This window comes from Balaenoptera ricei, chromosome 12 (assembly GCF_028023285.1).
Source record: "Balaenoptera ricei isolate mBalRic1 chromosome 12, mBalRic1.hap2, whole genome shotgun sequence".
Lineage (NCBI taxonomy): Eukaryota > Metazoa > Chordata > Mammalia > Artiodactyla > Balaenopteridae > Balaenoptera > Balaenoptera ricei.
The window spans coordinates 59,469,903-59,714,370 of NC_082650.1; the positions used below are offsets into that span (position 1 = coordinate 59,469,903).

General features: G+C 38.4%; 6 protein-coding genes and 1 non-coding gene across 27 annotated transcripts; 5 read left to right on the forward strand and 2 right to left on the reverse strand.

Moving 5' to 3' along the window:
* Nucleotides 1–31,933: 31,933 nt before the first annotated feature.
* On the reverse strand, nt 31,934–39,343 carry PRDM13 (PR/SET domain 13). Its single transcript, XM_059941632.1, has 4 exons — nt 39,200–39,343; nt 37,537–37,668; nt 37,127–37,247; nt 31,934–33,678 (listed from the first exon to the last, which is right to left on the reverse strand). Exons 1-4 carry the CDS (start codon nt 39,341–39,343, stop codon nt 31,934–31,936), a joined length of 2,142 nt encoding a protein of 713 aa, XP_059797615.1.
* Nucleotides 39,344–75,986: 36,643 nt separating this feature from the next.
* Nucleotides 75,987–102,089, forward strand: CCNC (cyclin C). 2 transcript variants are annotated; one of them, XM_059941531.1, is made up of 13 exons: nt 75,987–76,301; nt 81,901–82,007; nt 82,859–82,943; nt 83,145–83,214; nt 85,905–85,956; nt 92,931–92,986; nt 93,877–93,912; nt 94,588–94,679; nt 95,454–95,521; nt 98,323–98,402; nt 99,237–99,355; nt 100,217–100,311; nt 100,853–102,089. In XM_059941531.1, exons 1-12 carry the CDS (start codon nt 76,270–76,272, stop codon nt 100,266–100,268), a joined length of 849 nt encoding a protein of 282 aa, XP_059797514.1. In that variant the 5' UTR covers nt 75,987–76,269; the 3' UTR covers nt 100,269–100,311; nt 100,853–102,089. The 2 variants fall into 2 exon arrangements, with proteins under 2 accessions (XP_059797514.1, XP_059797513.1); XM_059941530.1 differs by lacking the exon at nt 100,217–100,311 and having other exon boundaries at nt 75,989–76,301.
* TSTD3 (thiosulfate sulfurtransferase like domain containing 3) lies at nt 101,438–109,703 on the reverse strand. The gene is made up of 4 exons (XM_059941532.1): nt 109,565–109,703; nt 106,306–106,479; nt 106,050–106,209; nt 101,438–105,745 (listed from the first exon to the last, which is right to left on the reverse strand). Exons 1-4 carry the CDS (start codon nt 109,635–109,637, stop codon nt 105,673–105,675), a joined length of 480 nt encoding a protein of 159 aa, XP_059797515.1. The 5' UTR covers nt 109,638–109,703; the 3' UTR covers nt 101,438–105,672.
* On the forward strand, nt 109,308–179,841 carry USP45 (ubiquitin specific peptidase 45). Of its 11 annotated transcripts, none has more exons than XM_059941519.1 (19): nt 109,308–109,823; nt 113,308–113,688; nt 118,262–118,371; nt 121,801–121,973; nt 123,231–123,334; nt 127,162–127,262; nt 138,546–138,685; nt 139,082–139,177; nt 144,367–144,497; nt 152,063–152,150; nt 161,287–161,368; nt 163,254–163,345; nt 164,833–164,889; nt 165,548–165,691; nt 167,005–167,677; nt 169,293–169,390; nt 172,795–172,881; nt 175,743–175,896; nt 176,476–179,841. In XM_059941519.1, exons 3-19 carry the CDS (start codon nt 118,272–118,274, stop codon nt 176,604–176,606), a joined length of 2,451 nt encoding a protein of 816 aa, XP_059797502.1. In that variant the 5' UTR covers nt 109,308–109,823; nt 113,308–113,688; nt 118,262–118,271; the 3' UTR covers nt 176,607–179,841. The 11 variants fall into 11 exon arrangements, with proteins under 11 accessions (XP_059797502.1, XP_059797506.1, XP_059797508.1 ...); XM_059941523.1 differs by having other exon boundaries at nt 121,804–121,973; XM_059941520.1 differs by lacking the exon at nt 109,308–109,823 and adding an exon at nt 116,049–116,362 and having other exon boundaries at nt 113,642–113,688.
* Nucleotides 179,842–187,384: 7,543 nt separating this feature from the next.
* On the forward strand, nt 187,385–212,756 carry PNISR (PNN interacting serine and arginine rich protein). Of its 8 annotated transcripts, none has more exons than XM_059941533.1 (13): nt 187,385–187,496; nt 193,599–193,679; nt 195,520–195,638; nt 197,079–197,267; nt 198,641–198,864; nt 200,342–200,513; nt 201,650–201,840; nt 204,497–204,634; nt 205,803–205,902; nt 206,633–206,686; nt 207,757–207,927; nt 209,179–210,265; nt 210,513–212,756. In XM_059941533.1, exons 3-13 carry the CDS (start codon nt 195,551–195,553, stop codon nt 210,541–210,543), a joined length of 2,445 nt encoding a protein of 814 aa, XP_059797516.1. In that variant the 5' UTR covers nt 187,385–187,496; nt 193,599–193,679; nt 195,520–195,550; the 3' UTR covers nt 210,544–212,756. The 8 variants fall into 8 exon arrangements, with proteins under 8 accessions (XP_059797516.1, XP_059797517.1, XP_059797518.1 ...); XM_059941534.1 differs by having other exon boundaries at nt 195,524–195,638; XM_059941535.1 differs by lacking the exon at nt 193,599–193,679.
* A 1,854-nt stretch (nt 212,757–214,610) lies between these two features.
* On the forward strand, nt 214,611–240,907 carry COQ3 (coenzyme Q3, methyltransferase). 3 transcript variants are annotated; one of them, XM_059941551.1, is made up of 9 exons: nt 214,816–214,894; nt 220,481–220,559; nt 223,562–223,688; nt 226,218–226,370; nt 228,725–228,824; nt 231,830–232,072; nt 235,467–235,626; nt 236,956–237,150; nt 238,536–240,907. In XM_059941551.1, the coding sequence occupies exons 2-9, from the start codon at nt 220,538–220,540 to the stop codon at nt 238,748–238,750; spliced, it is 1,215 nt and encodes a 404-aa protein (XP_059797534.1). In that variant the 5' UTR covers nt 214,816–214,894; nt 220,481–220,537; the 3' UTR covers nt 238,751–240,907. The 3 variants fall into 3 exon arrangements, with proteins under 3 accessions (XP_059797533.1, XP_059797535.1, XP_059797534.1); XM_059941550.1 differs by lacking the exon at nt 220,481–220,559 and having other exon boundaries at nt 214,611–214,894; XM_059941552.1 differs by lacking the exons at nt 220,481–220,559; nt 238,536–240,907 and having other exon boundaries at nt 214,748–214,894; nt 236,956–238,009.
* Nucleotides 223,103–223,175, forward strand: TRNAD-GUC (transfer RNA aspartic acid (anticodon GUC)). Its single transcript has one exon. It is a non-coding gene; the product is annotated as a tRNA-Asp (tRNA).
* Nucleotides 240,908–244,468: the final 3,561 nt, after the last annotated feature.

Genomic DNA, 244,468 nt, shown 5'->3' on the forward strand with positions numbered 1-244,468 from the left:
AAATAACATCTATTAACATCCCATGAAATCTTGGATAACACAGACTAAAACAATTCCCCCTTATTTTAGTAAGTGATTCAAAGCACAATTCAAGCCAGGTGCTGTGTGCAAATAATTGAGTTACCAGAGTTAGGGGAAAAAAACCACAGACATAACTCAAAACTTATGCACCAGATTCAGGCACTCAGGGAAACTGACTTAGCTGCTAAAGTGGCCAGTGAAACACTATGTCTAACTGTGAGAGGCAGAAGGAGATCTAGACCCCAGGTAACATTTGTGAAAAGGGAAATGCAGAACTGACCTCAAGTGACTCTCCCTGTACACTAGACAACAATAATTAGGTCAGATACAAAGGAAATCTCCAAGCCTGAAAGACAACCAATGCCAAAAGGACAAGGTAAAGAACAACAGGGTCCCTGTCATCAGGCTAAGCTTTAGGGCTGAGTTACAATTCTACAAGGGAAACCATGGTACTCATCAGAAATCATGACCAACACTGGGTAGGAGAGAACTTTATCTACAAGGCAAAATTGGCACTCAAAGCTCATGGTTAGAATGCCAAGTCATAAAGATGATCAGCAAAGTAGTCACTAAATCCAAAAGCCAGGAAGGTGCACACAATGGCACGGCCACATTGTTGATAGACATTCCTTGTCTCTGGAAGAACAGGCTCACGTGGTTAAGACTCAGCACAAAACTGAGAGGCATCAGTGGCCCTAGCTCTGAGAATATCAAAAGGCAGAGGCAGGAAAAATGAGGTAGAGGCTGGTATTTTGAGATTGCCATTCATTTCTTAGAAAGAAAAGGGGGGAAAAGTTGCTATGATTCAGAAAAGATTGACAGCCCTGTTCTTTTCTTCCTAAACCATTTCTATTCTTCCTTCTCTACTGTTCCCATTCTGCTCTTAAAAGACAATGAAAATGAGAACTAAAACATAATCTTCTCCCAAATTACCCATACAACGGAACAGAACATCTCAAAAGCACGCTGGCATGTGTTATTCTAGCAGAAAACCCTATTCTGTGGAATCACTGGCCAATCATGCTTACCAGGTCACCTAGTTCCACTGTCTTTCATTTAATTTAGTAGTCATTTATTACCTGCTTACTATGACCGCAGCACTGTAAAAGGCACAAAAGGAGAACCAAAGCAAACATAGGCTCTGGAAACTTAGAGACTAGTTAGAGTCAAGAATTTATAAAAGACAACATACAGTCAAGTGCTAAATAGTCTCATCGTCATTCCCTGTGAAAAGGTGAGGAATTCCTTCCTAAGAAGTAAACATAGAAACCACAGAAGTTAGAGTAGAAACTAGATATACCAACAGTTTCTACAGAAGTTACAGTAGAAACTGCTGATACATCTAGTTTTATGAAAACATTGATATATTTCCCCATATTCTAGAATCCAAATTGCAAATGTAGGAGAAATAAGAAAATAATAAATTTAAGCTAGAACAATAGGAAAGAGTTTCATGAAAGGTAGTATTTGAGCTAAGCTTTGAAGGAAGAGCAGAAGACATTCCAAGTGGGAGACTGACATTCTGAGTGAGAGACTGAAAGAGCATGGCACGTGCAAGGGACAGAAAAGATATTAGCAGAGGTTTCATTTGGTGGATTATGGAAACAGCAATAGATGAGACCAAATTAGGAAGAACTGTATGTAGAAGAATGGGGAGTTGGGAATTGAGAGGCAGCACAGTTGTAAGGTCTTAAGGATAAACTCACAGAACCATTGAATCAGAGAACCTCAGGGTTATAAAGGACTTCAGAAATCATGTACTACAATTTTCAACTCAGTGCAATAATAATACCCACATGTGATCATATAGCCACTGCCAGAAAATTTTCAGTGAGAGAAATCAAATGTTCCATCTCTCAAGAGAAAGACTCAAATTGTTAGAAATGTCTTCTTTGTGGAGTTATCATTGTTCTCTTAAATTGATCTACGAAGATATATAATATTTTTATTTACGTCATCCCATTTGCACATGACAGGTAAGTGCCAAGAAGTTGGTGTTTATGGCACTGGTCAGCAGAATATATTGGATAGTAACTGTCAGTTCCAAAGAGATCCTAGCACACAGCTCCAGATCCACCTCAGTCCAAGAGACTGCTAGAAATTGGGTCTATTCAGACAAACTCATTATTATCATGAGATAAATTCATATCTGAACTTCTCCAAGTTGCTCAGAATTAGACTGAGTTTGGTGTCACACAAAACATTAGGATTTTCCCCAGATGTAATCTAATCTCAAGAAGTAAAAGATGTAAGCAGCCTTTGGTCAAAATATACCTAGTTACAACATTCATGGACCATGTAATTTCTCCCTGCTGGTGAAGAACGCAGATCTATTAAGGAATTTGTTGGTGATTCTGAAGCATGTCAGAGTTTAGCATATTAGTTCCATTACACTTCTGCAACACTAGGCAATAAATGAGTTTCTACTTTAATTATAGGAAGACGGGTTGTTTTACATTTTTACTCCTTATTTTTTATCCATAAAGAGTCCCCATAGCAGGGCATGGAAAATCCATTCTCTTTGCAATACCAATTTTTCTACTGAATCAACTATTCTCCAAACCATATAAATAACTGTTGAGGAGGGAGAAGATTAAATATGCCACAGTAGTCCCTTCATAATCATATGAAGTAGGGTTTCTCAACCATGGCACTATCAACATTTGGGGCCAGATAATTCTTTATTGTGAAGGGTTGTCCTACACACTGCAGGATGTTTAGCAGCACCCCTGACCTCTACCTACTAAATGCCAGTAGCACCTTCCCTCTCCAGTCATGAAAATCACAAATATCACCAGGCATTGCCAAATATCCCTTGGGAGTCAAAACTGTCCCTGGTTGAGAAGCACTAATATAAAGATATGGTCTTGGTTAAGACCTACTCTGGGCTCTGCACTCCAGACACATTTCAAAAGTGACGGTGGCTGCTTTTTCTGGCTCATATCCACAAAAAGTCTGCTGTTTATTCCAATCTCTTCATAGAAAAGTGTGAACACTCCGTTTCTTGACAAATGACTTTGATTATTAGATTGTACCACAATGTGCATCAAAGTACAAGGTCAGGGCTTCCCTGGTGGCGCAGTGGTTGAGAATCTGCCTGCTAAGGCAGGGGACACGGGTTCGAGCCCTGCTCTGGGAGGATCCCACATGCCGCGGAGCAAGTGGGCCCGTGAGCCACAACTGCTGAGCCTGCGCGTCTGGAGCCTGTGCTCCGCAACAGAGGCCCGCGCACCGCGATGAAGAGTGGCCCCCGCTTGCCGCAACTAGAGAAAGCCCTAGCACAGAAACGAAGACCCAACATAGTAATCAATCAATAAAATAAATAAATCTTTAAAAAAAAAAAAAAAAAAAAAAAGTACAAGGTCAGAGCTTTAGCTCCGCTGTCAAGACAACCGCTGCCTCTTCAAGCAAAAGGAAAACCAAAGACTTGTAGGATGCCGGTTGAGTCAGAACCTTGAGCCAAAGGCAAGTGCGGTGGCCACGACTGAGCACCTGGCACTTCCCTATGAGAGCTAAATACTCAAGAAAATTGAGACTTCAAATGAGCTTCCACCTAACAAGCTGCAATTTTGTTTCATTGGGGGAGAGTCAGGGATGAGTTAGGGGAAGAAACCAGAGGAGAATTCAACATGACAGTCCATTTGCTAATTCAGTGAGGAGGAGTCCAAGACAATCCTCAGAATTCGACAAGACAAAAGCATCATTATCTATAATTACTGCTTACCAGTAGCACGGATTGATAACAAGCTTCCTCCGCCAATCTTACCCCGCCATTATGAGAAGAGGCGATTAAACTAATTAACAAATCAACTTTTCTGTGCAGCAGTGGGTTCAATAGCAGAAAATAATGAGAAAAGCTAGTTATTTGAAGGGATGAAATGAAATAGAACTCTGAAGTTAACAACAATATAGATAGGGAGCTTGACTAACTGGCAAATATATACATTTTGACATTAGAAAATCTGCACATTGGGAAATACTGGACTATTTGTTTAAAGCCACAGTTTAAATAGAAAATGCTTTATTTGAACATGAAAGGTATATTAATTATAACAATCATGCACAGCCCTGTATATGTGACACACACAAATATAAAATAATACCTCACTATCGAGAAGTCAGATTGTCAGGAATCTCAGTCACCTTGGTCATGGATACTAAGTCAAAAAGAATCCAAAAAGTCCTTTCAGCCATAAAGTCACAATACTCTATAGGAAGAGGCAAAGAACTACTACTCTCAGACCATTTGCTGTATTTTGTACTCCTCTCAACTCCTTTATTCCTTTTTTATTTTTTATTGGAGTAGAGTTGATTTACATTGAGGTAGGCAGGGGCACCATGCTTTATAGCCCTGTCTCTAGTCTAATGCCTTTTATACACCATAGTAGGGGGGCTCCATAAGCATCTTAAGCAGTGTTGACCAATGTGACAGTCACAACTACATATGGCTACTGGGCACCTGAAATGTGCCTAGTGCAATTTTATTTAATTTTAATTATTTTAATTAAAAACTGATAATTTGCTCATTGGGAAACTTTTAAATGTATTTGACTATGTGTATCTATTTTTTAACTATAAAGTTTATGAAATCTAAGTAAAGAAAAAGCATCTAATAAAAATTTAGCACTGGAATTGAGATGTGCTATAAGAGTAAAATACACATCAGATTTCAAAGATTTGGTATGAAAAAACTAATATAAAATACATCATAATATTTGTACATTAATTACATGTTGAAATGATAATACTTTTTACATATTGGGTTAAATAAAATAAATCATTAGAGATAATTTCACCTGTTTCTTTTTACTTTGTTTAACTTGACTACTAGAAAATTTTAAATTACAAATGTGGCTATTCGACAGGACTAGTCTATAGAGTGAATGAATGATATACAACATACAGCAGCATAGCAGAAGCAGTAAGAGAATACTGACAGCAACCAAAAATGACATCTACAAAAAAAAAAAAAAAAAAAAAAAAATGACATCTACAACTTGAGGGAGACCAAAAAAATCAACCAAGCACAGTTATCTGGAGCCATTTAAAGTTTGAGTATATATCTCGACCTATTTCAGAGGTTCCTAAGGGTTTCACAGTTATTTATGTATTATAACTCAACCACAAAAAAAGAGGGGGGATTCTATCTGCCTACTGTGTTTAAGAAGACATGATGATGAATTTTGTAAATATTTTAATATTTAACAATAAGCTCCATTTATCTAAATATTTCACTAATATTTAACAACTCATTTAATTCCCACAACAACCTTATAAGATAGCTATTAGTATCAACTTTCTCATTTTGTAGGTACAGAAACTGGGACTTAGGTTAAGTATAATTTGTCAAGTTTATATATATTTACTACGATATTCTATTACCTCTATTACAATTCTTTTCCAGTATTTACATATATCTGTGCTTGACCAAAGTGCTGTTCTCTTCTATCTTTGAATATTGTCGCCTTTAATAGCCTGGAGAGGTTTAGCCAAATCAACCCTGGCGATGAAAGTTCTGCCAGATGTCTCATGTAGACCTCCATCACATCCTCAAACATTAGTAAATTAAGTCCTGTTGATGGAGGGTCCATAAGGAGACTGCCTTATAAGGTCTCTCTCTTAATTTCTGGTTAAGAGTTGCAAAATTTCTAAAATTCTCTATGCTTCTTCCACATGGTGGATAATATCCTTAGCAAAGACTTAACAATGACACGTGAAACTGTGACGTGATAGTTGTATTGCATTACCTGGTAATGACATACCAAAAGAAAAGATAAATACTGTGATTTTTTTCAGGTAAGTAAAAATTATCCTTAATCTCTGTGGTTTCCGCTAATATATAAAAAGTTCCACTCAGTGAAAGGTTAGTGAGAAGAATTAAGATGTTTTAGGACACCTAAAAAGATGAAAGGCTGATTGAGACTAGAAGAGGGTGACAACTAAGAAGGCTAAATAATTAAGCCAACAGGTTGAATGAAGAGGATCAGGAATCAGAAGGCAAAATGCTACAGAAAGATCAAAAGATTTAAACCCCATGTGAAATACAAGGGAAGTGAAACTGAGCAGCTTAATAAGGCACTGATTTAGAGGAGTAATAGCAGCATGCAGTGGAGAAAATGAAGCACTTTTTAAGTGTGAGCATGGTGTAACATAATTTATTAGCACAGAATGCTTAATGTGCTATGTGCTGAGCTGTTTAGTTCCTCTATTTTCTATTCATGGCTTTGTTTTTCCTCTTTGATGGTTGTTTTCTTTTTCTAAACAAAAACAAATTAATACACTGAGTCGAGTATTATAATTTCAAGACATGGAAAATTAAGCATTTGGAATCAAGATTCTTAGTTTTTGTAAGAGAAACATCAGAACATCATCTCTTATTCAACCACTATCTGTTTTTAACCTATTTGATATTATGAAGAGTGAGAAGAGCTATTCAACAGGTTTGTGGACTACTGAATACCCAGGATTCTATAGATGGTGACCGCTATTCTGCCTTTTTCTGTTGAGCGCCTTGGGAAACATCATCCTATATGTACCTTTAATTTTCTTCTGGTAATTTCAGGATCACTTCTGGGGAATGAGCCTGGAGAAAGGAATCAAGTTTCTCTTTAATCTCATTAGGTCCCCACAGTGCAGACAGACTTTCCCAGAAGCTGTTTAGTGATTTTTATTTGCTGTGTTTTTCCAACAGGAGATGCTTTAAAGGAAAGACATACTGCTGGCCTGTCAATTCTGGACACTCTGCCACAAGGCCTGGCTATCACCACGAGGGTTTACCCAGCTTGCTCTGCAGGGCAGGTAACCCGACCAGAGTCATTAAAGAACCAATAGCTGAGAGGCCAGCAAACACCATGACACAGAGCAAAATCTGGGATGACCAACAATTCATGCTGTTATCAGAGCCTTTGACAGAAAAGGCTGGAATCAGAAAAAATTGCTCTATGGAAAATTTAACGTAAAGGAGTTTTAAACCTTTAACTGAAGTTTTCCTATCTTGAAATGGTATCTTTCTCAAAGTTCTTTTTATTACATAACTTTCACAGAGCTCCTTATGGTTTAGTCCCTTGGGACACAACATGTATCTTTAATATTATATTATTTTTTCGAATCTGTTGTGTTTAAATGCTAGAAACAAGTTATTAAAGAGTCATGACAGCAACTGCAATTCCAAACAACCTTAACAAAAGAAATCCACATTTAGAGATATGTTTGCATTTGATTACTTGATATTTCTTGGTGCTTATAAATATTCTAAATCCTTTTCATCGTGTTTCTTTTAAATTAGCTTTTGGACCTTCAGAAAGAATATACTTTTTTTGCTTTCTTTTGAACATCTTTTCTGGTTTAGAACTTGTCTCAAGGGAAAACCTTGAAAGAAAATCAAAACTTCTTTCTTAAAGCCCGCATCAATTTATTAATATTTTAAAGCTTTTCAACAGAGTTGTATTCACAAATTGGATTTGTACTGTTTGATATAAAACAATTGTTTTATTCCCACTTCAAGTGCTCCACGGTTTTCAAGCTTGTTAATTAAATGTTTTATTTTAAAAAATGCTGCACAAGTTTCTCAAAACTTCATCTGCACCTGCTCCGTCAATGAAAAGACGTCCTTGGAACAAATCCAGTTTATTAAGTGGAAAGCCATTTATTTCACACAAGAATTCAGTCTTTTACCTATAAGCTTTAACATGAGTTACTATGCATTGTATTCTTTCACCTTTTATCTTCTGTCAATTAAAACAAGCATTTTCAGTGCATAGAGGGGAAAAATGACATGTCGTTTGGAATGTCACGTCCATTGCCTGATGCTCCTACGTGTGTGCTCAGCTGACATCTCTGTAAAGCTATTTGGTGGTTTTATCCTTCGGCCTGGCCCTTTTGGTCTTTCCCATCATCCTTTTCCCAACAAAATTGTGTAGTGTGATCTGATGAGATACAGAGATTGTGTGGAGCAGTAAAACTGCTACAACTTCTCAGAAATTTTCATAGCAGAGCCCAAATTAATGAACTGCTTTCTAGCATAGAAAAGAAATGGGAAAGCTGGCATAATTTGTTTACAGATTGGATCTGGAGCATGAGAGAAAGACAGGAGTTATGGATGACCCCCAAATATTGACCTGAGTAACTGAAAGAAATGCCATTTACTAAGGAAAAATGCAGGAGGAGCACATTTGGGGGCAGAAAATCAGGACTTTAGTAAAAAAAAGAGAGAGAGAGAGAGTAAAGAAATGAGACACAGTGAATCCTATAGGACCACTAAGACCTTATGCATTCTTGCCAGAAGCATTTGAAATTGATAAGATTAAACACCATCAAAGACAAGTCCTCAGTGAATGAATTTTGGTCAAAGATCAATTTAAGATGTCTGAATATCACAATTCCTGTGCCCATCTACCCTTACTTAGCAAAGAAGGCTCATAACGTCTGCTGAAAGAACTGCTAGGACTCAAAAATATCAGCAATATACAATTGTCCCTTGGTGTCCATGAGGGATTGTTTACAAGTACCTTATATAAAATGGTGTAGTATTTGCATATCAACTGCGACCATCCCCCCATATACTTTATTTATTTATTTATTTATTTATTTATTTTTAGACATCTTTACTGGAGTATAATTGCTTTACAATGTTGTATTAGTTTCTGCTGTATAACAAAGTGAGTCAGCTATATGTACACATACATCCCCATATCCCCTCCCTCTTGCGTCTCCCTCCCACCCTCCCTATCCCACCCCTCTAGGTGGTCACAAAGCACCGAGCTGATATCCCTGTGCTATGCAGCTGCTTCCCACTAGCTATCTATTTTACATTTGTTAGTGTATATATGTCCATGCTACTCTCTCACTTCGTCCCAGCTTCCCCTTCCCGCTCCCCGTGTCCTCAAGTCCTTTTCCTATGTCTGCGTCTTTATTCCTGTCCTGCCCCTAGGTTCCTCAGAACCTTTTTTTTTTTTTTTAGATTCCATATATATGTGTTAGCATACAGTATTTGTTTTTCTCTTTCTGACTTACTTCACTCCGTATGACAGACTCTAGGTCCACCCACCTCACTACAAATAACTCAATTTCATTTCTTTTTATAGCTGAGTAATATTCCATTGTATATATGTGCCACATCTTCTTTATCCATTCATCTGATGATGGACACTTAGGTTGCTTCCCTGTCCTGGCTATTGTAAAGAGTGCTGCAATGAACACTGTGGTACATGTCTCTTTTTGAATTATGGTTTTCTCAGGGTATATGCCCAGTAGTGGGATTGCTGGGTCGTATGGTAGTTCTATTTTTCGTTTTTTAAGGAACCTCCATACTGACTGTATCAATTTACATTCCCACCAACAGTGTAAGAGGGTTCCCTTTTCTCCACACCCTGTCCAGCATTTGTTTGTAGATTTTTTGATAATGGCCATTCTGACCGGTGTGAGGTGATACCTCATTGTAGTTTTGATTTGCATTTCTCTAATAATTAGTGATGTTGAGCATCCTTTCCTGTGTTTGTTGGTGATCTGTATACCTTCTTTGGAGAAATATCTATTTCGGTCGTCTGCTCATTTTTGGATTGGGTTGTTTTTTTGATATTGAGCTGCATGAGCTGCCTGTATATTTTGGAGATTAATCCTTTGTCAGTTGCTTCGTTGGCAAATATTTTCTCCCATTCTGCGGGTTGTCTTTTCATCTTGTTTATGGTTTCCTTTGCTGTGCAAAAGCTTTGAAGTTTCATTAGGTCCCATTTGTTTATTTTTGTTTTTATTTCCATTTCTCTAGGAGGTGGGTCAAAAAGGATCTTGCTGTGATTTAGGTCATAGAGTGTTCTGCCTATATTTTCCTCTAAGAGGTTTACAGTGTCTGGCCTTACATTTAGGTCTTTAATCCATTTTGAGTTTATTTTTGTGTATGGTGTTAGGAAGTGTCCTAATTTCATTCTTTTACATGTCACTGTCAAGTTTTCCCAGCGCCACTTATTGAAGAAGCTGTCTTTTCTCCATTGTATATTCTTGCCTCCTTGATCAAAGATAAGGTGAGCATATGTGCGTGGGTTTATCTCTGGGCTTTCTATTCTGTTCCATTGATCTATGTTTCTGTTTTTGTGCCAGAACCATACTGCCTTGATTACTGTAGCTTTGTAGAATAGTCTGAAGTCAGGGAGCCTGAGTCCTCCAGCTCTGTTTTTCTTTCTCAAGATTGCTTTGGCTATTTGGGGTCTTTTGTGTTTCCCTACAAATTGTGAAATTTTTTGTTCTAGTTCTGTGAAAAATGCCATTGGTAGTTTGATAGGGATTGCACTGAATCTGTAGAGTGCTTTGGGTAGTACAGTCATTTTCACAATGTTGATTCTTCCAATCCAATAACATGGTATATCTCTCCCCCTGTATACTTTAAATAATCTGTAGGTTACTTATAATACCTAACACAATGCAAGTGCTATGTAAATAATTGACATTGACAGCGTGCAGCAAATTCAAGTTTTGATTTTTGTAACTTTCTGGAATTTTTTTTTCAAATATTTTTGATCTTTGGTTGTTTAAATCTGTGGCTGTAGAGCCCCCAGATACAGAGGGCCAACTCTATTGTTAAGTTTTTAAAAAGTAGATTACAAAAGTACATAAAGTCTATTTTTATATAAAATCACATTTGTCCATATACATGACAGAGAAGAGTCAGGAAACTAATAGACCAAAGCATTAACACTGTTTTTCACCAGGTAAAGTGACACTGTGGGCATTTTTTAATTGTCTTCTTTTTGCTTGTTTGAATTTTCTGATTTTTCTGCAATGAATATGTACTCCTTTTCTGACTTAAAAGAATGAGCTTTTTAAAAATGTTTTTTAAAGATGTATTAGACTGTGCTATATGGACTACAAGGGGTACATAGTAGAAAATCTTCTCTATATTATTAACTGAATCAATGAAATAAATCAAGGAAATTCCATTTTGGAAGATATGCATATTATTTAATAAATAGCTTTAAAGATATTTTGATAATCATAAGAAATTGTATTATGAAGTTTTTAAGGATATGAAAATATCCATGTCTCATTAGCTTCCTTTTTTTCTTTATGTCATAAGTAACTGACAGTGTTTTATAACTAAATTTTTTTTACAACTTGCTAATCCAAATATCTGAACCCATCCTGGACTCCCTAATATCTCTTCATTTTCTCTACCACTACATAATCTAAAAAAAAAAATCAGGTATTACTTTTTTAAAATATTCTATCTCAAAGACAGATGCATCTTTTCCATTATTAAATGGGGAGAAGATTTTTCTTAAAATTAAGAAAAGAAAAACTTCATGTGGTCTTCCTGAACTATAACTGATACTGTAGTACTCAAGGTGGTACTCTTATTACAAGGTGGGTCCCTGTACCAAGATCATATTGCCCAGAGAAAGACTGGAGGTTTTTTTGTTTCTTTGTTTGTCTACATTTTAAATTTTGTGGTTGTTGTTGGAAAATAAAATAAAATGTACTATATAATCAAGTTTTATTCTACTGTTCAATAGCGTTAAGTATAATATATTCTCATTGTTATGCAATAAATAGCATGCATATCTTCCAGAACTTCTCCGTCTTGCTGAACTAAACTCTATATCCTTTAAACAACAACTTCCTATTCCCTCCCCACAGCCACTGATAACCACCATCCTACTTTGTTTTTCTATGAATTTGACTACTTTACATACCCCATATATGTACACTCATAAGTATTTTTCTTTTTGTGACTGGTTTATTTTATTTAGCATATTGTCCTCAAGGTTCATCCGTGTTATCGCATGTGACAGTATTTCCTTCCTTTTAAAGGCTGAATAATATTCCATTGTGTATATAAACCATATATTGTTTATCCATTCATCTCATGATCAACATTTGGGTTGCTTCCACCTCTTTGCTTTTGTGAATAATACTGGTATAAACATGGGTTTGTACATATCTCTTTGAGGCTCTGCTTTCAATTTTTTTGGATATGAACCTAGGATTTGGATTACTAGGTCGTATGGAAGTTCTATTTTCAATTTTTCAAAGGACCGCCATACTGTTTTTCATAGTGGTTGGCTCCATTTTACAGTCCCAGCAACAGCACACAAGGGTTTGAATTTCTCCACATCCTCACCAACAGCTGTTATTTTCTGCTTTTTTTTGATAGCAGCTATCTTAATGTGTACAAGGTAATAGCTCATTTTGGTTTTGATTTGCACTTCTCTAAAGATTAGTGATGTTGAGCATCTTATCATATGCTTATCAGCCATTTGTGTATCACCTTTAGAGAAATGTCCATTCAAGACCTTCGTTCATTTCTTTTTTTTTTTTAATTAATTTATTTATTTATGGCCGCGTTGGGTCTTCGTTGCTGCACGCGGGCTTTCTCTAATTGTGGCAAGCAGGGGCTACTCTTTGTTGTGGTGCAACAGGCTTCTCTTGGCGGTGGCTTCTCTTGTTGCAGAGCACAGGCTCTAGGCACACGGGCTTCAGTATTTGTGGCATGTGGGCTCTGCGGGGGTTCAGCCCTGGCTAACAGGGGGCTGGGCAGCACCTGGAGAAGCAGGAGCACCATGCCACCCAGGAGACTTCTCTCCATCCCCCTCCTGCTCCTGCTCCTCCACCACGCTGCCACCACCTCCCTCCTCCTCTTCCCTCTCCCTCATTTCTTAATCAGGTTATTTGGCTAACGTTGTTAAGTTGTAGTAATTCTTCATATGTTTTATTAACACCTTATCAGATATGTGATTTACAAGTATTTTCTCCCATTCTATAGATTATCTTTTCAATCTTCTGATTGTGTCCTTTGATGCACAGCAGTCTTTATGTTTGATGTAGTCTCATTTGCCTATTTTTGCTTTTGTTGTCTGTCCTTTTTGGAAATCATTGCCAAAACCAAAGTGAAGAAATTTTCACCTGTTTTCCTCCAGGAGTTTTATAGTTTTGCATCTTATGTTTAGGTCTTTAATACATTTTTGAGTTAATTTTTGTATATGGTGTAATGTAAATGTCCAACTTACTTCCTTTGTATGTGGACCTCCAATTGGCCCAACACTATTTGTTGCAGGGACTGTCCTTTCACCATTGAGAGGTCTTGGCATCTTTGTCAAAATCATATACATGATGGTTATTTCTGGGCTTTCTATTCTCCATTGCTCTATACGTGATCCTTGATTAGACCCTGGATCTCTCTATTGTAGAACAATCACTTCCCTCTTTCTAGGGATATGGGGACAGCATTCTCCAGGATTCTCCAGGATTGCATCAGGTCAACTCCACTTCCACACTCTTGGAAAGCCATGCCATGCCTCAGTACCACCCTCTAAATCTCCTCCTAAGTGTCATCTGCCAACCGCCAGATATTTCCTCCCATGATCTTGGCACCTGGTTACTTTCTTTCCTCTGCCTTGGCTCCTTTCATCATTCTTTGGGACTTCAATATCCATATTTAAAAAAAAAAAAAAAAACTTTTCCAAAGCATGGCCAAGATGGCAGAGTAGGAAGACCTTGAGCTCACCTCCTCCCGTCAGCACACCAAAATCACAACCATGTACAGAATAACTATTAATGAGAACAACATGAAGACTGGCAGAAAAGATCTGCCACAACTAGAGATATAAAAAAAGGAACCACGATGAGATAGGTAGGAGAGGTGGAGATACACTATAGACAAGACCCAAACCCCCAGATAGGCAACCCACAAATGGGAAAATCATCAAGACTGCAGAGGTTTCCCCAAGGATCAAGGGGTCCAAGCCACTCACAGGGCTCTCCAGCCCAGGGGTCCTACACCAGGAAGATAAGCCCTCAGAATGCCTGGCTTTGAAGGCCAGCAAGGCCTGCATACAAGAGAGCTGGAAGAAGGTAGGAAACAGAAACTCACTCTTAAAGGACACACACAAAATCTCACACACTTTGAGACCCAGAGAAAAAGCACTAATTTGAAAGGGTCCTGGCTCAGGCCCACTCACTGATCTTGGAAAGCCTCCCAGAGATGCAGGAGGCAACTAGGACTCCCCCCTGGGGACATAGGTGCTGGCAACTGCCATTTTTGGGAACTTGTTCTACCATGAGGACACTGGTGCTAGCCAGCACCATATTGGGGTCTTCCCTCCAGCCTATTAGCACTGGGGGTTTACCCACCCTGACCAGCTAGTCAGCAACAGTCTAAGGACCCCCCAGGCCTCGCAGCCAGCCACACAGGGAGCTGGCCCTGCCACCCCAGCAGGCCGGCAGCCTGTGCAGGAGGAAGGGTCTGGCAGCCAACTGGGCCAGGGGCACTCACACAACCCACACAGGGCATACCCCTAGAGCATATAGCTCTGGTGACTAGAGAAGAGTGTGCTGCTGGGTCCCATAGAACATCTCCTATATAAGCCACTTCTCCAAGATTGAGAAACATAACCGTCCTACCTAATACACAGAAATAAAAACAGAGAATTAGGCAAAATGAGGTGACAGAGGAACATATTCCAAAGGAACAATATAAAACCCCAGAAGGAATAAGCAAAGTAGAGAGAAACAATCTACCCAATAAAGAGTTAAAGGTAATGATCATAAAGATGCTCAATAAACTTGGGAGAAGAATGAATGAATACAGTGAGAAGTTTAACAAAGAATTAAAAAATATAAAGAACCAAACAGAGATTAAGAATATAATAACTAGGGCTTCCCTGGTGGCGCAGTGGTTGAGAATCTGCCTGCTAATGCAGGGGACACGGGTTCGAGCCGTGGTCTGGGAGGATCCCACATGCTGCGGAGCAACTGGGCCCATGAGCCACAACTACTGAGCCTGCGCATCTAGAGCCTGTGCTCCGCAACAAGAGAGGCCACGATAGTGAGAAGCTCGCGCACCGTGATGAAGAGCGGCCCCCGCTTGCCACAACTAGAGAAAGCCCTCGCACAGAAACGAAGACCCAACACAACCAAAAATAAATAAATAAAAATTAAAAAAAAAAAGAATATAATAACTAGTTTTAAAAAAAAAACTAAAAGGACTCAAAAGTAGATTAGATACAGAGGAACAGTCAGTGAACTAGAAGACAGTAGTGGAAATTACCCAAGCTGAACAGAAAAAAAAAAAATTTTTTTTTTTAATGAGGACAGTTTAAGAGAACTTTTGGACAACACTGAGCATACTAACATTCTCATTCTAGGGGTCCCAGAAGAAGAAAAGAGAGAGAAAGGGGAGGAGAAGTTATTTGAAGAAATAATAGCTGAAACAAACATAAATTTATGACTTATAAGTTTTCTCATCGGCAAAGTGGAGAATAATAACATTACCTAACTCACAGGATAATTATAAGGATCAAAGTAGTTAATATGTATAAAGGGCTTAGAACAGTGTCTGGTACACTGTTTGCTATTATGATGATTTGTTAAATAAATGAAATAACAAAAACAAAGAGTTACCAACCAGTAGAAAAAACTTTGCCAGAATAACCACATACTGACTCATTAATTTCATCTTTAAAATATGTATTACTTGCCTACTATCTTTCTGTTGCTATAAGTGGCACTGCAGATATAAAAAACAATAGGTAGTTTCAGTCCTAGAAGAGCCCACATTTTAGTAAAGATGACAGGTTCATAAACGAGGATTTAAGGTGTTACACAGGGCTTCCCTGGTGGCGCAGCGGTTAAGAATCCACCTGCCAATGCAGGGGACACGGGTTCGAGTCCTGGTCCGGCAAGATCCCACATGCCATGGAGCAACAAAGCCCATGCGCCGTAACTACTGAGCCTGCGCGCTAGAGCCCGTGAGCCTCAACTACTGAAGCCCGCACGCCTAGAGCCCATGCTCCACAACAAGAGAAGCCACCGAGATGAGAAGCCCGCGCACCGCAACGAGGACCCAACTCAGCCAAAAATAAATAAATAAGTAAATTTATAAAAAAAAAAAAAAAAGATGTGTTACAAATACTGTAATACAGATATGTACAAAAGGCATTGGAAATAATTACTACTGCAAGGAAAATCCAGGAAGTCTTCACCAAAAAGATGACATTTGAGCTGGACCTTTCTTCCACACTAAGGAACAAGCATGTGAAGCAGAGGTAACAGCATTAGCAAATATCAGTCCATGCCTCAGTTTCCCTGCACTCCCCATCAGCCCCACTCATCTTGCCATCTTTAAACCCAGTCCTACTCCTTCCCCAGTAATGAGGTGGCTCAGTGACATCATGTTGTGTCCAAGGACACAAGAGACCAAGTGGAACCCTCTCTGGGTCACCTACTCATTTCACACTGAAGCAGGTAAATGTGTGCCTGCCCAGGCTCCCAAACACTGTCTCCACAAGCATGCTGGACCCCTGGGATCCATCCTGCCATCTAATACACGTGGAACAAATGAAAGCCTCCCTCATCTCACTCTGAAAATAAATCAGTATCAACACTGAGTTGAGAACTGGTTAATCACTCCTTCTTTTTGTACTCCTGTGAGACTTCGGATTTCCGAAATCGTCGTTTACCTGCCTGGGTCCTCTCCCAAACTGTGTACTCCTTAACAGCCTCCCACATAGCCTTCCTGATTCCACTCTTGCCTCACTCCACAATACTGTCTCCACTCAGCAGCCAAGGTGATCTTTTGACCATCCATGTCTTTGTAGCTTTTGTGACTGCGCAATGCCTGGCATTAACCAGGCATTAAGCAAATATTTCATGAATGAGTGAATCAGTGAGTGAACAGAAGAATCCACAGATGAATGAAAGTCAGACTTTATAATACATGTACACATGCTTTTATTTTTACAAATAATAATGCGTATACATATGCAAAGATACTGTAATATATAATATCCCACATATCAATATTATTTCACGTGAAAAATTAGAAAATATTAGGAAGAATTTAATAAAGATACTATGGTATATGATATCTGAACATACTAAATACAAAAATAAATTATGTTAGCTAGCTATAGATAATAAATCTATGAAAGGAGAAAAAGCTATAAGTTTGTTTTTAAATAAAAGGAAAATTATTACTCTATTATTGCTCTTGCTATGTATAGACAGTAGACATAAAACCACCTGATGCTGTCACTGAACAGAAAAAAAAACTCTGTTTTGTGTCTTCTGCCTTGTTTTTTGTAATTTTTTTTCAATTTATTTATTTATTTATTTATTTTTATTTTTTGGCTGTGTTGGGTCTTCGTTTCTGTGCGAGGGCTTTCTCTAGTTGTGGCAAGTGGGGGCCACTCTTCATCGCGGTGCGCGGGCCTCTCACTATCACGGCCTCTGTTGTTGCGGAGCACAGGCTCCAGACGCGCAGGCTCCAAACGCGCAGGCTCAGTAGTTATGGCTCACGGGCCTAGTTGCTCCGTGGCATGTGGGATCTTCCCAAACCAGGGCTCGAACCCATGTCCCCTGCATTAGCAGGCAGATTCTCAACCACTGCGCCACCAGGGAAGCCCTTCTGCCTTGTTTTCAAAGGATGTTTTATAAAGGAGGAAATAACCAATGAAGCCAAAGTTAATGGGGAAAAAAAAGTACATGTTTATATAAGATGTGTTATTATCTGCCAATCAGAAGAGTTGCAGGTAATTAGAAATTGTTGGCTTAAAGATACAATGTTTTGTTTGTTTTTTGTTTGTTTGTTTTTTGCACAGGGTGTTTTTCCCAATTTTTATTTGTATAAAGATACCACGTTTTTTTATCAAGAGCCACTTCTCCATGTACAGACAGATTTCCACTAGTTTGCCCAAATTCTGTTTGCTTGCACTGGGTCTGACAGGCGAAGAACACAGCCAGCTGGTTTCCAGAGCAATACGCTCCCTGGTCTGAGGAAGGCCTGTGAGACATGTCATAAAACAGCTGCCTCTGTCTCCCCAACCGGACAGAAATAAGCTGAGCAGAACAAAACCTGGAATAAAAAAACCTCGACTTTTCATGCAAGGACAAAAGGTGGTTATTAGGCATACCAGGAAGGTTCTTTTATAGCTGGTAATTACAAATAAATTGGGGACATATAACAAGAAAAATCATTTCCCTCTTCATTTACTTAAAAATGTGATTTCTGCAGTCATTATATAATTACTGGTATTTTTCAGTAACATTATTAGGAATAAATGGGCTACTGTTTCTGAAATTATCATAAAGATAAAAATACTGAAACTTCCTTTTTAGAACTGGTTGTCGAATAGGTGGAAAGGGAAAATGGTCCATTTCTTTAAAACAGCAAACTGAACTTTCTTCTTCGGCAAAAGGGATCAATCTGCTATTTTCCACCTTTGAAAAAGTGATTCCTCCTATTTCTCACATATTCTTTCAAGCCCTCCATCTTGCTTAAATTCCGCCTTCAAACTTCTTGTTCTTTATTACTGCTTACCTGTATGGAAAACTCCCCTAGACCCTAGTATCCCTCTGTTTCATGCTTTCCGGACAACATGGTAGTCAAGAAAAGAATAGGAAACAGAGTCTTGCTTTTATTTTATAGACTATTTCAAGGGCTTACGCAGAGTCATCCTCAACAAAAGTACAAAGCAATGATTTGTTTTCTCACATCTTTCAACATTTTTCTTCCCCTGCCTTCGACCCCCTCAAGAGTCTTCATCCTTGGAGACCCCCACAGAAAAACCTGAACCAAGCCCCAGGTATGCACAGTATCTGTACCAAAAGAAACCTCCTTCCCCCACCCAAGCTAATAGTTCCTTCCATCCCCAGCTATGTGCTCCAGACCCAACTACAGAGACGACAGGTGGTAAGCAGCTAACAATAAGATAAACAAATTTCTGACAATAGGTTCATTCGTGTGCTGGTCCCATCCTCACTCCCAGGTAACGTCATACCTTAACCTGGTTACCATTCACAAGTCTGCAGAAGGCCCTTACGGGAGAATACCACTGTTGGGGGTGTCAGACACTAGAGCCAGAGAAGAGGAGAATATTTTCATCAAGCCGTCCTTTCAGCTCTTCTCAAAGCGTGCCACACGAACATCAAAACTATGCCATGGCATGAAGCTGACACTGTTCATAATTGTCATTACCTCAAAAGTTTACAGTTTTCAGTGAGAAAGGAGGAAGGGAGGAAATCTCCCTCTGACTCCAGGCTATTTCTCAAAGCAGCATCAGAATTACAGCAGCCAGCGTACAGCTGTGCCAAGAACTTAGCCACAGCTCCTAGGGGAAGTGTGAGTGAACTGGCTAATGCAATCAGCTACAGAGACCTGAGATTTAAAAGATAACATAAGAAACAGCACATGCAGAAGGAATGATAGAACTAGAAAACCACTATTTTGCACCCCTAACAGAAGAATGGATCTAAGCAAGTTTCATCAATGGCTGCCGAAACCATTAGTTGGAAAGATGATGACTACACCTGGGACTTCCCTGCAGTGGTTAAGACTCCGCGCTCCCAACGCAGGGGGCCCGGGTTCCATCGCTGGCCAGGGAACTAGATACCACATGCATGCCGCAACTGAGTTCGCATGCCACAACTAAGGAGCCCGCCTGCTGCAACTGAAGGAGCCCACATGCTGCAACTGAGGAGCCTGCCTGCCACAACGAAGAGCCAGCACAACCAAATAAATAAATAAATAAATATTTTTTAAAAAAAAAAGATGATGGCTACACCTAAATCCAATCAGCGATCTTCACATCACTGAAAGTGGGACACGCACACATTCCACACCCCCTGATGTGATACAATAAGTATGTAGCATCACCTATGAATTATTCTTGCCCCCTCCCCCAAATAAAAACACTGGACCCTAATCTAATCAGTCCTCTAGCTGTAACTTCCAGTTTACAGAAAATATGAGGGGTAGAGGAAGGTGTTAAATAACACACTGGGGAAACGACCCGGCAGAAGGCAGATTCAGAATGTGGGAAATTATAAAGGACAAATGACCTGATTTCTTCAACAAATGAAAGCAATGGAGTGGGGGTGAGGGAGAGAGAGGGAGAGCCATTATAAATGTAATAGGACCTTAAAACCATAAATCAATGCAATGAGTGGACCTTGTTCAGATCCCAATTCAAACATATTCAACCTTAAAAAGACATCTTTCAGAAAACTGGAGAAATTTGAACATGGACTGGGTATTAGATGATATTAGTGGAAAACTGTCAATTCTGGTGGGTGTAAAGTATTAACGGGTGAACTGATACAATGCTGGGAATTTATTTTAAAATACTCAAAGCAAAAGCAAATGAAACAAGGTTGGTAAAACATCGGAAGGCTCAATTTACCATTCCCTCAACTTTGGGAAATTTTAGAAAACTTCCATAATGAAATGTTTTTTGGTTGCTTGTTTGTTTGGGGTTTATCAAGTTACCGTACAGCCTTGATAACTTTATTAGGTAGTCATATCCCTCATCGTCATTTTTTTAAGGCCTGATTTAATTCAGAAGATCCAGATAATCAAAAAAAGAGACAGTTCTTTGCACAAACCATAGAGAAGGTAAATCAGCAACTCAGCCAGGTGTTTCAGAGCCAGCAGCAGCAAGCAGAGTAGGGAGGGTTGTGTGAAATCTTAGGACCTTCCACAACTGCCTTGATGAAGACAATGTTTCAAAGTTTCCCACCCTGAGCACAGAACTGCTGGCTGGTTTCCCACTCCTCATTGCCAGCTGGCTGCAAGAGTCTCAGAGCCTGTGCCCCCGGCTCCCGGGAGCAGAGGGCAGGAAACAAGAGGCAGCTCTACTTGCAGATGGAGCCGACCTTCTCTGAGCCAGCTGTCCTCCTCCTCCTAGGGCTCCACACAGAGAGGCCCAGAGGGCTGACAGCTAGCTCATCGCCCCGAGCCCGCCAGCCTGGGGACACTCACTGCCATGGCACCAGGGGCCTGGGACCCAGCCACTCTCCAATCAGCAGTGAACAATTCCACTGGACGGAGCAGATTGATCAAGTTATTTCTTTTTTAAAAAGAAAATATGAATTGGGAAAATAAACGTGTCTGAGTACTAGATATTAAGGAATTAACCTTGCTTGATATGATAGTACAGTTATGGAGGAAAATGTTCTCAGTGCACACTAAACTATGAAGGGGTAATATGTCATGATAACTATAATGGACTTTACTTCAGCAATGAAAGATACCAACATGTTAACAATTACTAAACAACATCACAGAACTAGACTTGCTAAAGTAAAATCAGAAAAGTCAGGGTAGTGCACGTGAGAATATGTATAAGCCCAGCACAACTACTTTCATATTTTGCATATTACTTCCAGTCTTTATCTAAACAAATGCATATTCTGGAATATCTGCAATCATAATCGTCTTCAGCTTTTCTCAGTTAATACTGAGATTTTCGTTAAGAGTTTTCCACTGTTTTATCTTAACAATTATTTTTTAACATTACTTAATAATATGTCATATTGATGTTCCCTAAATAACCATATCTTAATTTGAATACTTCATTGCTTTTTTTTCTATAGGATTTATTGCTGCAGTGAAAAACCACACGCATATATAGCTTTATGCTTTTGTTAAACTGTTCCTCTAGAATAAATCCTCAGAAATGAGTTCTGATTCCATATATCGATATATAGCCCTGGCAAATTATCCACATCGCTGGACAAACAGCTTTAGTGACATCAGTAAAATGTACTTGTATCAATTTCAGAAGATTACTGGCATTTTCTTAAATTTTTATCTAACTTTTATATTTAAGGATTTTTTCATGTGCATGTCTGATTTCTATGAAAAAGAACATGTTTGTACATCTTTGTTTACCAGAAACTTGGTTAATTCTTATCATTTGCGATTTAATTACTGGAATCATGAAGCTTTCTCAAAAATTTTAATGAGCTATTTACATATTGCTATTACCTTCGGTTACTGGGAAAACTAATATCTTCCTTGGACTACAACTGCTGCCTTTATTTATAATAATTTATATATTTAAATGCATCGGTCTTTTTTCTTTTCTTTAGGCTTTATTTGTCAACAAAACAGAACACCTCTAAGATCATCGTGACCTAAAGTGCATTTGCCAAAAGCCCGTGGACAGTGTGACACTACTGAACACTTTGTAACCGTCCTATCATGAATACTCTTGACTCTCTCTCTTTCTCACACTCCCCCATCCAGTCACAAAATCCTCCCAATGTTACCTCCTAGATATTTAACTCTATCCTTTCCTCTCCATCCCTTTTCCCAATGACCCACATCATCTGTCACCTGAAACGCTGAACGCAACTGCCACCTAACTTGTCTCCCTGCCTCCAACACAGTTCTCTTGCAATGCAAACCATCTGTCCGCATGCCTTACATCTTCCACAGACCCTCCTTTTTGGCCCCTGCGCAACTGTCCAGTCTCTCAAAAACAATAAGCCAACATGCTTTGAACGTTTACCCTGTGCTAAGCACTTTGCAAACATTACTTCAATTAACACTCACAAGAAGCCTTTAAACACAATGCCGTTGTTGTTCCCATTTTACAGATGAGTACACTGAGGCACATAGAAGTTACATCATTTGACCAAGTCCCCATGGCTGGGAAGATGCAGAGCCAGGATTGCAAACTTAACTCTGCCTAACTCCAAAGCCCAGAAATACCTTCTTGACCGGTGCACCACACGTCCTCACACATGGATCCTCGTCTCTCAGCAATACTGCCTGCTTGCTGCTCTGCCTGGAATTTCTCACATCCATCCGTGCTGCTTCTCCACTCAGTCTCTTCCCTCATGCTATTCTGTCTGTTGGAAATGTCCTTCCATCTCTTTTTACACTTGACCTACATGACTCCTACCCATCTTTTAAGACTTAGTTCAGGCGCCCCCTCCTCTGGGAAGCTTTTGCCTATTTAACTCCTTTCCCGCCCTTACCCTCTTCTTTATCTGATCAAAGAGGTGTCCTCCCACTGTGCTTATCTCCATCATGACAGCCAGCACATCATGTTGTCAATTTCTGTTCCTGCCTTTGCTTCCTCCAGTAGACCACCAGCAGCCTGAGACAATCTTAACCATCCTATGTCCCCAACCAGTACAATGCCTAGTATGTAGCAGGCGCTCGGTGCTTCAACACAGTGTTCAGAAGAATGAGAAATTCAGAGTATTTAATCAATTAATTCTCAAATATTTGTTGAATATCTATGCCTAAGTATTATACCAGGGATATTTTAAAAAGCAAATGACATATTCTGTGTGCAATATATGCATTTGACAAAATAAGTGACACATAAGTCCCATAGACCACTTGCTGTGGAAGTTCGAGGAGGAAAAGACCACCGTGGGCTGGGACAGTCAGAGAAAACTACAGAGGACAGGGGAGATTTTAAATAGGGGTTGAAAGATGAATAAGGGTCAGAAAGCAAAGCCACATAGCAATCATCTAAGTCTAATGTTTGAGGAAATGTCTAGGTTGGGGACCACAGCTAGCAATGAAAGACAAAGCTGAGAAGATGATCTTCTTCCTCTTGATCCTCTAAGTTCAGCTCTGTAAGTTCAACCATTCCCTTACCTAAGCACAAGATGCCAGATTCAAGCTTTATTGCAAGGCACTTAGCCTTTTGGTGATAAGCATCTCACAGAACTCTCAGACCATCTCCTAGGACAGAAAATCATGGAAATGTTTCTAAATAAATTAAAAACCTAGAGATTGTTAGAACATGAGATACACCAATAATGATAAAATGTCAGAAACATGTGCAAACCCAGGTAATGAATTCAACAACTATCCTAAGGTCATAGATGTCTTCCTGCAAAATACATGTCATTCTGTTTACATCAAACACAGAAAACTCATTTACAAGTGAATGTCATTTTCATCTTTGTTCCACGGCCAAGTGCATCTCAATTGCCTTCGTTTGTTTCCCTACTGGAGTGCCTGCCGCTGTTCTACAGCTGGTGTGGGTTGTGCTCTGTACCTGCTACTTACCACAGGCCCACACTCCAGTCATCCATTTACAGATGTGAATCATAATCCCAAAGATGGTTTTGCACAAGGTGTTTTTAAATAATACACATCATAGGGAAATCAAATTTTGAGGGTAAAAAAAAAAATTGAGGGTAGTGTAGATAGAAAAGAACTTTAAAGATTCAAATGCAAGTACATACAAACACATGTTTTCCATGTTAGCTTAACATTAGGATTTCCATGTTGGCTGGCCTGAAGAAGTGCAGTCCTATAGCTAAGGTCTCCCAAGGATACTTTGCCAAATTCCCAAGAGAACACAAGAATGGGATGGAAGCCCCATTGCTGTCTCCCTTTGAAGAATATGGTCAAGAGCTAAAGGTACTCTGAGTTTTCTAACCACGGAGAAAAGGAGCCGGTTGAGCAATCAGCCAGTCAGTCATCTCCTAGAGGTTGGTCTGGTTCTGATACTATCCTGGCCAGCTCAGTCCTCACTGACCACCTCCCCACTATAATCAGAGTAGTGACACCTTCTGAAAAATAACTGAATCACACCTACAAAATCACTTAGCACAAGTTATTCACTGAAGCATTCTTTATAGAAAACAGCCCACTTGTCCATCAACAAAACAATGGTTGAATAATCTATGAATGTCTACACCCTAGAATACTACGCAGCAGAAAAGAAAAAAGAATGAGGAAGCTCTCTTTGGACTGCTATGGAAAGACCTTCAGAGTATACTACTAAAAGAAAAAAAACCAAAAGGTACAGGGAAAAAATCTTAAGCTTAAGAAAGGGAGGAAAATAAGAATACATCCATTCTTGGGTGTTTATACTTATAAAAGAAACACTGGAAGTATACAAGAAATCAAAGTAAATGGTTACAAAGTAAAGATCCAGATTTTGTACCTTTTTTTTGGGGGGGGGACCACTTTAAGAAAAAGAAGACAAAATTAGGTACAAATCTTGGAAGGAGCTCGCACCAGCGAGCTTCACAATAAATCTACCCCTGAAATTACCTCTAGGACTGGAGTGCACAGTAATGAGGGAGGACTAAGACTCCTAAATATAAACCTATTTATACCTATTTATCTTTGAACATGTGAGCATATTACCTATTTAAAAACCAAAATTAATTGTTTAGAAAATACCTATATCCAGGCTCCAGTCATTCAAGGTCTCACTCCTTCTCCACCTCCTTCATTCTATCCCAACCTTCTTGTTCTAGTTTGGTGTCATTCTGCTTTTCATTCTGCTGCCTTGTATCTACTGAGATTCTGCCTCAGCCTGGCTCTTTCCAGATGGTAATGTGCCTGGAAGTCTATTTTGATTTCGCCCTTGTATTTCTCTCTTTCTGATCACCCCTGGTTCTACCATCAGCAGAGCAGCTTCAGGGCAGCCCAGTTCCACCCCTGCACCCTGCGTGGCCTAGACTCCCAGGAATCTAGCCTGCTACATGCGAAAAATTTGAAAATTGACTGAAGTACACCAGAGGTGATCAGTCCCAAGGGATGCTAGGAGACTGGGAAAAATTGAGGGACTTACTTGGGAATTGGGTGATTCTCTGGCAGTGCATAGTTGGTCCTGAAATTCTCAACAGAATCAAATTATCATACCTTCCTTTCTAGGGTCCTCAGGATCACAGGTGGGACACTCTAGACTCACCCCTACAGATACATCTCTGTGTTTAACAAGACCAAGCCAGGTTAGACTAAACTGAACCCAGACTTATAGGGATTTACCAGAATTCAAATAATTTCAAATATATAACAAGGCAAAGATGGTCTCTAATTTAACTCTAGTTCCAGCTGAAAAAGTCTAGGAACCATTGTTCTTTCAGCTCACTGCATCACTGTCCTAGTAAAACATTCACTGGATCCAGTTAAAGGGTTCAAACTGAATTTCTGGACACTTCCTACAGCAGATGACAGTGTCTTAAAGAGGACATATAGAATGCTGAGAGTCAGGCTTGGATTCGACAAGCCTAGGAATGCATTCTAGGACTATTTCTAGCTGGCTGAACAACATAAGCTTCATTTCCCTTATCTGTAAAATAGGTTGCTACAAAGATTAAATGAGATAATGAAGATGTAATGAAATGAGTTCTCTCCCAAAACATTCTCAAGGCAAAGCTAATTTTTTTTTCTCACTTTATAAGGAGACTACTGGCCAGTATGTATATCAGGAAGTCCCAAGCTACCAATTCACGACAGTAATACACACATTGATTTTGGAAACAAACATAAGGCACAGTATATATACAAGCACCTATAGATGCAAAGCCAGTAGCCCGAGCTCACATTTCAGCATGTTAACTTTAAATAATTCAGAAAGCCTACCCTATAAAGCCCCTAATGGATTTTCTTTTCTCTGTGTCTTCTTGGTTGCTAAGGCATTTCTTTCTCCAGCTTTCTGAAAATCACAAATAAGCTTATAAAATGCGACATCCTGCATTGACTCATTTCTCATTGGACTGACTTTTAGCATACCTGAAAGCATTTTGTTGCTAACAGATGTGTTCTGCTATGGTCCAATGCACTCAAGTAAGCTTAAACCTGACCTGGTCATGTCTCATTTTACCTTAAGGTGATAATTCAGGAATCAACTGCTCAGTGTCAAGTATAGAATCTTATCTTTCTGCTGGTTGTCAGGGATATTTAAAAAAAGGATTAAAAACTATCTTTGACCTTCACTACGTTCTTATGTAAAGCCATCTGCTATTGCAACTCTCTTCACTGTATCTCCTGTCACATAAAACATTTCCACCTAAGGCTTTCTACTCAAATCACTGGAATTGAGTGTCTCCCATTCAAATACAACTTGCCATGAAAAGCTGGATTTTAAATCATTCTCCACTTAACCTAACCTCCAGGAACATTCCTGTACTGCCAACATCAAAAATAGGAAATACGTATAGAAAACCATTTCCTACAATACTGAATTATGCAAAAGTGTATGTGGTTACCAAAAAAAAAAAAAAGAGAGGAATATTCATGATATTTGGATATCAGATATATTTTATTTTTAATAAAGTTTCCTCTATATGAAAACGTTCCTCTCAATCTATTTGATTCGAATTACCAAAATAATCTTTTATGCTATCACTTTTATATTGTTTAACCAACTTGTGCTTTAGTTTTTATCTACTTACATGAAATGCTTAAAACTGAAATTATTAAAACATACTGAAATAAATTCAGTGTCTTTAAAGGGTTTACACGCATACATAGAGTCCACCCAATCTCGGTCACTTTTTGAAGGGCCCTAGGATCGTTTGCAAGGCAAAGGCATTAACAAGTTGTCTGTCTTACAACGGTTACACCTAATTTGAATTAAACTACAGTCGCAGATGACAGAAGCGCTCCTTTCATCTTTTGTAGGAAGGTCACCCAGCCCAGAGCGAGTGCCACACTCCTTCTGGAACTAAACACATTGGCCCCGCCGTCTGTTGAGTCCTCCCCTTCACAACCCACACCTGGGTGGCCAAGGGTCACGTCTGACCTCCCGACGGCGCCAGCGCCTCTTCGCTCTTCCCTTTGGGGAAGCAGCAGATGGCGAGGGCGCGCAGCGCTGGTGCCGCAGCTCCCCGCCACCGCAGGCCAGGGACACCGAAACAAGGACTAGTTCGGCGCCTGGGACTCCCTCGGCCGCCTGCTGGGCGCCGCGGGGGTTTTCCCGCGTCTCTCTCCCTTCTGGGCTCCCGGACTGTACACCTAAACGCGGCGAGACTCCCACCCTTCTGCCCGGAACCCAGACCTGGAAACCCTCGTTCCCAGGGACAGCGAAGCTGTAAGTCTGAAGAGCGCCACACACACACAGGCACACAGGCACACAGACACACACACAAAACCCGACGCTGCAACACTCACCCAAGCGGAGACACGGCCAGTGGGCCCGAGGTTCTCGCGAGCCTGCCCGGATCTTCGCGCGCGACCAGCCCGCTACCAATAGCAACCCTGGCTCCAAGGAATGAGCCAATGGGAGCGCTCGAACTAACGGGAGCAGCCAATCACCGCCCTCTCGGCTCTGGAACCCCGCAACCAGTACCACTAAGCTCTCCTCCAGCTCCCGCGAGCTACAGTTCTAATCTGGAGGCCCGCCGGCGCCCGCTTTCGTCTCTCACTCTAGACGGTAAATAAACTTTCCCCAGAGTAGAACCTTGGGGAATTGCAGCTCCTGCCTTGTACTCCGCTCTCTGCTCCGCTCAGGAGGGGAGATGTACGCACGGTCACCTCCTTTGCATTCTTCTACTAAAACTCATGGCTCACCGCAAGCACAGCCAAGCATTTCAAAAATTAGTGACAACAGACGAAGAACATTTTTCTTCCCGTTCACGTAACCACTATGAACCATTTGAACCAGTTTCTGAATTTTAAATGGAAAGATGGATTAATAAGGAGCTTGAAGAAATTTCTCTTTAGCAAAAGTGTGAAAGTCCCTTTACTGAAATTGTTGAGAGTTTATCGGGGCTAGAAGTGAACAAAGGGGATAGCGAGTGCGCTGCAAAAAGATGCGAATGCTTATGAAAGGTCATCTCCCTTTATCTCGTTCGTTGATGTCTTCGAAATAAAACCACAAAGAGTTGCTAGAGGTTTGTAAATACTGTTAGAGAGCTCACTGTGTGTCAGGCTTGATTCTAAAAGGAATTTAACTGAATTAACTCATTCAGTCTTCACAACTACCTTATGGCTCATTTCAACCTGTTTTACAGATGAGGAAATTGAGGAAGATTGGCCCAAGATGCCAAGCAAGTGAGAAGAGAAGGCAAGCCGAGAACCCATGTCTGGATAATTTATCCAGGTTAGCAAAACATTTTCATGTCTGAATTAACTAGACCTAAGCAACCTAGAGTCTTTCACTTCTAAAAGGTATGAATTCTCCTATTTTTTAAAAAATCCTTTGGGACTTGCTTGGTGGTGCAGTGGTTAAGAATCCGCCTGCCAATGCAGGGGACACGGGTTCGATCCCTGGTCCGGGAAGATCCCACATGCCACGGAGCAACTAAGCCCATGCACCATAACTACTGAGCCTGCGCTCTAGAGCCCGCGAGCTACAACTACTGATCCCGCGCGCCTGGAGTCGGTGCTCCGCAACAAGAGAAGCCACCGCTTGCTGCAACTAGAAAAAGCCCGCGCGCAGCAACGAAGACCCAACGCAGTCAAAAATAATTTTTTTTAAAAAAATCTTTTGTTACAAAATATTCAGTTAAAATCTCAGGAACTTCCAGTGGCTTTAGTGTAACCTTCACAGTTAGCTGCGGATATCAGGATGAGAAGGATTGAGGGTTACGGGCTGGGAGTGGAGAGAAAGGGACAGGAGACTGAAGGAAGTGACCTGAGAAACATTGTCAACTGAACCACTTAAAATAAGTAATATTGTTACTGATTGTATATCACTGATTTGATTTCGTCATTAAAATAAATAATTGCATTAATTATGTATGATAGTGTGCACACCCGCGGACAAATACAGAGGTTATCTGAGGCAACCTACGGAGAATTATGAATGATCTACGATTGAGAGCCTTTCAAATTTGTATTCAATTTTCATTTTTATATTGGAATTTTTTCTAATTACATAGTAGATATCAATTATAAAGGGGAAAACAGAAGGCTGGAGTTGTTTTATTAAATATTTATCAATTTTAAATGTATTTCCTTTCCAAACTATTTTTAATTTATTTCTTTAAAGGCTATTTTCACACAAAACAAGTTATAGGACTGAGTACTGAGCTAAGAAATGGGAGAAGGAAACATGACTTTTATAGCTGTTAAAATTTCCTGTGTTTCAAATCTGGGCAGCCTTTCTCACTTTCCTTGAGGACTTACACGATCTGATTTCAGAAAAGTTTTCCAATATTTCTCTGTAAGTGTGGATTTGGTGTTAAGCTTTGCTTCAAAGGGCAGGACCATAATACTAAGTAGGCAGTGATAAGCCCTGGGCTCCTGGAGCCCAGGCTGAACTGGCAGATGCTTGGGTTCACTTCCAATTCTGTGTGGCAAGGCCATCACTAAACCTTGTTCCTCTGCAGAGAAGAAAGAATTGCAAATAGCATAAGGATCAATGGTAGTATCATTGTCACCATATGTAAATGTTAATCCACACATATATTTTGTTTCTCTTTGGGCTTTCTTTTACAAAGCAAAACATTTTCAGGTCAGCTAACACTAAAAAGCCTATAATTCCCAGCATAAGTTTTCCCATAGAAGAAATCTTTTTTGCTGATCACAGCCCATAGAACTTAGATGCCCTTCATCTCCCACCCATGCCTCCTGCTGCGATGGGTTAGAGAAAGTCCCTGCCTGCCACCCAGTGACTGAGGCCGTGTTCCCAAATGGAAGACAGCAGGTTGGAGACTGCCACAGTACTCAGGATGCAGAAAATAAAGGACATTTTTAACTGAGTTAAATCATCAGGGTCATATCCAAGACCCTTTGGTGACCCACTAGACGCTTCCCACCAACCTCTGGGAAGAGCGCTGCAGACCTGGGCTGTTAGGGTACCTACCCTTAGCTGAGGAGTGTGACTTGTCCTCCTCTTCCTAGTAACTGCAGTGAAACCCCAGAGAGCATGTGGGGAGAGGGAATGGGAGGTAGAGGAGGTGTTTTCCAATTTTAGCCCACAAAATTATATTCTTTGTGATATCCTTCCATTAGTTAGCATTAATTTTTTATACCCATAAATAAAGTCACTGCTTCTAACTTTGCCTTCTAATTACAGGCCTCCCAGTAGTGACCTTGAAGAGTATATTTTCTCTTCTGTAAAATGGGACCCATTCAGACAGCAGGAGATTGTTGAAAGGTGTACATGGGAGGTGGGGGACCTACATAAAGCAGATAGATCAGCACCTCCAACAAAATAGATCCTCCTTTAGTATTTGTTGAATGAATATTAAAGTGTACAAATCATAAAAGCACTATCCAAGTTTCCTTTTTCTTGCTTCCCATGGGAAGTTCTGTCGAAGTGTACGTAACAAGAAATAGTGATTATACAGTTCCACAGTTCTTTTTGATGAGAAATATTGTGTGTGGGTGTGTTTTTCCTTGAAGGTCATTAGCTTTTTTCCATAAAGATGAAAACACTTAGCATGATTAACAATGGTTTCAGAAAACAATTGTTTTGCCTGCTAGCTGGGTGCCTGTGAAATGCACGTATTAAAAATTGTATATTTTCCTATTACAACAGTACTTAAAATTTATTTAATGAAAAATTGAAGTATTCAAGTGTCCTCTGATTTATTGTATTATGGAGTTTCCTTGAAAACCGTTTTCAAATTAAGCCATTTCTTTAAAAGATCTGCTGAAATTGCTAAGTGAACAAACTCTCATTCTTATCTTTATTTTTATTAAAGATTGCACAAAGTGGAACCAAGATGAAAATACTGAATCCACTGTACATCATTCATTATAAAACAACATACATCACATTTGTACTCTACCAAATAGGACATCTTCTTTAAAATTATATATTGCGTGCTCTTAGATTCATGCTTTAGATAGTTTACATTTGTCACTATTCTCTTATAAATAATTGCAACTTGACCAATTGGTACACCTGCTACCACTATATCTTCAATGCAGCAAGGCGCAGTCTTTGACACGAAAACAGATGAAATGGAAACAAGTGTATGGATGTCACAGCTACCGAATTGCGACTACTGTTTTGCCTATGCAGTGAAATGCTAATGTAAAATACACACACAAAACGTCGTTTCAAAAGGCACAATTTTCTCCACAAAAAAGAACAATTTAAAAATACGTGGCGGTTAAATTCGGCACCCTCGAGGGCGCTGTGGCTTCACATTAATGTGATCCTAAACCTCGAGAGCAGACCGCCTGGCTTGGGGGGTGACGGAGCCTATCCGCGGAGTCCGGGGGCCTGGAGCGCGCTGGGACCCGCGGCCCTCGGGATGCTCGGAAGGCAAGATATTTTCAAGCCACCTCGAAACCTTTGCTCACAATTTCAGCATCGGACCAGCGACTTCTCACCGTTCCAAATGCGGCGCCCGACCAAAACAAACCGGTTTTGTCCGTTGGGCCCTTCTTCTCACCACCAGCAGTTCCTCTTCTCCCGGAACAGAAGCCCCTCTTCTCTCTGTCCACGGCCCCACACTCCCCGCTTCCCGGGAAGACTCGTTACGAGTCACGCTCGCCACCGCCCCCGGCCTCAGGGTCGCTCTGGTCGTCGGTGAAGCAGACGTCCACGTCGCTGTCGTTGTCGCTCTTGGGCTCCCCCGGCTCCGGGGGGTAGTCAGGCTCCGCGCCCGGGCCGTCGGCCGCCTTGGCCAGCAGGTTCTGGCCGGGGTGGCGGGACTTGACGTGGCGCTCCAGGTCCCGGCGGCGCACCAGCACCTTGCCGCAGAACTCGCAGCGGTAGGGCGTGTTGCCCTCGGCGTGCAGCCGGATATGCTTGTTGAGATTGCTGGGGTCGCCGAAGGGCCGCAGGCACACTTTGCACTTGAGCGGCTTGTAGCCCGTGTGCGTCCGCATGTGGATCTTGAGCCCGTACTTGCGCGAATACAGCTTGCCGCAGTAGAGGCACAGGTGGCCCGTCTTGGGCTTGCCCGCGCCGCCGCCCCCGCTGCCGCAACCCCCAGCGCCACCCGCCGCCACGACGGCCGCGGGCAACGTTCCCGCGTCCAGGCGGCCGCGGCCTTTCCCGGCCGCCATCTCCGACAGTTGCTGCGTGTGTATGGCGATCTCTCGGTCGATGCTAGCCAGGGAGCCCAGCTCGGCCGGGCTCAGAGCGGTCGCCGCCGCCGCCGCCGCCGCGGGCCCACTGAAATAAGAGAGGGACTCCGGATACTTGAGCAGCCCGCCGAAGTGCAGTTTGAGCGGGTAATAAGTGGCGGCGGCCGGTGAGCCGTAGAGTAGCTCCCCGTTGTAGACGGTAAAGGCCGGCATGACGGCGGGCAGGTGGCTGCACTCGCCACCCGGGTAGCCTTTGAGGCCGACCGCGTCGAGGGCGGGCAGCACGCAGCGCTCAAGGGGCAGCCCGGCCGCCGGGGGCAACTGCGCGTAACGCGCTCCCGGCAGCTCGGCGGCGGCGGGCGGGGCGCGCTCCACGTGCTTGAAGGCGGAAGCTTCTTCCGGGGGCTCGGGGAGCAAAGGGAAGCCGCGCAGAGCCCCGGAGCAGGGCAGGCCAGGAGGAGGCGGCGGGTCCCCCGCGAGCAGGCACTTGGGGTGGTGGTGGTGGTGATGGTGCGCGTGGTGGTGATGGTGGTGGCCCGCTTCGCCCGCCGCCGGGTTCTCCCCGCTTCCCGGGCGTCCGCCCGGCCGGCCCCCGCCCAGCAGCCTGCTTAAGGCCAGGCTGGCCCCAGGTTTGCCGCCGCCCTCCTCCCGGTAGGGGTCGCAGTGCGCGGCCGCGGCTGCCCTGGCCAAGCCAGCGGGCTTGAAAGCCGAGCGCACGCCAGGATAGAAAGCCAAGCCGCCGCCCCCCGCTGGGGAACCGCCCACGATGCCGAGGAAGTGGCCGTGTCCCCGGGCGGCACCACTCATGTCCAGGATGCGCTCCGGCTGCTCCTTGCCCTTCTTGGACGGCCCCCACTTGGCCAGGGGTGGCGAGGTGGCCGAGGGCGCGGAGGAGGCCTCGCGCTTGATGCTCTCCCGCGCTCCGCAAGCCTGGAGGGCCGGCGGGACCTGCGGGTGGGCCCGAAGAGTGCCCGCCGGGGCGGCCGCAGCGAAGTCTGGCGCCGGGGGTTTCGGGGAGAGGCGAAGGCCATCCGCGGCCGGGGCAGCGCCTTGGCGAGCCGTGTGCTCGTGGTGCAGGTAGGCGCGGCCCCCGCCGCTGCTGAGCACACAGTGGAAACGTAGGTGCGCCTTAAGGCTGTTGGGGTATCTAAACGTCCTCCAGCAGTACCAGCAAATGTAGCGCTCCTCCCCTGGGCGAGAAAAAGTGAAAAAGCGACCCGGTGAGAAGCAAGCAAGCGACAGAGAAAGAAAGCGCCAGCGCACACAAGGCAAAGCCCAGGTTTTGACCAGCGGTATGGGGAGAAGCAGGAGTATTCTTGGGTTCTGGCGAATAAGTGAGTTCGGTAGCCCCATTGTAGCGAGGACTCTGAGAAGCCCCAAATGGCCAACTTTGTCACCATCTCCATCCTCTGAGACTACTCAGGGGCCGAGAGGGGTGACCTGGGCCTTTGCAACGAAGACTTCCTCCGGGCCATGCGAGCAAATCTTCGTTGAGAGGGCAGCGCTCAGGCAGGCTGGCCAGGGAAGAGCAGCTGTTGCTTTAAATCAAGTGTTTGGGGCTGTGCTGGGCCTGGGCCCATCTGTTTGCGTTTGCAGAATAGGTGGCGTATGTCAAGGAGTTTGGGTAAACTGAACAAAGGCCAATCTAATGGTCGTGAGCGCCTCATTACCAGGCGAGACAATATCCTGTATGTATGGGCCATATGTAATCATTCCTTTTCATAGAACAATGTCTTTTATGTCCACTACCCACCCTCCCCACCCCCTCCCAGCCTTAAACACTTTGCCTGAGGTTTTCCTGGAGCGTGACCAACTGAAGGACCACATAGGGACTATGATTTGCTATTCTTCAAAATTATTTGTATCTTTATTTCCTCTTTAACCCCATTTAATTTGATGGGAGAAAAGAAAAAGTCTTATGTCCCGATATTCTAAAAACAGAAGGATGATGTTGCATTATCTTGTCAGTTGTTCCACCTGGCAATTAATTAACTCCTAGATAGCTGCACAAATCCAAGCTTAGTAAAGTCCTTGGAAAATATATATGGTGTGTGTGTGTGTGTGTGTGTGTGAATAATATACTCAGCTTTTGATAAGTGCACCATTTTATATCAGGGACTATATACATGCTTTTGGCATCAAACCTTTTTTGTGTGTTTAATATTATTAACATTAGTTGTTTTTAAATTTTGCTAGGGTCTGTGAACACAATCAAAAGACACATGTATGAAACAGATTTTGATCACATGGTAGAAGTTAATTTTCTCTCAAAAAGGTCATGTTACATCCCTACAGAGAACAGCGAACTTGCAATTGGGTGTCTTTTTAAGTGTTGTGGTTGATCAATAATACTGAAGGGATGTCTATGAGAAAGAAGTTAGTTGAGCCACAAGGAAGTATCCAAAGTAAATGTCAGTTTCATTAAATGTAATGGGAAAGTTAAATTTTTCCTCCTTGCACACAAGTAGCTTAAACTTCTAAAACATTACTACAGAAACAACAATGGGGGGAATTTTCAGATATTCCTCCCTTCATGTATTTTGCTTCTGAATTTGTATAAAGCAAGTAGTCCTCCCAGATAACTAACGTGGAAGTTCAAGTAAGGAGCAGATTATTCCAGCTGAAGCCAAGGTAGAGCAGAATGAAAAAGAAGGGAAGAGGATTTGCCTATGTGCCCTATCCTAATTATTTATGGAAGACTTAAATAAAAATCAATTCAATATTTCTGTTGTATTGAACAGCCATGTAAAATAAATCTTCATAAAAAGAGAGAGAGAAGAGACTTCCTGAGTTCTCTTGGTGGGTATGTTGATTTAATATCTTAAGTAACCTTCTTTCTGCTAAGTTCAGAAGCTCCCTCTCATCACCCCTTTTTAAAGAGGGCATTTTCAGAGGCTGCCCTAGAGTGACTCAGCTCAATGCAAAGCCAAGTAAGCTTTGTTCCTAAAACAAAGAGTATTTTTGTTAATCTTACTATGGAATTGAAACCCACTGGGGTTAGTCAATATTGGAAGAATAGCAGCCATCCCTACTTATTTCTTCCTCTTTTCAAGGTTTAAGCAAATGTATGTTTTCTCTTTCACTGTGTTTGGTTTTTTTTTGTTGTTTATCCTAATGAACTGACATGTTCTCTGGATTCTGAAATCCAACCTATGCCAAAAGTACCAAACACACTTCATAAGTGATCTTGCCTCCTCTCCCGGATGTTAACTCTAAGGTGGTCAAGATTTCAAGCACCTCAAAGCTGTGGAGGTCAGGGTTCAAAGTAACCCACACATTCCCCAAAAGGAAAATGGTGTCTCTTTTGATATCTGTGACCATATGATGTTTATAGGCTTTAATGACTGAAATGAAAACATGAGGGCCACCACTCAAAAAAGTTGCTTTTGTACTGTTTGAGAGTGTCTAAAGAAGGGTGTTCTGTGCAAAAATTCCTGGCCCCCAAAGGCCAGGAGTCCTTGGAATTGTTCTATAGTGGCAGATTTGAGAGTTTTCCACTATGGGGCTTTTGTCATGTTTCCCTTTTACTGGAAGAAGCTGACAAGAGGATGTAATGTGATGCAAGGAACAAACTAAGATAACTTTTATGAATACTGTACATGCAGATCTACCCACAAAATCAATAGAATTAGTTTACAGAAGACAGTGACACTCTGAAGTGAAGTGATTCATCATTTTGAATTAACTTCATTCTCTTATTCATTAATTGTTTAAGTCCCACACTTGTATTAAGATCTTTATTTCTAAAGGAATGAGATTGAGCAGGAAATTCAGGAGAATGTGTTAAAATAGTTCACGGCATCCATGATGTTGACTTTAAATATAACTGTGTCTTTAGGAGAAATTACAAACAAAAACAACTGGCAAAGAACAAAGAAAGTCATGGAAGTGTTGTGCAATAACAAGGAGTCTCAAGATCTTAACTATTTTAGCACCCCCCAGCCTTTTTCCACAGCAAGTGTTCCTCAGTGTTCTAGGGAAGGTTTGAAAATGTTTTTCTCTTTAGTTACTGCACCTTAATTTGCATAAATCCGCTCTTGGCTTTGGAAGGGGTCAAATAAATCTGAGAAGAAACTGGGATACATCCCAGTTTCGATTTAAGTAGGGAGAGGGAAACGAATAAATACCATTTAAATGGAAGGGCCTCAGTACCTGCCAACTGACCAGCTGTAAGTACCGTAATGCTTCTAAAATGCTGTAGAAATACATTACTTTCCTCCAAACCAGTGAAGAGATGCCCCTCGCCTTCAAAAGCATTCCAGGTTTGAGTTACACTTTTTGGAGCTCATGAGGTGGTTACCCTAATACTACGTTAAAGCATCTTTATTGATTCTTAAGTGAGTAAATAACTGTCTCTTTGGGTATGCAATCAGAAAGGATGACCCGCATGAAATTCATGAAGAGTATTTTTTCCCTGCCATCGAGAGTCAGATTATTATGGTCTGTTTTTATCATTTACTGTTGATTTAAAGGAGGTAGTGATGACCTCGCCCCTGCCCACTCCGACAGGGAGTATGAATTCAGTTTTACACAGCGCAGGAAAAAGGCCCTTCAAGTCTAGGGACGGGCCCAAAGACCGGAGGCGGGCTGGACTCTCGCCTACCCGCGCTCACCCGACGGCTTTCTCAGAGGCGGTACCTTTCTCGTCGTGCGTCGGAGTTGCAATCGTGGGGATGTCAAACCACTGCGCCAAGGAGTTGGAGTACCACACGGTCAACTCCTCCCCTGGCTGGACGTCTCGCAGCGCTCGGTAGAAGATCTGGGACGCAAGGAACAGTACAGCTTGCTGTCATTTCCTGGGTAATCGGTCAAAAAACAACTGAGAGGAAAGGTTCGATTCCCCGCCCTGACTCTGTGTGACGCTGGGAAAACTATTGGACCTCTCTGAACCTCAATTCCCTCATTCTTCAAACCGGGAAAATAATAGTATCTGCCTTATAGGGTTATTGGGACGTTTAAATGAGACCTCTAGCTAAAGTGCTTTGCTCTTAATATCAGTGACAGTTTGGTAGATAGAATTGGCAGTGCAGGGGGGGAGCCCACAGTACCTGTCCTCCGGGTAAGTCTGCAATAGCTTCGAGAGTCTGTTCCTGGGGGTTCCTGGCTGCCCGGATTAACCCTATCCACTCCAGGGGGGAGCCCCCCGACTCGTCCACCAGCTCCCCTCTCACAATGCGCACCTGCAACACAAGGAGTGGTCGTTCTCTCGCGTGCCACGGCCAGGCCCACAACCCAGAGGGCAAGTGTATCTTCCACCCCCAGCCGACTCAGGAAAATGGTTGTGCTCATGTTGGCCAGACCGCTGTGGGCTGCTGGGAGGAGAGCAAGTCCTTAGGACCCTTGCTTGGGGGAGGGAGGAAGAGGGGAGGCTGACTAGTATAACAGTTCCCCCCCCCCCGACCCCGCCCGTCTTGTCCCACTTTGACAGCACGAGGAGTGAAAGCATCCTGCCCGAGTGCCTGGGCACATCTCGTGCCAAGACGTCTCCCACCCCCACCCCAGCTCTCCGTCTCGCGGTTCTAAGGGCAGCCCCGATACCAGGCTAGAGACGTTTCTAAGTCAGTCCCAGAACGCAGGGTGTCCCGCGCCCCCTCTCTTGCCTCCGCATTCCAGCGGCACCGCACCAAAACGCGGAGGTGCCCGCGAGCCCCGCGGCGAAACTGTCTGAACAAAGCGGCCGCGCGCTGGCCGGCCATTTAAAAGCCATTAAAGCGCGTTTAAAGAAGAAGGAGCGGTACAAGGCGAGCCCGGCTATACTACTCTGGGGAAGAGGATGATTGCGTGAGGAGCCAGATGCGGGTCCCGTCGACCGGGCCCGGAGCAGTTCCTTACAAGAAAGCTGTAGTCTAAGGTCCTCTTCCCAGTCACCCCTGCCCACGCCACCGGACTCCTGCCTTCATTCCCGGTGGCAGTTGGCCGACCTTCACCCGCTGAGACGCCTCGGGGCGGGCGGGGGCCTGTTAGAACCTCTCTCTGGTCGGGGTTCGCGACGCTCTTTGGGAAGTCGGAGCGGGCGGGTTGGCCCTGACGCCTCCCAACTGCGATTCTGGCCCCTCCGAGCCCGGCTGCAGGCGCTCAGCCCCGGTGCCCCTCGCGGGTGGGCGCTCCTCGTCCTCGGAGTCTGCGTCAGAGCCAACACCTGGCGCACCCTCTCTCCATTCACCCCGAACCCGCAAGCAGACACCCACGGAAGGAAACACCTGGGGAGGTTCTAGGAACAGAGTACCCAAGGATAAATTTTTCGGAGACGATGAGATCAAATTATTTGAAGGCAAATTTAAGCCTCAAATTAGCTCATTGAAGGGCAGAAGGTAAGAAAAGTCCTCAGCGCCTGTGAGTTGTATAAAAGAGAAAAGGCACATTTGCCAAGAGAGGAGAGATGCGGCGGGAGGAGGGGGGCGCCTCTGCGAAGAACGCCACAGCGCTCCGGGGAAATCGGGGGTTCCGAGTGGTCCCGGCACGTAAAGAGCCCCACGCATCCCACCCGGGGGCTGTCCGCTCTCAGCCACGTCCTCTCCCCTAGCCCGGCCCACGTCCAGCTCTCGGCTAGTGCGACTTGTGGGAAATGATCGGAGTCCCCTTCCAACTGACAGAATTGGCAGGTAACGACTCAGTCACCCCTTTCCTCCGCTAGCCCTATCCACCCATTTCCTGGAGGGGTTAAGGGGAGGCGAACGAACGGCAGGGGGCGGAGGTTGGAATGGCTAATACCTTTTTCTTGGGCCCGGGCTCCCTGCGGTCTGACAGGTACTTGCCCAGCTTGAAGGTTCCAGGCACCGGCCCGAGGCGCAGGCCGGCCGGGATGCAGCAATCGGCACTCACGCTGGTGGCCGGAGCGCGAGCGGCTCCGTGCATTGCTGTCGCCGCCGCCGCCAGGCAGGCGCTCGGGCGCACTGGGTCCTCGGCAGGGCGCGAGCGACAGAGCCTGAGCCGCACGCTAGCTGGCGAGCCGCGCCCCGACGTGCGTTCTCCGCCCTCGGAGTGACGCGGACGGGCATGCACTGCGCCTTTTCAATCTGGGCGGGCGCCTTTTGGCACCGCTAGCGCAAGGGCGCAGAGTTTGGTGAGAGAGTTGCGCTGCAGAGCAGCTGCAGAGTCCTACCCGAGAAGGTCACATGGAGTGGTTCCCTCAGCCCCCTGCATAATCGAGGCCTCTGAATGGCTGGCGCACAATGGTCCAGGCGACCTTCCCATTCCTAAAAATCCAATTTGTCAAGGGCGAAGAAAAGGCGCTGGTGAATCAAAGGTCCGGCGGGACCATTAATCCTCAGCATGGGGCATTGTCCTCGAGACAGTTACGATATTTTAAGTGACAAATCCACTGTATAATTTCTCCATAAATTTTACTTCCTTTTATTGTTCACCGACAAACCAGTTTTGGGAAATAAGTGACTACTTTAAGTCTACTTGGCTGATTCCTTTGAGCCTTGGTCTACTTCAAAGATTTTTAATTCTCTCCCCTTGGCTTTATTGTAAAGGAGATTAAACAAAGAGATGGGGACTGTTTGGAGGACTTGTTAACTTCTATTGATTTCTGGCGTGTGCCATACAGAAATTAGGCAGGTACTTGATGGGAAAACACCAGAAAATACCTACACTTTTTAAATAACGGCCGTATTACCATTTCAGGCGATTGGGTTCAGGCCAGTCCTCTATTTAGAACCGCTTTACCGTTCCCTCTGTCCAGTTTCGCCCCGAAGTATGAAGCGTCCGAACTAGCTTTGGGAGACGAGGTCACTTGTTCATCTCTGCTCCCGGGTGCACCCCAGGGCCGCACTTTCTCTGGAGAATGGGAAGAGGCCGCAGGAGCGGACGCTGCGGGGGTTCGCGTGCCCTGACCGCACCCGAGGTTTGAAGAGGGGTTCTGCGGGCTGGGTTTTTAATCATGTCTCCCCTGCACGCCAACCGACGACTCAAGTCCTGCACGCTTTTTTTGTTTTTTTGAATTTTTGAATCTTATTTTATTTATTTTTTATACAGCAGGTTCTTATTAGTTATCTATTTTATACATATTAGCGTATATATGTCAATTCCAATCTCTCAGTTCATCCCACCACCACCATCCCCCGCCACTGTCCCCCCACCCTTGGTGTCCATGCGTTTGTTCTCTACATCGGTGTCTCTTAAGTCCTGCACGCTTTTCAAGTTTAAAACGAGGATGAATTCCTTGGGGCTAATTTCCCCAGAACCAACACACCAGACTTTTCTTTAAAAAAAAAAAAAAAAAAAGGAAAAGCACTATAGCAAAGGTCACAGAAAAGAGGGCGAGGTGGGCGTTGATAACCTCTGCCTTTAGCCCAGTTCGTAAGCTAGGAGAACGAGTATTTGGAGCTAAACTAGAATGTTCCTCGTTTTCTTTTAGGGAAACCTCCGATTTGCGTGGGGACAATTATTTTCATAAGTTAGCCGAGTGATCAAATTCATTAGATATTTGTGACAGTTCTGCCCTCACCTGCCACGTGCTGCTCACCCCGAGCGCCACTTCCCAAATCCAGTGGACCGGGACACGAGCCCGACGTGGTATTCCTGGAGAGGACTGAATGACTCTGTGTTCGGGCCTGGTGTTGGAGGCCCAACCACTGTACAGATGGGCAGAGGACTCCCCGCTGCCGCCACGCCGAAATCTCCACCAGGCTCTGCCTGCGAAACTGCGGTTCTTAGGCCACTGGAGGGGATAACTCTGATTAACGACGGCGGCAGAACGCAAGGTGGCGACACCTGTAATTTAGCAGTTCGTCCCACGAAGCCCTCAGAGAAGCTACGTGTGGCACCCTTCGGTGGAGACCTGCGTTCGCAGTACTGGACAAAGTCAAGAGAATGGGGGTCATTCAGTCTGTGCTCCGTCACTCAAGCCTCGGGGAATTACTTCAGAGCCTCAGTCTCCTAATCCGTAAAATGGGAATGATGATGCAGACTCTTGGCTTCCATTCTGAGATTCACTAGCGTTTGTGCGAAGGTCAACAGCAATGATCTGTAGAGCGAATGAATTTAAGGACGCTCCAAAACTCGCTGTTTGCCTAATAGTGGAATCCAAGCCAGGTCAAGGGTCTCAAGTCTAAGCATCACAAGTCAGGCGGGGTGGTGACACACGGATGGCCGCTAGGTGGTAACTCCAAGGCCTGTGTAAGCGCGGCAGCTGGAGCAGAAAAGAGCCGCTCGGCGGGTCCGGGCGACCATACGCTGCGGTCCCTCTATCCGTGCATCCACACCGTGCCCAGGGCCACTTTCTGAGGGAGCTGCCACTGATTTTTTTTCTTCTTAACCCTCCAATTGCCTCTCTTCGGGCCGCGAAGGCTGCCTGAGACGGAGAGGAGGGAGCCTTTGATCCAGCTGCCCATGAATGGCAAAAGCCGGGGGAGGGGAGAGGAAGCCGCTCTGAAGAGTTGGAGGGCAATAAATTTAAGCCATGAACATGTCCCTCTAACCTCTGGCCTGGCGACTCTAGGATGACACCCAGTTTAAATTACCAGCACTGCGAGCGGGAAGGGGCGAGCGCGGGGCCTGGGTTCGGGGCTCCTCCCCGGCCTTCCTTAATGAGTGAAAAAGCGTGAACGACACGCGAACAATTTTATCAATAGGACCATGTAAAGGCCGACTGTGAGGAAAGTTATTTATTAATATAGCCAATTGTGGCTGGTTCCCAGCCCCACCAGAAGAAAGGGACTGCACCAGAGGCATTCACACCAGCTCGCCCAGTTTTATTCTGTCCTGTGGCTCAGAGTTGAAGTTCCCCAAGTGAAATAAATTGTCCACAAAGGAGGAAAGGAACACATTTTCTTTTATTTTTTCTCCCCTAAAAAGCAAGGGTGAAACCAATCTAATGTGCCCAGTGGAGCAAGATGGGCCGTGAAAGGCTGGGTGTTAAAAGTAAAAGCGGACTGTGCAGCAAATGGGATGGAAAATTAAATGAAATTAAATAGCTTGAACGGCCGTATTGTCCCTTATTAAAAAGACACATTAATTACATGGTCTCAGCCTTATTCAAAGACAATGTTGAGACTCAATCAAAACATTCCTCTTGGCTTTTTTATGGACTGAAAATGGACGTCCAGAGGCCCCGTTAAAGCGAAATCCGTTCTGTGCCGAGGTGCGGGGCCAGGAGGGTTTGGGGGCGGCCCACCGCGGAACCGCGCGGCCAATGCCGCCGCGCGGGTAACAGGTTGCCCCTAAACAGGTATAGGCGCGGGAGAGCAGCGGCCCTTCCGCCACAGGGGCAACCCGCCTGGAGCCCAGTCCCAGCTCGCCGCTGCGCCAGGGGGCAGCCCCCGCCCGCGCCTGCTGGCGCCCGAGCGCCGGGCTGGAAACGCTGCCGCGCCACGCACGTGTGACCCTGCTGGGCTCCGCCTAGAGGGAAAGAGCCCCCGCAGGACTTCTCGCTGAGCTGCAGGTCTCCCGGGCTCAAAGTCCTTGGGCTTCGGCTCCCCAGGGCATCGGAGTTGGCTGCTCACCCCCCTCCGTGGCGCTTGGCCTTAAGGACTCGGGTGTTAGGGAGTCACCAACCCCACCCCACTCCTTGGCCGGCGCGCAGAGTCCCGACCCCCGGGATGGAGGGAGCGGTGCGGGGTCAAGGACAGCAGGCGAGACCCGGGCGGAGGCAGAGGCCTAGGTCTCCACCGAGTTTGGGCCGGAGGTGGCCTGGCCGCGCCCCCCGAGGGTGTCCGCGCCGGCTGGGCGGGCGGGTCAGCGCGGACCAGCTGCGCGGCCCCCGAGGCGCGGGTGGGACATTAAGGCCGGGTCTGAATAGGGCGGCGGCGGCGACGGGCTCTGGGAACGCCACCAGATGACACGCCGGCGACGGGGCCATTTTCCCCTTAATTGCGAGGCCGGTGGGTGCGCCGCGGCCGGGAGGCTCCAAACGCGCGCCCAGGACTCAGCCGGGACGCCGCTGGTGGGTTTTGTGGTGTCTTTTTTGTTGTTTTTTAAGTCCTTCACTGGAAGCGGCTCAATAAAAGTATTCAGAGTCCCTCTCAAGTTGCCTTTTAACCGGAGTTCCCCAACTTATTTCTTGGTTCTTTCGGTTGACATGGTGCAAAGAAAAGTCAGCGAGCTGTGTTGCTGAATTGCAATGTCTCGGGGCACCTTCACATTCAACGCTCCTCTGCTTGCCGCTGCCGAATGAGCCCGCACTCAATTCGATTTTCCTTGCTGTTGGGCACATTTAGGAGCGCCTCTATTTGTGAAGTTCATTTCTAGGCAAATGTATTCAAGAGCTGATGGGAATGAATAGGACCGTGTGTCAGCCGCCCCTAATTGGGATTAAAGCACTTAGGAGCATATGCAGAGAGTGACAGAAATTCTCAGGTTGCATTGTGTTCAGACTTCCACCCGCTTCGACACTCCTCCTCCAAAGGAGATTTATAAAGCTTGCAGGGAGAAACTGAGGAAAGCAAAGCGAAACGGAAAAGAACCGGGCTAATGGCTCAGGATGGGGCTGTGGTTCAGCAAGTGGTGGTGACAGCTTCTGAGAAAAGATGCTGGGGGATAATTGAACGCGGGTGGGGGAGCGGGTCTGAACTCTTTAATCAGAAAGGCGGAGAGTTAAAAGCCGAAATAAAGATGTTCTTGAGATTCCCAGACGGTTTTCCCCCCTTCCCCCCGCCCTTGAAGAGCTCGGTTTTCTTTCTCTTCATCTCTGCCTCCCATCCCCACCCCCAAAGAACATAACCTCTCTTGGGGCAATAATAAGAACAATTTGGTATTTGAATGGGGGGGAAAAGTCAAAAGAAACAAAAGCATCTTCTTTTGTATGTTAAAGAGAACTTCACACCCAAATAAGTCAATGAAAATATTTGCTGATGTATGTGTAAAATATACACACACTATGTTAAAACACAGGCTTAACGATAAGTATTCTTATACATTCAGATGTGTATATAGATGTATATTCTCTTGTAAATCTCCACTCCAAGGTGGCCGCTGGGTTTCTGGGCTGAAGGAGACAAGGCCTGTTAAAAGCTGAAAATCATTGAGTTGAGGCTGGGACAGTTGTCTAAGAAGAGAGCAGTGACAGCCTCTTTTAGCCCCTGAGGAGCAGGGAGGCCAGAAATGACAGATGAACACTACACAAAAGAATAGTGAAGGGGAACACGGACTATCTGAATTTCCTGGTTTCTAAGCTCGGGGACAGATGGGGACCTCTCACTTTAGGTGTCATTTTGGTACCATAAGAATGTATCTCCCCCCACCCCCCAAGAAAAAAGAATGTATTTCCAATTAAAAATTATTTTGAGATTTAATATTTTAAAAATCTGTGTGGGGCAAGAGAAAAAAGAGGGAGAAAAGAAAAACAGTTGATGTGTGGACCTCAAGAAGGAATAATAACTAGTGGTTTTTGTAAGAAATTTCTACTCAAAATTAGGTTCCCAAACTCACCATCTCTAGGGACACGTCCCCTCCCTGCCTGGTGGGAAGGTGTGTTCTCCAATTACAAGGAGGCTGTCTGGGTGGAGAAGATGATCATGTGACAGATGAACAATCCCCATTGGTGAGCCATAAGTCAAACATTTTTTCTCTCTTCAGTTCCTCCACAGGCCTAAAACCCCTTCTCCCCAAGCGAGCCCGCCTCCTGAAGAAAGAACACGTAAATCTATGTTCAGGAGACACAGAATATTCCTTTAACCCATGACCCAGTGGTGCATAATGGGAGGAAGCTATCCTAGCAGATACCTGTGTAATCTCTAGGACAACCTGTGAGTGATGGAAGTTCATTAAGTGGTCGTTATGATAGCAATAGGAACAAAACAATTTAAATACCCAGCTCAATGTCACAACTAAAAATCAAACTCAGGTTCATAACCAGCATCTCTGAATAACAATTAGTAGGTTCACTAGTAGGATCCTGTGTACTCTCCTAATGTCACCACGAATTATGTGTTTGATTGAAAATGCGATGCCATCACTTGTGTTATTCGTGCTCACGTTATCGTGTCCATAACCAAATGGTGATACATTTTAGTTTCCTGAAAGCATGTTTGAATTTTATAGTAGGGACTTCGTTTTATGGTAGGGATTCACATTCAGAAAAGCTTTCAAATATATATATGATCACAACATAAAAATTAGGTAAGGTTACAAAAGGTACGTTTTTATACATATATACAAAACATTTTTCCTAAACAGTTTTATTGAGATATAATTCACATACCATACAATTAACCAATTTAATTCAATTGTACAATTCAATGTTGGTGGGTTGTTCTTTTTTTAGTATATGCACAGCATTGTGCAACCATCACCACAATCTGATTTTCGAACATTCTCATCTCCCCTCCCCAAAAGAAAGCCCATACCCATTTGCTATCACTCCCCATATGTTCCCAAATTCCCTAGGTGTAGGCAACCACCAGTGCATTTTCTGTCTCCAAAGGTTTGCTTATGCTGTAAGCATAAGCATTTTATATAGATGGAACCATATGATATGTGGTCTTTTGCAACAGAATTCTTTCACTTAGCATAATTTATCAAGGTTCATCCATGTTGTAGCATGCATCAGTGTGTCATTCCTTGTGTATGGATAATATTTTATTGTATAGATATATCATATTTTATTTATCTATTTATCAGCTGATAGACCTTAGGGTTGTTTCCAATTTGCTGTTATGTATAATGCCACTATGAACATTTGCACACAGCTTTCTGTGTGCGTATATGTTTTCATTTCTTTTGGATATGTACCCGAGTGAAATTGCTGGGTCTATGTTAAACTCTTTGAACAACAGTCTGTTTTCCAAAGTGCTGCACCATTTTACATTCCCACCAGTGGTATATGAGGGTTCAAGTTTCTTCATATCCTCCAACATTTCCTATTATCTACCTTTTTTTTACTATACCCATCTTAGCGGGGGTGAAGTGAAATCTCACTGTAGTTTTGGTTTGCATTTCCCTAATGACTAAATGACTAATGCCCAATCACCTTTTCATGTCCTTCTTGCAATTTGTTTATCTTCTTTGGAGAAATATTTATGCAAATCCTTTTCCCATTTTAACTGTGTTGTCTTTTTATTATTGAGCACACATACATTTTTATAACTTTTTAAATGCCCAACACAAAACAGGCTGTTAGGTTTAACCATCATAACAACACTATGAGTTAGATTTTTTTTGTGAGGTAGATTTTATTATTTATCTTTTACCAATGAGAAAAGTTCAGAGGGGTTAAGCAGCTTGCTTAGAGTCACATAACAAATAATAGACAGAACTCCTCCCACACCTTCTGAGTTCAAAGCCCAGTCTATTTTCACTTGACCACATTATATTCAGAAGTTTTAACTGACATCACATATCTGCTCTTCTCCATGAGGATCATTAAATTATCATGGGATGTCCTAGTGATTGAGAGAGTGGGCTCTAGAGTCAGACTGCTTGGATTCAAATCCTGCCTCTGACACTTACTAACCGTGTGACCTTTAGCAAAAGGAACCTTTCTATTCTTCAGTTTCTTCATCTGTAAAATATGAGTAATAAGGAGACCTACTTCACAGCGTTGTTGAGAAGATTATGAGATGTTGATGGAAAGTGTTTAGCATAGAACTCAGGACAGAGGATGTACTCAAGAATGTTAGTTAGTAATATTTTTTAATGATACTTATGGTACTGTACTGCTAGGCTGGGAATTGTACATGATAAATTAAATGGAGCAGGACTTCTGACACCAGAGGCCACTTAGGCAGGCAGTCACATAAGATATAGCCCTGCATATCTCAGGGCAACAAATAATTCATGAGGGGAAGCCTCACTTTATAGACATATTCCAGCTAATAAATGAAGAGTTCAAGAATTCAAATATTATTGTTCTGCAACCCTTCATGGAATAATGGATGCAGGCAATGATCTTCAATGATGACTAGCATCACAAAGAGCAAGCCTCCGAATGGAAATATGCAACACTGCCTGTGAAACAGACTTGTCAGTACAAGCAAGCAAGCAAACAAAATTAAACCTGTATCTGATTTCTCTGATAATAGGAAATAGAGAAGACAGATGAACTTGATAAACAAATCCACGGGGATACGGTCAGAAAAACAGACTGTGGAACGCTCTACTGGACAAATGACCTGTTTTTATTTTTCACAAATAGGTTGCAAGGGGAAATAAGAAAGAGAGGGGGAGTAAAAAGATTTAAAGAGACTTAAAGGATATAATGGTTTTAAAATATGTCCACGGATTCTTTGACAATCCTCCCCTCTAAAGGTGGAGCCTTGAGTGTGAGTCAGATTTAGTAACTCGTTTGTAATGAAGTGACAGTGTGTGATTTTCAAGACTAGGCCATAAAAGGCATTGCAGATTCCACCCTGATAATCCTAGAACTGACTAAATATTTAATGATATGAGAGAGTAATGTTAATTACAAGTAGAGTAATTGTAGTATGTTTAATTTTTTAGTCCTTATTTTTCAGAAATACACACTGAAATATTTAAAGATTAAGTATGATGTCTAGGATTTGCTTCAAGTAATTCTAAGGTTGGGGGCAGCGGGTACAGGTATAGACCAGGATTTTTCAATCTCAGCACTATCGACATTCTGGACTGATAATTCTTTGTTGTGGGAGCTGTCCCGTGCATTGTAGGATGTTTAGCACCATCCCTGGCCTCTACCTGCTAGATGACAATAGAATCCTTCCCTTAATTATGACACCAGACATTGCCAAAATGTCTGGCAATGTCTGAGGGTCAAAACTACCCCCAGGGAGAACCACTGGGTATAGATGAAACAAAATTGGCCATAAATTGATAACTGCTGGATTTGAGTGATGGGAACATGGGGTTCATGACGTTATTCTCTCTACTTTTGTATGTGCTGGAAATTTTCCAAAATAAAATGTTATTTTAAAGTAAGATTTAATTAAAAAAAAACAACAGTAGGGCAGAAGAGATCAGAGGCAAGCAATGGGTATGTATATGTTGCTAATAGCCCACTGAAATCCGTGGGGAAAAAAATAGGTTCTTTGGTTCTGTGATCTTTTAAGAAGCTGTACGAGGGATGAGCCAGAGGGAATGTGTTGAGTTGCAGAGTCTGTGATCTAAATGGCCATCTGGAATCTTCACAGCTACAGTGGTGCCCCACCAGGCCTAAGGAACCCACAGGCACAGTGTCCAAAGCTCTCACAGTCAAAAATGTTAATCCCATGGCACTAAATAAAACTCTTTCTCCTACTCTCAGTTGAAACAGAAACCACCAAATGTGCTCCGCACTTAAGTCAATTATAAATGGCTTACATTCATTCTATTGGTACAAATACCTTCCCTTAAAAGTAATCAGGGGCTTCCCTGGTGGCGCAGTGGTTAAGAATCCGCCTGCCAATGCAGAGCACACAGGTTCAAGCCCTGGTCCAGAAAGATCCCACATGCCACGGAGCAACTAAGCCCGTGCGCCACAACTACTGAGCCTGCACTCTAGAGCTCACGAGCCACAGCTACCGAAGCCCGCGTGCCTAGAGCCCGAGCTCCGCAACAAGAGAAGCCACCGCAATGAGAAGCCTGCGCACCGCAACAAAGATACAACACAGCCAGAAAAAAATTAAAAATATGAAAGAAATCAGTGGAGTTATTTTACATCCATCCTTGACCTTTGAAGTCTTGCAGTTCTGTTTTGGAGACCAATAGAAGGAAAGAAGGCAGCAGGGAGGAGGAGAGTCTTCTGTACTACTACTGAGTTTGGGGGTACTGTGCCCCTAACGTGATGTCCTAAGGCATACCTTCATCAGTGAAGGTTCTTATGTATTGTCACGGGTTGAATTGCTCCCGTCAAAATTCATACGTACCACAGAATGTGACCTTATTTGGAGATAGGGAATTCACAGAAGTAATCAAGTTAAAATGAGGCCATTAGGGTGGGCCCTAACACAGTATGACTGGTGTCCTTATAAGACGGGGAAATTTGGACACAGACATGAATATAGGGAGAACATCATATGAACATAAAGACAACCATCTAGGGCTTCCCTGGTGGCGCAGTGGTTGAGAATCTGCCTGCCAATGCAGGGGACATGGGTTCGAGCCCTGGTCTGGGAAGATCCCACATGCCACGGAGCAACTAGGCCCGTGAGCCACAACTACTGAGCCTGCGCGTCTGGAGCCTGTGCTCCGCAACAAGAGAGGCCGCTATAGTGAGATGTCCACGCACCGCGATGAAGAGTGGCCCCTGCTCGCTGCAACTGGAGAAAGCCCTCACACAGAAACGAAGACCCAACACAGCCATAAGTAAATAAATAAATAAATATAATAATAATAATAATAATTTAAAAAAAAAAAAAAAAAGACAACCATCTACAAGCCAAAGTGTAAGGCCTGAAACAGATCCTTCCCTCATACCCAGGGTTGTTCAGAAGAAACCAACTCTGCCAACGCTTTGATTTTGGACTTCTGGTCTCCAGAACTGTGAGACAATAAATTTCTGTTGCTTAAGCCACCCTGTTTATGGTACTTTGTTACAACCACTCTAGCAAACCAATCCAGGTACAAACATCAGAAACCGTGTCTTAGTGGTTGAAGCAGAAAAGGATACGTGGTGGTTTCGATTCTAAGCAATACCAGAAGCCTAACTTGGAGGCTACTTCCCCAGGAAAACTACCCAAATTAGGCTACTGGATGGCTCCACTGGAGATACAACAGCCCATACACAGGACACAGGCCCCACAAACTGTGCTGTCAGCTCTTGGTGTGAACCTCTGCCACCGCTGCCTCAGGAAGTGTGCTCTCTGCTGCTACCTTCACAAAAATGGATTCCACGTAGGCATCCGCTTTTACACATTATTTACTTCCAAATTAAAGTCCTGGGTGGTGGTGTCTGACTTAGATTCTAAGCTGCATTGCTATGCCCTAGATGCAAAAAGAAGGCTGAGAAAGTGTTTTGACTTACAAACAGGGAAAGGATGGAGTCACAAAGTAGGATATTCCCAGTCATAGATTCTGATAGAAAAAATAATGGTAATAATAATAATATGCAATTTCACTACATTGCCTTATTCATTGTAGCAAAGTCTTCTATTTGTCTCCCAAGTATCCATTCTCCCCATCTTCTAAGAGAACTCTGATTACATTCCATTCCAGCTGGTTACAGTGCTGTGGCACGAAGGCTGTGTGTCCCAGCCTCTTTGTAGCTGGATGTGGTTATGTAAAGTTCTGGTTAATGTGATGTAAGCAGAGTGTTATCTGAGACTAAGAAGACAACTCAGCCCCCTTTTGCCTTTCCTCATGCCTGAATGCAGATGCAATGGCTGGCACTACAGCAGCCATTTTTGTTTATGAAATGACCCTGTGTATGGAAGCCATGTGCTGAGCGTGCCCAAACAAAACATAGAAGAAGCAGGATCCCAGATGACTTAATGGAACCACCACACCAAACCTGGACTACCTATGTCTGGACTTCATTTAGGTGAAAATGAACACTGATGTCTTTAAACCATTACTTTGGATGTGTGTGGAGGAGGAGGAGGAAGAGGAGGAGGAGGAAGAGGAGAAGGGAAGAGGGTCTTATTACTCACAGCTGAAAGCAATTCCTCAGTGGTACTACGGACAACTGGAAGATGTTGGTTTGTCTCCTTTGGGGCTTTGGCTTTGTGTGTGTGTGTGTGTGTGTGTGTGTGTGTGTGTATGTGTGTGTGTGTGTTTGTTATCAATGAATTGCCTTTTTAGATTTAGTTGTAATTTGGGTCAATTTTTATATTCAAGAGATATATAAATAAATAAAACTTTTAAACTGAAACACCATTGATTTTAGTTTACTCAAAATACCTGGACAATAAAAACAAAACTTCAAATTATTTTAAAACAGGAACCATTCTCCTGAAAACTGCCACTTAATTTTTTTAAATTAAGACATCCTTTGAATCCAGTACCATACTGCCATGCATTCATGGATTTGTGGTCTGTGGTATAAATTATGCACATTGTCAGCTGAGCCAAAGTTTAAATATATTTTAGTAGCTGTTTAATAAAAGACATTTGACTATTTGCACAGCATCTATCTTCCTCAGTTTCTTATTTTTCAAAATTTACTTATTTATTCCTAACATCAAACAGCTGTGTGACATATTTTAGGCTTCTCAGGGAAAAGCAACAAATGCAAAACTGTGTTAAGTGCAGGACGTAAAAACAGGTTCCCATCAATGAACAATGAAGGAGATACTCTTACTGGTTTCCAAGATCAAACCAAAGGACATAACTGTATAATTTACCACTGATGGTGACAACAGAGGACTTTATTTAATTTCAGCTGCTTCACTTTAAATCATGTGAAGAATTGAGTTGATTTGAGAGAGAGGAATAATAACAAAAAGAAACTAGGAGAGAGAAGTAGATGATAAAGGGGCAGGAGAGAGGAAAAGGAAGAGAAGGGAGGGAGGGATGGAGAGAGAAATGCTGTTAGAAAGAATTCTTTACATTTGAAAAACAGAGACAGATGAAATGATGTGCTGATTACTAGGATTGAAAACATGGGGAGAGATGGATTCTGCCAAGACAGCATCTGGATTTAGTACTTCATAAGGAAAATATAATTCAGCAAATATTTTTCTCTTCTATGGTGACTTAACAGACATTTCAGTGGCCACAAAAAGAGTGGTTTAACAAAAGAACAGCAATCAGAAGCTGCTTACTCCCTCATAATTATACCAGAGCAGAAAGGACATGTCTTTTTAGTAAATGTAGCCAGGTTATTAATGAAGTTGACAAATTGAAGACAATTTTCTGGTTCTTGTTTTAATAATGACTTGACTTTCATTTTCACAACCCAATGATTCTGGGTAAAATAAAACCAATAGACAGAGAATAAATTAGGACAAAGCTTGGTTGCTTTTGTACATGTAAAATATCTAGGAAGATGCTTCATTTTTATCCTGTCCCTGATTCTATTGCCTTCATCCATATTTGAATTCAGTTTTAGATAATTAAATCTTATTAATTTTAAAAATATATAATAAAGCATACGTAGCAAAAGTTTTATTCTGCAGACTTGGCCCTCTCATTTCACTCAGTCACAGCTGAGAGAAGTTGTATAGTAGACCCAAAAGAATGGCTCTTGGATTTTCACAATTCCTCCGTGATGTTTCTTTTCTCTTCAGTGGTTCATCTCCTGTGCTAAACTGTTACGTCATCATCCCCAATGAACCAAACCTCCTGGTATCCATACTCTTGAATAGTGTCCTTTCACAAAAACTCTGGGTTTGGCCATGTGACTTGTTCTGTGCAATGGGACATCAGCAAATGTGACACGAGCAGAAACTTGGTAAGTATTTGCACATTGGAGCTTGTCCTTTTGGTGCACTGTTGATTACCATGTGAGGAAGCTGATCTAGTCTCCTTAAAAATGAAAGATCACGTGGAGAGAGAGACCCAGCCCCTAGCTGCCCACCAACGATTACAGCCACTTGAATAAGCCTAGGTGACACCAGCAAAGGATCCATTCAGATAAGTCTAGCTCAAATTTTGCAGAACTGAGAGCAAAAAAACAGTAGTTGTATGCCACTAAGTTTCACGGTTGTTAGCTATTCAGCAACAGATAATAGATAAACATCCTGTAAGTGAATACAATTAAATACAACAGAGACAAATGGGGGAACTGCCTTGAGTCAAATGATCAGCTGCCTAGAAATGTGAGAGCACAACCTATAAGAGATGGTCAACAAAACGAGGGTTTTGGTGGATCACAAGTGTGGAAAACACTATTAAGATGTCCACCCGACAGCCGTTGCCTCTACTTCTTTTTTGCTAATAGAAAAAAGTGGTCGGGCTTCCCTGGTGGCGCAGTGGTTGAAAATCTGCCTGCCAATGCAGGGGACACGGGTTCGAGCCCTGGTCTGGAAAGATCCCACATGCTGTGGAGCGACTAGTGCCGTGAGCCACAATTGCTGAGCCTGCGCGTCTGGAGCCTGTGCTCCGCAACAAGAGAGGCCGCGATAGTGAGAGGCCCGCGCACCGCGATGAAGAGTGGCCCCCGCTTGCCGCAACTAGAGAAAGCCCTCGTACAGAAACGAAGACCCAACACAGTCATAAATAAATAAATAAATAAATAAAAATTTTAAAAAAAAAGAAAGAAGAAGGTGGTCAAGTACTTTTGAGTATAAAAATGGTCAAGTACTTTTTTTTAAATGTATTCTTTCAGTCTTTTTTTTTTTAATTGAAGTATAGTTGATTTACAATGTTGTGTTAGTTTCTGGTGTACAGCAAAGTGATTCAGTTATGTATATGTATGTGTGAGTGTGTGTGTGTGTATTATATATTCTTTTCCATTATGGTTTATTCCAGAATATTAAATATAGTTCCCTGTGCTATACAGTAGGATCTTGTTGTTTGTCTATTTTATATATATATGTATATATATTAGTTTGTATCTGCTAATCTCAAACTCCTAATTTATCCCTCCCCCACCCCCTTTTCCCTTTGGTGACCATAAGTTTGCTTTCTATGTCCGTGAATCTGTTTCTGTTTCATAAATAAGTTCATTTGTGTCATATTTTATATTCCACATATAAGTGATATCATATGGTATTTGTCTTTCTCTTTCTGACTTACTTCACTTGGTGTGATCATCTCTAGGTCCATCTATGTTGCTGCAAATGGCATTATTTCATTCTTTTTTATGGCTGAGTAGTATTCCATTGTATATACATACCACATCTTCTTTATGCATTTATCTGTCAATGAACATTTACAATGCTCCCATGTCTTGGCTATTGTAAATAGTACTGCTATGAACATAGGGTTCATGTATCTTTTCAAATTATAGTTTTGTCTGGATATATGCCCAGGAGTGGGATTGCTGGATCGTATGGCAATTCTATTTTTAGTTTTTTGAGGAACCTCCATACTGTTCTCCATAGCGGCTGCACCAATTTACATTTCCTCCAACACTGTAGGAGGGTTCCCTTTTCTCCACACCCTCTCCAGCCCTTGTTATTTGTAAACTTTTTAATGATGGTCATTCTGATCAGTGTAAGGTGGTACCTCACTGTAGTTCTGTATTTCTCTAATAATTAGCAATGTTTGTCTCCCAGTCCGTAGATTGTCTTTTTGTTTTCTTTACAGTTTCCTTTGCTGTGCAAATGCTTATAAATTTGATTAGGTCCCATTTGTTTATTTTTGCTTTTATTTCTATTGCCTTGGGAGACTGAGTGGTCAAGTTCTTTATAGAATGCTAAGTCCCTCCAAATCCCAGGAACTGGGATTAGTTTACATCAAATCTTGGAGTGAGTCAAGATTAGTTTACATCAAATATGGCAGTTCCTTTTCTCTTGCTTGTGATTGGTTTAGAAATGTGCATGTGAAACAATTCTGGCCAAAAGGACATGAGGGTAAGTTTTCTAGAGATACATAGGAAAGGTGTATCTTGATCTTAAAAAGGGTGTTCAAAAGGTAAGAGCCCCATTAGTTCTGTCTTTGAATGTGTGAGGATGAGATTCCTAGAATAGTTACAATCAATCATGAGGGAACAGACCTGAGGACAGAAACCAACATGGTAAGGAGGCCAGAGACTTATCATTAAGCCATTCTGAGACACTGAGTTAACCAATCTTAGAACAGTTCTGCCTTTAGATAAATAAATAATATCTGAGATGATAAGTGCTATGAAAAAAAATAAAGCAAAGCAAATGGTGAAAGACTAATGGAGGAAGGTGCTATTTTATGGGATGGCTAGGAAAGGTCTGTCTGATAAGATGAAGTTTGAGACTCAAAGGAAGTGAGGGAGAAGGCCATGTGAGGTATCTGGGGGATGTGCAAAGGCCCCAAGGTAGAGGTGTACCTAGTAACCTGGTGTTACTACCTAAGGCTGGTGTGACTGGAACAGAGTGTGTGAGGGGAAGAGTGGTAGGAGATGAGATTAGAGAGAAAATAATGGGGCCAATTCATATAGGGCCTTTTGAGTCATGTTAGGGACTGTGGATTTTTCTCTGGTGATATGGGGAATCATTATAGGATTTTGAACAGGGGTGTGACACAACTGGAATTTTACTTTAGAAGTATCACACTGGCTGCAATATGGACAATAAGCTAAAGGGGACAAAGGTGGAAGCAGAGACCAATTATGAGACTCTAACAACATCCAGGGGAGATGATGGTGACTTGGACCAGGGTGGTGGTGATGATGAGAAGAGGCAAACTTCTGGAGATGTTTCTAAGGTGGAACCACCAAGATTGGGTTAGGATGTGAAAGAAAGAGAAACCAAGGGTATGTCCTAGGTTTTTGGCATAAGTAAATGGTTAGGATGGATTTGTCACTTACTAAGATGAAAAAGACTGAAGGAGCAGAAACTTGGGGAGAAACACGAGTTTATATCAAATTTGAGATGTCCAGTAGCATCCAAGTGGAGGAGAAGTTAAGAAGAAAGTTGGAATATACAAATTTAGAATTTAGAAAAGCAGTCAGGCTAGAGATGTCGTCAGTGTAGATACTGGGAAGTCATCAGTGTACAGTATGCATTTAAAGTCATGATAATGATAATGGATGAGCTTGTTAAAGGAATGAGCGCATATAGAAATGAAAAATCCAAGGACTGGGCCATGGGGCACTTCAACTTTTAGAAGTCAGAGAGGTGAGCACGGAAGACAGAAGGAACCACTAGTGAAGTAGGAGAACTAAAAGAGTAGTGTCCTGGAAGTCAAGTGAAGTTTCTAGAAAAAAGAATTGTGATCTCTGCCAAATGCTGCTGAGAGATCAGGTAAGTTGAGGACTTAAGAGTTGACCATTAGATGTGGCAACATGGTGGTCACCGCTGACTTTGGCAGAAGTTTCCATTGGACTGGTGGGGGTGAAAGTCTGATGGGGTGGGGTTCAAAAAAGAATGGGAGAAGAGGAAGCAGGGCCAGTGATTATAAGCTACTTTTAGAATGATTTTTGCTATAAAGGGAATCAGAGAAATATGGTAGAAACTGGAGGAGGATATGGGATCAAAGACTTTTTAACAGTTGGAACAGCTGGTAGATACTACAGCAGGCTTGTACAATGATGGTAATAATTCACAAAAGAGGAAAATATTAATGGTGCAAGAAAAAGGAGGGGACAACTGCTGAGTTAATTAAGAGTTAGATCAGGATGGTTGATAATATATCCGTGAAAACTTGTAGCATATTGGGAGACAGGCTCAACAATTCAATCCCTAATACTATTCCTCCTCATCTCTTATCAAATCACAAAACTGGAGGCTTTAACCATCATCTAGTCCAACCTCTTTTATTTTATAAAAGGAAACCGCGGCATAGGAGGTAGCCACACTTGCTCAAAGCCATATAACCAATGAGAGGTGCAGCCTGCCCTTTCCATCTCACCAAGCTTCTTCTAGTGTAATGTAAAAGGGAGGAGGTGAGAGAAGCAATGTCCCCTTTTCATCTTGGTCCTCTCATGCCTCCTCTTGGAAGTCAGAGGGATTGACCCTATCCCTTGCAGTCCCCTGCTGCAGGGACGGAGGCTGACCTGCATGGCCCATCAGCTCTCCTGCAAGCAGCACTGGGGCCTCAGTCAATTTGGGTGACCAGGATCTAAATGAGCTTTTAGATGCATCCATATAAAGAGTTTTGATTCTGGGGTCTGAAATCAAGATAGTTTATGGTCTAGTTTGAACTGATCATTTCCTCTGAGCAATCATTAATTTTTCTCCCTAGCCTTGCTGAACTCACAACCATTAACACAGCCTTACCAAAACACTGACGTAACGTAGTTACTAGGCAACTCCTAAAAGCCATTTGTATTGTGTTTCATGAAGCCAAGGATCTCAGAACCAAAGGGACATCTAGAGATTCCAGGTCCCAACCTTCATATACTTTTATAAAATAAAACATATATATATAGAAACAAATAGGTCTCTTCTAGGTTCTAGGTTGCTGAATTAAATAAAATCCCACAGGACGTCTTGAATTTATACTTACTGATACTGGAACGGGTGACCATCTCAGAGATACAGGTTCTTACTTCTGTTTCCCTCTTCATTCCTCTTCTCTAGGCACATTTGATCTTCCTTGATCTTGATATTTTATGGTCCAACAAAAGAGAGATACTTCCTTTCTCATTACAACATATAAGTTATACCAAAAACGGGGAGAATCCCATGCAAAGTCACTTTAAAGTCATCAAAGCACAGGCATAAATTCAGGGCAGGTTATTATTTCCAATAATATCCCTCTATAGAAACACCTCAAGATCTTGGTGTGTTTTAGAGAAAAACAATTTAAAGGTGTAACTTGAAAACAACTGAAATATTTAAAGAGTTATAAAATGTGACAAAATGTTTACAAATGAAAATACTGAAGATACAAGGTACATTTTCTTGAATTTTATTTAATTTTAAGGAACCATAGCTACTCAGTCAAGGCTAAATTGACCAGGTAACCAAAAATTTTTTTTAAATTATTGATATTGTTTAAATGCTGGATAGCATTACCCTCAAAATTCTAATTTTGATTATTTTACATGATGTAGATGATGAGAGTGGAGGATTAACTAGACTCCATATAATATTTACAAGGAAAATAAAGTAAATTTAGTATGTGTGTTGACCACTGAAACCATTCCTACTTCTTTCATACTGTCTATATAATGGAGAATCAATTTTCAAGGCTTCCCATTATTACAATGGAAGGCCAAGGAGATAACGTATGGAAAAGAAGAGTAAATATTGCTTAATCTCAGGAAGAAAGTTACACCCTCTTCCAAGTTGGAAAGAATCTGTGAACTAAAGATGGTTGTGATTTATTCAAAGCCCTAACCTATTCTCGGCACCCAAGACAATAAACATGGGAGAAAATGAAAATCAAGAATATTACCAAATTGGGACTTCCCTGGTGGTCCAATGGTTAAGACTCTGCGCTCCCAATGCAGGGCGCCTGGTTAGATCCCCGGTCAGGGAACTAGATCCGCATGCCGCAACTAAGACCTGGTGCAGCCAAATAAATAAATAAATATTTTTTAAAAGAATATAATCAAATTTATTAATAAATTTACTTATTACCAAATAAAGACTAAAGATATTTAGATCTGGCCAACTGAAATATTCATTTTAAAAGAAGATATTTGCATAAAATGGTGTTACCTTGAAGAGGAAAGAACACCTTTTGCTCTCAGCATCGTAAACTTATTCCTTCCAAAACATATTCCGAATTAGGCTTGGTAGATTTGTTCTAGTTTGCTTGGTATATTTGTTCCATCAGAGAAAATCAAGGAAGGTTTAGCTTAGATATATAAATTTTAACGAATCGGGGCTTCTACTGTTGAAAAGTCCTGTCCTAAGGAAGGTTTCTGCCAAACTTTTTAAGCCTAGGCACATCAAAGAAAAAAGAAATGGGTGTTTGAGTAACTTAGCAACAATATCTGTAATCTATCAAAAATTTTTAAAATTAATTTATTTTTGGCTGCGTTGGGTGGAGCTGGCTTTCTCTAGTTGCAGAGAGCAGGGGCTACTTTTCTTCCCGTGCCCGGACTTCTCATGGCGGTGGCTTCTCTTGTTACGGAGCACAGGCTCTAGGCATGCGGGGTTCAGTAGTTGTGGCTCGCAGGCTCTAGAGCGCAGGCTCAGTAGTTGTGGCGCACGGGCTTAGTTGCTTCCGCGACCAGGGCTCGAGCCTATGTCCCCTGCATTGGCAGGCGGATTCTTAACCACTGCGCCACCAGGGAAGTCCCAACATCTGTAATCTAAGCGTGAGATGTGGGTACTTCGCTTTTCTTCTTCCTCTTGCAAACTAGGGATTGAAATAAAAGAAAGAAAATTGCTGGGAGAATATTTTTTAAAGGGACCAGTTTTCATTGGCTGTTTTAACTAATTTTTCTAATTAATAGTTTCCCTCCTGTGCTTGCAACTAATTTACCTTTCGGCATTGTTTGGTCTTTCAAAGACTAATTAGAAATTTGTAACAACATTGCAACTCTTAGAAAATATATTCAAACAATCGATTCTACATTCTGGCTATACCAAATGTTACAGTGAACTCTGGAATCTCAAAAAGATTTTTCTTTCTGGAGCAATGCATTTAGCTGGATTTCCAATGACTAAATGGGTCAACTCCGACAAGAAATGATTTATTGCTCAAAGGCATGAGATTTTACTTTATTCTGTCAAAGTGACGCTCCGGTTCAGAAAGCTCTATACATGCGCCCTTTGACAAACACAGACGTGAGAGTGGAATGAAACGTAAGACTCCATCAATTCCCCCATGTGGTCCTTCAGCCACCTGGAAAAACTGTCTGACCTCGGGCATCGGCAGAAACGCAGAGGGATTTTTGGGAGGAGGAACGCTGGGGATTTTTGCGGGTCCGGCCGAGGCCCGCTCCCCGGCCGCCGAAGAGGGACGCCCCAATCCCTGGTGACCCAAAGGGCTCCACCCGACAGCCGGACTCAGGCGCAGAAGAACGGGAGGTCTGGCCCCTGCCCCACGTCCAGCGCCCCGGGGAGGAGGAGCGCCCTGGTCTCCTCCCGGGGCTTGGAAAGGACCCGGCGCCGGAGTCCTTCGGCTTTCCTCCTGGGGTTGGACCCGCCGGCGAGCCAGGCTCTTTTCCCGTGCAGGCGAAGAGGAAAGCCTCACCCCAGACCTCCGCGCTGGACCTTTGCCTCTTCCCGTGGACGTCTCACGCCGCCCTAACGCCTTCTTAGTGGTCGGCTTCCGTCGCGGTGGCCCTGGGACTACGCGCTCCTGGAAAGTCGCGCGCGACAACAGAAGCAGTGGCGGAAGCGCGCGGCCTGGAGCTGCAGGCTGAGGGCGGGCGGAGCTGGGCAGCTGGTCTGCGGACCCCTCCCGTTCCTTGAGCGGAATCACCGTCCGGCCCTCGCGCCCCGCATCCTGCTCTGCGCCTGCGCCCCGCACGCTCCCCGGCCCCGAGCGCAGCTAACCTGTACAGCGCAGGGCGCAGCAAGCCGGGCCTCAGGGTCCCGCGGTCGCACAGCTCCATGAAGGTTAGAGGGGGTTTGGGGGACTTGGGTACCAAAATCGGAGCGAGGCAGGTGCCGCCATGACTGTACCGGGCTGGCGAGGGACTTCCAAGGTAGGAAGCCTTTTATAATAATTCCTTTAAATGCTTTTTACTGATAAAGACATAAATGATAATAAAAGAGAAGCAGGAGCTCAGACTTGTCTGTAAAAGTTGGAGTAACCGTCCTCTTGGTGTGAGCACCCTAGGTTAATTCACGCACCACTCATGCTGTAATGAGCACGTACCGTGGGGCAGCTCTACTTGTGCTTGACAAGCATCATGCTAAGCCCTCCCAGGCCCGTCAAATATCATCTTTCCCCACTTTTTCAGGAGCACTGCAAGGTAATTGTTACGCAGACAGTTTTCACGATGTCTGGAGAGCTTCGTGACCATTACAAAGGCACGGTCACGCACAGGAAATGTTGTCCAATTCACTTGCATGGTCCCAGGCTCATGTCTGGCCCAGGTTTTGATACTTCGAAAAAAATGGACCAAAGTCAAGGGCTTGGTGCTGCCTGGAGGAAGACCAGGAAGACTCCAAACACTATTTTTGTCATGATTGTTGTTTACTTTTTAAAAAAAGTTTGAATGGAAAATTAAATCCATTTAGTCAAAGAATTACAACTACAGCTGAATAAACCTGTAGTCGATATAAATATTCATATCCTAAGGGAAAATACAGAAAATTGATGAAACTGTGATTGTAAAAGGTAGTGATTGGTTTCCTGTGCCCACAGTGGGCAGGCAGTATGATTCTGTATATTATGAAACACAAGAAAGAGTGCTTACCAAGACGGAAGACTTTTCTTTTGGAAAATTTTGTAGGTGAAAATGTTGAAATTGTCAGGTGACATCCAACATTATCCTTAAGTAAGACACAAGTGACAAGAGGGTACAGATGCAGTATTCCCGGTGGGAGTTTAACTCTTCTGGTAGTCCTCCCTCCCATCCCCCCCCCCCCCGAATTCACTACACAACAGTGGCAGAGCTGGCAGTGTTTGGGGGTGTCAGGCAGAAGTAACAGGGTTTCAGAGCTCTTTGCTTAATTAAAAGATGATTCGTACGTTCCCGAGTGTCCGAGGACGGGCAGGTTGGCAAAAAGCTGGGAGCAGGAGGAGACACACACACCGCCCAGCTTTTGGCTGCTGCTACTGCCGTTGCTGTCCCCCTGCCAGCTCCGACGCGGCAGCCGCGCTCCCTCCTCCAGATCTCTTGCAGCTGTTGAGGGTTTAAGATACAAGAGGAATTTCAAGTTCTCTCCGGAATTCCGCCCGTGAGACTGGCCCCCGAGCACTGAGGGTTCCTCTGGCTCCAGCTAACCCTGGCCGGAAGAGGAAGCCTCACAGCAGCGATTTGACCCTGCCCGGACTGAAGTGAAAGAACCTCTCGGAAACACCACCGCCCCCCCCCAACCCGCCCCCGGCCCCTTGCACCTGGCGCGGGCCGGCGGGAAAAAGCGCAGTGCGGTGCAGAGCCGCCGCTGCCCTCTAGGCTGCGCCCCACGCACTTCCCAGGGCTCGGAACCCGCAAAGTGGAGCAGGTGAGGTCGCAGTGAAGAATTTGGGGGGTTGTTGGGGGCTCCGCCGCTGTTCTGGTTCGCAGCCTGGGGATGGGGGGAGCATCGCTCCCTGGAGTCCCGCAGGCCTGAGCCGCAGCTGGGACGACAGGTGTGTGCTGCCGAACCCCGGAGCACCGGGAAGCGTCTGGGAGCGAGAGAGGAACGCCCGGGCGCTAGTCCGTCGGGAGGAATCATCCGGCATTCAAGCAGCTCCCGGGTCTGTTGCTGGCGCTGCAGATCGGTCCGCGCCGCTGGAGCCAGAGGAGCGCCAGGCCAGACCCTGCAGACGCGCACGCCACCCAGCGCCGCCTTGCGCTGGTCTCAGCCCGGAGTTCTTTCCCTCCGTTAGGCAGAACACTTAGCGCGTCTGTTTTTGTTCTCTAGTGCCCGCCTCAACAGGAACCGCGGTGTAGTCGTTACCTCCCTGTTCGTAGCTCCTAGAGTGGTACCGGCACACAGAATCTCAATAAAATGAATGGTTCATTCATTTAACAAGTATTTGTTGAGCGCCCACTATGTGCCCATGTGCCAGGTACCGATACAGAAGTGAACAACACAAACGAGGCATCTGGCCTCAGCAAGCTTTTATTTCCAGTTGGTTGAATGAATGAAAAAAAAAATCAGGTATCAAGAGCAGCGCCTCTGAACAACCTTCCCATTGACCACCTCCAAAAGGACAGGAAAGGAAAACAGGACCAGGGAGATAAAACCAGAACTATCCCCTCCCTCTTGTGTCTCTAGGGATGATTGAAGGGATCTTCTTTAATGTGTTCAATGGGCAAATTACCTACTTTCTCATGGTATTCAGTGCTATGGTCTGAATGTTTGCATCCTTCCAAAATTAGTATGTTGAAACTTAATGTCCAATGTTATGGTATTAGGAGGCGGGCCTTAAGGAAGTGCTTAGGTCATGAGGGTGGAGCCCTCATGAACGGGATTGGTGCTCTTATAAAAGATACCCCAGAGAGACCCCTTCCTCTTCTGCCATGTGAAGAGAGACACAGGAAAAAACTGCTGTCTATGAACCAGGAAACAGGTTCTCAACAGACATCAATCTGTCCCCAGTCTTGATCTTGGACTTCTCAGGCTCCAGAACTGTGAGAAATAAATGCTTGTTGTTTTTAGGCCATCCAGCTTATGGTATTTTGTTACAGCAGCCTAAGTGAACTAAGATGTTGAGTATATTTTCCATACTGAGGAGAGAGCTTTGTCTTTTAAGTTCTAAACATAATCTGTCATTCTAGTCTCATGGAAGAACACCCAAAGAAGACAAAGACTTAATAAATAAGGTGAATAAAAGGGGGGTGAGTACCCAAGCAGTTCAATGATTAGAAACAAACAAAAAGAATATTGGGGTTAATTAACATCAAGTCCTATTTTGCCTTCTCACAAAGAAGCATTGTGAGTTTAAGTCATGTGAACTCTGCACTGTTTTTTTTTTCTTTTAACATAGATCAAAATCTGCCAAGTAAAGGAATTAGAATCATAAAATAAATATATCCTGATAACCTTGCCCTGAAGTGGAAGTCATTATTTGATAATACTAAGTACTCTTCTTCCTCTTAAGCTACTTTAGCTTCTGGCTTTGAGAAGACCTGCTGGCCTGTGTTCTGTGCCTAGGTCTTATTTATAAAGGGGACTGAGTGACACCACAGAGAGGTCAGTGCCACTGAAAGAAAAGTTTAATGTTACTCACGATTTCCCTAGAAACAAGAGGGGCAGCTCACCACACAGGGCCACAGAAGCAACACCAGATCTCCATCATGAAGCAAAGGCAGGAGTGAGCAATATGTTTAGGGCAGACTTTTTATTAGGGTTCCTGTGAGAAAGGTAAGGCAGGGCAGGGTGAACAATTTAGGTTTGGCTAGTTTGAATAGTTTCCTTGAGTTTTAGGCTATAGCTGAAACCACAGAGTGCGTTTCTGGACTCACTTGAGCGTAGGTTCTTCTGTGTTGGTGCAGGAAGAATTCGGTGAGAGGCGGAGTGACAGGTAAGGAAAGAGTTTATTAGTATTAGGACACTTGTGAGATTTACAAGCAGGCAGGCAATGGAGTGCTGCCCTGAGAACCAAAGGAAAAGTGGGAAGGGGAAGAAGACCACCTTCCTCCTCATTCTTGAGTAGACATCAAGCTTCCATCATCAGTTCCTCCTCCACATTGGGCAGGGGAGTTTTCTTGTCCCTACATGGTCAAACTGGGGCTGTCATGGCGCAGTGGAAATGAGCAAAAAGGTGGTAACATATACTAAAATATGGTAAATCATCTCAAATTTCAGTATAACGTCACCTCTCCCTTATATTTTTGTTTTTAGTGTGCGCAGAGGAGCATGTCCTAGGAATCATTAACTTACTGACCTCGCTGGGCAGGATGGGGATCTCATGCCACCACTGTTTTATTGTTTTGGGGCATGTCTCATGCTTCTGTTGCATGGTTTTGTTGCTAAGCAAGTCTGCTTGGTTTTGTTGTTAAGCAAACCTGCTTTCTTGAGTGATCATTAACTTCCAGGGGTCTTCCATACTTTTTTCTTTACTTGCGATTCCCTAGGGGGATTAACTATTTAATCACTACTTTGTCCTTTACTCTGTCCCTGTCATAGGGGTGGTCCCTAGTTGCCTGGCACCTAGCCCTGTGAGGATTAAGGCAGAGGAATATTGCCTCCAGGGGTGTATGGGCCAGATTGCAAAGGTATGATGGCTCTGGATTCCTTAGTTTACATATCAGAGGCATGCATCTCGTTGGACCCTTTGCATTCTCTAAGAATTGGCTAGCCCTGATAGGGGCAGTCTCTCTCCAGCCAGAAAGATTTTTTAAGATGTCAAAATGTCATAATATACTTTCTTCTCTTCAGCTCCAGAAAATGACTTTGGAAAAGAAGCTGATTAGTTTGTGTGGAGGGGTGATAGAATCAAATAAAAAATTCAGAGAAATAGGTTCAGAGAAGTAGAATCCAATGAAGCGATGCAGTTATTAGCTAGGCTTATGGTGGGCTGTTGAGCTTGGTTTACACCATAATCAAGTCTGTGTAGCAGTGGTTGAGCTGACTTTTCCAAAGGAGTGGGTTCGCTATCAAATGGGCCTCTTTGAACTTAGAATTTGAGACTGTAAAGACTTTCATTTGTTCAACAAATCACGTTTTCCAAAGACCGCCTCCATGTGTGGTCCCAACATTGGAAAGTAGGCCCAGCAGGTATTGTTATTCTGGTTTGTTCCTTCTTGGCACCGTTGGTATAATACAGAAGTCATACCCACTCTAGACTCACAGACTGGTATTGCATCCTGCCTGGCTCCACCATACCACATTTGTAGATCTGGGCTCATTGTTTAACCTTTCAGCCCAAGTTTTCCCATCCATAAAAGAGCATAATAATACCTACTTAACAGGCATGTTAATAGGATTAAGTAAAATATGTACGTGTAACTATTATTAACTATGATTTCAGGTAGCTGAATTTGATTTTATGGAGATAGAAGATCAAGAATTGATTACCCAGCAGCTGAATAAGGATTTCTGTATTAAAAAATGCGCATTTAAAAGACTGCTCATATTAAGTGTTTCTAATCATTATTAAATGTACAATGTGTACGGAGAGAGAGCAATAGAGCATGAGCTCACCAAATTCAAATATTTTACGATACTGTGTTAATTTCTGCTGTATAGCAAAATGATTCAGATATAAATATATATCTTTTTTATATTATTTTCCATTATGGTTTATCACAAGGAAAACTTTTTTGGCTGTGTTGGGTCTTTGTTGCTGCGTGTGGGCTTTCTCTAGTTGTGGCGAGTGGGGGCTACTCTTCATTGCGGTGCGCAGGCTTCTCATTGCGGTGGCTTCTCTTGTTGCGGAGCATGGGCTCTAGGCGCGAGGGCTTCAGTAGTTGCAGCACGTGGGCTCAGTAGTTGAGGCACGCAGGCGCTAGAGCACACGGGCTTCAGTAGTTGTGGCACATGGGCTCAGTAGTTGTGGCTCGTGGGCTCTAGAGTGCAGGCTCAGTATTTGTGGAACATGGCTTAGTTGCTCCGCAGCATGTGGGATCTCCCTGGACCAGGTATCGAACCCGTGTCCCCTGAATTGTCAGGTGGATTCTCAACCGCTACGCCACCAGGGAAGTCCCACAAGGAAAACTTTTAAATCAGCTTACCCAAGGCATTTCTCTTACTGGCCATGGATGCCTGAATCTCTTGCCTCCCGGGTTGCCACTAATCATCTCTTATTAAATAGATAGTTTCCATAAGGTCATTTAAAGCTTTTCACTATGCTTTGTATTCCTTGATTTCCTTCCTCCTATCACATTAGAAAGAGAAAAAGGAAAAGAAAAATATGGTAATGTTTTTCTTTCTCCATTTTTTTCCTGCTCCCATTGTTTTAATAATTAACATAAAAAATTATTTTCCAAGTTCAGTTCCTACAATTTTTCTAAGTTGCAAATTTAAAGAGATCATGCTATTTTTTCCCCTTTTCAGCATTTTAAATGTCTTTGAACAGAAAAGTTTTGGAGCTGTTTCCTCAAAGAATATATAAAAAGTATAATCCATGCCTCCTAATTTCAAGTCACAAATAAGTTTTATTCTATTTTCTGAGAAGTAGAACAAATAAAATCAGTGCAGTTTAATGTGATGGAAGTGCCCAACTGAGCATCTGAACAACAGTTGGAACTTGTTTTGGAGGTCTTCCCAGAGCAAATAAGATTTCAGAGTCAGTACAAGATTGGCCATTTCCTCCTGCCCTGGGAAACTCTGTGCTTACAGCCACACCACATTTTTTGTCCTAATCCTTCTCTCTCCTTCAGTGTCAATTAGGATAATCTTGTCTGTGGATATCAGAAATGGCAACTGAAAGTTGTTTAACAAATGAAGGGACTTATTATTTCCACATAACAAGAAGTCTGGAGGCAGGTTCTTGAGAGTGGGTTAATTCCACAATGAACCAATTTTTTCCCCTGTCTTTTGGTTTTGTCATTCTCAGTCTGACAGCCTTGTCCTCATAAGCATAACACACCTGCCACACATTCTTCACTAAGGAAGACATCTCTTTTTACCCATTTATTTATTGAAGTAAATATTTGTATCAGTATGGATTCAGGATATTTACTTTATTCTTTGGGTTATAATAGTACATTATTTTGTTGTTGTTATTGCTCAAATATTTCCACCTTAGGCTATTGGGGTCTTTTTCAGGTTGACTCCTGTGTCCTTTTGATATATTTCCATCCTTCTGTATTTTTGAGCACTTCCTTCCTTACTGGTAGTGTGACTCAGGATCATCTTGTATTTTCCCTGCTCAGCCTTAGAATTAGCCATTTCTCCAAGGATCCTGCGTTCCTTTTATTGGAGAATAGTATTTAGAAGCCAAGATTTGGTGTGAGCGAGCTCCTTGCAATTGGAGTGTCACTGCTTCTAGTTTCTCTCAGTAGGCAGACTAGGAGATATATATATGCATACTAATCCATGTGTACAAATATATATCTGTCTGTTTATATAATAAGCTAAACAGAGTTAATTCTGTGATCTCTGACTCTCATTCATTACCATAGAGTTCAGTCTAGCCTTCGTCCCTTGATTGTGTGTAACTTCTTTCTCTGACAGTAAGAAACCTGGCTCCCATTATCTACTATCCATTTACTTATTTGTTCAACCTCAGCATACATGTAAAGCAGGTTCAGAATTGTTAACCTATATTCTTATGAGAAACCAATTTACAAACCAGAGTACAATGTTTCTACAGTTCTTTTTGTTTTTAACCTTACAGTTTCCAGTGGAGAACATCTTTTAATCAGAATGTTAATATAGAAAGAGGCCCCACAAAAAATTTTGCCCAAGACCCCATATCTTAGCAGTGGCCCTGTTCTAACTATCCCACTAATCCCATTATCATTTTAATGTCAATGCATATTCTTCCACGTTTTTCTCCTTGCTCAAACATAAATAAGTACACAGGAGTATAAATACATGTATGTGTACATTCGTTCTACAGAAGCTTTTGGTCTGGAAGTAAAGTTTGAGAAATACAATGTTTTAGAAACCCCCCAGGTAACTCTAAAATACAGTCAAGATTAAGGACCATCCTCCAAGCCAATCATAGTCATTCTAATCAGGACTGCCGCTAGCTGTGTAGAGTCCCAGAAAAATATTTTTTGTGTGTGACCTCTATCGATATAAACAAACAAATAAACAAAAGAAATAGAGAATGAAGTAGAGTGGAAGTGAAGCTCAAAGTTCATGATGTAGAGAAAAGCTGAAGAGCACAAAAATTAAAGTTACAATGAGCAGAGACTAGGAAGTAGACACAGAATGGGGAGATAATACAGGCTAGCTGGGAACAAGGAAACAGAGGAAACATACAGAAAGAAGTATGCCTCCATGAAAATATGTTCAACATTGCTATTATTAGAGAAATGCAAATCAAAACTACAATGAGGTACCACCTCACACCAGTCAGAATGGCCATCATTAAAAAGTCTATAAATAGGGCTTCCCTGGTGGCGCAGTGGTTGGGAGTCTGCCTGCCGATGCAGGGGACACGGGTTCGAGCCCTGGTCTGGGAAGATCCCACATGCCACGGAGCAACTGGGCCCGTGAGCCACAATTACTGAGCCTGCGCGTCTGGAGCCTGTGCTCTGCAACAAGAGAGGCCGCGATGGTGAGAGGCCTGCGCACCGCGATGAAGAGTGGTCCCCGCTTGCCGCAACTAGAGAAAGCCCTCGCACAGAAACGAAGACCCAACACAACCATAAATAAAATAAATAAATAAAAGAATGTGAATTTCTTTAAAAAAAAAAAAAAAAAAAAAAAGTCTATAAATAACAAATGCTGGAGAGGGTGTGGAGAAAAGGGAACCCTCCTACACTGGTGGTGGGAATGTTAAGTTGGTGCAGGCGCTATGGAGAACAGCATGGAGGTTCCTCAGAAAACTAAAAATAAGACTACCGTATGATCCCACAATCCCAGTCTTGGGTATATATCCAGACAAAACTATAATTCAAAAAGATACATGCACCCCTATGTTCATAGCTGCACTACTCACAACAGCCAAGACATGGAAACAATCTAAATGTCTGTCAACAGATGAATGGATAAATAAGATGTGGTACATATATGCAGTGGAATACTACTCAGTCATAAAAAAGAACGAAATAATGCCATTTGCAGCAACATGGATGCAACTAGAGATTATTATACTATGTGAAATAAGTCAGAAAAAGACAGATACCATATGATATCACTTATATGTGGAATCTAAAATATGACACAAATGAACCTATCTGTGAAACAGAAACAGATTCATGGACATAGAGAACAGATTTGTGGTTGCCAAGGAGGAGGGGATTGGGGGAGGGATGGAGTGGGAGGTTGGGGTCAGCAGATGTAAGCTTTTATATATAGAATGGATAAACAACAAGGTCCTACTGTATAGCACAGGGAACTATATTCAATATCCTATGGTAAACAATAATGGAACAAGTATTTTTTTTAAAAAAGAATGTGCATATATATATGTGTGTGTATATATATATATGTATATATAACCGAATCACTTTGCTGTACAGCAGAAATTAACACAACATTGTAAATCAACTATACTTCAATTTTAGAAAAGTATAAAATGAAACTTAGCTCAAAAAGGCAATAAAACAAATGCCTCAATCCTGTATAGTTTTCTAGTTACAATTCTAGTGTCAATCCATATTTCTTTTTATAGTGAACTGTAAATTTCTGGAAGTAACATTAGCAATCAAAAGCATCTAATTAAAATATACAGATTTGAAGAATGACTGAAAAGATGGAAGGAAATTGGTCAGTGTTCCAGGGATAAAGGATGTGATGGGAGCAGTTAGGAGAGCATTCAGTCCACAGCCAGATAATGAGATCCATTTTGAGTATCAGTTTGAAGAGAAAAGTATTTTAAAGTCAGATTTCAATCATTTGGGAAGACCACTGAGACAGATCGATTTCCTCAGGGTCTGAGGATCTGCCTTTTTTTTTTTTTTTTAATAAATTTATTTATTTATTTTTGGTTGTGTTGGGTCTTCGTTTCTGTGCGAGGGCTTTCTCTAGTTGCGGTGAGCGGGGGCCACTCTTCATCGCGGTGCGCGGGCCTCTCACTGTCGCGGCCTCTCTTGTTGCGGAGCACAGGCTCCAGACGCGCAGGCTCAGTAGTTGTGGCACACGGGCCTAGCTGCTCCCTGGCACGTGGGATCCTCCCAGACCAGGGCCCGAACCCACGTGCCCTGCATTGGCAGGCGGACTCCCAACCACTGCGCCACCAGGGAAGCCCAGAGGATCTGCCTTTTATTCTTACAGGTTCAGAAACCTGAGCTGCCAGCTTACCAAGTCTAGACCATCTCTTAGGTTTGGACACACACTAATCAAGCACACAGAAATTCATATATTAAAAGGCCAATATAAATTTATTAATCTGTGAGGATAATAATAATTACCAAATTGACCAGATACTTTTGTTCACTGCTCAGAGTATTATATTTCTATAGGCAAATCCATGTGAAAAGCCAAATTATTATTGGAAGATTGCTCGCTAAGTATACAATCAGATCAATAGGAGTTAGTGCTATCAAGCTATATCACTCTGAGGCATTCACTTCTATTCTAAGCACATACCTCTTGAAGAGCCTAGATATTTAACTCCATGAGCCAGAGCCTTTGAACAATCTGAAGGCACTGCAGAAGTCAGAATAACGCACCCCCTCCAAAGATGTCCACATCCTAATCCCCAGAACCTGTGACTAGGTTAGGTTACATGGCAAAAGGAAGTTAAGGTTGCAGACAGAGTTAAGGTTGTTAGTCAACTGAATTTAAAATAAAGAGATTGGGACTTCCCTGGTGGCACAGTGGTTAAGAATCCACCTGCCAACGCAGGGGACACAGGTTCGAGCCCTGGTCCAGGAAGATCCCACATGCTGCGGAGCAACTAAGCCTGTGCGCCACAACTACTGAAGCCTGCACACCTAGAGCCCGTGCTCCGCAACAAGAGAAGCCACCGCAATGAGAAACCCGCGCACTGCAATGAACAGTAGCCCCTGCTTGCCACAACTAGGGAAAGCCCGAGTGCAGCAACGAAGACCCAACACAGCCAAAAATATATAAATTTATTAAAAAAATAAATAAAATAGATTCTTCTAGTTTATCCAGGTGGGCCCAATGTTGTAATCACAGGGTACCTCAAATGTAGAAAAGGGAGGCAGAAGAGTCAGTGTCAGAGTGATGCTATGTGAGAGTCAACTGGCCATTGTTGGCTTTGAAAATGAAAGGGGACCATGAGCCAAGGATTGTGGGCAACCTCTAGAAGCTGGAAAAGACAAGAAAAACAGATTCTCCTCTAGAGCTTTTAGGAAGGAACACAGCCCTAGTGACACCTTGATTTTAACCCAGTGAGACCCATGAATTTAGGACTTCTGACCACTGGAACGAAGATAATAAATCCGTGTTGTTATTTACATCACTAAGTTTATGGTAATAAACAAACAGACACCTTGCCAAATTTGATCTTCCTGACCTCCAGTTATATATTCCACAAATTTCCCTTCCTTAAATACCTTCTTTTTTAAGCAAAATGATACAATAACTTGGTGTAAACTTTTAGTTACAATCACAATCCAGACAAGCTTCCCTAGTTGGCTCACCTTGACTGGGCTTAAAATGTTTATTAATTGTTCAGCCATTTTTTGTTCTGGATGATCTTCTTGGAAATGTTCCATTTCCTGGTCCTGGGAATTTTCAGACAATAGGGATATTTGGGCTCTGACTCTAACATTTATAACTGACACATTGTGTTCTCTCAAAAGCCATTCCAGACTAACTGAAATCAGACTAACTGAATTCCAGAATCCCCCAAATTGTTTGGGTATTCCAAACCTAGGAGTGTACAGGGCAGAACAAATGACTAATGGTATGAGTAAACTGGCACATTGTAAATCAGCACATTTGGTTATTTTCCCTGTGGAGTACAAATGCATTAAAGTGTTAAGGGTTAGTGTTAAGAGATAGAGTACATCTTTCTTTTCATCAAAGTAGCACTATTTTCCAACTCTGAAAACAAAGTTCTTTATAGTCCAGCTTGTAGGATCTAAACTTGTTTTAAATAATAAAAACTGAGTTTAAAAAAAAGGTAAAGGATAAGAGTTATTGAGCTCTTACCATGTACCAGGCACTATTCTAGTTTCATTTAAGGTTCATTTAAACCTCACAGAACCCTATGACTTAGGAACTACAATTAAACCTGTTTTCACAGATGACGAAACTGAGGTTAGAGTGGCTAAGTAGTTTGACCACGGTTGCTTTTATAGACTTAACATATGTGTCGCCCCCAAATTCACATGTTAAATCCCTAATCTTCAGTGTGATGGTATTTGGCAGAAGGGCTTTGTGGAGTTAATTAGGTTTAGATGAGGTCATGAGGGTGGGGCCCCCTTGATGGGATCAGTGTCCTTTCTTCCTCTGCTATGGGAGGACTCAGAAGGTGGCCACCTGCAAGCCAGAAAGCTGGTTTTCACCAGAAACTGAATCTATTGGCAGCTTGATCTTGGACTTCACAGCCTCCAGAATTATAAGGAATAAATGTCTCTGTTTAAGCCATCCAATCTATGGTATCTGTTATAGCAGTCAAAGCTAAGACAGTTACACAACTAGTTTGTGGCAGAGTTATTACTTGAAGGTTCAAGTAATCAGTCTAGTTTAGAGACTGAGTTCTTAACTAGTATGTTTACCATAAGTTAGAGGTTTAGCCATCGTCAACAAATACAGATATCCATGAATTAAAATAAAGGGAGGCACAGTGAATGACTAGATAGAGTAGAGGACATTTTCACAATAAAGACTGTTAGTACCAAAGCAAATTACAATAGTAATTTAATTAAAAGTGAGCGGATAGTTTCCAATAATAGTGTTTGGGAAGAGAAACCTCTACTAGGAACCTGGAATAATGTGGGTTTTTTAAAAATATAAATTTATTTATTTTATTTATTTATTTTTGGCTGCTTTGGGTCTTGAGAAACCTCTACTAGGAACCTGGAATAATGTGGGTTTTTTAAAAATATAAATTTATTTATTTTATTTATTTATTTTTGGCTGCTTTGGGTCTTCGTTGCTGTGCATGGGCTTTCTCTAGTTGCAGCAAGCGGGGGCTTCTCTTGTTGCGGAGCACAGGCTCTAGGCACGTGGGCTTCAGTAGTTGTGGCACGTGGGCTCCGTAGTTGTGGCTCGTGGGCTGTAGAGCGCAGGCTCAGCAGTTGTGGCTCACGGGCTTAGTTGCTCCGTGGCATGTGGGATCTTCCCGGACCAGGGCTCGAACCCGTGTCCACTGCGTTGGCAGGTGGATTCTTAACCACTGCGGCACCAGAGAAGCCCCTAGAATAATGTGTCTACAGTACTTTTAGTCATCACAGTTTTATTGACGCTGTATAGTTGGGTGAAAAGCTCATTGCATTGGGAATCAGAACTGTATTCTAGCTGTTCTTGACACTAACTAGCTAAGTAAGCTTGATAAAGCTGCCAAATTTCTAGGCTCTAGTTTCCAAGAAATAGTATTCATGCTGCTGGAGAAAGCACTGCAAGATAAATGATAAATACTTTCTTGTCCCAAGATAATCAGTATTAGTATCAAGAATTTACTGTTCACATCCCTATGTGAAAAGCACAAAGCATAAATTAGAAGGGACAAGATTGATTGATTTCAGTGAGTTTAAATTATGTGGGTAGCGAGGACTGAGAAATAATACTCCTAAAATCATAAAGAAAAGTTTTTTTTAAAGTATCAGAAAACAAAAAAGCAAAATAACATGGCTCATCATCTTTTGCATCCAGGTAAGGTGAGGTATCTAGGCATTCTAACAGCCTTTGTAAATTGCTCTATTCCACGAGAGATATCCTAAAATGAATTAGCTTTTGGTTCAAGTCAGTTCAATTCAACCTACATTTATAGGGTCCCTCAGAGACGATTTACTTTGAAACTAACGAAGCCTAAGCTTCATGCCCCTGACTTGCACAGCCACTGTGTGCACTGCAGGCTGCTGGACATTTGGAGTGCTGGGTAGGAAGCAGAAACCAAGCTGCACACAGGAAGCATTTCTATGTAGCATTTCTGGTAAATTGCCTATAAGTTCACAGAAGGAAGCGACCTGAATCTCCAAGGCTCTAGTACTTTGTTGTGATTTCTTTTTCTTTCATTCTTTTGCACTCACTTTTCAACCTAATTTTGTCCATAATATTATATTCTTTTTTCTTTAAGCACACAGCGCCCGCCCCCCCCCCCCCACCATTGTATAAGTCAGGTTCAAATACCAGTATCTGCTGTGCCTAATAAGTGTTATGCCCAGAACTAATGAAGATACAAAAATGAAGGGGCTCACAGTTTTGCGAGAAGAAGAGTGCGGAATTAGTTATGAAACAGAATGCTAGTCTGGTGGTAGAAACCAAGTGTTACAGGGGCACACAGGAAAAAAACATTGAACTATGCTACTTTGTTGCAGTATCCTTATCTTCTGAAAGACATCAGGCTGACCAAAAACTCAGAGAGTTTAAGAAATTCTGAACTTCTGTAAGTAGTCTGTGGCCTGGTGTTTCTTCAGCTATTGTCTTTCAAACTTTCTTGACTATGATTTGCAGTGTAGCAGACAGTAGTGTTAATCAGTCATGCTACATGCTCCCTACATCTCTCAGCCTACTTTGAAGTTTAGAGGCACCTGCCTATTCTGGTCAACAGGGCATAAGAGAAGGTGACTGCGTTGTTTCAGGTTCAAGTCTCTTATCATTGATTAAAAGCCCCAGTAGGAGTCCTCTGCACTCTCTCTAGAAAGATTTTAAACCTGGAATCAAAGATCCAAGATGGAGTATTGTTGACCCTTGCACAACTCAGGGGTTAGGGGCCCAGAGCTTTCCCACCCCCAGCCCAGCAGTTGAAAATCAGCATATAACTTTACAGGAGGCCCTCTGTATCCTCGGTTCTGCAACTGAGGATTCAACCAACCTCGAACAGGTTCCGCATCAGAAACTTCAACAAACCGCAGATCGTGTAGTACTGTAGTTTGTATTTATTTTTTAAAAAATCCACCTATAAGCAGACCCCTGAAATTCAAAGCCCTGTTGCTCAAAGATTAACTGTAGTTGAAAGATGGAAATATACTAGATCCTTGAAGATCTGGAGAACCACCAATGAGAGCAGTCTAATTCACATCAGACTTTATGGGAATGACATGTGACATAAAATACTTTTATGTTAAACTACTAAAATGCATTTCACATCTTGATCTAGTACACATGTACATATATAACTGAATCAAAATTTTAAAATAATACCCTTGCTATTTCTGACATACCTGATATTTTATTTCATTTAGTAAAATACGTATCATACTCAATTTCACAACCTAATTGGTTTCCCCCCGCGTGTGGAAAATACTCTTAAGCTACCTCAGAACACTGATCGTCTGTGAACAACTTTCAGGTGTGTCAAATTATTAGATTAGCAGCTTTACAATAAATGCAATGTTACGATAATAGAAATGTTAAATACAGATTTCATCGCGTAAAATTAAATTACTGCATTTTTGGCTCTATGTTTCTCCATTTGGTACACATATGTGAATACACACACATATATATGTAATAAAGGAAAAATGTTTTAGGCTGTTTTGCAAAACTGTTAGTCTCTAACATTAAAAGAAAACATTGCTGCTCTAAAAGTTTGCGCTTCATTCCAAAAGAACTCCATTAAGAACGTATTCGGCTTGGTGCCGGTAGGTTTTGGTAGGTTTTCGAGGTCAAAATAACCTTTCTCTCTCTTTCCAAACACAGGAGGAAGAACTGAAGTCGGGAAATCGTATACTTTAATACAAAGCCATGGTGCTGCTTTGGAAGCCTGCAACCACGCAATAACGAAAGCCCGAACAGGGCGTCGGCCTTCCCCATTCCACCCCTTCTCGACGAATTGGAGCTCCAGCAGAAGACCGAGCCGCGCGGAGTCCCGGCCGAAATCCACGAGAAACTCTCGCGAGAGCCTCCCGACAGCCACGAGCCTTCGTGGGAGCCAGTTCCCGTCTCCTTTCTCAGGGCTCCCAAGGGCTGTCTCCTCCCCGTCGGCTTCCTCCGCTACCGCGGGGCGGGCCGGAACTTTTATGCATAGGAACTGATTTACACAGTAGAGTGTTGCCGGCCGGCGTCAAGGAGAATAGGGTGCCCTCCTCTTCCTCTCACCGTCGCCGCCGCGGAGCGGAGCCGTGCAGATCAGATCGAGGAGCGCGGTTACCGGGAGGGCTGGGTCTATGGTCGCTCCGCGGGCCGCTCCGCCGGCTGGTGCTTTTTTATCAGGGCAAGCTGTGTTCCATGGCAGGGAACTTTTGGCAGAGCTCCCACTAGTAAGTGATCTTCCGTCTTCTTGTCCGGGGCTGGCTCTTGGGGGTGCTGTGTGGATGGGGCCTGCGACTCCCCTTGGCCTGGATCCCGGCCCATGTCCCGAGCGCCGCGGAGTCTCCCGGGAAGCGGCGGCGGCCGGAAGCGGGATGAGCTTTTCTCGGACGACTCCCCTCACCCCGCCCCCTGGCCGGGTTTCGTTGGGGGGAAAATCTGTTGCGGGGAGGGAAGGGGGTTCAGTCTCCGGAGAAGGAAGGCTCGGGAGTTGAACTTCTGATTCTTGGTTTAGCTAGGCCGGGGGGTCGGGGGAGGAGGAGGAGCGGAGCCGGTGAGGGTTGGGATGGGATGGGCACAGGTATGGGAAATGTGACACAGTACAGAACTGTGAGGCTGGCTTTTCAGGACAGTTGTGGTTCGCTTTTGCCTGGTATTTCTAAAGTTGGTCGGCATCGTAATCTTTTGTCATTCATCTTCTGTCTTGTGCGGATTTAATATTACTCCGAGGAGAGGAGGGAGTCAGGCTTGTTTCTGCTCATGAACCGCTTCCTGCCACTACCTTAAACCTAGATGGAGTTTTATGTTTGTAAGGTATAGGACAAGTGCTCTCAACATTTGTCCATTTCGTTAGTCTGTGTCTCATATTTTGTTTTAAAAGTGTATTTTCCAGGGACTTTGCCAATATCTTCAACGTTTTTTCATGAATTTTTGTTTCTGTCAGTACCATGGAAGAGCTAGAGTAATATTGAAAACATTTCTCTCTAAATACATCTGTTTAAGCAGGTAGGAAGGTGGGTGATGGGACTAGTTGAACTTTGGGTAGGCTGTACACTGTATACTTGAAAGACGAACAGAACCTGGTAAAGATGATATCTTAGTGTAAATAATTTTTAATGCTAAGAGACCATTAGTAACTAAATTTTGAGTGTGAAGAAGATGGATTCCTATATTGTTCATTCGGTTTTTTAGCCTTTTGCACTAGAAAAAAGAAACAATGGGCTTTGAAACCTGTTTTCAGAAAAGCAGGTTTTCTTCTTGCTATAAATGATTCTGTGGAGATGTGGTGCTATAGAAGCTTCACTTCTGATCATATTTTTATTTTGCACTGTGTTCCCTCACTGAAATATTTGCTTGGGCAAAATTAAAATATGGAAAATTTCGGTAGTGAAGAAGAAGTATTCTGGCAAACTTTAAAAGAAGCTGAGAGAATTGACAGGTAGCCAGCTGTTGATTATCAGAAGTTACAGCCCTTTTTCAACTTAAAAAAAGAAAAGATCCTGCCCCATTTTGATAAGCATTCTCATTATGCTTTCATTTACTGTCGGCTTATCAAAAGGGGGCCAGGATCTATTTTATAAAACCAATTGTTTTTTCACTTTTCAAATATAAAATACTATAATATTAAATGTGCTTTTTTTGAAAACTGTCCTAGCCTCCCAATTCAAATAGCCCTGGAGGAAAGAGCCTCTTTGTCTTGCTCAGATCCCTTGAGAATCACGGAGTCCCTCATCTGCAAAAGGTGACAAATATGAAAGACAAGACAATCAAATATGAAAGACAAGACAAAACAAAAAGATTATGAAAGCCATTGTTTTAGGTGGTGATTTTGGTGAAAGAGGAAAATTGACATGAAATATGCTGTTTTCATGGCTTTAAATTGCCCATTTTAACATTTCTGCTATCAGCATGGCAATTTTTTTTCTTAGTAACATATGAAATAATGGTGAGTCTTACAATCAGTGTAATCTTTTTTTTAAATAAATTTATTTTACTTATTTATTTTTGGCTGCATTGGGTCTTCGTTGCTGCGCGAGGGCTTTCTGTAGTTGCGGCAAGCGGGGGGCTGCTCTTCGTTGCAGCCCGCGGGCTTCTCATTGTGGTGGCTTCTCTTGTTGCGGACCACGGCCTCTAGGCGCGCGGGCGGGCTTCAGTAGTTGTGGCTCTGGGGCTCTAGAGCGCACAGGCTTAGCTGCTCCATGGCAAGTGGGATCTTCCCAGACCAGGGCTTGAACCCGTGTCCCCTGCATTGGCAGGCGGATTCTTAACCACTGTGCCACCAGGGAAACCCGATCAGTGTAATCTTAAATTTGATGATATGTGGTGTTAATTGGTTTATCTTCCATACTGCGTGCTGTGAGGAAAAACTTTAAAATATTTGTGAAATTTATCTTTTTAAAAACATAAAATGACTGTGGAGAAGAAATTGATGATAATTCTGGAACAGAGAGAATCCTAGTATTTTCCAGAAAGTTAAAGTAGAACACAACACATTCTTTGATCGTGATGCAGTAAAGCTAGAAGGACACTAAACATTTGCTGGTCGACTGAAGTAATGAACAGGTAACAAAAGTAAAACTACAAAAGCAACTCTGTATACTTTATTGTATCAAAGAGGAAATTGAAAACAGTTACATATTATCTAGGAAATAACATAATGAGATCAATGTATATTCATGTCTATGGGAGGTGGCCAAAGACAAATTTATAAGGAAACATCTTGAATAACTGAAAAAGAATAAAAATTAAATATTTTACTTAAGAGTATTAAAAGGAAACTGAAATAAACCTATGGAAAACAGACTTAATAAAGTTAACACTGATATTAATATATTGAAAGGGAAAAAATAGTCAGAAATTATAAGAGCTGGTTCTTTGGAAGGGAAAACCAAAACGGTAGACTAAACTATGCTAGCTGAATAAAGGAAAAAAGGGATGATACAGAAATACAAAATTAGGAATGAGAAAAGTAAATAATCGCAGATATACCTTTGGGTTATCTCCATTTTCAAAATTTGAAAGCCAAAACAAAGTTACCAGAGAGCTACTTCTTTAAAAATTGCTCCAGGCCCACATTATTTCATGGGTAAATTTTTTCCCACTTTCAAGAGAATCTGCTATTAAAGTTGTTCTAGTTCACACAAAGTTTTCCAGTTCCTTATGAAGTCACGATAACACTGATAAAATCTAGCAAAGATAGCACTAAAAACAGTCACTTTTGAATATTGATGTAAATATAAATTACTATCAAACGGAGTCCCAGATTACGTTAAAAGTATAAAAAATGACATTGATTTTGTAGAAATGTAGTCAATATTGGGAAATCTGTTAGTAAACAGTAAAGGAATTAAGAAGACACCTAATAAAATTTGACATCCATTCTTGACTAAAGCTCTTACTAAAACAGTAATAGGATGATTACTTAACATCATAAAAACATATCAGAGCACTAACAGATATTTAATGGTGAAACATTAGGAAAATTAGGATGCTTCTTTAACATTGTTCTGAATATGCTACTCTCAATGTAATTGATAGGTTAATGAGATATAAAAATGACAAAATTATCAATATATGGAGATAAAATTAACTAGAAAATTCAGTTAATTGAAAAATTATTAGAAATAGTAAAGGTTTGATAAGATGACCAGTTGCAAAATGTAAAAATAGAAAACTTTCTTTTACTGTTGATGGAAAAAATTAATTTACAATAGCAATGGAAAATATGAAATACTCAAGAATAAACTTAAGAAATGTGCAGGACCTGTAGGCAGAAAATTTTTATATTCTGTGGAGAACATAAAGATCTTAATAAATGGAGTTTGAATTCCAGCATTGTAAAGATACCATTTCTCCTAATTGATCTTTATAATGCAATCCCAAAGAAAATTTTGGATGAATTTCCTTTTTGGGGACTTGATATAATGATTCTAAAGTTCAGATCTTAGAATAATAATTATAATAGAATTGCCAGAAATCTTCTGAAGAATAGTAGCAAGGGGGTTTTTCCATACCAGTTTTTAATTACTCAATTTTACATGTTTTAAAATAGCATCGCAGCGACTTCCCTCGTGGTCCAGTGGTTAAGACTCCACGGTCCCAATGGAGGGGGCCTGGGTTCGATCCCTGGTCAGGGAACTAGATCCTGCATGCCACGACTAAAATGATCCCGCATGCTGCAACGAAGATCTTGCATGCAGCAACAAAGATCCCGTGTGTGGCAGCTGAGACCCGGTGCAGCCAAATAAAAATTAAAAAAAAAAAAAAAGGATGGCATAGGAACAAGAAAAACAAATTAAAAATAGGAAATTATAAAGAAGATCCAAATATAATGATAGAATTATACTTCTTGAAATTCTTTGGTGACATTTGGATAACCATTTAACAAAACACTTAGCTGGATCCCTACTCTACCGTGTATCAAATTCCAGATTGATCACAAATTGAAAGAAAAAAGCCTTAAGGATATTAGAAAATACGAGGGAATTTTTTTTTTAAATCATTTTGTGTCAGGGAAGGCCTTCCCATGTGTGATAAACACAAAATCAAAGTAAAATATAGATTTGAATAAATACGTGATTCAGATTTCTGCATTGCAAATCATTAAATATTGAGAGATCATGCTAAACTTGGAGAATGTCTAGAGCATATTTGACAAAGAAATGATTTTTTATCCATAATACACAAATTTTAGATCATAAGATTATCTTAATCATAAAAAAGATGACCATCCCATTAGAAAAATGGTCATGTTAGAGTTAACGATGTACCAAAGAACTATATTTGACCAATAAAGGCGTGGAGAAATGTTTAACCTTAGAAGTAAATTTTAAAAAAAAACAGTGAGATACTAATTTGCCTTTAAGTTGTAAAGTATTTAAAAGATTGGCAGTGACCTGTAGGGTTAAGTATTTTAAGACACCCTCATGTGTCACTCCTGTGAATGGAAATTGGTTTGGAAGGCAAGCTGACAATGCATATCGAAATTACCAGCAAAACTGACCCATTAGTTCTAGGAAATGATTCCAAATATTAATCAAATATACAAGGGTGAATTACAAAGATGGTCATTAAAGCATTACTTGTAATAGTGAAAAAGATGATAACTTACATGCCTATCACCAGGGATTAACTAAATAAATAATGATCCATCCATAATGCTGTGCAGCAATTTAAAAGGATGCTGAATAACAAATTCATTGATGTAAAACTTCCAATACATAGTGAGTGACAAAAGCATGATGCAGAAGATTTTGGGGGATCACGTCAATTACATGTCTGTTTAAAAATAGACTAGACTAGGCAGGAGGAGGCGGCTATTGGTAAAATAAATTCTGAAGCAGCTTTTAACATGATTGGAGTTTGTGAAGTAGGAATATTACCCTAGTTACTCATGAACATCTGAGAGAAGAGATACTTCAAATCTAAGGCATCATCGGTCAGTGTCAATTTCACCATTATTTATCACTAAGAAAGTGTAAACATTACTGCCCATTAAAATGCTAGGCATCACTGAAGATGCATCTTGATTTCAGTCTTAAAATCAATGAAATACACTATAATAGTGACAGAGGTGGGGGTGGGGAGAGATAGACAGACTGAGAAGGAAGAGAGAAAAGATTAGAGCAGATTTTTTTCAGGGCATATTTACATTTATTAGTGAGGTAATTCTCAGTGTCAAAGTTTCAAGAAATGTGAAAAATATTGTCTTTCAAGGTTACTTGTATTTTGTACTTCTCAGAATATTAACAACCTCTTCAATCTTAGAATGTTTCCTGTAACTTTGTTAGTTGATTTTCTGTAGGATGTCTGAATCTTTGCTTTTTTTAGTTTGCAGTGGATTTTGGATAAACAAGATCTGTTGAAGGAACGCCAGAAGGACTTAAAGTTTCTCTCAGAAGAAGAGTATTGGAAATTACAGATATTTTTTACAAATGGTAAAGTTTTTCTTTTAATTGGTTGAATTGGTACAGTTGGTTACCTCTGAATTAAAATGTTTTTCTGTAGTAATTTGTGATGAACTGTTTTAGTCCCTACCTTACATTTTTATGTACATGTGTATTCTTTTTACAACTTATATATATATATTTTAAAGTGATTTAAAGTCTTTTGTGAATCTTACATGTCAGAGACACTCAAGACGGTCTAAAAGTATTAATCTCCCTAAGCTTTGTAATGCATCATTAAACCCAATTTAAGATTGGCTATAGCAAAGTACTTTGAGGATAAATGATTTTTTGGATTGACATCCTGTATTGATCACTCCTATCTTACAAGTTTGCTTTGGACAGAAGAGTTTTAGAGTTAAAAGATCCTTGCTCTGCCACGTGGTAACTTTGTCACAGGATCTTTCTCACTCTCAGTTCACTTTTATGCAAACCTACCTCTCTGTTGTTTTGAGGATTCATTTTGGGTTTTTTATAAACTTTATTAAGCAGTAGTTGTAACGCTGATAGGGGTCTAATAATAGTAATAATATGAAGAGTGTTGAAAATACTTAGAAGATAGAGGGGAAATACCTATCATTCAACCTCCTTGATTCAAGAATAGATTTTACTATGAGGCAGTTTCTGTTTTTTTGTTATTGTGTATGCGTACCTATATATTTTTTAACAAATTTGCAATCCTAGTACTAGACCACTGTGATCCAAGTAGAGCTTTATAGCATGTGTAGGTTTTTCTCTTTGTTAAAAATGAATATAGTCATGATTTAACTGCATGGAAGTTATTGTTAAATGTTAATATAATGATCTCAGAAATACATTTAACTTTATTATTTTTCTCTTAGTTATCCAAGCATTAGGTGAACATCTTAAATTAAGACAACAAGTTATTGCCACTGCTACGGTCTATTTCAAGAGATTCTATGCCAGGTAGGGCTGTGTTATTTTGGGAATATGTTAATGCTTATTTGAAACTCTTATCTAATGTTGATGAACTTTATATAAGTGAATCGTGTGTTTGCCATAGAGTTGTCCTGATTTTTTTCCATATAAATGTTTTCTATATGAATTCTATTTTCATATATGTTTTTCTATATGAGTGACATTTAACTTTGTTTAATCATATTTTAGGTATTCTCTGAAGAGTATAGATCCTGTATTAATGGCTCCTACATGTGTGTTTTTGGCATCCAAAGTAGAGGTATGAAATAATTTTCTGTTTTTTTTTTTTAAATTAATTAATTAATTTATATTTGGCTCTGTTGGGTCTTCGTTGCTGCGCGCGGGCTTTCTCTAGATGCAGCGAGCAGGGGCTACTCTTCATTGTGGTGCGTGGGCTTCTCACTGCGGTGGCTTCTCTTGTTGTGGAGCATGGGCTCTAGGCGTGCGGGCTTCAGTAGTTGTGGTGGCTTGTGGGCTCCAGAGTGCAGGCTCACTCATTGTGGCGCATGGGCTTAGTTGCTCCACAGCATATGGGATCTTCCTGGACCAGGGCTCGAACCCATGTCCCCAGCATTGGCAGGCTGATTCTTAACCACTGCGCCACCAGGGAAGTCCTAGTTTTCTGTTCTTTATCAAAGTATAGTCAACGTGTATTGGTTAATCTGCCCCAGTTTTCACATTAACTGTGTAAAAATAGTAACAGATGGTGATTTATATAAAAAATTGAAATTTATACAAAATCAAAGAAATATATACATATCTCTATATATTCAATTAACAAAAACTTATGTAGCACTTTACTATGTACCGTGTGCTATCCTGACTCCTCTTACAAATTATGACTTAATCCTTATAACAAACTATGGGCTACATAGTTGTAATCTCATTTTATAAGTGAGGAAACTTAGACACAAAGAAATTAAGTTCATATAGCTGATAAGTGACAGCCAGTATTTCAACCCTGGGAGTCTAGTTCCTAATCCCATGCTCTTAACTGCTTTGCTCTTCTGCCTCTGAGGCATTTATTGTTTGGCACTAAGGAGTATTCCATGAGTGCCACAGCTTGTCTGCTATAACCTGAGAATGCTCTTCCTTCTCCTCCTTATGCTTCCTGTGTTCTGCTGTCTTCCCTCCCTGCCTCCTGATGATTGGCTGCCTAGCAAGCCGTAGGGGAAGCAAGAGGGAGAGCAAGGATGGGGGCGGCTGTAGCAGTACGTGTTCTAACTAACGAGGAATGGTTTGGGTCGTGAGGGTTGAGAAATTAGGTGAGGGAGGGAGGAGAGAGATGGGAGCCTGCAGCTGAGACCAAATCTCTGCCCACCTTATTTACCTTTTCAGTATTTTTGAGAGAGCTCAGCTAAATCCAGAAAATAATAGCAGATATTATTAACTGGTCTTCATAATAATCCGTGTAATCTTCAGTAATATGAATCCTTTGTATTATGCTTCTATTTTTAGATGATGTCTTTGGATTAGTAATTGTATTCCTGAATATTAAATGTAATTTACCTGTAAGTGGTAATTTAAGGAGGCAGAACCAGCTCTGTTGTTTTTAAGTTCTTTAATGGAAAAGAAGGTGTTTATAAAAAGCCCATATTATGGGGTTGGTTTTCCAAATATTACCATGTAGTTTTAGGTATCTGAAGGACAACCAGTATGAGAAACCAAGACAAAATCTTTATAAACTTCTACTCGTGCAGATTAACTTGGAGTTTTAATTTGTCTTGTGTGTTAAATATCTTTTGTTACATGATTTACTGAATAGAAACCTATTTTATGATTTATTAGGTGAAAGTTTTTCCTTTAAGAATTTGGGGTAAAGAATTATTCCTGGAAAAAGATGTATGCTTTCATATTTGGTTATAGCATTTTTAAAACTCTTTAACTATGACCAAATCTTTCTGTGTTTTGTCCAGTTGTGTGAGAATTGTATTGAAATGGCATTTAAGAAGATGTCTCAGGCATTTAATTTTCAGTATCAGTTATTTTGGTGCGAGGTTTAAATGTAAATATAAATACATACACAGGCATACATATCCCCCCCCCCCAAACACACACAGTTAGATAAGGATGTAGGTTGAAGGTTTTTGAACAGACTGTATTCAGTTTAGTTTCTTCTGTTGGCTAAGGAACCAATTCTTGATTTTTCAGCTTTAAAAATGAAGGCTTTGGGGAAATCCCTACTGGTTCAGTGGTTGGGACTCCACACTCTCACTGCCAAGGACCTGGGTTCGATCCCTGGTAAGGGAACTAAGATCCTGCAGGCCACACCACACCGCACGGCCAAAAAAAAAAAAAAAGCCTTTAATAACTTTATAAGGTTAATCAAATTAAACGAGACTATATGTAAGGTGGATCACCTCATAAATTTTTGTTATTTTTACAGTGGCAGTATATTAAGTTCAAAGAGGAAATGGGAACTGACATCCGAAGTCTTATGCTAATCATTCTTGTCTTCCTGTTCCAAAAAGAAAAATAATTGTTTGTACAGTCTTTTGAGTTCTTTTGGTGATATTAAAGTTTATTTTCTTCAGAGAGTCAACTGTTTTATTACTAAATTCCCTGAAGTACCTGTTTGTTAGTCCAGGTTCAACTGAAAGGAAGCATACTTAGTACTTAGTCTGGCAATTAAGTGTAGAATCTAAAAACTCTTGGAAACTAATTTGAGTGCAAAAAACTGGCACTGTCACTTTAGGGTCTGGTTTCTAATTTGGTACCTTCCAATAATATTAAATTATAAAATTACTTAAGCATTTGTGTTAAAGTGTAGTAATTTTAAGGAAAGGTCATAAATTTAGAGATTTAAGTACATCATTCTTCAAGTAGGTAGATAAACAGACTGCAAACATCGGAGGAACATAGGAAATGCTCTGTTTTGAATAGACCTCAGATATACTTAGGTTCATTGGGTTACTATGTACCTAATCTCTTTTACTTTTCTTTTTCTAGGAATTTGGAGTAGTCTCAAATACAAGATTGATTTCTGCTGCTACTTCTGTATGTAAGTGCAAAAAATATATCCTGCTTTCAGATTGTAATTCTAAAGAAAGCTCCATAGGACATAGATGTTTTTCAGTTTATGAGACCTATGAGAGATTAATTGGGTCTATTAAATCTCCTGAGGTGAGATCACCTTTATGCCTAATGTATTTGGCTAAAAATTTTAAAATACAAAAAATTTTAAAACCATTTAAAGTATTATCTCTAAGACATTACTTTTAATGCTAAAAATGGGTAGTAACTATTGAGCCAAAAACATCAACTCTGTGGCTCTTAATTTTATAATAAGGTTAAGAAAGAATTTTTATTTTTCAATTTTATTATACTTTATTGCTTCATAACTATTGTGTCATTCTTGTGGGTGAATAAACTATTCCTTTAGCAATTGTAATTATGTCTTTGATGGGGATTGTGTTTTTTCCCTCTTTATGGAAAATTATGGCACAGAAAAATATGCTGACTCTTTAGTCTGTAGAGCTGATTCTAAGCACCAGTTCTGTCTCTAAGCAGCAGCTGTATAACCTTGAACAAGTTGCTTTACCTTTTGGCCTTAGTTCTTTACCTAAAAACATGGGGTTTACGTGCCTGTGAATCATGGCATTAAAGGAAATAACATTGTAAAGTAGCAATCGTAAAGTATTGTACACAAGGTAATAATATTATGCTGTGTTCCATCTTCATAAGTTAAGCAAAAAGATATCACCTAACAAAAGATAATTAAAATTATTTTTTTTTACTTCTGTGATCTTACACAGAAGAGGCAGAGGCATTTTGTATTGTTTCTGAGCCAGAATTTCATATTTTTGGGGTCATTTCCCTTTCTGAAAGGAGTGTAATAATCTAATTCAATCTTTTTCATGTCATATCTTATTTTGAGGATAGAAGAGTAATAATCAGTTTTGCCATAGAATTTAATATGTCAAATATATCCCATTGGTGAAGTATTGAATTGCCCTCTGGAAAATCAAAATTATTAAAAAAATTGAAAAATGACTGCAAGGAAATCTACCAGAATGTTAGCAGTGCTCATCTCCGAGTAGATTATAGGTGCCTTATTTTCTTCTTACCTTAGTCTCTGTTTTCCAGATTTTTTAGAAGGTGTATATTTTTGAAAATGTAAAATACCTATTACCAAGGTTTGTTTTTTATTTCTCATGCAAAGGCTAAAAGGCACACTCATATTCATTTTACCAATGAATAGGGAACTTTATAGTAGACTATTTTACTTATTTCATAAATTTTATAGTGTATTATATGGCCCAGACAGCTTATGTTTCAAATTTCAGCCCCAGTGCTTTCAACATGACAAATTAAGCAAAATATAATCTCTCTGTTATATGAGGATATTAATAACATCTATGTCATACGGTTGTTGTGAGAATCAAATAAGTTAATATCAATAAAGCTCTTAGAACCGTGCTTTGCTCAGTGTGTTAGTTTGCTAGGGCAGCCATAACAAAATGCCAGAGCCTGCGTGGTTTAAACAACAACAATTTATTTTCTCATGGTTTTGGAAGCTGGAAGTCCAAGATCAGGGTGTCAACAAGTTAAGTTTCTCCTGAGGCCTCTCTCCGTGGCTTGCAGATGGCTGCCTCACTGCTGTGTCCTCTTATGGCCCTTTCTCTGTGTGTGTGCATCCCTAGTGTTTCTTCCCTTTGTAAGGGTACCAGTCCTGTAGAATTAAGGCCCCATGCTTATGACCTCATTTAACCTTAATTGCCTCTTTAAAGGCCCTGTCTCAAAATACAGCCACATTGGGGGTTAGGGCTTCAACATGTAAATTTGGCGGGGGGGGGGGCGCATAATTCAATTCATAATACTCAGTAAACTGTAGCGGTTACTATCATTGTCATCAACAACAGCATCATTATCACTGGAAAACACCGTACTGGATGCAGTGGTGGATATAAAAATAAATACAAAGAATTTAAGGACAAGAAAATAAGACATCAATATACAAATATTAATACAGAAGAAAATAAGTGGCATAAGAGAGTAACAGAGAATGTAATCAATGTTTTTTTTTTGTTTGTTTTTTTTTTTAATTTTTGCTTGTGGCTTTTTTTTCAAGTTTTTAAAATTTATTTATTTATTTATTTTTGGCTGTGTTGGGTCTTCGTTTCTGTGCGAGGGCTTTCTCTAGTTGTGGCAAGCGGGGGCCACTCTTCATCGCGGTGCGCGGGCCTCTCACTATCGCGGCCTCTCTTGTTGCGGAGCACAGGCTCCAGACGCGCAGGCTCAGTAGTTGTGGCTCACGGACCCAGTTGCTCCGCGGCATGTGGGATCTTCCCAGACCAGGGCTCGAACCCGTGTCCCCTGCATTGGCAGGCAGACTCTCAACCACTGCGCCACCAGGGAAGCCCGTAATCAATGTTTTGAGTGGGAAAAGTTGATTTGTTAGATGAATCCAAAAAGGCTTAAATAGAATTTGGTGAAGGAAGAATTTGAACCTGGGGAAATGCAGGGGAAAGATAGTCTAGGAGCATTGAACAGTTTGATCAATATAAGGAAAAGCTACTGAGTTACATTCAGTGAATGGTGAGTAAGGAAATAGTGGGAAATAGCCCCCCTACCTGGCTAAGGCCAGATAATAGATGGCCTTCCGTGAGGAATCTGCAGCTTGTTCTGTTGTCAGTGGCGGTACCTATGAAAGCTTTATTTTTCAACATGAGGGTGATGCCAGAGTTGTGTATTAGGAAGATGATTCTGGCAGAATTATGTAAGATGAATTGGAGGAGAGTGTGAGTCGAAGTAGACAGACAGAGTTTGAAGTTTTTCATGTGATACAGCATGGATGAACCTTGAGGATATTATGATAAGTGAAATAAGCCAGTCACAAAAAGGTAAATACTGTGTGATTCTACTTATATGAGGTACTTAGAGTAATCAAATTACTAGGCATAGAAAGTAGAATGGTGGCTCTCAGGGGCTGGAGGGAGGGGGAAATGGGGAGTTGTTGCCTAATGGATATAAGGTTTCTGTTTTGCAAGAGGAAAAGAGTTCTGGAGATGGACGGTGGTGATAGTTACATAACAGTGTGAATGTAATTAATACCACTGAACTGTATACTTAAAAACGGTTAACAGCAGAAACTAACACACCATTGTAAAGCAATTACTCCAATAAAGATGTTAAAAGAAAAAAATAATGGTTAAAGATGGTAAATTATATGTAATGTATATTTTACCACAATTTAAATACCACCGGGAGTTCCCTGGTGGTCCAGTGGTTAGGACTTGGTGCTTTCATTGCCGTGGCCCTGGGTTCAACCCCTGGTCGGGGAACTAAGATCCCGCAAGCCACGTGCCATGGCCAAAAAACCCCCCAAAAAACAAACAAAAAAACTCACCGAAAAAAACCCTTTCTGAAATAGTTTTATATATACAGCAAACTGTAGTGAGTACTGTCACCGCTGGGTGATGTAAGAAGTAAAGCTAACAATTTTAAGGTAGGAAAAAACTTTTAAGTTATTGAAATAATAAGGTAAACACTAATGAAGGCTTAAAATAATGTTTTGGTAGCCAGCAAGGAGAACAAGCAAGCTAGGTTTGAATGATAGAGTCAGCAGGACTTTTGAAAAGAAAAGATTTAAGAAGAGTCAAAAATGATTTTTGAGGTTTCATGCCTGGGCATTGGGAGGTGAAGGTGGTACTGGAAGAGGAGAATGAGTGGGTTCTGAAAAGACTTAGATTTACTCTTCAACATTCTGAGTGTAAATGTATCAGTAGAACATCCTCTTAGAAATGTGAAGCCAGTGATAGAAATTTGAGACTTGATACCTTTTAAGAAAGAGAGCTGCATAGTGTCTTTCACTGCAAAGAAGATGTATACCAAATAAAAAAACCAGACCTTTGGGTTTGTGATCAGGCAGGAAATATACAAGGTGGACCTAGAGCATCTTATAGTGCCAATAAGTAAGTAAGTACTCAAAAAAAAAAAAAAAAAAACAAAACCCAAAACCAAACCCCTCATTAATGGCGGTATGTCAAAGACATATAGGAGCCAACTGAAAGAGCTTTCAGTGGCCAAAGCTGGAAGAATTTGAGCAACAAAATAAAAAAGAATAATACTGCATTATAACCCAAAGTATAACCCAAGTATGAAATAAATATTCATGTGTCCATACTGATATAAATAAATGATAGCGTAAATAAATAAATGGGGGGGGGGAGACAAATCTCCCATACAGAAGAATTTCAAATAATTTATATAGCTAACTCCCCCCTCAAGTAGAGGAAGCATAAATTCCTACTCCTTAGGTGTTGGCTATGCATAGTGACGTTTCTTCTAATGTGTACATTATGAAAGAAGGTGGGAGTATAATTTTACAGTGGAGAAACCTGACAAACACTGTCTCAGCCAGGTGATCGAAGTCAGTATCAACAATGATAAATGACATTAATAGTATGTACTTTTGCTGTAATATAATGAAATGGCACTTCACCTCTGTGGTCTTCCTTCTGAAAACCCCAAACCCTGGTCTAATCATTAAACATCAAATTCCAATAGGGAATCAACCTACGGAATACTTGACTGGTTCTCCTAAAAACTGTCAGAGTCATCAAAAATAAGTTATGTCTGGAAAACTGTCACAGCATACAGAATCTAAGGAGACATGACAAGTAAATGTAATGTGGCGTCCTGGAAGAGAGCCTAAAACAGAAAAAGGACATTAGGTTAAAAACTAAGGAGATCGGGCTTCCCTGGTGGCGCAGTGGTTGAGAATCTGCCTGCCAATGCAGGGGACACGGGTTCGAGCCCTGGTCTGGGAAGATCCCACATGCTGCGGAGCAGCTAGGCCCGTGAGCCACAACTACTGAGCCTGCGCGTCTGGAGCCTGTGCTCCGCAACAAGAGAGGCTGCGATAGTGAGAGGCCCGCGCACCGCGATGAAGAGTGGCCCCCGCTTGCTGCAACTGGAGAAAGCCCTCGCACAGAGACGAAGACCCAACACAGCCAAAAATAAATAAATAAAATAAAGAATTATTTAAAAAAACAAAACAAAACTAAGGAGATCGGAATAAACTATGGATTTTAGTTAGTAATAATGTATCTGTCTTAGTTCATTAATTATAATAAATGTACCATACTAATGTAACATGTTAATAACAGAGGATTCTGGGTGAGGGGGCGTCTTGGTCTGCTTCAGCTGCTATAGCAAAACACCAAAGTCTGGGTGGCTTAAACAAGACATTTATATCTCACAGTTCTGGAGGCTGGGAAGTCCAAGATCAAAGTGCCTGCCTTGATCAGTTCCTTGGTTGGCCATGATTAGCTTCCTGGCCTCCAGACAGCCTCCTTCTCAGTGAGTTCTTACATGGCAGCCTACTCAAGAGTCTACTTTTAAAAAGTAGCGGAGTATAATTTGGTAGAGGTTTCATTTGTTTTGCTTTAAAGGGAAATTTGAGCATATTAGTAAGTGATAGGACAGATTTATTAGAGGAGGAATAGTTAAAGGTGCAAAGGAAAAAAGTTGACTGTCAGTTGAGTAGATGAAAGCAAATGCACAAGTGGTAGGGGTAGCAATAGAGAGGAGAGATGCATTTTCCTCCAGGTCAGAAGAAAAGAATTAGGAAGTAGAAAATCAAAACGCAGAGCAATTTTATCATGGAATAGGAGAGAAGTTGACAGCATCAGGTAAAATCTAATTCAGTAAGTTAGGTGTCAAGGTCCAGGGGTTAAGGATGTAGATTTGCTTTATATACAGAGATAATTTTACCTTGTTGATTGGTTAACATTATGTAAGTACCTGTTTTGCTTGTACACTTCATATCTTGCTTACATTAAATGGATTTGTGGGGACTTCCCTGGTGGTCCAGTGGTTAAGACTCTGCGCTTCCACTGCAGGGGTGCAGGTTCGATCCCTGGTTGGGGAACTAAGATCCTGACGCCCCGCGGCATGGCCAAAAAATAAAACAATTATAAAAAGGGGGGCATTTGTAAAACTCAGTAACCTTGATGGGTACATTTTTAAATTAACTAAAAAGAGAGGAAAGGAAAGGTTAAGTAGACATTTACTAATGTCAAGTTTAAATGCCTTAGGTTTCAAATCTTGGCAAATGTTACCTATCTAAATTAGCTGTTAGAATAGTCAATTCCTACCATTTTTGAGGAGATAGAGGATTAACAGTTTTTTCGTTAGTACTTTCTTAGTGACTAAGAGTGTGTGTGTATATATTTGTGTGTGGTATGAAGAAGGTCCTAGAGACCTTTGCACATATATTCATGATTTTATTAAAATACGTCTTTTGATAAAGAAATACCTATTATAAAAAGTTTAGAAAGTTCAGATTAGTAAAAATCCTTAAATCTCAGAGATAACTACTGTTAACATTTTTTGGTTGTATTGTCCTTCCAATATTTATATATATAGTTGACCCTTGAACAACACAGGGGTTCGAAGTGCTGACCCTCTGACCCTCTGCAAAGTTGGAAAATCTACATATACAACCTTGGTTCATGTAGTACCTATTTATTGGAAAAATCTGTGTATGCGTGGACATGCACAGTTCAAACCTGTGTTGTTCAAGGGTCAACTGTATATATTTACAAATATAAACATATATATATATACTTGTGAACACATATATAACCCATATTCCTTTTAAGCTAAATTACTAAATAGAGCAATACCATTCTAGAGCTGGAAAGATTTTAGAAATGATAAAAGCCAGTGATTTTTTTTCCATTTCCTTTAGTTTTTAAGCAGCAGAACTCTTTCTTAATATATTAAATATATCATTGAAACTCTCTAATTGTAATATAGATGGGGGCCTAGGGCTTTCTGCCACTCAGTCTTTCCCCTTGCCTGAAAACAAAAAAATCTGCGTCCCTAAGCATATTCAAGAGCTCCTACTAAAAATTAAAAATGATTTAGCTCTACCTCTAATATTTTACATTGTATTAAAGAAGTTTTGTGTTCATTCACTCCCCATTTTCTCAGTTTAAGTTTTGTTTGTTTGTTTGTTTTCTGCAGTGAAAACTAGATTTTCATATGCCTTTCCAAAGGAATTTCCTTATAGGATGAACCATGTAAGTATATTGTAAAAAATAAAACTACTTGTTAAAGCTGTATGTAAACTAGCTACATTTTATATTAAAATAAACTGAATAGTCTCCTAGAAATGGCAGTTTCAGATTCTACGAGAATATGGATTTTATTTCTAAATTAAAGCTGAAGTGCTTCTACCGTTTAAAAAAATACTTTGTAGCAGTGGTTATCAACCCTGGGTGCCCATTAAATCACGTTGGGAGCTTTTTTAATAATACTGATGTCAGGGCCTCTCTGGATCAACTAAATCAGAATTTTCAGGCTTGAAACCTGGACACTGGTATTTTCTAAAGCTCCCAGGTGGCTACTAATGTGCAGCTGGGGTTGAGAATTACTGTAATGGAACAGAATGAAAGCCATACTTGAAATTTTACATTATTTTAGAAGATGCATTTCTATTGCCATTTTAATAGGCATGTTTTTCTTTTTCCACCTTGCAAGGGATTTTTTCATTCTATTTAAATTGTATTTTTGTTTCATTTTCAGTATTCTATTATTAATTTGTAATAGAACAAGAAGAACAGTTAAGTGGAGATAATTACATTTTTGCATTTGTTGAGTGGGAAGTATATTGGAAAATCTGAAGTTTATACAGGATTATTTTAAGTAAAAAAAAGTAATAAGAATACTTATATGAGGCTGGCTTTTCCTTACAAGGATTAAAATGTTTCATAATCACAGTTGCATGCATTGTATAACAAGTAATTGTTTACAGCATGTGTTCATTCTGATATAAGCTATTGTGTTTTCTTGATTTAAAAAAATTTTAGTAAAAATTTTTGATAAATGTCTAATTACATTCTTAGGTTAGACTAAGTAGACTCATCTAATTTGGTTTCATGTTGACATTTATAATCTTTTTTTTTAACAGATATTAGAATGTGAATTCTATCTTTTAGAATTAATGGTAAGTATATTTCTTCCTTGTGATTAATAGAGTAAAACTTACTTTCAAATTTAGTGAAGTCATAAATTTAAAGAAATAATTGTAGGGAGGTGCATTTTAAAACCATCCAAGTGATATGTGATGGTAAATCATAGTACCTAGTGGCATCATCACCTATATGCTCTTGGAAGCCTGTAAAATAGTTTGTATATACTACTTAGGATGGGAAATTTTTTCTGTTCTATAGTAACTATAATAAGAGGATTACAAGCAAACCAGTCAGGACATTAAACCACTGTAAATTATTTGCACAATTTGTGTATGTGTGTGGTGTTATTTAAAGATAGATTATGTCTTTGGCAGAATTCTGCTCCTCCAGTTGGGAATTACGGATTTATAGGCTAATAAGAGGTTTCAGTGTGTTGCAGATGTGACACTTTGAGTCTCTAAGGGAATGGATGCTGACTGACTGCCAACCGATTTACCAAGGTATATTTCAGAGAGAGCACTGCCTTCACTATTACAGTAGAGTTTAGGGCTGCCATACTGCTTGCTTAAGAGAATAAGAGGGAAGCAAGCATGAGTTAGAAAAATACATTTTGAAATACACAATTAAAAATCAGTTGGGTAATGGTAAGGTTTTTGTGTTATAATAAATCTGTTTTTATACATACACATTTTTTAAACTGTTTCTAGGATTGTTGCTTGATAGTGTATCATCCTTATAGACCTTTGCTCCAGTATGTGCAGGACATGGGCCAAGAAGACATGTTGCTTCCCCTTGCATGGTAATTAGAACAGAAGTTATTCATAGTGTAACATGTTATTAGCTAGGAAGGTTGACAATTAAATATGAAGTTTAGTATTTTTAAAGTAATTAAACTAGTGCCCCAAGATATTTTATGTTGAGTGAAATATCTGCTTGTTGAATTCTAATAACTATACTGCTATAAATGCTAAAATGATAGATCTTTAAATTATCTATTTGATGAATATTTCTAATAAAATTTGATTCTTATTAAAAACAGACTGTTTACGTGAAAATTAAGATTGTTATCTTTAAACTATAATGGAAAAGAATATGAAAAAGAATGTATATATATGTATAACTGAATCACCGTGCTGTACAGCAGAAATTAACACAACATTGATTTCAACTATATTTCCGTAAAATAAATTAAATGTTATCTTTAAAATAATCAGAATATTTTTGGTGGTATTCAACATATATATTAATTCGTTGTATAATTTCTGGTTTCCTATCTGATTTTCTAATTTTTGGAAAATTAGAAAAATGTTTATCTTATATTAAAATTTATTGTGAGGTTTTAAAATTTTAAATATATTTAGCTGTAATTTTATTCATTAAAATATGCTTATTCATTGTCACATTCATGTATCCATCTTTTTCCTTTGGTGTTCACCTTTATATCTGTGTTACGGTAATATAAAAGAGATATAAATATATACAGATATGGGAAATCTGGCCCTCTCTGGAGGGTAATGTACAATCATATGAGGTAGTTCTGCTTTCAGTAATAATATGATTTACATTCCTATAGGAGGATAGTGAATGATACCTACAGAACGGATCTTTGCCTACTGTATCCTCCTTTCATGATAGCTTTAGGTATGTAAATGTGGTGTACCTTTAGTAGCTAAATTGTTGTATACCTATTTAGGTCATCCTAAAAGAAATTTCACCCTATTGTACTTTATGTTTTTATGTTCCTTGAAGTAATAGACTATTCCTTGCATGTGAACTTTCAATAATATGAACTGCAACTATCACAAATCAGGATTATTGTCCCCCCACCCCCCTTTTTTGGTAAGTTTTTTTTTGAAATCGTTTAAAATAATTTTAACCAGTGTCTGAATAGAACATTTTTGTTTGTTTAGCGGGAGAAGTTTGGAATTAAGCCTTCTAATACTAGTTGTAACTTATATAAAATAACTAGGTCTTCTTTTATTTCCTGAGCCCAATTAGGTCCTCAGCAGTGAAGTAAAGGAGCCTTTTGTGGTCCTTAATGCCTTGCTAGAGGGAAAGTTAGCCACCATTCTATTATCTGTGGAAGGCAGTACTGTCATGAGTTAGAACAGATGGTCCTAGGTTTAAACTTTTCTTCCTTTACAATTGTGGGAAAATTATCTAACCTTTCTGAGTTTGTTTCCTTAATTGTAAAATTGGGGGAGGGTACTAAAAACTCAGTATAGAGTTGTTACAAGAATTAAACGAGTTATCTTTCAAATAATGCCTGCCATATGTTAGGCACTTGTTAGTTTCTCTTCCCTTTCTGTCTTGTATTCATTTCTATGACTCTGTCTTCTTGATTTTCCCCCCATTCTTTTACCAGTCCAGACTAATTTTTGTTGGTTTCTCTTTATTCAGTTACCCCTTAAATGTTAATGTTTCTCCACCTTCTTACATGAGGGGTGGTAAATAGGTTATACTTTTGTAGTACGGGAGGCTCCCTGGAAGGATTCTCAAGTGGCATCTGGGTTCAGTGGGAAGGAGTACTGGGATCTGCATGGGTAGGAAGGCCATGTGCCACATCTTTGTCATCCCTGCTGTTTTTGTTCTTCCCGGGTAGTCTCACTGAGGCCCATGGCTTCTGCTATCTCTGTGTGTTGAAACATTTAAATTTCTTTATTTAACCAAGATCTTGCTCCTGAACTGGTCTTTATATCAATCTCTGCCTTTTGGATAGCTTCCTTTGGCATCTCACTGGCCTTCAGACTCATGATTAGGACTGAACTCATCAGTTTGCCCCCAAACATACTCTTTTTCCTGTCTTTGCTATGTTGGTGAATAGCACTAGTTACCTTAGTTGGAAACCCAGTAGTTAGGCTCTTTCATCTTCCTCGATACCTACATCTAGTTGGTAACCAACACCTGTTGTGCCGCACTCTTTAGTAATCTCACAGCCACCTTCTCATTTTTATCCAGGTTATCACAGCAGTCTCCTTCCTGGCTAGTTGGCCTCCAGCATCCCTGTTCTCAGAGAGCCAGTCTATCCTGCACACTTGAGCAAGGCTAGCAGTTCTCAACCAGGGATAATTTCGTTCCCCACAGGATTTTTGGCAATGTCGGGAGATGGTTTTGGTTGTAACAGCTGGGGTGGGATGCCACTGGCATCCAGTGAGTAGAAGCCAGGGGTGCTGCTGAGCATCCTGCAGTGCCCAGGGCAGTCGCAGAGAATTGTCCAGTTCATAATGTCAGTAGTGCTAAAGTTGAGAAACTCTGAGCTAGAAGGAGCTTTTTAAAATGCAGAATTGGTGCTTCAATTAAAATCTTTCAGTGCTCCTCCCAATTTCTGGATAAAATCCACAGCTTCTTTTTACCATTTATGGATATATCATTCTCTGCTCCCACTCTCACCTTTCTTAAAGACTTGGCTCAGATCTCATCTCTTCAGTGACACCATCCCCGACTCCACGCTCTCTGCATCACCTCAGTCTGCGTTTAGGATGTCTCTTTCCCTAATTTACTCTGTGTATGCCCTGTTATGGCATTTTCCACTGTATTTTTATTACCTGTTTTTATAATTTGTCCTTTAGCCTTTCAATCCTTCCTGAACCTAAGCCCTACTTTATAAATAGCTTTCTTTAACTTGGGGCAACCAGAATGTCCGTGCACGTTTGAGTTGCTGTTTGCCTAGAATGTCATTCTTAGCAAAGTCATATAGGTAACCAGACCAGGGAATATAACATTTAACAAGCTTGTGTGGGATCAGGGTAGGCAGGCTGCTTGAGAGGAATTATATTAGGCAAAGTTATGATGTAGACTGTTGTCTTTGGGCTCTTCCACTATCTTTGTTAGTTTATATTGTAAGTAATGTATATAATTACATTGTATGTGGTGCATTACATTTTTTTTTTTCTCAGCTCTGTTTGATTACAACACTGAACTCTGTACTAGGGTGCCCAGTTTTCACCTAACTTGATCATGCGCTAATAACTTTAAAAAGCAGAGGCAACACTGCTTTTAACTGAAATACCAAAACACAGTAGTGTTGAAATTTATCAGTATATTGATTGGCTGGTTTTTTGGTTTGTTTGTTTTGTCACTCTGACTTTTGGGTGCATTTTGACCGCTACTGTGTACTGCTAGGCAGGGATCCTTTCCCTGCTCTGATTTCCTCAGTGGACTTCTTCCTCTCTGATGTGCCCTCTCAAGGCAACTGCATCATGGCTAGCTCACAGTGAGGAGCAGATGTCATGGACCTTAATATATATATAGCCCAGTAACTTTTCCTCCTTGTAAGATTAAGTTGATGGGATGGTCAGTGATAACTATTATATGAATCTATATAATTTTTTAAAAGAATATAAGAAAATACACATAAAAATTTAAGTGAGTATCTTATTCTGAGTCCATACATTCCATGTTTGCAGTTAAACATGGACCTTTGTCTCTCATTTTCTCTCCAGCTTGCCTGCATGTAGCCTGTGTTGTACAACAGAAAGATGCCAGACAGTGGTTTGCTGAGCTTTCTGTGGATATGGAGAAGGTAATCTTTAAAATTCCCTTAACTGAATATAACTTGAACATTTTAAAGTTAATGTCATATTTACTTACCATGAGCCTAAAATTCTTAGCCAGGCTAAGAATATTTTCGGTAAAGAAATGGTAAGAAATGTGTTGGCAAGAAGAACTGATGTTGACCATTTAGGTTATATTTCTCTTCAGTTTAGGATTAAACAGAATGGTAAATTTATGTTCAATTGGTTGCAAAGTAGCCTCTAATTGCCAGGGTTATTTTAAAAGCTACCTAGTGACTACTGTAAACTTCTGTAACACGGACTATCTCCTGACAAAGTGATTTTTGCCCTTCTACCTTTTCTGCTGAAATGTTCTAGAATCAATCCAAGGTTAGGTCTACTCAGATGAAGAAGAAGGGCTAATTTGGAAACTGGATTTGACAGATTTGTATAGCTGCCGGTTTTTGAGCACCTTAACTCATGTGCAGAGTAGTTAGTAGAGAATCAAAACAGTCTTTTGTGCACTACCTCCCATTAAATTGTTTGAAACAATCGGTGTTAGAGGAGTGTACTCTATAGTGGCATACTCTTTCATGATTTAGACCTCTATTCCTAGTACCTCACTACTTTGTTTTGGTTTAAGATATCAGTAGGTAGAAGGAAACCAGCTGCAGAGATGGATGAGGATAGACTGAGCATACACATGCTTTCACATTTATCAGGATTGTCTAACCTAATCTGAAGGACAGAGACTATCTTTTCACAGTTTTCTAAGGGATGTCTAGGATATGATGTGTGTTCTTTGTATACTAAATGTTGCTTGATAATTGGCCATTGAGAACTTCTCAAATATTTTCTTCTAGATTTTGGAAATAATCAGGGTTATTTTAAAACTGTATGAGCAGTGGAAGAATTTTGATGAGAGAAAAGAGATGGCAACTATTCTTAGTAAGATGCCGAAACCAAAACCTCCTCCAAACAGGTACTTTGTAGACTTTAGTTACTGATTTTGTTTAATTATATATTTCATATGCATTATCATAATTTTTCATAGATTATGTTGTTTCGTTTTTGTAAACTTTCTTCCAAAACTTCATGACATATTTTTTCTTTTTTCTTAATTTGTGACTTGATAGATTGAGAACGTCTCATTTAAAAAAATACATTAATCTGATCATCTGTTAAGTAACTTTTCCTAATGCAATGGCAGGTCTATTACAGGTATCCCTCAACATATGATTATATACTGTACATAAATTTAAACAGAACAGAGAGAGGCAAGTTCATCTAAAATTCAGGGATAAAGAATTCTGTAGTAGTTCCATGTCAGTTTGACTTCTTCCCCCCACTACTGGCTGTTATCCTATTTATAAATTTCAGTAGCATTTTTCAAAAACGTAGATGATTGATCTGATATTGTAAAGGTAAATAAATAATTTTGGCTTTTGAGTGACTCAAAGATCCATTGCAAACAGTAACATAATTTTGCTAAGTATGAGTCACTTGTCCTAAAAAGGTTTTTTTGTTGTGGTGGGTTTTTTTGTGTGTGTTTTTGTTTGTTTTGTTTTTTTTAATAGGATCTGTTCATTTAAGTTCAGTGGTTCTCAGCTCTCACTGTACATCAGATCGTTTGGGGTAGGGAAAAAAGGTCAGAAGGGAAACAAAGAAATGCTACCCATCTTAATCATTTATTAAGAAAAATAAATAAGTTATATAACATTAAGATAGATTTGTAGATCTGATATGTTAATGTTACCATTTGGAAAAAATTAATACTTGACTTATACAAGGAGCTGTTTAAGGCAGTCATTCAAACAGCTGCCTTTGGATGCATTTTTTGCAGAAATTCCCTGAGTGATTCTTCACTAGTGGCAGGGCCTGAAGCTGCAAGATGATGATGGACAAGATAAGGCAATAATCCTATTGCCACAGTTACTGGTATTTTCAGTTTTAGTTTTTATTTTAAATATTCAGCGTTTTCCAGGAAATTACCATATTTCTTTCTGACTTTTAATTATAAAGGTTTGCTGTACTTACGTATGGTTTTATTATGCCTTTGGACAATAATTTTTTTTGGAAGAACGCTTCTTGATTTTCCTAATTAGTAGGAATAAGATTTTCTATGTACAATTTAATTTTATAGGAAATTTGTCTAGAAGAAGCTCTAATCTCTATGTTGAGTGATACCTGTAATGACAACAAAATCCCATACCTTAATTTAAATTTTTGAGTGTAATGGACACTAACTTCCAGAATGCTTGTTATGTGTGAGGGCACTAAGTTACATAAGAATAAAAACATAAAACCAAATGTTAGTCTTCTGGATTTTAATTTTTCCACATCTGTATCTTATAATTGGGAACGTCTTTGTTTTGTAGAGTTGTAGCACGGAATAACTTTAAAAATTAGTAGGTTTATCAGGGTGTTGAAAACAAGTCTTTTAATTGGTGTAAAATCTCTTTCTTCCCCACTTGAACAGTGAAGGAGAGCAGGGTCCAAATGGAAGTCAGAACTCTAGCTACAGCCAATCTTAAAACATTCCGAAGAATTCTGTAGTGGACCAGTTGGAAATAAACCATTGGACAGATTTCAATAATGTCTTCAATGGAACACAAATGAAAATGAATAGCTTGTTTCTGTCAAGCATGTTGGGAAGTGATTTTATTTTTGCAAAATAAGTTTTTCCTTACCGAATTTGATTCTAGTACATGATTGATTAAAATCTATTGTTTATGAAAGTTTGGAAAGGTTCTTAGGGGACCTACAGACAGACATACATAGACATTTGAAAGTTAATAGCTTTTGATTAGTATAATTTTTCTTAATTTGGATAATAGAAATTGTTGCTTTTTATTAAGCCAGGAAAGATGAAGCATAATTTGTTTAAAATTCTCTTTGGTCATTGAGCGACCAAAAAAGGAAATAAAAAGTCAAATATATGAGGGTTTTTTTTTCCCTCCTTAAGTTAAACTTTAAAACTGTATTTAAGGAATCAAATCTTACAAAATCCTGGAAGGTTTTGGTAATGATGATGATAATTTCAGGGAAATTAATCAAGTACCTATTGATTTTAAAGCGTATTTTATTCAGTAGTTTTGGTATCTTGCCATGGAGGATACTAGCCCAGCCTAGCAGAAAAGTGCAATATGTATAGCATATTTTGACATTTTAAAAGTTATATTCCATAACCATTTTGAAATGCTGGGCAAACATAAAAAAAAAATCCTATACAAAGTTATTTGCATTTAATTCAGTTAATCAGGCATTTTGAAAGCTAATTGGATAAAACACCGTAATAGTGAAATTTGGTAACATTTTAATGTTATTTTTACTCTACTGTGAAAAGTTTTTTATATGACATACACACCCTAGTTTATTTTTGTGTCTTAGTGTGGACTTACAAATTTACTACAGGTATCCTGAGCCAGGAACACAATCAGGTTGCAGGCCAGTTTGATACTGGCTATTCTTAATTCTCATATGAGTGTAGGACTTCAGACTAAATGTTATGTCAGTGGGACTGTGCTGTCTGTGGAAGTTAATAAATTACGTGATCATTTTCTTCAGACTTGAAGGAGAGTGATAAATAAGATTTGGAATCATAGGATATTGATGTACAATTTAAGGATTAAAATTTTTTATAAATCAATTGTGAACAATGGATTATTAAATGTTGACTTCCTAGTATAAAACTGCAAGAATAAAAGTAAATTCTCCAGCTATATTGACTAATGTCTTGAATTTATCTTTTTGAATCTGCCTTATGTTGTCTTCTGAGTCTTTCTTCCTTTGGATAAGTATTAAAGCCTTCATAGTTTATCAAGTGGGTAATTAATTTCAAATGGTTTGTAACCAGACTTTTAGAGTTCTGCTTCCTTGTGGATAGTATCACATAAGCTGGAAAGAGAGATTATAAAGTCAGTACCAATGACAGAAGTAGGTCTCCTAGGCTTATGAAATAAGAAAAAAAAGCTCTCCTCAGGTCTGAAGGAATTAAGATTGGGCTTGGGTTGGAAGGGCAGAGTGATTATATATTATAATCATTGACTCAACCCTAATTTTTCCTCTAAGCTTACCTATATTTCTAAAAAAATTTTATTTTGAAAATACATATGCCTTGTAGTTTTATTTTCAACCTCTTATTTAAGTAGGAAATTTAACACAACATATACAAGAGTAGATAAAATATTGTAATGAACCTCCATATACCTATCACTCAACTTTAACAATTATCGACACATGGCCAATTTCATCTAAACTCCCACCACTTCCTCCAACATGCATATTATTTTGAAGCAAATACAAGATATCATTTTGTCCATAATTATTTCAGTATGTAATCCTAAGAGATAATGGCTCTTTAAAAAACAAAACAAAACAAAACCCCCAAAAAACCCGATAGAAGTCTGACTGTACCCAAAAAAGTTAGTCAAAATAATTTTGTAATATCAAATATCCAGTGTTTACATTTTCAGTTATCTCATTAATATCATAAATATTATTAAATAATTCTACTTAGGATCTAAATAAAGACCACACATGCAATTCATTGATAAATCCTTTAAATCTTAAAATTCATGGATTTCTCCTTTATTTCATTAAAAAAATTCCCCATTTTGGTTTGCTTGTCCACTAAGAATTTCCCACCGTATGTATTTTGCTGAGTGTATCCTTGAGGTGCTACTTAACATGTTCTTTTCTTCTCTGTATTTCTATAAATTGGTAATTGAATGCAAAAGCTTGATCAGGTTCAGGCTCAAATTTTTTTTTTTCCATTATAGACTACTGTATAAAGTATCTCCTATCAGGAGGCATATAATGGCTGGTGTCTCTTTCTGTGATTTAGCAGCCATTGATGATGTGTGTTCTTTCTAAACATCAAATATTACCATAGGCTGCACTGTCCAGTGAGATAGCCACTAGCCACATGTGGCTATTGAACACTAAAAATGTGGCTAGTCTGAATTGAAATGTGCTATAAATGTAAAAACACACATTGGATTTCAATACTTGGTAACAAAACAAAAGAATGTAAAATATCTAATTTGTTTATATTGATTACATGTTTTAAATGATGATTTTTTAGATACATAGGACTAAATAAAACACTATTAAAATTAATTTCACCTATTTTACTTAAGTGTAAGAAAACTAAAAATCACATAATGGCTTGCATCATAATTCTTTTGGACAGTGTTCCTATAAGACATAAGGAAGATGTTAGGTCCCAGTCCCATTTTCCCTGCTTCTTATTCCTGCTCCCCAGAGCAATTTTTAGTCATTTCTCTGCTGTTGTGTTACTTCCACACTTCCAAGTAACAAGCTTATAATTATAGCATTTATTGAGCACTTATTATGTGACAAGTATATTCCAAGCTCTCTACATTATGAAGTCATTTAATTCTCAGAACAATCATTTCAGAGATGAGGAAACTCAGGAACAGAAGGTTAAGTAACTTACCCAGTCACAAGTCAAGTAAGTGACAAGAGCTTGGATTAGAATCTTATTAAAACCTGGGCATCTGGGCTGCAGGTCCCAGGCTCTTAAACACTTTACTATACTCCTCCTCCGCTTACCCTCCAGTTTCCTTTTTTTTTTCTTTTGATTTTTTTTTTTCACTTGTAAATATTATCTCTTAACTTCCTACTATGGAAGATGAAGATTTTACTTTCTCACACACCTCCTGTTCTCCACTTCCAGCTCCCACCCCCTCCCCGCCCCCAAACTTGTTCTACCCTGGGACTTACACTCCCATCATCCTCCCAATTTAATTGCATAATTTTTGTTAAACTCATATTCAGTATATATTACATATACATAGATAATGTTGTGTTCTTTAGTATTTCCTTTCTTTTAGAATATTTTTTGTCTTTCTGGAAAAGCCTGGTGTGTTTCCCCAGACTCTATACCCTGGTGTATTTACCTATTCCTGGTTGGGCCCAGTACTTCAATGGTGGTTCACTCTCTATGGCTTTTCTTCTATGTGAGCTTGTGGCTCTTCAGATCCTCACTTCCTTAATATTATATGCCCTAGTAATATTTGTTTATATAAATATATAAATAAAATTTGTTTAAAGGCATGACAGAATTACTAAGGCAGCGAGGATTTGAAGAGTCACGATCCTGGGAGAAGGAAAGCTGTAGAGGATGAACCAACATTGAAAAGCGTGTGTGTGTGTGTCTGTATTATGTGTATTTTCCAGCTTTTCTAGTTCTTGTAGGGAGTTTGCTAGAAACTAGACTGACATATCAGAAATAGAAGTTCAAGGTGATAATATCACATACCTACCACAGATTCTCCAATGGCTTAATAAGTCATTTAGGACAAAACCAAGTCCTTATAGTTTACTTGCCAGACCTTACACGTTCTGAATGACAATATAAATGAGAGTAAAAACAGATGGGTCTGAAGAGACATGGATGGAAGAAAGCACAAATTTGTTTTACCACTCACCAGTGCACTAGTGTACTAACAAGTGCAGGACTTAACATTCCAAAGAAATATGCTAGTGGGAGTCATTTGCATTTAAACTTTTTTTAATTTTCATTATTTTTAATTGAGATGTAATTACAGGTAATGTATAGTTTTAAAGTGTTCAATGAGTTTTGGTAAATGTATATACCTATGTACCAACACCTCAATCAAGATATAGAGCACTTCCATCACCCTAGAAATTTTCCTCCTTGATTTTCCTGTTAATTTCCTTCCTTCAACAGAAGCAACCACTGTTCTGATTACTATCCCCATGGATAATATTACTTTTTTAAACTGCAAATTATATCACTACCATGCTGGTCACAGTGCCATAAGTCTTTGGATATTGCTAATGTTGTATTTTCATTGTTGATATTTCACCTACTTTTCTGCACCCCAGATTCTTGGTGTTTTAAGGTGAAGTCTTAATCGACTGGTCTAGTTCATAGCCTCTTTGAAGAGTATAGACACTATATTAACAGAAGTGGTCACACATTATGATTAGGTAATACAAGTAACCAGGTCTTTTGGAATACTATTGAACTATACTAAACTATTTAAAAATTAATTTTTAGAATCCCAACCCTTATGTTTCCATGGCAAGTCACATACATTACAGCAAGCCTCATTAGCCTTTGGAAGTAGGCAGGGAGAAGTGGTATTCCCAATTTATAGGTGAGAAAAAGATTCAACAAATAATTGACTTACACAAAATCCCCTTCCCATTAACCAGTGGTTCCAGGGCTACATTTTGATTCTTTTGCTTATTCCACTATCCTAGGCTGCACGTACACAAGGAAAGGGCCAGCTTGTATTCCAAAATTCAATTTCCTTGTTTCTTCTCCGAAAATTCATAGGTTGCCCATTCCTTCCATCCTCCAGCATAGTGTTGAGCACTAAAAACATACATCAAATAATTAGTTCTCCTCCTTTATAGCACAAGGTTCATAGGAACTTTAGAGATAAGAAATTTAGAGATTTAGAGATGCCATGGCTTCTCACCATACTATTTAGACTTTGAGCCTATTTGAAAGATTGTAGGATGAAAAGTAGAGACTCTTAGTCTATAAGAGTCTATAGTCTGTCCTGCCATTACTAACATAGTAATTATAAGGAATTCTTCAGTAGGCCAATAAAAATAGACCCATGAAATACTGCAATACATACTCTTAAACCCATTTTTATCCTTCATCTACACACCTGTTAAAGCCCAGAGATATTGCTGTGTCCATAGCCTTCTTGCTTCTCACTCCGGCTAAACAAGAAAACACTAGACTGTCAGATTTGGATGGCTTTACTTCATTGTACTTCTCTTTGAAGTCTTTTGGGTTCATCTGTAGAGCTTCATCTACGTTATCCACTGAAAGAAAATGTTAAGAATTTCAATTAAATTTTAGATACAGTCAGTTACTGGATATATATTTCTAATGAATCAGTTAAGACACATGTCACTTACATGGTATATTGACAGACCCGGGGATTTTTCCATACTCAAGAATTTCCCATGGTTCTCTAACATCAATTAACATAATTTTTTTGGACTTCAAGAGGTTTTTAAGTTCCATATAAGTGACATCTTTACAAATAGCAGTGCAAAAATTGTTGCAGCTTCCTTTTATTGACTTCAAACCTGGAAAGAATAAAATAGTTTAGGTACTTTCAAAATGACATCTCTATTAATATCTGGAAAGAGTAGGTCAAAGGAATTTTCCCCATTGTTCCAGTCAGCTAACCATATTGATCTTTTGACTTTACTAAACTGTATAATCAATGTATATAATTTGCATACAGTCTGACTGAACAGTAAGATGCAGCCCTATCCTGCCCTGCATACTTATGGCTGGTCTTGGGCCACCTCCAATATTCTACTCTCTCCAAGCCCTTTAATTGGGGGGAGAGTTTATAAATACACATTCAACATTTGGTAACTGAATTTTGCAAATAATTTGTAAATCTTACCCTAATCTAAGTTTTTCTTGTATAGTAGAGTCATATTAAACCGACGTTTACCTTTCTCTTATTCAGCAAGCAGTGGGGTGGGGGGGGGAGGGGTGGAGAACAGGAAGAGTAATCAGTAAGACTGGATTTCCTTCCTTTCCACTTGATCAGCAAAAGCCTGAAGCAAGCATGGTCCCTTTTTTAAAAAAATTTTATTTATTTATTTATTTATTTATTTATTTATTTGGCTGCACCGAGTCTTAGTTGTGGCAGGCGGGATCTTCACTGCCGCCTGCGGGATCCTCACTGCGGCATGCAGAATCTTCTTTTAGTTGCGGCACGTGGGATCTTCATTACAGCATGCGGGATCTTTAGTTGCGGTATGTGGGATCTAGTTCCCTGACCAGGGAGCAAACCCAGGCCCCCTGCATTGGGAGCACGGAGTCTTAGCCACTGGACCACCAGGGAAGTCCCAAGTATGGTCCCTTGATGAGTCTCAGCTCCCCCAAGCCTCTCACGGTGTGAGTCTGTACTCCACACTAATTATTTAAAGCTATAGTGTGTGTGTGTTGTTGTACAACATGGCCTCCACTTGTAAATTAACCACTTCATCTGATGCTCAACCAAAGAAACAGTGAACTGCTCCTACAGCAAAGAAAAACTGGCTGTTTGGGATCCCTGAGAGATGATGTGTGGTACTCTTGAGGGATTTCAAGAGTAATACACGCTATACCTAATTTTCACTTTTTGAGCTTAAACTTTGAATAAACTCCAATTTTGCTGTTTCCACACAGGTAAATCCAACCTCACCTGGTTACTCCCTACAGCCTACATTACAGGATATACAGTCCAAGCTTCTTAGTATGTTCTATAATGTCCTTCAACCCCCCCTTACCAATATAACTTACCAAACCTCCTCCTCATTCCTTCTCTGCCCCAATTGTCCTACCCTCCAGCAACATCAAAAGTATACATGTGCTCTAATCTCATTTTTATAGTGGAAAGAGCAGGGATTTTAGAGTCAGATAAACCTAAGTTCAAATCCTGGCTTGCCCACTTGGCTCTGTGACCCTGGGCAGATTACTTAAACTCTCTGGTACTTAGCTTCTGATTTGTAAACTCGAATAATATTATTTAACCTTTTAGAGTTGCTGTGAGGTTTAAATACTCTATACAGTGCACAATAAATATCTATTTTCACATTTCCTTCATGATATATGGACATTGTTCCCTCTGAAGGGAATACCCTTCTCTCTCATCTTTACCTGGCACTCTAAGTCTCCTTTATGACCCTGTTAAATGTCACTTGTTACCTCCCCTTTGATCCAACAATTCCACTTCTAGGTATCTATTCTTGTAAAATACTTGCACATATGCACAAAGAAGCATGTACAATGATAATTATTGAGAACTTTTTATAATAGCAAAAAAATTGGAAGCCAAAATATCAATCAATAAGGGACTAGTTAAATAAACTGTGGTAATTCATAGTAGGGGATATATGCAGTGGTTAAAAGAGTTATATGTGCTGCCATAGAAAGCTTCTGAATACCTAGGTGAGAAAAAAATTACAGAAAAGCAAGCACAGTGTAGATCACATTATATATAGATATCTATAGTATATAGTATATATATATCTATGGTATATAGTGTATATACAGAGAGATACTATAGATATCCATATATATACTAATCTATTATATATATATTAACATACGTAGTATTTTCATCTGTACATTTATGTATATTCGTATCTGGGGAGAGTGCATAAAGGGGACTCATGCTGAGCTTTATTGTTTGTTTTAATATAATGAGAATATAATCATGTATTACAAGTAGAATTTAAAAAATGAAACAGGCACCTTTTCTCTAACACCTTCTCCAACTCAGTCCTTTCCATTGCAGTCTCATTCGACTGGGCTGTGTGTGGTGATGGTTTGTGTGTGTCTCACCCCAAAATGGTGAAGTAAACTGTATCCCCAGCAGGACGTCTGGCAGATTAGGAGCTCAATAAATGATTGCTGATTAAAGGTAAAACCAAATAACAGAATTCGCAGGAACGACACCTCTTCAACTACAGAGGCTGTACCAAGAGTTAAAATGGAATAACTGGGGCGGGGGCGGGGGCGGGGGCGGGGGCGGGGCGGAGAATGTTACGCTGGGGCTCCTGTATCTTTATCCACAAAGGTTGTTGCTAAAGGAGAGGCAGCACGTAAAGCAAAGAGAAGGGACTGGAGGCCTGCTCTGGGTTCTAGACCCACCTCCTCCACTGACCACCTTCGCTTCTCTGGCTTCTGTTTCGCCAGCTGTAAAATTAGGGGTGGTACTATTACAGCCCTAACGTGGTAACTGTAGGTTTCATCAGCCCATGAGTGCTGCTCTCTAGTGGGTCACAAGTATAACTCGCAACACGGGGCTCCTCATTGCGACTCTCCCGGGCAGGAACTGGCCACTGAGCTCACTTCCCTGAGTCGCGAATTGACCTTCATTGCTCAGTCAAGCACCCATACCTTTATAACTGCCTTCCCACGCGAGCTCCCTGGAGCATTGGTTGACCTCCTCCGTACGTACCCCGAGAGCAACCCCAGACCCCAGTAGCCCGGAATCTGAAGGAACAAGAACCGCAAGTGGGTGTTACATTCCCAGGTGCCAAGGGTACTGGGTCTGGCTTTTAACTGGAAGCCTTTAAAAAAGAAGCGATCACCCTCACCAACGCCATCCCTTCCCAGGGGCCCGAGGTTAGGCGTTCTCCCTTTCCCCGGGGACCCCGAGCTCACCCCAGAGCGCAGCCTCTGCGGACCCGAGGATCGCCTGGCGCCCACTCAAGTGCAATAGTCGCAGCAGCCTCATCTCCGGGTCGAGTCTCGGGGCTACTAACCACTTCCTCCTCCTGCTCCTCCTCCTCCTCCCGCCGCCGGGCGAACCGCGCCGGGCTCTCGAGCGCCCTCCAGCCAGGCTCCGGCCGAACCGGGTAGTGCCACTAGGAGTAATCGTGGACGGAAACGCGCGCCCTGCTGTAAAACTTAAAATTGCCTGGTAAGAAACTAAGGGTTGGGTTTGCTTTTTTGTTTATGATTATTATTTTTTTAAGGAGAGACAAAGTTTAAAAGTGGAAAGAGAATATAACAAAGATAATATTTAAATATATAAAGTAAATAAATTTCTCCAATTTACTTGATAACAGGATTCTCCTGCATTGAATTAAAGCAAAGCACGTGTGCACTTTTCTAAGAATTGCTCTTCACTCCCATAGCTGGTTCAACTGATGTCAGTATTAAGATAATCTCATGCTGTCATCTTTTCCCCACAACATGATGATATTTGACTATATTTGATGATAACTCTGTCAGAGTCAGGTCCAACTAATTTATAAAATGTGTTAGTTTCCAATTGCTACTATACCACAAACTTATTGACTTAAAACAACACAAATTTATTATGTACAGTTTTGAAGGTCAGAAGTCACTAGGCTAAAATTAAGGTGTCAGCAAGCCTGTGTTCCTTGTGAAGGCTGTAGGGGAGAATTTCTGTACTTACCTTTTCCATCTAGGAGAGGCTGCCTGCATTCCTTGGCTATTGGTCCGTTTCCCCATCTTCAAAGCCAACAGTTTGGCATCTTCAGATCTCTAATTCCGACCTCTGCTTGTGCTGTCACATCCTCTTCTCTTCCTCTCACCCTTCTGCCTCCCTGTCATAAGGACCTTTGTGATTACACTGGGACCACTGGGATAATCTTGATTTAATCATATGCACAAAATCCTTTTGCCATGTAAGGTAACGTATTCATAGGTTCCAGGAATTAGAACACCTTGGTGTGTGGTTGTGGAGGGAGCATATTCAGCCTACAGCATATAAAGTTTCTTATTACCTTGTTTTTACTTTATTCTCAACTTGGTTCATTACCTTATTTTTAATTTATTCTCAATTTGGTTCCCAAGGATAATGAAAGTCATATTTAACTGCAAATGGAGTCACAGTGAAATTTTTTTAAATTAGTTTCCAAATGGCATTATTAAAGTATGTGTTCAAGGAATAATTTCATTAAGCGTGCACTTTTAAATTATTCAGCTTTCAATAGTTTAATAATTAATAAGATGACTTCAGATTTCTATACCAATGACAACATTTACAGTTATGTTTTCCAAATCATTTGAAGTTTAACCATAGTCTCTGTGTAATCTACTTTGTGGATTGACTTTGAACTAAGATGTCATTAAATATTGTAGATTCATGTACGCTCTGTGGCATCCACATCATAAACCACAGGTTGTATGGACACAGATATGGAAACAATGTACTTGGCCTCAGTGAATCACATTTAATCTAATTTACACTTTTGCAAGAGCACATATTACTAAACAATTCTTTTCAAGTGTTCATGACTGATTATTTGAGAAATATTTTTCTGTAGGATTTCTTTTTCTGAAAAGATGAATATGTCCTCCTATAACTAGCACAGTGCCAAACTTGGTTTATTTAAGAGGGCTTAGAGCAAAAAGATCTTGTCAAACAGGAGTATTGATCACTGCTCCTTGGACAAATGTCCAAGTTCTTCCTTCAGAGTCAGTGTGACGGAGGGAAGTAAGGCTTGAAGTGGAATGAAAGGCAGAGAAATAATGCAATGTTTTCTGGGAAAGGTCTACTAGTGCTGAGTTGATATGAGTCATTAATTCTCAAACAACTCATTTTATTTTTCACCACAATGCAAGTGAAAGACAATTGGAAAGGAGAGGATTTTTAAGAGACTTGGGATTTTTCCCATTTTTTCTAAATCCACATCAAGCTCCCAGATTTTAGACAAATTAAATGAAGAATTAGGAAATGTATTGCCTTTCATGCAACGTTTTTTCCAAAAGTTTATCAAAACTTGAACATCTGCTTTTAAAAAATTTTTTTATTTATTTAATTTATTTATTTTTGGCTGTGTTGGGTCTTCGTTGCTGTGCGCGGGCTTTCTCTAGTTGTGGCGAGTGGGGGCTACTGTTCATTGTGGTGCGCAGGCTTCTCATTGCGGTGGCTTCTCTTGTTGCGGAGCACGGGCTCTAGACACGCGGGCTTTAGTAGTTGTGGCGCACGGGCTTAGTTGCTCCGTGGCATGTGGGATCTTCCCGGACCAGGGCTCGAACCCGTGTTCCCTGCATTGGCAGGCGGATTCTTAACCACTGTGCCACCAGGGAAGCCCTTGAACATCTGTTGACTCAGCATTTTCACCGCTAATAGTTCATCTACTGAAAATATCTGCACAAGTAGGCAAAGATAAATGTACACTAACAGGGGACTGATTGGGAAAAAATGATACATCCATTCACTGGAGTTCTAAGCAACAAGTAAAAAGAATGAGGCTGCTGTGGAGATATGTCCAAGATATACAATCAAGTGAAAAAAAATCAAGTTGTAGAATAGAAAATAGACCGTAATCTAAGCTGACTGTTTTCTTTTAACAAATGGTAATCATATATAAATGTCGTACAAAGGCATATTGTATGTGCAAAGACAATTCCTGAAACTATACACAAGAAACAGAAAATAGAGGAGAGGAAATGTTACCTCTGAGGAAAGCAAATGGGAATGAGGGAAGGAGGAAAAGGTGAGGAACTTTATGTGAAACTTTCATGTATTACTTTTATAATAAAAAATGTATCTTTTAAAATACACAATAAAAACTTAATATATGTATAGCCTATAGCTTAGCAAAGTATTCCATACATTTGCAGACAGAACAATGACGGTAAAATTAAGATACTTAACATTATTTGAAATGTATACAGAGCTGACCTTAAGCACATTTATATTTCTATTTGATGTTTTGTCATAATGTCTTTGCAATAGCACTAAAAATATACTTATTAGGTACCATTTAAAAATAATTTCCTTCCTTTGAAGAATCCATCAAATAGGAATCCAAGGCTCTTTCCATAATGCCACACCTGTCCCCTGGCTGAAGAATTGTGAAAGATTACAAGAATCGTAGAGTTTATCTGTAACTAGTGTTGATGTCTGCAATATCATTCAAACAAAGTATTTCTCAACCAATTACTTTTACTAAACATATGCAAAGTGCAAACCACTTTAACGGGTAATCGAGCTTTGAAGAGGTCTAGGTATAAGTCAAGAAATTTTCTAATAAAGAAGTGAAGGACTTCCCTGGTGGTGCAGTGGTTAAGAATCCACCTGCCAATGCAGGGGACACAGGCTCAAGCCCTGGTCCGGGAAGATCCCACATGACAGGGAACAACTAAGCCCGTGTGCCACAACTACTGAGCCTGTGCTCTAGAGCCCGAGCTCCGCAACAAGAGAAGCCACCTTAGTGAGAAGCCCGTGCACCACAAGGAAGAGTAGTCCCCGCTCGCCACAACTAGAGAAAGCCCGAGCGCAGCAACGAAGACCCAATGCAGCCAAAAATAAATAAATAAAAATAGATTTAAAAAAACATTTAAAAAAAGTGAGAACGACAGGTAAGACAACAATAATGAGAAAAAACAAGAAAATATATGATGTCTCATGTGATTTTATTGCACAGAAGAATGTGACGGCGAGAAGTCGGAGGCTGTCCGGGCACGCTGCCTAGCAACAAGTGGGACTTAATCCTGACTCCGAGAACACCCCAGCTGCGCGAACTCCAGGCCACTATCAGGATCCAATTAGCAGTCTACTTAACATTTTTCTAAGATTTAGCCGGGGCCTACCTGGTCCTGCAAATTTACAGGACGCAGGCGCGACGCGAGCCGGCCCCGCCCTGTCCACGCCCAACTCCGGGTGCGCGGCCACGCTAGGGGCGGCCCCAACCCCCCCGCCCCAAACGTGGGGGCGGGCACACGAGGCCCCGCCCCTGCCAGCGGGAGGGGCGGACGCGCAGGCGCAGTCTCTTCCGGTTGTAGAGGCGGCCGCCGGGCCTGGCAGGGTGAGTTGGGGCTCGGTGCTGGGGTCGCCGCAGTTTCTCCGTCTTCGTTTCCGCAACCCCGGGCCCTTGTGGCTTGACTGGCCTGGGAAAGAACGCCCCCCCCCCCCCACGCTCCCTCGCCTTCCCGATCCTTGGGGGCTCCAGGCGGTCACCGAGGGCCGCGTGAGCGTGGCCGGGCTGACGGGGTGTCCGCGCGGCGGCTTGAGGAGCCGGCGAGGTGGGGCGGGAGAGGGGCCGCCTCACCTTGACCAGGGTCGCGGCGACCCAGCACCCTTCCGGCCTCCCTTCCGCGCTCATCCTCACGGCGCATTTTCTCTTCAGAAACTTGGGATGTTTTTGTGAGACCAGAGGACGAGTCTTACCACGGGTTTCTGGCAGCATCGTGTAGTATTAGGAACCCTGGAGATGGACTGCCTGGGTCCAAATCTCCATCCACCGCTTACTGGCTCCTGGCTTCTGCAAGTCACCTAACTACTGTGTGTCTCAGTTTCAAGTATAAAATGGGAGAAATAATAGTAACTTATCTCATAAGGTGGTTGGTGGTTGGGAGGATGAAGTGGGTTAGTATCTCTTCAGTGCTGAGAACCGAGTGCGATGCACAAAAAAGTATGTAAGTGCTGATCATCTTTTTGAGCCTCTAAAAAAGAGTTTTGTCTCTTTCTTCCCTCCCCCGGCATCCCCGCCGAAAATAATCGCCCAAGAGTAGGGAAAAAAAGATTTTTTTCTTTTTTGAGAATGTGGGCTTTTGTATGCATGGCCTTTTAAAAAAATTAAACATTTCTAAACAGTTTAGTTGCACATCCTACATTAGAGAAAAGACAGGTGTAGGTAAACGCGGAAGTTGAAAACGAAAGTTTTGTTTGGGAAACCACGTGAGAAAAATGGCCAGAATTTATTTGTGCTGAAAAGACTTAACATAGCATGCCTGAGACTGCTGTCCTTAGAAAGGTTAGCCCTTGCTTGGCATCTGGGAACAACACGTTTTATGTTGTAGGGTACGGTTTATGCAGAAGTTACTAGCCCCCCTAAAAATCCTGCACCTGTGAGTCTGTAATGGGCTTCCCTGAGCAGAAACATTGCACAGACATTACTGGATTTTACTTATTGGGGGAAGAGTGTGGTGACCCCTCTTGGGAGGGAGAGAATGGTAAGGAAGCCTGCACTTGGATTCCTCTAGACTTCACCTGTGTCTTTTTCATTACGATCAAGCTGTATGTCCATACTGCATTGCTGTAATAAATGTTAGCCATGAATACAACTATATGCTGGGTTTTGTGAGACCTTATAGTAAATCTCCAAATGAGAGGGTGGTCTTGGAACTCCCCAGACACAATATTGTTGATGGACAGTATTTGAAGCTTCAATAATCAGACTTTCATTTTGTCTCTTTTTGCCTAAACGGGGAATTGAAGAAGAAAGCTATACAGATAAGTGACTGCTAAATAGTGGGTTACCATCCAAAATGACTCTGTATGTTTAGACATAGTACATGTGTCAGAAAAATCACTGGAAATTGACTCTACATTGCCAAGTTAAGTATGAGTCACAGTGTTTTTGAAAAAAGGCATAGGTGTTTTTTAGATTCTAGGTCAGCTACCTGGTTCTTTTGGTTATTCTGCCAGTATTAGCTATGTGTTAATGCTCATCTTTATCAAGAGTTTACCTGTGCAGGGGGTGTAAAAATATGACCAGTTTCTCATGGGCCATTTTTCTTGGATTCTCTTAGTTATGCCTATCTCTTTTCAGGACATCAAGTTAAAATAGTTGGAGGTCTAAGTTTGTAAATTTGGGGGTAGAAAGATCCGATTTGCTATTTGATTACATCTCTTTTCTCTCAATCAAGTAGAAGACCAGATGATAATTTGGAGGAGGAGGGAGAGGAGGAGTTGGAGGTTTGGGAGAGTGAAAAAGATTTCAGAAGGCTGTGTGAGGAGTATATAAATGAGTTGGCCAGAAGGTGTAGTAGATAATGGGGTGTCTTGATCCATTTGCAGTTATGATTATGAATTTAGTGGACCCAATCTCCTTTCTTACAAGACTTTCTCCAGCCTGATTGGATGCATTCATGGAGAAAGTGGTTAATTGGATTTGTCTAGGATTGGGGTTCTGTTAGAGGGGTGGTGTGTGGTAAGTCATTAAGGCTGTGCACACATATTCTGTTCTTTCTGGGTACATGTTAAGGTTGTCCTCTTTGTACACTACCCCCCTGTGCCCCTCCCCCTTTTGTCTGTTTGAAGTTAAATGTGGCCATATGACTTGCTTTGGCCAGTAAAATATAAGCAGACATGTGTCACTCGCAAGTGAAACTTTAAGAACCAGCGCTCGATTTGCCACTTCCCTTTCTCCCTTCCCTGCTACAGTGATCGTGGAAGCACTTGTTGAGATGCAGCCTCTTGTCAGCCTGGGCACTAAAGGAGGATTGGAGTGGCTGATGAAACAAGCCGGCAAAACTTGAAGTTGTGATCAGAGAACAGAATACTTGAATTAGTGATTTTGCAAGGTGGAACTGTAGGGATAAGTGGATGAGGCAGTCTGGAGGGTGAAGGCAGTCAGAAATGAAGTGGTCAAGGAACTTGGAGACCTTCTGTATCTCTGTAACCCCGAAGGCCTTAATTTATTGCAGCCTTGTTCAATAGTGATGATCCTTGGACTTAAGGAAATGGCTCTTAAAATGGTAAACTCAAAAGCTTCCTTAGGTGGAACATAGTACGACTAAATCAGGATTCAGAATTTGTTATTGAATTGAAAGGTTCTTCCACCTTGATCAATGAAAGCAAATAAACAACCACAAAAATTACAGTATAGCTTAGCCATGGAGTAGCATGGTATTAGGTAGGATTTAGGATATAGTGGTTTAAAAAAATGCATTAACTTGTATCTAAAATCTTTAGAATTAACTTTGAGTTTTTAAGAAATAGAAGGGATTTCTTAAAAATATATTTAGAGGAGCTTCCCTGGTGGCACGTGGTTAAGAATCCGCCTGCCAATGCAGGGGACGTGGGTTTGAGCCCTGGTCCAGGAAGATCCCACATGCCGCGGAGCGTGGAGCAACTAAGCCCATGCACCACAACTACTGAACCTGCACTCTAGAGCCAGTGTGCCACAACTACTGAGCCCGCGTGCCACAACTACTGAAGCCCGTACGCTTAGAGCACGTGCTCCACAACAAGAGAAGCCACCGCAATGAGAAGCCGGCGCACCGCAACGAAGAGTAGCCCCCGCTCGCCACAACTAGAGAAAGCCCGCGCGCAGCAACAAAGACCCACCGCAGCCAAAAAAAAAGTTTTCCTTGTGATAAACCATAATGGAAAAGAATATAAAAAAGAATATATATGTATATATATATATGTCTCTGAATCACTTTGCTATCCACATTTTAACAAGATCTCCAGTTTGACTCATGCACTGGCCTGATCTCAAAAAAAGCCAGTGTCTTAGGAAAGTAAGACAGTATTAGTTCTCCATTTCTTATGGGAAGAACAGTTGTAGATTAAAAGATACTAACTGACATAACCAGTACAAAGTGCAAACCTTGATTAAATCCTTATGCAAAAAACCAGTACAGGTGATACTTTGGGTCAGCTGAAGAAATTAGAATATGATAGGATATGAGATGATATTAAGGAATTACTGTTAATTTTCTTAGAAGTGATAATGATAGGACTGTATAGGAGAATCTCCTTAAGGCAGTGGTCCCCAACCTTTTTGGCAGCAGGGACCGGTTTCGTGGAAGACAGTTTTTCCATGGGAAGAGGGGGGATGGTTTAGGTGATAACGCGAGTGAGGGAGAGTGGCAGATGAAGCTTCGTTCGTTCGCCCCCCACTCACCTCCTGCTCTGCGGCCCGGTTCCTAACAGGCCACAGACCGTTAGCAGCCCCTGCCTTAAGGGATATATGCTCTCTGCAACTTACTTTTAAATAGTTCAGCAAAAACAAACAAACATACTCACATACATGTATAGCTATGTCTATATACACATTGATATTTCGATAAAACCAATTGGGCAAGATATTCTAGATGTGGGATCTAGATAGTATATGGGTGTTCATTATCCTGTTCTTGTAACTTTCTTGGAAGTTTAAAATTTTTCATAATAAAAAAGTGGGGAAAAAACTCACAAAAAATACAGGAGCTTAAAGAGATAGAAATGTATTTCTCTGTCAGTTGTCCAGTGCTTGGCCGCTCTGCTGTGCTTGGCACTAGGCCTCCACCCCTGGCCCGTTACGGCTCTTCCAGCTCCGCCTGTCGTCTAGCTGGTGAGACGAGAGAAAGGGCAAGGGAAGCACAGGAACCAGAAGCAGCGTCCACTTCAGGTTTTTTTAATTCACCTGGCCATCATACATGTAGGGAACCGTTGGTAAAAGTCAAATGTAGTTTGACTTTTTGTATAAAAAAAGTATATTGGTTTAATAAAGATTTCTTTGGTTTCAGCTGGTGCTCCCTTCTTCCTCCTCTGTGAATTTACTAGGCCCATTAAACTTGAAGTCATTTCCATTTTAATATGCGTTAAGTAAAATACATAAAATTTTAATTTTGAGGATTAATGTGTATTTTTAACCCCAACCTTTTCAGTAAGTAACAGATGCGGGTGAAAGAGCCATCCAAATCTTTACCTGAGAAAGCCAAAAGAAGTAAAAGGCCTACCATACCTCATGATGAAGACTCTTCAGATGACATTGCTGGTAAATTACGATGTCTGGCATCCTGAATAGTGTTGCAGAAGAGAAATAATAATATATGTTTTTAACGACCATTTTTCTGCATGAACTTTAAAATCAGCTTGTCTAGATCCTGTGGGCATTTTTATTGAGATTTTGTTTATTTTATATTTGACTTAGAATTGGCATCTTTTCTTGTTGTTGTTGTTTGTTTCTCCTGGCTGTGAAAACCAAGCCCTCAAGCCAGTGAGGTTGGCAGATGACCCTGGGGAGCTGCTAGCTTCCTGGCTTGCTTTTTTCTTTTTAGCCTCATGTCTTGGGTTTTAGCTTATGAGGATTTTCCTTACTGACTTACCAGTTCCGTTTTCCATTTAAAAAGAGGTTTTTAATATATTATTTCCATTTTTAAGTGTTTTTAACTTGGATAATGTTTCAGGATAGATTGCTGTATTGAAGGAAGTCTGAATTATGTCTTTAAATATTTGTTCTATTCTGTTAATAAGGTTTCTTCAGGGATTCTTATTATTCTTATGTTAACTCTCTTTTGCCTAACTTCCATAGTTACCATTTCTTCTCAAATCCTCTAAAACTCCTATTTCCTTTTCCCTTTGCGTGCTGTTTTCATTTTTATTTTTTACTGTGTGTTCAGCAGTGTTGCTTTCACCTTACACTCTTTTTAATTTTGCATTCGTTTTTGTGGTTTTATTTATTTATTTATTTATCCTAAACTCTGCTAGTCACTTCCTATTGCTCCGCCACCTGAGCCTAAAGCGTTTGCTTCTTTTTTGTGTTTTTATTTCATGGCAGCGATGGCTCTGCCATTTTTCCTTTTCCTTCCTTCCTTTTTCTTATATTATCTTAGCATAGAATTTGTGGCTTTGATTTTCTTTGATGTAGGGTTGCTTTTCTTGGGCTAGTTCGTTTTAGAATATTTGTGTAAGAAGGAGGGCCAGAGCACTGTTGAGACCTAACTGTTGAATTTGAGCTCATATAGGCTTTACTTCTTTCCAGCTACCAGGATTATGCAGCCCTGGGTTTTTTTCAGAATCCAAATTATCTCTTCTTTCCGACTGCCACAGAGATAAGGCTGTTCCCTGCGATTATGGCTTGCTTTTTTCTTTTCACTTAGTGAATGAGAAATCCCCTTCTTTCGATTCTTCTCAAAACAAAGTTGGATATAGGGGTGCTCCTGCCACTGTTGTTGCAGCACAGAGATTTAGGTTTTGTTCTGTGTCTGCAAAGCATGGCTTGTTCTCTGTGAAATCTACCGCTGCAGTGTTCTCTCTGCTTCCTTCTGTGCGCACCCCTGTCTGATCTCTGCTGCTTTGAGGTGGGAGGCTTTCCACTCAATTTGTGACTTGGGGCTTCAGCTGTCTCCTGGTTTCTCTGAAAATGAACTTTGTATTTTTGTTTTCTGTTCTTTTTGCCCTTGGATAGTTTTGGGGGGGACAAGGGGGAAGTGTTAATTTTATGCCACCATTTGCAAACTGGAAGACTCCTTGTAAAATTTTTATTAATATTTAAAGTAAAAAATATGGAGATTTTGATTATTGTTTTTGATTTGTTAATGTGAAACAACTCTAGACTTTAATACATTTTTATATTTTTATTTAGGAATCTCTAGAGGACCTATTTGTCAAATGAAATTTAGACAATTATATGATTAAATGAATTGCAGAAAACTGAGGAAATTTACTTATTAATGTAGAAGGATATTTTTCACATTTTCCCCCCTCACAAAAGATAGTGAATACTGTTTAAACACTGGTTAGCTTTTGTAGGAAAACCTCAGACTTTTTAATTTACTTATAAAATGTATATATGGTTGAGATATTTAAAAGCTAATAGATTTAATTTAGGGGCCTAGAAGCTTTTTTGTCTTGAATTCACTTATCTCTGAATTCATTAGCAGTTTCAGTTTCATAAGTCTGAATTGTAGAGTCAGAGAATGGTTAAGTTTTACTCTGGCCAGATCCCACGCCAGAGATGATATAGAAGGTGTGTGGAATGATTTTTCCCTTAGAATTTTAAAATATAAAAACTCAAAGCAATGACATTTGGTAAACCACTTCTAGGTCCTGTACTTGTGTGGTCATTTTTGTCAGTCTTCCCCTGAACAGCCCTTTCTTTAATGGCATGCATCCTTGCTTTTCAAACATAGGACTTCAGAATTACTCCTTTTATGTCTATTCTTATAACTTACTCTTGGTGTAAAATTAGAAGTTTTAATCTTTTATCAGATTTACATATTATTTTTGTTGAAACTATTTATTATAAGTAATTTGTCAGGAATCACATTCTTTATCTTCAGAATGAAATGGAACCAATGCCTAGTCCCTAGTTAACCAGTAGGTGAAAAGGAATGCTTTGCATTCAGAAAGGGAAGTGGAGAAAGTTGAAATGTACATACTCCTTTTGTTTCCCTCTTCAAGGTATTCAGTCTCTGCCTTTGTTTGGTTTTGGCAGATAGCTGTAGAGTTGGTGTTTGGGATATTTGAGGGGTAGAAATGGAAATGTTCAGGTATTTGGGAGGAATGGAAGTGTTATTGAGCCCTTGAGAGAAGAATATGGTTATTTGATAAATTAAGAACATATTTGCTCATTTTGGCCATTTGTCTCCACACAGTGCACACAGTAAGAATCTCTTAAAAAGGATAATGAAGGACCATGCAAAATCATTTGTTATCTGGGAATAGTCATTAAGGAGAATTCTGAGAATTCTTGTTCCTGCAAATTATGCCTTTGTTTGTTCTTTTCTTTTCTTTCTCGCAACCATGGTGAAAATAGTATCATAGCAGAGCTAGCCCATGGGAAGATTTTACCTGTGTATCTTAGTGAAAGAAAATACATTTAAACTGCTTGATTACATAGTAGCTGCTCAATAAATAATCTTCTTATTTATTAAACTTTTAATTTTTGAATTAATCTTAGATTTACAGGAAGGTACAACACGTATACAAGGAGGTCCCATTCACCCTTCATCCAGTCTCTCCTGATGTAACATCTTGTATTTCTATAGCACAGTATCAAAACCAGGAAACTGACATCGGTACAATCCTTAGAGCTTATTCAGGTTTCACCAGATATACATGCACTTGTGTGTGTGTGTGTGTATGTGTGTATGCAGTTTAATTACATGTGTAGCTTTCTATAACCACCAGTCAAGATACTTGATTACAGTATCACCACCTTGAGTGCTACTTATTTATAGCCACACCACTGCTCCCCATCTAAAGCCCCTGGCAACTGCTAATCTGTTCTCCAACTCTATAATTTTGTTATTTCACAAATGTTTTGTAAATGGAATCATGCAGTATGTATCCTTTTGAGTTATTTTGTTTTTTGAATCTCTGTGCTTTTTAGTTATAGCATTTTAATATTGTTGACCTTTGCTTGCTAATGGTGTCACTTTGGTTTAGCAAAGAAAATGTTCAAACTTTTTGTCTTATTCAGTAGGTTTCACTTGCCAACATGTAAGTCATGCTATCAGTGTGAATCATGTGAAAAAAGCAATAGTTGAGAATCTGTGGTCAGTTTGCTTGGAATGTTTAAAAGAAAGAAAATTCTATGATGGACAGCCAGTACTCCCTTCTGATATTTGGTTGTGCCTCAAGTGTGGTTTTCAGGTGAGAAAAGTCTCTTTTATGTGAGAGTTTGTCTTAAATATTTTCCTTAAATCTTACTGTGAGCTCTAACTGTTGGTAATGCTTAGAACTTGAGATTAATTTATTCTGTGTTTAGATAGAACTCTCCAAGGCCGAGCTTAGAAATGTTTAAGGTAAAGTAAAATGTATGTATGTTCAGAAATTAATCATGTGTGGTTTATAAATACTTCAAAAGGGAATCCAGCCCACTTGCAGTAGTTCTCATATGCGGCCCTGCCTTTTTACCTATTTGTATTTACTTAGGAAATGGATCCAAGTTTTTGGGTTTTTTAAAAATCTTTTTGGATTCATTATTTTCTCTATAAAAAGTGATTATTCTGTCTTTTCTTTCTTTTTTTTTTGCAAAGTAATTTCTCTTAAGAGCTTAGAAGCTATTGGTATCTTTTTTTTTTTTAATTGGAGTATAGTTGCTTTACGATGTTGTAGAACCTATTGATATCTTTAATAAAGGAATTTTTAAATAAAATTAAAAGTATATATATATATTTTAGAATAAGAGGCATCTTTATTATCTCACATAGAAAGCCAGAAGTAGGGCCACTTAAAGTTAGTTGCTTCAATGGAAAGAACATTAAAAACTGAGATTTCTTCCATTTTTCTGCTCTGCCATCCTCAGTTTCATGGTTTCAGGATGGTCAAAGGTGTTTCATGCACTGTGTATCACACAGCAATCCCCAAAGGCCAGAAAGAGGGCAAAAAGTACATCCCTTCCCTGTGTTCTTTTTTAAAATACGTAAAACTTTTCCAGAAACATCCATTAGACTGCCCCTCATGGGACATTGACTGGAATTGAATCTCATATCTTTACTTACCTGGTGGTGGAAGTTACTGTGATTGGTCCGAGTCTCACTAGCTTTCAGTGGAGTTGGGTGGAGGTGTGTAGGGTATTAGGAAATGTGTGTATAGGGGAGGGGCACTACTGGCCTGCGAGGATGCTCAGGGTCCCACCATGCATAAGACAGAGAGCGTGTACATTTTTAAATGGTATGGAAATTAACTTGGCTCATGACTGTTTTATTATATAACAAGAAGCAAATTAGCCTCTTTGCAAGAAATTGAATTTAATGAGAATCCATATTGTTTTCTGAAACTTTTCCCTCCTGCTTGAAACCAAAAACAAAACAAAACTTCTAGTATGTTTGAGTATGATTTAAGTTTTGATTAATTTGAAATAAACTTGTATGTAAATCATACAAAGAGTGTTCTGTTCATCTTTAGGGATGTGGTAAAAACTCAGAAAGCCAGCATTCATTGAAGCACTTCAAGAGTTGGAGAGCAGAGTTTCATTGTATTATAATTAGTCTGAGCACATGGATCATTTGGTAAGTTAGATTTCGTTAGTACTTGTGTTCACTATAAAAACTGTCTTTGAGTTTTATAAGGTACGGTATTTAAAGATGATATACCAGCTTATACTTTTTAGCCTAAACACAACCTATGGAATCATTTAAGAAAATTAACATTATCCATGAATATAAAATTTAAGTAAGAAAAAATTTAGTCATCCCTGTAGTTTTCTTTAACACTTTCTTTGTACAATAAAGAAAAGTTGTTGCTAGTTGATTTTTTGGTAATGAACTTGCTAAATTAGAATGTCAGAGTTTTAGTGGAGGAAGGTACTTCAAGCAGTCAAGTCGTTTGGCGATTCTCTGCAGGGGACAAGGAAAGCCTAGGCATAGATAGTTTGTAAAAACTTCTCAGGGGATTCTACTACTTAACCCTGGTTGGGAACTAAGTCCAGTTCCAACATTTTATGTGTAAGGACACTGAGTATCATTTATTTACCTTTTTGTGGTTACAAAGTAAAGATCCAGGCACTAAAACAAGTCTTTTGATTCTTTAGTCCCTTACCAGCATACCACACTGCTTCAGTGGTTTAACTGGACACTGTATTGAAAAGCTTTTCCTATATTTTACAGCAAAAATTTTCTCACGAATTTATAGACTCCTAGGGTTATTCAGATGAATTTTCAGGAGTTTTCAAGTTTTAAGACAAAAATATTTTAACTTTGTGCTTCATTTCAGGGTTCTAAAATTAATATAAGGATATTTTGGTTTATAGGAGAGACCATCATCATATAATTTAATTCAGCCACAGGGTTGGATGCCTGCTGCATTTGTGTTTTTGTTGTTGGCCCCAAGTAATAAAATTGGGGTGAATGAGGAAAGAATTGCTAGAACTTAATATGTAAATGAAGCATTGGAGCCAAGGGAGACGGGGATGATCCCACAGTGTGGCAGCTCAGTAAACATTTCCCTGTAGTCTGAATAGAGCAGTGGTCTGCAACGATAGGGTGTATCAGAATCACTGGGAGGCTTGTTGGAGTAGATTGCTGGGTCTCAGGCTTAGAGATTCTGATTTACTAGTTCTGGGGTGGGGCCTGAGAAATTGCATTTCTAACAAGTTCCCAGGTGTTGCCAATGCTGCTGGCCTGGGCCCATAGTTTGAGGACCACTGAAGTAGAAAAAGATGGTGGGAGAATTGAGTGGCACCTGGCAAAATAGGTTATCTCAAGTGAATCTGAATTGGAATGTCTGTTGTAGCTCTTAGGACCCCAATTATGGTATGAATCATGATTTAATTTCAGCAAAAAAGCCTTACCTAGCATAATCAATTAGGTTAGTTTTAATTTAATTGTTTTTTAAATTTTATTTTATATTTAATTGTAATTTTGCTTTCATAGTTATATAGAGTTACAAGGATGGTGAATTTATTGAGTTTTGTGAGATGGATTTGTGAGATTTATATTATACTGAAAATAATTTTAAGTCACATTTGGGGGTCCATAGAATTACTTCTCTTTCAAAGAAAGAAATTCAGGTTTGTCACATGCATTTATAGAAATGCAAAGGTTGTGACTGTTTTCTTTTTCCCATCTAATTCTTAAACCTTAAAAAGTTTAACAATATCAGTAGAAAACTTCACTAATCTGGATTAGAGAAGGCCAGCTGGAACTAGAGGAAAAACCTGAAAAACCTAAAAAAAAGAAAGGAATATCATAGATTTGATAATTTAATCACAGCTAACAAAGTGTTGCTGGATAGCGGATTTAATACTGCTTAAACAGATAATTATTAGTATAATAATACAGCAGCTTCTTACCTCTGACTTCACATCAGAATCACACAGGTGGAATTTGAAAAACCCATAGGTACCAATGGTCCTCTATTAAATCAGGGCTTCTGTATTTTTAAGTTCCATAGGTGATTCTTATGCCTAACCAGGGTTTAGAGGCACTGATTTAACACTTAAAAATAACATGTAAATGTGTGCTTTTAAATCATTCAAAAGTTTGTTGAAAGGTTTAATATTTCCCTTGTACTCTTATTCTATTACTGATTTGCAAGCCCTGTGTTTGTTTCCCACCCTTAAAAAGAAAATATTACACTTCTATAAAGCTATTTATTTTAAAATGATAATACTTTTTTGATTGTTGTGAGGAATTAAACCAGAAAATGCATGTAAAGTTCTTAGAACAGTGCATGGCACATAGTAAGTGCTCAATTATTTTTTTGGTTATTTCTAATGGAAACAGGTGGAATTAAATTATCTTGAGCTCTCCTCTTTTCTCCAAATTCGCTGCCATTGTGCAGTTTTTATTTACGTTTTTTTTTGCAGTCTTAAAGTTACAACAATATATTTAATAACAAGTAAAAATTAAGTTGTAATCTCAGTAAAAATTTGACGTTTCAATATTTTTCAAATGAGCAATTATATTTTTATTATTTTTGCCAATCATTACATCATTAAATATTGAACATCTATTATAATGGAAGCTTGATAACTGTAATTGCTTAAATTCCATCATGATCTATTGGAAAGGTTGCTTTGGGAATGTTTTTTGTGACTCGATTCCTTCACAGATTTATCTATGTATCTGTGTATTTCTGTGTGCAAAGTGATAGAGTGAACACTCAGTAACCATTTGAATTTTGAGCGCTGTTTAGAAAAGGGACCCAAACCTAGTTTACAGCCATTGATTCCAGGACCACTAATAGTTATAAGCAAGAAGATTGTGAATATGTAAGGTCATGTTGGTATAATGCATTACATTTATAAAACACTTTCAATATGGTCAAACACTGTTCTTATTTGATCATTGGATCTCATTAAGATGATAATAGATAGAAGAAACCTTTATTAAGTATATGCACTAATGAGTAAACTTAGTGGAGGGTAGTTTTCTGAAAAGGAATGTGCTTTTTCAAAATCTCTTCTCTAACCCCCTCTTCACAAATAAACTCCAAACAAAATAAAACACAACACTTACCTCATCCAGTCTTCCCTGTCTCTGTAAGTGGAACCTCCATCGCTTAAGTATTCAAGCCAGGAGCCTGGCAGTTGTTTTCTTCCCCTTTTTATCTTATTTTATTTTTCAACCTTTTAACGAAAGTAAACATATGGTATAATGAATTCCTCTATATCCACCACTCAGCTTTAAACACTCTCTGCTCACAGGATATCTTGTTTCATCTAGACCAGGATTTCTCAGTCTCAATACTGTTGTCATTTGGGTTGATAATTCTTTGTTGTGAGGGGGACTGTCCTGTGAGGGGACAGGATTAGCTCTGGCCTCTGACCACTGGGTGCCAGTAGCAGCTTTCCCAGTTGTGACAACCAAAAATGTCTCACAACTCTGCCAGATGTCCCCTGGGGGATAAAATTGCTCCTGTTTGAGAATCACTGACATACCCACATCAGCTTCTCCCTTTCCTCTTCCTTATCTTTTATATCCAATTCGTTACTGCTTCTACCTGAAAATATTTGTCTGTTCATTTCTCTCCAGATCCACTGCATCTACCCTGATCTCTCTCTATTCCTGATGCCATCCAATCTGACATTAGTCAGAGTGATGTTTTCAAAATGTAAATTGGATCATATCACTCGCCTGCTTATAAGCCTCTCATGGCACTCCGTTACACTTAGGATAAACTACCAAAACTCTAATTTGAATGCTAAGGCTCTGTATGAACTGTCCCCTGCTTATTTCTGTAGACTTATTTACCTCATTTCTCTTGCCTCACCCTATGTATCCCTCTTACCCCATGAGTTAAAGACAAAAGTGGATAAATACCAACTTTATTACCTGATGTGCAAAATTATTGAAGATGCTTTCATAATATTTGCTTAAATTTTATATTTTTTCAGGTGTTATGAGTGCGATGAAAAATTATCAACACATTGTAATAAGAAGATTTTGGCTCAGATAGTTGATTTTCTCCAGAAACATGTTTCTAAAACACAAACAAGTAAGTTAACAGCAGTTGCTAAAGAAATTTGTATTAAAGTATGATATTTTATAATTCTTATGAAGAGATAATAAATTCATAAAGAGTACTTTGGATTTTACTGTAACCTCTCAGTACGAGTGCCATGAATTCTTAGGTAGCAGTTTTGTGATGTTATCTTGTGTTGTATTTACATAACTAATAATGAGAAGCTGGAGAGGATAGTGACTAGATTGTGGGCTTTTGAATCAAAACAAGGCTGAATTTGAATTTAGGTTCCACCTAAATTACCTACTGTCTGTGTGACTTTGACTTCTTAGTTTCCTTATGTAAAAAATTAGTACGATAATTCTGTCAAGTGGGAATGTTGTGAAGCTTAGGAATGTTTTCTAAAGATTTAGAAATAATGTGTGTAAAAATACTTGCATAGTCCCTGACACATTTATGAAATGATATCTGTTATTTGTTACATCATTGGAATACTGTTCTGACACTAACTACCTGGAATTAGGCTAACCTTGCAGATTAAGGGCTCAGTTCCCCCAAAAGATTGCCCTCACTTCAGACACCATTCTCAAGCTAGGGGTTCTCAGGACCACCCCAATTTCTGACCAACTGGCTACAGGGGTTCCCACTGTCCTCTTAATTCAATAATTTGCTAGAATGACTCAGAAAACACAGGAAAGTGCTATACTTACAATTACAGTTTCATTATAGCAACAACAACAAAAAGAGATAGAAATCAGGACCAGCCAAAAGAAAAGACATGTAAGGTGAGGTCTGGGAAGGTACCAAACATGAAACTTCTTTGTCTTCTTCCTGTGGGGTCAGGATGCATCACCTTCTCAGCACATTGATGTGTAACAATACACACAGACTGTTGTTAACCAGGGAAGCTCACTGGAGTTTTGATGTCTAGCGTTTTTATTAGGGTTTCATTGCATAGGCATGGCTGATTGAATCATTGGCCACATGACATAACTCAGTCTCCAGGATCCCCGCCCTCTAATCACACGTTTGGTCTTTCTGGCATGGCTGGCTCCCATCCTGAGCCATCTCATTAGCATACATTGTCTAAGGTCCCACAATGAATAAAAAAATACTTTGTTAACATAAACTATCAAGCGTGGTCTGAGGGGCCCACCATGAGTAAAACAGACACTCCTGTCACTCTGGAAATCCAAGGATTTAGAGGGGGCTTCCCAGGAACCTGGGACAAAAGGCAGCCAAATCCTTTATTATACAATAGTAATGTATTATATATTGTACTTTGTTGTCTAACATATAAACAATATATAATGCACATTAATATAAATTACGAATATATAGGGAAGGAGTTTCTTCATTCAAAAATATTAAGTGCCTACCACATGCCATGCTTTATACTTTATTTGATATGTAGTGGTAAAACAAAAACAGTTTTATGTTGCCCTCATGAAGTTTAGAACATAGTGGGAGAGACAGACAGAAACATAACACATATGTAACTTGTGATAAGTGCTACAAAGGAAAAGAACAGATTGCAGTGATAAGTAATAATCTCATGGTCATAGTGATCAAGAAAGGCCAATATGGCTGGAGTGTGGTTTGCTGGGAGAAAGCAGAATGTGGTAAAATTAAGATGTAGGTGGGCAGGTCATGAAGGATACTGTAAGGAATTCTGTGGTAAAGAATTTTTATTTTATTGGAAGTGTAATGGAAGCTATTAAAGTGTTTTAAGCAGAAGAGTGATAGTCATTTCATCTTTTTAAAAATAAAGATAACTCTACCAAATGGAGAATAGACTGTTGTAGGTTAAGATTGGAGGTGGGGAGATCCTTAAGGAGGTAAAAGGAGGTTATTGTGATAGGGCAGATGAGAGATGAGTAGGGGTTCTGGTGGAGAGGGGGTGGACTAGGTGTAATGAGTGAGGGAAAGTAGGAGGAATCAAGTACATAGCTCAGGATTTTGATTAACTAGGTGAATGGGAATAAATGGCCATGGTAATTTGGAAATGCCTTTAGAGCAGGGATTGAACTGCTTAGTAGGTGGCGTCAGAAACTGAAAAATTATATAGAAATATTGTTTTCAGCTGTATTTTCTGTAGCTCAATATAGAATGATTTTTGGTAGCTGTTGCTCTGAGACAGTAATGATGAAAACATTGGAGGAGGAACTAGAGGAGGTAAACTCAGGTTCTTGGACAGCAGAAGAAAAGATTAATTTTATCACTCATTCATTGGAAAATATGGTGGTTATAGGCATTTAATACTTATAGAACAGAGGTTGGTCTTAATGCTGTCTCCTGAAAGCTGCCCATTAGTTTTGTTGGCCATAAGAAGAAATGTAGGGGGCTTCCCTGGTGGCGCAGTGGTTAAGAATCCGCCTGCCAATGCAGGGGACACGGGTTTGAGCCCTGGTCCAGGAAGATCCCACGTGCCGCGGGGCAACTAAGCCTGTGCGCCACAACTACTGAGCCTGCGCTCTAGAGCCCGTGAGCCACAACTACTGAGCCCGTGTGCCACAACTACTGAACCCCATGTGCCTAGAGCCTGTGCTCTGCAACAAGAGGAGCCACTACAATGAGAAGCCGACGCACCGCAATGGAGAGTAGCCCCCGCTCGCCGCAACTAGAGAAAGCCCGCACACAGCAACAAAGACCCAACAGAGCCAAAAATAAAATTAAAATAAATAAAAAAAAAAAAAAAGGAAGAAATGTAGGGATATGATGGCAAGGGTGGCAAAAGTACAACTGTAGAAATTATTTTCTCTGGATTTTTTACGTTAGAGATTCCTTGAGGTTAAGAACAAAGCCAGTCTGATTCCATTCAGTTTTACAGATTTCTTGAATATTTATTATCACAAAGGATGTAAGGTAGGGAGCGTGGAATGGTATGGGAGAAAAACCATGGGCTTCGAGTCAGGGGAGTCTGGCATTCAAATTTGACTCTTTCAATCACTAGCTCTGTGACCTGGGGCAGATTACAGTTTGTCTGAGCCTCATTTTCCTCAGCACTTTCTCCCTGTTTCCCATGGGAAGAGAGATTGATAAGACCTTTCCTAAAGAAGTTTAAAAAAGGTGTGAGATTAAAAAAATAATGATGTAAGTCGAACAGAATTTGTTTGTATTTTGAGTGATGTTCAAACAGAGTCCTTCAAATATTCAAAGAGGGATGCAGTGTTCAATTGAAAGGAACTCAAAAGGAATCGTGGATGAGCTGGCTTCCAAGCCGACCCTTAAAGGATGAACTTTAGATAGGTAGAGAGGAGAGAAGAAATCATTTCAGGTGCTGGGAAGGAAACACCAATGTAAGCTTTAATTGTGTTTATGGAACCATGGGTAGCACCTGGAATGGGGGAAACAGGTTCTTGAAGGAGTTTGAGAGTGTGTAGAGCCTTTAAAGTTAGGGCGAGACATAGTTCTGAATCCAGGGTTTCCAGAAGTTCTAGGGCAAAATGTTAGTATCTTTGTGTTCCAAGTTACAGCAGCTCTCAGGCAAGTTTGATTTAAAATAATATCCCTTGGTATTTTAGAAGTAAGTTTTTTGGGATAGTAATATTTTTATAAGATACTTTACAAGTCAAATATGAAAGTTGCTATTGAGGTTTGTAAGAATGCTGGAAATGATTATGTAGCTATTTTAAATGATAATGGTGAAGATTGTAGAAATGTAAAAATGTCTGTATATGGTAATTCAAAAAGACTATGAAACTGTATATATTGTGTTCAAATGGCAGGATAAGAGTGATTTAAATGGAGCCTTTTTATATTTTGCATTAAGTAAAAATAACTACTGAGAGGAAAGCCTGTACCTGTACCTTAAACATGTTTTTAAGTTATACAGTGCCTGGGCTAATTTCATGTCTGATACATCTAATTCAGCTTCTCTGCTCAGTGAATCTCAACTTTTGTTCCCAGTAGCCCTTTAGACTCTTAAAAAATTATTGAGGACTTAAAGAGCTTTGGTTAGGTAGGGTATATCTATTAATATTTATCATATTAGAAATTAAATCTAAAAAATTAGAATATTTATTAATTTACTGAAAAATAGCTGTAATTCCATTACACGTTAACACAAATAACATATTTTTAGAAAAGGTAACGGTTTCCAAAACAACACAAACCTAATGAGTGGCATTGTTTTACATTTTTCCAAATCTCTTGAATGTCTGGCTTAATAGAAACAGCTGGATTCTCGTATCTACTTCTGCATTCAGTCTGTTCTGATATCACATGGCCTGTAGCCTCTGTAAAACTGCATTGTATAATTGAGAATGAATGAAAGTAAGAAAACCAAATAACATCTTGGGCTTATTATGAAAATACCTTGGAGCTTATGGACACCCAAAAGAGGGGGGTTGTCTTCAGATACACTTTGAGAACTGCTAAACTAGCACATTTCTGTCTTTATAGTTTCTGTCTTCAGTCTTTCTTGCCCTAAGGCTCAGCTCAGATCCTACTTCAGTGACACTTTCCCAATCCTTCGTTTTATCTCTTCTTCTTTGTAGCATACTTTAGAATCTTAACACTTGATTTTGTGGTGTTCAGCTTTCATATGTATCTGTCTTGTTTATAAAACTGTACATGCCTTGAGGATTGTACCCTGGCTTATATTTTTGATTCTCATATGACTAGGTAGTAAATACTGCTGAATTGACCTGAACTAGCACGTGAGCAGTTTTTACTGAGGAAGTAGATATGCTTTGCATTTTCTACCAAAACACCCCTGAATATTATCAAATTATTTTATTTATTCATTCAGTCTATTAATATACTTGAGTTTCTACCTTGTGCCAGACACTGTGCTAGATACTGGAGATACAGTGGTGAATGAGACAGATCTGTTTCTCAGTTCCTGCCGTTATTGATCTTTTGGTTAGTGAGGGATATTGACAAATCACAATTATAATTGCTGTTTAAATAGTACCGTGAGGAGCCAGTACAGTGGACTGTGAGGACACTTTGGAGTGGTAAGTAATCTGGACGAGAGGATCCAGGAAACTTTTATGTAGAGGAAGAGATTTCTAAGCTGGAATCTGAAGGATAGCTAGATGTTAGGTAGGCAGAGAGGGAAGGGGTGTGTGCTCCAGGCAGGGGAGATAGCTCGTTGATGAGGGAGCCTGATACGTTCAGGGGATTGTATAGAGCTGCAAGGTTGAGTTTTGTGATGATGGGGGGGTGGTGAGAGGTGAGACTCTGGAGGTAAGTAGAAACAGCTATTGAAGGGCCTTGTAAGTTTAGAGTTTATCCTGGAGGCAATGAAGAGCCACTTATAGGTTCTAAGAGGAGAAGTGGATGATCAGTTTTGTATTTTAGAAAGATCACTTACTGTACTATGGAGATATATAGGAATGCCTTAATATGTATACCTGCCCATTCATATGTCAATATCAATTTATTATATGACCAAATAAAGATTTCTAAGGCTAATGGTTAACTAGGAGTTAGTGGAATTTTGAGAACAAACATATGAGGTAATTCTTATTTGGTTCCAAAGTAGACAAGTAGTGGGATAGCAAGTTTTTCCTTTTTACTCTTTAAAGATTAAACTTCTTTTCAGCTGTAGAAATGGGCAAATTACATTAATACTACATGACTGGTTTAGGTAATTGCATTAAGCAGTTGAGGGAATCCCAGTGCTGGTTCCCAGAAGAATGCTTACAGCTGTGTAGATCCCACATCTGATGCTAGGATTTGCTTTAAAAAAAATAATCTCTCCACACTCTCCCCCTCAAACATATACCAGAAAACTAAAAACAACACATAAAATCCCCATATAATGAAAAGGTCATATAACACAAGATTGAAAAAGAGCAAGAAAACTTTCTTGTGAGACCCACCCAGAAATATGTATTGTTAAAAGTGGGCCGATATTCTCTGAAGGGCTTATTTCTCACTTTGGTAGTCTAGTAAATGTCATGTAAGTGTTCTACAAACACTTACAGAATACGGGAATTCCTGTTGAAATTACATCATTGAATATTGGTTTGCTATGTGTGAACTAGACAGATGATAGATAGTCCCACATTCTTTTCTAAAACAATAAATTTGGCCCATATTTTTAATACTGATGGGATGCCATTTTCAAAGAACTTAAAGAGAGCATAAAATATTATATTCTGTTAAATTCATTAAGCTTATGCTCTTGGTATAAAAAGACATGTTATGTTGGTTCTTTTGGTTTTATTAAGTATAAGTTTGCTGTATCTTTTTGAAATAAGAAAGTATGGTACATTTGGGATCTGAAATAATGTATCTGAGAATAAATAATATTGTACCCTTTTACAGCAACAATTTGACTGTAATGTAATACTTTGACTTTTCTTTATAAAGTAATACATTTTGTTCTAGTATAAAGTGACAGTCCATATGCCTAAGAAATTTGCATTTTCATAAATACGTACTAAAAATTGTTATTTCCATATATAAAATGGGTTAGGGACAAAAAATGTTGAACACTTCAAAAACAATTTGTTTTACCTGTAGGGATGTAAATCTGGGGTTCCTCATCCAAACTACAGAACACAGAGTTACTTGAATGACTGTTTTCTCAGTTCTCCCCAAAATGGCACTAACTTGTGGATATATATAGGGAGAAGTTAATTGGATACAGTGGGTACCGATGGCATTAGGGCTTAATTTTTTTTGAGGAACCCTTTGAGAAGGGCTACTATAAACTTTAATAAAACTATAAATTCACACACCAAAGACATACAGCAATTGATTGCATCCAGCTTTTGCTTAAAAGAAGTGGTCTTTTCTTTCATATCACTACTAGCATTTCTTTAGTGTCTTAACTTGTCACACTTATTAACATTATCATCCATTGTTATACAGACAGATAGCAGATCATAATGGTTAAGTGTGTGGATTCTGAACCCAGACTACCTAGGTTTAAATCTACTCCCTGCAACTAGCTGTGTGCCTTTGTTTGATCATCATCTTTACAGTGGGGAAAGTTATCAGAGGAGATGATGCTCTCAGACTTTTTCTTTAAATAAGCAAATTGCAAAATAAGTTTGCTTTCCCCGTGCCTATGAGAAACTTGGGATGCACCAGTGTTCCGTTTCTGGTTTAACCAAGGCAATTCACAAATATTTATACCTTTGAGAAAAGAGAGACATTTAATATTACTTGGCAACAGATCCACTATTGGTTGTTTTCAGTTTTCTCCAAGGTGAGCAAAGCTGCATCTCTGTGTACTTATTCTTCTGTTTCTGTAGGTTAAATTTTTTGGAATTTCTGGCCAATTTATAAACACATGTTAAATTTTGATTACTGTTGTTTAGCTGCCCTCCAGAAAGATTATACAAAGGGTATAGTTGACAAGAATACTTGTTTTTCCATGTTTAACTGTGTTTATAGTTTTTAGGTTTTTTGGTTTGGTTTTGGGGGGGCAGTAATGAAGTTTTTAGTGTCATTGTTGCCAAGTCCATCAGTCTTTTCTGTAATGGTTTTTTAGCCTTTGGGGTCATGCTTTGAAAGTCTTCTGTATTCCACGTTTATAAAGATATTCACCCACAGTTTTCTGGTACATTCAGGGTTTTTTTTTAAATTTTTTTTAATTTTTGGCTCTGTTGGGTCTTCGTTTCTGTGCGAGGGCTTTCTCTAGTTGCGGCAAGCGGGGGCCACTCTTTGCGGTGCGCGGGCCTCTCACTATCGCGGCCTCTCTTGTTGCGGAGCACAGGCTCCAGACGCGAAGGCTCAGTAATTGTGGCTCACGGGTCCAGTTGCTCCACGGCATGTGGGATCTTCCCAGACCAGGGCTCGAACCCATGTCCCCTGCATTGGCAGGCAGATTCTCAACCACTGCGCCACCAGGGAAGCCCCACAGTGGACATTTGATAAATCAATTTTATTTGAGTTGTTACATTTTATAAACATGCTACTTAGTATTAATAAAATGAAAACCTTGCACTTTAAGATACATATAAATAGTTCTTAGAAAATGTCGTTCTATTTTCTAGTTATATTATCTGATCTATTTAATATTCAAGTTTAATAGCATAATTAATTTTGAGCATGTTCTCACAGACTTAATACATGTAAAAGTCAACAAACAGACTCTTGCCACTTGTGTGAAGTGGCTATTTAACCATGAAATAAACTATTTTTATTGCCATTGCCCCGTGGATATGTTCTTTCTGGCAGTGCTGTCCATATTTGGTGGCTATATGCACGGAGAGCCAGGTGGTGCTGAAAAGCATCGCACAGTGAAGCGTGGATATATCTAGGTTTGACATTTGTCATCCCTTACTGCTGAAGGGAAGGGTAAAATCTGTTTTTCCATATGCTTATGCTTTTTTTTGCCTGCAGTTTTGACCAGATGGTCTTATGAACATTGTTTACTTTAGGATGCTATCCCAGATGTTTTGAAAACTGATGGGTAAATGTGGTACACAGATACATAAATCATTTGCATGTTATGGTTTAAAAAATGCTATTTGGTCTTAAAAGATTAAAATATAATTTATTTCTGGAAGTATTTTCCCAAGTGAATAATAAATATATATTTATGGTATATATTATGTATTTATATATAGTTAATATAATCTATATAGTTTATTTTCCCCAGCCACTCTGTTTTCATATTAATAAGCTAAAAAATATTATGACAACATTTATTAAGGATGTTAACGAAAGGAAATACTTTTGAGAAGGCATATTTGTTTGTGGTTGCATATACTCAAATCTGTAAGAATCTTTCCTGCTAGTTTTTGTAATTCTTCTCATTGTGCATAAATCACTGAAGAGAAATTAACCTGGCAAAATGACAATGGATTTATAATCAAAAGATTATCATTATAACTTTGGGCAAATCACTTAACCTGTTGGAAACTGAGTTTTGTTAACGTAAAATCAGAGTAACAGCCTTGCCCCAAAAGATGGAGCACTGCTTGGATTTAATTACTCTTTCATCTTAAATCTCTTCACTGTGAAACCATCTCGTGGCAACAGCTATAATGTGAGCCTGAAACCGGCTACTTCTGGACTTTAGTTAGAATCTCAGCTATAATTAAGAGGTGGATTGCTCTCATTTGCAAGCCCAGCCAGGATCTGTATGGGGCTTCCTCTTGTTTGTGTAGTGCTTCTTACGCACTGGCTGGCTTTTTTCATTTGCTTTTACATTCCCTTGTAGGTCTGGATACTGTCTGGCCTTTTCCTGCTTTTCCTTTTTTCTGTGCCTGGACTCTGCACCTCAGTGACCTTCTCCATGGATTGTACCAGCCTTTGTCCCCAAGCTCTGTAATGGGGTTTAATTTTTATCACTTATTTTAATATCTGGAGGACAGGAGAAGAGATCTATTTTGCTAGTTCTTTTCTATGTTAACTCAGAATTCTAGGGTTGGGCGTTAAAAACAGCTCTTCATTATCTAGACAGCAGATATCCAGTAACAACCAATAATGTTTAAAGAATAAATAAACAGGAATAAAGGGGGAAAACAGGTAATAGAGTTTATGATAAACTATTGCATCACAGGATAAAAGTTATGAGGTGAAAGAAAATTTTTTTCCTTGTAGTAGATTTGCTTGATGAAAGAAACATCTGAGAAACCACCAATTTATTTCTCTCAATGAGAGGTTTCCACGTGTCAGAAAGAAAAGCCAGGATCATGAAAACCACAAAGTCAATGCAAAAGGCAAAAAACTCATATTAGCAATTCAGAAAATCCAGTTAGAAATGAGATAAACTTGAGGGGAACACCCCCAGAAAATATAGGAAATGATTAAAGAGAAAAAAGTGAGAGCAGATAAACAGGGGACATGAAGGATTGTTCATGAACATACGGTTTTTGGCACAAATAACAATTTCGGGGGCCTCTCTGGGCTGTTTATCACACTCTTAAATAGTGCTTAGCATGCCAGGTGCTTTGCAAAGCAAATTTAACTCATTTGGGGCTTCTCTGGTGGCACAATGGTTAAGAATCCACCTGCCAATGCAGGGGACACAGGTTTGAGCCCTGGTCCGGGAAGATCCCACATGCCTCAGAGCAGCTAAGCCCGTGCACCACAACTACTGAGGCTGTGCTCTAGAGCCTGCGAGCCACAACTACTGAGCCCACGTGCCAAAACTACTGAAGCCCGTGCGCCTAGAGCCCATGCTCCGCAAGAAGAGAAGCCACCGCAATGAGAAGCCCACACACTGCAACGAAGAGTAGCCCCCACTCGCCGCAACTAGAGAAAGCCTGCATGCAGCAACGAAGACCCAATATAGCCAAAAATTTAAAAATAAATAAATAAATTTATTAAAAAAAACTTTAGCTCATTTAATCCTTATGAAAACCACATGCGGGCTTCCCTGGTGGCGCAGTGGTTAAGAATCCACCTGCCAATGCAGGGGACGTGGGTTCAAGCCCTGGTCCAGGAAGATCTTCTTTTTATTAGTTGGCATTCTCTTGTAAGGAAAAGTTTTTTCTTTTATCCTCATTTAAAAATATATTATCAGGTCAGACTCATTCTCATTTTGTTCAGTGAATAATAATTTATCAGTACCCTTCTTTATTTTGATATTCAAATTGTTCCAGATTGAACCACTGGGAACCTATTTAAAATGATGCCTGTGTGTTTTGACATACCATTTTTTTTTTTTTTGAGCACTTCCTTATTTTCTGGCATAACAAAAATGTTATAGGCTCATTTGCCTCTTTTGCTGCCCCAGGTTTATTTATTTATTTATGACTATGTTGGGTCTTCGTTTCTGTGCGAGGGCTTTCTCTAGCTGTGGCAAGTGGGGACCACTCTTCATCGTGGTGCGCGGGCCTCTCACCATCGCGGCCTCTCTTGTTGCGGAGCACAGGCTCCAGATGCGCAGGCTCAGTAATTGTGGCCCACGGGCCCAGTCGCTCCGTGGCATGTGGGATCCTCCCAGACCAGGGCTCGAACCCGTGTCCCCTGCATTGGCAGGCAGACTCTCAACCACTGCGCCACCAGGGAAGCCCTGCCCCAGGTTTAGAATCAGCCTTTCCTTCAAGGGGTCTTCATTCCTTTTAGTGGGAATGGTGTTTAGAAACCAAGATCTGGTCTTTCCTACTTGTTTTTTTTTTTTTTTTAACTTCATTTTAAAATATTTTATTTTTAAATTCATCTGGAATTTATTCTACAATGTGGTCTGACGTACGATGTGTATATTAAGATGAATTAAAATTAACTGCTTTAGCAGTAGGATACAAAACAGGAGATACTTATTTGAGTTTGTATTCTTGCCCTCCAGGAACATTGATTCAGAGGAAAATCTTATTTAATTTTAAATAATACATTTAAATTATGTCAAATGATCTGTATTTAATTTTAAATCTTGTGTCCATTATGTTTTCTCTAACTTAGATGCATTTTCTAGAATCATAAAACTTTATGAAGAAAAATGTGAAACAGGTGAAAAAAAGGGAAGAAAAGACAGCAGTGTAACATCTGTAAAAGGAATTACAAATTTAGGAAATACTTGCTTTTTTAATGCAGTCATGCAGGTAAGAGCCATGAGAAAGCTTTGTAAAATGTAAAAATTTATATTAATTAATTTGTGTTTATTGGCACACCTGTGGACTGTCACATGACTGCTGAATGTTCGTCTAGAAGTCTGTCTGTTTTCTTTTTGATTGGTTAGGCTATCTTTAGCCATTGTCATACACATACATACACCTTCTTTTTCCACAGTGCTTCTGAAAGATCTCTGTATTTTACCATGGCTCTGTCAGTAATAGTGACATTTATTAAATGTAAAATGCATTCAATTAAATTTTCTAAAACTTAAAAATATTTTTGCTAGGCCAGATGACATTTGAAGCTTTGGGAGAGTATTTATTCTGTAACATCAGAGGCATATTATAACTGAATCAGAAGATGTTGCTTTTGTTTTCTTTCAGAATTTGGCACAGTCTTACATTCTTACTGAACTGATGAATGAGATCAAAGAACACGGAACAGAACTCAAGATTGTTCCTTCCTCAGACTCTCCGCTGGTAAGAAGTACAATTAGCTGGATAATAGCTCTGTTTAGATAAGCCAGTGATGTTGCCAAAACCTGTTGCCAAAACCTATCTTTCTTATTTCTCACAACTATCAATTGAGATGGTAGTCAGAGAATTTGAAAAAATAATTCAAGAGCATTTTGTGAAAATAAACGATAAGATTTAAAACTTCTAAAGTCATAGCTTTAAGGTATGTTATAGTTCAAACATATCATGGGTTAGACAGCACAAAAAATGTTGAGTCAGCTTTCAAACAGACATACTAGAAAAGACAAACGGTTTTGCCTTTGTTGAATGAAATGTCTAGGATTCCTGTTTTGTAGTTACTGGTGACAACTACTTAAATACAGCATTTTTGTTCTTTAAAGGTAGATTTAATTTTAATAGTGACCATCTAAAGGTTTTTTGGAGCCTAATTTGATATTGGGTTTTTAAACGAATGAGAAAGGGGAAAAAGGCAGCCTTTGACATTCAGAAGCTAGCCTGACACCCACAGTTAAGCCATGTTATTCAAACAATCTCACAGAATACCAGACTCGAGCTAGGTTACTCCAAGACTGTTAAAATGAGACAGAGCAAGGCCACTTCATAATTTTCTCTAAACACAAACTCTACCACTTAGAAAATCCCAAACGTCCTCTTTTGGCCTAAATGAGTCACTGCGACTTTTTTTTTAAACTAGTTACAGCTTTATCCTCATTCTAGCCTCCTTTTATTGAGATATCCAATAGGGTAGAAATACCCTCACTTTCTGACAGCATCCAGTTGAGAGCAGACCTCTGCTTCCTTAGATTATTTTCCTTAGATTAACTTCCCTAAATCACCCAGCTAAAGCCCAAATTCTACATCAGTTCTTTTGAATACGCTCTGAGAGACACTCCATGGTCCCCCATTGTGTGTGTTCTCCCTCAGTGGAACAAGTAATAAACCCACCTTGTTCAACTACAGATGTGTTCCTGGTGGTCTTGGGCTGGAGGGCATTTACACTAATAATTATGATTTCAGTTAGAAATTGATTTGTGTGTGTGTGTTTTAGAGGAACAGAGAGTGAATGTATAGCTCATGATCTGGCTTTTGAAATACTTAAGAAAGAGGAGTTCTAAAAGTTCTTAGCCCAGTGTAGTAATCTTAGATTTTTCTTCCAAGGAGGCAATTTTTAAAGACAATATTGTTGTATTTTTTTGTTGAAAAGGCAGTCTGTAAACTCATTGCCTGTTCAACCTCTTAAAATTTTTATGTTAGAGCCCAGTGCCCTCTTCTAGATTGTAGTGAGATAGTGAAGACTACTTTACTAAATGGAAGTTAATGCTAGTCATTTGAAAAGATTTCTTATTAACTGTGATTGGATGTTAGGTTTAAGTATTTCACATGTGGAGCTGTGAAATTACTATATATGGCAATCACATTATAGCTGATCACTGTAGGCTTGTGTCATTCTAAGAGGGAAATTTTCAATCTTAGGTCTTAAGTTTTTTAGGACATACAGCGGACCCGGGCTGTGGGACTATCAGTGTAGATCACTACTCTTTCAGTCACCAGTTTTATTTGGTCCTTCGTAATCTGTATGCCTTTTCTTTCTTTTCCTTACTTTATTGTGCTGGCTCAAGCCACCAGTAACATGTTGAATAGAAGTGATGAGAGCAGACATCCTTGCTTTAATCCCAAAATTAGGGGAAAAACACTCAGTCCTTCATTATAAAGAGTAGGTACAGGGACTTCCCTGGTGGTCCAGTGGTTAAAACTCTGCACTCCCAATGCAGGGGGCATGGGTTCTATCCTTGGTTGGGGAACTAAGATCCCACATGGCGAGGCCAAAAAAAAAGAAAAGAGTAGGTACAAAATAAGCTACAAGGTTATATTGTACAACATGGGGAATATAGCCAATATTTTATAACTATAAATGGTGTATAACTTTAAAAAATTATGAATAATAATATTGTACACCTGTAACTTATGTAATATTGTACACCAACTATACTTCAATTTAAAAGAAGAGAAGAGGATTTAAGACTAGACACTGCACCGAAAAAAAAAGAATGAACTTAACTGTAGGTTTTTCACCGGTGTTCTTTATAAGGTTGAGGACATTCCCTTCTATTCCTAGTTTTCTGAGCGTTTCATCATAATGGATGTTGAATTTTGTCAAGTGCTTTTCCAGCATCTACTGGGATTATCATATAGTTTTTCTTCTTTATTCTCTGTTAATGTGGTAAACTACACTGATTGATTTTCAAATGTTAAACCTATCTTGTATTCCTGGGACAAACCCCTGTTAGTTATGATGTATTCTTCTTCTTCTATGTTGCTGGATTCAATTTGTTAATATTTATATGAATATCAGCAGTGTGCTTACTTTTTTTTTAACATCTTTATTGGAGTATAATTGCTGTACAATGGTGTGTCAGTTTCTGCTTTATAACAAAGTGAATCAGCTATATGTATACATATATCCCCATATCCCCTCCCTCTTGTGTATCCCTCCCACCCTCCCTATACCATCCCTCTAGGTGGTCACAAAGCACCGAGCTGATCTCCCTGTGCTATGCAGCTGCTTCCCACTAGCTATCTATTTTACATTTGGTAGTGTATATCTGTCCATGCCACTCTCTCACTTGGTGAGCTTCCCCTTCCCCCTCCCCATGTCCTCAAGTCCATTCTCTACGTCTGCGTCTTTATTCCTGTCCTGTCCCTAGGTTCATCAGAACCTTTTTTTTTTTTTTTAGATTCCATATATGTGTGTTAGCATACGGTATTTGTTTTTCTCTTTCTGACTTACTTCACTCTGTATGACAGACTCTAGGTCCATCCACCTCACTACAAATAGCTCAATTTCGTTTCTTTTTATGGCTGAGTAATATTCCATTGTATATATGTGCCACATCTTCTTTATCCATTCATCTGTCGATGGACACTTAGGTTGCTTCCATGTCCTGGCTCTTGTAAGTAGAGCTGCAGTGAACATTGTGGTACATGTATCTTTTTGAATTATGGTTTTCTCAGGGTATATGCCCAGTAGTGGGATTGCTGGGTCACATGGTAGTTCTATTTTTAGTTTTTTAAGGAACTTCCATACTGTTTCTCCATAGTGGCTGTATCAATTTACATTCCCACCAACAGTGCAAGAGGGTTCCCTTTTCTCCACACCCTCTCCAGCATTTATTGTTTGTAGATTTTTTGATGATGGCCATTCTGACCAGTGTGAGATGATACCTCCTTGCAGGTTTGATTTGCATTCCTCTAATGATTAGTGATGTTGAGTATCCTTTCATGTGTTTGTTGGCTATCTGTGTATCTTCTTTGGAGAAATGTCTGTTTAGGTCTTCTGCCCATTTTTTGATTGGGTTGTTTGTTTTTTTGATATTGAGCTGCATGAGCTGCTTGTAAATTTTGGAGATTAATCCTCTGTCAGTTGCTTCATTTGCAAATATTTTCTCCCATTCTAAGGGTTGTCTTTTCATCTTGTTTATGGTTTCCTTTGCTGTGCAAAAGCTTTTAAGTTTCATTAGGTCCCATTTTATTTTTGTTTTTATTTCCATTTCTCTAGGAGCTGGGTCAAAAAGGATCTTGCTGTGATTTATGTCATAGTGTTCTGTCTTATGTTTTCCTCTAAGACTTTGAAAGTGTCTGGCCTTACATTTAGGTCTTTAATCCATTTTGAGTTTATTGTTGTGTATGCTGTTAGGGAGTGTTCTAATTTCATTCTTTTACATGTCGCTGTCCAGTATTCCCAGCACCACTTATTGAAGAGGCTGTCTTTTCTCCACTGTATATTCTTGCCTCCTTTACCAAAAATAAGGTGACCATATGTGTGTGGGTTTATCTCTGGGCAGCAGTGTGCTTACTTTTAAAAAACTTTTTATTAAAGTATTCACACAGAGGAGTGTACATCATAAATGTAGAGCTGATGAATTTTCACAAACTGAATACACTGAACTGAAACTAACCAACATTTTTCTCAAGAAACAGAGCATTACCAGCAGCTAGAAGCCCCCTTCAGGTTGCCTTCCATTCCCTGCCTTCCTGCCTCACAAGGAGAGCCACTAACCTGGTTTCTAAAGGGCAGATTAGTTTTGCCTGTTTTAATATTATATATAAATGAAGTTATACAATATGGACTCTTTTACATTTGGCTTCTGTCAACATGTTAGTGAGCTTCACCCATATTGCATTCTCATCAATAAACTTACTTTTGTTTTCAAAATTTAAGTATACTTTTAAAAACAGGTTATTTACTCACTCAGTTCTGAAGTTTTTAAACTGTCTCAAAATACTTAAGTTGGGAGCAGGGGATACTGCACCTTAGTGCTTGAGCTTTGAAACTGCCTTAGATTTTACTTTTGACCCTTGAGGTAGCTTTCAATTTACTGAACATTGTAGAAATCACTTATGATATTCAAAAGCTATAGAAAATTATATCCTGTCCTTTCTGTGGTTTTAGCTAGATGGCTGATTTTTAAGGATAGTTGGTATGAAATATATATGTAATTTGTATTTCATGAGTATATGAATGAAACAACATATGTGATAGTTGTCTTAGAAGATAACATTCTATAGTGTCTGAGGATTATATTTGGGATCTGCTTTTTATTCATTGTCTGTAAGGAGAGGGTTACTAGCAAGGATAACATTTTAGAAGATAAAACTTGGTGGGGAAAAAATTCTAGAATAAAGAGCGTTGCTCCTTCACACAGTTGTAGCTGCTTTTGTCAAACTTCATGTCTCTCTCCTTTAAAAGAGGGAGATAGTGTACCAATTTGTGACATAATTTCCCATTCCTTATTTTGTTAGTAAAATATTTGGGGAAAAGAAGAGTATGGGGTTTTGCTCATAAATGTAATTTATGATTATTTGTGAATTTGTACAAATATCAAGTCAATGAGTAATTTTATTTTAGGAGAGCACATTAAGGGACAGTTACAAGCAACAAAAGATTGGTTTTTCACTCTTAAGCTAATAGTTTTATTAAGTAAAGGGCAGAGGATATGAAAATACCTGTATTTTTCAAGGTAAGGCATTTAATTTCATTTTTTATATATTCATCTTATATATGAGGGCATAAAGCTTTTTAATACACTTGAGGTGATTTAGTCATCATTTAAACAGAGTGTAACTTAGATTTTTAAAAATATTTTATTTAAAAATTGTGTATTTCTGACATAGAGTTGATCATGTTTTTAAAGGACCCATTAGTGGTGGAACTTTCAAGCCCTGGACCATTGACCTCAGCCTTGTTCCTGTTTCTTCACAGCATGAAGGAGACTGAAAGAGGACCACTTTCTCCCAAAGTTCTTTTTAATCAGCTTTGTCAGAAGTGGGTACATCTACATTCTTAATACAAATAATCATGAGTTACAAAACACTAATGTGTTTATCACTTAATATGAGTAGTTTGACTCTGACTGTGACATTGCTGTTATTGCCTAGACTACCAAGAGAAAGAACTAACATTCGTTTAGTTGCAGCTGTGTGCCTTATCTAAATTATATCTCATAATACTCTGAAGAAGTGATTGTTTATCCCCATTTTATATATAAGGAAACTGAGACCCCCAGAAGTTGAGTAGCTTACCTTGTTTCATGGTGACAAAAATAGGGCTTAAATAGATGTCTGTCCTGACTCAGAAGCCCATGATGTAATACCATAAAGTGAGAAAATTATAGAATTATAAAATCTAAAAGTGCTATAATAGATCATCTAACCTAGTTTTCTTATTTTTAAAGATGAGCTTTGAGGCATGCAGAATTTAAGTAAATTTCCCAAGATATCGCAGTATATTTAAAAACAAAATCCTTGTGTGCCTAGAAATAAACACATGTCATAAGGGACCTGACATTCATTTATTCCTTTATAGAAATTTGAGATCGTACTTTGTTTCAAGTAGTTGCTAGAATCCAGGGGTACACAACTTATAATTTATTAAAAACAGACCCTTTCAGGAGCTCATAAACTAGTCCAGTCCACAGTTAGTAAAATATGTAGAAACCAAATTCTTTAAATGTGAACTTGCATTTTTGTATATCTCCAGGTTTTAAAATTTCATTTTAATTTTCAGCTAGTTACCTATGCCATGGTGCTGTATTATATTTTATTGCATTTTATTTTATCTCATAGTATTGTACCAATGTTAATTTCCTTTTTTAAAAAAGTTTATTGTGGAAAGAACACAACATGAGATCTACCCTCTTAAAAAAATTTCAAGTGTACAATGTGTTATTGTTGACTGTAGGTACAGTGTTGAACAGCAGATCTATAGAGCTTATTCATCTTGCTTGACTAAAACTTGTTCATTAATTAGTAACTCCTCTTTTCCCCTCCCCCGTTTCTAGGTACCTCATATAATTGGAATCATGCACTATTTGTCTTACTGTAACTGACTTATTTCACTTAGCATAATGTGCCATGGTATTTTAAATGTAGTCCAAAATATGGAGGGTTTATTGTATGTTTCATTTGGTTGCCAGGTGCTGTTTTTTCAAAACCTGAAGAACAAAAAAAGCCTTTAAAAGTCTCAGAGACATGGGTGCCTCATAGAGTTAAAAAGTTTTTAGGACATTATGTACTTTAGAAATTTGTTTTTGACTCTCCCCAAAATAACTTTGTTTTGTATCTTTTTTTTTCTGGTTTTATAGAGATTTGTAAACATTTTCTAATTATTATTAAAATGATAGGTGCCCATAGATAAAAATTCAGACTACCGTTATCTGTTTTCTTTATTCTATCCAAAAGTGATTATGCATACATAGACATAAAAATAGTTTGCAACTTGCTTGTTTTGCTTAATGTGTTTTGTACATCTTTCTATATTAGTACATGTGGATATAACTTATTTGATTTTACATCTAGATATGTGTGTGTGTGTGTATATCATTGCACTTATGAGAGTACGTCTGTGGGATAAATAGAATTACTGGATCAAACGTTACTTGAAAATATTTTTAAGTTGCATTTTCTTTTGCTTTATTGTATTTACTTTAAAAAGAGATATGTATATATTAACAAAAGTGATTTAAAAAAAAAAGTCAGGTGAAGATTTAAGCCATATATGTTGGGTCTGTTTTTGGACTTTGTTCTGTTCCATTGATCTATATGTCTATTCTTACCCCAGTACTGTACTGTCTTGATTACTATAGCTTCATACTAAGTCTTGGAATTGGATGGTGTGAGTCCTCAAATTTTCTTTTTTTGGGGGGGTGGGTTACTGCTCTAGGTCCTTCGCTTTTTTATGTGACTTTTAAATTGGTTTGTCAGTTGGGATTACATTGAACGTGTAGATCAGTTTGGAGAGAAATGACATCTTAACAATGTTGAGTCTTACAATGCATGATTATGAGATGCCTTTTCATTTATTTAGGTCCTTGATTTTTCCTCATCAAAATTTTATGGCTTTCATGCTATGAATCCACCCATTTTGTTAGATTTACCTTAAGAATTTCATGGTTTTTTTAATGGTAGTTATTGTAATTTGGTACTTAAATTTTTTTTCAATTTCTAGTTGCTCATTGCTAATATAGAGAAATACAATTGATTTTTGTGTATTGACCTTTTTTCTTGCTTCCTTGCTCAATTCACTTACTGGTTAGAGTAGCTTTATGTAGATTCTTTGGGATTTCTTATATAGACAATAATGTCATTGGTAAACAAAGACCATCTTATTTCTTCTTTTCCAAGCTGTATCGTTTTTTATATTTTTCTTACCTTATATTGCTGGCAAGGACCTCTAGTGTGGTGTTGGAGTGGTGTAATACATATCCTTGCTTTGTTCCTGATATAAGGGGCAGAGCATTCAGGCTTTCACACATAAGAATGATAAGAGCTGTAGATTTTTCATAGATGCCTTTCATCAGGTTGAGGAAATTCTCATTCCTACTTTTTTCTGAGAGATCTTATCAAGAATGGGTATTGGTATACCTTGATTCCTGGCCCAGAGAAAATGAGATAATAAATGTTTGTTGTTTTATAAGAAAAAAGAATGGGTATTAAATTTTACTGAGTGCTTTTTCTGCATCTATTAAAATAATCATATATTTTTTAACCTGTTGAAATAGTGAATTGTATTAATGGATATTCTGAATAGCTTTAGTGAACATATTTGATTTACAATAAACTGTATGTATGTAAAGTGTAATATCAGTTAAGTTTTAACATATTTATACACTTGTAACACCACTGCCACAGTCAATATGATGAATGTATCTGTCACCCCTAAAAGTTTTCTTGGGCCCCTTTGTAATCCCTCTCTCTGGACTCCTTCCCCAAGCCCTGCCCCAGGGCTACCCCTTACCTATTTTTTGCCACTATAGATTAGTTTGCATTTTTTAGAATTCTGTATACAGTTGACCCTTGAACAACACAGGGTTTTGGGGCACTAACCCTCCCCGAAGTCAAAAATCTGCATATAACTTTACAGTCAGTCGGCCCTCCAGATCCCAGGTTCCACATTTGTTGATTCAGCCAACTGAGGATCGTGTAGTACTCTAGTACGTATTTACTGAAAAAAATCTGCATGTGAGTGGACCCATACTGTTCAAACTTGTGTTGTTCAAGGGTCAACTATAAATAGAATCATACAACATGTACTCTTTTTTGGTCTGGCTTCTTTCACTTGGTGTAATTATTTTGAGATTTTTCCATGTTGTATGTATACATGGATTGATTTTTGAAAGTTGAACCAATCTCTTGAAGTTTCTGTTATTATGGTGATTGTCAGACACTTTGACCACTTGTGATGAATTGTTGGGAGCAAGTTCTTTAGCTTTCCTCTGGCTTTTTTTTCCCCTTCAGTATCTTATTTTGCAATAGTTTTAAGACTCACAAAAAGTTACTAGAAGAGTACAGAGTTCTTGTGTACCCTGCATCCAGCTTCCATCAGTGATAATATATGATAGCAGTGTATTGTCAAAAACAGGGAATTGACATTAACATAGTATTATCAACTCTGGTATAGATCTTATTTGGGTGTCACTAGTTTTTACATGAACTCTTCCCTGAAAGGTTCAGAGATGCTGTAGACTGATTCTTTTTTTTTCTTTCTTTCTTTTTTTTTTTTTTTAAATTTATTTATTATTTATTTTTGGCTGTGTTGGGTCTTCGTTTCTGTGCGAGGGCTTTCTCTAGATGCGGCAAGCGGGGGCCGCTCTTCATTGCGATGCGCGGGCCTCTCACTATTGTGGCCTCTCTTGTTGCGGAGCACAGGCTCCAGACGTGCAGGCTCAGTAGTTGTGGCTCACGGGCCTAGTTGCTCCGCGGCATGTGGGATCTTCCCAGACCAGGGCTTGAACCCGTGTCCCCTGCATTGGCAGGCAGATTCTCAACCACTGCGCCACCAGGGAAACCCTGTAGACTGATTCTATGTCTCCATTCTCATTCACGCCCATTTAAAAAAAAAATTTATTTATTTATTTTGTTGCGTTGGGTCTTAATGGCTGCAGGCGGGCTCCTTAGTTGAGGCTCGAGGGCTCCTTAGTTATGGCATGCAGACTCTTAGTTGCGGCATGCATGTGAGATCTAGTTCCCGGACCAGGGGTCAAACCCAGGCTCACTGCATTGGGAACTCGGAGTCTTAACTACTGTGCCACCAGGGAAGTCCCTCATTCACGCCCACCTTTTTGCTTCCTTTATTACTTCATGTTGCTAACTAATATTGATGTGCTGAGCTTTCTTTGGGTTTTGTCCATGAAGAAATTACATACATATATATATTCCTAGTTTTGTGATATTCTGTGGTGTGTCATGTACCTTAAGGATGCCATCAAAGTCTCAAGATAAGTTGAAAGTTCAGGGACTTCCCTGGCAGTCCAGTGGTTAAGACTCCTCGCTTCCACTGCAGGGGGCACGGGTTCAGTCCCTGGTTGGCCTGGTTGGGAACTAAGATCCTGATTGCATGGCGGCACAGCCAAAAAAAAAAAGATGAAAGTTCAGTATGCTATAGTATTCTGGGTATGTTCTTCAGTATTATCTTCTAATTTACTAATTTACCCTTCAACTGTGTATAGTTTAGAGTTTATCCTATTTTTTGTATTTTTATATCTGTAGTTTTATTTCCTTATTTCTAATATTTCAATTTGCTATCTTATATCTACATGTTCTTATTTAAATTTTTTTCTATTTTTTGTAGTATCTGGGCTTTTATTGGCAGTTATGCCTTTATTTTATGTTTTTGGACATTCTCAACATATTTATGGCAACATCTTTGGGACAGTTCTATAAAATTTATTTGGAGTGAAGTAAATTCATTTCAGTTGTTTCTAACATTAGATTTTTTTATGTGTTTTATAGTACTGGATTGTAGCCTTCTTTGGAGTGAATTTTTTGTTTTTCCGCTCCTGTCTTCAACTCCTTTGCTTTCTCCCATCCCCTCCCTTCCTCATATCCACCTCCTCTTCCTGCCTAAAAATTTTAAATTTTATGATAGCCTCACCCCTTCCCTCCAGGCTGGCCTTGGAGATCCAGCTCTCTTAATGATTCGCTTACCATGCTGCCCTGGTTAGCAGATGGGAGAAGAGTCTGTAGAAGGCTTGGCTCAGGTTCAGGTCCCTAGGCTGTGTCTGTGTTCTGTTGTAGCCTTAGGTAACACTTGCCTAAGGGCTTCCTTTCAGGCTCTTGGTAAGATCAACCATCCTTAAACAATGATCCTGGCTCTGGTCTCTGTCTGAAGTACTTTTCGTTTTCTTTACACTTCAGGGCTGAGCTCTTTCAGGCCTAGAGCCTGTCAAGTCTGTTTTTCAGTCTGCCTACAATTTCGTGTTCTAATATTTTTGTTCTGTGAGATTTTTTTGTATTGAATCCCACTTAAGCCTTTTTTGTTTGTTTGTTTTCTCCTTTTATATTTTGTTACGTTTGGAGCAGAGAGAGTTTTTGGATTATGAACAGACTGATTCATCTGCACCCAGAAGACATCTCCATGAAGTCTCTCGTTTTAAATTTCTTTGTCTTGGCAGTCTGTTCCTGTTTTATGAGTGTGTATACATTTTCCTCTTAGAATATGAGATTTCTGAAAGTTCTCAACTCTTTCCCACAGTAACACTTTTACTAAGGCACAGTTCCTGTGAATGTTTAGAGTTTCCCTTGTTTTGAATAGGGTGAATTTTTTCATATATTTAGTGATTTTTCTATTTTTATCCTTTAAGTTTGAAGGTATCTTTTGGTATTTATTGGTAGCTCAGATAGGCTCCATTAGAGATTCTGTAAGTCATCATATGATTTGTTCCCCAGCCCTAAATAAAAGAAGAAAGAAAAAAATCTAGGTTTATTAAATTTTCTTCAGTGGTTTAGAAGGCAGTAAGTGCTTTGAGCATGGTTGAGATGGAGCTATAGGTAGAGACACGGTAGAGACAGTTTCTCCTTTGTTTGGGAACTATTTCTTCCTGTGTGTCTACTTCGAAAGCCATAAACTGTCTCCTACCTGCCACCTGGCTGGTGAGGCTCTCTGAAGGATCCCCATTTCCCCTCCCAGTCTTCTTCCACTTCACAGACCTTTCCTGATACCTACAGCCTAAGTGTAGTGTCATGCAATTTCCGCCTTTATGAATTCCAGCTGGGGAGGCCCTAAGGGGGTTGGAATTTGTATCCATCTTGGTTTCTGTCCTCACCTCTGATCTAGGAGGTGGGCACTATCCACCACACGCAGAAAGGGAAGCCCACCAAGGGAGTAAGTGAAAGTGTTCTCTACATCATGCTGCTATTTGCTACTTCTTAGCAAGAGTGAGTAACTGAAATGATGGTTCCTGTTTCAGGCTAGATTCGCTAGTAGTTCAGAGAGTGTTTTAGCACCAGGGACTCACACTAGTACATTACTAGGATGAATATTCATCATGAGATAATGAGGAATAATGCTTAAAGTACTGGACTCAAGAATCAGAAGACCTGGATTTATGTCAGTGGCACTCAACTTGTTCTTCAGTTTTGTCAAGTGTAAAACGGAGTTCGTATTACAGTTGTCCCTTGGTATCCACAGGGGATTGGTCCCAGGACCCCCGAGGATACCAAACTCCATGGATGCTCAAGTCCCTTATATAAAATGGCAGAGTATGTACTTATGAATTCCTTAAAGGCATTGTTGTGTACATCAAATGAAATATGTGGTAATATTAGACCACATAATAAGGGAATGGTAATAATAAGACCATTGTAAACTTGTACTACCATGAGATAGTTTTACTATTTTGTGTTATTTTGACAAAATTCTTTCTTCATCTTAGCTCAGAGCACTTTTTAAATTTAGTAATTGTTTGCATTTAAGGCAAAAATATTCATTTTAGCATTGAGTTAATTGCAGTAAATATTACTTTTTAAAGTTACTGAAATCAGCTAAACATTTGCTGTGCTGATTTCTCCATGAATAACCCCTTATCCTTTTATTTAGTTAATACACAGGAAATCTGATTGTCAAATTCATAAAATGAAAACCTTCATAGAGATAACAGTTTATAGTTTTTTATATTAATATAAATAATCTCTTGCTTTTCTTTTGGTTATATAAGGTAGGAAGGTAATAGATCACAGTAGCTTGGGTTTGAATACTGTTTTTTTACCTGCTGTGTGACCTTGCAAATTAAATAGTCCCTCTGAACCCTCTTATATAAGCTAAAGAAAATAGTACATTCCAAGCTTGTTTCAGGATTATGTGAAGCTTAACATATGTACTGTACTTGGCATGTAGTAGTTGCTTAATAAGTGTTTAGCCATCTTATTCTCAGTGTACTGAAGATCTCATCCTAATTGGAACAGTAATCACATTTTGTCTTTCTATTTATAGAAAAAGGAGTAAATTAAATCTTAGAATATATGTTATTTCAAGGTGATTTTAAATAATAATAATATATTGTTGATAAAATGATTGTTCTTTTTTTTCTTTCCTGTTTTGTTTTTAAACCATAGGGCCCCTGGATTTAAAAGTTTTCAACAACAGGACAGTCAGGAGCTTCTTCATTATCTGCTCGATGCAGTGAGGACAGAAGAAACAAAGGTCAGGTTTGTGTTTATCACATATTCTCTTAAGAAGAGGGTACAAAGCTGAAGGAATTTTTACCAAAATTTTAATGTATGGTTGAGAGTAATTTGACTTTTTAAAAAACTTCTATTTACTCTTCTCTTCCCCCCACTTTTTTGCCCCTTCTACCAGAAGATTATTTTTTCACTCTTTCACAACTCTGTTACCCTTTATTAGTTAATGCCCTTTGGCTATAAATAACAGAAATTAATTAATACTAGCTTAAATAAAGAAAAGGGAATCTAATAATCCAAATAAAGGGGGATATAGGACAGGAAGGTTCTCAGGAATCCGGAAAGTATTCTCCTTTTTCCCCCAGTTTCTCTGGCTCTATAGATTTTCTTTACCCATCTCTCTGCGGACAGAGTAGTTTCTCTGCTTCCCTGTCTGAATGGTAGCACCTGACCACCATGGCTTGCTGCTTGTGAATCCCAATTCTAAATTCCCAAAAGAGAGAAGTCCCATTATCCCACGTTGGTTTGCAGTCCACTCAGGAACCAGGAAATTGGGGTCCCAGCCTCCTGGATCAGGGACTGTTTCTGAGTAAAAAAGGACTGGTTAGATTTCTGAAACAGGGTTTATTGTAATCCTGTCCCTTAATTGATTGGCTGTTGGTTGACTTTAATATTAAATTAGTTATATTCACCTTTTTTGGTGGGGTCCTATGCAAATAGGATACAATTTTTCAGAGAAAATACAAGATATTAAAGATGCAAGATATCAAATACACGGCACATATCCTCCACTTCCTCCCTTTCTCTCTCATAGCAGACCCTGCTAATCATTCATAACAGTTCCACTGAGTCAGGGTTCAGTCTCAGAATCATTCTCAACATAGCACCCTGGGCAGCCCCTGCCGATCATAATTGTTAATAACAGGTGAAATCCTGTTTTCTGTTCAAGGTGAATACCCTTCTTAATCTAAATATTAATACGGTAGTAGAGCAACCAGGTGAAAATGAAGTGCTGATATGTTTGTGGTAGGTGTTTACTATGTTACTAGGCAGGGCGGACCCTCCTTTTTTTTAAAAAAAAAAATTCTACTTTGTTTGAATTGTACATAACATTGTAGTGTTTCTTTACTCCTAATGGCCAGTTTTCAGTGAAGAGAGAGTTATGGTTCTAATATTTTTTCGTAAATTATTTTAAAGAATGAGTTAATTACACCCTCCTGCTACCAAACAGTGTATATTACAATCCTATCCTTAACTGGCTGTTGTTAGACTTTCATATTAAATTAGTTGAATTCAACTTCTGAAGGTGTCACTCCCTTTCTGCCATCTATTTTTATGTATTTTGATTATGAACCCTACTACCTTCTATTTAGATTTACGTCTATCATCTCTCTTAGGCTGTGCTCTCCTCAAGGAATGGTATCCCATGTGCCTTGCACACAGTAGTGCTCAGTGATTGTTTGTTGAATATGTTGTCTGTGCTTACCCCCCACCCCACGCCCTTTTTTTTTTGTTGGCCAGGCCTCATGGCTTGTTGGATCTTCGTTCCCAGACCAGAGATCAAACCTGTGCCCCTGGCAGTGAAAGCACCGAGTCCTAACCACTGGACCACCAGGGAATTCCCTGTGCTTACCCTTTAAATGGACAGTATTTCTTGAGAATTTGAATTGGGAAGAAAACAAAGTCTCTTAAATGAGTTATACTAGCTAGTTACTTGGGGATTTGCAGTTACTTTGAATATGTTATAATTTGAATAAACTGTTAAATTGACAGGGTAATTCTGCGTTATGTTTTACCTGTACTTTGTTTTGAAAAAAGTCAGTAAAGAGATTTGTAATTAGTTAAGTTTTGGGACATTAACACAATCCCCCTGAGCTAATGTTTGATCACATTTTCTTAGATCTAGAAACTGATATCAAGAATGGAGATTCAAACTTAAGTCTTTCTGACCTCCAAACTAATTATCTAATTTTATCCAATACTGCTTATTAAAGTTTAATTTTAATGCTTGGTCATTAGTGACTAGTATAAATAACCCATTTTTTAAGCTTGCTATTTAAAATTTAACCATAATTATTTCACTATTTGAAAAAAGTTAACTCTGATTTAATAACTATGATACATTGATACTCTTATTGAAGGGGTTGATACAAGGTAGCAAGGTGGAAAGAGATGCTCTGTCTTTGTGTTATGAGTAGTAAATGCATTTATGACCTTCTGAGCCTATAGATGACATAGTAGTTACTTTAGGATTAATTCAAACCATCAGTTGCTAGAATAATTTTTTTCCCCTATGATTTGCAGGATACATTTGCTACATGGTGGTCATGTATCATTGTAAATGGAATTAAAAGTCACTCTTTACAATGTTTTTCTCTGTTTATATTACAAATAAAACAATAAAATCTATCCCTATAATTTTTTTTCTGTTTTACTTTTATTACTTGATGGCATTCTTTGTTACAATTAAATTATTCTTTTGTCATGATGATGCATTATGATGATTCACAGTATCTTGAAAACTCAGGCAGTACAGCAGGAAACACTGGTTTCTGAAAGCTCTTATCTTTCTTCCTTTATTTGAGGGTTTTAGATGGTGTGGCAGAATTAAAATGTCAAGTCTGTGGATCTATTCAGTCTCGTAAGCAAGGACAGTCGTGCCAGTCAGTTACAGTGAGTACGCAAGCAAGAGCTGCATTGTCTGGCCTGGGAACTCCGCAGCTGTTAATCGGGCAGCTGTTGTAGTTTGTCTCTGCCATGTGTTTTTTGATTGAAGGAAGGCTACAGCGGTATGTCTGCCACCAGACTCTTCTAGTGATGATTAAAAACTACTGACCTCTTTTCATATTGTTTCATTAGGGTCTTTTTCTTATGACTCTGAAGTTGAGGAATATAACTCGCTCTTGTTGAGTAGAGAGCTAAAGGGATCATTTGTGCAAAAATTCTAAATTTTTTATGTGTGAAATAAAATCAAATTCACAATAAGAACTTCTTTTATAGGCAGTCTTTTTACCTTAGAAATACATGCTTCTTCACTTTTTTCCTTTTAATTTGAGCTATCTCTAAATTAATTATAATTACATTTGCATTATCAAAGATATATCGCTTTAATACGTTACTGGGTAAGATTATTTTAAAGGTAGAATATCTCAGCTAACTTAAATTATGAGTGTTTGCATTATTTTTGAAAGAAGTTTAACATGAAGATTTGAACTAGTCGAACATGGGTACTGCTAAATGATTAATGTGCCGTGGTTGTTAGTCACTCCCTAACCAAAGTCTTTTTTTTTTTTTTTTTAAACCTAAATGGTTCAAAGCGCAACAATGAAAGGTTGGAGGTGGACCTAAGCCTATTTATTTTATTCAGCTTGATGAACTACCTATTAACTAACTCTTTAGCAGTTTAGAGCAGAGAATATAAATTTGTGGCGAGGATAAAATAAAAAAACAAAAGTCTAATAGTTTAAAAGTCAATAATTTAAACAGCTTAATTGTTTTTACTCTTTTTTAAAAGTGTGATATCATAGCTTACATTTTACAGTATGGTAAAGGCTCATTAAATTCTATTGAAAGTCGTCTGAATGTTCAAAATTGTAGAATAAATTTACAGACTTCTAAGTTGAATTAGAGGCTTTATCTTTAGTGGCTGGAGAGGCTTTTTACGGTTATATTAAATATTTATAGGTGAACATGGGTATTTATTGGCATCTTTCATTTAAGTCCATTAAAAGTTTCTCTTACATGGAATTCACACCATTCTAATTTTCATATTTTAGTTTAATAAGTTCTCTTTTCAAGGTATAAAAGTCAAGTTTAGCTTAGACAATATCAAAATTATATAAATTTTCAAGTTTATTGAGTCTGAATTGGAGATTATTTCAGTATTTAATAGCTTCTGGGACACATTATTTCAGTTTCCTTCACATATAAGTATATTTCAGGAGAGTGTGACATGGTATGGATTGCTGTATGTTCACTTTTATACCCTACATTGTATATATGTAAGGTATACATTGCATTAACTTTCAAAATAACACTTGAAGAGAATAGTGAGCCGTTTTACGAAATAAAATGTGCTGATCATAGGCTAGTTAACAAACAAAACTCACTTTCATAATTATTGGGGGAGGGTGTTAAAAACTTATTGTAAAACATATCACACATACAGAAGAATGTGTACCAATATACATATGGTTTAAAGCATAATATTATTATAAATATTATTAGCACTTCTCCCTACCACCACCCCCAGAGTTATAAAAAAAAAAAGAAAAAGAATGTTATTAGTACCATGAAAACTACCTACTTCTTTTTTTCAAATACTTCTTCCTCATCAGAGGCAACCACTATTTTGACTTTTACAGAAATCATTCCCTTGCTTTTTCTTATAGTTTTTGAGAGCTACCTCTGTATGCTTAAATAATATATTGTTTAGTTTTATAAAACTGGGTAGCAAGCACAAACCTATTGCCATTATTGGATGAAGCTTCCCCCCAAAAAGATGAGAGAATCTCTGGAACATAGTCTGGCTTTGGCTTCCCAGAGTTTACAAGAGCTCTTTCTGGGGAAGTCAGTAGGCCAGATCATGAATGTGTTCTGAGCCATGCCTGTCAAAGTCAATTGGCAGAGGTGTAGAAGAGACCAGGTACTAGCTCTCTGATCCCAAAAGGTTGGAGACTGCTCTGTATTGTATTTTCTGCTTCTGAGTTCATCATGGCCCACATCAGGGCTGTCAGGAATAGGCCCGAGCAGAACAGTTCTGAGGGGTAATGTGTATCCTCTGCTGATCCAGGCAGCAGGGCACGGAGGGGAGAATAACATTAGCAGCTCATTCCCTGTATGTTCTGTTCTCAGATTAAAAACATGGTAGAATGGCAGAAGAGATCTTGGTGTCGACAATACGTCCATATCCTAAGTGTCACTGCTGCAATCTGGATTGGTTGCCTCCCACATTAGATGTGTAGGCATCATTCTGGAATTCTTCCTCACTGTGCTCCTGAAAATTCCCTTTGCCTCTCTTATGTGTTGGCCCTGCTGTTGCCTGTAAACCACATTATTGTCTTTCTTGGTTTATGCTCTCATTTGGTGGTGTATATATACATATATATATGTATATATATGTATATATACACACATATATGCATATTTTTTCCTTTCTTTTTTCAAAAAGTGACATTTACTATATATGCCCCTGCCTTTTTATCAGGTAGGATATTGTAGCAATCTTTCCATATCAGAAAATAGGAAGTGTCTTTTTTTTTTTTTTTTTAACCAATTCCTTTTTAACCAATTCTAACCGTTTCCTTATCAATTATCGCTTATATGTTGTTTCCAGTATTTTTGCTTTTATGAACAATGCTATGATGAATAATGTATATATGTTATTTTGCATGTGTGTAAGTATATCTGTATAAATATAGAAATGAGATTGCATGCATGTGGAATTTTGATAGCTATTACCAAATTGTCCTCCGTAGGCATACAGTTTTCACTCTAGCCACAACATAACATATATGGAGAGTGTTTTCCAATAACCTCACCAAAATACTGTTGTATCAAACTTTAAAATTTTTGCCAATCCGATAGGTAGAAAATGGTATCTCAGGGTAATTTTAGTGTACATGTCTCTCTTTTTGAACAAAGCTGAATATCTTTTCATCTGTTATTTTTTTGCCCATTTTTCTACTGGGTTTTGATCCTTTTCTGATTTCTAAAAGCTTTTTGTGTACTAGGGAGGGAATATGTTTCCAAGTTTGTCATTCGTGTTTTGATTTTGCTTATAATGTGGCAGTAGCTTTTTTTTAAATGTAAAGCTTAAAATTTTTTTTTTGAATTTAAAAATCTTTTTTAAAGTTTTTATTTTTTTATGGCTTCTGGCTATTGAGTCATAGTTAAAAAGGCATTCCCACTCCAAGATTATAAAGGAGTTTTCCCATGTTTTCTTCTTTATGATTAATTTTTAAATCTAAATCTTGATCCATTGAAATTTATCCTTTTCCATGATATTTCCTTTTTTCCCATTTGGCTATCCTATCCAAACGGTATAGTATGCTTTTCCTACTAAATTGGTCACAACCTAATTATACTAATTTTTCATATGCCTTTGGGTTTATTTCTCAACTTCCCCTTGTTTCTGTTTGCCTATATGTTTGAATACTAGAGTCATACTTTCAATTATGAACATTTTAATGCATTTAGTAAATCTAGTAGGACCAGTCAACTCTTACTACACTTTCCCCTCCTCCCCATAGTTTTCATTGCTATTCTTATTTATTTTTCCATATCTAGTTTAGAACCGATCTCTCCCTTCAACCTCTCACATTAAAACAAAACACAACAAAACCCTAAACCTCATACATACTATTGCCATTTTCACTGGAATTGTGTTAAATGAATAAATTGGGCGGGGAGTGGGGGAGGTGGGGAAATTGAAATGTTAGTAATGGTAGGACCTGTCCAGGAATACGGTGTGTCTTTCAATTTGATCAAGTTTTCTTTTGTCTCTTTCAGAAGTGTTTTGAAGTTTTCCTCATTCAGATCTTACACATTTGTTTAGTTTATTCCTAGTTATTTTCTTTTTAGTTGCTATTATAAATGGGTTATTTTCTTCTGTATCTTCTTTTTTGTTGTTTTTTTTTGTTCTTTTAGAATTTTATTTATTTATTTTTATACAGCAGGTTCTTATTAGTTATCTATTTTATACACATCAGTGTGTATACATGTCAATCCCAATCTCCCAATTCATCCCACCACCACCACCACACCCCCCACTTTCCCCCCTTGGTGTCCATACGTTTGTTCTCTATGTCTGTGTCTCTATTTCTGCCTTGCAAACCAGTTCATCTGTACCATTTTTCTAGATTCCACATATATGCATTAGTATATAATATTTGTTTTTCTTTCTGACTTACTTCACTCTGTATGACAGTCTCTAGGTCCATCTTCTATATCTTCTAACTGGCTTTTGTTTGTGTGTGTGAAGGCAATTTACTTCATTATATTTATATACTCCATATTAAATTCTCTTATTATTATTATAGTAGTATTTTATTTCATTTGGTTCTTTTGGCTTTTCCAAGTAAAAAGTCATATCATCTGCAAATAATTTTATCTCCTTTATATTTTATACCTCTGACATTTATTTTTCTATCAAATGCATCAACTAAAACATTAGTGGTAAATAATAGTAGTGAATAGGGAATATCAAGGGATTTGATCTTATAATTTTTTTCTCAGTGTATATGATGGCTTATATTAATAGATTTCCCTAGTATCCCTGCATTACTAGAATAAAAGCCTCTTGGTCATACTGTACTGTTCTTTTAATGTGCTGCTGTATTCTGTTGCTGATATTTTATTTAGAATTTTTTCATGAGTGATATTGATATGTGTGTGTACACTCTGTCAGCTCTGGTACCAATATTATGCTTTATGAAGATAATTTGGAAGTTTCCCTTTCTCTGTGCCCTGGAACATGGGTTTAGTGACATTCCTCTGTGAAATTGTTAGGACCTGGAGCTTTTTGTAGGTAGTACTTAATTCAGTGACTTTAACAGTATTCTTTTTTTTCCCTCCCTTTGAAAGCTGGAAAATTTTCTGTCTCTTCTGGGTTTAATTTCTCGGAAAATTATCTATTTTTTTTCCTGAATTTTCAAATGTAATTGCGTGAGAGTTGAGCAAAGTGGTCTCTCACGATTACTTACAAAGTCTTTAATTTTGTTATTGATTTCCCTTTTTCGTGATGTGTGATGTTGGGCTTTTCATCCTTATCTTGATTTAGATTAGTTGGTAGGTTTATTTATCCCTGCTACTCAAAGAGTCAGCTTTCGATTCATTTATTCTCTTCAATTTCTACTTTTATCTTGTTTAACTCTTTCCTTATACTTTTGTTTGGCTTGATGTCCTTTTCTAAATTTATAAGTTGGCTGCTTAATTCATTTGTTTTTATTCTTTTCAACTGATTTAAATATATAAAGCTGTGAATTTTCTTCTGAACAGTGGAACGTATCTTGGATTCTGATATGCAAAGTTTTATTATTCTCTGGGAAGTCTGCAGTTGGGTTTAATTTCTCTGACATAATAATTTTTTAACAGCAGATTTATGTATCATTTTCACACCAAGAAGTCCAGGTCTAACAGTGGTTTCACATATATGAAAACCTGTGATTAAGACTTTACTTAAAAAATATATTTTGAAGAATAATTAATAAGCTTTCCCCTCACCCCACTGTTAAAATGTGAATTAAAGAAGATTAAATTCATCTACTAAGTAGGACCATAATTAGTATAAAAGATGATAATTTATTAGCTTAAATGTCTTTATTTTTGGAATATATATAGTTTTATTCTGAGAGTTTTTTGTGAGGTTGGATCTTTCCTAAAACACATGCAAGAGATGTGGAACCATAAACCTTATCATTTACTAAAACCTGCTAATGACTTTAACACATGATTGTTACTGACAACTAAATTCAAATAAAACAACAATTAAGATTTGGGATCGTCTTCTTGCTGTGGAGAATATTCTGGACTTTAGTCATCTATGTATATAAGTAAAATAATCTACATGGAGGTCATAGTGACCAGTTTAATAGCTTCTTATATATTTATATTAAGATTTTATTCATAGGTAAGAAATTTCCTGTGGTCTATTTGTTACTTTTTGTCCTAATTAAGGAGTAAATCATTTTAGGGACAGAGTGGGGGAGAGGGAGGGAGGGGGCAGGAGACGGGGAGAGATGGGGGAGAGAAGGGAAAACGAGAACTTACTCTAAACCTATAAGCAAAATGAGACTAGGCTGCTTGCTTTTTGTCGACTGAGGAAAATTCTTTAAACCCAAGAGAGAACCTAAACTTGGGAATCTTGACTTTTGTTTGGGGGAGAATTTGGCATTAGAGCATTATTCATTAATGGAATTTTAGAACTAGAAGAAAGGACATATTTAATTTTTAAAAAAATTCAGTCATTTTATTTTACAGACTAGGGAACTGAGATCCACTGTACCTTGCTGTCTGAAAGTCCTCCTCTTATTAAGAGGATGAGGCTTGAGTTGATTGTCCCTAAAACCGGATTCTATTTACAGGAACACAAAATAATGCTTTGAAAGAATATATTCTAGTATAGGTTCTTAATAAATTCTTATTACTTTGTTTTATAGCGAATACAAGCTGGCATTCTCAAAGCATTTAACAACCCAACTACTAAAACTGCTGATGATGAAACTAGAAAAAAAGTCAAAGGTATGTTGACTCTTTCACTATTAAAACTTTTTTCTAGAAGAAAATATTATAAGTTTCTTTTCGGGGCAGGGAGAGGAACTGAGCATTATGTGAACTAATGGCCTTAAAAGGAGGGTGTACTTACTCCTGTGGCTGCAAGGTAAGTCTAATGAGTCATAGAAAGAAAATGTTAGAATCCATGTGAATTTTAAAAAGTAAAACTAATATCAAATATACAGATTGACACTGATGCCCTTAAGTGAAGTATCTTATGGGAGACTTGAAAGGTTGTTGAAAGTAGCAACCTTGCTTAGAAGTTCACTTTTATCATATTGTGTCATTTTGCAGTTGAAGTGTGCTTAGATAGGTGGATTTATGGATATTGTCTAGTCTTAACTAGACAAAATGCTTCAGTGCTCCAAAAATTCCTGCAAGGAAACCATTATTTACAAGAGTACTATTAAATCAAGCATACATGTCTACTTCTAATGTTGACTCTTCATCAGCCAAAATATGAGGCAGAAACAATGATTAACTAATCAAAGATGATCATTTACAGTGATCAGTATTTAAGTGTGGATTTATATCCCATGTTATTAACGATTTACCTTGTCTGGAAAGTATATTCTGCCTTGAGATAGTAACTAGTGGTAATGTGTAGTCATCATTTATAGAAAATGTTTAAAAATATTATTTGTATTTTACTCTTTTTTAACATCTTTTTTTTTGGTAGCATTATGTGTACATACTACACGTCTATAATTTATAAACAAATATACATACATTATGATTGTATATGACAAAACTTTATGTGCAGTTAAAGGTTCAAGATTTTGAAAAATACACTCTCAAGTATACTTGTTCTCTTGTTTTCAGATAGTGCCATCTAGTGCGTGTTTAGAATAACTGCTCATTTTTTCCTTCACTTCTTTCCAGTTTTGTAATCTTAACCTATTTTCAATCCCTTGTACAATTTTTGTGAATGAAACATCTCAGTTTAACATAACTTCTAAATAGTTATCATAATTAATAAATATTTATTGATATAGCCAGATAAAAGTCTGCTCTGTCATTCAGTGCTTCAAGTAACGTTCTGAAATGATTTAAAACGATTGCATGAGATTTGAAGGTAGAGATCCAAAAAGGATAGAAGAGAAGTTTGAAAGAGGAGTGAATAGGTTTTTTAATATGTTTTTCCCCATGGTTTACTGTGGAAAATTTCAAACTTCCATTAGAGAGAATAGTATAATGAAGTCCATGTACCTGTGTGCCCATCACCCTGCTTAAGTTACATTCAATTCATGGTGTATTATGTTTCATCTCTTCTCCCCCAACTACATATTACTTTGAAGCAAATCATAAGCATAATTTTCTTTTATTTATAAATATTTCTCAAAGAGAATAATTTTAACATTTTTATGTAACAGGAGTTACATATATAACTGAGTTATTAATTGCCATGTTAGTTCTTTATCCTATGCAGTGTTTACTTGTCTTTTACTACTCTGTTGTTTCCATAGTTATGGTCCTGGCATCTGTAGTCCTAAATCATAATCTCTTTTCCCATCCCTCTATCTACCTCTAGGATAGGCACAGAGGCTTTAAAGGGTTTAGTGGGAGCAGTTGAGTGTGGTGTCAATAGTGGTTAATACTCTACTTATTTTACTTCTTAAGTTTAAGAACAGTTTGCTATTTCTTTGAGACTACAGTAGTTGATAGTCACATTTTCTCTGTGGAATTGTAAAGGAGAAAGACATTATAGCATCATATAGTGAAATATATTATTAAATATGGTCCTGGATATCTGCCTTATTCAGATCTCTTTTGATTCAATGGGAAAAAAGCCTATTACATTGTTAAGTTAATGGTTGACATGTTTTTTGCATTAAAAGTATTATTTTTACAGCATATGGAAGAGAAGGTGTGAAAATGAACTTCATAGATCGTATCTTTATTGGTGAATTAACTAGCACGGTCATGTGTGAAGAATGTGCAAATGTAGGTACTTTGGAATTCACTTCAACATGGAATAGATTATGGTCACATTGTTTTTATTGTTTTCTTTCACATGTAATCATCAGCAGTCATTTATTTTTATTTGTCACACATGACTACACAGTAGTTTTTAAAAGTCTTTTAAAAATATATCCTTCACTCCTAGAAAATAAACATAATGTATAATTTTTTTTAAGTAACTATGTTATCTAATTTTTCCTCTTGACACACCTGTGAAGTTCATTTAGCCTGTTTTAATATGCTCCAATGTGTTAGCTACTCATTTGGATTGAAAATGAAAGAGAAACTTCTGCAAAGAGAGTAACTATGTTAATATAATTATGCATTGCCCTAAATTGTAATCCCAATAGAAATAATTTAATGTCATAACGTAATTTAGGCTGATCTACTTTTAAAGTTTACATTTATTTGACTTGTTGGAGTTTTTTTTAAGCAGACTTGACACCTTTGAATTTAGTGATAATTTTCATTTTGAATGTTATCTGTACTTTAATAACTTCTTAAAGAATGTATAAATTTTTATAGGTTTCCAATTGCTTGGTAAGGAATATTTCTGAAAGCGTGTGGTGTATAATAGGTTTCAACTTCTGTCAGATTTTAATCATAAAAGAGAGTCTTTATGTCCATCTTCCTGTCCCAGATTATGGAGTACCTTTCCTCTCCAGTTTTATAAAGTCAGAATTATATATTATATTTCCTTCTAGCCTGTCATACTGAAGCACAGAACGTGTCATCATGATATTACGGTTGACCCTTGAACAACGTGGGTTTAAACTGCAAGGACCCACTTATACGCAAATTTTTTTCAATAAATGCTATCAATACTGCAGTACTACACAATCTGCATTTGGTTGAATCTGCAGATGCGGAACCCTGGATACTGAGCACCAACTGTAAAGTTATACTCTGATTTTTGACGGCTGGGTGGGATGGGGATCCGCATCCCTAAGCCCCACCTTGTTCAGTGGTCAAACCCCACTTAAATTTTTAGTATATTCAACGTAGAAGTTGATTTCTTTTTCACAAGCTAGAGAGTATCTTTTAAAATGGAATTATCCTAAAGAATCTACAAAACACAGTCAAGCTCTCTGGCTTTTTTCATGGCTTTTTCTTAACATTTCATATTTTATTTATGTTATGGCCATAATTTCACCAAAAATATGTTTATATCTTCAGTTAATCAGTTTTATTAAACACAGTTTATTTTAAAGTTACTTTAAGTATTACAGGTTAGTCATATTAACAGTATTATAAAGTTCAACTGGGTTGCATTTATTGACGTTTTGGGATATCTTGTTTTGATTAACAATATGTGTTGCTATACCCAATTAAATTACTGTTTGTTCCAGGAACGTTTTTTAACTTAAGATTTTAGTTGCCCAGGAAGTTTGATTTCTTTAAGACTTTACAAAACTACGTTGTCTATATTAGAATTCTAACTGAAGTTCTCAATATCTTTTCTTTTTAAGATCTCCACAGTAAAAGATCCTTTTATTGATATTTCACTTCCTATAATAGAAGAAAGGGTAAGGAGAAAAAAACTTAAGTCTTTTTTGAAGGGCATTTATAAATTCATATATTTAGGCATTTGTTGAGTATATTATCAGATATCTGAGCGTCATTACTTTTTATATACAGTAATTGAGTTTGTACAGTGTACGTGATATTGGAGTTTTTATTTATTTATTTATTTTTGGCTGCATTGGGTCTTTGTTGCTGTGCGTGGGCTTTCTCTAGTTGCAGGGAGCGGGGGCTACTCTTCATTGCAGTGCGCGGGCTTCTCATCGCGGTGGCTTCTCTTGTGGCAGAGCATGGGCTCTAGGTATGCGGGCTTCAGTAGTTGTGGCACACGGGCTCAGTAGTTGTGGCTCGCGGGCTCTAGAGCACAGGCTCAGTAGTTGTGGCACACGGGCTTAGTTGCTCCACGGCATGTGGGATCTTCCTGGATCAGAGCTCGAACCGATGTCCCCTGCACTGGCAGGCGGATTCTCAACCACTGCGCCACCAGGGAAGCCCCTATGATATAGTTCTTATTCTCAAGGAATTTAAACCTTTATGCTTCATATTTTGAGAATTAATGTTTAGGAAATTACATTTCAAACGAATTAGAAATTTTAAAAAGTAGATGATATCCAGAATTTATTTCCTAAAGAAGTTTTGTGTTTTATATATGGTATCTAATAGGTTTCAAAACCTGTACTTTTGGGGAGAATGAGTAAATATAGAAGTTTACAGGACACGGATAATGGTCAATACAGTGGCCCTATTACTATAGAAAATACTCATCAACCTAGAGCCACCAAGAAGCATACTTCATCTAAAGATAAGGTAAGATTATATGCATTTGTGAGGCATCAGTTTTTTAAAACTTTTTATTAATAAAAATTTCAAAAGTAAGGAAGTATGATAAACTCCCATGTACCCATTTCTCAGCGTCATAGTTATCATCTCGCAGCTAACCATGTTTTATCTGTATCTATCCCACATTTTCCTCCTCACCATCCTAGATTATTTTGAAATAAATCCCAAATATATCATATACTTAAATGTATATCTCTAAAAGATGCTTTTTAAAGACATAACCATTGTATCATTACTGTACCTAAAATATTTAAAACTTCTTAATAGCATAAATATCTAGTCATAATTAAAATTTCTGCAGTTGTCTCATAAAATACTTGTTTTTGCTTTTGAAAGCATATTTGAATTTAGGATCTAAAAAAGATCTATAGATCGCCACGTCTTTTAAATGTCTTTTAACCCACAGATTCCACCTTTTGTTTTTCTTTGCAATTTATTTGTTGAAGAAATCATATCATTTTTTTCAGCAGTCTCTCACATTCCCACATCAATAGTGTTTCATTTTGCATGTTATAGTAATTCAGTTTGCATGTTGTGGTAATTCATTTTGCATGCAATAATTCATCTGCATGTTGTTAAGAGGTGCCTCTGTTCCTTTTGTTTCCTCTCTAAGGCAGTTAGAGCTAGAGACCTTATTAGGTTTAAGTTTGATTATTTATTTAATTTTGGGCAAAAAAACTTTTAAGTGGTGGTGTGTATTTCCATCAGGAGGTGCACATCATGTTTGGTGTTTCTCTTTCTGTAATGTTATCAGTCATTGATGACCATTGTCTAGACCCATTATTTCTCTAGGGACATACCTGGTTGATGAATTATGCCGTATACATTTAAAGACATCAATCTGAGTTTGCACTTCATTAAAAAAAAACTTTTTTACATGATATGATTTGTACTAACTTGGCAAATTGATGTATTACCAGATTTAACTTACTCTGTTAGAAGGTCCTTTAAGGGGCAAAACTACAGAGATTATGCAAAGGTTTACACTTGAAAAGCCTCCTTCATAGCACTGTTCTACAAAAGTCCTGTTCCCTCTCCATGAATAGGTAACCATTATTGTCGGTTTCTTAATAAAATAAAATAAAAGTTTATTTTTAAATTAGAGCTTTTTTGTTAGCATATCTTCTATTGATTGTAGTTTGGGTAGATTTAGGAAATGGATTTCAGAGGTACTAGAAATAGTATTTTAGAAATTGTCGAATGTTTAAGTAAGACTTATTGGCATTTATTTTCAGTAAGGTCACAAGATTCTTTTCTCTGAAAACACTATCAACTTACAGAATCAACTAATTCATGGCAGAAAACGTACAAGAAAATTGTCATCTGGAGAAGATAAAGCTGTTGTCATATACCAGAAAAATGAAAACCTTGAAATGAATAGAGACTCTTCATTGTTCGCAAGCGTCGTGAACACTGAGTCGACTCTGACTGAAAGCCCTACCGACGGCAGCGAACAAGAAGCCAGCCTTTCTGGAAGTAGTGTTGGTGCTGACAGTGAGGCGTCAGAGTCCGAAAGCGCTCCGAAGCAGACTTTGTTGTTGAGGTCCAGCAGTGGATACTACGTGCACACAAATGGACACCTTCGCCCTCCGGCAGAGAGCGAACCACTCGCCAAGGAGGGTGACGGTGGTGATGAGGGAGTGGCTGAAGCTATTTCCGAACTTCATTTGAGCAGCACTGTGACTGGAGATAGGGATTTTGACAGAGAAAATCAGCCACTAAACGTTTTGAATAATTTGTGTTTTTCAGAGGGCAGGCATATGGTGTCTCACAGCCCCCAAAATGCTTTTCAGACCCTTTCTCAGAGCTATATAACCACTTCTAAAGAATGTTCAATTCAGTCCTGTCTCTATCAGTTTACATCTATGGAATTACTAATGGGGAACAACAAGCTTCTGTGTGAGAACTGTACTGAAAAGAAACAGAAGTACCCAAAGGAAACCAGTTCTGCAGGTAAATATTTAGCTTAATTTTTTAAAAGTATTCATGGATTATCTGATAAACAGTGACGAGTGGATTATAGATCCCACATAGAGGAGCCTAAGAACCTTGTCTGCATACTTTAGCTGCTTGGAGGCAGGGGTTGTCTTATCATATTTGTACCTCAACACTGAAGACACTGACTGGGCAGAGTAAATTTTCAGTAGATTTTTGTTGAAATAAATTGAAGGACAGGAAGTATCCATCTCTGCCTCGAAAATGCAAATCCACATAATCTTATTTCAGGGAACTAGCTATCTGAAATCTTTCCAGAAAAAATTTCTGTAAAACTTAAAATTACAACACTAGTGAGATTAATGTTCTTCATAAATCCCATCAATCTAGTGTAAAGTCATACCATAAGATATAAATTTGAAGATTTTAAGTAACTGTATGTTATAAAGCTAGCAATTTAATAACTGTGTTTTGTTGACCAGAGAAAAGTAGAAAAGGGAGATATGTCAAGTAAGAAATTTCTGGTGTACCTCTAACCTTGATTAAATGGAGAGAACACTCTGATTACTTAGTGACTAGTTGTTTCAAAATGCAGGTTTTATTATTCAGGTATGATGAGTCTAACAGATAAGGAGACGATTGCCACTGAAAAGATAGTTTATTACTTATAGTTCCCAAGAGGAGGGGGCATGCTAAGCCACGCCACACAGGGCCACAAGGGGAAGCACCAGCGTTGGTCAGGAGACAGAGGGAGCAAGGGGGAAAATGCAGGCAAGAGCCTTTATTGTGGTTTCTAAGGGAAGGAATGGATGCGGCAGGATAGACAGGCTTAGGATTGACTAGTTTTGAAAATTTCAGTGGACTCTGCGGTATAGGGGCTGTCCCTAGCTGGCTCTGGTGTGATTAGGGCAGGTGAATAGTGGCCTAGAGTTATTAGAGCTCAGTAAAGGAGATGGTTGGGGTATGGGCTTTGGATTGGTTGGTTTGCATATGAAAGGCACACTTAAGTTGTTTAGTATCTAGGAATTAGCTAGATCTGGGAAAGGCCCTTTCCAGTGTCAGCAAGGCTCCAGATGTCAAAGCATCAGAATAAAGACATGATTAATACATTAGTAATTAAAGAAATGTCTAGATGGGAGAGGAAGAAATGCCAGCTTATATTAATCCAAGTTAAATATGCAATTGGCCATATTCAAATCCTATCACAAGTCTTTTCTAACAACCTCTTATTGAAATGACCCATCATTCCCATGATAACATGATCTCTTTTCACTGCAATGAGTAATGACCCAGTTTTTTCAACTACAGGTGTGTTTCTGTTGTTTGTTGACTGGTGGGCATTGACATAAGTCACTACTGGTCTATTTGCTTTCCAGTTTCCAAAGTTATGTTGCAAGTGTCACCTCCCCTATTCTTTCTCCTTATAAGTGTGTGCCTTAAAAAAAACTCCCTTTCATATTAGTGGAGTTTTGGGAACGAGTAGAGGCTCCCTGTAATCAGAGGTCTAATTTCTTTTTTAACATTTTTGAAAATGTGGTATGATGCTTCTATTTAAATGTTTACTGTATTATAGGGTAGATAATGTATAAGATGGAAATTTACAAGTAACTTTGTTATCTTGTATTTTATGCAGAAAAGAAAGCAGGAGGGGTTTATACTAATGCCAGGAAGCAATTGCTCATTTCTGCTGTTCCAACTATCCTAATTCTCCATCTTAAAAGATTTCATCAGGTAAATTCCCTTTAGTAGCACTATACAAATTTTCATCATATGTTTTGCAGAGCCCTAAGTCTTGTAAATTACTGTCAAGGATTAGACAGTAATTTATTGAATTTAAAAATTTGTCATATGAGGGACTTCCCTGGTGGTCCAGTGGTTAAGACTCCGTGCTCCCAAGGCAGGGGGCCTGGGTTCCATCCCCGGTCAGGGAACTAAGAGCCCACATGCAGCAACTAAAGATCACACGTGCCGCCACAACAAAGACCTGGTGCAGCCAAATAAATAAATAAATATTTAAAAAAAATTTTTGTCATATAAGATTTATTGCTTTTTCATCCATAATAGCTTACAAGACTTTTCTAAATAAGATTGTTTAATTCACAATATTTGAAGATTTATGTGGTCGGAACCTCAGTGGCATGCGTGTGTGTGTGTGAATGGAAAATAAGATTTATTAAGAACCCTTAGAAGCAGAGAAATAACAAGGTACACATAACTTTCTAAGCTTTCATTCCAATGAGAGGTACTTGGGCTGGGTGTGGTTGGCTGGGACCAATTGCAAAAAGGGCTGCAAGGCAGGCCCCACTCTTGTAGGACTAATGGGAGAGAACCTAAATATAAATGTATCAAGTTTTTATCTAATTGTTTATAGTTTCAATTCAATGCCTTGTCTCTCTGGTTTTTTTTTTTTTGCATTTGATAAAACGATTTTAAAGTTTCTCTGGAAGAAACTTTAATAATTAAAACAGTATGGTCAGAATTGTCAATAAGTAAAATTTGAGTATAATTTAAAGCTCTTTTGTTATGATACAGGATGAATCTCAAATCAGTTGGGAAAGAGGCTAGATTACTCAGTAAAGGACTTAGGAAAGATGGGTGTTTGAAGAAATAAAAATTTAGAGCTTCCTTCTAGACCATATATATCAATACTATTTTCAGATAAATGTTTTTTAATTGTATGAAACAAATTATCAAAAGACTAGAAGAAAACTTGATGAAAATTATTAATCTGACCTCTGTGTGAAAGATTTTCTAAGTATAAAACCCTTGAAAGAAATCTCAAGGGAAGAGATTTGATTATATATATATTTGATTATATATTTGCAACATTTCAGGTGGGCCACAGATGGGCAGGAAGAAATTTTTCTCTATACCCCATCCCTATCCACGGAAATTCGAGTAGGTTCTTGATTTTCTATAGCCAACGTTACAGAAACCCAGTGGAAATGAAATGGCCATGGAGAGCAGAAGCAGATGTATTGAGTCTCATTACATCAGAATGTGAAATAGGTGTATATCTGCAGTGACTCTGTGTGAACGAGATAGGGTCATGCCAGATCTGAGAATGATGTAGCACAGTTATTTTATATTTGGTACTTGCATCCCTTTTAGGAACAACTTACAGAAAGAATTCATGCCCTTAAAGGGAGATTTTTATAGATATCTCGGTCCCTTCTTGTTCTCAGGCTAAATGTAATGTCTGCAAAGCCATGTTCTCATTCTCTGGGACTGTGAATTTTAGGGATTAGATTCTCTAAGCAATGTCTTCGCTTCTAGTTTTTTAGTGTCCCTGAAAACCTGTTTCCCTGTAGTAACTTTAGAGTTGTATATCAGAAACATCCACAACACTGAAAGGCAAATCTCAACGAGATAGAGCTCTTTGTCATAAATATTGCAAATGATTAATATTGTAAATATGTAAAGAGCTCTTAAAGATCAATAAGAAAAATATCAAGACTCTAATAATAAAATGGTAAAGAACATGAATTGACAGTTCATAGAAGAAGTAAAAATTCCAAGAAAGTATGAAAGAAAGGTCCACTCTTTCCAGCAAAACAAATGCAAAATAAAATGACAGTGAGATTCCTTTTTTAGCCTGTCCAAATTGGCAAAGATTATAATAGTGTTGATAGAACTCTCTTCTAATAAGGGGTAATTTCTCAATAGCAAAGTACTGTCTGGGGAGGACACATTGGCCTGAAATGATCTCAGACAATGCTGGTATCAGCTGCTTATAGAGGTCACCTGATGAGAAGAAAGGAGGCAAACAAATTAAATACAGATTAAATAATTATTCCTGACATATAACTTCATAATTTCATGTCTGATATCATGTTAAGACTTCTAAAGATTACTTGAAAATACAAATTGCTATGTGGCTATATTTTGGTCAAAAAATAAGTTTTGTTTTGTTTTTTCTTTTCTTTAAAGGTAAGAAATAGGCAACAGATCTGTAGTAAAAGTTATGTGATTAGTATGCAAATAAAAAGACTAGTCATTGAAGTAAGTCATGAAAGCTTTGCGTAAAAGGTTACATCTGTTAATTTTGTCTACCCAAACATCTCAGATTTAAGTATCTTGTTATTACAAGAGAGTCTATTTCTTTTTTTTTGTCTATAAATTTATTTTATTTTATTTATTTATTTTTGGCTGTGTTGGGTCTTCGTTTCTGTGCGAGGGCTTTCTCTAGTTGCAGAGAGTGGGGCCCACTCTTCATCGCGGTGCGCGGGCCTCTCACCGTCGCGGCCTCTCTTGTGGAGCACAGGCTCCAGATGCGCAGGCTCAGCAGTTGTGGGTCACGAGCCCAGTTGCCCCACGGCATGTGGGATCTTCCCAGACCAGGGCTCGAACCCGTGTCCCCTGCATTGGCAGGCAGATTCTCAACCACTGCGCCACCAGGGAAGCCTGAGAGTCTATTTCTATTTGTGGGTTTCTTATCCAATATCTTTGGTGGTCTATCAGCAAATTTTTATCATTACTTAAATGCAAAGTGTACATTTTTCAAGGCCTGCCTTTGGAAACTAAAAATAGGGAAAGAAATAGAGCTTGCTTAACAATATGAATATTCATTTTGATTTATATAATATGTAATGTTTACTTTTACTGTCAAAATGATTTGAGTGTTCAGGTTTTTTTCTTTTTAACGAATGAATATCACTGAATTTTAGAACTGAAAGGACCTAATCTAATCCATTTATACCCATTTTGTGCCTTGATCTAGATGAGGTTGTCTAGAGTCAGGACAACGGTTAACCAGTCGTTGAGTTAGGCCTAGAACACCAGACTCCTGACTCTTCAGTTGAGTACATTTTTATGATAGCATATGTGTCAGTAGCTGAGCTTCTATCACATTGAATTTATTTTCCCGTAAGTGTTGAAAGGCACAGTGAAAGCGATGATTTTCATATTGTTTGTGGTAAAAATACCCATGTAAATGAATGATCTTTGCAATAACAGTTTATGAAACCTAATTGAGAACTTAGTCATATATCAGTTTTGGACTGTTCATTAGTCATATTTTTATTATATCTATGAAAAAACTTCTAGGATTTCTCTTTTGGTTTTAATTAACAAACGCAATGATCTAGATTAAGTTTGTTACATTAAGAAAAATTTTTTTTGGTTTTTTTTTTGAGGCTGGCTTGAGTCTTCGCAAAGTAAACAGACATGTAGATTTTCCACTGACACTTGACTTAGCACCATTCTGTTCTGCTACTTGTAAGGTATAGTATATTATTAAGATATTTAATTGTCTTGCAAATAACATGCTTCAAAATATCCTATGTATCGTTTATTAGGCCATGTCTTCCAATCTCCCTCCCACCCTCTCTCTCTCTCTCTCTCTCCCCCTCTCCCCCTCCTTCCCTCCCTTTCTTCCTTCCATTCAACATTTAACACACTATCACTTTTGTCTTTTGGGAGATAGAATAAGTTGAAAAGATGCATAAAGCATGAGTGAGACACGATGTTCATGAAGATCAGAGCTGCTTGTAAATGCTACTAGAATCAGATAGCTGCTGAGAGAAGTAAGCAGATTTTGTGCCCTCTCCTGTTCCCTGTGAATGATGTCCTTGACAGTAGTTTTAGCAGTTGAAGAGTTCTTTATCTTCTGTAAATCAATACACTAGTGCATTGTTTTTCATGCCATTTCATGTACACTACTGAGAATAGTGTACTTGTGAACTGAGTATGATACTTTAAAATTACTAATACTTTAATACATAGATATAGAAAGCAAATTGGTTTATAATTGCTCGTACTTGTATGTAAGAACTCTGTAGGTGAAATTGATGACTTTGCTTTCCATGAGGGAACTACACAGTTCCAGGGTAACTAACATGTTGTCCTGCTCACAATTACTGGTTAGCAGTCTAGGATTTGTGGTACATAAACTTACTGAACTTAATACTTTCAATACATTGATCAATCAAAACAAAATATCTTAAATGCAATTTTTCAGTGAATCCAATTCATCTGCTATACTAGCACTGTCAATTATTCACATTCAGTATTCATAGAATTTGATAGTTTGGTAAACAAAATATCTAGCAAGCTCTGTATTAAGTTTACAAAAACATATTTTTTAGAAGTACCTATTATGGAGAATTTCCAACATACACCAACGTAGACAGAACAGTACAATGAACCTCTAGCACGCATCACCTTGCCTCCAGACCTTAGATATATGGCCAGTCCTGCCCCATCCACATGCTCATCTACTTCCTCCTCTTACATTATTTTTTTTTCTCTTATGTTATTTTGAAGCAGGTATCAGACATCATTTCATTCATAAATCTTTTCCTATACGTGTCTCTAAAAGATAAGAATCACCCCCACCTTTTTAAACATAACCACAATACCACTTTCACACTAAAAAAATTAACAATAATTTTTTCATATCATCTAGTGTATATATTTCCAGTTGTCTAATAAATGAAATTTTCAAAATGAATTAGTATCAAAGTAAGGACTACACATCATGATTGAAAAATATCTTTTAGTCCCTTTTAATATACAGTGTCCCTCTCCCATCTCTGCCCCTTGCAATTTATTTGTTGAAGAAACTGGATCATCTTTCTGGTAGTTTCCTATAGTTTAGATTTTGATGACTATTCCTCTATCCTCTTTATTTCCTACAGATAGGTAGTTGGACCAAGAGAGGCTTGAACAGATTCAGGTTTGATATTCCTCCCACTCCCGGTAAGGCTATTTCACAGGGAGTGTTCTGTTCTTTCATCAGGTGGCACATAATGCCAGTTGCCTTTCTGTGATATTAGCAACGAGTGTTGCTCAGCGAGTTCATTAAGAATTACAGAATGGTAATCCTGTAATTCTTTCTTCATTTATTTGCTAGAATACTTCTATATAAAGAGAAATTCCTTTCATCTATTTAGTTATCTTATGGTATAGTTCTTACAGAAAAGGCAGGGTAAAGGCTCAGTTCTCTCCCCGTCCCCCTTTTAAACCAGTTTTCAGAGTAATGAATTAATTCACTGTCATCCTCAAACTGTGATCAGTTAATTTATCATTATGAATTTATGGGTTTAAACACATTAAATATATTTCAATTTACTGCACTTTTCTTTTAATTTGTGGTCTAATACGTTAGTCTAATGGGTCTATTGTTGGCTACTGAGAGCCACTTCAAGTTGGCTCCTGGGTTCTTTTGACATGACCCTTGTGGTTGCTCTCTGAGTGATTATGCCACCAACTGGATATTCATTTGCTTAATTTTTAAATTTTCATTTTTAGGAATTGTTACTTAAATTAAAATTTTTTTGTTTAATAATTACATAAAATATTTATGTAGTTCCAAAGTCAAATGTATAAAACAAGGTAAATTCAAACAAGTGTAGTTTTTCTCCATGTCTGTTCCATCTATTTCTTTCCTCCCTTTATAGATAACCATTTTTTCAAATTATTGTTTATTCATCTATTATTTTTTTAAAAATGTAAACAAACAGGTATATATATCTGCATCTCCCCTCTTTAATAATTATAGCTTACAATAGGTATCCTTTTTTTCTACCTTATTCTTAACATTGTATCCTGGAGATTTTTTCATAGTAGTATTTAGAGATAGTCTGCACTCCATTTTTCAAGCAGCATAGTACTCTGTTGTATGGATGCATTATAGTTTATTCAACCCGTCCCCAATTTATGGAGATTTGAGTCTACTCCAGTTTTTTGATATTACAAATAATCCTGCAATCACTAGTCTGGTACATGTCTTTTTACATATTGCTCATGTTCCTGTGAGACAGAATCCTAGAAAAAGGATCGATAAATCCAAGAGTTAATACCTGTGTAACTTAGCTAGATAACGTGAAATATCCCTGAATAGGAGTGTACCCCTTTGCGTTCCCATATGAGAGCACTCTTTTCCCCACAGCCCAGCCAACAGAGAATGTTGTCAAGCTTTTGCATTTTGCTGGTCTAATACAGGTGGGAAAGTACGCCAGTGTAGTTTTAATATGCATTGCTCTTATTTTAAGTAGGACTTGCATTTGACTTAATTTTCCTTATAATAAGAGTTCACTAAATATTACTAATTAATTTGAGTTTTTTTTTCTTTGTCTAAAAGAATGTAAGTGTGGGAGATAAAGTTCTCTATGGTCTGTATGGCGTAGTGGAACATAGTGGCTCAATGAGAGGAGGCCACTACACCGCTTACGTGAAAGTGAGAACACCCTCCAGGAAATTACTGGAACATATCACTGGAAAGAAAAATGTACCTGGTATGCCATCCTAAGTTTATTTTATTCTTAAAAACAAATGAATTCATTCTTCCTTTTCTGGAAGAGGTAAGTTCTTTCATGGATACTTCAAGTGGATTCACTTTAAGTGAGGAAAACCTTTAAGAGTACCTAGATAATCTTAAATATCATAAAACTGTACCCTTCAGGTCATGTGAAGTGACACCCAGTTTTTCAAGGTGTTAAGTCATCGTGTATTGCAGTGGAATAGCATTTTATTTAACAATACCAATAGTTTTTAAAGACATACCAGGTCCTCAGACTAGAGTTGGAGTTGAAAATTTGCTTCGGCAAACTAACTGTGTATTTTCTCTTTTAGTGCAGATGCACTTTTCCTTGAAAATAAATATTCATAAAACTATCTAATATTTCACTAGATATTTAAAGTAAATGATACTAATATTAACGCTTTGAAAGAGTTCATTTTGGAAGATGTTTAGCCCAAGAAGAAACAGCCTTATGCAATAAAGTCTAGCATTAGAGTTTGTGATAAATGTGTTGTCTTTAATGTAAAGTCAGAACATACTTATTGTAAAATTATATTTCTTTTTGTTTTGTTAGGTTTGAAAGAACCTGATAGTGAATCAGCAGGCCAGTGGGTCCATGTTAGTGACACTTATGTGCAGGTGGTTCCAGAATCAAGAGCACTTAGTGCACAAGCGTACCTTCTTTTTTATGAAAGAATATTATAATTATTTGTTAATTGTTAATGGTAATGATTATTTAGATCACTTTTATTTAAATGCTGCAGCGATAACCATTATATGCAATGTGCCTTTGTAGTCTTTTCTGTAGGAATAGCCTGTCCCTCAAATGCTCCTGAACATGTTTACTATTTTGGTGAATCCTTTTAAAGTAAATTAAATTTACTAAATGCTTTCAAAATTATATTCTTAAAATAAATGTAAACACATGTTTTTAAAAACGTATTTGTCCTGGAAGAAAACCCCCAGAATTTACAGTAGTAGAGGAAACTCCTTTATAATGTGGCTTATTATTATAAGCATTCAGAAATGATGCTGGCTAAGTCAGATCATTCCTTAAAACAGTGTTTCCCAAATGTGAGTCAATACCACCTTTCTGTTTTCATATATATGTGTATATATGTCTCCTATGCGATTGTTTACTTATTATTTTTAAGCTTATTTTTTAGCCTTTTTAAACCATAGTCTTATTTTGAGCACGTTCTACATTTTATGTGCTAGTTACATTTTTTTCTAATAAACATTAAAATAAATATATAACTAAAGAAAAGTTGCTCATTCATGTAGCACTTCACTAAAAATCATCTCAGGGCTATCCAGTGGTATATTACACTGCTGTGTGGGACACATTGCTATAACATATACTTACACAATTGGCATACTGACCTTGTCATATTTTGTATGATTCAACCATATAAAAAGGTAGCACTGTAGCTTCAGTAATATGGATTTACAAATAATATACTGGTTAGCTTATTGCTTTGAGGTTTTGAGAACTGGAAAAATACTGAAATATTTTATCAACATATTATTTGCAGCCTATTCATGATGGAGTTGAGAATAATTTGCAAGTGATTAGCCAAAGTCAAAATATATTTATAGATAATTGTTACATGCAGAATTGGTAAATAGAAGTTGTTAATCCATATGGGACCATAGGATACCTTTGACATGTAAATTACCAAATCATATTTGTAAACGATAGAGAATTCTATTCTTATTATGCTTAATAGGAAAATGTAATACATTTTCTAGTTCTGTAGATCAGTAAATATTAATCATGGTTTTGGGGTTTGGAGATCACCTTTTGTCTTTAGCAAGCATCATCAGTAAGTTCAAATAGGTTTAGTTTTTATTTTAATGGAGCATAAAGTTGGCATTTCGGATTTTCTTTTAAAATAATTAATAGCAAACATATGGTAGTTTTACCCCCCTAGAAAACAAATTATTAAGCTGTCAAAACTTGGCCTGAAAATGTTACCATTACTTAGGCTTAAATTTTTAAAAATTGACTACTTTGGTGTTACATTATTAAATCAAAACACATAACGGCATGGTTCAAGCATCCTAATCATGAGGGCTAACGAATGATAGTACAGGCAGATGCTGGGTAAGTGCCTGCTCCTAGTTCATCCTCCTCTTGTTAAGGAAGGATAAGAATAACGGCTGTAGTTAATGTGTGGAAATATTTAACGAAGACTCTCACCCTTCTTAATATTTAAGTATGTGTAATATTATCAAGGTTACCAGTGCTGCCTTTTGATATATGGATGAATGGAATTGTGATTAGTGTTAAAGACGGTAATAATGTAAGAAATTCAGAGCTTAAAAATGTCATTGCATAAATTGTATTTTTAAGCTGTTGAAATTTCAATAATAGTGATTTTCTTGATTTTTAACAGTGAAATGATGGAGAAATGTATCTTTATAAGTTAACATGTAAACTCAGGTTGTGTCCTGTAAAAGGTAAACAGTGTTTAATGTGTTTTCTGTTTAATTGTAATCTGTTAACATTGAAGACTTCAGTACCAGAGAGAGCAGTGAAATTTTTTGAAAACTATTAGTTAATCCTCTTTATTCAAGTCAGCCGTCTTGGTAATGACAATTACCATCCCCTCCCCCAAATGTAAATATTAAATTGTCTCATTTTTCTCCTAGAAAAGATACCATTAAGAGGCATGCACTTTTCATTGGATGGTCACCTGCTTCTTATTTCATTGATAGATGGATAGATGAAAGAGAGAAAGAAAGAGGGAAAGGAAGCAAGAAAGAAGGGAAAGAAACAAGACCATTCTTTTCTGTTGCCTCTTGGCTTATCCCTTACAGAGTTAAGTAGAGATGGTAAGTGATAGGTGAGGGCAAGAATCAAGGAAAGTGCCTAGTTCCTCTTTTCATTGGATGCCAGGAAATGAACTAGTGCTAAATTTATCAGATTAGGAGATCTTTTAAGCTTTATTCTGAATACCAGTTAAGACTGATTTTTCATTAAGTGAGTGATGCATTGTAGCTTCAGAACATTACCTCAGTACTCAAATACTACAGTAGTTTTTATGCTTAACTTCACATTTATTCATTAAGTATATATTTATTGAACATCTACTAAGGGTCAGGCCCTGGACTGACACTGTTTTAACATGTTTTAAAATGAAGAGGCCTGTGTAAGTTTTAGACATTATTCTAGAAGTAATAAGATACTTTTATTTTCATTTCCACAGTGTTAAATGAGTTAATTCTGAAATCTGTTTTTTTATGGCCTAAAGTCTATGAATGCTTTGCTTGTCCAGGTCTGCTGGTAATGGAATAAATTTGATTTTGAGATCTAAGAATTTCCTAAAGATAGCTTTTGTAATAGAGAAAGTATGTTAAGTTACACATGGATCTACATTTAAATTTTTGTTTTTATTTTGAATATTTCCAAAGCACATTTGCAGGGGTACTAAATTGTGAGCTACTTTAGTAACAGTGGCTTCCAGATGACCTCAGGAAACAGTACAAATCAGTGAGAATGTTTACAGATCCTCAAAACAACTACTATAGTGTTTGGCGAAATGAATTTAAGAAGTAAAACAGGAGTTTAACTAGCTTTATTTAGAAACTGGTTTATATCTAACCTCGGGTTCCCCTAGTTTTTCCGTGTTTAAAACGATAAATTTTTGACTATGTGCCAATTATGTGAATATTTTTGACATAACCAAATGTATGTTTATATTTAAGATTTTGTCATTTAATGTTTTTAAAACTGATGTGAAGGCCACCTTTTTGAGCGGCCAGGGAGAGTGGTGTCAGTTCTAAGAGCAGTTGATACCTGTTTTCTTATTGTAAATGTGCCAACAAAACTATTTTACTATGATATGTATTTAAGAGCTCTTAGTTTGCATGTTTGACTTTAGTCAATGATTTTATATGATTTCTGAATAAAATTTCCTGAGGATTAAGCTGTGAAGTATATCACCTTCATCTAATTGTTGAGGTATAAAATAGTATCTTGCCTACTTTTATTAAATTCATACTCATAATTTGTCTGCATGCTACCTGAAAAAATAAGCCTAAACCAGATATGTTAATGTGCAATAAAAGTGATTCTTTATATATTATCTGCTGCATTAAGAAAGACTATTTTTAGATATTTAAAATGTTCTGGTTCATGTAGAAATCCATCAATTCAAATCTATTTAAAAGATAGATGACTATATTTTTAATTTTGAGTAATATTGATTATATATCATTCCTACCATTTTATCTTTTTTTTGCAGTGTTTTTGGAAAATAGCTATGTAACTTATGGAGCATTATTTTGATGTTACTGTATAAACGTGCATAAAATATTAAATTCATATTTACTTTATGTTTCAAGATTGGTCCTGGAGTTTTTTTCAATGCACATTATTGACAGAATATTTTGTGTACAAACACTGTATTTGCTTACTTAGCTATATTCAAAATATCCTTCCTATTTCAGGAGTTTATCATTTCCAAATAAAATATCTCATGGGCCTCTTTCATTCAGATTTCAGTGTCTGCCAAGGGTGAGTCTTCATCCTTTCAGATGTTTCTTTGAGTTTTTTAGGCAGGATAATTCGTTAGGAAACATTTTGTCTACCTTTTTGTATTCAACCTTTTTTAGGTCATGAAGCTCTTTGAGATTATAATGAATGTTATAGACCATCTTTCATATTTATTGAATATCTGCTGTGTGGTAGGCATTGGGGATACAGCATTGACCATGGGAGATAGAAATCTCTCTAAGAAGTGAGGAAATAGACATTCTAAGAAGTGAAGATTAAAGAAAAGATATTTCAAATGGTAAATGATATGGAGAAAAATCAAGCAACATTACCCACAGAGCCATATGGGAATTAAGGTCCATGGGATGAAGGATGTTCTAGGGATGAAAGGTGTATGACATTAGTCCTGATAGTCTCAAAGAGAAGCTATGAGTGTTGGAGGAAGTGGAGGGTTTTAATTCTGGGGCCCTCTCCTCACTCCTGCTAATGGCAATAGAGAGGCTGGGAAGGGAAATCTTGGCACTTACATCTTCTTAGAAAAATATATGCCCCAGATTTTTGTATGTAATTTCAGAGGCTCACAGACCCCCTGAAGCCATTTTCATACATTTTTTTAAAATTGCACTCAGGCAGAAATATCTAAAATGTTTGCATTCCCATATGTATTAGAATAGGCTGGGTTATGCTGCAGTAACAAATAACTTCACATCCCAATGGCTTAGCACAACAAAAGTTAATTTCCTCCTCACCCAAAATCCACTGTGAATCTGGTCAATCTGCAAAAGCAACTGTTTTCCAACCCGTGACTCTGTAATCCTGGCTGATTGTCTTCTGGCTCTATCATTTTAACGCCAGGCCTCTTCACTGGCAGGGGAGGAGAACACCAAAGGTCTTGCACCAGCAATTAAATTCTTCATCTTGGATGCGTCATGCACAACCCAGTGGCCAGAAGTAGTCACACTGGCCCTGCCTAATTGCCAGGAAGGATGGGTAGGAAAGAGTAAGTCTCCCAGGGCTCAGAAGAAAAGGAGAATGGACTAGAAGTCTCTCACAGTCTACCCTCTGGTCACCAAATACTCAGCTCTTCTTTCTACACGTGGAACACAGCGACTCCCTTTTCAAGAGAACCAGCCCCAAAGGACCATCCGCCATTCCAGAACCAGCCTCTTTGGAAGTGCTATGTCAGGTCTGGATGTTGCTCCCACTGGTCTGGAGACCCAGGAGCCAAAAGAATATGTTCTGTTTTCCACAAACTTACTGTACAGTGGTGAAACCAGTGGAACTATAACCACAATAAACACTCTTAATTCAGAAAGGGGAAGAAGAATGGAGATACTGTCAATCTCTTACCCTGGGCATGGGGGATGTTCATTGTTGACCTTTCCTCTATTCCCTAAGAATTCCCTTCTCCACTGTTCTCTGTGACTCCAGACTTCACCCCTTGGAAGAATATTTATTTATTTATTTATTTGTTTGTTTATTTATTTATGGCTGTGTTGGGTCTTCGTTTCTGTGAGAGGGCTTTCTCTAGTTGCGGCAAGCGGGGGCCACTCTTCATCGCCGTGCGCGGGCCTCTCACTATAGCGGCCTCTCTTGTTGCGGAGCACAAGCTCCAGATGCACAGGCTCAGTAATTGTGGCTCACGGGCTTAGTTGCTCCGCGGCATGTGGGATCTTCCCAGACCAGGGTTCGAACCCATGTCCCCTGCATTGGCAGGCAGATTCTCAACCACTGCGCCACCAGGGAAGCCCGAATCTTTTTTTTTATTATCCTCCTTGGCTACATCTGAATGGCTGTTGAGGAATACGCCATCCTTGGAAGTTGCACAGCTTTTTTTCAATCTGTTTCCTAGATAATTGGGGGCTGAAGTTGTTTGTTTGTTTAAAGTTTGGAATAGTCACAATTTCTGTTAGCCAAGGCTTATGGTTTCTTTTCCAGTACAACTCTTAAAAGCTTAGTAGGCCTCTTTGTTTCTGGTCAGATTTATATGCCAGTAACCATACCATTTTTTTTGAGACAAGTAGTTCTTGGGTTGGTTGTATTTCTTTGATTTCCTACCTCCCTACCTCTCTCCTGACCTTATGGCAGGTACCTTCTGTCTATAAGCTTTGATGGGAGAGCCATCCTCTTAACCACATTTCCATCCTTAGGTTTTTTTTTTTTTCCAAGTGAGAAAATAATTAAGTTTACCTTAATTACATCCTTAATTAACCCACTGAAAATTTCCAAAATAACTATGATGTTTACACCTTTAGTTATGATCTTTGCTGCAAGGCTGAGTTTTAATGATCCTTTGTCATTTAAAGGCTTTCTCAAGTTTATCTCCTACTGCTTGGAGTTGAAAAACACAAACATGTGAGGCTCAAATTCTGGTTGCCTCTATTCCCTCGTGTCAGCTTTTACAAATCAACCATTCCTCTCTGAGCTCCACTCTTTCTCATAATACCGTGCCAAATGCATCCAATAGTACCCAACACACTTATTTTTCAACTTCTTCCCCTAGCTCAAAAGTCAGTAGGTACATTTTCTGCCTCCCAGGTTATTGGGGGTGACAGTGATATTAAATTTTTTACCATTGCATAATGTGACGTCCCTGTTTCTAGCCTCCAATATTAGTTTCCTATGTATACCAACCAACCTCTAAGCTAATGCCACATATTTTCAGTTCTTTGAGCAGCACCCGACTCCTGTTACCAATATCTATATTTGTCAGGATAAATTAGGCTTATGCTTTATTAACAAATGTCTCCAGAATCTCAGCAACTTATTTTGTGGTCATTGCAAAGTCTTTCGCTGATTTGGGGCTCTTTCTGGCCACTGTTTCCCATAAGGCAACTCAGTGATCGTGGCTGACAGAGAATATACCAACCTGTAGCTGCCCCTTTATCTGCCTGTAGAATTCTTGGTTGATGTGACAATGCTTACAGTTCTTGTAAGCTTAGGTCCAGAAATAACTGTCATCACTTAACCCACAGCCCACTGGCCAGAAGTAATTCACTGAGTACTACCTAAACTTTAAGGAGGCTTAAACCTTCTGTGTGCTGTAAGTCAGTGGAGAATCAGATATTGGTGAATACTAATAATGTCTACTACATCATACAAGTGACTTAAGTATAGAAACAGTAGTTTGAATCACAAAAGATTTTTAAGTAAGAATATGCCAGTCAGTGAACATAGTAGGTGTACCTTACTTTCTCCAATCTGGTCTAAATGGTCATTACAAGCATAAAGCCCAGTTTGGTCCATTGTTTTTTTGGTTTTTTTTCCTTAACTTATTTTATTGAAGTATAGTTGATTTACAGTGTTGTCTTATTTTCTGCTGTACAGCAAAGTGATTCAGTTATATATTTGTGTAAATTCTTTTTCATTATGGTTTATTACAGGATACTGAATATAGGTTCCCTGTGCTATACAGTAGGATCTTGTTTATCCATTCCATATATAATAGTTTACATAGTCCATTGTTAAATAACTGAATTATTATTGTATGTCCTCCTCATATTTCATTATGACACATATTCTCACTACTTTCTAGGAGATGCTTAAGTAAGAATTAAAAGAGTTGTAATTTATTAAGAATTTAAACAGTTGTTTTAAGAATTATTATTATTTAAGAATTAAGGGCTTCCCTGGTGGCGCAGTGGTTGAGAGTCTGCCTGCCAATGCAGGGGACACGGGTTCGAGCCCTGGTCTGGGAAGATCCCACATGCCGTGGAGCGGCTGGACCCGTGAGCCACAACTACTGAGCCTGCGCGTCTGGAGCCTGTGCTCCGCAACAAGAGAGGCCGCGATAGTGAGAGGCCCGCGCACCGCGATGAAGAGTGGCCCCCACTTGCCGCAACTAGAGAAAGCCCTCGCACAGAAACGAAGACCCAACACAGCCATAAATAAATAAATAAATAAATAAAATTAAAAAAAAATTAAGAGTTGTAATTTTTAATAATTTGCTTGTAGCGTATTAGCTTTATATACTTTTTAATCCTCCATTGTAGTTCTATTGTGGTAAAGTAGATGTAACATAAAATTTACCGTTTTAACCATTTTTAGGTGTACAATTCAGTGGCACTAAGTACATTCACTGTTGTACAAATATCACCATTTCTAGAACCCTGTCCTCATCCCAAACAGAAATTCAGTGCCCATTAAATAATAACTCCCTCTTCCTCTCGTCCTCCAACCCACAGCAACTGCTATCTGTCTCTATGAATTTGCCTATTCTAGGGACCTCATAAAAGTGAAATTATACAACATTTGTCCTTTTGTGTCTGTCTTGTTTCACTTAGCATAATCTTTTCAAGGCTTATCCATGTTGTAGCATGTATCAGAATTTCATTCCTTTTTAAGGCTGAATAATATTCGATGGTATGTATATACCACAGCTTTAAATCATTTTTAATTAGATAAGTTTCATATATACAGCATTATAATTCAACATCTGTATACACTACAAAGTGATCACTACCACAAGTCTAGTTACCATTAAATAATTTTTATTCTTAAATTTTAAGATGGATGTGATATGGAACGTCATAACACCTTAAAGGTTCAGATCTCAAGAAGTAGGAATATTTCTTAATTCTGTTTCTTTTCCACATCTCATTTAACTTTTTTCCACTTTACCTTAAGGATAACTTGTTTTCATAATAATGCAAAGTACTAACTTGAATATATCCTCCCCTTCAAACACTCTGCAATGAAGGCAAGTTAATAAAAAATTTAACTTACAAAGCGCCCTGATTGTTAGTCATAGACAGCAGATTGCTAAGACTGGCAAGATGGCAACTGTTAACTGCACTTTCTAATCAAGGTGCAGAATGACTAGACTGCAGCAGCTCGTGTACACGATAGCTGCTCAAATAGACACTTAAACACGAAAATACATTGCGAGAAAGTCTGGTGTTGAAATACATGTAAGTGCCTGATGTCTCCTTCGAATCCTAAAGTTACAGGGAAATCCTAGGTGAAAGTAATGAGGGAAAGGAAAATATGGGACTGTAAAACTCATTTCCTGGTCTGGCAAACAGTGATTGCTGAGAGTGCCTCATTAAACTGGCAGAAGGAACAAACGTGAGTTATTTAATAATTCTCTCATTCGACAAATGGAGAACTTTCTGTATGCTAAGCAGTACGCTGGCCAGCTGGAGAACAGAGATGGGAAAAACAAAAAACAAAAAACTACCAGAAAACTGCTTCAACTTTACTAGTGAAACAAGCAAACAAATACAAGATGATTATAGAAAGTAGGAACAATATGAAAGTTTCTCTAGGGCAATCAGGTTTCACAAGGAAGATAGAATGTTTCTCTGATTAGAATGTTTCTCAGAGAAATAAACTTGAAAATCAGGCCCTGGGCAAAAACTTGGAAAATGATCACAGAGCAAAATCAGAGACGACCACTGATAATATGTGGTAAATGTCCTAGTTTTTGTTCCATAAAGTGATTTAAAAAATCATACTAGGGAATTCCCTGGCGGTCCAGTGGTTAGGACTCCGTCCTTTCACGGCCCAGGGTCCAGGTTCAATACCTGTTGGGTGAACTAAGATCCCACAAACCGCAGGGCTGGGCAAAAAAAACCCCAAAATAAATAAAAATTGCACTAGACTGTTGTGTGGCCCTTTTTTGTGTGTGTGTGCTTTTTTTTGTGAAATTAGGGAAAGGGTCAAAGGAACCAAATTTTCTTTTTGCCTCCAGTAATACTATGCACTCACATTATTGTGTTGATAGAGGTGTAATTAGTTATCGTTTCTCCCAAGATGAAGTTGTATTTTGTGGGCCACTTGGATTTGAGGACCAGCGAATCTTTAGCTATTGAGGACTTTGTTCTAACGCTGATGCAGGAGAATCTGGGTTTCAAGTGTTTCTTCAAGAAGACTGGATTTCATGCAAACAGGGTCTATTCTCACGTCTATCTTTATCTTCTTTATCCATCTAGATGTATTCGTAATATTTTATTTCTACTGTTATTTTCTATTTCTTTTGCACGATTCCCAATGAAACAATTTAGATACTTGGTGCGCAAAAGTTTCATGTTACTCTCTAGAAAGGCACTTTCCAATATTTATTTCCAGTATTTATTTTCCAATGTATCTTCGGAACATTTTTGTTTTCTTTGTAGCTTCTAGCCTGTAAATCGATACTTTAGATACCTGAACGTCGTTCATATTAAAACACCATGGAATCAAAGTATTCCATTCGAAGAACTGAATTGCCTAAGTCCTGTCGGGAGGCCATCTTGTGGTTGAGAGAACGGGGCAGCAAGACGGAAACGGGACATCTCCGCCACTTTACCCTAAAGGTCCCGGGGAAGGAACGAAACAACAGGAGTAGCCGGCTAAGGCAGAGCTGAGCAAGTGTCCCCGGAAGAGGGCGCTATGTTTTCGAGGTTAACAAAGAGTGACCGCTGCGGGGGACAGCTAAGGTCTCCGCTATAGCTACCATCTACACCGGTCACTTCACCAACGTCCGGTCTCCCTGGAGGCGGAGCCCTCGGAGGCGCTCCGTGAGACCCAAGTCGGGAGTATTCCGGAAGTTCGGGCCAGACTCTGGTCGGTGTGAAATACGGCTAAGGGCGCACCGAGCAACCCGCCGGAGTTGGTTCATTTGACCCTGGGGCCCCTCCGTAGTCTGAAAGGAGTGCCGCGAACTCAGCCACCTTTTCGGAAGGGAACATACTTCCCCTTGAAGGAGGATCACGTTGCTAAAGTAAAAATTTTGAGCGCGCTCTGTACAGAACACTTAAACTCTTGGCTTTCTGCCCGCTGTAAAGATAAAAGTGGGTCAGGCATGGCGCTGGCTACATTAAAAGGTAACGTACAGGAATGTCCAGACATTTGCATGGTATTGACTACATAGTAGAGGTGGTTTTGCCCATAACAAAAATGGCGTCGAAACATGTTAACCGGGTACAGTCACGTGGTCAAAGACCTGGCTGGGGGACAGTATGGCTTCAGATGACAAACGGATGTTATTATTCACTTCCGGGTGAGACTAATCGGGCGCCATCTTGTCTTGTTCGCGAAGAAGTAGAAGCATCGAAAGGGTTGGAGAGGTATTATAGGAACGGTGGCGACGCGGTGTTCCGGAATCAGAGTGGGTAAGTGGAGAACGATTAGGCGTGGGGACTTGCCGGGTCATTAGAACCTTCTTGGTTTCTTTGGCGAAGGTAGCATAACTTAAACACGTAGGCTGCGTACGCTGCTTGGCGCGACTGCTGGAACCTTATCTCCCTTAAAGCGGTGGCGTCCGCCTGACTTGGTGAATCACGGCGCTGCTCCCGGTTTAAAGGAAATGTTCGTATTAAAGAGAGTGCTCGCGATCTCTCCCTCTAACTGTGAGAGTTCCCTCTAGGAAGAGAAGGGAGTGATTGTTGGGCTCCCGACCGGCCGTTAAGCTCTGCGCGTGCGCAATGGGAACCCCCTTATGGGGAGGGGGTGCAGGGGAGCAGAGGAGGCGGGGGCCCGGACCTGGACATTCTCTGCTGTGCACCTCCGACTCCGCAGGCGCAGCGGAGGGCAACTGTGTCCTTTTAACTACAGTTAGGTTCCTTAGTTTGTATTATCCTCGTGTTTTTAAAGTCACAGACACTATGTGTTAAGTACGCTTTGGGAAAGAAGGAGGTAGCTTCGAACGTTTCAGTTTTATTATCCTGTGATGGATATTTTTGTCATCTGAACATCATGGGTACTCGACACATTTTGGTTGTTGGTGGTTAATTCATAGAACAACAAAATAAACTTGGAATTTCTGATTTGAGTGCAGCAAGGTAAACGCAACAAAAACCAGAACCCTGAAGGTGTTTTGTAAGGTGTTATGTGGCTATAGGTAAGGTAACAGTAAATCAGTTCTTTTAAGATGGTCTTGATTGAGACTCTATGTTAAAATTTTGTTGTTGTTGTTGTTAATAGACTTTACTTTTTTAGGACAGTTTTTGATTTACAGAAAAATTGAGCAGATAGTACAGAGTTACCATATAAACTACCCCCCAATCCCCCACAGAGAGTTTTTCCTATTGTTAACATATATTAGTATGGTACATGTACATTTGTCACATTGAATGGACCAATACTGACACATTGTTGTTATTTAAAGTCCATAGTTTATTCACATTTCCTGAGTTTAAACCTAATGTCCTTTTTCTAGCCCAAGATCCTATTTAGAACACCCTATGACATTTAATTGTCATGTGTCCTTAGTCTTCTTTGGTTGTGACAGTTTTTCAGGCTTGTTTTCTATGACTGTTACAGGCTGAAAATTCATACAGTGAAGACCTAACTTCAGTGCCTCAGAATATGACTGTATTTGGAGATAGGGTCTTTAAAGAAGTAAAATGGGGTCATTAGGGTAGGCCCTGTGTGCTATAATGGTGTCCTTATAAAAAAGAGCAGTACACAGAGGGAAGACCACATAAAGACAAAGGTAGGAGACAGCCATCTACAAGCCAAGAAGAGAGGCCCCAGAATGAAACCCACCCTGATGACAGTTTGATCTTGGACTTCTAGCCTCCAGAACTATAAGGAAATAAATTTCTGTGGTTTGAGCTACCCAGTCTGTGGTACTTTGTTAATGGCAGCCCTAGCAAAGTAATACAGTGACCTTGACAGTTTTGAGGGGTGCTGGCCAGGGATATTGTAGGGTGACCTGCTATTGGAATTTGTCTGATGTTTTTCTCATGATAAGACTGGTATTAGGGGTTTTGAGGAAGAAGATCACAGAGGTAAAATGCCTTTTTCATCACATTCTATCAAGGCTACATACTATGAACATGACTTATCATGTTGATATTGACCTTGATCACCTGCTTGAGGTAGTGTTTGTCTAATTTCTCCACCGTGAAGTTACTCTCCTCTGTCCACTCCCTCCTTTCCATATTGTACTCTTTGGGAAGGAAGTCCCTTTGCACAAAGCACACTTAAGGAGTGGAGAGTTAAGCTCTCCCTCCTTTAGGGTGGAGTATCTACATAATTTATTTGGAATCCCTCCGCATGGAAGATTTGTCTCTTCCCTCCAATTTATTTATGTCAGTAAGGATTCAATAGATATTTATGTCATAATTTGTGTTATAATCCAGTACTACTTTATTTTGTTGCCCAGATTGTTCCAGTTTTGGACATTGGTAGCTCCTTCAGTTGTCAACTGTGCACCTTTGACATGCCCCCATCTTCCCCCTCCCCCTTTTTCTGAGCATCTTCTTACTTCCTGGCACTACAAGATGCTCCAGGCTCATTTTGTATATTTCTTGCCCCAGTTCTAAGAATCAGCTATTTCTCTAATGATCCCTGATTCCTTTCCTTTGTTAGAGAATGGTATTAGAACCAAGATAAGTGTTCTTGTCGCCACTGGGGGGTTGTTTCCTTTAGGCTTTTTACATTTCTTTTTCTTTTTTTTTTTTCTTCCAAATTTATTTTTCAATTATCACTTTTTTTTGTATCTATAACCAAAGTATTCAATTCTCCAGTATTTTTTGACTACCTCTCTTCAGCTGCAGACTGCAAAGTATTTCAGTATATACTAAAATGCATGTCACATCAAGTATCAAAAAAGGTTACTACATTTCAAATAATTACAAGATTAACTTCGTTAGTGCCATTTCCACCTAATGTGAATTGATCCAAATGAATTCTTTTTGACTTTGAGATCCATTACCTGGAGTGTAAGACTGAAATGGCAGGGGAGAAGAGGATTGTTGAGTTTTGTGGTTTCTAAACTTTGTGTTTGATGTGAGAAACATTTCTCTCTCTCTCTTCTTTTCTTTCTTCTCTCTTCTGTCTCTGCTCTAGGGAAGGATCCTTCCTTGCCTCTTTCTAGTTTCTGTTGGTTCCCAGCAATCTTTGGCTTTCCTTGGCTGTAGACACTTTATTCCAGTCTCTGCTTCTGTAGTCATGTGGCATTCTTCCTGTCTTGTCTCTTCTTCTAAAAGCACTAATCATTACTGGATTAGTACCCACTTTAATCCAGTATGACCTCATCTTAACTGGACTACGTTTGCCAAGACCCTATTTCCAAATAAGGTCATGTTCACAGTTAATGGGAGTGGGGGTAGGACTTCAGCATATCTTCTAGGGGGACACAATTCAATCCATAACACTAGTCAAATTCATAAACTAGATTTTTATAGCTCTGTGCGATAATGTGCATAATCTGATGCAAACCCTGGTTGTTGATCTTTCTGTTCTTCCCAAATCCCAATTGTTTGCAAGGAAATAGCAATTAATTTAACCCTGTAAAGGGAAAGTCTTGTAGCCTGGCTCATCAATAATCACATTTCTCTAAACTTGAGAAATGGTGCTTAAGAATCTTTAAAATTAAGGCTAAAGGAAGAATGAATAAATTGGAATTGATTTTTGATGTTATAAAGTCAGAGTAGCAGTACTAGAGTGTCATCTTCATTGTTGAATGTTAATATATTTACTTGATAATAAATTTCAGTGAATGAGTAAAATATTTTACCACTTAATATGGGCAGAGCACTTTGGAGAATTCAAATAACTATTAAGACATTTCCTCTGCCCTCAAGAAGATTCTCGTTTGAGCCAAGACGAAACACGTGAAGTTTTTCATGACCAGCTTCCTGATTCTTCGTATCTTTAAAAATCTGTAGTAGATTTATTTTAAAAAATACACACTCATGGTTAAATAATTCAAAGAATATAGAAAGAGAATAAAAAATTAAAATTAACTCATCTGTGTTTTCCCTCTCCAGAGCTTACCAATTTTAAGAGGTTTTTGGTAATTTAGGAATTTTCTATACTAAATTGCGTTCTTCTTTAAAAAAAAGGAACTTCAAGTGGCATCATTATTCATCCTGTATCACATAATTTTTTTCACCATACAGTTCATAATACAGTTCGTACATCAGTGTATGTCAGCATATAAAAGTCTACCTTATTCATTTTAATGGCTGAATAGGAGTCCACTGTATGGTTCACTCTTATCTCACCTACTGCCCTTTGAGTGTCACTGAAAGCAGATGTTCACTGCTGCAGACATGCTGCAGGTTTTTGAGTTACATGGTGTGTATGCTCATCCATGGTTTTAAGTCCTTGAAGTGGAGTTGCTGGGTCAGAGGGAGGATTATTAACAATTTTGATAAAATACTTTAATGCTAACTTGTCTTCCAAAAAGACTGAACATTTGGTGTTTTACCTACGCCCTTGTTCAGCACACCCTCTGTAGCCAAATAAAGTTTCTCAACTGCAGATTTAATTGAAGCATTTTATTAAATAGCTTCTAACTTCTTACTTGCTTGAGTTTTACTGTTACCTTCTTTGCTGCGTTTTATTCTGCTCTGTTTCTCACAATTTCACATCCTTTCCATATTTTTCTCAGCCTAAGTGTATCAAACATTGTATTTGAATAATAGCTTCTATAAAAACTTTAGGGGGAAAAGAGCTTTGGAAAGCATAGTAAAACTAGAAGCGGTTGTTTTTAACAAACAGAAAAATGGCTACAAATAATACAGATCACTCTTGAAAATATGCAAGTAAAACCTCTTAGTGCGTAGGAAAACATGGAAGTTTTTGTTTTGTTTTAATAAAAGCTGCAACCTATGATATTGTGAGAAGTAGGGACATTCCAGAGATAAAATGAAATCTGGATAAGTCTTAGATTGCTTTAAGAGAAGAAAATGGAATTGAGTAGAAGTGGATTGGCTTGATCACCCGTCCCCACCCCCAGTTGTAAACTTGAGTGCTATCAAAAACAATACTGAGAAAGTCTTAGTGGTGATATGACCACTACTTATTGAAGCTTTCTGTGCCAAGTTTTTATATGTTTCCCATTTAATCCTCACAATAACCCTATGAGGTAGACATTTATTACATTCACCACTTTACAGATGAGAAAACCAAGGATTAGAGAGTAGTTAATTTGCCCATATTCACACAGCTAGTGTGTGGTATAGGCAGGCATCATGAACCAGGGCTTGCGTTCTTAAGTCTAGGTGACAAGTGGTAATCAGAAAACTTAAAAGAGGAATTGAAAACGTTGGCCATGATAACCATTAAACAGGAGTAAGTAAAAGAAACTTAGTTTAGAGTGATTTCTAGAAAAGTAAATCTATGTATTGGACATGATGATAGGGAGTCAGTATACATCATTTTCATCATTAAAGTGGTTTTATTGTGTGCACATCTATTTGCAACTCCAGTAGGCACTGCATAGAGCTAGTTATAATGCCTACATTGTATGAGTTTACAACCTACGACAGAAAAATCTATGCACTGAACTCTGATGTGCCATTAGAGCTTTGGAAAACATAGCAAGCTCTGCTTACACCAGCTTTTTTGGTTCTCCTGTATATAGGTTAACAGCTTTCTTATCATTAACCTTTAAAAGTAAACAGAGGGAAAGAAGAACCTATAGACCATTCATTTATTCATTTGTTGTTTAGTGACTGCTGGTCACTTGCTTTAGGACAGCAAGAAGCTGTCTGGTACCTTTGGAAGGTAAAAAGATGAATACATTTGTCTTTCTATCAGCTTTAAAAAGGTCTTAATCTGGGTATTAATCTGGGGACTTCCCTGGTGGTCCAGTGGTTAAGACTTTGCCTTCCAGTGCAGGGGGTGCAGGTTTGATCCCTGTTGGGGGGCTAAGATCCCACATGCCTCATGGCCAAAAAACCAAAACATAAAAACAACAGAAGCAATGATGTAACAAATTCAATAAAGACTTTAAAAATGGTCCACATCAAAAAAAATCTAAAAAAAAAAAAGTATTAATCTAATGGGAAGAAGATGAAACCGTTTGAGGGACAAATTGTTCTCACCTTGCTGATGTAATTTTTAAACTTAGAATTCCGTAGAAAAATCTGAATTTATTACCTTATTTGTACCATTTAAGTTCATATCAGATGGAAGAAATCTTTTAAAATGTTTGTTGTTCCTTTTTTTCTCAGCATATATGACAATTCCTAAATTGCTTGACATTATTTTGTATTGTTAATGAATTGTTCAAGTAAATAAAAAAGATATTTTTGAAAGAAAAATGTTTTTAAAGCTTTGCCTTCTCATTTCTGATGTACCTGTTTCTCTTAACTTTATAATGGTAAATCTTTTCTATTATAAAATTAATGGAAGAGAAAGTTCAAATTAATTTGGAGATGATCACACTTCCGTGTTGCATCTCTAGAATTTATTTTTATTAGTTCAAATAGCTCTTCATAATTTAAGTGCAAACATACACTTTTTTTTTTTTTCAGGGCATAAGTAATCTTGCTGCTATGCTTCCAAGCTGTAGTTCTGAATCAACCTAAATTTTAAACAGAAGGTGAACCTCTGAGGTCAGTCAAAATAGCAGTTGGTATTTCTTCTGGGTGTTCCTCTTTATTTATTTATTTGTTACCTTTTAATTAAAGTTAATTAAAGTTTTCAAGAGTGCTAATGAGTTATTGGTCTTTAAAGGGCTTTAAAGGTATAGTTGGAAAAGAGGAGAGGGAAAAAAGAAGAGAGAAAATCGGAAGAGAGATTAGAAAAAGAAGTATTTTTAGCTTGGAATTGATACCCAGTACAGTTGTTGGCCTCAAGTGTGGTACTATTTAGTGCCTATTTTGACATATTCTAATAATCCCATTATAATAGAATATATTAATACAGCTAGAAGATAAGTGCACTTGACTCATAAGTAAACGAGGTATAACAAAGGGATGCATCTTTCCTAATTCACAGTGTTCTTCGATTGAGAGGTCAGGATCTGCCATTGACAGAACTATGTAACATTCTGAGAATGCTGCAAAGACTGTGGTTGCAAGCTCTAAGAGCCTGGATTGTAGTAGCCAATTGTCGTATTAAAGTTGGTGTCTGTTACTTCCTTAATATCTGGCTTTCCCACTTTTTGTGACACTGCAATAAATACTAAGGCGTAGTTTTGTATTGTTTTTAGAATAGAGGAAAGGGTCAGTCTGAAAGGATTCATTTAGTAAACATTTATTTAATGCCTGCTATGTGCTAAGCCCTGGGGTACAAAAATGAAGAAACATACTCTGCTTACTGCGTGTGTCATTGGTTCTTGAATAGGGTTGTATATCAGTGTTGGATGAAGTACAGAGATAAAATGACTGTAAGCATTTAAAACTTTTTATTATGGACGTTTTCAAACTAGTTTACAGATAAGTAAACTAGTGTGATGAACCTCCCTGCCCCCATGCTCATCACCTAGATTTAATAGGTATTAATGTATGTTTTTCCCCTCTACTTTTCCATGTTAATTACATGTTAAGAAACCTGGTCTTGGGTAGTTCCCTGGTGGCCTAGTGGTTAGGATTCCGGGCTTTCACCGCCATGACCAGGTTCAATCCCTGGTCGGAGAACTGAGGTCCCACAAGCTGCGCAATGCGCCCCCCCCCCCCCCCAAAAAAAAGGAAAGAAAAGATACCTGGTCTTCTGGACTGTCTCACCTTCTAGATTTGTCTGATTGTTTCTTTTGATACTATTTGGCCAGTACCTTTGTCCCCTAATAGTTCCTTTACACTGAAAGTGAGAGCCAAAAGCTCAGCTGGATTCAGGTAAGCATTTTTGGTGAAAATATTCATAGTGATTCTGGGGACGTAATTTTGTATCTCGTGAGGAGACACTTAATAATCTGTAGGGATGATATTTCGGCAACTTTGAATTTTTGATTTCCCATCAACTTTTCTTCTAAGACTGCCTGAATCAGCTGTTTTTATTAGGTTTGACAATATGGCACTTTTCTAAATCTTTTCTACCTTCTGCATTCATTAACTATAATTTATAAGTAAGAGTTTTCCTTCATTAGCTAGAGCTATTTGGTTACCCTCTTCAATGAGCCTTGGTTTGAGGGAGATTAAATCACTTTTTTTAAATAATCTTCAAAATAATTACATTTCCAGAGAGTTATATTGGGAAAAATTAGATTTTTTCCCCCTTTTGAGCTAAATTGAATAGAGCTGTGCTTGCCCCCAAACTCTTGACGTCAGCATTAACATGAAATTTTCTACTCTTGCTTGCCAACTAAAAAATTCAAGTTGCCTTTGGCAACCTTTTGAGCAGAATTTTAGAGCTCTGATCACATAAATGTATCATCATATAATAATTTCTGATGTGTGAGCTTTAACATTAAAGAACACTCATTCTCATTTTTAAACTATGTTTATTTTGTTGAAGACAGAAAATCAGATACACTTTAAAAGTCAGGATGTGGGATCAAGGAGGACAGCCTTGGCAGCAATGGCCCTTGAATCAACAACAATGGATGCAGTCATTCCAGCACCAGCAGGATCCAAGTAAGGAAACAAATTGAATTTGGGGAGCGGGGGAGGTGGGTGTATAGAGATGAGTGGGACATAGGCACTGGAATTAAGGGAGGTAGAGTTGGGATTGGTTTATTGGATCATTTTTATGGTCAGATTTTAATTTTTTCTTGTAAATAATCTTACCTAGCATACATATTAGGGAATGGATTTCCCTTTGGAAGATTTCCTCAAAGAGTAGAAAGCTTTATGTAGATTTTAATATTTTTAAAACTGATTTAGTTCTTGTTTTCTAAAGAAAGAGGAAAGTCTTTCTTAAATGTGTTGCTTAATCATACTTTTGTTAATTCGGAATCTTAAAATTCTATGTAGATCATAGTCAACTGATGGTATGCTCTATCATTTTTAAATTTCTCTTTAATATGGAATATTTCAAGCATATACAGATGTAGAAACGAGTATAGGGAGCCCCCATTTATTACTTAGCTCTAGCAGTGGTTAATTCGTAGCCAATCTTGTTTAACTGATATGACCCCTTCCACTGTCCTGCCTTTACTGGGTTAATCTTATCCTATTTCTTTTTTTTAATAGCTACATAGCATTCCGTAATAGGACTGTACTGTAATAAATCCACTTTTAGATGATAGATTGTCTGTGACTATTTACTTTTTGAAGTCATTCCCATAATTTTGTGTATGTACCATTATTACTTGTGCAGTTATTTTCTTAGGAAAAAAAAAAATCTAAGAGCTAGGTTTGATAGATCACAGTTGTACATTTGAAAGTTTTAGATATACATTGTCAAGTTTAACTTCATTTTCATCAAAATGTATGAGAATGTATTTAATCTTTGCTAAACTGAGATGTAAAAAACTATCTTAATCTACTTTGTTTACTTTATTAGTAGAATTAGATCTTAAAATGTTAACTATAGATATTTGATGAAAGGAGGAACTTTAAGATAGCAGAAACAATGAATTTTGAATAAAGAATGGCTAAGAAGTTGTTAAGGAGATATATTTTGACTAGAGAAGGGAGTTAAAGATGCTAAAGAAGGGTGACTGAGAAGGAACAAGAATAGCTATCTATATTCACGTGGGGTATATAGGATCCAGAGTAGACCTGGATGGGACCTGTTAGAGAGAGAGTGAGGTTAATCATTTGTTTTTATAGTGGTTTAAAAAAGGGATAAGAGTTTTTAAAAATTCAGTAAACTTAAGGTGCAGGGAATAAATTTTCATATGAGTTAATATTAGAAATTGATTAAGAGTGTTTTTGTGGATGTCTTAAGTAATTTTTATTATTTTGTAGCCTGAATATGGGTTATTTTTGTGTATTTTTTTCAACTATAACATTCTGTAATATTTAAAATCTCTAGTAAGGAATAACTGAGAAGCTTGTTTTACATAGAGGCACTGTTCTTTTAGCTCCTACATTCTGAATGCCAAATTCTGCTATGTTAAATTATGTTAGGCCAGATTGACTGGGCTGCATTGGCTCAAGCTTGGATTGCCCAAAGAGAAGCTTCAGGACAGCACAGCATGGTAGAACAACCGCCAGGAATGATGCCAAATGGACAAGATATGTCTACAATGGAGTCTGGTCCAAACAATCATGGGAATTTCCAAGGGGATTCGAACTTTAACAGAATGTGGCAGCCAGGTTTGTTGTTTATGTTTTCCAAATTTTAGGACTATTTTTACAATAAAATGAGGATTAAAATTAAATTGTTTAATTTGCTTAGTTTTATGACTTCTTGAAATTAATGCTTCTTAAAGACTAGGCAGTTTCAATTAGATTTGACCTTGAAATTTTGTGGTTAAAATTATTCTATACTCATCTGCTAGCATTGTGGCACTCAGTTTGATTCTTTTCTTGGTTCTTCATTCCTAGGCTGACAGGGGCTGGGAACACTGGAAACCTCACTTGGCATCTAGGGAAGAGAGCATTCTATGTCTCTCTGTTGCAACCTCTGGCCTTTTCAGCAGCAGCACTGGCAGAGCAAAACATGTCTAGTCTCTAATTAAAGAAAAATTGTGTCACTATGTGACAAATTAGTCTGTCAAATATACTCTGCCCCTACCATCCACCCATCTCTCTCTTCCCTTTTTTTCAGATAGTGAAGATCTTCCATAAGTTTTTATCTGTTTATTTTTTTTGTTTGTTTGCTTTTTTACTTCACAGTATGATTAGGTTCCTTGATGCTAGTTCAGTTTTCTATGACTTGTGTTATTAATTATTTTTAACAGTCACTTCACATTTTTATAGGTGAATCTTATTTTGATTATGCTAATGGTGAAGTCATAGCTCCTTTTCCTTATTAGTACTTATTATTGTTTCTCAATGTAAGAATGGAAAACTCAGGAAGTAATCCTGTAATATCACTTTTAAAAGAATAACGAATATTCTAATCTTTAATACTGGGAAGTAGTTCATTTCTAGTTTTCTGGAGTCTGTGCCAAATTTTCCCACATTTGAAAATGTTTTGGTTCCTAAGTTCATCAGTGATTCACCCTGGCATTCCCACTTCCCCAACTCTACTCTGCTGGTGTTCTTTGTGTCCCAGGCAAGTGATTTACCTCTGTGTGCCTCAATTTCCCTTCCTGAAATTGGCAAAAATAGTACCTGATTTCTCCCTACCTCACAGGGATGTTGTGAGGATAAATGTGTTCATGGAAGAAAGAAATTATATAAAAATCTCAAGGTATTATTTTTATGGTATTGTTACTGAACAGAAATAGAAAAATTCAACAGAAAATTGCTTTGGATTTTGTTATGTTCATTAAAAATAATTTTGGGCATTTGGTTTCCATTTGTTTAGGATATGAATTAGAGTGGAAGTTAGCTCATTCTAATTATTTATTAGATTAATTCATTGCTTATTTTTAAGATATGCAAAAGAAATTGGACCAAGAAGTCATAAATTTTTTAATCTGTTTCTTTACTGAAAAATGTAGCTTTCTTGAGATCTTAAAGATGTGTGCTGATTTTGTTATAACCCCTGTTGAATGTTTTTATGCCTAAATCCTGAATAGAATGGGGAATGCATCAGCAGCCCCCACACCCCCCTCCAGAGCAGCCATGGATGCCACCAACACCAGGCCCAATGGACATTGTTCCTCCTTCCGAAGACAGCAACAGTCAGGACAGTGGGGAATTTGCCCCTGACAACAGGCATATATTTAACCAGAACAATCACAGCTTTGGTGGACCACCCGATAATTTTGCAGTGGGGCCAGTGAACCAGTTTGACTATCAGGTGAAAGATATTTTGTTGCTTTATATTGTAGATGTGCACGTAATCCATTCTTTGGAGGTGTCTCATCAAGAGTACCTAAGATATGTGTTTCACTTTTCAGTCTTGTACAGATAAGCACATATTATGTCTCAAAAAAGTTATCAGTTTTTGAGTATTAAAACCATTAGATTTTTATTTTCTGGTTTTTGATTTGCTTAGGAAAATGGTATAAAGGATTGTTAGGGAAAAATTTGGATAAAATGAAAAATGTGTAAGTGCAATAGCCATATGATGTTTTGTTTTCTAATTTATAATTTCAAGATGGTACCTTTAAATATTAAATAAAATTTAGAAAATGCACGGTAGTTGAATACATTATTTATCAAAAATAGATTATGGTTAAGACATGAATACAATACATGAAGAACATAGATCATCTTCCTAAAGGCAATTCCTTCTGCTATGTAGAGTTGAGACATTTTCTAGTGTTGTCATTTTTTTTCCGTTCTGACATGACATGTTTATGGAATTGTACATAATTTTCTTTGTAGCATCTAATTCATTCCTAGGGACATAGAACTCTATGGGGAATAGTGTCATTAAGAGGGGCTATATTTTCTCTAATCACTCTGCCAGGGTCCACCCTTAAATTATAGTGCTAGGTGTCATTTTGAAATAATTGATTGCAATCGTTACCTTTAAACTGAGCTATCATTTAAAATTTTGGAAAAAACCCATATGTTATTTCACTAATTGTATGGATAATGGGCATAATCTTAAACAGTATTCACCTTGAGACAGTAATCCTCTTATTCATACACATTCAGATACTTTTTTATATGAATATTTGGTATACAGATAGGACAGTTTTTGTTTGTTTTGAAAAAATGTAGTAGTGCGGAGCTTCTACTTACACAACATTTGCTTGGTAGATCCCCATGCTAACAAGGCAAAGAGCTCTGTTGGCATCTGGCTTAGAAAAGCCTCTGAAAATGGCAAAATTACAAAAAAAAAAATATAATGTAATGATTCAGTAGCTTTTATCTTAGCTTAAAATAGATATTTCTTGCAAGATGATAGAAATAAGTTCATAACTAGGAAGTTGGAATTGATTTAAAACTTTTTTTTCCTGTGATTTTCTAGTTACAGAAAAACTGACATTTATTTGATTTCTTGGTAGTGGAAGGATTAGTTTATAAATGGATTCAGAATGAAAAAGCTCATTTATATATCCTTTTTTATACTTCTTGAATGTAGTATATTACCAGCTGGATTTTATATGGCTCTTTGCATTTACATAGGCAGAAAATCTTTATCTTTCTTAAGAAAAGTAAGCCTAGGTTCTTGGGGCTACAGAAATATCGGTGGATATTAGAACCATGGAATTCTTGGATTTGCTGCACACATGGATTTCTACTGTCCCAGTTCATAACACACGTGTGTCCCAGAGAGTATATTGTATTAATGTGAAGAAAAATAAACTGCAATACTCTTTCAGCATGGGGCTGCTTTTGGTCCACCGCAAGGTGGATTTCATCCTCCCTATTGGCAACCAGGACCTCCAGGACCTCCGGCACCTCCCCAGAATCGAAGAGAAAGGCCATCATCGTTCAGGGATCGGCAGCGCTCACCTATTGCCCTTCCTGTGAAGCAGGAGCCGCCACAAATTGGTAGCTATTTAAGTTTAGTGAACCACAATTGGCATGATTTTTTGATCATGTAAAAAGGATGTTGTTTTATTTTCTTAAATTGTTCTAATACTCTGATATGTTAGGAAACGATACTTTAAAATCCTATCATTTTATAGTCATAAACCTTAAAATTACAAAAAAGATGCTATCTAAAATCTTTAAAGTTTTGAATATTTTCCTTTAAAATGAATCTTTACCTTAAACTCCAGATTTTGTGATGAAATTGAAATTTACTGTGACCATAGCATGTTGATATTTCTTCAATGTTGATAGCTACATTATGCCAGTATATGATCAGTTCCCCCTTTAAAACCTCCTGTTTGTTCTCTCTCTATGGACTCTTTCCACTCAGTTCATCTGATAATACTGCTGTCAGATTAATTTCTTTATTTCACTTTCCATAGTTTTTGGCAGAAAATTTTAATTTTTAAATAACATAATAGAACTAGTTTATTGCAACTGACAAGTTACATATTTATGTTCCTTTTTATCTGGAAATCCAAATCTAGCACTTAATGGACATTTAAGTCTTTCTTTTTTTAATCACAAAGTAGACATTTTAGGAAGATTCTAACTTCTGTTTTAACTTAAGGAATAATATTAGTTCAAATGAATTCTTACTGTGAAGGCTTGTGGTTTTGTTTAATTCTGTTCTGTTTTCACATTTTAGGAAGCAGCATAGTATAACAGTTGGCTCTGAATTAGCCCACATCACTACTTATTGTCTTTGTAACCTTGAGCACATCACTTAATCTCTTTGAGCCTCCGTTTCCTCACTTAAAAAGAGATGGAGTAATAGTAGTGCTCTTTTAGGGCTTTTTGGGATTAAGTGAGATGATGGACTTCCCTAGTGCCTTGGCACATTATAAGCATTAAGGCAGTGTTCACTCTTGCTATTAAAAGTGATGATTTTAAAGAAAAGTGTTATGTTTAGTGGATTGTTTTTATTACCACTGCCTTGCTGGAGAATGATAGTATTTGTCACTAGCACTCAAACGGCACCAGCATTATTTTTTTTTAAGTTACGAAGATTGTAGAAATGTAAGAATAAGAAACTCATGCATTTACAATTTTTACTTAGCTGACTTATGAATATTTTGTCCCATGTGAAACAGATGCAGTAAAACGCAGGACTCTTCCAGCTTGGATTCGAGAAGGTCTTGAAAAAATGGAACGTGAAAAGCAGAAGAAGTTGGAGAAAGAAAGAATGGAACAACAACGTTCACAATTGTCCAAAAAAGAAAAGAAGGCTGCAGAAGATGCTGAAGGAGGAGATGGCCCTCGTTTACCTCAGAGAAGTAAATTTGTAAGTAGACACTCCTGACATAAAATCCTTGTGACATCTGTGTGAAAAGTTAATTGACTTTTTCTGTCTTATTTGACTTGGTATGATAATCTCTAGGTCCATCCATGTTACTGTAAATGGCATTATTTCATCTTTTTTTATGGCTGAGTAATATTCCATTGTGTGTATATGGAATATTACATATGCACACCACGTCTTCTTTATTCATTCATCTGTCAGTGGCCATCTAGGTTACTTCCATGTCTTGGCTACTGTAAATAGTGCTACTGTGAACATCAGGGTACATGTATCTTTCTGAATTAGATTTCATCTTTTCTGGATATATGCCCAGGAGTGGGATTGCTGGATCATATGGTAACTCTATTTTTAGTTTTTTAAGGAACTTGCATACTGTTTTCCATAGTGGCTGCACCAATTTACATTTACAATTTACAAATATATCATTTATATGTGGAATCTAAAAAAAAAAAAGATACAAATGAACCTATTTATAAAACAGAATAGACTCACAGACATAGAAAAACTTATGGTTACCAAAGGGGAAAGGTGCGGGGAGGGATAAATTGGGAATTTGGGATTAACAGATACACACTACTATAAGTAAAATAAACAACAAGGACCTACTGTATAGCACAGGGAACTTTGTTCAATATCTTGTAATAACCTATAATGGAAAAGAATCTGAAAAAAATATATACTGAATCCCTTGCTGTACTCCTGAAACATTGTAAATCAACTATACTTCAATTTTTAAAAAGTATTGAAATAAATAGATATTAATTTAGCTTATAAAAAAGTATTAGAGTAATGTCCTTGAGATTACTTTCAGTAAGTATATTGGAGATTGTTTTTATGTATGTATTGTTGAGGGTAGTAAGGAGAAAGGGGACAGCAAATTTATAAAACATTTCATTCCAGAGAGAAGTTATTAATTGGGGTGCTAGATAATAGGTTTTACCTTGACAAACAAATCTGTGTTCTTTTGTTGTAGTACAGCTAACTCCCTAGTGATGGACTCTAAAACAAAACTATACTTACACCAAAGGATGTAATAACTTTCATAGTTTTTGACATAGGCACTGAAAGTAACAAAGTTTTAACTCTTTAAATCTCCATCAGTGGGCTTCCCTGGTGGCACAGTGGTTAAGAATCCGCCTGCCAATGCAGGGAACATGGGTTCGAGCCCTGGTCCGGGAAGATCCCACATGCCGCGGAGCAACTAAGCCCGTGTGCCACAACTACTGAGCCTGCATTCTAGAGCCCACGAGCCACAACTACTGAAGCCCGCATGCCTAGAGCCCATGCTCCGCAACAAGAGAAGCCACCGCAATGAGAAGCCCACCTACCGCAGTGAAGAGTAGCCGCTGCTTGCTGCAACTAGAGAAAGTCCGCGCGTAACAATGAAGACCCAATGCAGTCAAAATAAATAAATATTAAAAAAAAAAAAAAAGAACTCCATCAGTTAGATGGCATGAGTGGCTTAGAAATTTTTTTGTTTAGCAACAGTATGCTCCTAGACGGTATGACAGCCACAGCACTGGCCAGTATGCAATTCAGGAAATGGTTCTTCCTCCCAAGGCCATTTTCTGCTTCAGAAATAAGTCTCAAGGACAGCAAATTAACTAGACTTAAGCAGATTGGCTTTGCTTAAATTCCATGAGTGCCATAAATTACTTTTATTTTTTAACAAAAGAACCATGCCGAAGATGTGATTTTATCCTGGGTGTTATACGGATAAGAAACAACAGGATGGCACTATTAAAGTTTACCTTTAACAAAGAAAAAAAAATTTTTTTCAATCTTTACATGAAATAGTGGATTTTCAGGTTTGATGTTTTTTTTTAGGTGTCAAAAAAACTGTTTGGAGATTATCCTCCCTCTCCTCCCAGATGCCTTTGGACTTGTGTTACATGTATCTTCCCCTGGTTCAAATAGTCTTTCCATAGTTGTATTTAGGTGATCACCTTGTCTTTTACTTAGTAGGATTGTTAAGAATGACTATGGAATACTTCTTTGCTTAAAGAAGAGTCCCCTTTTTAAGGTATGCTATCTGGATACTGAAAACTTAAAAACCATTCAGAGAGAAAAACTGCTGGTATTTCCTCTATCTGAAGTAGACCTCATTTCTTGCTTATCTGTCTGTTACGTAGCTAAAAAAAGCAAATTTCACTAGCCAGCTGAGATCTGGAAACTGACTTTAGATTTTTAAGTCACATGATTTTAGGTAAATAGCTTACATTTACAGCTGTAAAAGTTACACTGAATAATATGACTGTGGTGCATTTATCCAAAATTCTACACGCCACTCATGTCAGGACCATCATATATAATGGATATTAATTAAATCAGTCTCTGGGCCTGATGTGCTTCTAGTTATTTATAAAATAAGGTAAAACTTAACTAAGGGAAAAAAAATGGAAAAATAATTGAAATTGATCCTCATAAGTCATCTTGTAATCTTAATATTTCCTCTCAGGTAACATTTTAAATTATCAAATGAAATCTATAGCACAAAAATGTAATTTAGAGAAATTTCATTTTTATATATCTGTTTCATAGACTTTAATTTGGGGTTTTAAAATAGAATATATAAGATAATTATTTTATATTATAAGCATGAATTTGGGCTACCCGAAAGTGCTATTACTTTTTTTAGGATAGTGATGAGGAAGATGAAGACACTGAAAATGTGGAGGCCGCAAGCAGTGGAAAAGTCACCAGAAGTCCATCTCCAGTTCCTCAAGAAGATCAAAGTGAACCAGAAATGACCGAAGAAGAGAAAGAGTATCAAATGGTAGAATGTTAAATTTCTTACCTTTACCATGTACAGGCTTAAAAAAAATTTTTTTTTAATTGAGGTATAATTGACATGCAACATTATATTATAGGGTTTATCTTGTTTATAATTTTTTTAAATTATTGGTTGGCTATCTTAAACTTGAGAGAGAACTTGTGAAACAGTTATAAAATGTATATTTGCTGGGTGATAATGTCTGCAAAATCCAAGTAACATAATATGAAATCACAGCTTATAAAGCAGTTATTTAAGCACATTTTAAATTAAACAGTGTTTTACTACATGAGACCCAAGAGAACATTTATTATTTATTATTTTTCTAAAGTGTGTTTTCTGAATACTGAAAAAGATTAAAAGGCTGCATAGAAAAATAAATTTAGGAAGCACTGGATTGAACACAGTTAAACATATTTCTTCACTGCAAGAATTCTCAAAGCCTTCAGTGCCTATAATGTGTATTGTCAGTTTCTGAGATTGGGAATATAATGTGCTGCGTTTCTCGTATTGAAAGACCAGTGATATTTGAAATGTCTTTAGATGAAGCTGATTCAGTATACTCTTATTTTAGTAGATGAGTAATCTGAATCCCAGAGAGGCTCACATTTGAAACAGCTGTTGGTAGCCAAACCGATGCTAGAATCCAGCCCTTATTTCAAGTCTATTGTACGCTGTGCTATAGTAATCAAGAAAAAAAGGACTTCATCTCACAGAATGGAATGACTGCCTTTTTGTTATTTTCCTTGTTTTTTTCCCCTCAAATTTTACTTTGAGCTGAGGGTTAATGTAAGTTCCTAAGTGACATAAGAAACTAGTATTGTGCTGCTTACTAATAATATTATTAAATGAAGGGATAGTTCTCTCAAAACACTTGTGGAAACTTTTATTAATAGGGACTTTAAAAAAATGTTTTGTCTCTAGAATTAGAATTCAGTTTCTCTACTATACAGATAAATTCAAATATATATTTTTTAATCCACATGATTTTAAAATTTTTAAAGTTTTGATAATACAGTAATTTTCAAGATACTCTATTCCTTGGAATAGCTGGTCTGATCTCTGAAAATGTTTTATAAAACGGCTTTGCCTTTTAATTTTTTTGAAAATGACAAACTGTATCAGTAACTATAATAAATTAGAAAAAAACATATAAAATATCCTTCCATAGATGTTGCTGACAAAAATGCTTCTGACTGAAATTCTACTGGATGTCACAGATGAAGAAATTTATTATGTAGCCAAAGATGCACACCGGAAAGCAACGAAAGGTATATTGTGGGTGTTCTTGGTTCTCTTTTTCTGGGGGTCTTTTGGTTTTGGTGGCTACTTTGGACTTTTTTTGTTGTCCTTGTTGAATTACTAGCAGATTTTCAATAGTCTCTTGCATGTTTTAACTCTTTGGGAAAGGTTAGATTTGTAGACACCATATTAAAAACTATACAGATATTTTTGTTTTATCCAACCTACCTGAGCACAGATTAGCAATTTTGCTGTTGTTCTATAAAATGTATTGTGGAAAATTCTTGATGTTCAATTTCACCTGATTTTTTTATATATATATAGATACCATGGTATTGGTATATGATTTCTAATACAATTAGTTTGCCTAATGAATTATGAACCTTCAGAATTTTCACAGTTTACCACTTATAATTTTTACAGAAGCAGCTAATGTCCCGTCCCCCCCCATATTTTTAGTAACACTTAAAAAGTATATTGAAAGAAAAATTTAAATTATGGGCCATACCTCAAAAAAAAAAATACCACTGTACTGGTCAGCATTTTTCCTCATTATCAACCAATTTCAGCTCACATCAGAATTATAATTTCAAGGCCAGACATGCTACTGGTTTAAAATGAATGTTATGTTTTTAATGTTTCTTCTCTCCCCAAAAAGCAGCAATAGTAGTAGATTTAACAATACCATAGACTCTCATGACTATGAAATCGTGGCTATTTGTGTTAACATGTTGTTCCTGTTGTTGATGTGATACAAAGCTCCTGCAAAACAGCTGGCACAGTCCAGTGCACTGGCTTCCCTCACTGGACTCGGTAAGTGTTCTCCTTATTTGTGAGAGGGCCTTAAAGGGAAAAATCACACTTACCTTGTCTCTCTACGTGTTCTGTTTTGAAACTGTACTAGTCCTACACAGTTTATAAAATTTAGGTTTTAGGGTTATAGCCTCTAAAAGGTTTGCTTTTTTTTTTTTTTACTAAAGCATTCACAGTGGGATTATTATAAATGTGGTGGCTAATTCATAGTTTATTAGTACAAGTTATAATAGTTCATAATTTAGCCATGATAGCATTTAAGCTCACTTTCAGAATTATTACATACATGCCTTAGGGAAAAACCTATCCACTAATGCTCTTAAGGACCTTTATTTAGATTGTGTTGCAGCAAGTCAAGTTTTTACGTAGAGGAAAGGGTATCTTACAGCATGATAGTAGTGATGTGTTCGTAATTTGCAATTTGCATGATATATTATCAAGTATATAAGAGCTTGAATTTGCCTTTTCCACATCATCATTTCAAATTAATATTTGTGAGGGTCAACAGAAATGGGTAAAACCAAATGCCCATGTGATTTTGTTATGATTACTATTTAGATCACTTCAGGGTGGGGAGCAGTTTTAGCACCATACCATTTCTGTATCAGTGAGAATTACAGTATTCCAACTTTGTTAGGAAAAAAATATTTAGCATCCCTTGGATTTCTAAGCTTTGAACAATGAAAGAGTTAATTTTAGAAATATTTTCAGGATCATCATAAATTTGAGTAAGGTAGTTTGAATTGATTATGCTTTAGTAAGGCTTTGTTACTGCCCTATTAAATGGCTTTGTTGGTTAGCATGCACAGTAAGACAATCATTTTCAAGATTCCCTTATGGTGAGAAACATATGAAATATTCTTGAAAGAATAAGATACTAAGTATCAGTTTTCTTTAGGATTCTGTGTTCTCCTTAAGCATTGTAATTTATACTCCTCCCCACCCCGAATAAGCATATTCTTCCAAGAAAAGGCAATGAAAAAAGAAATGAGCTTTCTTCTCGGGCCTGAAAAAGTTTTTAGTGCATGGAGTAAGTTTGACATATGATAGACTGGGCTTTATGCACACAGGTGGACTGGGCGGTTACGGATCAGGAGACAGTGAAGATGAGAGGAGCGACCGAGGCTCTGAGTCATCTGACACTGATGATGAGGAATTGCGGCACCGAATCCGGCAAAAGCAGGAAGCTTTTTGGAGAAAAGAAAAAGAACAGCAGCTGTTACATGATAAACAGATGGAAGGTATATCTTTTAGACTCAGTGTTTGTACAGTTCTGTTCATATTTCTTTTTATTTTATAACCAACTTAAAAATACCAAACGATAGAATCAAGGCTAGATTATAAATAATATGTGATGTAACTGAAACTAAGGTTTTTTGGCTCATTTGCAGTTTTTATCAAAGTTAAAGTCAAAACTGATTGTAAAAAGTTATAGTTTATAAAAGTTTTTTTGTTTTGGGAGACATTAGTTCCATTGGCTGTAAGTTAAGCTATTTAGTGTATTTCTATTTCTTACTAAAGTTCTTAACGGGACTACCCTGGTGGTCCAGTGGTTGAGACTTCACCTTCCAATGTAGGGGGCACAGGTTTGTATCCTGGTCGGGGAGCTAAGATCCCACATGCCTCAAGGCCAAAAACCCAAAACATAAAACAGAAGCAATATTGTAACAAATTCAATAAAGACTTTAAAAGTGGTCCACATCAAAAAATCTTTAAGAAAAAAAAAAGTTCTTAAAATGAAAAGACTTTTGAAAGGGGAAATATATTGTAAACTATTGAAAAGTAATTTGTAGCTAGCATATTTAAGGATAATAGAGGACTTTTTAGAAGGTTTTTTATGTAAAATGCTGTACATGTGTACAGTTCTTAGTTTATATAATGATACTAGGATAATGAAAGAATATTTATTTAGAATTTCTTTTTTGAAAAATCTTATTTGGACTATTTGAGAAGTAATTACTAAGAGTTAACAGCCAAAAATTTCATATAAATTACTTACTTACCTTCAAGTTGCCTTATTATACAAAAGGGAAATCTTTTCTTACTTGCTTTACTGTACCTCTACACTTTGGTACTCTATTGCTGTACTCTCCAGGAAGGCAGCTAACTGCATGTAGCTATTGAGCATTTCAAATGAAGCCAGCCCAAATTGAGATGTGCTGTAGGTATAAAATACACACTATATGTCAAAGACTTTACATTAAAAAAAAAAAAAAAAAGAGCAGAATATCTCAATATTCTTTTTAACATTACATGTTAAAATGATAATATTTTTTATATGTTGGGTTAATAAAATATGAAAATTAATTTCACCTGTTTCTTTTTACTTTTTAAATGTAGCTGTTAAAAAACCCTGAATTGCTTATTGCATTCTATTTCTGTTGAACAGTGCTGCTGTATTTTTGTAGTCTGGTAGCCTGAAATTTGGTAGCATGGGAGTTTTTTCATTGCACATTTGCCTTTCTTACTGTTTTTGTCTTTTTCTGTTTCAGAAGAAAAGCAACAAACAGAAAGGGTTACAAAAGAGATGAATGAATTTATCCATAAAGAGCAAAATAGTTTATCACTACTAGAAGCAAGAGAAGCAGATGGTGATGTGGTTAATGAAAAGAAAAGGACTCCAAATGAAACTACGTCAGTTTTAGAACCAAAAAAAGAGCATAAAGAAAAAGAGAAACAAGGAAGGAGTAGATCAGGAAGTTCCAGTAGTGGTAGTTCCAGTAGCAATAGCAGAAGTAGTAGTACTAGTAGTACTGTCTCTAGCTCTTCGTACAGTTCTAGCTCAGGTAGTAGTCGCACTTCTTCCCGATCTTCTTCTCCTAAAAGAAAAAAGAGACATAGTAGGAGTAGATCGCCAACAATTAAAGCTAGGCGTAGTAGGAGTAGAAGTTACTCTCGCAGAATTAAAATAGAGAGCAATAGGGCTAGAGTAAAGATTAGAGATAGGAGGAGGTCTAATAGAACTAGCATTGAAAGAGAAAGACGAAGAAATCGAAGTCCTTCCCGAGAGAGACGTAGAAGTAGAAGTCGCTCAAGGGATAGGCGAACCAATCGGTCCAGTCGCAGTAGGAGTCGAGATAGGCGTAAAATTGATGATCAACGTGGAAATCTTAGTGGGAGCAGTCATAAGCATAAAGGTGAGGCTAAAGAACAAGAGAGGAAAAAAGAGAGGAGTCGAAGTATAGATAAAGATAGGAAAAAGAAAGACAAAGAAAGGGAGCGTGAACAGGATAAAAGAAAAGAGAAACAAAAAAGGGAAGAAAAAGATTTTAAGTTCAGTAGTCAGGATGATAGGTTAAAAAGGAAACGAGAAAGTGAAAGAACATTCTCTAGGAGTGGTTCTATATCTGTTAAAATCATAAGACATGATTCTAGACAGGATAGTAAGAAAAGTACTACCAAAGACAGTAAAAAACATTCAGGCTCTGATTCTAGTGGAAGGAGCAGTTCTGAATCTCCAGGAAGTAGCAAAGAAAAGAAGGCTAAGAAGCCTAAACATAGTCGGTCGCGATCCATGGAGAAATCTCAAAGGTCTGGTAAGAAGGCAAGCCGCAAACACAAGTCTAAGTCCCGATCAAGGTAGTATACTTTTTAAAGTATTTTGTCTGATTTAAAAAAAAAAAAAATTTGACTGAATTTATGCAAAGTTGAAAGTGTCCTTTCTCTCTCTCTCTTTAATAAACTCAGTTTGGTACTTGATAAATGATCATAGTCTTAAGTAATTTTAGAAATCCTATATAATATTATTTATTTGAAAATTGCAGATTCTTTAGTATAAAATACATTTTTATTTTTAAATTTTATCTTTTCCCTTTCTTTTTTTCAGATCAACAACCCCTCCCCGTCGTAAACGCTGAGGAATGATGTGGCAAGAATGCCATGATGTTTAAAAAATTCCATGAGTTTTAAGGGCTTGTCTCATTATAGAGGCACATTGTGGCTGTGTAGGTGAAACCAGAATTTTTTTTTTTTTTTAATCTGTAAATAGGTGTACTTTTTCCAAATGCTGCTCCAAGTTACTTAATAGGATTTCTTTGTATTACATTTTTTCAAAAAATAGTGCATAATAAGACTATAAACATGCCATTCTCTTTCAGCTGTAATGTTCTTAAAATTATTCTTGAATGTACTGTGATGTCAATAAAGCTCTTTAGTTCCTTTTTGTTAACCTCTTGCACATTAATTTTATGATTTTAATCTAAGGAACGTACTTTTATAAAAAGGCAGCTGGAGTTTTGTATAACAGGTTTTAAAGGTACTTCCTCTCATCTCCCCCAAAGAAAATGGTTTTAAATTAATAGTTTGTCAAAATCTGTAAATTGTACCATGGATTTTTGTCAAATTTCAAGTATAAGGGTGTAGAAGAGGGCCAGAAATAGATCTTTACGTTCATTTGGAAGCATTTGATAGCTTTCTAAACTTTTCTTCCTGTTTTGGGGATTTTCAAGTAATATGTTCTCTGTGTGTATAAAGTATGGTTCACTCCTGTAAAATGAAAGTGCTGGAATCAATCAGAGCAGTGCACCATTAGAATTATTTATAAGGAATGACTGTGTTTGACACTAGCAGCAGTGCAAGTCTGGAACTATATTCTGCAGTTTCCCACTTCTGTTTTAAACCATATTTTAAACACTTTGGGGTTACTATAGAACTAAAACTCACAATTTGATATATTTATTTATATTTTTAAAGCGTAATATGACCTCAGCTCAGTGGAGGAATACTGTATTATTCAGGTTTGTGTCAGTTTCATAACATTAAAATGATCTGGTATGGTCAGTTTCTTAAAATTATGATCAGTGAGTTGTCTAGCAGTTTAAGGCAGTCATAACTTACGAGTAAAATGAGGCTCTGCAGGCACTGAAATGCTCAACTGAAATGCTTTTAGGGTCTTTATATGATTACTCACTTATGCCACAATAGATAAATCTTTGAAAACAAATGCTTTTAAATTTTAATTTAAAAAGGAAAAAGCAGGTGCAGGTCACAAGAGTTTTAGAGTATGCCTTGTTACCAGCAGTAGTTCATTTTAAAGTAAGCCAGGTTTTTGCCAAGATCAGTGTTTCCTCAAAATGAAGGTAGAAATAGACTTGTAATAGTGTGCTCTTGTACCTCTACATAGGTTCTTAAATAATTTTGAGCAGTTACGCATTTATCTAGAGGAAATCAACTGTGAATAAATGCATGTTTACCAAAAATATTGTTTTACAGTGCATTTAGTTCTGATATTTATTAAGTTGACATTTCACACAATAACTTTTAAATAGTTTGGAATTCTATATAGTTTAGGCATCAGTCACATCTGAGATAAGTAAAGGAAAATGTGCAATATTTTTTATGTAGGTGAGCTAACACAGTATACCTAATTGCAGAATTATCTGATTAATTTGTAATAGATAAGTTGTATAACATTTTCATATCTAAAAATGTTTTTTAGATCAATCTCAAGTGAAATAATATTTTCAGAATAAAATTCTACAGAAAAAGTCTACTGGCTATGATATGCACATTTTTAAGCAAGATATGAACTAGAGCCAAAAGTAGCATTTGACAGTTTGATTTACTCTGCCATAATATGCAAGCTTCCTATCTGTAGATATTTTTAAAAACATAGTCATGATGTATGTGATTATTAGTAAATACATCAGTATTATAATTAGATATTTGGGTTTTCAGTTTAGAGAATTCATCATTTCACTGACATTAATGGAGTATGTTTACCTTGAATGGTAAGATTTTATAAACAGGGCTTCCATGATTTGGGATGTGAATGCTAAGACTTATACGTAAGTTAATTAGATGTGTAATTTGGTTATGAAGCCTTTTCTAAAATGATACCACCAGAAAATTAATAGATTAATTTTTTGAGACAATCATTGGTATGGATTGGTTAATAAAAACTGTCTTAAGAGGTTTTCTTTTCAAATATTTCTAGTGTATTAATCATACTTGTTTTTGTGGAATGGGGGTAAACCACACCATTAAGAGAATAAAATGTAATTTGGAAAGAGGTAATTATAAGATTTGTTTCAGGCCCCAAAATATAAATAAAGATTGGTGTGGAATTTCAGTGTATGTTTCCTGCCCTTGTAAAATGTCTTTTTAAAAAAGCATCTATTCCTAATGGTATAATACACAATAGGTGAACTTTCCAAACATCATCTTTTTTTTAATGTCTGAGTTATTTTGTTTCTTCAAAGGAAGACATGAAGTATATAAATAGTATTTTTAATTTATTGAAGTTTCTAAAATGTGCAAAGCATGGTTTAGTGGAAATACTATTAGATTCATTGGCTTGTCCTGCCTCTGCTGTTTGATATATTTTGGGCAAATCAATCACAATGGAACTCAGTTTCTTCAGCTGTATAAGGGTGGAATTAGATTATCTCTAAGGTCTTAAGTTCTTCAGTTTTAAGTAGAATTTGGTTGTAATGTCTAAACCTTATATGAGAAAATGGGCTTAAAATAATGTAATAGCCCTTAAAATAACTCATGTGTGATGAGTTACATTGATACCATGAAGGTTTACTAGGTGTCATCCATAGAAGTTTCCTATAAAAACACATAAATTAAATCTGCCACATTCTGATTATGGTAATGTTAAGATAAAATTATCTTAAGTTACCAATTTATTGAATATATGGAATTTTGTAAATACAAAAATTTATCAGTTAAACCGAAGTGGATGTAGTAGTGTTATCATTTCAAAGAGGTAAACCTGTTAGCTGTAAGTGAGCACTTTACCCTTAACTTGAATGAAAAAAGTTTATATAAAATTATAAAATTGAATTTCAAAGTATTAAATAGATTTTTAGTTTTATAGCAAAATAAACTGTAGACTCTATAACACGTTTATGGGTGAGACTATGGGGATGATCTGAGGAATATCTCACAACAGCCATACATTGCATTATAGCTGCTGTTCCTCCAGTACAACTTGGGTTTAAGTGTCATTGGAAGAGCCTTTTATTGATATTTGTAGAGAAAAGTACTGCAAGCTAGTTTTGCTTATCTGAGCCAAACTAGTGGGTATTCAAGAGGCTTTTGTTTCCTATTGGTATTAAGGCAAATCACTGATTGCCTTTGTTGTTGAACTGAAAATGTAGTGGAGAGGCTCTGCAGCCCAGTGAGGGGAATCATTCAAAGAAAGTACATGTAAATCAAGCTCTTAGAACTTTAATCATACTTGCACTTTGCTTTTTCCTGGGATCTGTCACTCCAGCAGACATAACACATGCTAAATGTTCTTTTGTGCAGAGCTTTCTGCCTTCAGTTGGAGAGATGGTCATGCATCTTGAGAGAGGAGCTCTGAAGACAACTGAAAAATCTGCAACCACTCTTAGGAGGAGGTCAATATTTTACTAAGAAGCCATAAGAGAGAAAGACCATTACTGAGCAGTAAATTTGACTAATTCAAAGAACCCTTTACCAGTCTGATTCTGCCTGTTAAAAATGTATAATGATTTTGTTTGTCTTTGATGTTGGACATTTATTATTGTTCTTACCCAAGGAAAGGCTGTTACACATTTAGAAGTAAAATGTTAGGTTGCCTGTTCTAACCCTTAAGTGAAGTTTGCCTAGCCTGAGTGATTAACAGTTTCCTGCGATGTCATGTGTGCCCTGTCGGGAACATTATCAGGTCACTCACAGAAAACAAACTTTCAGTTTAGACTTCTGGCCCTCTGACATTTGAGTGCCTTGAAATGGGAAACAATTCTCTTAGGGAAGAAGTGCTTCGGATCTTTTGTGATTGTAAGTTTTGGTCAGTGTCTTACAGGAGTGTCCTTGGGAGACATCTGTTAAATATGAAATAGAGCTATACAGGAATAAAAGATCACATAGCTTGAAGTGGTATCATGACTGATGGCTACTTTGAGGTGGTCATACAGGAATAGACGAAGGATCTTGAAGTTAGTTTATGACAATAGAAACATTCTATAGTTTAACTGCACGCACAATTTGACATGTTGAGCGTGTAAGAGTAACTACAGTCACACATCTATAACACCCATCACTGCGACCATGATTAGTTTGGCTCTCGGAACCTTTCTGTTCGGGATGTTTTGCGGGAGGGACCGGAAGAGGTGGATCCTTTCGCGATGTGGGGAGGCCGCAAGCTGAGCTCCTCCGGGAGTCGGTTTTTAGGAGCGCATAGGTCGGCGTTCCGGGGCACACAGGCTGATTGTCCTCGCTTAACCACGTCGGCAGGTGAGTGTGTGCGTGGGGGTCGCTCGCACACAGCCCACGGCGCGGGCCGGCTGTTCTGCGCAGGCGCGGGCGAGGGCGGCGGGCTGTCTCGGGGCTCCGCGCGGGGTCAGCCAAAGACCTGTACGTTGGGTCCTGCGTCTCGCTGTCCGTTGAACGCTCGGCCTGGGCTCATACCGTCCCTTCCCCAGAGGCTGGGAAAAATAGCTGAGGACTAGCGGTCCGGGCCGAGGAGAGCGCAGCCTGCGGGCCGCCGCCATGTATCCAGTGACCTTTTGTCTTATTTTCGTTGAGCTCCTGCAGGAGCCGGCCACCACTGTGCGGCTGGAGTCTCAAGGTCATGTGCCTTTTTCCTTTGCCCCGGCGGGAAAAGACACCAGCTGTCTCATTGGTCGCCTTTTATTTGTGTTTTGTTTGCACGTATCTTGCCATGTTTCAGAATTTAAGGCAGCAATATTATTTTTTTTTAATTTTTAATTTTATTTGTTTATTTATTTATGGCTGTGTTGGGTCTTCGTTTCTGTGCGAGGGCTTTCTCTAATTGCGGCAAGTGGGGGCCACTCTTCATCGCGGTGCGCGGGCCTCTCGCTATCGCGGCCTCTCTTGTTGCGGAGCACAGGCTCCAGACGCGCAGGCTCAGTAATTGTGGCTCACAGGCCTATTTGCTCCGCGGCATGTGGGATCTTCCCAGACCAAGGCTCGAACCCATGTCCCCTGCATTGGCAGGCAGATTCTCAACCACTGCGCCACCAGGGAAGCCCAGCAATATTACTTTTTGATGAATAGGTTAATTCAACACATTGTATTGACAAATAAGATCAAGAAAGTAACACACCGAACCTGATGCTTGTAGAAGACAGTTTGATTATTTAACTCCCAATATTAACCAGAACATTAAATTCATTTATTACATGAAACTCATTTAACGAATACTGTTTGCCAGGCACTGGGAATTTTTAAAGAAGTGATACCTAAGGGTCTCTTTAAAAAAACGTCAGGATGGAACTAAGATCAGGTTATAAAGAGCAAAAACTGGGAAACTTAAAGGCCTCCAATAGAATTGACAAGTTGTGGGAGTTCCCTGGTAGCCTAGTGGTTAGGATCCTGGGATTTCACTGCGGTAGCCGGGGTTCAGTCCCTGCTGGAGGAACTGAGATTACGCAAGCTGTGTGGCCTGGCCAAAAAAAAAAACAAAAAAAAAACAAAAGAAGAATTGATAAGCTGTTACTCTCAATAGAGTGAAAAATAGTGCAGCCAATAAACATGATTTAAATCAATGTGTAGCCACATGGAGAATGATTAGATGTAGTGTTAAGATTCTTAAGTTGCAGAAGACCTAAATAGACATTTCTCTGAGGAAGGCCTACAGATGGCCAACGGGCACATGAAAAGATGCTCAGTATTGCTAATTATTAGAGAAATGCAAATCTACAATGCGGTATCACCTCACACCAGTCAGAATAGCCATCATTAAAAAGTCTACAAATAATGCTGGAGAGGGTGTGGAGAAAAGGAAGGCTCCTACACTCTTGGTGGGAATGTAAATTGGTGCAGCCACTATGGAGAACGGTATGGAGGTTCCTTAAAAAACTAAAAATAGAGTTACCATATGATCTTGCATTCCCACTCCTGGGCATATACCTGGAGAAAACTCTAATTTGCAAAGATACATGCACCTCAGTGTTCATAGCAGCACTATTTACAATAGCCAAGACATGGGCGCAAACTAAGAGTCCTTTGACCGATGAATGGATATAGAAGACGTGGTATATATACACAGTGGAATATTACCCAGCCATAAAAAAGTGAAATAATGCCATTTGCAGCAACATGGATGGACCTAGAGATTATCATACTAAGTAAGTCAGACAGAGAAAGACAAATACATCATTTATATGTGAAATCTAAAAAAATGATATGAACGAACTTACTTACAAAACAGAAATAGACTCACAGACATAGAAAACAAACCTATGGTTACCAAAGGGGATAGTGGTGGTGGGGGAATAAATTAAATTATGAGTTTGGTATTAACATATACACACTAATATCTATAAAATAAACAACAAGAACCTACTGTACAGCACAGGGAACTCTATTCAATATCTTGTAATAACCTGTAATGGAAAAGAATCTGTCTGAATCACTTTTCTGTACACCTGAAACTAATGCAACATTGTAGATTAACTATACTTCAATTTTTAAAAAGGTAAAAAAAAATCCTTACAAATCAGTTTGTATTATGAACTTGGAGATATATAGTGAAAATAGAGATACATCAAAATTTTAACAGTGATTATCTGAGGTGGAGTTGGTGATCTATCATTTTATCATTCGTTATATACTTTTCATAATTTTTTTCAGTAAATATGTCTTTTATAATCAGAAATTCAGAAAAAATACAGTATAAATATTTCCAAATTTTGGAAGTGAGCATAGAAGGAATAAATATTTGGGATGAGGGAAACTTCTTAAACACGATATTTAGGGAGCTGTCTTGAAGTTGTCCAGTTTTAGAAGAAGTTGGAGTGGCCAGAGGACCAGCTTGAGTATCTGTGAGGAGGTTTCTAGGAAACTGCGAGGTGTTCCTTGAAAAGTACAGTGTGGATGGAGGGCTGGAAAAGAGGGCAGAGAATGGCCAGGGATAAGACAGACTTTTTAGGCCATGACAAGTACACGAAAGACCATGTACACCTCCTGGGATTGACTTTATCTTCAGGACAGTGGGACATTACAGAAGGAACAACATACTCAGACTTGTTTTTTAGAAATAACACTTGGCAGCTGTGTAGACAGTGGGACGGAGGCGGACAAGACTAGGCTCAGGGAGGCCTTAGAGTAATCCAGACAATAAATGATGAATGCTGGAACCACGCCGTTGGCACGGTAGAGGGCTCGTTCACTGTCAGCATGGTACCTGATAGGTGCTGATAAATGACTTTTTGAATAAATTAAGTGAAAAATGTCCCCATTCCTTTAAAATTTCAAATACCAGAATGATCACAGATTCGAGGTAAAGAAGGAATTGGTAGCATTCTATTAATATGAACTTGATGAGTTTCTCTCAGTTATGGTGAGGTGGATTTTAAGGCTCTTAAGAATTCTGGCCATACTGATGACTGAGGGACTAATTTTCCAGAAATAGGGGAGGTGAGAGGGAGATTGGGGTCATCACTGACCAGAGAGCAAGGACTGTGTTGAAATCTTTGAGGCTCAATTTCATGATAATACCTTACACAGTTGACCCTTGAACAACACAAGTTTGAACTGCACCAGTCCTCTTAAATGTGGGGAGTTTTCTCCCAGTAAGTAAGTACTACAGTACTACACTGCCTGAGGTTGGTTGAATCCAAGGACGTGGAGTAGCAGATGTGGAGGGCTGACTGCAAGGTTATACCTGGATTTTTGACTGCACGCGTGCCTTGGCGCTGCTAACCGCCACATTGTTCAAGGGTCAACTGTAAATCCTTATCTGTGTATCACAGTCTACATAATTCTCTGATATCTCATTTACCTACCTAAAGTCATCAGGGAGGTGATATTTGACCTGGGTCTTAAAAAATAATACAGATAGAAATGTTGGAAGAGAGAATAACTTGAGCTAAAGCCTAGAAGCACAAACTTTTTTTCTGAGGATGTTAAAATGAATTTTGGCCAGGCTGTGAGGTCCTATTAAACAAAAGAAAATTTTAAAAACATAAAAAGCTCAGGAGAAAAATGTTCAGAGACTATGAAAAGACAAGACATGAAATAAAAATGACCATTTGTCTTAGTCCATTCCTACTGCTACAACAAAATACCACAGACTAGGTGGCTTATAAACAAGAAAAATTTATTTCTCACAGTCCTGGAAATTGCAGAGGCCAAGATTCGGTGTCTGGTGAGTGCTCACTCCCTGGTTCATAGGTGAAGCCTTTTTGCTCTCTGGGGTCTCTTTTTATAAGGGCACTAAACCCAATCATGAGGGTTCCACCCTCAAGGCCTAATCCCTCTCAAAGACCCCCGCCTCCTAATACCATCCCCTTGAGGGTCAGGATTTCAACATGTGAATTTGGAGGATGGAGGAGACACAAATATTCAGACCATAGCACCATTAAACTTAAAAAAAAGACACTTAACCTCACTCATGATAAATTCAAACTGTAGTGAGATACCATTTTCACCTATTGGATTAACAAAGATAAAGTTTGATAATACACTGCATAGGTGACTATCAAAGTATTATCAGTGTGGGGAAACCAACACTAGAAACTCATAGTTTCTAGTGAGATTGCAAATTGGTTCAACATCTAAGAAAGTAATTACAAATTTATAAATACACATGCCAATTGACACAATTCTTGCGGTTTTACATACAGGTACTCTCAAAAATAAATTACCTATGTAATTCAATCTTATGTTTTCGGAATAGCAAAAAATTAGAAATAACTTAAATAAATGTACATTAATACGGCACTGCTTAAGGCAGAAATAGAGACACAGATGTAGAGAACAAACGTATGGACACCAAGGGGGGAAAGTGGCGGGGGGTGGTGGTGGTGGTGTGATGAATTGGGAGATTGGGATTGACATGTATACACTGATGTGTATAAAATGGATGACTAATAAGAACCTGCAGTATAAAAATTAATAAAATAAAATTCAAAAAAAAATAGGGCACTGCTTAAATAAATGATGAGTTACAGCCATACAATGGATTACCTTGCAAACCTAAAAAAAAGGAAGTTCTTTATGCTCTATTATGAAAAAAATCTCCAAGATACATTGATAGGTGGAAAGAGCAAGGTGCAGAACAATGAGTATACTGTGCTACATTTTGTATAAAATAAGAGAGAAATTGATACACAAAAATGAAATATGTATAAAATATCTGGAGGCTTACATGCAAATCTAGTAACATTGGTTGCCTGCAGAGAGGGAAGCTGGATACCTAGAGTCAGGGGGAGGAGAAGCACTTTGTAGTGTCCACTTTTATACTTTTTAATTAAAAATTTTTAATTTTGAAATAGACTCATAAGAATGTGCAAAAATAATACAGAGAATTTCCATATGCCCTTCACCCAATTCCTCAGTGATAACATCTTACATAACCATAATACATTGTCAGAGTCAGGAAATTGACGTTAGTATGATACCATCAACTAAACTACAGTCCTTCTTTGGATTTCACCACCTTTACATGCACTCATTGTGTGTGTGTGTGTGTGTGTGTGCGCGTGTGTGTGTGTTACCACACATAGAGATTTGTGTAATAACCACCACAATCAGGATATGGAACTGTTCCACAATCACAGCGAAACTCCTGGTAATACTCCTTTATAGTCAAACCCTACCACCAACCTTAAACCTTGATCTATTTTCCATTACATTATATTATTATTTCCATTATAATTTTGCCATTTCACAAGTGTTATGTAAGTGGAATCTTACAGTATATACCTTTTGAAAAAATGTTTCTGCACTCAACATAAATACCCTTGAAATCCATCCAAGTTTTTGCATGTATCAGTAGTTCATTCCTCTTGATTTCTGAGTAGTGTTTTATGATATGAATATGCCACAGTTTGTTTAACCATTCATCTATTGTAGGATATTTTGATTGATTCCAGTTTGGGGCTGTTATGGATAAAGTTGCTGTGAACGTTGATGTACGGGTTTTTGTGTGGACGTAAGTTTTCACTTCTCTGGGGTAAATGCCCAGGAATGCACTTGCAAAGCTGCATGATAAATATATGTTTAACTTTATTAGAAACTGCTAAACTGCTTTTCATGTTGTCTGTACCATTTTACATTCCCACTAGCAATATATAAGAGATCTAGTTTTTTCATATCTTGGTCCACACCTGGTAATATCAGGGATGGTTAAATTTTAGCCAATTCGATAGGTATGTAGTGGCTTTCATTTGCATTCCTCTAATGGCTACTGCTATTTAACATCTCTTCATGTGCTTATTTGCATCGGTATATCTTCTTTGATGAAGTGTCTGTCTCTTTTTATACCCTTTTTATAATACCCACAGCCATTTTAAAATTGGATTGCTTATTTTGTTTTCCTGTGGGAGGTTTTTGGTTTTTCTGTTTCGTTTTACTTTTGAGTTTAAAGAGTATCTTTATATATTCCAGATACAAGTTCTTTATGGGATATATGTTTTACAGATATTTCCTCCCATTCTGTGACTTGACTTTTCTTTTTCTTAACAAGGTGTTTTGCCAAGCAAAAGTTTTAAACTTCGGTTAAATCCAATTTAATCAATATTTTCTTTTATGGATTGTGATTTTGGTGTCAGATGTGAGAACTCTGTGTGTAACCCTAGGTCAGGAAGATCTTCTATATTTTCTTCTAAAAGTTTTATAGTTTTGCATTTAGATCATTTTGAGTTCAGTTTTGTATAAGATGTGAGATTTCGGTCAAAATTTTCTTTTTTGTCGATGACGTCTAATTGTTTCAACACCATTTACTGAAAAGACCATTCTTCCTCCTTTGAACTGCTTTTGCACCATTGTCAAAAAATCAGTTGGGTGAATTTTTTTTTTTTTTCCTCTCTCTGGACACTCTTGTTGCATTGATATTTCAGTCTGTCTCTCCTCCAGTACCACACTGTCTTGATTACTGTAGCTCTATGATAAGTCTTAAAATTGGGTATTTGATTTCTGCAGTTTTATTCTCCTTTTTAACATTGTTATATCTATTCTGTCTCTTTTGATAGAAATTGTGTCAAACATATAGATCAATTTGGGGAGGATTTATGTTGACTCTTCCTATCCATGAACACAGTATGTTTCATCATTTACTAGGTTGTCCTTGATTTCTTTCATCAGTGTTCTATATAAATTTTCAGCATACAGACTCTGAACATATTTTGAGGGATTTATACAACAATGGAAGTATTCTTTCTTGTACTGATTTTAAATAATAGAGCATTTTGACTTTTGCTTTCCAATTGTTCATTGTTAATGTATAGAAACAATTGACTTTTTTGTGTGTTGAATTTGTAGTCTGTTACCTTGCTGAACCGACTTATTCCAGGAGCTTTTTATTTTTATTTTTTAAAGATTTCTTGGGATTTTCTACATAGACAATCATATCATCTGTAAATAGGGACCGTTTAATTTCTTCCTTTCCATTCTGTATGCCTTTTATTTCCTTTTCTTGCCTTATTGTACTGGCTAAGATTTTTAGTAGTACGTTGAATAGGAGTCATGAGAATGGGCATTCTTGCCTTGTTCTTGACTTTAGGTGTAAAGCAATTAGTCTATCACCATTAAGTACTTTGTGAGCTATAGAATTTTTATGGGTGTTCTATCAGATTGAAGAATTTCTCTTCTATTCTTAGTTTGCTGAGAGTTTTTAGTCCTAAGTGGGTGTGGAGTTTGTCAAATGCTTTGTCCACATTAATTAGTAAGCTTATGTGTGTTCTTCTTTCAACTATTAATATGGTAGATTACATTGATTGATTTTCTACTCTTGAACTAGTGTTGCATAGCTAGAATAAATCCTACTTGGTTATGCTGTATTTTTCCTTTTATATGTTGCTGGATTCTGTTTACTAATTATTGAGAATTTTTGTGTCTGTTCATGAGAGAAATTGGTCTGTGGTTTTCTTTGCTGTGCCATCTTTGTCTGGTTTTTGTCTGTTTTTTGCCAGAGTAATTTGTCTTCTTGGTGGATTCTCTCTCTCTTTTTTTTTTTAATTGAAGTATAGTTGATTTACATCTATATACGTAGATTTATATATAGATGTAAATCTATAGATTTACATCTGTATATGTAGGTTATTACATGTATATATAACCCATATATCCTATATATAACCTATATATCCTTTACAGGTTATTACAAGATATTGAATATAGTTTCCTATACTATATAGTAAATCCTTGCTGTTTTGTCTCTTTTATCATAACGTAATGTCCCTGGTAGTTTTCTTTGCTCAAAGGTCTACTTTGTTTAAATGTTTATTGAACAACTGAATGTTCTGCAGCAGAATAACTAGTTCATAAAGCAGGTCCCTGTGTAAGTTGGAACATATAAACTGGATGACTGTTTATTTTAGGAGATATATATGTCTATAAGTGCACATTTTTTTTCCTCTGTAAAATGTGTTGAGCATACGTATAAATCCATTTCATGTAGATAACATGAAAGTGACATAATTTGAACTGGTTTTGATAAATAATCTCAAAATTAACATTACCCTAGTTTGTGGGAATTCCCTGGTGGTCCAGTGGTTAGGACTCTGTGCTGTCACTGCTGAGGGCCCAGGTTTGATCCCTGGTTGGGGAACTAAGATCCCACAAGGTGCGTGGTGTGACCAAAAAAAAAAATTACTCTAGTTTAAAAGGTAATGTAGTTTTAATTTGAATATCATTTTTTAATAATTTTGTGCAGCATAATGTGTATGTAAAAACAAATGGCATGAAAAACTTTACCATAGGCATTACTTATTTTTGATGATTATTATTTCAGAAATATCTGATTGGAGTTAGATAGCAGAATGCAAGATTTTTGTTTTATAATTTAAAGTAAAATCCAAAATTAAGGGAAAAAACCCCTTTTGTTTATCAACTGTAATATAAGATTGCTGTATAAAATAGTTTCTTCAATTACATGCATTTCAGGGATTCATACTGTGCAATGCTTTCTCTAGACATTTAATTTTCTTTTTTCAGCTTGTTCAAAAAATCAGCTCAGTTGGACTCTACAAATTAGACCATCGGTTTTCAGTGAATACAGAATCATGTGTTTCAAATCCTATAGCATGACTTTTGCCTGCCTGAATAGGATGAAAAGTTACAGGTAAGTTTATTCATTACTGTGGCAAATATTCACATAATTATGTGCAATAATAGTTTAGTATCGATTGTGTTTAATAAACTTTGTCAGTATAGCTCATGTGGTTTGATTAAGGTAGCTTTTATTTATTTAAATATTCTTATTTTTCCAACAACTTTTAAATTTGGGAAATTTCAAACCCACAGAAAATTTGTAATATAATATAAATCCAGTGCATGCCTTTCATCCATATTTAGCGATAGCTTTTATTTTTAATGCAAGACTATATTACTCAGAGAACTACTTTTTACTTCCTCATAATATCCTTATGACAGGACACAAATAACGCAGTGCTTAAATCGTAAATGATTTGGGTGCAACATAAATATAAGGTGGTTAAGTATACATTCTAGATAGTAAGATTGAATCAAAGTAATATCTTTATGTATTCATATATTAGAAACCAATTTCTAACTTTGTGAAAAATATTGCATTGGTTTAAGGTATGAGCTCTGTTTTCCAAGTGCATGCTCTACTTATAAATGAACTGGCTCTTTTAAGATTGGATGTCTGTAAAATCATTCTTAGTCAACTGAGCAACCACCTACTGTTAACTATTGTAAGTTAGTCCTTTTTAAAAAAATTTTATTTTATTTATTTATTTAATTTATTTTTGACTTCGTTGGGTCTTAGTTGTGGCACGTGGGATCTTTTGTTGCGGCACACAGGCTTCTCTCTAGTTGTGGCGTGCAGGGCTTTTTTTTTTCCTCTCTAGTTGTGGCGTGCAGGCTCCAGAGCACGTGGGCTCTCTAGTTGAGGCACATGGGCTCAGTAGTTGCGGCGAGGGGGCTTAGTTGCCCCGTGGCATGTGGGATCTTAGTTCCCTGACCAGAGATTGAACCCACATCCCCTGCGTTGGAAGGCAGATTCTTTACCACTGGACCACCAGGGAAGTCCCTGCAAGTTAGTCCTTGATTGCTGAGGCTTTGCATGAAGCATGATAAAGAGGGTAATATTCATAAGATAATATTAAAGAAGAGTGATATTTAACTCTTAAAAGGATATTAAGTAATCAATATAGAATGTACTCTATGTAGCTAAGAAAAACGTAGTAAAAATTTAAATGGCATTACCTTTGTTACTGTAACAACCTATTCTCTTTTACCCAAGAGCCTCTGGAGGATTTTCCTATCATGTACTTTGACATGGGACCTGGTGTAGTGTCTGTCTGATCCCCATTTAGTCCCTGTTTGATTCCATTTGATTAAAAAAAATATTTACGTGAATTATATACTTTTCTGGGCCTTCTCCTTCAGATTATTTATTTGACAAATGTTTCCCGAGCACCGTGTTTTAGGAACTGTGCTTGTCACTAGGAATAAAATGGTAAGCAAGACAGCTTACGTTCTAATGGAGAGACATGATCAACTAATCACGTAGGCTCACAAAGAAGTACAGAGTTGTATAGGAGTTAAAATAGGAGAGTATTAGATGACGTTCCATTTAAACTAAGGTCTAAAGGATGAGAAGGAATTAATTAGGTGTGTAGAGGAGGGAAGGGGGGATGCGAGAACAATGTTCCAGGCAGAGGGAATGACATATCCAAAGTATCTGGGGAATGATCAAGCATGGTTAATTCAAAGAACTTAGAGAAGGCCCACGTGGCTGGAGTGGGGAGGACGAGGAGAGTAGTGGGAAGTGACTTTGGAGAGGGAAGAAACTGGGGACCAAATAATTCAGAATATTTTATGCTATGCTAAGGATTTTGGTCTTTTTCCCCCTGTCACTGGAAAGCCATGGAAGCATTTTAAGTGGGAAAATAGCATGATCGTATTTATATTTCAGAACAGTCACTTTGGGTGCATTGTGGGGAACAGATTAGAGGGGGATGAAGTCGTAAGCAGGCCAACTAATTAGAAGGCTAGGACAATAGTTCAGGCAAGAGATGACAGGAGCTTGGATTAGTATGATCAAGCAGTAGAAATGGAGAGAAGGCTGAGGCATCTGAGTTCAAATCCTGGCTCCACCACTTAATCTCTCTGAGCCTTCCTTTTGTTGTCTGTGCACTAGAGATAATAATAGTACCTACCTTATGGAGTTGCTGAGGATTAAATAAGATGACATATGACATATAGGGATTTCTTAAACAAGCAGTACCTGGCGTTTAGTAAGTGTTCAGTAAATAGTTACTACTTCTACTACTACTACTACTACTACTACTACTACTACTACTACTACTATGTGACCCAAAAGGCCAAGTTTTATAAAGTTTCATTTTTGTTGTAACTTACTTCGAAAGCAAATTAATTTGTTTCATCTGTGACTATATATATATATATATATACACACACACACACATATATACATATATATACTTATTTACTTATAAGCAATGTGATTATAAGAAAACTTGTTTTGAAGCATCAAAAATAAGCGATACATGTATTTAGAATCTAATAAATTGCAAATTAGAATATCTTTCTACTTAATATATCCCATGTTACATTTTTTTAAATGGCAGTTTTTGCCTGGCTCTTCCTTCTGACCTCTTAGACTCCCTTGGACAAGACCGTACAGTACTTCCCGGACCACTGTAGACAGCAGCGAGGTGAAGACCTTCCTGGCCTTGGCGCACAGGTGGTGGGACGAGCAAGGAGTATATGCACCTCTTCACTCTATGAACGACCTGAGGGTGCCGTTCATTAGGTAACATTACAGAAATTCTAGGTCTTTTAAAATACAACTCTTTTCAATAATTCATTTTCTTTCGAGTTCATTTTTCTCTCAGTTTATGCCTAGGTTCAAAATGCTGCATTTTAAATTTGCTTTAGAAATTAGGGAGATTCTCTTCAATGTCCATTGTTTGATACTATTAATTTTTAAAAAAATATTTTTAAAAATTTTATTTATTTATTTATTTTTGGCTGCGTTGGGTCTTCGTTGCTGCACATGGGCTTTCTCCAGTTGTGACGAGCAGGGGCTACTCTTCATTGCAGTGCACAGGCTTCTCATTACTGTGGCCTCTCTTGTTGCGGAGCATGGGCTCTAGGCGCGTGGGCTCAGTAGTTGTGGCTCACTGGCTCTAGAGCACAGGCTCAGTAGTTGTGGCGCACGGGCTTAGTTGCTCCGCGGCATGTGAGATCTTCCCGGACCAGGGTTCGAACCCATGTCCCCTGCTCTGGCAGGCGGATTCTTAACCACTGTCCCACCAGGGAAGTCCCGAAACCATTAATTTTTTAATAGCATCACTCGAGTTCTACAATGTTTCATAAATTAACTTGAAGTATTTTTGGATATTATCAAGTTAATTAGAATTAAATCCATATGAAAAGGAATTAGGGTCCTATGGCATCAAGGTCATTTTATAGCATCTTTGGCCTTTAGGCAGTTCTGATAAAGGGAATAGTACTGAGAAGTTTCAATTCAACAAATATTTTTTTGAGAACTTACCTTGTACAGAGCTTGGGGGCTAGAATCTGTTAAAGCTACTGAGATATTCATCATTCAAAACACAGTCCGTGTGCTTCAGGAACTTAGAGTTTGCCATGGGAGATAAAGGCAAGGGTTCATCAGACTCCACTTATCAAGACTCCACTTGTCAATTGTTCATTCGTTCTTCTGCCCATTTATTTATTTATTTATTAAACATTTTTGAGCAGCCGACATGGGCAAGGCACTGTGACAGACACAGAATATCAGATTCAGACTGCCCTCAAGGAACTTCCTGATTGGTTTTTGCTGGTTTTATCAGTGCAGCAAAAAGGAAAATATTGGCGCATTCTTATTACCACTGAATTGGTGGATCATTGAAACACTAAGGCAGAGAAAAGCAGAAATGTCGTTCTGTTAGGCTAGATCAGTGGTTCTCAAGGTTAGGCCTGGACTATAGCAACATCAGTATCACCTGCGATCTCGATAGAAATACAAAATCCTCAGGTCTCACACTGGACCTACTGCTTTGGGGGGTCAGCAGCCTGTGTCTTCCTTCCAGGTGATTCTGATGCGCGCTCAGCTTGAGAGCTACTCTATTCTAACTAATGTGACACTACTAGTTAGACATCACACTAAAAAAGACCATCCAGGGCAGTACAAATTATGGTTAGAAGCTTAGATTTTATTCTGATCGTAATTAAAACCATTGAAAGGGAGCAATGTGATCTAAACTATGATATAAAGAAGTCATTTTGGCCAATGTGTGAAGAATGGATTGGATTTCATTTGAAATGGGTCCTTTCTGTGTATTATAATGTTCTGAAATTATCTACTTAACCACTATCTAGGTTTTTCTTAGAAGTCAATTAATTTGAATAGCAATAAAAGATTTCCTAAGATGTCCTTATTATATATGACATTTATTTTAATATAAGTATAATTAGAATTTGTATGTAGTCCAACTTAAAAGTTTAGTTTACAATACTGTTAGCTATATATATCTGTGTGTGTATATGGGTGTGTATGTGTGTGTGCTTACATTTGTGTATGTGGTAAAATACTGCTATGATTATCTTAGAATTAAGTTTACTTGATTTGGATGCCTGTTTACATGATCATGAAAACACCATTAACTTAGAAGATGAAAAGTGACTCAATTTAGAAAGGAATATAGGCAAATTCTGAAAATATAGATCTCCAGTCTGCTTCTACTAAACCCTGTAAAATAACCTATTTGTTGCTGATATGAAATGGGTCTGGCAAGTACTAGCAACATAGCTAATAATACCTCAGGTGACATGATATCTCAAGTGAATAAAATTAGGTTAATCTAAACTAGATTGTTTTTAAAGTTTTTCTTTAGATTATTACTAAAGTAATAGTTAAGTCATAATTATTACTAGATTATTTCAAGAACTTTACTTTAAACCTCCTGCTTCTGATTACTAAATATATCTTATAAATTAAGCATAATGTCATTTTATGCTGAAAATAAAAGTTTTTTTACCCCCAAAATCAATAGTCTATTTAAAAAGAGAGTTTAATATTTCTTTGAAAATAATGCACTTTTAAGACTTTATTGATAAAATTAATAATTTGTTTTTATATATTTTGAATTTTTTTAAAAGAGACAATCTTTTAAAAACAGTTGCTGATCACCAGCCAGGAAAACCTTTGTCTGGGATGAAGATTCTTGATGTTGGCTGTGGTGGTGGATTGTTAACGGAGGTAAGTGATTTACAACTTTCCTGGCATTTTTCTTTTTTTTTTTTTTAAAGGGAACTTTATATTTATTTATTTATTTATTTATTTATTTATTTATGGCTGTGTTGGGTCTTCGTTGCTGTGCGGGCTTTCTGTAGTTGCAGTGAGCGGGGGCTAGTCTTCATTGCGGTGTGCGGGCTTCTCATTGCAGTGGATTCTTTTGTTGCGGAGCTTGGCCTCTAGGTGCACAGGCTTCAGTAGTTGTGGCACGCGGACTCAGTAGTTGTGGCTCTCGGGCTGTAGAGCGCAGGCTCAGTAGTTGTGGTGCATGGGTTTAGTTGCTCCGTGACATGTGGGATCTTCCCGGACCCGGGCTCGAACCTGTGTCCCCTGCATTGGCAGGCAGATTCTTAACCACTGTGCCACCAGGGAAGCCCAAACTTTCCTGGCATTTTTAACTGGGAAAAAAAAAATTGAGAAAAAGTGGGCTTATGCCTCTTTTATCCTTTTAACAAATAATATTGTTCATTTTTAAAACAGGAAGTATATAATGTTGTTTTTAATATTTTTATGATTATAAACTAGTACATGCTTTTTACTTTCTTACAAATATATAAGTATTTCAGAAAATTATAGTGAGGAATTTTTTTTTTTTACACAAAAATGGGGCACTGGTAAAAATAAATAAATGGGACCTAATTAAACTTAAAAGCTTTTTCAGAACAAAGGAAGCCATCATCAGAACAAAAAGATAACCTACTAAATGGGAGAAAGTATTTGCAAATGATATGATTGATAAGGGGTTAATATCCAAAATAAATAAACAGCTCAGGCAACTCAACATCAAAAAACAAACAACCAGGTCAAAAAACAAACAACCAGGTTAAAAAATGAGCAGAAGACCTGAGTGGACATTTTTCTAAAGAAGATATACAGATGGCCAATAGGCACATGAAAAGATGCTCAACATTGCTAATCATCAGAGAAAGGCATATCAAAACCACAATTAGATATCACCTCACACCAGTCAGAATGGCTATCATTAAAAAGTCTACAAATAACAAATGCTGATGATGATGTGGAGAAAACAGAACCCTAGTACACTGTTGGTGGGAATGTAAATTGGTGCAGCCACTACAGGAAACAGTATGGAGGTTCCTCAGAAAACTAAAAATAGAACTACCATATGACTGAGCAGTTCCACTCCTGGGTATACATCCGAAGAAAACAAAAAACTATTTCGAAAAGATACATGCACCCCAATGTTCATAGCAGCACTATTTACAAGAGCCAAGATATGGAAGCAACCTAAGTGTCCATCAACAGATGAATGGATAAAGAAGATGTGACACACACACACACACACACACACACTGGAATAATAGCCATAAAGAAGAATGAAAATTTTGCCATTTGCAACAATGTTGATGGACCTAGAAGGTATTACACTTAGTAAAATAAGTCAGACAAAGACAAATACTGTATGTTATCACTTATGTATGGAATCTTAAAAATAAAGCAAACAAATGAATATAACAAAACAGAAACAGATTCACAGATACAGAGAACAAACCAGTGGTTGCCAGTGGGGAGAAGGAAGGGGACAGGGGCAAGATATGGGTAGGAGGATTAAGAGGTACAAACTACTATGCATAAAATAAATAAGCAACAAGGATATATTGTACAGCACAGGGAAATATAGCCATTATTTTATAATAACTTTAAATGGAGTATAATCTATAAAAGTATTGAATTACTATGGTGTACACCTGAAACTAATATAATATTGTAAATCAACTATACTTCAATTAAAAAAAAAAGCACTGGTCGTTTGAATAGCTTTGGAAATTTTGTTGTCTCTTCTCTCCCAAGATATTAGGCAATTTCCGCTGGTTTAAATGCACTGATAAGCTGTCCTTTTGCACTTGCTTCAGTATCAAAATGTAACAGAATTTTGCCTGCTTTGGGGGCTCTCCCCTTCTTAGGTGCTCTAGAGTACTTCTCCCTGTGAACAATACTTGCTTTAGCTGACAGAATATTTATGCCCTACAGTTCTATTTTGTAATCTCCTATCAACACAATAACTTTTTGTTTAAATGCTACATCATAATCTTTGCTTGAAAGATATTTTAAGCAAACAGTATAGGATACAAATGTAAGTGAAGATACAATGGTGTGTGTTACTGTCAAGGTCATAACAGCTGAGTTGACAGTGAGGTTAACAGAGGCCTTTGATACATAGCTAAGTTTCTATATGCACAGAAAATGTGTTCTTCATATGGCAGTGCGCTGGTTTCTCTTGACATCAATTATAAAATTTCAGGAAATGTAAAATATGTGAAAATACATCCCTTAGAATCAAGAATATGAGGTGTATCAAATGGTAAATTAGTACAGTTTTACTGTATGTGTTCTATGATCTTCTCCGTGTATTATTACAGATCTATGTCTCTAAAGTTAAAATAATTTGATTTATACTTTTAACTTATTAACTAAAGAGTTATAAAATAAATGCTATGCAGTTTTGATCAAAATAAAGGCTGTGTTTAAAAACTCAGGCATGTCATGGGAAGTGACTGAAAGAAGAATTAGCTACTAAGAATCGTTTTTAGTCAGTCACAAGAGAAACTATGGAGAAAAAAATGTGCTTTAGAGAATTTGAGTATTAGAAAATTTTGCTCTTTTTACAATGACATGTTACATTTATTGCACTTTAAGTATGTTAATACTGTGCTGTGTGCCTGTAAATATATCTAGAGAATGTAGACAAAAATTTCCTCACTATTCTTAAGCAGTTCTTGATAAGTTTTGTTGTTGTTGTGATTATTGTTCTCACTTTTAAGCTTTTTATTATGGAAATTATCAAACATGTACAAACTAGAGAAAATGGTATATTGAACTTTTGTGTACCCATAAATGATCTCCAACAATTATCACCTCGTGCCTAATCTTGTCTCCTTTTTGAGAAGCTTTTTATTGCTAACATGTGTTCTATTTTCTTCGAGGGTAATGATTTCTTATGCCATTAGCCTCTAGGGCGGCTTGGGGCTTCAGTTATTGGAATTGATCCTGTGGATGAGAACATTAAAACAGCACAGCACCATAAATCATTTGACCCAGTCCTGGATAAGAGGATAGAGTACAGAGCGTGTTCCCTGGAAAAGATTGTGGAAGAAACTGCAGAAACATTTGATGCTGTCGTAGCTTCTGAAGTTGTAGAACATGTGATTGATCTAGAAACGTTTATACAGTGCTGCTGTCAAGTGTTAAAAGTAAGACTTACGGAGTTTACTTATTTGTTTTTTCTTTTGAGTTTGTGTATGTATCCATAGCAATAAATGTTTTATAATACTTGAAACCAGGAAGACAGGATGAGGGGACAGCATCTCTACTGGAGATTACTTCTGCCTCTCAGCCTGCCCTCAATATCTGGGGTTTTCCACATCCAGTATCTTGATGTCCAGGGATCTTGAAAAATGTTGGTGCTGAACAGTGTAATACAAACAATAGATTTATAGTGGTATTTTTCTTTGGTATAGTCTGGATTAATTACCTAATAGGCACTGAATGACAATTACTAAGAAATTGACTTGGATTAATACTTAAAAATAAAAAACCATTATTAGCATAAATTGGTTAGCCAGCATTTGTTAAGTCACTCTGTATATGTGATATGTGTAACAGTTATCAGCTTATAAAAGAATATTTCATACAAATGATCTCATCAGATCTTACCTACAACCAGGTGAGGAAGGTAAGGCAGGCATTGTGACTTCCTTTGACCCAATGAAGATCAGAATCTGAGAGGTGTCAAAGGTCACATGGTCTTTAAGTCAAAGGTCACTAGGCACTTAAGTAGGGCTTAAGGCTACCTCTTTTTATTTGAAGTCTGGTTCTCTCCATTATATTATTATCTTTTTTTATAAATTTATTTATTTTATTTTTGGCTGTGTTGGGTCTTCATTGCTGTGCGCGGGCTTTCTCTAGTTGCAGTGAGCGGGGCTACCCTTCGCTGCAGTGCTCAGGCTTCTCATTGTGGTGGCTTCGTTGCGGAGCACGGGCTCTAGGTGTGCGGGCTTCAGTAGTTGTGGCTCTCGGGCTCAGTAGTTGTGGCTCGTGGGCTCTAGAGTGCAGCCTCAGTAGTTATGGTGCATGGGCTTAGCTGCTCAGTGGCATGTGCGATCTTCCTGGACCAGGGCTCGAACCCATGTCCCCTGCATTGGCAGGCGGATTCTTAACCACTGCGCCACCAGGGAAGTCCCTACATTATTATGCTTATATAATTTGACACAGTCCTCTGAAGGTGGCTCCAAATTTTCTTTTAATAAATATTTCCAAAGTGTTATTATTATTATTACTATATCAACTCTGTTGTTTATGTATTCAAGAGGTAACTCCCTAAGGTCAAGAGCTAAAGGAATTAAATGCTTAGCCTTTATCTAAAGAGAGCTTTTAAAAAATACTTTCTGTTTTAAAATAATTTTAGATTTATAGAAGAGTTGGAAAGATAGTACACAGTGTTCCCACTGTGAAGGGTGGTGAAGGGTGCCCTTCACCCAGTGTCCCCTACTGTTAACATTCTACATAATAAGGGTAGGAACTGGGGTGAGGCAGGTGTGGCAGAAAGTCAAAGGCGGCACTCGCTGTTCTGCGCCAGTCCTGCATTTGCATGTCCCAGAGAGTGAGTGCCTCCTTGGATTTTGTGCCCTCGGTACTTCACTTGCCTCCCAGTACTCCTAGCCCTGTATGTAGCCCATGGTATATTTCTCAAAACTACAAAATTAGTTGACATTATACTATTAACTACACTACAGACCCTGTTAAATTTTATTAGTGTTTCCACTAATGTCATTTTTCTGTTGCAGGATCCAATCCAGTATTCCATATTGCATTTAGTTGCCATGTCTCCGTAGTCTCCTTCAATGTGTATAGGTGTTTTTTTTTTTTTTTAAATGTGTATTTTGTTGTTTTTAATTTTATTTATTTATTTATTTTATTTATGGCTGTGTTGGGTCTTCGTTTCTGTGCGAGGGCTTTTTCTAGTTGCGGCGAGCGGGGGCCACTCTTCATCGCGGTGCGCGGGCCTCTCACTGTCGCGGCCTCTCTTGCTGCGGAGCACAGGCCCCAGACGCGCAGGCTCAGTAATTGTGGCTCACGGGCCTAGTTGCTCCACGGCATGTGGGATCTTCCCAGACCAGGGCTCGAACCCGTGTCCCCTGCATTGGCAGGCGGATTCTCAACCACTGCGCCACCAGGGAAGCCCTGTATAGTTTCTTGGTGGCGTTTCCTCTTAAACAAATTTTATTAGGTGTACCTCCTATTTTCCAAGGAAAATTCCTTAATTATTTCTTTTTGTGTAGTGTCTCAGTCAGTGTGTATGGATGGAAGTTCTCACATATATTAGGGATACTGGCATCGTGGAATTTAAAACTAATTTTTGCTTTAATGGAAAGCCTACTTAAAAAAAAAAAATGACCAGTGCTCATCACTATTTCCTTAGAGTAAGATTTTATGAAACATAGATTAGATATTTATAAGTAATTTTTCCCTTAGCTCTACTGAGATATAATTGACACATAAGTGATTTTTAATGAGATATTTTAGAATACTAGAGTTTTACAGAGAAAAGTTATAATGTGTAATGAAGTAGTGTGTGATATTTTAGTTTTAAGGGCACATCCCAATATTTCAGGGCCTTCTCTTATCATTTTGATTTTTGGTTTAGAGTGGTATTTGAGATATTTTCATACATATATATCTTAATATGATTATTTTGGAAGGGGTCTTTGGCATTTTATCTCCATCAGGTGCTAATGAGAATATGTGGAAGAGACATTAATGTTCTTGCCATTTGTGGGAGTAGATACAGGAAACACTATAAATATAGTCACTAAAAAATGGCAGACTAAACAATCCTGTAAGTGGTTTGCATTCACTGAAGTTCTTATCTTGATCTCTTTATATTCTTTATAATAATGAAGTCAAAACAAAACAAAACACTTTCATACCTTAATCATTAAGGCTTTTGTCGGAGGACACTTACTGGCCTTGCCAGCCTGCACAAACCATGGGGCAGTGTGCGCTGTACCAAACAAGTTAGGCAGGCTCGGCACCCGAAAAGAAAGCAGTGTTGACACGTTAAGACGTTAATGTGGACATGTAACAAGGAAGAGCAGCCGGATCTCATTTCTATATTTTTATTATAACTTATTTGATATGTACCAAAGAATGTATATAATATAAACATAAATCATAGTAATGTACGATTTTAGGAGTTAGTTGTAAGCAGTGTTGTGTAAATTCAGTACGCGCCTCTGTAGTGGACTGCCCATAACGATGAACTTCCCGAGAGAAAAAAACCCACTATTTTGGTAGATTATATTTTATTCACACTTGTGGGTTTGTGTTTTGTTTCTGTTTTTTTTTTGTTTTTTTTTGGCCACGCGGTGTGGGATCTTAGTTCCTCGACCAGGGATGGAACCTGTGCCCCCTGCACTGGGAGCACGGCGTCTTAACCACTGGACCCCCAGGGAAGTCCCCATTCTTGTGTATCTTAACTGCACTTAAATTGTTTGGAAGGAAGGAGGAGGGTGGGGGAAGCCAAGCCTTTATCTAACTGATACTCGTAACATTTAAAATTTTACTTCTACCCATATTTTTTTTTAGCCCGGTGGTTCTTTATTCATTACTACAATCAACAAAACACAGCTGTCCTATGCCTTGGGAATTGTTTTTTCAGAGCAGATTGCAGGTATTGTACCAAAAGGTACTCATACATGGGAGAAGTTTGTTTCACCTGAAAAGCTAGAGAGCATTCTGGAATCAAGTAAGTATTAAAATTTTTTCCAATTTCCAAGGCCTAACTGAACTTTTAATGTGCCTATAATTATTAATCACATAACCTAGCACTTAATGAAATAGGCCACTATTCTTTGGATGTTGGTTTTCTCTCCTCAACTAGATCATAAACGCCTTGAAGTTAGGATTAAGTATTACATCCACTTTTCTCTCACCTGTGGCACCTAACCCAGGGCCAAGCAAATCATAGATGATCAATGAATACTTTTTGGCTGTTTAGTCCTCACCTGTTTAAGGATAAGGTACAAATGTCTTTTAGTTACACATCCTCAGTTTGTCCTATTGAGGCCGTGCTTGAATCAGCTTATTTTACGTATTACTTTTCCTGATTCCTTCATAGTCAGATATATTTTGAACTTCCTTGTCACTTTTTATGTAGTGTTTTATGCTAGTTATAGCATGCCTTATAGTACGGTTATTTTAGTGTTCTTTTTTTAAAAATTTATTTATTTATTTTTGGCTGTGTTGGGTCTTCGTTTCTGTGCGAGGGCTTTCTCCAGTTGCGGCAAGCGGGGGCCACTCTTCATCGCGGTGCGCGGGCCTCTCCCTATCGCGGCCTCTCTTGTTGCGGAGCACAGGCTCCAGACGCGCAGGCTCCGTAGTTGTGGCTCACGGGCCTAGTTGCTCCGTGGCATGTGGGATCTTCCCAGACCAGGGCTCGAACCCGTGTCCTCTGCATTAGCAGGCAGAGTCTCAACGACTGCGCCACCAGGGAAGCCCCTATTTTAGTGTTCTTAGCCTCTTTCTGGCTTGAAGGCAAGACTGTCTCCTTTTTGTGCTCCCCACAATGCCTAGCTCTGCTTTACACCTCGTGAGCACTTGATTTACCTGTTGAATTCCTGTCAAGTAATAACACTTGTCAGTTCATTTATTTGGCATTTGGTGTTCCTCTTAGGCTCCTGTGTGTCTCATGCTTTTTGTTCATATAACAGTATATCAATAAACTTGATTTTACTTGGAATAATGTTATCTGTCCAATGAAATGTGGTAATTTCTTCTCTGCAAGTAACTTTGTTGAAAATAGAGTAGAAAAAATATTTTACAGATGATTGGAACAGTCAGTTGTTGGCAGGTATTTTCTAAAAACAGCTAACATTTATTGAGTACTTACCAAATTCCAAATACCATGCTAGAGTTTATGTTCTGCTGCAGTAAAGAATGAGCTGTACATGGCTACAAAGTATTTGTGCCTATTGAGTTAGGAATCCTTTTTTAATTTGGAGAGTTGCATGAGACTCTTGGCATGTGGAAGGTAAATATTTATTAAATATGCTCTGTCTGATATTTTTTTCCTCAGACGGTCTGTCAGTTCAAACTGTGGCAGGAATGCTCTACAACCCCTTCTCAGGTTACTGGCATTGGAGTGAAAACACCAGCCTTAATTATGCAGCTCATGCCGTGAAATCCAGCATCCAGGAACACCCAGCTCCTGCCGAGTTTGCTTTAAAGGAGGAAACAGAAGAGCTCCGAACTGAAACCTCCACCAACTCAGGTGTGCATGAAGAGCTGAAGAAATGAATTGTTTCTAAGGACTGTAGTAAAATGGCTTGAAAGTCTGATGTTTACAAATACACAAAATATACCATTTGTCTTTTGAGACAGGATCCTAAAGAAAAGAAAGTCAATAGAAAGGGCTAAAACCTTAGATAAAAGCTTTTGTTGTTTCATCTAATAGCTACCTTCAAGGTATTAGTCTATGGATTAAAAAAAGTTTTGATGAGGTATTATGTGATCTAGGAGTTTAAGTTTCTCAGCCTTTGTTATATAAATAGGGTATACATATTTCACTTCATCTTACAGATTATATATTTTTCCCGCATGTATGCACATACATATATACTGTAATGTTTTAATTTAAGTAAATTTGTATCATCTAGGTTCTTCTTTATTTGGTTTTAGTTAAAGGCAGTTATGCTTCTGACTGGTTTTATTTTATACCAGTTATATTTAGGAAGATAAAATGTCTTTTTTCCTTTAAATTTTGGTTTTTGGAAAGCAAATTGATTGTTAAATATATACTGGGTTTGGTCAAACATTAGAATCAAGAATTTCAGATTATGTGGGACATTTTTCTCTGTACAGTTCTATAAATGTTTTGTGGTGCCTTTTTTTTTAAGTAGAAAAGATTTTTGAACTCAATTTAAGAGTTTAGTTATGGAAATTTTCTTTTTTGGCTAACATTTTGTAATTAGAGGGACTGACTTGAAATATACTTTCACGCCTCTTGAAGTATGTGATTTTTTGGCTTTATCTGAAAGTCCAGAATGTATAATGACTTTGATAGAGGGTGTTGACCAAATATGAGAAATATAGATTGAACGCCTGTGACTCATATAGAAAGTCAGCTTTTACTTTCTAGTCTTTCTCACCGTGTTTTTTTTTTTTTTTTTTTTTGGCTGCACCCCACTGGACCACCAGGGAATTCCCCAACCTTTCTCACTTTTAAGCTCATAAACTTTCTATATTTCTTTGTCAATGCCTGTTGGATTGGGCTCACCAGGCAAACAATTCCCAACCATCTTAGCTTATCATTTGCTTGTTCTCAGTGGCATTCCAGGGAGGAAACTGAAATTTAAAGGGCTAAAAGAAATTTTAACTTCAGTTGCTAATGTCTAATTAGGACACTAAAAATCAGGAGTTCCCACTGGGTTTCATTTAAAAGTTTTATTCTTAGTCTGAATTCTAGTAGTTTTGTTACCAAAGCAAAGCTTCTTCATTCTATCTGTTGGAAAAAAAAAAAAGTGTTGGTATTAGAAATTAATCTAAATGGAAAACCAGAAACCATAAAACTCTTAGAAGAAAACATAGGTGGAATACTCTTTGACATAAATTGTAGCAATGTATTTTTTTTTTTTTTTTTTTTTTGGTCTCCTAAAGCAAAGGAAACAAAAGCAAAAATAAATGAATGGAACCCAATTAAACTTAAAAACTTTTGCACAGCAAAGAAAACCAACAACAAAACAAAAAGACAACCTACTGAATGGGAAAAAGTATTTGCAAATGATATGATTGATAAGGGGTTAATATCCAAAATATATAAACAGCTCATACAACTCAACATCAAAAAAACAACCAGATTAAAAGATAGATGACCTGAATAGACATTCTTCCAAAGAAGATATACAGATGGCCAATAGGCACATGAAAAGATGCTCAACATCACTAATCATCAGGGAAATGCAAATCAAAACCACAATGAGGTATCAACTCCCATCTGTCAGAATGGCTATCATCAAAAAGTCTAGAAATAACAAGTGTTGGCAAGGATGTGGACAAAAGAGAACCCTTGTACACTGTTGGTGGGAATGTGAATTGGTGCAGCCACTACAAAAAGCAGTATGGAGATTCCTCAAAAAACTAAAAATAGAACTACCATATGACCCAGCAATTCCACTCCTGAGTATTTATCCAAAAAAAACAAAAACACTAATTCAAAAAGATACGTGCACCACAATTTTACAATTGCCAAGATATGGAAGCAACCTAACTGCCCATCAACAGATGAATGGATAAAGAAGATGTTATTTATATATATATATTGGGTTGGGCAAAAAGTTCGTTCAGGTTTTTCCACCCGAACAGTTTTTTTTTTTTGCCACCCCAACACACACACACACACACACACACACACACACACACACAATGGAATACTACTCAGCCATAAAAAAGAATGAAATTTTGCCATTTGCAACAACATGGATATTGTTGGAGGGTCTTAGATGCTAAGTGAAATAAGACAGAAAGATACGGTGAAGGGGCAAGATACAAGAGATACAAACTACTATGAATAAAATAAGCTACAAGGATATATTGTACAGGGACTTTCCTGGTGGCACAGTGGTTAAGAATCCTCCTGCCAATGCAGGGGAGGTGGGTTCGATCCCTGGTCCAGAAAGATCCCACAGGCCGTGGAACAACTAAGCCCGTGCGCCACAACTACTGAGCCTGCGCTCTAGAGCCCGTGCGCCGCAACTACAAAAGCCGGCAAACCTAGAGCCCGTGCTCCGCAACAAGAGAAGCCATTGAAATGAGAAGTTCTTCCCCAAAACGAAGAGTAGCCCCTGCTCACCGCAACTAGAGAAAGCCTGTGCGCAGCAACGAAAACCCAGTGCAGCCAAAAATAAATTAAAAAGTTTAAAAAAAACCGATTAATCTAAGGACTGTGTAATGAAATTGATTAAAAAGCAGCCCCCAAACAAAGGGCATTTATTTTAGAAAGAACACCCGAACTTTCAGTTATTAAAAATATACATTGTTAAGTGATGGAAATTCAGTATGATTCAGTAATAGCCCCATGAGGTAGGGACTACCGTCTACTCCATTTCACAGAGACGTTAAATGTATTCAGCCTCACACAAGTAGTAAGATGCAGACCCAGGCAGTCTGATTGCTGAGCTTGTGCACATCACCACTTTGATACTTGTACCTAGTATCTGTGCCATCATATGGTCATTGTGGTAGCATAACCACACACAACTGGATTATTATCACTTATTTGAATTGTCTGTATGCAAGGTAGCACCTTCAAAAGCATTTAAATCAAACAGCATCACAAAATCTAGAGTCTGGGCTATTTGCCTCAGTTCTCTTAGGGCTTCATTGCCTTTCTATGACTAAAACAATTACATGCTACTGATGGCAACTTAATAAAATGCTTTAAAGACCCCACATAAAATTATAGCCTTACTTTCTATTATAGTTACAGGTTTTACTATTGTATTAATTATAAATTGAAGAGAAGTATTGAATTCAAGTACTACACAACAAAAGTATCTCAGTCAAGCCAAAAAGTAAAAAATTTTGACATCATTTGAAATGTCTTTTTGATGTGTGCTAGGGACACTCACAAGGGCTTCTGTGCTACCGTTGACCTGGAATACACGATATTGAGAGGCATCAAGTAAAGATTTAGAGAGACTGCTCGGTAACGAGGCATAGGAAGAAGTCACGCTTACTGGAAATATTTTTTAAACCTGGATTGGCAAGGTCCCTGCAATTCTGTAAAACATATTTGTATAATTACAGGCTTACAGACATTGATCCACAAATCTACGAATCCTAAGAAAATGTCAATGGAGAAATAAAATCAGAAACGAAACCAAATGAAAGTGTTAGAACGGTCAACACATAATTGCTTTTATTAACTTACAATATGACTCTATTAGAAGGGAGATTCTTACTTGACTATTACTAATGAGATGCAAAAGACATGCAAGTCTTCTCTGTATCAAAAAAAAAAAAAAACAAAACCAAAACTCCTGACACTGATGGTTTGCATGAAAATCAAGCAAAAGAATTTATTGTGAGATCAATAAACCTCTTGTATCCCAGCAAGAAAAGGATGCAGCACATATAAATGAGCCACTGTCTAGGAACTAAAAGGCACCAGTTGGAGCCAAAGGAAGAAAATATGTTCTCAAGATGATGTGAACAGAACTGAGAATGGGGTTGGAGAGTTACAAAGTAAATATGGACATGAGATGTTTCCACTCTGATAGATTTGAATCTTTGTTTCCTGTTGACAGGTGGGACCCAACGGACATAAAGTCACTGACATCATGTAAGATCTGCACTTGTCTTTCCGACTCTAAAACAGGCTCTGTATCTGGGGTCCTGATACAGGCTTCTGAGGTTCTAGGAGCTGCCTGAAATAGGGAACAAAATTTTGCGTATGTGTGTATTTTTCTGCCGAGAATGTCCCATAGCTTTCATCAGAGTCTCAAAAGTTTCATGACCCCCAAAAAAGGTTAAAGGTGACTATAGTTAAAATACTGCAGTAGGGAAATATAGTCTTTACTTGACAGAATATGTCAGGAAAAGAAAAATGTGGTCATTCTGTCTTCTGCTTATACTTTGTAAAAGTGAACATGAAGGCTGTCAATAGCTGTGAAAGGTGAAAACTGGATCATGATTTAAATTGCCTCTTTTTGCTCATTCTTTTGATATTAAATTGAAGAGACATTCTGGGATTCTGTTTTTAGACTTAGTTTTGTCAGGATGGGATGGTAGAAGGCCAGTCTAGATTAATTAACAATCAGATTTATGCAACGTTTAAAGAATTTCAACTCATTAAAAAAAAAGGATTGATTTTATTATTTATGTATTTATTTATTTTTTGGTCACGCCCTTGGCAGTGAAAGCACAGAGTCCTAACCACTGGACCGCCAGGGAATTCCCAAAAGATTGATTTTAAATAGAGATAAACAGTTGGATTAGCCACCTAGGTAGCTGGCTAGGTGGATGGATGAATGAGAAATACGCAACCCAATGTTATCAAAGAGCCTAAGGGAACTGCCTTATGCAGTGGGATATCCCAGCAACTCTCCTCCTCATCCCCATCTGCCCCCATCCTCACACACACCACCAGGTAGCACCCAGACTCACCACATAGTAACGAGGGCTTTGCGCTCTCAGGCCTCTGCTTGTTTACCTGAGCACCCACAGACCTGGCAGTTTTGCTCTTGTTTTTCCCTGAGAACCAATCAATGGATGCTGAACCTTAATTCTTCCAGAGGCAAATCTCTCTGTGCTCTTGAGATGACATCTTCCTCTGAGATCAATCAGTTCAGGCCCAGGTGACTGGTACTCCACAGACCTGCTGGGGCCAAATGTTTTTGACACTCTTGTAGCCTGATAAGGATCCCTGCAATCCCTAGTCGTTGCCCAAGATTCAGACACCCACACTGATTCTTTTCTATAATCTCTCCCTAAGAATGTTTCTTGAATTTGTCTTTCCTGACTCAACCTCCCACTTCTCCCTTCTACACTTTTTTTGCTGTGACCTCTATAAGCACCAGTTCATGATTTATCAACCACCCTACTTCTCAAGTCTGCATTGAAGTTTCCTTTACTTTCTACCTTAACTGAAACCTGGCTTTCCTCTGAGGATATGGTTTCACCTGCAGCCATTCTGAGAGGAAGTTTCATATTGTCTATGAACCTCAGAGTTGTGAGATGGGATTTGAGTCCTTTTCGCTCACTGCCATTATTCTTTTTTTTTTTTTTCTGCTTTTTAAAAATTCTTTTACAGAGGTGGACTCATACTACATATGAGGTTTTATAAATATACTGTTTCAAATTTATTTATTTATTTTAGGCCCCGCCATGTGGCATGTGGCACCTGGTTCCCTGACCAGGGATTAAACCCGCACACCCGGCATTGGGAATGTGGAGTCTTAACCGCTGGACCACCAGGGAAGTCCCACTGCCACTACTCTTTTTTTTTAAAAATATTTATTCATTTATTTGGCTGTGCCAGGTCTTAGTTGCGGCGTGTGGGATCTTTAGTTGCAGCATGCGAACTCTCAGTTGTGCATGTGGGGGTGTAGTTCCTTGACCAGGGATCGAACATGGGCCCCGTGCATTGGGAGCGAGGAGTCTTAGCCACTGGACCACTGCCATTACTGCCATTACTCTTGAATAAAAGCTCTCATGTCTCCAAGCCTCAAGTCTAGCTCTCCTATCCTCTACTCCCCGTTTATTGCCAAACTCCACTTCTGGCCACTCCCCTCAATCACAGTGTCTTTGTTCTTACCTAAGTCCTCCCAGCTTCCTGAGTAACTCCAACGTCTATGTGGATGGTTTGTGCACTACCTCATCAGCAACAGAACCTTGTCTCTAGAGGCTTCTACCGTACCTTTATGGTCAGCACTTGAGGTTACCTAAGAACATCTGAAGCCATAGATTGGAACATCCCACTCAGAGGAGAAGGCCTCCTTGAAACTATGATAGAAAACCAAGAAGCCATAGAAGAAAAAATTGAAAAATAGCAAGCTGGGGAAAATATTTGCAAACTAATTTGCAGAAAAAGAATTCTCTTTCTCAATTAGGACCTCATATAAATCAATGAAAAATACTAATAACCCAGTGAAAAAAATGAACAGCTCATAGAAAAGTCAATACAAATGCATCTTTCAAAAAAATGTACTCAACCTCACACGTAATAAGAAACACAAATTTAAAACTACAATGAGATACTGCTTTCTCATTGACAATTAGGAAGGATCAAAATACTTAAGAATATGTGTGTAGGCTACGTATGAGAAAAGAGACACTTTCAAAACTACGGAGAGTGTATTGCTGTTTATGGAGAGCAATATGGCAACATCTATCACAATTACAATGCATGGCTCTTTTGACCCAGAAATTCCACTTCTATATATATATATGTATCTTTGGTGTTCTATGAAGAAAGAAAGAAAGGAAGGAAGAAAGGAAGAAAAGAGAAAGAAAGAAAGAAAAAAAAGAATCAAGAAGCTTGGAAGTTCTATGTTTAAGATAAAAAAGAAAGTAAGGTGCAGGACAGGCAGTTAAATGATACAATTTGTGTAAAAATAAATAGAAAATGCTTTTATAATGCATAGACTATCTCTGGGAATAAATACAGAAGCTGATGGTTGTATTTGTCTCTGGGGAGGGGTCTGGGGAACAGTTAGGAGGAGACTGTATCCTTTAGCGTCCCAGCAGGAAACTGAAGGCACATGCAAACTGGATATTTTGAGGACCATTTAATAAAAGGGCTATTTACAAAAATGCAGAACCCCAGGCCTAGCAACAGCAGGAAGCCATTACCAGCCCTCCGGCTGAAGGAGAAATGTGTGGACTTAGTTCCTGAAACCCACAGAGGGAGGCATGTGAAGAGAGACACAGCATGGGGCAACTCTGCAGGAAAAGATACTAAGGGTTTGTCATCCCTTCCTTACTCCCCTCCGGTCCTCCGATCTCCATCACAGGCAAGCTCCACGACGGCAGCTTGGGTACCCACAACCACTGCTGTCCTTCACGAAGGTCAGCATCTGGGGCAAGGAGCA

What these genes read in the sequence shown, in the direction of transcription:
- PNISR (XM_059941533.1), top strand. Translation starts at nt 195,551, where the DNA reads ATGTGGGATCAAGGAGGACAGCCTTGGCAGCAATGGCCCTTGAATCAA. An exon ending in TAACAGAATGTGGCAGCCAG is followed by an intron (nt 197,268 to 198,640) that starts GTTTGTTGTTTA and finishes AATCCTGAATAG; the next exon opens with AATGGGGAATGCATCAGCAG. An exon ending in AAGAGAAAGAGTATCAAATG is followed by an intron (nt 204,635 to 205,802) that starts GTAGAATGTTAA and finishes ATCCTTCCATAG; the next exon opens with ATGTTGCTGACAAAAATGCT.
- CCNC (XM_059941530.1), top strand. Translation starts at nt 76,270, where the DNA reads ATGGCAGGGAACTTTTGGCAGAGCTCCCACTA. An exon ending in TTTTGGCATCCAAAGTAGAG is followed by an intron (nt 83,215 to 85,904) that starts GTATGAAATAAT and finishes TTCTTTTTCTAG; the next exon opens with GAATTTGGAGTAGTCTCAAA. An exon ending in TTTCTGTGGATATGGAGAAG is followed by an intron (nt 98,403 to 99,236) that starts GTAATCTTTAAA and finishes ATTTTCTTCTAG; the next exon opens with ATTTTGGAAATAATCAGGGT.
- COQ3 (XM_059941550.1), top strand. Translation starts at nt 214,786, where the DNA reads ATGTGGGGAGGCCGCAAGCTGAGCTCCTCCGGGAGTCGGTTTTTAGGA. An exon ending in CTGAGGGTGCCGTTCATTAG is followed by an intron (nt 226,371 to 228,724) that starts GTAACATTACAG and finishes TTTTTTTAAAAG; the next exon opens with AGACAATCTTTTAAAAACAG. An exon ending in GCTGCTGTCAAGTGTTAAAA is followed by an intron (nt 232,073 to 235,466) that starts GTAAGACTTACG and finishes ATTTTTTTTTAG; the next exon opens with CCCGGTGGTTCTTTATTCAT.
- PRDM13 (XM_059941632.1), bottom strand. Translation starts at nt 39,343, where the DNA reads ATGCACGGAGCCGCTCGCGCTCCGGCCACCAGCGTGAGTGCCGATTGC. An exon ending in AGCCCGGGCCCAAGAAAAAG is followed by an intron (nt 37,669 to 39,199) that starts GTATTAGCCATT and finishes CTTGTGTTGCAG; the next exon opens with GTGCGCATTGTGAGAGGGGA. An exon ending in TCCGACGCACGACGAGAAAG is followed by an intron (nt 33,679 to 37,126) that starts GTACCGCCTCTG and finishes TTTCTCGCCCAG; the next exon opens with GGGAGGAGCGCTACATTTGC.
- USP45 (XM_059941519.1), top strand. Translation starts at nt 118,272, where the DNA reads ATGCGGGTGAAAGAGCCATCCAAATCTTTACCTGAGAAAGCCAAAAGA. An exon ending in CTGAGCACATGGATCATTTG is followed by an intron (nt 123,335 to 127,161) that starts GTAAGTTAGATT and finishes ATATTTTTTCAG; the next exon opens with GTGTTATGAGTGCGATGAAA. An exon ending in ATCTTAAAAGATTTCATCAG is followed by an intron (nt 169,391 to 172,794) that starts GTAAATTCCCTT and finishes TTTTTTTTTGAG; the next exon opens with GCTGGCTTGAGTCTTCGCAA.
- TSTD3 (XM_059941532.1), bottom strand. Translation starts at nt 109,637, where the DNA reads ATGAGGCTGCTGCGACTATTGCACTTGAGTGGGCGCCAGGCGATCCTC. An exon ending in CGGGTCTGTCAATATACCAT is followed by an intron (nt 106,210 to 106,305) that starts GTAAGTGACATG and finishes ATTTTCTTTCAG; the next exon opens with TGGATAACGTAGATGAAGCT. An exon ending in ATATCTCTGGGCTTTAACAG is followed by an intron (nt 105,746 to 106,049) that starts GTGTGTAGATGA and finishes GTATGTTTTTAG; the next exon opens with TGCTCAACACTATGCTGGAG.